This window comes from Urocitellus parryii, chromosome 10 (genome assembly GCF_045843805.1).
Source record: "Urocitellus parryii isolate mUroPar1 chromosome 10, mUroPar1.hap1, whole genome shotgun sequence".
Taxonomy (NCBI): domain Eukaryota; kingdom Metazoa; phylum Chordata; class Mammalia; order Rodentia; family Sciuridae; genus Urocitellus; species Urocitellus parryii.
This window is the reverse complement of record NC_135540.1, coordinates 49,167,046-49,455,403: the sequence shown is the minus strand read 5'-3', so window position 1 is coordinate 49,455,403 and position 288,358 is coordinate 49,167,046. Positions and strand designations below refer to the sequence as shown.

General features: G+C 38.0%; 2 protein-coding genes and 1 pseudogene across 3 annotated transcripts in view; 2 read left to right on the top strand and 1 right to left on the bottom strand.

Annotated features, from left to right (window-relative positions):
- Window positions 1-96,245, top strand: part of Manba (mannosidase beta) — a 97,682-nt gene extending 1,437 nt beyond the window's left edge. Inside the window, exons 2-17 of the mRNA XM_026398121.2 lie at window positions 14,013-14,107; window positions 15,438-15,543; window positions 16,341-16,511; window positions 27,499-27,622; window positions 32,949-33,124; window positions 34,203-34,313; window positions 55,212-55,363; window positions 57,221-57,338; window positions 59,071-59,157; window positions 63,522-63,689; window positions 69,382-69,600; window positions 72,630-72,794; window positions 87,354-87,498; window positions 91,100-91,242; window positions 92,079-92,336; window positions 94,909-96,245. Of these exons, the coding sequence (XP_026253906.2) occupies window positions 14,013-14,107; window positions 15,438-15,543; window positions 16,341-16,511; window positions 27,499-27,622; window positions 32,949-33,124; window positions 34,203-34,313; window positions 55,212-55,363; window positions 57,221-57,338; window positions 59,071-59,157; window positions 63,522-63,689; window positions 69,382-69,600; window positions 72,630-72,794; window positions 87,354-87,498; window positions 91,100-91,242; window positions 92,079-92,336; window positions 94,909-95,133 (2,463 nt within the window). The 3' untranslated portion in view covers window positions 95,134-96,245. The remainder of the gene's footprint in view (window positions 1-14,012; window positions 14,108-15,437; window positions 15,544-16,340; window positions 16,512-27,498; window positions 27,623-32,948; window positions 33,125-34,202; window positions 34,314-55,211; window positions 55,364-57,220; window positions 57,339-59,070; window positions 59,158-63,521; window positions 63,690-69,381; window positions 69,601-72,629; window positions 72,795-87,353; window positions 87,499-91,099; window positions 91,243-92,078; window positions 92,337-94,908) is intronic.
- LOC113189404 (small nucleolar RNA SNORA42/SNORA80 family) lies at window positions 27,049-27,189 on the top strand (annotated as a pseudogene).
- Window positions 96,246-114,845: 18,600 nt separating the features above from the next.
- Nfkb1 (nuclear factor kappa B subunit 1) lies at window positions 114,846-232,192 on the bottom strand. 2 transcript variants are annotated; one of them, XM_026398133.2, is made up of 24 exons: window positions 231,963-232,192; window positions 210,732-210,777; window positions 205,967-206,042; window positions 202,317-202,357; window positions 198,264-198,362; window positions 164,793-164,941; window positions 152,517-152,680; window positions 150,244-150,402; window positions 148,796-148,900; window positions 146,702-146,793; window positions 145,134-145,272; window positions 138,815-138,958; window positions 136,790-136,879; window positions 135,385-135,576; window positions 134,065-134,206; window positions 130,983-131,097; window positions 125,229-125,430; window positions 124,567-124,736; window positions 124,150-124,252; window positions 120,861-120,985; window positions 119,891-119,957; window positions 119,394-119,566; window positions 118,420-118,594; window positions 114,846-115,654 (listed from the first exon to the last, which is right to left on the bottom strand). In XM_026398133.2, the coding sequence occupies exons 2-24, from the start codon at window positions 210,768-210,770 to the stop codon at window positions 115,494-115,496; spliced, it is 2,922 nt and encodes a 973-aa protein (XP_026253918.1). In that variant the 5' UTR covers window positions 210,771-210,777; window positions 231,963-232,192; the 3' UTR covers window positions 114,846-115,493. The 2 variants fall into 2 exon arrangements, with proteins under 2 accessions (XP_026253918.1, XP_026253919.1); XM_026398134.2 differs by having other exon boundaries at window positions 202,317-202,354; window positions 231,963-232,191.
- Window positions 232,193-288,358: the final 56,166 nt, after the last annotated feature.

Below are 288,358 nucleotides of genomic sequence, written 5' to 3'. Positions count from 1 at the left end.
TTCAATGACAGGGTAAAATGTATGATCTGGTACTTGTTAGTACTCACCTGCTTCAGGTGTATTTCAGAAAAGAAGTGAATGTTGTAATAATGAGACTGTCCAGAATGTTCTTAGGGAAATCATTCTCCAGTGTAAGTACTTTATTTTTAGTTAATAAAGTACTGTGACATGGACCATAGCTGGCCTTGGTACCTATGGCTTAATTATACCTGCTTTGAGAATGCCTATGTTTGTCTGCAGGGTCTCTGTTTGCTTTGTTTTAGTAGTAGACTTAAACCAGTGGAAAATTAGAGAGCCTAACTTGACTGTAGAACAGACAGGAATTGCTCACTTGGGTTTGTTGATGGATTGGATGTAAGAAGAGAGAGAAAAGAGGAGTCAAGGAAAAGTTCAGGATTTTTTTTTTTTTAATCTAAGCTGCTGGCTAAATGAAATTTTCATTACTGAGAGGCATTGTGACCAACTTGGCCTGTTTCATAGGTGATTGTTTGGGTTTCCTGATAAAAGCTCAACCTTAGGTGTGGAGGTATAAAAGGAACTTTCTTTCCACTCCCTGGGGATTCAATAATTTGATTGTACAAAGTAGATTGACAATGGGCAGATTAATAGGAGAAAAGGCATATGAATTTGAAAATGCAAGAATAAAGGAACCATACAAAATAGGAAATTCAAAGGAGGGTCAGATGGTTGAAGCTTAAATACCCACTTCACAGGGGAGAGGGAAGTGAAGGATGTAAGGCCATTTTAAAGAAAGAGTAAATGATTTTAGGGAAGATGAATAGGCCCAAATAACAAACAGTAGTCCAGTGGGAAGTTTGCTTGGGCTTTGAATATGGTGTCAATTCTAGCCTTTTTTTCTTTCTTTTGGGGGATCCAGCTTTTAGGTAGATAGGGAAATGTAATGTTTACCACCAGCTAGGCAAGTGGGATAGAAGCCAAGAAACCAAGGAGGACACCTGGAGGTGGGATATGACATATAGTGTTTATTGAGAAATGTTTATAAGGGAAGTCCAGTGGTGACAGGCTGGACAGCCAGATGTTCACCAGTGGCAATAGGATAGACAGGTGTTTCACCAGGAATTCCAGTTGCAATGGGCTAGACAGGTATACCTCTGCTTCATGCAGTGCCTCCTATACCTCCCTAGAAAGCAGCATGCCTCTATACCTCAGGATGCTTCATCCAGGGCCAGCTTCCTGGACAAGCTCTTCCCTCTCCACAATGCTCTGATCTGTTCCATTATTGCAGGAAGAGAGTTTTATAGTTTAGGTTACAGAAGAAGCATCACCTTAGCTTGCTTTGTCCTATTGTATTAGCAACATCCCAAGGAACTTGGTGTGCCTTCAAGAAGGCAGCTCTCTACAGATAACATTAACTTTGTCCTAATTCCCATGAGAGTCAGTGTCCTTCAAGAAAATGTGTTATCTGGGGATGGGACTCAGTGGAAGAGGGCTTGCCTCACATGCACCAGGCCCTGGATTCAATCCCTAGCACTATAAAAAAAAATAGATAATATGTATCTGGACATTTCTTTCAGATTCTCTGTCTTAGTTTCCTTGACTTGGCTAGATATTTAGGAATAGAAAGGGCCAGTCAGTGACATGGTGTTTTACTATCCCCTGTTATTTAAGGATGGCACAGGGGAACTTTAGAAAAAGCCCCTTCCTGCACTTTGGGAGGCAAAGAGGAGGAGAGATGGGGGGAGAGTTGAGGTTTGAGGGGTGAGAGTAGGTGTTAAAGGTCAGATAGACCTTAGTTCTATTTTGGCGTATGGTTTTCTGAGCCCAACAGGTATCTTGGAGAGATTGCACTCCCTATTATTTATTTGGCCTATTATGTCATGCAATAATAGGCATTAGAAATAGCAAGGAAATGAATAAGACTCGAGTTTCTATTTTGTGAGAATTTAGTGAGGCAGAAACTTAAACAAATTGCTATATAATATGAGAAATGCATAGATAAGGGGACTCTTTTGTTAGGAATGTTCTCAGCTTTCCTGTGCAATTTCTCATTTGTATAAATTTTGAAAATATTCTTTTTTTAAAAGGTATTTTTAGGGTGCCCAAACTGGAAGATATAAATAATAATAAGAAAAGTTGTAAACCTGACTTCCAGAGATAACCACTATTAAAATTTAAAAAGATATTATGTCCAAGTTATTCAGTGTCAATTGGAGATAATAAATTCATAATCTGAATTAATAAATATTAGTGTTGGGCTGAGTTTGTGGCTCAGTGGTAGAGCACTTGCTTAGTATGTGTGAAGCACTGGGTTCGATTCTCAGCACTGCATATAAATAAAGGCATCAAAACAGAGAGAGAGAGAGAGAGAGAGAGAGAGAGAGAGAGAGAGAGAATTGCTTAAAAAAGATAATATATCTATTCAGAACTTTTCTATACCTACACATTTATAAATATTTAAACATATGGTTTAACAACTTTTTATATTTAGTATTTTGTGATACTCTTATATTTAGTAAGCATATTTTTACAAACCATGCTTAATGACTCTTTTCTTCCACTGTACACATTTACCTTCATCTGTAATCCATCACTTATTATTGGATGATTAGAGCTGACTCCATCTTTTTCTGTTTATAGGGAACTATCCTTTAAGCTACATTTTAGAGTATATCCTTATTTTCTTAGACAAATATTTAGAAAAAGAATAGCTAATTCAAAGAAAATGCAGTTTTAAAGTTTTTCTATGCAATTCTAAGTTGTTCATCATAAAACTATAGTAATTGTACACTCCCATAATCATTTTATCAGATTGCTTACTTTAGGAGCTAGCTTTGAATATTAGTTAAAAGAAACAGTAGCAACAAAACCCAGTTTACCTGTTTTCTCTGATGTGTGAATGCCAATTCACAATAAAGGGGTGGGGCTAGGGAAGAGGTACTTTGGATTAGGTACTTTGGTTTACGCCCAGGGGAGTGAAAGGAGGGGAGGGAGTATGGTTGGTAAGAATGATTGTAGAATGAATGGGACATTAACCTATGTGCATACATGATTACATGACCAGTGTAACTCCACATCATGTACAACCAGAAGAATGAGAAGTGATAACTCCGTTTATATATGGTGTGTCAAGATGCATTCTACTATCACGTGTAATTAATTAGAACAACAACAAAACCCAATTTACCTTTTAGTGAGGTTAAATACTTTTGATGTGTTTATTAACTATGTTTGCTAGTCATTTGGGGGTTATTCATATTCTTTATTTATCATCTTTTTAAATACAAACTTTAAGATCTTTTTACATGTTATGTATTTTCAAAGATTTCCCATTTATTAATGATATATTTTTCATGTAGCTGTTTTAAAGTTTTATATAGATATATTTTAAAAATTTTTTGTAGTTGTATATAATGCTTTTATTTTATTTGTTTATTTTATGCGGTGCTCTAAGGATTGAACCTAGTTCCTCACATGGGCTAGGCAAGCACTCTGCCACTGAACTACAGCCCCAGCCCTACAGAAATATTTTAAGTTTATTCTTTTTTGATTGTTACTTTGGTCAGTGTATTAGTCAATTTTCCATTATTATAATGAAGAACTGAGACTGGGCACTTAATACAGAAAAGATAGTGTTTATTTAGTTTTGGAGGCTGAAGTCCAAACAGCATTTGCTAGCTCTGTAGAAGTCCTGTTGGCTATGTTACATCACTGCAGATGGCATCACAGGGCAGCCTGTGTGAGGGGGGAGAGCATAAGTGCAGGGGCCAATAAGAACCTCCCACCAGGCCCCATCTCTTAAAGGACCCACCACCTCCCAACATCCAAACTTACACACAGGAACCTTTGGAAAACAAATCACATACAAACCATAAAAGATAGTATGCTTATTTGTATGGTTCCTCTTCTATATATAAAAATCTGATATATTGATTTTTAGATGGTTAATAAGTTGTTCATATCCCATGATTTGAACAATTTCTCTTTTATTCACTAAAGTGTTAATTTTATTATGTACCATATTCTCATACACTGATATAATTTTCTTATTCCTTCTCTTTTAATCTTTCAAAAAGAATTATAAATGTTTAATCTTTACTATGCAAAAAATTAATGTTGTTCCCAGTGGCTTGATTGGATGGTGCAGAAGGATCACATGTTCAAAGACAGCTTCAGCAACTTAGTAAGACCCTAGCAATTGAGACCCTGTCTCAAAATAAAAAGATAAAAAGAGCTGGGAATGTGCCTCAGTGATTAAGTGCCCCTGGATTTAATTCCCAGTACAAAAAAAAAAAAAAAGGAAAATATAAAGAAGAAAAAAAAAAAGAAAAGCACACTGTAAAACAAAAATAATTACTATAAAATGTTTACAGTTTATCTTTCTAGATATTCTGTAAGTATATACAATAATAGAAAAATGAAGCAATTGTCTTAGATGGTTTTGTAAGCTGTTTTTTTTCATTTAAAATATATGATGAATATCTTTCTGTGTCTGTGTTTATAAATATAAATCCAAAAGAGTTTTCAGTAACCACCTGGGCCCCATTATAAAGATGTACCTTCCTCAAAATATACATTTAAAAAAATACAAGAAAATATATCATAAATTTATAAGTATACACATGTTAAAAGGGGTGGGTACCAGATATTTTTTCTCTAAAGTTTACTATTACCATATATTATTCTCATGTAATTTGGTAAAATGACTAAAGAAGGACATTTTTAAACAGGCAAATATATAAAATATAAGCCATAATATCATATCATAGGAGCAACACATGTGATTAACATAGTTTTAATCATTCTGCTGAAAGGCCTTAATCTGCAGGTTATCATTCATAAATACATTCTAATAACATGTACATAAGAGTGGGATAATGTACATTTTTATATTTTTTTAAGTTGCAAAGAAGCAATTTCCATGTGAATATATATACGTATGCGCATATAGGTATATGTGCACATATATATGTTTAAATTAATTATATTAATTATATTTGAAGGAAGTGCAACAAATTACAAAGTGCACTTTTTTTTTTTTATACTGGGGATTGAACTCAGGGGCACTCAATCACTGAGCCACACCCCAGCCCTATTTTGTATTTTATTTATGGGCAGGAGCTCATTGAGTTGCCAAGCACCTTGCTATTGCTGAGGCTGGCTTTGAACTCACAATCCTCCTTGTCTCAGCTTCCCAAGCCATTAGGATTACAGGTGTGCATCACTGAACCTGGCATTCCATGTGAATATTTTTTAAACTTACAGTAAATTTCAAAGAGATACTAAAATAGAAATAGCAAAGTGAACTTCCCTTTATCTGTTACCTGGCTTCAACAATTATCAATTTATGGCTAATTTTGTTTCTTCCCCCACCCACTACACTACTACTTATTATTTTGAAGCACTTTCAGACATGTTATTCCATCCACAAATATTTTGGCTTGGCTTTTTAAAGGTAAGGACTTTCTTATTAAAAAACATAATTACAATACCATTTTCACCTACGGGATATTTTGATATGTTTCATAGTAGGAAGGCTCATAATTATGGTCCAAAATGACTAAACATAAATTCATTCTGAAAACAGAAGATACTTTCCTAGATATGAGACTAATCATCCACATAGGTCTTAGGCACTACAAATGGGATGTGTTTACTTGATCATTTTATGATGGGAAATGGTCTCAAAATTGTTTAGGAAAAGGACTCATTTAATGATCCATATGTTTTCTTCTAAAAGTTTGACTGCTTAAACATGTGTGACATTGTGGAGATAAATTAGCTAATGACTGCATGCAATATTATGCTAAATTTAGACAGAAATAGTTGTAAATTCATAATATCAGTTTCTGGGAAGACAGAATTATGAGGTCTCTAAGCCCTCATTTTTTATTTTAAAAATGTATTTTAAAAAAAAATCTGATTCTTAAACCTTGTCACATACTTCCACATTTGATGCCACACAGGGTATGTTTGGGCAACGGGAAGATTGACTTAATTTGACCCAACACTGAGAATCAAAGGACCATCTAAGGTAGAATTTTTAGGTGGGGTACTTGTTGGTCTTTATCATATGTAAGTGTATATAATCAACATAGGCTACAAAATTCATTTTCATATAATATTTATTTGATGTTTTACATGTTTGATACACTTTTCTGGGCTCTTTCAGTACAATTGTTCTTGTAATTTCCACAATAACCCTGTGGGAAGGATACACAAAGCCTCACAAGAGAAGTTATTGCCCAAGATCATCCATTTAATAAATGATGGAGCAGTGATTGAAACCCATATATCTTTTCACCTATCATGGTGCCTATTAGCAGAAAGAGTAAATAGCCACCCAGTAAGGCGGGGGGCCAAAGAAGAATAGAAGTTCAGTGGATTTGACAAAGGGGAATGAAGGAAAGGGAGGAGGGATGGGAATAGGAAAGACAATAGGATGAACTGGACATAATTTTCCTATGTTCATATATGAATACACCAACAATGAAACTCCACACGTACAATCACAAGAATGGGATCCTAGCTGGGCATGGTGGCACACACCTGTAATCCCAGTGACTCCGGAGGCTGAAGCAGGAGCATTGTGAGTTCAAAGCCAGCCTCAGCAAAAGTGAAGTGCTAAGCAACTTAGTGAGACCCTGTCTCTAAATAAAATGCAAAATAGGGCTAGGGATGTGGTTCAGTGGTTGAGTACCCCTGAGTTCAATCCCCAGTACCAAAAAACAACAAAACAAAAACAAAGAATGGGATCCTAATTAGAATAATTTAAATATACTCTACTGTCATGTATATCCAAAAAGATCAAATAAAAAATTAAATGCAAAAAAGTAAATAGTTAGCTATGAAAACAATTATTGTTTTAATTTTAAAATGCCCAAATGAAAATTGTGACAAAACACAATATACTATTGTTCAAAATTTGCCACCTAAAGCATCCCATTTGCTAAAATTTTTAAATGCAACTATTACCTAAGGATTAATCCACATATTGCTTCTGTCACTCTTCTCTCCTGGTTTCCAATGAGAAATTCTGCTCCATTTTCACCTGAATGTCTTCATGGTATATGAAACTCCATATATCTGAATCTCTTTGATCATTTTATGATGGGAAATGATCTCAAAATTGTTTAAGAAAAGGACTCATTTAATGATTCATATGTTTTCTTCTAAAAGTTTGACTGCTTAAACCATGTGTGACATTGTGGAGATAAATTAGCTAATGACTGCATGCAATATTATGCTAAATTTAAACAGAAATAGTTATAAATTCATAATATCAGTTTCTGGGAAGACAGAAGTGAAGTGAAGTGATCTCAATCTTAAATTTCTCTTACTGTACCTATCTCTAATAAAAGCATGAGTATTTTCTTAGTGAACTAGACCCAGAATCTTGGTGCCATTTATTTTTATTTTTATTTCTTCTCATATTATCAGGTACTAGATTTTGTGGTCCCACCTACATCACCTTACCACCTACAACATTTTATAACCATTTTATCCTAGTCATTTCTACTGCTATCACCTTAACATTGTTTTTTTCCAAAAAATAAGTCAGTTAATTTTAATGACTTTTTGAAATAAAAAGAGCATTTATAGAGCATATAAATGGTAAAAACTCTTAAAAGTAAGATATTTAATGAAAGCAAGACTTCTATCACTGCCTTCTAATTCATCAGTTCCTTCCAGAGAAATAATCAGTATCTTATGTATTCTTCTGGATAAACATATGACATATATCATCTGTAGACTCATCTGTTTCCCTCCACAAATGATGGCATTGCATATCTGTATTTTATACTGACTTTTGATTTGATAAATCTTAGAAATCATTTCAGATCAGTACATACAATAGAAACGACAGCTCTCATTATTGAGTGCTCACTAGGAGCCAAGAATGGTTCTAAGCACTTTTCAAAATTATCTCTTATCATATTTGTAGTGATCTGTGAGAAATGTAGGTACAGTTACTACTTCCATTCAGGATCTGAGAAAATGGAGGTACACAGGTGCTTTATGAGCTTCACAAGGTCCACAAGTACCAGGGTTGAGTTGGAGCACAAATGCATTAAAAAATGACCAACTCACTGCCTCTTCCACCCATCACCTCTTCATTTCAGAGGCAGCAGCCATCTCTGTGGAACTCTTCAACTGTCCAACTTACTCCCTGAGCAAGTATGGTCTCCTGTTCTTACCCTCCTATTGGTTAAGAATCCTTCCACCATCTTTCCCCTACCCCAACCCCTCCCCTTCCTTCCCTACCCTCTGCCCAATCCAGTTCCTCCATTCTTCCCTTTCCGCCCCACGCCCCTTTTACTTATCAGAGAAAACATTTGGCCTTTGGTTTTTGGGATTGGCTTACCTTACTTAGGATGATGTTCTTCAAGTCCATCCATTTACCTGTAAAATAAATAAAAAATTAATTAATTTTTAAAAAGTATATCAAATATCTAATAAAAATTCCCAATTTTAAAAAAAAGAATCCTTCCCGACATTTATTTCTAGACTTTGGTGAGTTCTAGCTTCTGGGAACTTGCTGTTAGCTGTAGTGAGGGGATCAAGTTACCTGTGTCTCTTTAAGGTCCCTTTCATGATGCTTGGCACTTAGCAGTGGACTTAGCAAATTGTCTTATTTTTCCTTGTTACATTGTAGTCTCTCTGGTCAGAAAAATAAGGAGCTCCCTTAAATTGCAATTACTTTGTACCCAGAGTGGTGTTAGATGGAAGCAGTATTTATGAAGATAAGGATTTTAGAAAAAGAATAATGTTCAGGCTGAACAAAATGTTTCGACTAATTGGTGGGCTGTACCTACGCACCTTTTGAAGTAAGAATCATAGTTGAAGATCGTATCTAACAATAACCAATATTTGGAGAGTTTATCTCCTCCTTCCTTTCTCTCTCTCTCTCTCTCCCTTTTTTTTTTTTTTTTTTTTTTTTTTTGTGATGCTGTGGAATGCACCTAGGGCTTCATGAATGCTAGGTAAGCACTCTACCATTGAGCTACAATTCCAACCCTAGCATTTTCTTTCTTTATTTTTTATTATAATAGTACTTAAGTAGTTCATGGAAATTTATAGCACACAGGTTTATCCTTTTTTCCTTTTTTTTTTTGTTGCAGTACTGGGGATTGAACAAGGGTCTTGCACATGTTAGACAAGCACTGTACTTCTGAATTATATCTCCAGCCATGAGTTTATGATATGAATAGTATGTACCTACTATCCAACTTACAAGCCTGCATATCACTGATACCATTGCAGTTATTTGCCTCTCCCCAGTCTCATTGCCTGCTCTCTCAAAGGTATCCACTGTGTTAGTCAGCTTTTCATCACTGTAAAAAATCCTGGGTTAATCAACTTATAAAGAAAAAAGGTTTGTTTGGGCTTTCAGTTTTGCAGACGTCAGTTCATGAACAATTGGTCCTGTTGTTTTGGGCCTGTGGTGCACATCATGGTGACAGTGCATGGTGACATGCACATCAACTCACCTCATGCCTGAGAAGCCAAAAAGAGGAAGGACAGAAGCAGCTGAGTGCCCTTCCATCTCCTTCAAGGGCACACCCACAATGACCAGAAGACTTCCCACTAGGCTCCCTCTTAAAGGGTCCACCACCTTCCAATAGTGCCATGCTGTGGACCAAGCTTTTATACCATATGGACATTTTGGGGGCTTTTAAGATCAAAGCTAAGCCAGACACAATAGTGCATGCCTGTATTCCCAGCAATTTGGGAGGCTGAGGCAGGAGGATCACAAATTCAAGGCTAGCCTGAGCAACTTAATGAGACCCTCAGCAACTTAGCAAAACCCTGTCTCAAAGTAAAAAAACAAACAAACAAAAAAACTTGGGGATGTAATATAGCTCAGTGGTAGAGCATTCAATCCCCAGTATAATGGGAGGGGGTTAAAAATATCCAAGCTATATATTACTATTCTGAATTATTATTTCCTTACTTTTTACAAATTAAGGTTTTACCAAATATCTGTGTATCTTAATCAATACATTGCTTAGTTTTGCTTGTTTTCTTAACATTTATTTGCTTATTATTTTTGTCAAATTATCCCAGAAGATGGAATGGTTATAAATTCTTTCTTTATTTGAGCTAGATATATGTGAATGTATGTCAGACTTTGGGAGAAAGCAGAATTTGAGAGGAATATCTATACCTGGTTAAGTAGTCTGTACATCTATAACCAGTCTATATATCTATAATAAATGGAGGCCAGAAGCTTACTGAGAAAATAAGACTAATGCTATCATTTAGTTGATCTGATGGTACCTGGTTTGTTGATATGTTGTAAGTTGGGTAAATATCAATTATAAATAACCAGCTCAGGCACACACATGCCATATTTATCTCATGGTTCGTGCTTTATAAATAGCATTGACATTGTAAGTACTGATGGTGTTTATGACACTAATGGCTCTACTAGGTAATGATTACGTGTGTGGACTCTGAGACAGATTTCTTAGGTCTGAGTCAGTGCTCCATAATTTAATTGCTGCTTGCCTTTGAGCCTTGAATTCTTTGTGAGTATATGGGAATGATAATTGTACCTACCTAGTAGGGTCACAGGCAATAACTTTTAGCTATGATTATGAATGTTGCAGATGTCATCTGACATAAGAGTGTAAATAAATGTGACATGAAGCATATAATCTAGTCCAAAGAAATGGTGTTAGACTAAGCTGGTTTCTTTTTGCTTGGTCACCGGACCTCAAGAAAGACACTTCAGCTTTTGGAGCTTTAGTTTCTTCCTCTGTAAAATGATATTTACCGTATGTGTTTATTATGAAGATAAGAATATATGAGTGTCTGTTTGGAGGGTGATATACAGTACATGGTCAGCAATAATACTGTTATTGATCTTAGGGTTCATGGGTTTGCTTAATAGCTCGGTGATATACCTGGGTCCTCAGTATTAAAAGTTAACACTGAGCTGCTGTTTGCTTTAAATAGGACTCAGAATTTTAATATGATTCTAGGGGGTTGGATCAATCTGGAACTAAATTAAGTTGGTTGATTAACATTTGGAGTAGTTATTATAAATGTAAGCCTCTGAAATTGTTTTATATGGTATTTTTGCTTAGTAAGAACAAAATTTGTAATAGGCTATCTTTTATAGAGCAGTTATAGATCATGAGCAAAATTGAATGGAAAGTACAGAGTGTTCCCTGTCCCACACCAGCACAGCTTCCCTCCTATGGACATTCCCCACCAGAATGATACAAAGTGGTGCATTTGTTACAGTCAATGCACCAACACTGAAATGTCATTATCACCCAAGGTCCACCCTTTGCATCTGGGCTCACTTTTGGTTGTACAGTCAGTGGATTAGGACAAATGTATAATGGCACATATACACCACTATAGAACGACACAGAATAGTTTCACTGCTTAAACATCCTCTGTGTTCCAACTATTCATCCCTCCTTCCCTTTCAACCCTTGGCAGCCACTGATCCTTTTACCGTCTCTTGTAGTTTTGCCTTTTCTGTGTTAAAAGACAAAATTATGACAACAAATTTAAAGGTTCAGTGAGCTTTTATTCACAATTTATGAACCAGAACCACCTCCATTCTCTAAAAAGGAATGAGACCTCCCACTCATTGGCGGAACAGTAGGAGGTTTTAAGATGGCAACAGGCAAACAGATAATAGAAAAAAAAACATGTTGGGTTCCTTTTCTTTTAAGAGTTAAAGCAGAGAGGACTTCTTTATTACGCTAAATTCCATGAACCGGAATACCCTGTTTTTAGAAAAACCTGGTCTGTTTGGGGATCTACCTGCTTCCTTAAAGTTTGTTTGATTATATGGCATTTCACATGAGTGATGCCATTTTGGTCTGGTCTGGTCTGGTCTGGTCTGTTGGGGCCTAGGGCAGGAGCTCAGTCCCAGACAGATTTTTGTTGAAAAAATGTCATGTATTTGCAATTATACAGTATGAAGATTTCTCAGATTGGGTTCTCTCAAGTCAGAGAAACATTTTAACCTGTAAATTCTGTTTGTATATGAAAAAATGTACCTAGAAAGATTGCCCTCTTGAACTGAACATGCAGCTTCCTCCGAGGACCTGGAAGACAGGATGGGAACTCGAGGTTTGCCAGCCAGATGGCCAGCCAGCCCTGGGCCTGTTGTGTTGAGGTGTTGTGGCAGAGTTGCTCTCACACTTTCCTTCTCATGATATTTTTAACTGTATTGGACTAAGTCCACAATGTAGAGTTATAAATAGGGGTCTGGTAGAGACACATGGCTAAGTTAACAATTAAGTGCCTCTTCAAACCTGTGTCCTTAAATATTTGTTCCATGTTTATTCATTGGAGAGGCTGTGTCCTGTGTGTGGGGTGAGAAGGAAAAGAGGCAAGTTAATTGGGCCTGACACACACCTTTTAACAGAATAAAACCTTACCATTGACCAGTACTTAAAAATCAGTTTGATAGCCAGGTGCGGTGGCAGAGGCCTGTAATCCCTGTGATTCGGGGGGCTGAGGCAGGAGGATCTCAAGTTCAAAGCCAGGCTCAGCAACTTAGTGAGGTCCTAAGCAACTTAGTGAGATCCTACCTCAAAAAAAAAAAAAAAAAAGATAAATAAATAAATAAATAAATAGGCTCAATGGTTGAGTGCCCCTGGATTTAATCCCTGCTACCAAAAAAAAAAAAAAAAAAAAAAAATTGGATAATTACCAGTTGTTATTGAATCTCATTATTTACTCTCTCTCCTGTAGGTTATGGAAACATTTCTTCCATTTAGGAGTAGTTTGTGGCCGACTGCTCCTATCTTGATCTTGATACATACACACTCAGTGATGCTCTAGTGCCTCTGACAGATTGGTGTCCAGGACAGCTGTCAGCTGGCCACTGCTACCCTAACCGGGTCATTTAGCTCTTACCTTTGTGGAACCTAGACAAAGTTGGTTTTTCCTCCATCTGGAGTTGTATTCCCTAAGTTAATAACCCCTGACCCTGTCCGTGATGACAGGGGGAGTCCCTCTGTGCCCACACAGCTTTCTTCTCTGCAGCCACAGTGATGTTCACAGACAAACTGAAAAGCTTCACTTACTACTGTCTGTTCTGCTGTCTGCCTGGGAGCCCTTTTATGAAAGGTCAAAGGTGGAAAATGGGTAGGGAAAGAATGATATGAAGATTATGAAAGGGAGGACTTGGGGCTAGATATTCAACTGAATCAAGATATATGAACACTTAGGAGGCTAGTCTTGGGCAAGGGATGGCCACTGTTTTCAGTAAAGTGCTAGATAATAAACATTTTTTTTTTACTTTGGAGGCCATATGGTCTCTGACACCTCTACTTGGCTCTGCCACTGCAGCATGAAGCAATCGTATATAATATGTAAAGGCATAGGCATGTCTGAGTGCCAATGAAACTTTCATTTGTGGACACATGTCCATTCTTAGCTTGCTGGCCACACAAAAACAGGCAGGGAGCTGCATTTGGCTGGTGGGTAGCTGTTTGCATATCTGATCAAGGATAATATAGGAAACCTTCTGTTTGTAAGTTTATCTATATGTGTGCTGTGTGTTCTCTATAGACATCATTTGTGTGCCACTTAGTAAAGTTAATGAAAAAATTAACTTTGGAAATAATAAAGGAATCCAAAGAATGGGTGTTTTACTGACTTTTGGGCAGTACAAGAGAAGTGTGCCCCCTGGAGGCCAGCTGAGGTAGTGGCAGCAACAAGCAAAGTGAGAACTAAAAGGCCTTGAGAGTGCTGGCTATTATCAAAATTGTCTTTCAGTCTCTACCAATACTTTAGAGGTTTTGTCAGATTTTAACAAGTGCTACCAATCTTAGTCTCCACACGTTCTTTGATAATTAAACCATATTATTTATATCTCATAACGTTTCCATTTTCAGGTGTTTTGTTGGAATTTTTTTCCTCCACATTTTTCATTGTTAATGATCTGACCTTTTTGTGCTCTTAGGCCAAGAGCTCATTAATTTTTAGTTGATCAATAACTGTTGTTAGAAATTTGTTTTATTGATTTATTTTTATATACTTAGCTGTCTACAATAATTTTTATCTTTTGTCAACAGGATCCTTACTATGGATTTAATGACCTTAACTACAGATGGATTTCCTTGGATAACTGGATTTATAGCAAGGAATTTAAAATTCCTTTTGATAGCAGGTACATACACAATAGTTATTTGTACATATACTATAGTTATTATTTGAGCTTTCTTTTTACCTTTGCTTAGGTTGCATATCAGAGAATTAAGTCAGATTAAAGCCTTTTACTATAATAAGAGTGAATGTGTGATTAATGTTTTGTGTTTGCCACTGATAATTAATCATGAAATCATGTTTTATGGAATCATTTGTCCAATGATTATAATGAAGTTACTTAGACCTCGTCAGTTCTCCTATGTAAATTTCCTCTTCTCCACCCTCCCCCCAGTAACCAATAAGTGTATGCATGCATTTTATAGCATTGTTAAATAGAATCAGAGATACTTGATTTGTTCTGTGTGGTGTTGACCAGCTACTGAGACTATGACCTTGGACTTATGCCATGTTATGAGGCCATGAAGAGAACTACAGTTACTATTTTCAGTAATGCTCTGTGTTATTATAAGCTTATATTTCTATATAAAGAAGAATGTAATTTAAGTATATACACCACCATTATTATTAAATTTTAAAAATTTTCTGTCCCCTTTACATGAAACTTTTTGGTAATTATTTTCTAGTCTCTTAAAAAACTAATTCAGAACTTAGTATCATGCTTAGTATCATGGAGTTAACTAGGCTCCAGGCTTTTATTTTCAAATGACTTATAACACTTCCCGAGCAGTCTTATTTCACTTTGAGCTCTACATATCCAAAATCCAACCAACTGATATTCCCTCTTAAAAAATTTTTTTATGTCCTAATGGCTTTGTCATTTCTCTTAATGAAGCACCGTTTTCCAGTCAGAGCCTAAGTTGTTTTTGGCTCTACTACATAGTAGGATAGATTGTTTCCTGTGTATTTGGCTTGAATACTAGCCAGCTTTCATACTCCTTAAGTTCAGAGAATGTTCCTGCTTAGCATAGTACTGGGCACATAGCATTCACTTAGAGATACAAGTTAGTAGCTAATACATTCTCTTAGATAGTGTCAGTGAATGTAATAGTTTGTGGAAATGTTTTGTGTCTATTATTTAACTTGATTCTCGTAAGAACTTTGTGAAGTAACTGAAAGAAAAAACGATGCAGTTGGAAATTATAAGTTGTGCTGGATTTTATGGTGATTGATAGATATATTATAGAGAATGATGAGCTGGATTACTCAAAAAATAGGAACAAATATTAAACAAAAAATAGCAATAAATATTAAATATTCCTGAAACTTCTCTTGAAAATTACTGTTTAAGAATGTACATTTTCTGTGAAATATTTCTTTAGTTCTTAATTACAAAAAGACTTTTGTAAGTTAATGTTTATGCATCTTGCTTTCAAAATGTTTTCTTTTCCTAGCAAATGGCAAATGATAAATTTGATATTTGAGGGAGTTGACACAGTTTCAGAAATCCTGTTGAATAATGTCACTATTGGGAAAACTGACAACATGTTCACCAAATACGTAAGTACATAATAATATCAAGTTAAAAAAAATTCATGTGTGTTTGTGTTGTTTTGTGGATAGAGAATGGCAAGTGCATAACTGGCCATGAGACAAATGTAAGCTTTTTGTAACAAGGAGTAAGTTACTGTGTTTCTCAGTTGCCCCATTTGTAGAGTCATGAAAACACTACAGATCATGGGGATTTAATAAGCAAATTATGAGATGGTTGGCAAGTTCTTGGTATCTAGGAAGTATGGGACAGTGCTATTCTCTTCTCCGTTGTCCGGTGAACCCAGAGTTGCACGGGAGAGGACAACTGACAAATTATTTTCAAAAGAAAATGTTTTCTTTCTGGAATAGAGTAAGAGATTGTATCCTGATCTCCTTTTCCTTTCAAGGGTAGGCATTTCAAATGTATATATAACTATGACTTAGAAATACATGCTATGCATTCCAGAGAGTTGGGTTGTCGTGATGTGTCTAGGAATCCTTGGCAGTTCAAGGCCACGTGTAAATAACTAGAGCAGACATTCCAGGGCTAAAGATACTTTCTGTTCTATTTCCCTGGATCATCATCTGTCAGTAAAAATAGAAGGAGAAACCTAGAAATCTGTGTTTGGGTGGGGGAATATGCTTAGTTGTAATTAAAAGTGGGTAACTAAGTTCTGCTATTTTGGAGAGCTGCTTTTCATCGGCAGGGTCACTCTAGATTTGAATATTTTATACATTTTTCATGTATTCTACCTTTATCTAAAATTTTACACACAAGAATTCTTGCACATCATGGGGTTGTCTGTTCTTCCCCTTTAATACAGATCTTTGATATTACCAATGTGATCAGAGACGTGAACTCCATTGAGCTGCGTTTCCAGTCAGCAGTGTTGTACGCCACAAAACAGAGCAAAGCTTACACCAGCCGTGAGGTGCCTCCCAACTGCCCTCCACGTGTGCAGAAGGGTGAATGCCATGTCAACTTCATTCGAAAGGTAATGATCTGTTCAAGGGTTAGGTTTTTAGCTTTGAGGGTGGGGTGTGCCCACTTATGAAATGCTGCTTGCTTGAAACTCCAGTGGCCTTTCAAAAGTTGAAAGTTTCTTTCCTGATCCCACTGTGGGTCTTGAAAATTTGAAATAAGAAAGAGTATCTGGATTTTCATGGGGAATCTTTATCTTCCCAGGTTTTCTTTCTGACCACATCAGAACTTAGGGAACACCAGATAAAGAAGAAAATGATGAGGCTGATAGTGTAACTTTAAAAATTATTTTTTAAAATTTGGATTTGTCAGACTTTTCACCAAATATGAAAATTTATTAGTGATTCTGGGGACTGGTAACCTTCAGCAAATATAGTATATATTTTAAAAATATATGTAGAATGTATGCTGACATGTTCTCATATTTTACTACTAGTTTCTCATAAAATCTAATAAAAAGATAACAAAAGCCACCAAAGTAATTATTTTTGTTTGAGTCTTCTTCCAGTTTAGAGGACTTGAATTTTGTTTATTTATTTTAAATTTTTTATTTGTTTTAATTAGTTATACATGACAGTAAAATGCATTTATACACTTTGATATATCATACATAGATGGGATGTGATTTCTCATTTTTTTGAGTGTAACATGTTGCAGAATCATATTGGTCATGCAATCATATATACACATACAATAATAATGTCTGTTTCATTCTACTGTCTTTCCTATCCCCACATCTGCTCCCCTTCCCTCCCATCACTTCCTTCTACCTAATCTAAGGTAAAGCTATTCTTCTCTAGTGCCCCCCCGTACCCCGCCGTCTTATTGTGAATTAGCATCTGCATATTAGAGAAATCATTCAGACTTTGGTTTTTGTGGGATTGGCGTATTTCGCTTAGCATAATATCTTCCAACTCCAGTAATTTACTGGCAAATAATTTTACTCTTATTTAAAGCTGATAATAGTTCATTGAGTATATATACCACATTTTCTTTATCCATTCATCTATTGAGGGACACCTAAATTGGTTCCACAGTCTAGCTATTGTAAATTGAGCTGCTATAAACATTGATGTGGCTGCATCACCATAGCATGCTGAGTTTAAGTCCTTTGGGTATAAACCAAGGAGTGGGGTACTGGATCAAATGGTGGTTCCATTCTCAGTTTTCTGAGGAATCTCCATACTGCTTTCCATAGTGGTTGTACCAATGTGCAGTCCCATCAGCAATGTATGAGTGTATATTTTCACCACATCCTCACCAATATTTATTGTTGTCTCTTGATGATTACCATTCTGACAGGAGTGAGATAAAATCTTAGATTAGTTTTGATTTGCATTTCTCTAATTGCTAGAGAAGTTGAACACTTCTTTATATATTTGTTGACCAATTGTACTTCTTCTTCTGTGGAGTGTCTTTTCAGTTCCTTAGCCCGTTTATTGATTGGGTTATTTGTTTTATTGGTGTTAAGTTTTTTTAGTTCTTTATATATCCTAGAGATTAATGCTTTATCAGAGATGCATGTGGTGAAGATTTTTTCCCAATCTATAGGCTCTCTTTTAACATTATTAATTGTTTCCTTTGCTGAGAAGAAGCTTTTAAATTTGAATCCATCCCATTTATTAATTCTTGATTTTATTTCTTGTGCTTTAGGAGTCTTGTTAAGGAAGTCAGATCCTAGGCTGACATAGTATAGATTTGGGCCTATTTTTTCTTCTATTAGGTGCAGGGTCTCCATTCTAGTGCCTGAGTCTTTGATCCACTTTGAGTTGATTTTTGTGCAGGGTGAGAGAGGTTTAATTTCGTTTTGCTACATATGGATTTTCAGTTTTGCCAGCCCTATTTGTTGAATAGGCTATCTTTTCTCCAGTAAATATTTTTGGCACCCTTGTCTAATATGAGATAACTGTATTTATGTGGGTTTGTTTCTGCATCCTCTATTCTGTACCATTGGTCTACAAGTCTATTTTGGTGCCAATACCATGCCATTTTTGTTATTATTGCTCTGTAGTATGTTTAAGGTCTGGTATAGTGATTCCACCTGCTTCACTCTTCTTGCTAAGGATTGCTTTAGCTATTCTAGGTTTCTTATTTTTCCAGATGAATTTCATGACTGCTTTTTTTATTTCTATGAGGAATGTCAATGGGACTTTGATTGGAATTGCATTAAATTTGTGTAGTGCTTTTGATTGTATGGTCATTTTAACAATATTAATTCTGCCTATCCAGGAACAAGGGAGATCTTTCCATCTTCTAAGGTCTTCTTTAATTTCTTTCTTTAGTATTCTGTAGTTTTTGTCATAGATGTCTTTCACCTCCTTCATTAAGTTGATTCCCAAGGTTTTTTTCTTTTCTTTTTTGTTTTTTTGAGGCTATTATAAATGGTGTAGTTTTTCTCATTTCCCTTTTAGAGGATTTGTCACTGATATACAGAAATGCCTTTGATTCATGGCTATTGATTTCATATCCTGCTACTTTGCTGAATTCATTTATTAGTTCTAGAAATTTTCTATAGAGTGTTTTGGGTCTTCTAGGGATAGAATCATATTGTCAGTAAATAGTGCTAATTTGAGTTCTTCTTTTCCTGTCCGTATCTCTTTAATTTCTTTCATCTCTCTAATTGCTCTGTCTAGAGTACTTATTCACTAGTACTTCTTAAATAGAAGTGGTGAATAAGTACTAGTCTTGTTCCCATTTTTAGAGGGAATGCTTTAAATTTTTCTCCATTTAGAATGATGTTGGCCTGGGGCTTAGCATAGATAGCTTTTACAATGTTGAGATATGTTCCTGCTATCCCTAGTTTTTCTAGTGTTTTGAACATGAAGGGATACTGTATTTTGTTGAATGCTTTTTCTTCATCTATTGAGATGATCATATGGTTCTTATCTTTAAGTCTATTGATGTGATTAATTACATTTATTGATTTCCATATATTGAACCAACCTTGCACCCCTGGGAGGGTGCGCTATCTTTTTGATATGTTTTTGTATTCAATCAGCCAGAATTTTATTGAGAATTTTTGCATCTATATTCATTAAAGATATTGGTCTGAGGTTTTCTTTCTTTGATATGTCTTTGCCTGGTTTTGGAATCAGGATGACATTGGCCTCATAGAGTGAGTTTGGAAGTGCCCCTTCTTTTTCTATTTCACGAAATAATTTGAAGAGTGTTGGTATTAGTTCTTCTTTAAAGGTCTTGTAGAACTCAGCTGTGTATTCATCTGGTCCTGGGCTTTTCTTGGTTGGTAGGCTTCTGATGGATGGTGTCTTCTATTTCATTGCTTCAAATTGATCTGTTTAAATCATGTATATCATTCTGATTCAGTTTGGGCACATCACATGCTTATAGAAATTTGTTGATGCCTTCGATATTTTCTATTTTATTGGAGTACAAATTTTCAAAATAATCTAATTATCTTCTGCATTTCTGTAGTGTCTGTTGTGATATTTCCATTTTCGTTACGTATTTAAGTAATTTGAGTTTTCTCTCTCCTTCTCTTTGTTGGCATGGCTAATAGTTTATCAATTTTATTTATGTTTTCGAAGAACCAACTTTTAGTTTTGTCAGTTTTTCCAATTGTTTCTTTTGTTTCAATTTCATTGATTTCAGCTCTGATATTAATTATTTCCTGTCTTCTGCTTTGGGAATTGATTTCTTCTTTTTTTCTAGGGCTTTAAGATATAGTGTTAGGTCATTTTTTTGGTTGACTTTTTATTCTTTTAATGAATGCACTCAATGCAATAAACTTTTCTCTTATTACTGCTTTCATAGTGTCACAGAGACTTTGATACATTGTATCAATGTTCTCATTTACCTCTAAGAATTTTTTTATTTCATCCTTGATTTCTTCTACTATCCATTCATCATTCAGTTGTGTATTATTTAGTCTCCATTTGTTACAGTATTTTCTATTTTTTATTTTGTCATTGATTTTTAATTTCATTCCATTTTGATCTGATAGAACACAAGGTATTATCTCTGTTTTTTTGTATTTACTAAGAATTGCTTTGTGGCATAAGAAATGGCCTATTTTAGAGAAGGAGTCCTGTGCTGCTGAGAAGAAAGTGTATTCACTCATTGATGGATGAAATATTCTATATATTTCTGTTAAATCTAAATTATTGATTGCATTATTTAGTTCTATAGTTTCCTTATTTAGTTTTTTCTTTTTTTAATTAATTTTTTATTTGTTTTAATTAGTTATACATGACAGGAGAATGCACTTATATACTTTGATATACATAGATGGAATACAATTTCTCATTTTTCTGAGTATACATATTGTAGAATCATATTGGTCATACAGTCAATATATACATAAAGAGGCATACAAGACCCTAAATGTAATAATAAATTATAAATAATAATAAAGTAATAATGTCTGTTTCATTCTATTATCTTTCTTATCCCCACATCCTCTGCCTTCCTATGCTTTTACTTCCCTCTACCTAATTTAAGGTAACACTATTCTTTTTTGTTTTGCATTACAATTCTTTTTTTAAAAAATTATTTTATTATTTTTTTAAATACACGACCACAGTGGAATGCATTAAATCCTTACTACACATATAGAGCACAATTTTTCGTATCTCTGTATATAAAGTATGTTCACGTCTACTTATGCCATTATACATATACTTTTTTTTTGCATTACAATTCTTAATACACATATATACCATATATATACCATAATTTTTGTTTTTGTTTGGAAGATCTGTCCAGTAGTCAGAGTGGTATGTTAAAGTCACCCAGTATTATTGTTCTATTTGACTCTTGAAATTGAGAAGGTTTTTTTTTATGTATATAGATGCTCCATTGTTTGGGGCATAAGTATTTATGATTGTTACATCCTGCTTATATATACTTCCCTTAAGAAGTATGAAATGTCTTTATCACTTCTGATTAACTTTGGTTAAAGTCTACTTTATCTGAAATGAGAATGGAAACCCCTTCTTGTTTACACAATCCATGTGAGTGATAAGTTTTTTCCCATCCTTTGATCTTCAGCCTGTGGATGTCTTTGCCCATGAGGTGAGTCTCTTGAATCAGCATATTGTTGGGTTTTGCTTTTTAATCCAATCTGCCAGTCTGTGTCTTTTGATTGATGATTTTAGGCCATTAACATTCAAGGTTATTATTGAGATATTATTTGAATTCTCTGTCATTTTGATTTATTTCTGGTTTTTGAGTTGTCTTAACTTCTCATTTGGTTGAATGTCCCTTTAGTGTCAATCCTCCCTTTGCTGGTTTTCACTTTTTTTTCACTTCATCCTCATAGAATATTTTTTTGAGAATGTTCTGTAATATAGACTTTCTAATTGTGAATTCTTTTAATTTTGTTTATCATGGAAGGTTTTAAATTCATCTTCAAATCTGAAACTTAATTTTGCTGGATATAGAATTCTTGGTTGGCATCCGTTTTCTTTCAGAGCTTGAAATATATTATTCCAGGTCTGGATTGAGAAATCAGTTATCTAAAATGGTTTCTTCCTATACATAATTTGATTTTTTTTTCTCTCACAGCCTTTAAGATTTTATCTTTATTCTCTGTTTTAGTCATTTTTATTATAATGTATCTTGGTGTGGGTCTGCTGTAATTTTGTACATTTGGGGTCTTGCATGCCTCTTGTATTTGATTTTCCATTCCATTCTTCAGGTTTGGGAAATTTCTGCTATTATATCATTGAAAAGACTGTACAGTTTATATCTCTGCTCCTTCTATTCTGATAACTCTTAAATTTGGTCTTTTCATGTTATCCCATAATTTTTGGACGTTATATTTATGGTTTCTTACCATCTTCTCTGTATGTTCAACTTTACTTTCAAGATTATATATTTTGTCTTCATTGTCTGAGGTTCTGTCTTTGAATTCATTCCTTATACTGTCCTTTTCTTCACATGTCAATTTAACTATGTACAATCTGAACTCCTTCTTGGACATTTCTTCTATTGTATTATCAGTGGCTTCTATTGTTAAGCATCTTGGTTTGTTCGGGGCATTTTGTTCCCTTGTTTTTTTCATTTTGTTAGTGTGTTTTCCCATCAGAAAGTGTGGATCTAAGGCAGGATAAATTCTACCCTGTAGACCTATAGTGTCTCTGAAGGTTTTCAGTGCTTCATCTTTACTGGTGAGACCAATATCAACAGCATCCAGCATGCACACTATATACCCTTAAACCTGATAGCTCCCACTAAGGCATCTACTGGTTTCTCAAATTAAACCAAAATGATGAGTTCAATAACTATCTATAGTACAAACAGAATATTTGTTAAAATGATTTACAGTTTCAAGTGGTAGATGAGAGAACAGAGGTAGTGTAGTATGCAATATTTGCAAGGGAGGAAGAGAGAATTTAGAAGTAAAAATTCATAGGAAGAGTGGAAGAGGAGCTAACAGAGATTGACTGCTGGTTGGAGAAAAGTTGAAAAGAAAATCCAAGAAAATAGACAAGAGAGAGGAAGAATGCAAACAAAGAGAAAAAAATCAAAGACATAAGAATATAACAAAAATACAAAACACCACTCATATATCATTGTCCTCCACACACTGATGCATAAAAAACATCCTGTTCCAAATATGGTAGAGAGATTCGTGAATCAAAAAATAAAATAAAATAAATCTTGCTGCAAAGTCAAACTGTCTCTGTCAGTATTCAGTAGTTTCTCTGCCCTCTCTCTCTCTGTCTCCTGGGATCACCAAACCCAGATCAGCCCTCACAATCCCAGTCACTATCCCACCAATCTGAACTTCAGATACCTCAGGCTCGGCGACGCTGTAGTCCCAAGATCTCAATGCTGTTCCTACTTGCAGAGAGACCACCAGGGATACATTCATGCAAAGGAGCAACCCTGAGATGTAGCAACAAGACAGGGCCACTCATCAGGAAGACCTCAGGCTCCTCCAAACCTGCGGGCACCCCCCATAGTGGACCTGCAGGTCCTAGCTGTAGTCCCCAGACAGAGGCTCTTGTGGTGGTAAACCTGCTGGCACCTGGGCCCCAGGTCCTAGCTGGTGTTCCAAAATGGGTGCAGCCATATGCAACCAAAGGAGGAGTGCTCTAGGCCACGGTAGCAGCAATAGTGGCAGTGGTTGTTGGCAGCAGGCAGCGGGTCAGCAGTAGCTGTGGCTGCAGAGGCTGTAGCAGTGGCTGCAGGGGCTGCAGTGGCAGCTGCAGTTGCAGCTGTAGGGGCAGCCTCACCAGGCGATCTCAAGGAGTTAGCAGCAGTGTCGGCTTCTGTTGCATCCAGGGCAATGGTCTCTTCTGTGGCAGCAGCACCCAGAAAGAAGACCTCCAGGCAACCTCAGGCTGTCAGGAGCAGATTCAGAGGCAGCAACAGTGGCAATAGTGGTACAAGCAGCCTATTTATTTTTTGGGAACTGGGGACTGAACTCAGGGGCACTCGACTACTGAGCCACATCCTCAGCCCTATTTTGTATTTTATGTAGAGACAGGGTCTCACTGAGTTGCTTAGCCCCTCACTTTTGCTGAGGCTGGCTTTGAACTCCCATCCTCCTGTCTCAGCCTCCTGAGCTGCTGGGATTATAGGCGTGTGCCACCACATTCGATGAGAACTTGAACTGATACTAGTGCATGATTGCATTAGGAGTCTAGGTGACACTGGGTTTTTAAGAGGAAAAGCTTAACTCTCCTTCACCCATTGTTGGACCACTCTCTCCATACCAACACAAATCCCCTCTCATCTTTGCTTTCCCCATTTGCCCAGTTTAGACGACGTCCTCCATCTTTCCCATCATTTAGACAGTGGAAAAGACAGAGATGTCAAACTCCTACTAGTGTTTGAGGCCATCCTCTTTGTAGCCCGCTTGCATCCTGGCTGTTTTTTCTATGTGTCTATTCACGTTCTGCTTCTCTTAAAAGTTATATTATTCAAATGTCTTTCTGTTATAGACACTTCTCTAATTTCATACCTTCTCTAGGCTACCTCATTTACTTTCATTTATTTAGTACCCAACTGACTTACAACATAAAAATTAAAACAACAACAACAACAACAACAACTAGCCAATGGACTTGGCAGTAACTCCCAACATTGTATCCTTGGCTCCATGTCACTTCAATTCCAGACCTTATACTCAAGTTCTGTTTATCACTATCATTTGCCTGATTCACCGGGACTTTAAAACTTAGTATGTTCAGCACAGCATTTGTGATCTAAATCCTTTTTCTTGTGTTTCCTGTTTTTACTGAATGGGATACTACCTGCAACAGTTGCTCAAGCCAGAAATTCAAGAGTTATTCTGGTACCTCCCTCTCTCTTTATTTCCTCTTCCAACCAACCCATGACTAAATCCTTTTGATGATGTGAATAGTACTTCTTCAATAGCTCTTCAATCTACACATGTTCCATTTCTTCTACTAGGTCTTGAATTCAGTTATTTCTTACATGAAATACTGCCCTGGTTGCCTAACTGATATCCCTGCATTCTCACTTGCCTTCTTCTGACTGGTTGTTCACAGAGTAGCTAGAATGGTCTTTTCAGACAAAACTGATCATGATACTCCTCTTCTTAAAACTTATTCCACAGATCTCATTGTCTTTAGGCTGAAGCCCATACTTAGCTCTGTGTGACCTGAGCCAACTTCTCTAGTTTTTTCCCCACCAATTCCCATTGTTGTCTTTTTGTTGAATGTTCAAGATCCTGGGTTCCATCCCCAGCACCACAAAGATAAATAAATAAATAATAAAAAAGATTATTTAAAAAAGTAGAAATTGGAAAAAAAATTCTTCTTGAAAAGGTTTTATTAAGAGAACCATTTTGTACTTTTGATTTGGAACCTTTATAATTTTGTACTATGGAAATTGAGTGTCATAGTGGGAGAGACAGATAGCCGGGCTGATAGGATTGAATGAGATGTTTGCCTTGGCCTCCTGTGTCAGTGTCTAAAATTTGAACTGATTGCTTTAGGGCTCTGTGTTCAGAAACAAAGACTTCTGAATTCACACTCAAGGAGATAGGGTTTGATGAGTCTCACTAGAGCTTCATTTAAACTGTTTATCATGTTTTTATCTTTTTTTAAAATTTGGTCCCTAGGATTGAACCCAGGGGCACTTAACCACTGAACCACATCCTCAGCCCTTTTTTGTATTTTATTTAGAGACAGGGTTTTGCCGAGTTGCTTAAGGCATCACTGAGTTGCTGAGCCTGGCTTTGGACTTGAGATTCTCCTGTCTCAAGCTGTGGGGATTACAGGCATGCAACACTGAGCCCAACCTTGTTTTTATCTTTCAATGTTGTTACTTATTCTTTATTGTTATCACACTTAATACAGTGGCTATGTTCAGAGATCTTTTGAAGGCATTTATAAAAGGTAACTATTGTGTTGCCTCAATGTAATAACCTTTGAAGAATAAACTCTTCATAGTTGGATTTTATGTTCTTAGAAACATTTCTGCTAAATAAATTTAGCAGTTAAAATTATGAGCGGAACACTGTGGCACACACCTGTAATCCCAATGACTCAGGAGGCTGAGGCAGGAGGACTGTGAGTTCAGAGCCAGCCTAAGCAACTTAACAAGGCACTTAACAACTCAACAAGACCCTGTCTCTAAATAAAGTATAAAAAAGGGCGGGGGGGGGGGCTATGGCTCAGTGGTTAAACACCATTGGGTTCAATCCCCTGCACCAAACAATAACAACAACAACAACAACAACAACAAAAACCCAAAACAAAAAATTATGTTGCATAGGTTGATATTTTGATTATTATAATAGTTACATATTCTGTCAGCAAATTACACCAAAATTTTTATTTTAAAACATTTGGTATCACAGTTTATGTCCACTAGGAACCTGACGCTGGGGTGGCTGTTTGCTTCTGGTTTAAAGTCTCTCCCAAGGTTGTAGTCAAGCTGCCACCCAGCTGGGCTGCAGGCGTCTCAAGCCTTGATGAGGGCTAGGCTCATCATGGTTATTGGTAGGCCTCCCAGCACTCACATGGGTCTCCCCACAGAGCTGTTTCTGGATGTGGCCGCTGGCTTTTTCCTTGGCCAAAAGAGCTAAGCAAGAGGCTCAGTTTTTTATAACCCAATTTTGAAAATAGTATCACCTCTGCTATATTCTTTTGGTTGGAATTGTTTTTTGAGATTCAACACATAGTCAAGAGAAGGGATTATACAAGTGTATAAACATCAGAAGAGGAAAATTGTGGGTTGCTGCAGAGAAACTTATGTGTCCACTTGCAAGCATGCACACACACACATTGTTGTGGACTGAATAGTGCCCCCAAATTTACATGTGGAATTCCTAACCCCCAGTACCTCAGAATATAATTGTATTTGGAGAGAAAAAAATTTTTTAAGTATATATATTTTATTTATTTATTTTTATGTGGTGCTGAGGATCAAACCAAGTGCCTCACAAATGCAAGGCAAGCACTCTACCCCTGAGCTATAACCCCAGCCCTGAAGATAAAATTTTTAAAGAGATGACTAAGTTAAAATGAAGTGGCTAGAGTGGGCCCTAATCTGACTAGTGTTGTGAGAAGAGGAAATTTGGACAACAGAGAGAGGTCACCAGGGATGCTTGAGCATAGATAAAGACAATGTGAGGATACATCAAGAAGGTGGTTATCGTCTCTCATAGTGTCCCATGCCAGAGCAAACGGTAGCCCTGAATCATTGCCTGGCCTCTGCCTTAGGCTGCTGACAATGAAGAGGGTTGCACAGTGTAGAAAAGAGGAGAAAAGAAGACAAAAAAAAAAAAAAAAAAGAAGAAGGTGGTTATCTGCGAGCCAAGAAGAGAGGCCTCATAAGAAACCAAATCTGACACCTTGATCTTGGGTTTTTGGCCTTCAGAACTGTGAGAAGATGAATTTCATTTGGTAAAACCTTATCTAGTCTATGGCATTTTGTTATGTCAACTTTAACAAATTGATATGCATGTATTTTTATAATATTTTAAAAGAAAACGTTTTTCATAATACTTAAATTTTACAGTAATATCAGAATGTATCTTCTTTTTCCCCTTTAAATCACAGGAACAGTGTTCCTTTAGTTGGGACTGGGGGCCTTCTTTTCCTACCCAAGGAATCTGGAAAGGTGTTAAAATTGAAGCCTATAATATTTGTCATCTGTATGACTTCACATTTGTCCCAATGTATGGTAAGTTAAGAACTGTAATTTCTTGTTTTTGTGTCTTCTCCTCTGTGTTATAAATATTGAGTTTGTAATTTGAATATATATTTTTCAGAGACTTAATTTTTAAAAACACGTTATGGCACTGCCAATTTATAAATGTAAGATGTAGATACAAACTGATTTGTCAGAAAAATTGACAATATAAAGCAGGTAGGTAGGTAGATACCTTTTAGCATATTTTGCAAAAAAAAAAGGAAGAAAAAAATGAAGAACATCTCTAATTCCTCCTGAGCTATGTCTTCTTTGTTGGAAGGATTGGGTGTGCTGGCTTGTACTCCTTTTTGCTGTCCCTGAGGTCACTTTCAGTGGTTTGCTGTAGTCACTAGACCAGTTTTTTGTCACCGTACTTTATCTCCATAACTCAGAGAGCACCTCTGAGGCCCCGACATGTAAGCCTTGTTAAAGAGTTGAAAATGAACTGGAAGGCAGAGAAGACACAAAGAACATTTTGCAAAGTGAAGAAACTTCTTTTAGTTGAAAGAACTATTCCCTATCAAGGAATATTGAAATAGAACCCAGAAATCTCACAGACGTCAGCGAATCAGTTAAAATTGGATCAAATATTTGTTGAGTTCTTTTCTGAACACTGTGTTTGTTTGGCAGAGAAAAGAAATCGAGTACAACCAGTCATTCCTCAGGGTGCTGCACACTGGTTGGGGGAGGAGGGGTGATATAAAAGATTACCAATCCATGGGCAGGGGTTGTGCTCAGTGGTAGAGCACTTGTAGCATGTGTGAGGCATGATGGGATTCAAGTCTCAGCACCACATATAAATAAATAAAAAAAATAAAGTTCCATAACAACTATATATATATATATATATATATATATATACACATATATATATGTCTATACACACACACACACACACACACACACACACACACACACACATATATATATAAAGAGGGATGTTTTACTTTTAAAACTTGACTTGAAATTTTTGTGAATTAATTTACTTTGTGTGTATAATGTGTATATGTGTATATATTTCTCTCTAATCTCAATCCTGATAATAACGGTTTCTAAACTTTCGTACTTTTCAATATCTTGTGACCATTTGTTTGATTTTTTTTCCCCTGACCTCAGCTTCCTAAATGATTTTTACAAAGTTCTTGTTTATTTTTTTGCTTTTTTGCCATGCTGGGTGGGAATTGAATACAGGGCCTTGCAAATGCTAGGTAAATGCTCTATCACTGACCCATACCTCCAAACCCAATGTTCACATATTCTTAATGTTCAAGATGCTAAACAATAAAACAATTATATTTGAAAATAATGCTGAGATCACAGTAAAGCAGGAGCCACTGATGTTTTTAGGGCTACTAAGATTTATCTGGGTTTTAAGATACCAGTGCACTGGTATAACTTTCTTCAAAACCCGATTAGCAGAGATTTATTTAAATGATTCATCCTTAGCCCTGAAATATTCTCATCAGGTTTTAAATAGCAGTAACTCTTGTAGGAAAAACCCTATTTTCGGTATTTTTAAAAGTGAAAGATTCACAGTGGTATTGAAAAGGGAGGCCCAGATGCTTTGACCAGGTGTGACTCAGCAAACCTCTATTGATCTTTTTCCATGGAGTTTGGGGTGGGTGTTTCGGGAAAACCTACTGCGTGTGCTGAGGGAGGGGAAGGAGAAGTCTGGGCTGGACTTGGGTTACTGAGGTTTGTGGGGAGGTAGGGGGGAATGTAACAGGGAAGGTGGATGCCTCAATTCTAAAGATTAGTACATTTATGAGAAAATGATCTGTGCCAAAATGTAGGCCTTTGGGTTTGATGGTGGTTTTTTTTGGTGTGTGTGTAAGAGAGACAGACAGATATTCGTTATCCTTGAGAGTTGTTCCAGTTGGGCCATACATTTATTAGGGAGTGATGATTGCCTAATTTTGTGACCTTTTCATACTGTCATATAGACATAAATTAAAATATATAATTTGTTTTGTTGAAATACTCTGTCATTTAATCTTTTGTTCAGTTAGGAAAGCATGGAGATGTTTTTTCAACCTGTGAATTCCCTTGCTTTTGTAGTTCTTTCTGAGGTTGGGGTGGCTGTGAATCTCTGACCCATACTTGGGACACTTTTACTTTGCCTGCCCTGTCCAAATGTACGGCTGCCTCAGGACTCCTTCATTGTGGATGACCTAGCCTTTGAATTGCAGGAGTGAACTCCAGCACTCAGCTGGACCTCGCCCTGCACAATAGAGGTCTAGTTCAAGGGCATTGCTACCTTTTGCTTATAGCTTAACACAGAAAATATAATATTAAAATATAGCAAAGATTTGTTGGTTTTGTTTAGTACCTTACTTGGTAAGCATTCATTCTTTTTTTTTTCATGCATTCCTTTTTTAAATTCATCTCTGAATTACTTTTTTCCTAAAATAACACTCTTCTCCTTTGAAATTGCTGTATGGGTAGTCAGGTTGCTTGAATAATCTTTCCTCTGATTTATTAGTTGCCTTCTTGCATAGGTACCTTTTCTTCCCTGGAACATACTCCTGTTCTATTCCTTGTTTTGAAGGGGATTTTGCTTTGGGTCTTTTTGCCTTGATTTCATTTTCAGGGATTTTGTCCTGCTGAGTAGGCAAGGAGATCTTGCTGTTTGGTGAAGGGAGAGAAAACAGCTGCTGTAGCTAACCATGAGCCTGCCTTTCGGCCAATTCAACTGATAACTCTTTAAAAAGCAGCTGCTTCTATCTGCCCTCTAATTCTAGCAGGAGTCCAGGAAAATAGCTTATGTTTGAATTTACACGTTCTGCAACTTGGCCAATTCAGTATGGTGTCATTACTATTTCTTTAAATGCACAGTACTACTTTTTCCCTGTAGCTTTTCGTTTCCTATGAAAGATGCAGAAAGAAGGAGCAGGCAAAGGGGGGGGGGAGCCGCAGGAGCCCAGCAGGGCGAAGCTAATCAAGGCAGCTGTCTTTGAATAGCTTTTTCCTCCAATGAGATGAAGCATCTTTTTCATCTTACATAAGCAGACGTTTGCAGATTTTTCCCATGCCGACCTGAACATTCCCTGCCTCTGAACTTCCATTTCCCTGCTAGTCCTTAACCCCCCAGATGCCATCTGGTGTTCTTAACTGTGACCTTTGGATGTATTTTGTTTCTCTAAGTACATTTTCAGATTTAGAGACAGCAGTTTTGCCTTTTTGGATTAGTTTGTAATATATAGTGTCTGTTAAGCTTTACAGATGTAACTATTCAAGAAATCTCTTTCACTGGTTTGATAGAAATGCTCACATAACTGTTTTTGTGCCCTGGTCAGTAGTTTAGGCTGCAAGGATGGTATTTTGAGGAGTGGAGGAGCTGAGGCACCACATAATTATACGTTCATTGGAGAGTCAGACACGTTCTGTGTTCCTAGACTCTAGTCTTCCTTACTTTTTTTTTACAAAGATGCTCATTAAGAAGGTAACGTTTTATTGTTTTAATCCCTCCAAATGCTTTGTTTCACTTGGAATGTATTTATTTGCTTTTTGGAGTTGGAGTCTGAAGGACTGATTCCCTTTGCTTTTATTCTTCCTTATCATTCATATACAAATTTCTGTCAGTGTGTACCTGCTAGCATCATCCTTTTCAGTAGGTGCTCTCATTAGGCAGCTGTGAGCACTGGAGTCAGGAAGCCTGGGGCCTTGTTCTCTCCTCGGCCTAGGAAACTTTGAGTTAGGACTGCACTTAGGGCTTCCACAACCTCATCTGCAAAGTGACTAGGACATCTCCAGGATTCTTTTATCTCTGCCTTTCCATGGATCTTTCTTTTCATTTAACTAGATGTACCAGTACAACTTACTGAGAGTTTAAATGTGGAAGATCCCAATTTTCCCTGAAATTAGATATCATACAGCTAGACGAAGACATTGAAACTTGAGGATTTATTAAAATCATTGAAGCAATGCTTAAGATGTAGTTTGAGGGGGCTGCCATTGTAGCTTAGTGGTAAAGGGCTTGCCAAGCATATTTGAGGCACTGGGTTTAATCCTTGGCACCACATAAAAATGAATAAATAAAATAAAGGCAACAAAAAAGTTGTATCTGTTTTAAAAATTATTAAAAATTATGTAGTTTGAAACCATGTCTTCCTGGTGCTTGTTTATATATTTGTATTAAGGTAACTCAACCATCTTCTTGTTTTTCTAATTTCTATGTTTCATATATAATTTTTTTCTTCTAGACAGCTGAATAAAGCAGTTCCCCACCCCCTGTTCTTTCCTTTTTCCCATCACATATTTACAAAGAAGACAGTATAATAACATTCTTTGAAGAATTTAAAAGTCTAATGTATTAGACACAAACTGGAGATGTCTTAATGATCTGTGAATGAACAGCACACATTATTCTGGGCTGTGAACCTGCCTAGCCTTTCTACAAATTCCCATCAGTCAGGAACATGGTGCCCTACCTTCCTCTATCCTTCTCTTCCTTACAAGAACCTCACTAAGTTGGCTCTTGGAAAAACTTAACATGAGTCAGTGGCCAGAACCACATTTCCTGCCATCCTCTGTGTTGACTTTCTGGTTGAAGTCACATGAACAAATTATAAACCATATCTATTCACGGGCCCAGGATATCAGTAAGGACATATCTGAGCCTTCAGGAGGACCTCAAGTTGTAGAGAGGGCAAGCCAGCCTTGCCTGTCCTCCTGTTTTGATAAGGAATTCCTGTCTCATTTGGGGCTCGGGTGTCAGGATGAGGAGAGGATACTATGCTTGGTGTAATTAGGAAGGATGAGCACGGTAGGGGACTCTGGATGATGTGACAGTCCTTCTTCCCTACCCCCAACCCCAGTACTACTTTGGAAATTATCTTGTACTGTCTCCTCTTGGTATTTTCTTGAATGCACTTCAGGAGAGCTGAGGATGAATGGTAGGTTTTCCTTAGAAAATGGACTCTAGGAGAGCTATGCTAGGAAGGTGTATTCTAGACATGGATCTTAATTTATAAGATTAAATAGAAATAAGATTATACATTTTTTAAGTTAGCAAGTAAAAAGAAGTGACCTAGTAATATTGAAAAATTAACACTGTGCTTTGTGAACCTAAATTGCTTAATTTTCCATGTGCTTCTGGAAGAGTGGAGGTCTATATAAAATACACAAAATTTTGGTTATTGTTCAGAATGAAGAATTAAGCTCTATAGATCAAAATAACATTTCTATAGATTTTTTTAAAATGATATTGTTGCAGACTACTTAAGCTGCTTTGGTCTTCAGTGAATCCTGAGGAGTGAAGAGATGATGCTTAGCATATTGTATACATTTAAAAAAAATTTTTCTCTTTATGCTTTAGACAACAAAGCCCAGATGTGGAAGCTTAATATACAGACATTTTTTGATGTCATCAGCCCAACCCCAGTTGGTGGTCAAATGATCATAGCCATCCCTGAATTAAAAATACAGAAGACAAACAACATTAAACTTCAACCTGGAAAAAGGACTGTTGAGCTGTCTGTGAAAATTAACAAGGTGAATGATGATGCTTCCTGCAAAGCCCTGGTTGAAAGTGAAAGCTGTTCAAAACAAATGGTTAGAAAGAAGGGTCCAAGTATGAAAAAAAATTCTATTTTCTTCTTTTGTTTTCTTTTTTCTTCCCATTTTATCCTCTATTTTAAAACCTTTTTATTACATTTTGTGAGAGTATGAACCAAGGAATATATATATATTTTTAAGATTAAGAAAGTGGAAAATATATGATGAATTTGGCAATCTTTCCTCTCAAATCAGTTACATTTGGATTTTTTTCTATAGTATTTGCAGTATCTTAAATACAAAATACTTTCTACATTTTTAAGTGCAGTGAGTATTTTTGTTACTTGTCAGTAATTTTGAATGCTGATGAGTATTCTGTATGTAGAATTCTAATTTAAACTCATGATCTTTCAAATTCTAAACTCATGATCTTTCATTGGCAGGAGTGGGATGGATTTTACCCCTCCCCCACTTTCTATTCCTCTGATTGATAAATATGAACTGGAAAAGATGGAGCAAAATCACATTCCGTAACTAGTCAGAACTCCACATAATTTCTAGTTCTTGTCTTGAAAGAACAGTTAACTTCAAAGTCCAAGTCTAAGTGTTACGAATGTAGGATAAGTGTCAGCTGGAGAGTTAGAGGTAGGAGGGGTTGTTTTTCTGAACATCCATGTTTTTCTGTTCTTTCCCTTCCCTTTTGGTGTGTTAATCTGTGCTAATCTTCTAGCACATTGATTTTTTTTAAAAAAATATTTTTTCAGTTATAGTTGGGCACAATACCTTTATTTTATTTGTTTATTTTTATGTGGTGCTGAGGATCGAACCCAGCACCTTGCACGTGCTAGGCGAGTGCTCTACCACTGAGCCACCATACCAGCCCTCACACTGATTTAAAAAATATTATCAGTAGGTTGGTATGATTTGGCATAATATAGATAGGGAGACGTGTATTGCATAGAACCTAGAGTTCCTGTACTTGACCATATGAGAAACTGACGTAATGCTCTTGGTCATGTTATTTTTCTGAAAATATGCCACATTTCTTAGAGTGACTTACTATATTTCTTAAAAGAATATTCCTGTGGAAACTTGGTGGCCTCATGGACATGGAAACCAGACTGGGTACAACATGACAATTCTTTTTAAACTGGATAAAGATTTAAATATTGAAAGATCAGCTAAGGTAAGTAAATATTTTAAAAATATTCTGTGAAAAAATGACATTTCTTATTGAAATAACAGTATAAATCTTTGAAGGTAAAGAAGAAACCAGCAAAACTTACAACTCTTCCAGAGTAGCAGCATTCCAAAGCTTCTGTGTATATGTATTTAAATTTATATTTTAAATGGATCAGACTTTACATATTATTTTGGCAATAAATAGTCTCCTTTGGTGCTTTATATATTTCTCTCTCCCCCCTCTCCCCCCTGGTGCTGAGGATTGAACTCAGATCTTCACATGTACTAGGCAAATGATTTACCACTGAGCTATACCCCAGTTCCTTTCCTGCTGTGCTTTTAAATTGTGCTTTTTATTCAAGTAATACATATGTATAATTTTAAAGCTCAAGTATTACTAGAGGATTCACATAAAATGGGATTCTTTGCCCAACTCTTCCTGTTCCTATTTCCTAATCCCTAGAGCCAAAATTTTTAATTTCTATTTATTTCTTTTGCCATTTCTTTTCATTTTCCCAAATAACATGTTTTAACTGGAGTTTTCTAATTTTTCAGTCTTGCCCAGTTCAGGATACAGTGCTAAGAATTGGAAAGAACTGCACTTTATTATTTTTTAGATCTTGGACACTTCAAGTGCCATTTCCTTATATGTAAAATATGCATGGTAATAATGGGGTAACTTGGATCTGGCTTATAACAGTCACAGTGTATAGCAAGTGGTAACAGTATTAATCCTGTTCATAGATTTCCTCTTTCCTGCAACATCAACCTTTGGTATTTACAGTTGGCAGTGGTTGCCCTCTGGTGTCACCTCTCACATTTGGTGTTACTTTTCCTGCCAGATACCATCCACAATTTGGAATATGTCCTTCAGGAGTTCATTTTCTATTTTTATTTTGTTAAGTCATACAGTAATCTTAACAGTATGAAGTGTGTGTTTTTGTGTGTGCATGCCTGCAGAAAATAACTGAGAAGAACGTACTTGACCATTAATTCTTACTCTCACCTTCTTGGCTGAGGACACATGTTCTCTCACACAATGATTAATTGTGTGTCATCTTCATGAAAATGTAAAAAACATTGAGTCATTCCAACTTGCTACAGAGAAAGAAGAGGGACTTCTGCCTTCTTGTATTTGTGGTAAACAATTCTATTTCATTCAGGCTAATAAAGTTGCATAGTTGTTCATTACATATGAAGATGTCAACCTTTGAATCACACAGAAGCAGGAGTGAAGAGGGTACGGTGCCACATACCCCGAATTCATCCATGTGTGTGCAATGTGCCTTTTTACTGTGGCTTCTGTAGAGTTCTTTATTTCTTAGGCTCATTCATTCAGTCAATACTTAGGGCACCTACTGTGTTTGGGCTACTATGCTAGGTATTGGTGATACAGCTGGGTATAAGACATTTCTCTTTGAGACTCTTATAAAGCTGGTTATAATAAAGGGGGATGAGCACTTTAGAGAACTAGAGTACTGTGGAAACACAGAGCAGGGCATTCTGGGAAGACCTGTGGAGGTGACAAAATCTCTGTCCTGAGGGATGAGTAGAATTTGCAATGTAGAAGAGAAGCAGAGAGACTTGAAGGGAGAGTGTGTGTTTGTAGTAGTGAAAGAAATTCCAGTGCTGCTTGTTTAAGCTTGAAGTTTATGGACAACAGATGATGTCATTAAGGCAGGCTAAGGCAAGACCATGCACAGCCTAGTTAGCTGTGTAATGGAATTGGTGCTTCCCCAGGGCAGCGGGGATTCTTGGAAGGGGTTGGGTAATGATCATACTTGTGTTTCACAAAGATTGTGTCACTTAGATTGGAAGAATAGCAAGAGCAGAGGTCAGTTAAATGACTATAGTGATAAATCAGGAACAAGGTTATAGTTTCTTGCTCTACAGAATTGATAAGGGAATAAAATTGGAAGAGAATTTCACAGATAACTTCATTAACTTTGATGATGTGGGTGAGAGAAAAGATGTTTAGAATGGCTGTTCAATTGAGTGTTTTGGACCTTTTATTGGATGAAAGATAATTATGTTCTTTAAGTTAAATTACTCAGAAAGAAAAGCAGTTTTGGGTGATGGGACAGGGTGGAGATCCCTAAGGAATAATATTTGATGGGTGTTTCATTATACAGGTCTGGAGTTTAAGAATTAGATCTGAATTAAGGATATAGAATATATGGACTTGCTTTAAAATTTTTTCCTTTGTCATTAGGGCCTAGGACAAGCTAGGCAAACACTCTACCACTGAGCTGCACTCCCACCACAGCAGAATAGAGATAATTGTACCCTTTTGAAAGGGATGAACTACCTAAGGGACTGTATAGAGAGGACAGAATCCCAGGGGATCATAATAAGTAAAGAAGGGAGGAGGCAAAAGCCTATAGTGGATTCTAAGAAGGAATGGTCAAAGAGGTCACTCATTTGAGTAGGAAGTTATAGGAGACAGAGGGAGAGAATATTTTAAGAGGCAGGACATATTAAAGAATGTCAGATGCTGTAAGAGAGTTCAAATTAGAAAAGATTGAGAAAGATCCTTTAGGTTTGGCAGCAAGGAGATCACTAGTTACCTTAACCAGAATGGAAATCAAAGAATGACTGAAGTGAGGACTATGGGGACAGTCATTACAGGCTACCGTTTTAAGAGGTATTACTGGGAATTGTAATGGTAGCCAGTTAGGGTTCCGGAGATTGGTTATATACCAGTGACTGAGCAATAAGGAAACTTATCGAAGTAACAGGATATGTTTTCACAGATGGAGAAAGGTGATGTACATATAGAATGCATTAGAATTGGAACTAATAGTGTGAATTCATGCCTTTCATGTGTGTGGAAAAAGAAATAAATGTAGATGTAAATGCATGTGTATGGATGGATGTCATTTCTGTTCTTTGAGTTAAATTCCTCAGAAAGACCAGGTTTGCTCTACACATACACATACATCCCAGCCCTTTCCCCGAGGTCCTGGGAATAGTGGCATTCTTTCTAGAAGCAAAGAGCAGAGCTTGTTCCCATATCTTGATTTCTGAATACCACTGTCTTCTAAAAGGAATCAGGGACCTTTGGAAGAAATGTTTGATTCTGGGGCTGGAGTCTGAAATCTTGTGCTGTGCCAGAAAGTAAGGAGATACTCAGGAAATGTGACACATCAAAAGGACATAGGACTGGTGAAATTGGGGTCTTACTGGCCAAATCTAGGAGAATTTGAGCATTAAAATAAATAATGATTGTAAAAGATTTTAACCCATTAATCATAATGAATATCCTTGAGTACGTACTTTTGTAAAGAAATAAGTGAGTCAAATGGGAGGGAAAGAAAGGAAAATCATTTCATAAGAGTGTCAATTAATAAATGCAGAAGGAATGGTAGAACTAGACATTTAACAACAATGTAGCATTAAGTACTTCATGCAAGAAATATAAACAGATGCCAAAATTTGAGTGTAAAAGTGGTATGAAATATGGTATATTGATGTAGACTCAAAGCATCACTCAATAAATTATAATGGAGAAAAAATACATAGAGTCACCTAATAGCTACTATCTGGATTAATTAAGATTATTTTCACCAATGAAACAAAGTGACATTGTGTCCACCAATAAACTACCACATGAAGGACATAGCATTACTTCTGCTTGTACCTCCAAAAGCAGACAGCCTGAATTTAGTTACAGGGAGACATCAAGACATTTCTATTTGCTAAAATTCTTAAATCTATTTCTCTTCAATTTATGGTAATATCAAGGAAAGACTGAGGACCATTTCATGTGGGAATGAACTATAGAGGCATAACTAGTAGTTGTGGTGTGTGATGTTTTTGTTATAATTTATGTTATTGGGACAACTGGTGAACTTGAATGGGATCTCCTGGTGAAGGGTATGCAGGAGTTCTTTGTACTATTGTTGCAACTTGTCTGAGTCTAAAGTTGTTATAACATTAAAAAGGGCACCATTAAAGGATGAAAAGCAACAAGTGTAAAATCCTGAAGGGAAGGGACCAGCCAAGAGGGAAAGACTGAAAATAGTTGAAGAATAGGGAGAAAATAGAGAGAGTCTTTGATCAGGCAAGAGGGGATGTCATCCACCCTACTCATGGATGGGTTCACTTTGGGATGACGGGCTCTGTGTTTTGGTTATAATAGGGGTTTAGGTAGAATAGCATATATAGAGGAAAGGATGCAACTTGAGGATGGAGGAAATTTTGAAGGTGTCTGGGAACACTCAAGTCTATTTCCTATGTGTGAGACTTGCAAACTGTTCTTTCTGCAGAGTTATAAGAGGAAAAAGTGAACATGAGAAAAAATGTTTAGGGAATTCTGGTCAAATAACTCTTTTTTTTTTTTTTTTCTTCTGGGAACTAGGTTGTAATGATATCTGCTGAGCTTAATTGGGGCAAGTTGGAAATTTGAGGAAAATAAAGGTTTAAGATGGCATTCTCGAAAAAGGTCAGAAATGCTGAGGCAACTTGGTAGCATTGTTAGGCAGCATTGAAGGCCCATTTGAGGTTGAAGACTGTGAATCTCTGAGAATCAGAATACCTTTACTCTGAAAGGTTATTGATTTCAGATTGCAACACTTTAGGCTGGCTGTTAAGTGGTGTTTTGCAAGGCATTTTAAGTATGTGGTCTGGTTTGAAAGTGTTTCCCTGGCCTTCTGCCCACCCTGCTTGTGCACTTGCTAGTTAAATCCCTCACATTTGAGCAGTTCTTTAAAGTTTGAGGTGAAGCTTGATTCAAAAAGTAAGACTATACAGTATGTTTCTACCTTATTTGCTTCTGGATTTGTGGGTATAGATGTTATGGTTTCTAAAATTACCTTCTTATTTCTAAAATGGAATGAAAGCAACAATTCTATATTGTGTAGGAGTCTTTTTTTTTTTGAAATTCATATAACCAAAGGTCACCTTGGGACCAGAAAAGTGGTTGTGTAGTTTATGTAATTTATGATTTAAATTGTTCACCTTTAGGCTTTTCAGATTTTTACAATACAGACTCATCAGGGGACATGAATAGGAGGAAACTTTAAAAGAGAATCCTGATCATTATACCCTGTATTTCTTTTGTAAGATTTCAAAAATCTAGCTCTAACAACCACATAGGAGTCTTAAGGTACATTTTGGTCTATAAAACCTTAACTAGGACATTTTAGTCAGTTTTGTATTTTGCTCTTACAAGTTTCAGAAGAGAGCAGTGCAGGTGTTAAAAGAAGAAAGGACGAAGGAGTAAGATAATTTAACTTGAAGAAGAGCTGAGGAAATGCTTGGAAGTTCTTTAGTTTGTTTTCTGATGACTTTTGTGTCTTTATACTTCGATAGTAGGATACAGTGGAAGAGGAAGTGACCTTAGAGGGGAGCATGTGAGATTGATGTAATCTATGGGAGAGATGCTCTGGTAGCCAAGGGTGTTGACACTAAAGTGGGTGACTGAGGAATAGTCCATATTCAGTTGCACTGGAAATTTTCAAATGGTATATCTGCCCATTTGTCCATTTGACTGTGATGGTGGAGGTTGGGTTAAATTATCTCTCATGGCTCCCTACAGCTAATTCCACGATTGCCCAATGAAGGAAACCAGGATGAGACAGGAGTTAAAGATCTTTGCAAGTTTTAGGATCAATGTGTGCTTTTGAAATTAAGATAAAGAGTACAGGTTAATGCCAGGTTTGGTAAAAGTGAGATGATATCTAGCTTACTTTTGTTCCTATTCAGGTAGGTTCTTTACGGGAATTCAACTTCTTACCAGTCTTCTCAGATGATTTCAGATTTGCCTGTGTTTCAGCAAGCCAGCATCTGCATCTTTGGCCTCAGTGTCTTATGTCCTGGCTAGAGTTTCTTAGTCTTATTTTTTCTAGCCTTTCTCTAATAGGTATATGCCAGACCAGAATTCCTTTTTGTGTTTTATTTATTGTAACATAGAACACATATACAGAAAAATACACAGAACATAGGTGACAAGTTTAATGTGTTATCAGAAAATAAACACGTAACCATCACTCCAATCAAGAAATAGAATAGCGTGAGCACTTCAGAAGTTCCCTTTTGTGAGCCTCCACAATCATTGCTGCCCCCCCTTCCCTGTGTCTCACTATCCTGACATCAAGCCCTGGCTTATTTTTGCTCATTTAAAAATTTTATATACACAGGACCATGAAATATGCATTGTGTTGTGTCTGGCTACATTGACTCATCAATATGTCTGTGATATTCAGATACTTTGTTGTGTGTAGCTGTAGTTTGTCTATTTACATTGCTATATAATATTCATAGTTATTACAATTCTGCTGTTGAAATTTGAATTGTTTCCAGTTTTGGATATTTGAAGTAATGCTGCTATGGACATCACTAATATAATACTTGGAGCACACACATATGCCCTCAACCCCATTTCTGCTGGTAGTAGGGAATTGCTGAATTATAGGGCTTGCACATGTCAGCTTTCATAGATAACACCAAACTATTTTTCCAAAGTAGCTGGATGAGAGTCACCTTTGCTCCACATGCTCACATGCTCACCAATAATTGATACTGTGTCAGATGGGACTTTAAACACTTCTTTCTTGTCACCAGCCCCTCCTTATCTTACCTATATTACCCTTATTTCCTGGCAGTTTTATTGGTACCCTAGGCTTGCTTTATGTAAAAATATTCCTATTTAAAAACTATCTCATTGAAATTTATCTTTCTTGCTTGCTTCTCTTCCACTGAGGTTAGATTCATGTGTTTTAATGTTTTGCTTACTAGGTCACAAGACAAGCAGCACATTTGAGTAAGACAAAAGGCCTTGGGGGAGTTACAAATTTTGGGTGCAGCCCGTGCATCATAAATGTTTAAGATCATAAAAGGAATGCAGGCCTTCAGAGAGGGGAAACTGCTGACTGCATTTCTTTGTAGACATGGTGGAAATATTTTGATGACTGAAAAAAAATTTTTTTTAATGCTGAAAGGAATGTGCTATAGTTTCCATGTTTGTCTTTAGAAATCACAGTATTGGAAACTTAATCCCCAAATTCATATGTTAATGCTACTTGGAGGTGGGAATCTTTGGGAGGTAAATAAGATTAGATGAGGTCATGAGGGTGGGGCTCCCACAGAGACATTAGTGGTTTTATAAGGAGAGAGCTGGGGGTGTAGCTCTGTGGTAGAATAATTGACTAACAAGCACAGGGCCCTGGGATTGGTCCCCAGCACTGAAAAAAAAAAAAAAAAGTAGCATTCTGTGATATCCTCCACCAAATGAAAAGGCTCCTCCAGCAGCCAACCAGATTCAAGTGCTATCTTAAACTTCCCAGCCTCTAGAATCATGAGTTTAATAAACCTCTCTTTTTTCAAAATTACCCAGTTTCAGGTATTTTGTTATAGCAACAGAAAAAGGGCTAAGACAAATGCTGGAGCAAATGGTTTAAGTATGAAAAAAGGTAATATGAGGAAAAAAATCAACCTGCACTTTAAAGATTAATAAACAAAAAAATAAAACATGAGTGTTGGGATATCATAAATTCTGCCAAACCCATAATTGTATGAGGGAACCTTAGAATGTGACTCTAGGAAAGTCAGCTTTATTAGTTTGGGAAGCCCAGTTGATTTTTTTTATATGTATATTTTTTAGTTGTAGATGAACATAATAACTTTATTTTATTTATTTTTAGAGCTGGACATAATACCTTTACTCTGTTTATTTTTTATGTGGTGCTGAGGACTGAACCCAGTGCCTCACATATGCTAGGCAAGTGCTCTACCGCCGAGCTACAACCCCAGCCCACCCCCAGTTGATTTTTTTAGCAAAAGAGAAAGCTTTGTGTGTTAGTGGGAATGGGAGATGGGGTAGATGGAATAAAAAGTGCCCATCATTGCCTGGTTTTGCCACTTCTGTCCAGATAAATTGTCTTATCCTACTCATGGATTGCACTGGATTGGCTAGGAAATGTGTGTTAGTAGCATAAATATTTTTGAATGACAATTATGGTTTGCCTTTCTGGAAAGATAGAGAATCCATTCATTGATATTTGTCTTTACCATAGCTTATTCCATAAGAGTCTTTCAAGTATTCCCTATATAATGTGATTAATTTGCTAAAAGCAACAGAGGGTAGTTGTGGTTTATATTTGCTGTTTTATAGTTGCTGTTTATATTCACTTCCTGGTATTAAGATTCTTCTATTAATTTATTGTAAGAAAGTAAATAATGTAATAATGTGTTTCTCAGTTCCCAAGCCAGAAGAAGTAAAATATTGCCAACTGGTATTATAATTACAAAAAAATCTGAGATTTATTCTTTTTTAAAAAAAGTTTTTTCACTTCATTTTTTATTTCTTAAATTCCCATTTAAAAATTTTTTTAAACTTATTTGTTCTAATCTGTTATACGTGACAACAGAATGCTCTTCCATTCATTGTACGCAAATAGAGCACAATTTTTTACTTCTCTGGTTGTACATGAAGTTGGGTCATACTATCCTTTGCAATCATACATGTACCTAGGGTAATAATGTCCATCTTATTCCTCTGTCTTTCCTATCCCCATATCCCCTCTCCTCCTTTCCCCTCCTTTGCCCAATCCAAAGTTCCTCCATTCTTCCCATGCTCCTCCCCACCCCCATTATGGATCAGCCCCCACTTATCAGAGAAAACATTCAGCCTTTGGTTTTTTGTATTGTCTTACTTTGCTTAGCATGATATTCTCTAGCTCCATCCATTTACCTGCAAATGCCATAATTTTATTCTCTTTTATTGCTGAGTAATATTCCATTGTGTATATATACCACAGTTTCTTTATTTATTCACCTATTGAAGGGTATCTAGGTTGGTTTCACAGTTTGGCTATAGTGAATTCTGCTGCTATAAACATTTATGTGGCTGCATCACTGTAGTATTCTATTTTTAAGTCCTTTGTTAAATTCCCATTTTTATCTTTGTACTTTACACAAAAAGAGAACATAACATTAGTGGAATTTTTCCTTTTTCTTTCCAAGTGCTACTCTGGGTTCTCTAAAGATCTTTAGGATGCATAAGCCAGATGATATGAAATTCATAATGATCAAGGTATGTTTCCATATTGAGAGTTTGCAGAGATTGTGAAGTATGTCCCCTTTCATGTTAGTTTCTTAGAATTGTCAGAAAAAATTATTACAAACAGGATAGCTTAAAACAACAAGAATGTGTTCTCTTGTGGTTCTGTAATGTTGGAAGTCCAAATCCAAAGTGTTGGCAGAGCTGGGGCTCTTCTAAAGACTCTAGGGAACACTCTCCTTGCCTCTTCCTGCTTCTTGTCATTGCCAGCAATCCTTGGCATTCCTTGGTTTGTAGAAACCTCACTCTAGTCTGTCTCTGTCATCATGAAGTTCTTCTCTTTTCTCATAAGGTCACCAGCCATTGGGTTAGAGTCTGGTATGACTTCCTTCTAACTAAACTAATTTTATCTGCAATGGTTCTGTTTCTAAATAAGGTCTCATTTTGAGTTTTGGGGTGGACATGATATTTGGAGCCAAGGTGTACAACACAGCACACCTTCCTTCATCCTCTCCTTGTCAACAGTTTGAAGATTTCCAAAATGGCTACAGGCAGTATATTCCCCAGGGTGGGCCACGAGAGCAGTTCACCCTAGATGTGGGCAGCAAGTGGGTGCATTTCACGTAAACTATAGTTTGATTTGGATTAGTATTATTATGTATCAGTAGTTCTAAACCATGCCAGTGATAGTCCCCCAAAATATTTTTTTAAATATTTTTTTAGTTGTAGGTGGACACAATACCTTTATTTTATTTATGTGGTGCTGAGAATGGAACCCCAGGGCCTCACACATGGGAGATGAGCACTCTACTGCTGAGCCACAGCCCCGGCACCCCCCAAATTCTTTTATTGGTCCAAGTTTTACATATGTGTAGTTACTCTTGAATTTTCATAATATAGACTTAGGCCTTGATTCAGCACATTTCTATTATTAATCATTTGATAAATGTTATATTCTACATGGAAGTTAATTTGGAGAACTCTTAAGTTATGCAGTTGTGCCCAGGTACATAAAGACTCCTTACATATAGTCATTTTTTAAAAAAAATTATATATATATATGTATATATTTAGTTGTTGAGGGACCTTAATCTTATTCATTTACTTATATGCAGTGCTGAGAATCGAACCCAGTGCCTCACACATGCTAGGTAACTGCTCTACCACTGAGCTGCAGCCCCAGCCCCTCAAATAGTCATTTTGAAAGCAAGTTTTATAAAAGTTTGAGTTTTCTTGGAACATAGTTCATGTCTCCAATCCTTGCCTTAATGTTAGTCAGATTTTTGTCATTGTGACAAAAATGCCTGCCAAGAAAAACTCAAAGGAGGAACAGTTTATTTGGGGTTCATGTTTTCAGAGGTTGAGTCTGTGGTCAGCTGACTCCATTTCTCTTGGTCTGAGACAAAGCTGAACATCATGGCTGAAGGATGTGTGGAAAGCTGTGCAGCTCATGGCAGCTGGGAAGCAGGGAATGAGCGAGCAGGTGAGGAGCCAGGGACAAAATAAAGCCCCAAAGGTATACCTCCAGTGACCTGCTTCCTTCAGCCACCTCCCACCTGCCTACAGTTACCACCCAATATTCCATTCAGATTATTAATTCATCAAGTGAATTAATCCACTGATGAGGTTCTAGCTCTTGCAATCTAATCATTTCACCTCTTAATGAACATCCCTGCATTGCCACATGAGCTTTTGGGGGACATCACTTATCCAAACTAAAACATTTTATTACTTGCATTTAAAAGAAGTTAGAAATAAGCAACAGTATCACAGTGATCATAAATAAGAACAAACTCAATGAGAATAACTTCAAACTCCTTTTTGGAGTCACTTTAATGTTAAAAAATTTTTAAAGGGAAAATGTGAACTGTGAGGATTAATATGTAATTTTTTATAATGTGTAACTTTTTTGTATATTTTAGTTCACACATGAAATAGTCTATTAGTTTTAATAGTATTTTTATAATTGAAATTTACTTTTTTATAGTTGTTAATTGATTTAAAATTAAGAAAGAATAAATGTAAAACATGCTGTTAGTGGATACTTTTGTTAGGACAAATAGTAAAAAAAAAACAGCATATCTTTGAATACTTTTTGACTACATTGTAGATGTTTTATATAGAGATTCAATCTACAAGTTGGTCAGATAGATCCTTATAGAAGACAGTCAAATTGAAACAAAGAAATGCTTGCATTTTTGGAAAGACTGCTGCTAAACTCACAGAGGGTGTCTTCAAATAACTTGATCATTGTTTCATAAACCTCTGCCACATTCCAAGATAAAAGATGCTGCACATATAGTCAACATTCTCAGTGAAGTTCTTAGAAATCAGGGAAATCAGTCTCTGCCTCCTGGAAATCATTCTCTAAACCTTGCAGAATTTGTTTGGAAATATTTCTTTATGTGTGACATTTTTAGAACTTTAGAAAATCGTTCTTTTTAATCTTACATCACAGATGTAAAAAACTTCAGGAAGTTTCAAAATCCCATCTTAGACAAGGAGGAATGTTCATTATGAAGTTGGGGCACAGATGAGACAAGTTTTTTTTAATTTTTTTTTTTTTAGTTGTTAATGGACTTTTATTTTCTTTCTTTATTTATATGTGGTGCTGAGAATTGAACCCAGTACCTCACACATGCTAGGCAAGTGTTCTACCACTGAGCCACGACCCCAGCCCAACCAGACAAATTTTGAAAAGTTAATCTCGACTTTGAAGTATAGGTACTGTGTCATCCTAAGAAGACATGGACATGTGAATTATCTCAGATTTTGCTCTCTGCTGTATGCAGTTATTCTCCTTGAAATTATCTCTTTTTTCCCTGGGTGTAGTTTTACAAGAGATTAATCAGATATAAACATGTTTGCAAATAGCCAGAATCTTTCTTGAACAATGTACAGTGAAATATAAAGCTTTCAATTCTTCTTTGATTTATTCTTTATAACAACACAATATAAGGGAATGGGGATTTACATAGAAAAAGGGGTTAAAATTTGTAGATGAATGCCAGAAGAAATAGCAGATGATGCTGGCTATCCATACCTAGAAAAATCCAAACAGGAATGTCCCAGACATTTTCACCAAGAACTGGACACTTGTTCTAAACCAGCGGATCAAATAATATCTGTCTTTGATACCATCCAGCCAGTTTTTCTGATTTTGCAGAAGAAAAATTGGAGAAGTGGAACTATTTTTTATTCTGGAGGCATTAGTTATAGTTTGAGTAGATCTCAAGGAAACCAAGGCATTATTTGAAATTTAATGTGAAGTGGAGTTTATGTGATTTTGTGTTGAATGCTTTTCCAAAATATTTGTGTATATTTGGTTTCACCTGAAAGAACATTTCTAAGTTAAAAAATAATGGTGTTGGGGCTGAGGCTGTAGCTCAGTGGCAGAGCGCTTGTCTAGCATGTTTGAGGCACTGGTTTGATCCTCAGCACCACATAAAAAATTAATTAATAAACAAAGACATTGTGTGTTCATCTACAACTTGTCAGCTATGACATGATAGATTGACAAATCTGGCCATAAATATATTAAAATTTTTTCCCATAACTGGGGATTGAACTCAGGGCCTTATGCATGCTAGGCAAATGGTCTACCACTTAGTCATGTCCCCAGGCTTTTTAAAATTTTTGTTTTGACCTTGAGACAGGCTCTTGGTAAGTCGCTAAGGCTGTCTTCCAACTTAATACCTTCTGCCTCAGCTTCCTAAGTAATTGGGATTATAGGTATGTACTACATGCCTGGCTTTGGCTATACTCTTTATTGAACATGAACATAAAAATCTAAAGAATATCAATTTTGAGAAACTTGTTGGCAGATTTTTAAAAGTTAAGACTCAAAATAGCAGATATTATTTTCATTACTACAAACCAATATGTAGGTAAATTATTTCTTCTTAAAAAATGTTAATAGAATAAAAATATGAAACTAAGACTTTTTCCTTTTTTGTACTTTAATCTTTATTTTACTTTATGTATTTATTTATTTTTGGTACTGGGGATTTAGCCCAGAGGCACTTTACCATTGAGTCACACCTCTAGTCCTTTTTTTTATCCTCATTCTTTTTTTAAATTGATTTTATTTTTTAAATACATAACAGCAGAATGCATTACAATTCTTATTACACATATACAGCACATTTTTTCATATATCTGTTTGTATATAAAGTATGTTCACACCAATTCATGTCTTCATACATGTACTTTGGATAATGAAGTACATCACATTTCACCATCATTGCTAACCCTCTGCCCCCTTACATCCCCTCCTACCCCTTTGCCCTATCTAGAGTTCGTCTATTCCTCCCATGCTCCCCCTCCCTACCCCACTATGAGTCAGTCACCTTGTATAAGAGAAAACATTTGGCATTTGTTTTTTTGGGATTGGCTAACTTCACTTAGTATTATCTTCTCCAGTGCCATCCATTTACCTGCAAATGCCATGATTTTATTCTCTTTTATTGCTGAATAATATTCCATTGTGTATATATGCCACATTTTTTTTTATCCATTCATCTACTTAAGGGCATCTAGGTTGGTTCCACACAGTTTGGCTATTGTGAATTGTGCTGCTATAAATATTGATGTAGCTGTATCCTTGCAGTATGTTGTTTTTAAGTCCTTTGGGTATAGACTGAGGAGTGGATAGCTGGGTCAAATGGTGATTGCATTCCCAGTTTTCCAAGGAATCTGTACTGCTTTCTATATAGGCTGCACCAATTTGCAGCCCCACCAGCAATGTGTGAGTGTACCTTTTTCCCCACATCCTCACCATCACTTACTGTTGTTTGTCTTCATAATAGCTGCTATTCTGACCCTCCAGTCCTGTTTTAATTTTTTATTTTGAGATAGGGTCTCACTAAGTTGCTTAGCCTCTGGCCCTACTGGGATTATAGGTGTGCACCACTGTGCCTGGCTCTATTTTACTATTTAAAAAGAAATTGGTGTCCTTATACAAAGTTCAATTAAAGAAAGTTTTTATTGTCTGTATTTCCCTTCTGGTCATTTTTATTATTCATTTCACTATTACTACTGAAAATAATTTTGCTGTATAGAAAAGGAGGATGTTAAAAAGTGATTCCATTTGGTGTCAGATACACATCTGGCTTCAAAGATATCCGATGACTGTGCTGCTGGGGTCGGTGCTCATCTGCTAACTTCTGGTTGTGCTCTTGGCAAGGGCACCACGAAGGAGCTTCTGCTCCCTTGCACAGGCCCATCTGACAAGTGCTGTTTTTGGAGACCCTGAGCTCCTTTTCTCATACTTCTGCATGACTGAGCATTTTCAGATCAAAGATAGAAACGTGGTGTTTGCTGTCTTTGCAAATGTTTGGTAGTAGGTGTGAAATGATTTTAGAAGGTGTAACATTTGCCAGTGTTAGGAAGAAGTGTTTTTTGTTGTTATGGAGAAAATTGTTCTTTTGAAAATCTAGTGATGCTAACAGGCTGATTACAAATAGCTGAGGTTTATGAATCGATGGTTCGTTACATCATCATCTGTGTGGTCTGCCAGAGAAGGACATTAGAGGAGTACAGCATCTACTTATGAGTCACACACCCCTGGAGACCCATGCTTAAGATATCCCCAACTGCATCTGAAAGAATGTGTTCAGTTTTTCTGCACTCTTAAAGTTAATCCTATTTAAAAGATGAGATCTTTATGAAGCTAATAATCATAATCATAATCACAATTATAAAGATCTGGGGAGCTAGGGAAACAAAATTTTTAGCACAGAAAAATTTGAGGGTTAAAAAATTTAAAGTCTAAACTGCTTGATTTATACATTTTTTTTTTTAGGATCTTAGATATTTATGCCTTTCCCACCTATTTTTATTTTTTATTTTTTTATTTTTATTTTTTTAATTTTTATTTTATTTTTATTTTTATTTTTTTATTGGTTGTTCAAAACCTTACAAAGCTCTTGACATATCATATTTCAAACATTAGTTTCAAGTGAGTTATGAACTCCCATTTTTACCCCAAATACAGATTGCAGAATCACATCGGTTACACATTCACCTTTTTACATAATGCCATACTAGTAATCCCACCTATTTTTAGACAGTAATTTGCTTTGTTGGATTGTTTAAAAATTTTTTTCATCTCATAGGAAGATGGTGTATTCACTGTGGGTCAAATGTGTGTTAGTCAGGGGTTTTTCAAAAAAGCCTGTTTTTACAGCCCATTGTTTTCTCTGAAGTAAAACCCTGTAGCAGAGGCGTTTATGTTACCTATGGAAACTGCCAGAGGACATGGTGAATACTGACATTTATTACAGGTGCACCAGCACTTCAAGTCAGGCCCAGGGGCAAGGTGGCTGGTAATCACTGCTTTACCTCTGAGGCCCAGGCAGGTGGTTCAGTGGTTACTTTGACCTGGAAAATTCAGGAGTTGGGGGATTGGGAACGATGTCTTTCTTTTCACAAGAGAATTTGCACAGAAAAGAAAAATGTTGAAAGGTGTGCTTTATAGTTAACACTACTTATAGCATTAATTAGTAAGAAATAAATGAGTTCTTTTTCCTACATTAATGATTTTCAGATTATTTTGGACTCAGAATCACTTTACACTCGCAAAAAAGTATTGAACAACTGGGCATGGTGGTGCACACCTGTATTCCCAGCAATTTGGGAGGCTGAGGCAGGAGGATCTCAAGTTCCAGTCCAACCTCTGCAACTTGTTTTAAAAATAAATAAGTAAATAAAATACAATTAGAAGTACTGGAGATGTGACTTGGTGGTAAATGGCCCTGGGTTCTCCCCATTACTCCTCCCGCCTCCACAAAAGGTATTGAGACCCTAATGTGCTGATGTTTCTTTGGGCTCTATGTATTGCTGTTTACCATAGTAAATATTTATACTTAGAATTAAATATTTACTTATTCATCTAAAATCACCACAATAAGTCATGACATGTGAGTTTATCTGACTTATTTTATGAAATGTAAATATATTTACAAAACCAAAAATTTGATGTGAATAATGAAGTTGTTTTATATATTTGCAAATGTCTTTAATATTTTAATAAAGGCAGCTAGATTCTTATCTGCACCTGCGTTCAATTTTCAATATGTTCTTCTGGTTGAAACATGAAGAGAATCTGACCTTACACAGACATGTAGTTGTAAAAAGGAAGAGTGCTTTAATAATCTTTTCAGATAATTGTGGATATTCTTTGGTACTATACTAGAACTTAATAAGTGGTAGTTTTTTGTGTGTGTGCTTGGTACTAGAAATTGAACCTCAGGCCTCAGGCTACTTATCACTGAGCCACATCCCCAGGCCTTTTTTTAAAATTTTCTTTTTTGAGACAGAGTCTTGCTAAGTTGCTTAGGGCCTTACTAAGTTGCTGAGACTGACTTTGAAACTATGATCCTCCTGCCTCTCAGTTTTCTGAGCCATTGAGATTACAGGCATGCACCACTGTGCCCGGCAACAGGTGATAGTTTCTTAAAGGTTGGTTGCAACTCTGAAGCCGTTTCAAAGAAATTTTCATTCTATTACATTAAAATCCATTGGTCTATCTTGCAGTTTTAATGGATTCCTTACTCATGTATGATACTGTAATATAATACATTGGTTATTTAAAAATTGTTGGTTTCCTGAGAAATTATAAATCTTCCAAATGTTGAAACAATTTCATTTTCCAGAATCACATTCATATTTGTTAATATCTCCACTGATGTCACCTGGAAAATCTTTAAGTATCAAATGCTCTCAAGCTCAGGGTAATGGATACAAGCTTTTCTAAATCCTGTTTTTTCACTTGAAAGTTTGAGTTTTATCATTGTCCACAAATATTGCCAGTTGTCCTCTTTGAAGTGACAGACTCACTCATTCCCTTTCAAGAAAATGCCTGCCAGGAATCCATGTCAGAACAGCCATAAGTCATCCGTTAGTCCTTTTTTTCTAGTAAAAATGGAGTTTTATAACGAGATGACTGACAGAGCTCACTACTCAAAAAATGGCCCAGATGTTTTTCCTCAAGATGTTTGTCCTGCATGGTATTTCTCTTTTCATCACATAGGATATTAAAATGATGTGTAATCAGCCTTGATATTTAATAAGATTGACAATTTTTGCTGCTTTATCTGAAGTGACACTGGCACTTTTTTTCTGCTAATGCTTGAAGGTGAAGGAAATAATGACAACTAACACAGTTTGGAGCTGCTGCTTTGATTTCTGCTAAGGGATCTGCAGTGTTACCCTCTGCATTTTAACGCCTGTGCAAATGCTAACACAGAAGTTGCACTATAACCTTGAGATTAAAAAAACAATATTCAGTACTCTGAGTATTTCAACACCTCTTGTACTTTGGTGTTAAAAATTCACATAAAATATCTTCTTTGATAATTTATTTGTCTGATAACAGACAAACACATGCAAAATAGCAAGTTAATCAATGCCAGGAAGTTCACCCTTTTGTAAAGCAAAAGTATGATTTTTCCAATATCAACTCAATCTTCATATTGCAGCTAGATCTTTTAATTGAACGTGTTACTGTGTCATTACAAAATGTTGATGCTGTGGTTTTTTTCATTGACTTTTCATCTTGGAGGCACTCAGAAACCGAACACGTGTACTTCTCCAGCCACTGCAGCACCAGGAACTCTATACAATAGAGACTATAGCCTTTTTCATCACTGATTTGAAAAGATGTAACAAATAGTATTTGGCTTATAAAAAGCTTATCATGTCTAAGTTTAAGGTATTTGATTTCTTTTTCTTTTTTAAAAAGGTGGTGCATTGCATAAGATACAATAAAGTAACTTGTTAAAAATCTCTAAAGATAATGAGATGAACATCATTATCCTAAGTACATATATGAAGACATGAATGGTGTGACTTTGTGTGCAACCAGAGACATGAAAAATTGTGTATTATATGTGTAATGAAAAAGTAATTCTTCACTAATAAATAAAATCAATGTGAGTGGAGCTGGGGTGGCCACTGAGCTAGCCGTGCAGATTCACCTTGCTTGACAATTAAATCTTGGTTTTCAGGTCCTAGCTAATGACATATTGATTTTACTTTTGCAGTATATAACTCAACAACAATAATTTACATCCTCCATTAGCGTTTATTTATGGTGATGAAATTCCATCTGCATTTTTGAGATCTGTGGAGTCTCCAAGGGTGGGCAGTCCATATGTGTGGCCCTTACAGCTTCTGCTATAAGTCATTTTCTTCAGGTTGTACAACATTTGTCTTATCCAATGCTTATTGTTCCTTTAAAAAAAAATCTCTAAGGATGAGGGAAAGATGACTATCATAATAATTTTCATTTGTTATTTATAATGTTACTCAGTTTCCTTGGAGTAGATTCTCCCCGCAACCCCACAAGTCAAAAGACTCTCTTATGTCAGTTTCATTTTTTTTCCCTGCACTTTTAGATGCAGACAGTACAGTTAGAGGTGGAGAATTTAAACCTTCTAATCTTATTTTAACAATTCATCCTTACATTAGGAAAATATACATTGTAATTCAATTTTCTCTTAGAATGAGATAAATATTATTAAACTCTAAAATGAGTTTTAATTTAAAAATTAATATTTGATTTAAAAACTTAAAAAAATATCACTGTGAATAAAACTAACAAAGAGGATCCAGTCTTATGTTTCTGTGAAGGTTGTGAGGGAAACTGTGGGATTCATAATAAAGATTTGTTGAACAGTTAGAGACATTTTACAGAGATTATAACAGAAATAATCAAAGAGAGCTAGAAAGAGCACAGTAAAAGTACTGAGAACAAACTGAGTAAATCTTTCAAAAAGCACTTCTTTAAACCCAAAACCTATGCTTTAGAAGGAGAGTCCACAGGGCTGAGAATGTAGCTTAGTGGTAGAGTGCTTACCTAACATGTGCAAGGCCCGGGGGTTCAGAACTCAGCACCACAAAAGAAACAAAGGAAAAACCAAAAAATAGGGCTGGGGATGTGGCTCAAGCGGTAGTGCGCTCGCCTGGCATGCGTGCGGCCCGGGTTCCATCCTCAGCACCACATACCAACAAAGATGTTGTGTCCACCGAGAACTAAAATATAAATATTAAAAATTCTCTCTCTCTCTCTCTCTCTCTCTCTCTCTCTCTAAAAAAAAATAGCATACAGAATATACAAAGTACATATATACATTAGCTGCCAGTGAGGATGTCATCTCACATCATTATTATGATTTAGATATGAGGTATACCCCAAAAGCTCTTGTGTGAGACAATGCAAGAAATTTAGAGGTGAAATGATTGGGTTATGAAAACCTTAACCTAATCAGTGCATTAATCCACTGATAGAGATTAACTAGGTGGTAACTATAGGCAGGTGGGTGGGGTGTAGCTGGAGGAGGTGGCTCACTGGGGCTGTGTGCCTTTGGCGTATATATTTGTTCCTGGAGAGATTGTTTGTCTATGGACTGAGATCTCTGAAACTGTGAGCCCCCAAAAAGGCTTTTACTCCTCTAAAATTGTTCTTGTCAGGTCTTTTGGTTACAGCAGTGAAAAAGTTGACTAAAACAATCATCCCTAGGAAATTCCACTCACACTCAGGAAAGAATACGAGAGAAAAAGGCAAATAGGGTTTTAACTTTTATTTTGCCAATAATTCAGAGCCTCAGGACCCCTGAAAGGTTCTAAGAGACCATTCTTAAAGAACTACTCTTCTAGAAAGTTGAGCTCACCATCAAAAAGTGGTCTCTAAAAACCATGGTGACTTCTTCACCACTCTAAAGCAGGTATGGCAATTCCATGTCAAGATTCTGCTGATCCAGGTCATGTTCTGTGTCTTCTCATGAAGTTAATTCTGATTTCTTTTGTCTTGTCTTCTAAATAAGGGCAAAGATAAGAAAGTAGAAGGATGAATGAATGTAGACACTGACACTACACGAAATACACTGATTTTTTTTTAATTTGAGAAGTGTATAATTTTTAAAAAAAATTAAAAAAATTAGTTGTTGATGTGCCTTTATTTTTTATTTATTTATATGTGGTGCTGAGGATTGAACCCAGTGCCTCACACATGCTAGGCAAGCACTCTGCCACTGAACCATAACCCCAGCCCTGAGAAGTGCCTAATTTTGATTCAAGGCTAGGCTTTATTGGTAAACAACAATGTCACTCATTCCTTGATCCAGTTTATGGATGGTAAAAATGAAGATTTTGATGAGAATAGCAGAGCTTTTCTAGGTCTTGTTGCCCATAACTAACTGGGAAAATCTGGCTAGACTGTTTGAGGAACACAGTCTCCTCCTCTCCTGTAGCAATGATAGCACTGAAGTGTGTGCTCCTGTAAGATCTTCTTCCAATGAATGTATCCCAGACAGCTCCAGTTGAGATTCCAGAGCTCTGTCAAACATTGAGTTTAATGTGATAATTAGGATGAAATTGCCCATTAAACAAAGTGATTTTTTATAGTAGTGTGCTATTAAGATTGGAAAGTTGTAAAATTATAAAGTGCATATGCTTTTTTCCCTTTGATTCCAAGATACACATTTTGGCACATTTTAATAACACTGAAATGAGAATGTGTTTTTCAGTTGAAGATGTGTTAGTTTGACTGAAGGTACTTTTTTCCTACTTTTGTGAAAAAGCATCAATTTTTGTTTTAATTATGAAATGCTATGTTCAAATTTGCTTTTGTTCTTACATAATCATAAAAGCCCATTCCATGAGGAAGACTCAATGTATTTTGCTCTTTGTTTCTGTATTTTTCTTTTTCAAGAGAAATAACAGACTAATATATTTACTGAAATTTATATTTTCACATTAATTGTTTTGTAGCAAATAGGAAAATTTACATTAAAAGCTGATTACATTAAAATCTGTTTAAGAAGCATGTTTATTTTTTTAAAAAAACAAATTTTGTGTATGTGTCTGATTCAATATGCAATATTGAATTGTTCATGACAGGTTTATTTTAGAACAGTAGAACTTATAGAAGAGCCCATAAAAGGATCTCGTGGTCTGAGTTTCTACTTTAAGATTAATGGACTTCCCATATTTCTGAAAGGCTCCAACTGGATTCCACCAGATTCTTTCCAGGATAGAGTAACTTCTGACTTGTGAGTATTGGCCTTCTTTTTTTGTTCCTTTTTTATTAACTGTCTCAAAAAGCTTAAGAGTGACTCACTTCCACTTTTTTTTGGTCTCAGGAAGAACTGAGAGGTAGTATAGAATTCCGGGATGACAGAAACTTTAGAATGGGCAGACTTTTAAATCAAATATTCCAATCTCCTGAGCTATAGATAGAGACTACTTTAGCCATCCAATTTTAGAAAACTATTATATATTTACCCCAGATAAACAAGAAAATGGCAGCTTCACATTTTGGATTGTGAGTCCCAGAAAAAAAATTATCATATTTGACTTTTTTTTTCAGTTATTCAAATAATAACCTTAAGTATTTTTAAGAATGGTTTTAACAGATAGCAATCCATACTTTTATTTTTGTGCTAAGATAATATTCTTTCACTTTTACCTTAATAAAAGAACTAAATCTTGGTTGGGGAGGAAATGGAGAGCTATGGGTCAGGGATTCATAGCAGGAGGTATGTGGGAGGAACAGGTCTGGAGATTTGTTGGACAACATGTGGACCATGGGAAATAGAATTGGACCATTTGTGGGCTCATGTTAAATGAGTATATTTTTGCTGCTCTTGCCACTAAAACAAGAAAAATGGGTGACTATGTGAAATGATGGCTATGTTAATTTGTTTTGCCATAGTAGCTTTTTTATTATCTGTACATATCCCATAACATCATATTGTATAACTTAAATATATAATACAACTTATTTAAAAGAAAAGAAAACAAACAAACAAACAAAAATCGTAAAAAATCTACATCTAGGAAAAAACCCGGAGTGTTTTTCTGAAGGGTTTGAGAATAGAACTTTAGAAGACAATAATATTTCCTAATTGGTTGTATAAACTATCTTTGCGATAGTGAAAATAAACTTTGTGAAGGGAAAATAAACACTTTTTTTTTGCCTTAAATTAAATAATAGCTCAGCATATTTACAAATGTATAAGTCTGCCTTGTAGTATGTTATTTGATGTTTAGAATGTAAATATCACTAGTAGCTAAATCCTCAGTTTTATAATACTTACTGTGATTTTCTTTTACTTTAAAATGTGTGTTTTATTTTAGATTTTATAAGACAATGAAATGCTCCTTCAGATGCAGCGTGGAATAATTTGCTGTATTTTTTCCTTTCTCCTCCTACTGATTTGCCCTTTCTGTTTAGCACAACTGGGCCAATTTTTGTCAGCCTGCAGGGGATGTTGAGAGCAAGTTTAAAGGGACCAGCCTGTTCTTTGGCTTTCCAATTCATTCCGGAGCAGTGTTCTGGGGCTGGAGGGAAGGGCCATGCTCTCCAACTGGCTGTAAATTTCTAGATTTTCCAGAGGGTAGAGTGAAAAAGAATTTGGATAAAGTAGAAAGGATATTTACTGCACAAAGGAGTATAAGGCTGAAAGAATTTTTAAAAAGATCAGGGTGAGTGAGGCAATAATATTCAAGCTTTGATTTTTGTTTTGCTGTTTGCAATGGCAATTGCAATATAATAAATTGTGTGCAATATAAAAATAAGTGAACTTTCTAAGTTTTACATTGCAATTTTTTCTGTAGGAATAAATACAAAACAAAAATTAGCTTTAAAAAATAGTGTAACATTACTGAATATTTAGAAAGGAAAGATGACCATATTTTTCAAAGTTTGTTTGTTTTATGTGGTTACATGTAAATTATATATTATCTAGAAGTAAATATTTACTTCACTTTCTTTATTTAGATTTATATCCAAATTATTGCAATTTTAAGGTGTGTTTTTCTGACAGAGATTTAAAAATATTTTTTAATTTTTTTCTTAATATTCCAAAGTATCTAAATTAAATTACATTCTACCATTTCTCCTCAAGGTTACGGCTCCTTTTGCAGTCTGTTGTGGATGCTAACATGAATGTTCTTCGGGTGTGGGGAGGAGGCGTTTATGAGCAGGATAAGTTCTATGAACTCTGTGATGAACTAGGGATAATGGTGAGTAGTTGATGGCATTTTTATATATTGATAGGTTACTCTGTCCTCAGTTTGTCTTCCAGTGTTCTGAGTGGATATTATTACTCCTTACCTCTTTTTTCAGAGCCTGGTATAATGTTCCATTTTTGGCCAAAGGAGTACATGACATCTTGTAAACCCAGAGCCATTGTTGATGGCAAATATAAAGATTACCTAATTATTTTAAAATAATAAGTATTATATATTTTGGTTATATCTATGTATGTATCTATGTATATTTTCTTTGTCATATGTAAGTATGCTTGATAAAATAAAATATTTAAATAATTTAACTTTAAGGAGCACTCACGAGTCCCAGAGAGAAGCAAAATAATAGGGCTGGGGTTGTGGCTCAGCCGTAGAGCACTTGCCTTGCACGTGCAAGACCCTGGGTTCAATCCTCAGCACCACATACAAAAATAAATAAGTGAAATAAAGGTATTGTATCCAACTACAACTAAAAAATAAAATATTTAAAAAAAAATAATAAAATTAATGTTGTTATGGAAGTACTGTCAGCAGGTCTTGCAATGGTGAGTGAAAGCAAAGGAAATGCAATCATCCCTTGGTGTCTGTGGGGTACTGATTCCAGAATCCTACGGATACTAAAATCCACAAATACTCCAGGTTCCGAATATATAAAGTAGTGGAGTATTTGCATATAACCTGTACACGTCCTCCTATATACTTTGACATGTCTCTGATCTTATAATACCAAATACAATGTGAGTGCTATATAAATAGTTGTCACACTAGATTGGTTAGGGAATAAAGACAAAAACAAAAAGTCTGTACATATTCAGTATAGATATGATTTTTTAAAAACATTTTTGGTTGGTAGTTGGCTGAATCCCTAGATATAGAATCCATAAATATGGAGGGCTAAGTGTATATAGTTTCAGTTCTAATATTACAGTTATCAGATATACAGAACTTCATAGAAGAGTAGGACATAATAATAATGATGATGATATTGATGACAATATTCTGTAATATGCACTGAGTGCCAGGCATTGGTCTAAGTGCTCTGCATGTATTATTTTATTCTATCTTCATACCCAACCAGTGAGGTATTTGCTATTATTCTCTACCCCCATTTACAGATAAGGAAACTGACACATGGAGAGGTTATACACCTTGATCAAATGCAATTGCCTGTGTATAGTAGAATCAAAGTTCTGAGTAAGGCAAATGGCTTGGGGATTGGGCTTTTAACCACTTCGTCATGCAGCCTTCATGGTTCCAATATTAAAGTGGGCATGTAGTAATCCTCTTGGCCATCAAACATTAATTCCTTTATAAGTAAAGTCTGGTTTTTAATCACAGAGTATCCCTCTTTTAACCATGGAGTATCTCAAATTTTTGATGAAAATGAAAAAGAGTTAGGAATTAGAAGAATTTTGGGAAAGCTTCATTTTGTTTTCCCCCAACGTGTATTATTTCCTCTTTTGTATTCTCTTTTTTTTTTTCCTACCTTCCTAACATTTTCTCTTTTAAGGTTTTTGACAACTTTTGTGGAGCTCTGAAAAGTCCTAGATGTGCCAGAGCCTCTCCTATGTGCTTTTAGGCACAGCAGGGCTCCAAGGGTCACATTCATCAGCCAACCTGATTTCTCATTTATATGAAGGATAACCCCCCAAGTTCAAACTGAAGACTTTTTTTTTTCCTGTGTGATCTAATTTACAGAAGTACTTTATTGCCTTTTATTTGCTAGGTATGGCAGGATTTTATGTTTGCCTGTGCCCTTTATCCAAATGAACAGAGCTTCATGTATTCAGTGGCAAAAGAAGTTGCTCACCAGGTATGTTATTACTACTGTTTTAGTTTTGCCTTTTGTAAATTTCTCTCCCCATTTCATTTTGTTGTTCCTTATTAAATCCTGTGAAAAATCAGTCAGATAATCGAGTCCCTGGGTGGACCACCCAGTCATGACTTTAACACTGCCTATTTGCTGACAACTCTCAGATTTATGCCCTGTGCTAAGTTTTTTTGCTGTCTACCTGTGCCTCTGATTGGAAGTTTTAGAGGCATCTCAAATGTAACATGTCCAGACCAAACTTATATCCTTTCCCCTAGTCTTGCTTCTGCAGTTTTTCCTACCTCAGCAAATGTTGTCATTTTTTGAATTGCTCCATTCAATTCCAAAAATTGAAAATAATTGACTCTGATTTCTTTTGTATTCCTCATATACACACTTACACTTATAGACACAGAAATGCAAGGAAGTGATAATATACTAGCTCTGTCCACTGAAAAGGCCTACGAACAGTAGCCAGCCTGGTAGCATCAAGAATCCTTGTATTGAAATAATCTTTTCTATAAAAGAGAAAGGTGGCTGCTGGCACAATGGTATGCTCCTATAGTTCTAGTTACTTGGGACGTTGAAACAGGAGGACTGCTTGAACCCAGGAATTCAAAGCCAGTTGCACAGCTACAGCACAGTGAGACCCTGTCTTAAAAGAAAAAAGAAAAAAAAAGGCAGAGGAGAAAGAGAAGAAAAAGATGAAAATGTCTTAATGTTGGACTGGGGTATAGCCCGGTGGTAGAGCACTTCCATACCAACCTAATATACTCAAGGTTCTGGGTTTAATCTCCAGTACTGTGAAAGATAGGGCAAAGCATCCTAGAGAAATGGCTGATTTGAGGTCTGGAGCAGAAATATCTAATTATCCTGGAATCGCTCTCTCTCTCTTTTTTAAAAGAATGCTGTCTATTATAATGTCATCAACCGATAATTTCCGCCACAGATTGGAGGTTGATCAGTCATATGCTGAATATACTTATTTTTTGCAGGAAGATCTGTTGAGGGGGTGATTATGCTTTGAAACACAGTTTACATTACTTTACCTATCTCCTAGATCGTAAGTTGCCATGTAAACTCAGTGTGGCATTCTTGGCAATATAAGAAAATTCTGAATCATAATGTACTCCCCTTTATCCAAATGAACAGAGCTTGAACTTGTACTCCCCACATAGCTAAGAACTAACTTGTGAATATATTTGGCTAACATATTATTATACATATAATACTACCAAATACTACTGAAACATTCGCTGGAGTGGTCCACTGGTATTCACAAAAGATGATCACTAGATCAGGAGATCACGTCTACTTTCTAGATTTTACAAGACTATACAGACATACTGAGTAGATTTTATCATGCTCTGTTTTCCTCAAAGGAGGAAACATATATATTTTTCAGTAACTTCAGGTAAAGATACTATGGGTTATTTCTGACTCTGTTTTCAGCTTCTCATGTCCAATTGTCTTCTAGATTTTCTTTTCTTTTGCAATGGTGATATACAAAGAATAAGTGTTTTGGTTTCTTCTTTAATAGTCAACCTGCCACTGTAGGGAGGTTGATTTACTGCTTGAGCCCCAATCTCGAAGTCTGTAAAGCAGGTATGATTTTATTGTTCTCATAAAGCCATTTTGAAGATTAAATGGCATAATATATGTAAATGTGTACAGTATTTATACTTCTCAGCTTTATACTTACTACACTAGTTCAAATCCTCATTTTTTCTCTTCTCTACAGTTGGCATTTGTTTTCTAGTTAGCCTCTTTAGCATGGATCTCTCCCAGTGTGAGTGAATTCTCAGCAGAAGTGCCAAGGTCATCCTTCTGACACGCATTGAGTGGTACCACACTCCTGCTCAGAATCTTGATCCTGGTCTATCTTGACATACAGATAACAAGGAAGTTATCAAAGTCAAAAGGACTTTGAAGAGACTCTAACTAATCAAAAGTAGGAAAATTTGAGATTCAAAAAGGATAAGAATGTCAATGGATTGAAATCCATTCAATATATTAAAAATCTGTTTATAAGATGATATCTGCAGATGTATTCGGTGGAAAACCATAAAGAAAGGCACGGAAATGACTACTGTAACACTCAAGATAGAGCTTACTTTGTCAGGAGGAAGGGTCTATGACTAGGAAGAGGTATATGGAGGGCTCTGGGGGAGAGTTTGCTGCTTAGTCTGGGCAATGGTTATAAGGGTAATAGCCTGATTCATTACATCAGGATTGTTTTCTGTGGCTGTTTCATTTTTAAATTAAAGGTTTAAAAAGTGCATGTTGCATCCTTTGCTTGCTAAGAGCCCTCCAGAGGCTTCCTGTTGCTCTCAGGGTAAAATTAAAGATCTTCAGCATGGGGGATTCTGTCCCTGCCCTGTCTCCAGCCTCTTCAAACACTATCTTCCTCTTCCTCTCTGTGTCTTACCACATCTCTCCTCCCCTTCCCGGTGGACCACCTCATTGGGCCCTTCTTACTTTGAGCATAACTTTCTCTGGGAAAAACCCTTCTAAATCCTTAAATCTAGATTAGGACACCCTCATTTGCCCTTGGTGATTCACACACACTTGTTCAGGGTTTTGTTGCCCCTGTAAGATTGTCACCTCCCTGAGGCCTGTGGCTGGTTTTCCTCTATATCCCTTCTCCCTGGCAGGATTATTCATTGAATGGATAGCTGGATGGATGCATGCATGCATGAATAACTTTTAAAATATTAATCATAGTTATACAAGCTATAACATCTATGTACCTTCAGTTCTTTTTGTTTTATTAAAGAAAGGAGAACCATTTTAGGTAAAGCTTGTTAAAATTTTAGGGGTAAGACTTACCATAAAAGTCAGTGGAAGGGTGTGTGTGACACTGAGTCATGGAAGCTTTTTGTCTCTTTGGGATTTTGTGTGTGTGTGTGTGTGTTTTCATCAGCATCGTAAATCTGCCTGTCACAGTTGATAGCAGCTCTCACTTTGCAACATGTACTGTTGCAAAAAGGGAAAATGCTGTACTGTTTACAGAGTTACTTTAGAAAACACAAAGCTTTTAATTTTTTCTTTAAATGAAGCACATCCCTTTGATATACACTATGCTGCTGTTACATTTATCTGAGTTTCACAGCTTCTTGTGGTAATGGTCCATCACAGTGAAAGAGAAGGTTTTATATCAATAAGGTAGTAGTGTCAAAACATATTTCTGAGGAATTTCTCTTGACCATCGACTCATTCTCATTTTCAAGGATATCAAAGTGCCTACCTATGCTGGGGCACATGGCCCAGTATTTCAGAAGACAGAGGCATGCTCATGTCTGTCCTTAGCATAACAGATCTGGATCCTTTTGCCTTTACTTAGGGCTGGCCCAGGTGGGCCCAGCTCCTACTGGCCCTATTGCTCCCAGCTGGCAGGATTTTCAGACAGACTCTCTGACGTCTTCTTTTGTACTTAGGTATATTCAGTAGCTTATTAAACCTTAGTTGATGTCGTAATACATGACATTGGGAGCTCTTTCAGGAGACATTCTCTAACCTGTTTTCCACCTGCATGTCTTTTACTTCCAGAATCCCTCTAGTACTCACTCTCTTTGTATCATCTTCTCTAGTTCTCCTTCTGGGTTTCTTAACTTAAAAAATTATTTTTTATTATACAAATTTATGGGGAACAATATGATAATTTGATGAACGTATGCAGCGTGTAATGATCAAATCAGGGTGGTTAGCATTTCCATTTCCTTAAACCTTTAAGAATATTTTTATTAACATAATAATTGTACATATTTATGGGGCACAGTGTGATATCTCAATCCAAGTGTACAATATATACTGATCAAATCAGGGTCATGAACATTTCTATCTCCTCAGCCTCACTTTGTGTTTGTAGCCTGAGTTCTCTCTTCTAGTTATTCTTAAGAGGCAGCAGGGGAACCTCTGTCCCTCTTGCAGTGATAGTGCTTGGTCTGCTTCATTTGTTTCTTCACACAAAACTTCAGCTTGCTCCTGAGAACTAACCCCTGTAATGTAATGTCTCTTGCCTTTTGTGATTCTTGGAACCTTTTCGTGGCAATTCAGATAATGATCAGGTCTATTTCTTTATCTGCTTTCGTTTTTTAAAAAAGGATTATATTTTCTTCAGGTTTTGTACGGCAGAGAGAAAAGATTACTACCTTATCAGTGCGTACTAAATCTAGACACAAAGAATCTCAGAGAATTCTTAAAATGTATTCCCTCAGCTAACATGACTGACAATTTTCTAATGAGTTCCCTGGCACAGAAGAATTTGTGTGCCAAAATGTAGTAGGTATAATTTTCTGAATAATTATAGCTCTGAGTCTTTTATGTTAAGTATTGGAAGATTGTTTTTAAGTTTTCTTACATTTCAGGTCAGGAGACTGAAGTCTCATCCCTCTATCATCGTATGGAGTGGCAATAATGAAAATGAAATAGCACTGATGATGAATTGGTATAATGTGAAAATAACTGATCTACCAGTCTACATACAAGACTATGTGGCACTCTATGTGTCAAACATCAGAAAGATTGTCTTGTCAGTAAGTAGTGGCTTATAATGCAAGAGAATTGAAGATTTTTTTAAATGAATGTTTGAATAATGGTACAATATATTTTATGCCCCCTTTTAGAGCAGTAGTATTTTAAAAAGTAGTATCACTTGAATACAGAATATTTCATTGTAATTCTGAAGCGTATGAAAACATTTGTGGATTGAATGTAGACTTATTTGAGGATAAACTTGTCCATGGAACCCTTTACATGTACCCTGTAGGGTGTTTGCAAGTTGCAGGTGCCTGAGGTTGGGGATATAGCTCAGTGGTAGAGTGTGCTTGCCTAGTGAGTGTGAGTCCCTGAGTTTCACACTGCCCTAAAACAAACAAACAAAACTATGACAAATTTCTGGTTGTCACTGACTCTTTGGAGTCTATCCATGGATCCCTATACATTTAGAATCTCTAGATTAGATGATTTATTGACATGCCCAGTCTAAAATTCTGTATTCACAATGTTAACACAGAATTTGGTATATATCGTATATGAATATGTTGGTATGTGATTTAAGGGTACAAGGAGAGGCAAGATCTTGTTCCCAGTCTCATCGTAGAGCCCTTCCTCTATAATGGTTCTATTTAGACCACTGTTTGTCCAATAGGCATATTATATAGGCATATGTTAATAGAAGTTGGCCTTTTTTGTGGGAGGAGGTGGCAGCATTCTTTCAAGAATGTTTTTAAGAGTTTTTTTTATTTTTTTAAACTTTAATGTTTAACATGTGACTCAATAACCTGGTTGCCTTTATAATTTTGTATCTATACTTATAATATGTCCTGAAGTAATCTGAAAAAGGATATATTTTTTAAATGGTATATCATATTAGCATTTTAATATGCCCAGTATCCCATTTATGATAAGAAACTTAAGTGAGCACTTATGAAAAACATAGGTTCAAATTTATGGTTTACTTGATATATTAAATATGTGTCATGAAGAACTTTTCTATTCTACAAAATGTGATGGTATAAGTTTTAATTGATATTTGTAGACCATTATTTTATAATCTTATTACTCACAGTAATTATGTTTATAAGAAGTGGATTTTTTTAAGATTTTTTTTTTAAGATGGACACAATATCTTTATTTATTTTTACGTGGTGCTGAGGAACCTAGTACCTCACATGTGCGAGGGAAGCACTCTACGGCTGAGCTATAACTCCAGCCCCAATAAATGGATCTTATAGTATAGTGGTTAAGCACTAATACTCAAAATTCTGTCTGGGTCACTTATTGTCTTGGGGAAATTGCTTAATCTTAGAAAAGTGAGCATCTGTGTATCTCTTCTTCACCTCTGAATTGGAAATATAATGCCTTTCCCACAAGGATTAACTTGTCCTAAAATGAGTTGTGAGTCATAATTGATATCTGAAAACTTCTTTGAAGATGGACAGAACTAAATGCTATATAGTAATTACTGTTTTATTTCTATCAAACATAAGATATGTAAGAACTGCTATAAATGACCCATTTACACTGTAATGATTAGTTTCCTTTGGACATCACACATTCTGTTCATGCCTTTTCTCTTTATCTTACGATGTCTGATGGTCTAAGTAAGCATTCAAGATCATGACCTAGAGGGAGATCATCTGTGAATTTGGAGGAAAAAAAAAAACACGCCTCAGTAATAACTGATTTGTAAGTGGGGGCAACTTATAATACATCATCAAAGCAGATATTTTTAGGCAGAAGCCCAGTAGTAATTTTACTCACTGGCTCTGTTTATCAAATTGTTCAAGAATCTGAGTGGCACATGCCTGTAATTCTAGCAACTCAGGAGGCTGAGGCAGAAGGATTGCAAGTTCAAGGCCGGTTTCAGCAAATTAGCAAGGCCTCAAGCAACCTAGTGAGACCCTCTCTCAAAATAAAAAATAAAAAGGTGGGAGGGGAAGTGATTCAGTGGTTAAGTGCCCCTGAGTTCAATTCCTGGTACAAAAAAAAAAAAAAAAAAAAAAGAGAGAGAGAGAGAGAGAAAGAAAGAAAAAAAATCAAGATTACTTGAATTATAATCTCACCATCCTTGTAATATTGTAAGTCAACAAATGAGTGCTGAATACCTATTACCAGGAGCAAAGCCTCATTCCCAATGCTGAGACGATACTCTTTTTTTTTTTTTAAATTTTATTTATTTTTTAAATTGTTGATGGACCTTTATTTTTTTTATTTATATGTGATGCTAAAGATCGAACCCAGTGCGTCACACATTCAAGGCAAGTACTCTACCACTGAGCCACAACCCCAGCCCTGAGGGGATACTCCTAATCTCATGAAGCTTGATTAATCAAGCTGTGTCAGTAGGAAACAGGAAAAAACAAAAACCAAACAAACAAACAAAAAAACCCACCAGTTTTGAAAGAAGTGCTATAAAAGAACGTAGTTCCAAAATGCTGAAAACTATTTGAAAGAGCCACTAATTTTAACTGGCAGAATCTGAGAAGGCTTTCAAGTAAAAGGTGAGATCCAAACTAAACCTTAAAGGTGGAGTAGAATTTTGAGGCCAAGGGCTGTCCAGTAGGTATTTTAGGCCATTAAAACAATATGAATAAAGACAAAAAGATGTGGAAGTGTGTGGTATGTACGTTTAGGAAACAGGAAGCAGTGTCTAGCACTAGAAAGATTCATGTGGATTTGTCCTGGATTTATGTGGGGGAGACAAAGATAGAAAAGACTGCCTGGAAGGAGGTCATAGAAGGACTTTGAGTCACTTTAAGATACTGGATGACTTTATTCCGTAGAAAACAGCAAGCTAGTGAACATCTGGGGAGAGAGGATGAACTTTATCTGACTCAGATTTTCCTAGAATATATCAGTTACAATAACTGAGAACTCCAAGTTACTGGGAATGTGTTATATGCCAGACATTAATACACTAATTATAATAATTATGTTAGCTGATGCTATCACATATTAATATGTTAATTATATAATCCTTCATGTAATTTATGTATTTAATTTTTAAAAGCACTGTAGAATGTAACTAATGTATTTATTTTAGAAATGATGACTGGGGGTGGAGTTAGAGAGATTCAATGCACAAGGTTAAAGAGGTCCTAGGAATGGAGTCTAGTGACAGGGAACTGGAAATTAGGTGATGGAAAATATTTTAATGTAGAGTTGGTGCTATTCAGAGTGACTGAATGTAGGAATTGAAAGAGAAAAGGAGAGAGTCCTACTTGGGTACCAGTAATCAAAGTAGGAAGCACAGTTGAATGTTTGGTTTAGTTAATAAGGGATTCTGCTTTGAAAGGGTGGATTTGAAATGTTGGCCAGACAAGGCAGGTGGAGATGGGGAGCTGGTTATTGGTAATGTAACCATGGAAGTGAATACAAGGTCATGTGTGGAGGTGAAGCTGGGAGTAATCAGAGCACTGATGAGAGGAGGTGCCTTGGGAGAGGGAGTAGAACAAGGAAAGGTTAAAAGGAGAGTGGTTTCCACCTGAGAATGGAGAGGTTAGCTTGAGAAGGAAGAATCAGAAGGTTGGAAGAAACTAGGATGTGAAAGAGGAGTGAACGAGCAGCCAGGGGTGGAGAGAGCTTCAGGAATAACAGGAGGTAGATAGGGTCATCTTTTCATACCAGAGAGGGGCTACTTAGGGATTGAAAGGAATGTTTTATTTGATGAGTAAGAGTTCGTGGGTAGTTTTTGAAAACAATTTCAGTGGAGTGGAATGATCAAGACTTGAATATCAGGGGTTGAAGAATAAGTGAGTTGTAGAAAAATCTGAGGGACTACAAGGGATGAAGGAAACTTTTTATTAGGACAAGAGGAGGCCTAAGGAAACTGAAGGAAAAAGGCAGTGAAGAGAGATTTATTTTTTTTAAAAAAAGAGTGGAAGCCAGGTATGGTGGCACAAACTTGTAATCCCAGTGGCTCAGGAGGCTGAGGCAGGAGGATCATGAGTTCAAAGCCAGCCTCAGCAATTTAGTGAGGCGTTAAGTAACTCAGTGAGACTCTGTCTCTAATAAAATACAAAATAGGGCTGGGGATGTGGCTCAGTGGTCAAGTGCCCTTGAGTTCAACTGCTGGTACCCACCCCCCCATCACCAAAAAAAAAAAAAAAAAAGAAAGAAAAAGAAAAAAAAAGAGTGGAGAATAATTTATTGGCTATAGAACCAAAGTGAAATTGAAAAATGATCAGAAGACAGGCTGGCAAAGAAAAGTAGTTAGATTTCTTTCTATGTCAGAAAACAAATAAGGAAAAACTATGAATGGATATACCAAAAAATGTGGCCTACCGGATAAAAATTGAGAAAACTATTTTCTGAATGTTGTTCAAGGAAGCCTTACTGACCTTCTACAATGTTTTAGATTTCCCAAGAGCCCTGAACCTTTCCTTCAAAATACTCATCACACTTATAATTAGTTACTTGTTTAGTTTCTAGTTTCACCTCTAGGTTGCAGACCATTATTCTAGGAGGCCAGTCACCATGTCTGTTCCTGCTGAACCTCCAAGACAAAGGACTATAGGCCTGGCACATAAAAAGAGCTCAAAAGAGCTTTGACGTATCAGTACTTGACAAAATGAATTCTCTTTCTGCAGAGCCAAGAAATGTCTCATACGCAATGAATACTTGACCAAATCGTGCTACGTGGATGAATCTTCTCAATGAAATAGAAAGTGAACTCATCCATTGAGATGATAGTAGCTACACATTTTGAGCTCTATCTGTGTGCTAGGTACCACATTAGGTACTCCCCTGGCAGCTACTGTAGCAAGTCAGCACAGTGTTTCAGTGGCTTACATGAGAAAACTTCATTTTTTACTCACAAGTGCTGTAAAAGGGCTATTCCCGATTGGCAGGCAGCTGTCTTCTAGAAGTCCAGGCTTCTTCCGTATTCCAGTCATACCACCTTCTAGGTCCTTGCCCAACAATGGTGGAAAAGGATGAAGATGAGGCACATGGCCTCATTCAGATATGGTGAGACTAGGAGACCACTTCCCAGTGGCAGCTCTATATTATGGAAATGAGAACATAATTTTTGGTAGACACTTGGTCATTTCATCCACATATAAATCATTTACTGTTTGTAGTATCTCTATGAAAAGGGTTTGTCATTATCCTCATTTTATAGGTAGGAGTACTGAGCATTAGACATGTCCCCACATACTAAGATCCTGGTTTGGGATTAAAATACAATTGCGTTTGACTCATCAGATTTTGTTCTTAACCTGAGGTGCTAGGTGCAGGTGATTCTGCCCCTAGGGAGCCTTTGGCAATGTCTGTAGACATTTTGGGGGGGGGGGGTGGGAATAGGAACTACTGGCCTCTAGTGGGTGGAGGCCAGAGATGCTGCTGTATCCTATAATGCATGAGACCTCCCCCACCTCCACATACATCTCCACAACATATCCAGTCCAAATGTCGATAGTGCCAAAGTTGATAAACTCTGTGCTCAACTATATGCTACCTGTGCTAAATAAGAGTAGAGGCGAAGTGTGATTGAAAAGATTAGGAAGAGCTGTTGTGAGGGATGAGGTTAAATGTAATTATAAAGGGATACAGAGGATTGGGAAAAGCAGAGTGGTACTGTAGGGGAAGGAGGTAAATCATCCTGTTAAATTTCTATCAGTTACTCTATATTTCTGGGTCTTGATAGTATTTTTAAAGAATAAATGATCTGTACTTTATCAAATGAAATTATTATCTTTAAAACCAATTTATCTCTGTACTCAGCGGGACAAGAGTCGTCCTTTTGTAACGTCTAGTCCTTCAAATGGAGCCAAATCCATTGCAGAAGGCTGGGTCTCTCATGACCCTAACAGCAAGAATTTTGGTGATGTCCATTTTTATGACTATCATAGTGATTGCTGGGATTGGAAAGTTTTCCCAAAAGCTAGATTCGTCTCTGAGTATGGATATCAGTCCTGGCCTTCCTTCAGTACATTACAGACGGTAAGCCATCATTTGTTTGATTTACGGTGATTCAGGAGAGTAGACTATGGGCAAATGTTGCTTTTGATCAGTGCTTCAGAGGGTCAAATCTACTTATTTAAATGAAAGTTTAGGAAGAAGATGGAAGAAAAATACTTTTTTCCTTCAACTTTTGGACAGCTAAATTCTTATAATCATCATTTTGGAGATTATAACTTTTCTGTATCTTAATTTTTGTGTATTTTTTGTTTAATTTTCACATATTCCTGCATTTTTAATTGGTGCATTATAATTATAAAAAATGGTGGGATTTGTTTTTACGTATCAGTTTTAGTTATGTTCTTTTAGGAGCATTTGAAAGTTAAATGAAAACTGGTGGTTGCTGAAGTCTGAATTCTTCTTGCACATGAAAGTATCTCTTACTTGTTCTTTCTCTAATCCTATAGCTATTTTATCATTTATAGAGATTCAGAACTAGATATTTCACTACAGTAAGAAAGGTGAGTGTGATAAATAAATCTTGGTCTAATGTTATTAAGTTTTAAGTTTTTTTCTCCTCCTTTCCCATTTCATTCTCCTCTTTTGTCATGCAAGTATATTTGATTTTCAGTATGGATTTCCATGCTCTCTGTTCCTAAAGATTCTGTTTCAGATTTGTATGCGTTCTTTTTTTAAAAAAATATTTTAAAAAATGAACTATTTTTTTAAAAGAACACATTTATCATTATATTGACAAAATATCTAATAAATGATTATAATGACAAATATCTGAATAAATGTGTACACCAACAGTAGTTAAGATTATTTCTATATTTAAGACAAGGGATAAGGCCACTAATAATCTGAATATACATGCAATAACACATATATTCAGTTTGCAGGAAAATATTTCACTCTTAAAAAAGATCTTTACTGAGATTTAATTCCTTGCTATACAATTTACATATTATGAATAGAAGAAAAGAATCATTTTTTCTTTAACCTTTATTTTAACTTAACCAGCTAAGTTCTTAAAATTATCATTTTGGAGATTAACTCCTATTACTTTTATGTGCACAATTAAGTGGTCTTCAATATGTTCAGAGTTCTGAAATCATTACCACAATCCAATTTTAGAACACTTTCATCATTTAAAAGCAACCCTGAATCCATTAACAGCCACTCTCCACTGTCTTGTCTCTCTCCTACCCCAGCCTTAGGCACCACCAATCTATTGTCTATGTCTATAGATTAATCTATTCTGCACAATTAATATAATTGGAGTTAAACAATATGTGGTCTTTTGAGACTGGCTTCTTTGACTTACCATAATGTTTTCAAGGTTCATCCGTATTGTATCATGTATTGGTATGTCATTACTCTTTTATTGCTGAATAGTATTCTGTTATATGGATTTTCCGTATTTGGCTTACCTGTTTCTCTGTTAGTGGACATTTGTATCATTTTCATCTTTTGGCTATTATGAATAATGCTGGCATGAATGGTTCTGCACATGTTTCTGTGTCAACCCATTTTTGATTGTACTGGGTATGTACCTATGAGTAGAATTGCTGAGTCATATGATAACTCAGTGTATAATATTCTGAGGAACTAACAAGTTATTTTCTGTGGTGACTGCTCCATTTTACATCCCTACCAACAATGTATGAGGGCTGCGATTTTTCTGCATCCTTGCCAATACCTGTTATTTTCCATTTTTTTTAACATTTCTTGGAAATATACATTTACAGAAAATTTGCATTTCTTTGATGTTGATTTTGTTGAGTTTCGTCTCTTTCTTTCTTTCTTTTTTTTTTTTTTTTTGTACCTGGGATTGAACCCAGGGGCACTCAACTGCTGAGCCACATCCCCAGCCCTATTTTGTATTTTATTTAAAGACAGGGTCTCACTGAGTAGCCCTTACTGAGGCTGGCTTTGAACTCATGATCCTCCTGTCTCAGCCTCCTGAGCGACTGGGATTACAGGCTTGTGCCACCGAGCCCAGAGAGCCTCTTTTCATTGTATATCTTCCTTTGAGAAATATACATTCACATTCTTTGTTCATTTTTAAATTGAGTTATTTGTCTTTCTTTTATTACATTATGAGATTTTATATTATGGGTTTTCTTTAAATCAGATATATGATTTGCAAATATTTTCTCCCAATGTGTGAGTTATCATTTTACTAACTTGATGGGAACACTTAAAGTACAAAAAAGCTTTTAGTTTTAATGAAGTTCTACTTACCAATCTCTTGAGGTTTTGGTGTTATAGCTAAGAAATCCAAATGACAAAGGTTTACACCTATATTATCATCTAGAAATGTTATAGCTTTAGCATTTAGGTCTATGACTTGTTGTGAGTGATTTTGTTCTGTGTGTATGAGGTAGGTGTTTAGATTTACTTTTTGCATGTGGGTAGCTAGTTGTTCCCACACTGTTTATGGAGAGGCCTTAACAAAATACTGATTTTTAGAGGAGAGGTGTGTCATTGTTTGGTTTGTGTCTTTATCAAGATTCAATACATGTTTACCAGTTTTGCTTTGCAATCACTGAGGAGTGAATAAGTAATGAGATCAAGCTCTAAAACATTTAAAACATCTACAATTGTAATAGTGGTATTACAATATTCCTCTTTAAGGACTGTGACAATTTCTGTTAAATCTGTTGATTATAGTTTATTATTCTGTTTTGATAAAATAATAACATAAAATGATGTTTACCTAAGTAGATGAAATAATATTCTAAAATATACATAATTAATGTTTTAAAAACCAGAAATATATTTTGATAAGGCAGTGTTTTGGGGGAGAGATACCAAGACATACTTTCTAGGTTAGAATAAGGGAGATTTTAAGTGTCAAATTCTAGTTTTATGATTCTACTTTGCACAAGGATAGTTTTTCCCAATAACAAGCATGATGACAAAAACATTTATGAAATTAAAGTCACAGAGCAAAGCCTAAGCACTTTCCCATAGTGTAGAGTGCTTTCCAGGTTTGTCAGGAGCTCACAGAGAAGCAGTTTTACCACTAACTTCTCAATCTGTAACTCTCCTTTTTTATTCAAAAGGTCTCATCTGAAAAGGACTGGTTTTACAAGAGCAATTTTTCCTTTCATCGACAACATCATCAACATGGCAACGATGAAATGCTGTATCAGGCTGGACTTCATTTCACACTGCCCCAAAGCTCAGACCCCTTACGTCAATTTAAAGACACCATCTACATTACACAGGTAGGTTTTTTTCATTGTGAAGCTGAACAGGTTTCTGTAGTTAATAAAGTGATCATGTAGATTTGGTAGGTTTGGTGTTGTGGAAAATATTCAGGTTTTTCACTCTAGCAATATTTTCTTCACAATACATATGATAACACAAAAGACTTGACATAGTTAATTTTGGTATTTGTTTCTCTTGGAAGAGTCTATATAAAGTTCTAAAACAAATTGTGTATAAAAATGCTCCCTAGCTCAAGATTACTATAAAGGTTCAATAACTAAGATGGTATCATTTCTGAAAGCTAAAACAACAGTGGAACACAAGAGGGTCCAGAGATAGACTCATACATAATATGGCTACCTGATTTATAGCCATGATACCATTGCAATTCAGTAGGAAAATAATTTGATCAATAAGCAGTGCTTTATCAAGTGGACATCTTCATGGGAAAATAAACAAACCTTGATTCCACATGTAAAAATGAGTTTGATTACTGATCAAGGATTCAATTATGGCAGCTGGAGTATAGCTCAGGGGTAGAAAAAATGCTTAGCATGCCCAAGGCCCTGGGTTTGATCTCAGCACCAAAAACAACATACAAATAAACAAACAACAAAAACAAAACTCCAAAGACTTAAATGTGAAAGGCACTGCAATAAATTTTCCAAAAGAAAACATAGGGGAATATCTTCATGACTTTGAGATAAGCAGAGTTCTTAGGACATCAAAGCACTAAATCTAAAAGAAAATACTGATACATTGTACTTCTTATGGGCCTCTGAATACAAAAAGTGTCACTTAGAGAAAATGCAGGTTATGATTGGGGACTGCAGGTTGTAATTCATATATCATTTTTTTCATTTGGCATGGCTGGGGATCCACCCTAGAGCCTTGTGCATGCTGGGTGAGTGCTTCACTGTTGAGCTATTCTCCTACCACAATTTATATATATGTCTAACAAAGATATCCATAGTGAAGAACTTATAGAAAGCAAGAAAGAGATGGAAAACATTTAAAACGAACAGAAATCTTGAACAGGCACTTCACCTAAAAAGATACCCAAATAGTCAATACATATATGAAGATGTGTTCAATCTCATCCTTGACCAAGCAAATGCAAATTCAGGCCATACCAGAATACCTCACCATAACCAACAGGATGGCTAAAAATTTTAAAAATTGACAGTACCAACTGTTGGTGAGGAAGTAAAATAGCTGAAAATTTTAGACATGGTTAGTGGGAGTGTAAATGTGTTTAACCACTTTGCCAAAATTTAAGGCAGTTTCTACTGAAGCTAAATATTTGCTTTCCTTTTGAATGAGCATTTCTGTTCCTAGCTTTGTACCTAAGAAAAACAAGTGCATATGTTCACCAACAGACATCTAAAAAAGATTTGTGCTGTGACAGTCTGCATCTTATTGGATATATTTTAAAATAGTTCAATAGCAGCATATTTGACATACCATAAAATTCTCTTGTTGTAAGTGTACAATTATGTGATTTTTTATATGTTTATGGAGTTTTGCAACCATCACCATGATCCAATTTCAGAATATTTGTTATCCTCAAAAGATCCCTCATGCCTGTGTATAATCACTCCTCTTTCTTGCCTCTGACCCAAAGAAAATATAAACCTGCTTTCTCTCTTTTTATATTTGACTTTTCTGGACATTTCAGACAAATGAAATCATACAATAGGTGGTCTTTTGTATCTGGCTTCTCTCACCAAGGAAAATGTTCTTGAAGCTTATGTGTGTTAGAATATGATATTGTGTTTCATTTCTTCTTCTTGTCAAATAGTATTCTTTTATATTGATATACATATTTTGTTTATTCATTAATCAGTTGACGGACATTTAGATTGTTTCCACTTTAAAAAAGAATTTTGTAGGGGCTGGGGATGTGGCTCAAGCGGTAGCGCGCTCGCCTGGCATGCGTGCGGCCCGGGTTCGATCCTCAGCACCACATACCAACAAAGATGTTGTGTCCGCCGAGAACTAAAAATAAATATTAAAAAATTCTCTCTCTCTCTCTCTCTCTCTCTCTCTCTCTCTCTCTCTCTCTCTCTCTCTCTCCCCCCTCTCTCACTCTCTCTTTAAAAAAAAAAAAAAGAATTTTGTAGTTGTACATGGACAGCATGCCTTTATTTTATTTATTTATTTTTATGTGGTACTAAGGATCAAACCCAGTGCCTCACATGTACTAGGCAAGTGCTTTGCCACTGAGCTACAGCCCCAGCCCTGTTTCCTCTTTTTGACTTTTATGTAATACTGCTATAAATATTCATATAAGAATCTTTGTATGGGCATATTTTTTCTTTCTTTGGGGGGTTAGGAAATGTATAAGTATAAGTGGAATTGTATAAATGTATAAGTGGAATTGCTGAATTATATGGCAAATTTATGTTTAAGTTTGAAAGTTAAATTGCCAAACTGAATATCGGATAGTATTTTCTTCTTAAATTTCCATATTACTTTTTTTTTTTGGTACTGGGGATTGAAATCAGGGGCACTCAACCATTGAGCCACATCCCCAGCCCCTATTTTGTATTTTATTTAGAGACAGGGTCTCACTGAGTTGCTTAGTGCCTCACCATTGCTGAGGCTGGCTTTGAACTTATGATCCTCCTGCCTTAGCTTCCCAAGCCACTGGGATTACAGGTTTGCCCCACCATGCCCAGCTCCATATTACTTTTTTTTATTGTTGTTGTTAAATATTTATTTTTTAGTTTTAGGTGGACACAATATCTTTATTTTACATTTATGTGGTGCTGAGGATCGAACCCAGTGCCTCATGCATGCTGGGCAAGCATACTACCACTGAGCCACAACCCCAGCCCCTCTATATTACTTTTTAAGTTTGAATATTTTGCATCATATACCTGTGACTTCACACACTTAAGATTATGTTAAAACTGTTACTTATTTACCTGTTTTTTCTTGTGTATATTTCAAGTTCCCAAAAAGAAGGTGAGACTCAATTCCAATCATATTGGTTGCTCTGAAGTAGATCAGAAGTTTTTGTTAAACATGATCGTATTTCAATCTTTTCTATTTTAGCGTCAAAAATTGTACCAATTTTTTGGTACTGGGGATTGAACCCAGATCGCTGAAACACTGAGCTACATCCCCAGCCTTGTTTGTTTTTTATTTTGAGACAAGGTCTTATTATGTCCTTAGGGCCTCACTAAATTGCAGAGGTTGGCCTCAAATTGCAATCTTCCTGCTTCAGCCTCCTAAATGCTTGGGATTAAAGGCATGTGTCACTGCGCTCTGCTAAATTGTGCCATTTTTTTATCCAAACTTAACCTTACCCTGTATGAAAACACAAATCCTTGGGTACGAACTGCAGTAGAAAATGGTGAGCCAGAGGATAATTATTTTTAGAAGGCAATGAAATGATGAAGAGAATTTCAATGTTTAATCCCTAATCTTAGGAAGTTTCACCAGTGTGATGTGTAACTAATGAACTTATCAGAACACAAGGTTAAAGTAATAGCTGTCCCTTGAAAGTGTTGCAGTTCATCTTTTAAGATTTTCATAGCCGACATTCTGTGAAAATATTTTGATTTATAAACTAGGTCATTCATATTTGTGTGTGTGAGAGAGAAAGGAGAGTTTACGGTTGTTTTGTTATCTTTCCTTCTTGTAGTTGTTCATTTTATTATTGTTACTTTATTTTCCCCCTTAAAACCACATTCAAAGACCTTATAGAAATAATCTTTTCTGAATTGATTAGCATTTAAGGTACAGAGTTAGGTGCTGGGTGTACAAGTGGAATTATCTGTAGCTGTTTTTTGTGACTGATGGGTTTTTTCTTAGATTTTAGTACTAGTTTCCTACTGAGCTTTGGTTCAGAATTGGACTTGACCTTTATGCAGTTTGTTACTTGCACCTTGGTGATTTCTATTTTGTGTTAGATGGGATCTGCAATGAAAGGAGAGTGATTTTTTTGTTTGTTTGTTTTTAGTTTTGGTATTTCTTGACCAAAATACAGACAAGAAATGTTAGGGCAGGACAAGGGCTGTGGCTCAGTGGTAAAGCGCTCATCTAGCATGTGTGAGGCACTGGGTTAGATTCTCAGCACTGCATGTAATTAAATAAAATAAAGGTCCATTGACAACTTAAAAAAAAAATTACACACACACACACACACACACACTCCTAAACTAACTTTTTTTTTTTTTTTTGTATTGGGGATTGAACCCAGGAGCACTCAATAACTGAGCTACATCCCCAGTGCTATTATTATTTTTCATTTTGATACAGAGTCTTGCTAAGTTGCTTAGGGTCTTGCTAAATTACTGAGGCTGACCTCAAACTTGCAATCCTCCTACCTCAGCCTCTCAAGGTGGTGGGATTACAGGTGTGCACTACCATGCCCAGCCTAAACTAACTTTTGAGTGATGACTGCACCAATCTGGCCTCTTACTCATTACCTGGACCGGAAGCTGGGCTAATGACAATCTTTACTGACCCCCTTAGCTTACTAAGCATCTTCTAGTGCTTTCATTTATTCTTTGCATATTTATTGATCATCTAATGATTACTTGGAGATATCCCTGAGAAACTCATATTCTTTTTTTAAATTATTGGTTCTAATTAGTTATACATGACAGTAGATGCATTTTGACACATCATACATAATGGAGTATAACTTCTCATTTGCCAGATTGTATATAATGCAGAGTTACACAAGTCGTGTAATCATATATGCATATAGGATAATAATATCTGATTCATTTCACTATCATTCCTACTCCCAAATCCCCTCCCCTCCCTTCGCTCCCCTTCCTCTAGTTCAAAATACCTCTATTTTTCCTGACCCTGCTTATTGTGAATTAGCATCTGCATATTAGAGAAAACATTTGTTCTTTGGTTCTTTGGGATTGGCTTATTTCCCTTAGCATAATATTCTCCAGTTCCATCCATTTATTGGCAAATCCCATAATTTCATTGTTTTTTAAGGCTGGAAACTCATATTGTTTAGGAGCCATTCTGTCTCCCTACACTCAAGTAACTTGTTCACTAGAACTCAGAACAAAGTCTGGTTGTGCTATTGGCCCAGGTGTCAATAAGCAGCCCTGAGACATGATGGAAAGGCCAGGTTACACTGAGCTTTTATGATGGGGCAAGTGGGAAAAGAGGAGGATGAAGGAGTGATTACTAACATTGTATGTTAGAATCCTTAATAGAAATCAGGTGATTGGATAGTCAAGAAATTGGCATTCTTGAATGTCCACCAAATGCCTTGCTGTGGGCCTTGAGGTGCTTTCTGTATTTTCTCATGTAATTCTAACAACATCTCCAGGCATCCATACTGCTATTTACATTTTATATATGAGGAAATAGAACCTCAGAAAGATTAATATTTTGTCAAGGACTCAGGGCAATGAATGGAGCAGGGTTTCTGCTTTTTAAACTATGTATAATATTCTACTATTTCACGGTTGAGATAAGGAAAGTTCTGTAACTTCTGAGATATTTGGTTGACCTATAGCATTAATTTTTCAGCAATTATGTAAATCAGATATTCAGCACATTGAACAAAATTGACCAGATGATAGTTATATTGTTTGCATGCACAATACATAACAACAATTTTCACTATTATGTATAGTTACAATGCACCAATAAAATTATATAAAAGAAATATAGTACATTAATTAAGAAATTTACCGGGGGCTGGGGATGTAGCTGAAGTGGTAGTGCGCTCGCCTGGCATGCATGCGGCCCAGGTTCGGTCCTCAGCACCACATACAAACAAAGATGTTGTGTCCGCCGAAAACTGAAAAATAAATATTAAAAAATTCCCCCCCCCTCTTTAAAAAAAAAAAAAGAAAGAAATTTACTGGAACACTAAAGTAAATCAATGAAGCCAAAAGTTAGGTCTTTGAAAAGATTAAAAAAAATTTTGACAAAATTTTCAGCTAGACTGGCCAAGAAAAAAATGAAGGAAGATTCAAATTACTAAATTAGGAATGAAAGAGGGAATGGTGCTACTCACCCTACAGAAGTAAGAAGAAAACACTATAAACAATGGAACATGGCAACAAATCAGATAACCTGGATAAAATGGCCAAGTTGCTAGAATTTTTTTTCCTATCTAGAATTTTTTTTTAAAAAAAGAAAAATAACAAATATTGGCACAGATGTGGAGAAATAAGAACCCTCATATATTGCTGATGGGAATGTAGAATGGGTTAGCTGCTGTGCAAAACAGTTTGTCAAATCTTCAAAATGTTTACATATCATTACAATATGACCCAATAATACTACTCTTAGTTATAGTTGAGAAAATTGAAAATTGAAATGTTCACACAAGAACGTGCATACAATTGTTTATAGCAGTATTTTTCATAATAGCCCAAAGGGGAAAAAACTCAAAATTAAACATTGATAAATGGTTAGAGAAAAGGTGGCATATCCATATGATGAAATATTCAAAAATAAAAAGGAATGAAGTGCACACACACACACACACACACACACACACATACGTACATATACTGCAACATGAACGAATCTTGAAAACACTAAGTAAAGGTAGGAAGTCACAAAAATGACATATTGAACCATTCCATTTATATGAAATGGGCAGGATAGGCAAATTCTTAGAGACAGGAAGTAGATTTATGGTTTCCAGAATCAGGAGACAGGGGAGAATGGAGAGTGGCTGCTAACTTGCATGTTGTTTCTTTTTGGTGTGATGAAAATATTTTGAAGTTAGATAATGGAAAGATTTTCACAATCTTATGACTATACTAAACTAAAACCCAATGAATGTAAAAGTGTGAATTGTATGTGCTTTGTGAATTATATTTTAGTTTTAAAATAGCTTTATTGGAAAATTCTCCTTATCAGCATAATTTAAGTAAATAAAATATCTAAAAATTGCCAAAACTTAATTACATGGCTACTTCTGTTTCCAAGTTTGGGAGTGGTGTTTCTAGAAAAGGTAGCCCAGCTACAATTACATCACTCTGGAAGAAGGGGATACGGGGTTAAGAAGACAACTAGCAATCTCATCACAGTGGAGACGCTGGAATTGGGACCTCTGTCTTGGTATCCTGGTCTTTTTACTGTACCATCTGTCTCTGTAAGGAGAATGATTTCATAAGTGTAATCAAGCAAGCTGCTGAAAGTAGGCATATTTTAAAAACTAAAATAAGATTTGTCTGCTGACAGTGGGACTGAGTAACCTAGGAAATGACTAAGCATTTGTCTTCTTATATGTAAAGATTGCCATCTTTAGGAAAGAATGCATGGGTATATAAATATAGGTACATTTTTTTTTTAAAGGGAAGGGGGCATTTCTGAGATTTTCCAGAGAACTCTGATTATATAACATTCCTTTAAGATGTACAGGGGAAATAGCCTCTGATTTTTTATGGAAAAAAAATGCACATATTAGTCAGCATTTTTTCACCATAACAATACCTGAAATAGCCAACTTATAAGAGGAAAAAGTGTATTTTAGTTTACAGTTTTAGCTTCAATCCATGAGGAGTTAGCCCCATTGCTTTGGGCCTGTGTCGGCACATCATGGCGGGAGTGCGCGGCAGAACACAACTACCCACCTCATGGCCCAGAAATGAAAGAGAGAAGAAGAGTCTGGTGTCCAAAATCCCCTTTGGAGGTAGACCCCTGCAGTGACCCAAAGACCTCTCAGTGGAAGTTTCCATCACCTCCCAATAGTGCCAAACTGGGACCAAGCCTTTAACACGGGGAGACACTGAACCCATAGCATTCTACCCCTAAGCCCCAAAGGTTCATGTCCCTTTCTCAATGCAAAATGCACCTCCAAGAGTCTTAAAGTCTTAACTATTCTAGCATTGCTCAAAAGTCTCAGTCCAAAAATCTCCTGAGAATCAAGACAAACTTAGCTGCAAACTCTTATTTAAAAAAAAAAAGTTATATACTTCCAAGGTACAGTGGCACAGAATAAACATTTGTATTCCCAAAGGGAGAAGCAGGAAAACAGCAAGGAGAGATCAGCAAAGCAAGACCCATATCCATAGGGTACTAAATCCTAAAGCTCCATGTCCAACATCTGGGGCACTCTATGGTGGGATGTGGACTCCTGAGGGCTTGGGCAGCTTTACCTTACAGCCTTGCTAGTGGCAGTCCACATGGGAAGGCTTTGCATACTTTCTGCAGCTTCTCTTTGTAGTGGTTCAATATTTCTGGCAACTCTGACTTTCTAGAGTTTTCATTGCAAGTTTGGCTTTACTCTCACAGCTCCATCATCCTGTTGGGGGCTGCATGCAGGGACTCTGACCGAGCAACACACTGCCTGGGCCTCCTGGGCTTTCCTATGAAGTCTCAGTGGAAGCCCCCATGACCTTCTGAGTGAGCATAACATGGAAAATCAGCATAGCATGGAAGATGCTAAGGCTTTCTGCTGACACAAGGCATACTTAGGTCTGCTTGCACCATGGCTGAGCAGTCTCTGAGTGCCTTGCCAGCCCAGGCAGACTTGTATGAGCAGGGCACCCTAGGATCCTCTTTTCAAAAGACTCACACTTGGAAAGCCTTTGAACTGGATTTCTCTTCTACATCTGTGAACTGGCGATGGGTGGGCCCTTGCCAATTCCTGAGATGCCCTTAAGGCATCTTTCCCCATGCAGAGAACTTGGCTTACTAGCTGTATTTTCCTTGGCTGAAACATTACATGTGCTTCTTTTCTGGCCAACCTTCAATTTTTTTTCAAAATTTTTCTCTTCTGTTACTTGTTTCTCTTTGTTTTTCAGTGGAAGTCTTGCCAGAAGCAGCCAGCAATACCCAGGCCACAGCCTGAGTGGTTTGCTGCTTTGAAATTTTCTCTGCCAGACACACAAGTCTGTTACCTACAAGATCAGCCTCCCACAAAGTTTCAGGCCATGGGCAAAATACATTGAATTTTTTTGCCCTGGTGTAACAAGTGTGGCCTTTAGTCCAATTCCCAATAGAATTCTTACTTTCCCCAGAAACATCATTAGTATAGTCTTTACTGTCCATATTCCTATCAGCATTCTGGGCTCCTGAACCCCTAAAAGAACACTGTTAAGTTTGCTTATAGCATTTTTCTTGCCTATTCCTCCAAAGTTTTCCAAATTCATCCTGCAAACCAATTCCAAAGGCCTTTCTACAACATCTCAGGTGTAGCAATGGCTGCCTCGCTTCTCAGTACCAATTTTCTGTTCAGTCAACTTTCCATCCCAATATTGAATAATCTGAGATAACCAGCTTTTTTTTTTAAAGAGAGAGTGAGAGAGGAGAGAGAGAGAGAGAGAGAGAGAGAGAGAGAATTTTTTTTTAATATTTATTTTTTAGTTCTTGGCGGACACAACATCTTTGTTGGTATGTGGTACTGAGGATCGAACCCGGGCCGCACGCATGCCAGGTGAGCGCGCTACCACTTGAGCCACATCCCCAGCCCAAGATAACCAGCTTTTAAAAGAAAAGCTTATTTTGGCTCATGGTTTCAGAGGTTTCAGTCCATGATTTTTGGCCTCGTTGTTTTGGGCAATACCTAAGAATAATCACCTTCAGAAGATAAAAGTTTATTTTGTCTCAAAGTTTTGGAGGTTTCAGTATATGATCATTTGGTCTTATTGCTTGGGACATGTTGCAGCACATCATGGCAGAAGCATATGGCAGAGCAAAACTACTTTATGTAAGCCAGGAAGTGAAGAAGAGAAAGAGGTTAGGGTTCCACAATCCCCTTTGCCAGGCCCTACACAGGCAATGAATGGCACCATCAAGACACCCCATTCTGAGTGCCTACCCACAATTCCTGAATAAGACCCCAAATCCTGGGTCATTCCTGCTAGATCAAAGAGGCCAGTGACCTCAAATTCTCCAATGAGGCCCCACCTCTCAAAGTTTCCGCCATTTCCCAATAGCGATAAGCTTGGGTTCAAACATTTAACACAGGGACCTTTACCCACACCATAGCAGCGTGTGCCATTCATTATCCCTCACTGTTACTAACTGGTTTGGATAGACTGAGATCCATGTTTTTGGCATGTTACCGTCTGTAAGAGAAGTGTGCCACACTATGCGAGAGCTTGAGGTCCTCAAGAGCCTTGGTTATCCTCCTTCGAGCTGGATTCAGGCATAATAGGCTATTAGGGGACACTAGCAGTGAAACTTCCCTTTCATTGCTAGCAAGGGTTAGGAGTCCTGCATGCACTTAAAATTTTTTTTAATTTGAAAATTCTAAGGGATTAATTATATTTACCGATGAAGCCAGGAAAGGTAAATTACAGTTGAGAAGATTAATGTTAGGATGGATGAACAGAAATAAATATTTGTAATTTGCAATTAGTTATGAAAATCAATATGACTCAAATGTTTCTAGTAGCTGGCAGATAATTTAAATGGATGAATATATGATTACTGAGGATTGTGGCAAAATGGGGTGCACTGGCCCTGATTTAAGACTATTAATAAACACCACCACCAACAACAAGAAACAAAACACACCATGTGGGCCAATTAATACCTGTTGAGAGCTAAGTTTAGCCTGGTCACTGCCAATCAATGGCAGCATCTTGTCTGAAATATAATATACAATATAGAACAAGAATGTTAGATTTTGCCTTATTATCATTCAAAGAGACAATACAAGAAGGGGAAAATTAATATGAACACTAAATGTTTTTAGCCCTTATATTTAAAGGAAAAAACAGGAAACTGGTTTTCCTAATTCCTAATATTGGAAGGATGATGGATCAGACTATGATATAACTACATAGCCATTCAAAACATAAAGTGCCAGAGCTTGGAAATGAACATGTGTCAAAATTAAGTGAGCAGTATAATTAAGTGTATGTGAACTATAATATATAACAAAGATTGGAAATGAATTTAGACCCAGATAAATAATTTGGTTCTTATCATATTTTTCCTGTCCAAAACAAAAAAAAAAACATTAAATTTACCACGAAGAAATAGAAAATATAAGCTACCATTACCAAGTCTATCAGGAAAATATCTCCTTGTCTTTTGGTTTAGGTCCAACTAAGCATGAGCTAGATTCCTGATAAGTTATCGCTTTGTCCTGGAAGTTTTGACTTTTGCCTGAACTGGATGGCTTAATGACTCACACCTGTGCACGTTGATATTTTATTGCCATATCAGAATTCTGCTTTTCTTTTCTCCTTTTCACTTTACTTTGTAAATCTGAATCTAAGGAAAGTAACTCCTGTCCCAACCTCCTTGAATGATCCCCCTCTTTGGTACTGTAACTTGTAAATCAAGGTTGAACCAAGTCCCTGAAGGGTATTATCCAAGCATTGCAGGTTCTCTTTCCTTTTTGGTACATCAGGAATGGTCCAGCCCTTGGGGACGCCTTGGGTCCTCACCGTTCTGGAATTGAGAGTGGGGTGTTATGATGGTACCATTCATTTTCTGTGTGAAGCCTCTAGGGCTTGGCCAGCAGCTTCTGCAGTGTGTGATGACCCAAATCCTTTTTCCCCTTTTGGTTACTCACCAGTATAATAAGGACTTCCGCTCCTCTTCTCTAATGATTCCTCCACACACGATCCATAAAGTAATGGCTGCTTTTTTCAGGAGCTTCGGGATAAGAAACAGACTGTGTCATTCAGGGGCTAGGGTGTGTGTGGTGCATTGGGCAGGGGTGCTGGCTGATTTTGTGCCTGTGGACTACCTTTATTTTGGTTGATGGTGACGTTATTTGGAGGCTCAGAGTGATTTAAATGAGTTCAGATTGTACTGAATCATGAAAACAAAAATAAACATTACTTCCCATGCTGATGTGGGGTAATGTCGCAGGTCAGCCATGGGGGTTGTGTGTGGGAGCTATGAGCATTTGAGTATGTGAGAGGACTGGCCTGGTTGCATGCTCTTTGGGCCATGTACACTTTCCTCTCACTCTGCCTGTCTTCTCACATAGCACCTGAGATGGGTCTGACTTGCCAAGGTATTAATCAATCTGCTGACTGCAAGACATCATGAAGCTAGACTCAACCCCCTGAAACCTGACCCTTTGCCTCATTTGGAAAGGACATTCCATCGAACCTCCCTTTGTGTGTCCCCCATTATATAAGAATAAAGAATTCAGTGGCTCTCTCTGTTTCCAACAAACCCCTAAGGTCAAGAGCCATCCTGGATTTCGAAAAGGTATTTCTGTGTCCTTGCGTCCTTTCTTCTTTTTTTTATGTTATTGATGTAGTCAGATTTTGTGAACCCAGCATAGGTCACCAGCTCAGTTAGTTAGTGATAGGGTAAAATATATGGTGGGAATGGACTGATGCTCAGTGCAGCATCCTGATTATATTTACTGACATTTCATTTTGAACCGCTTCATCTTCATTGAATTTTCTAGAAGTTGCTCTATAACACTGCTTTGGTACAGTAACTCAACAAACATGGATACTTGCTCAAGGGATTTGATTTCCCTGTGCCTAGCTAGCTAGGCTTTGAAGTAGATAAATTTCTCTCTCTCTCTCTCACTCTCTCTATCTTTTGCTTTAGTTCAGACAAGATTGGTATTTTTACAAGGAACTTAATGGCTAGAGATCCTGAGTGTAATTGTGGAGTAACTTGATTGGCAGAGAAAAATTCTTAGGCCTATTTTCTGTTTCATCCCCTCTGACTTATTTTTAGACTTGCATATTCAGACTATATCCTGTGGGCATTCTGAGGTGGCACCAGTGTTGCTTGCTTTGTGAGATTCTTATTTTCCTTACAGCATGCTTTGTAGCCATCAGTGCTGTGGTTCCAGTGTCTGGTCTCTCAATGAACAAGGGCATTTCCTTATCTGCTCATAGCTAACCTCATCCCTTTCCTGGAAGCCTGGAATAAATAGCTTTCTAAATGTTCTCCCTAAATCCACTCTAGCCCATTTACAGTCCTTTCTCCACTCAGTGGTGTGAGTCATCTTTTGGAAATGAAAATCAGTTAGATGACCTTTTAACCTAAAGGTTTTTAATGACATAGCATTGCTTTTAGGGTGTCCCAATACTTTTCTCCTGCTTTCCATGGCCTTCCACAATTCTCACCAGCCTCTTCCGTTTTCCCCTTAGTCCTCCTTCAGTTCTTGGCTGACAGCCTGTGCATTCTTATCTCCCACCATGCATTGCCTTCTCTGGCTGAAGGTTCTGTCCCTTTCCATTCTTTAAGGCTATTCCTCACCCCTCAATTAGGCCTTTTTTTTTTAACCCTACTGTGTGAGCACATAACACTATGCACCTCTCCTCCTCAGCACTCAGGACTGTTTAATGTTTAAGTTTTTTGTGTTATTCTTTGATTAAGGCCTGTCTTCTACACAGGCCAGTAAGTTCCATGAGGCTGGGCTATGGCCTTTTCTTTCTTTTCTTTTTTAGCTTGAAAAGGGCTTACCATTAGCAGCAATATAATACATATTGTAGGTACTTACTTTTAAACACTTATCAAGGGCTGGGGTTGTGGCTCAGTGGCAGAGTGCTTGCCTAGCACGTGTGAGGCACTGGGTTCGATTCTCAGCACTGCATATAAATAAATAAAATAAAGGTCCTATAAATAAATAAAATAAAGGTCCTTTGACAACTAAAAGATATTTTTTAAAAATCTACTTATCAAATAACCATGACTAAACTTCTTGCTTCAATCTTCTGGAGTTTTATGGCTCTGAATTATGTAAGTAAGTTACCTTATCCACAATTCCTTACTAGCTAGCTTACTTCTATCCAAAGGTTGTACCTTGATCTGAGTTTTTTTTTTTTTTTTTTTTTTTTTTTGGTGTTCTGTTGGAAGGCATCTGAGTTTAGTCTTCTGATGATTGTATATGCATCCTTTTTGTCATCCTGGGTACAAATCCAGGTCCTACAAGATCATCCTGTTCTCTGACTGAAAACTTCAAAGTTCTGACCATCTCTCCAAGTTCTCTCTGGTGACCCATTCATGAGTCTCAATCTTGAGTATAACTCCAAGCATGTGATATACAGTGTTAGTGATAGCAATAAAGGAGACTGGCATTTTTCAATTTGCAGTAAGTAAGGATCCTCCATGAAAGTCTTCAGTGCCTCTTAAACAAGAGCTAAGCCCACTTGTCTCATTGCTGAAATTTGCCATTTGCTCTGCTATCATGAAGCAACTGCATTTGTAAGAATCTTACATCATCAAAATCTTGATGTAAAAACAATTGTTTGAACTAGAAAAAGGGGTTAAAGTTTGGATAATATCCAACCCATAATTCATATGTTTTTTTCCAGTGAAAGTTTTTTTTAATAGCTAAGAATGTATGAATACCTGCTGTTTGACTACATATAGCATTTGCTGTGCAATAATGGTGTTTGATTTCTTCATTTCCTACACTGTCATTAGCCAAAGAGCTTCCCACCATTCTATTTCCTCTGTCATGCATTGTTATAATAAATCAAACACTAAGCCTCCCAGATAAACCCACTGTTATAGGACCAGTTTCTCTTGGGCTAAGAGACTAGTTCCAGGACCAGTATAATAACGGTATTCCTAATCCAATTTGTTTAAAAAGCAAAACATAATACCCCCAAACCTGTAATTTTCTCAGATCTAGATAGTCTATATCAAACAATAACACTTGTGTGACTCCTCTCCCCCTGAATCAGGTGATGCAGGCCCAGTGTGTCAAAACAGAAACTGAATTCTATCGCCGCAGTCGCAGTGAGATAGTAAATGGAGAAGGCCACACCATGGGGGCACTATATTGGCAGTTGAATGACATCTGGCAGGCTCCTTCCTGGTCTTCTCTAGGTAAGTGTTTCAGTGTTCTTTGTGGGTGAGAGCGAAAGCAATACCTGCGGGGAGAGGGAATTAGAAAGCTCAGAGCCTGAGGGATCAGATTAACCCAAGCAGAAGTGAGGCCAAGGGAGGCTGTTCTCCACCAGGCTGTGGACTACAGCCACCCCACTCATCTAATGATCTGTCTCTCCAAGAGCCCTAGAGGTAGTTCATGAGTTGTGTTTTGTGAAAAGTCACAATAGCAGGCTGGTAAGGGATGGGAAGTCACAATAGCAAGCTAATAAGGAATATGCAAAGACCTCAGTCCTGTGTCTTACAATTATATTGCATAGAATTTTGAGTTTATTTAAGAGGACATTCCAGGGCCAAAGAGGCATGAACTTAAGCATCCCTTCTGAATTTAAGTGTCCCTTGTGCTATGTGAGAGAATTCAACCACATGGAAAAATTGGCCTCCTTGAGCATTAATGTGCCCATTTCTCTGACTGTGCTTTAAATTCATAAAATCATCTTCATTTTACCTTGTTTATTTTTGGGGGGAGAAGGTAGTAAAATACTAGCTGAACCAGTTCAGTTAGTCAAAGGTGAGAAGACTGGCATGGAACGTGAAGTTTGGATGATCCCATCTATTTTGGTACATTAAAAAATTAAGGAGAAATAATATATCTTTGGCCTTTACTAGAGGTGATTTGAAGCAAAGTTTAGTTTGTAATATAAACAGTTGTTTGGGTCAAAATTGAGGCAAGGCCATAGAATAAAAAGGCCATTTGGCTGGGGGAGGGTCTTAAACTGGTTATGGATGCAAATCCAAAAGGGTTCATTCCAAATGCTTTTATTAGTGCCAAATGGATAACTCCTACAGGGAATTGGATTTTTGATCATGTTTCTGTGACTGAACTCTTTTTATCAGCCCTAACCACATAAAAGAGTATTGAGTATGAATTGCATAGACTGTGAGGGAATGGCTGAGATGCTAGAAAGGTGGACAAAAAGATATTGTTCCGAGACACTTGGATGCTGACCCTGCTTGCTATCTGTGGAAGGGGCTGTGAGCTTCTAAAGCTGAGTTGGTTCAAGAAACAGGAGAGTGCAGCCTTTGGAAATCTTGCTTTAAATGGCTGCATGTGGATTATTTGTATGAGTCTTCAGGAAGGGTAGGTAGCTCCAAGTACAAGGGCATAAGGGCAGAGTAAGAATTTGGCTGTTTTCTAAATTCCAGCAGGACCCTTCCCGCATGGAAGGGCTCCTTATACTTATTAGAGAAAACAAGTACAGTTTAAGTATCTGAAATGATTGGGACCAGAAGTATTTCTGATTTTGTGTGTATGTTTTGTTCGTTTGGAATTTTCCTCTTGTGGTGTCATGCTGGAGCTCAAAAAGTTTTAGGTTTTGGAAAATTTGGGAGTTTGAATTTTGAGTTTAGGGATGCTCCACCTGTACCAGAGAGAGGCTGTGACTGTGTTTGCTATATCTGCTCCTGCTCTGGGCAGTCTCTTGGCTTCTGTTTAATTCTATTGAATTGGCTCAATAAAGCCCCTGCTCATAGTGAGCGCAACTGGGGGTTTGGGGTCATCTCTTATTGCCTGAAATGGTGATACTCTAAAGGGCTCCATAGTGGCTTAGAATCTGTAGGTTTGAATATATTTATTTAAAAATTAGTCTAATTTAGAGTTACAATTTTGCAAATAAAAAAAATCCACATGGGCATTTTTGCTTCATTCATAAATTTGAAAAGTCATAGAGCTAATGGCAAAGCCAGATATCACATGACATATTTAGGCTGTTAGCCAAACTTTAATACTGATTAGTAACATGGAGTGTATATCAGTGAGACCTGTTGCTTGAATTCCTGTTCTCCTGAGTGTATTCTGTTTGTGGCCTTGACCTCTGGAACTACCCATTTACAGTCTTTCCCCTGCCATGGATATCACACATCAGAGTGTATAGTTACCTCAGGAGCCATCTTTTACAAAGGAGAGGACTTTTCAAATGTGAGTTCTTGTTCATTTTATTTTATTTATTTTTGGTACTAAGGATTGAACCCAGAGGTACTTAACCACTGAGCCACATCCCCAGCCCTTTTGTTTTTTTGAGACATGGTCTCTCTAGGTTGCTTAGGGCCTAGAGAGAGTATAGCTTTGAATTTGAGATCCTCCTGCCTCAGCTTCTTGAGCTGCTAGGATTACAGGCATGCACCACCACACCTGACTCTTGTTCATTTTGTAGATCTGATAGGAAAACTTCTCTACCTCGCATGTCTTCCCACCAGTTGTTGCTATGCGAAAGTACTAACATTCGGGGTTATAGAGAATGAAATTTTGCAAAACTCCAAAGAAACTGGTTCTGTTATTCTTCTACCTCAACAGTTTGCACTATGTATCCGGGTGTTTCTTCCCTGGTGATTGTGCTACGTTCCAGGCTGTGTTTTATGGTCTTTACTCTTACTTTAGCAGCAACCCTGAAGTGTTTTCATCTGTGTTTTAAAAGTGAGAAAATCAGTTTAAAGAGGTTAAGCAACCAGCTCAAGGCTCTGAGCTAGGGAGCATTGGATCCTGGTTGAAATATTCCAATTTTGATTTTTTAAGTATAGTCTATTAATCACTCTATTCCCTTTGATTTATTGCTTCAAAGCAGCTTAATCATGAAATCTCTTTATAATTGCCAAGAAAAAATAGGATGATTAGGATTTGTTCTTACAAAAATTGTGCAACTGGAAAATTTTTGGTACCTGTCTAGCTGATTAAAAAAACCTCCCCATTCTTTTCTCCCTACACATACTAACTGACGATATTTTTATAGAAAGTCTCATTCTCTGTTTTTAGCAAAATTTAAATTTGTTTTATATTTTTAGATCATTGAGAAAGACTCCTTCACCCTTCTTCTTCCTCTTTTTCTCCCTGTCTCTGAAATTTGGTAATGTAATGTTTTGTGGGGAAGGGTCTTCATTCTGAAATGTCAAATGTTGAGAAAGGAAGATGTTAAAAGCTTAGGTTTTGGGATTTAATATACAAGACCTGCCAAAGAGACAAAGAATTTTACAGATTCTAGACAGTTTCTGATTGCATTTGAGGAACTGCTATTAATTGCCATTGGTCTGGATGTTTTCATCCAGTCTGACCTTGACACCACATTCGCACAGTGCTTAGTTTGGTTTGCTCAGAGGTTTTTGTGCCTATGGAAAAAGGAGACTTTGAGTTCTAAGTAATTCTTATAAATGAATATTTGCAACAGGTGTTCACTGCCAAGGCGACCTTCTCCTTTATGTGTTTGTGATAAAAAGGAAAATTGAGCTCCTGAAGCAGAGTTACCTGTACATGTTGTCTAGGAACCAGGCCTGGCTCAAAACACCACCTCTAGCATGTTTGAGTTCACTCCCAAGCCTCTGTTTCCTCCTTCGGAAAGTGAGTTATTATTGCCTGCCTCACTCAGATGTTGTGAGGGTGGTATCCAAAATGCCTGATCAGAGACTTTAACAAACTGGGGTTCCCTCTGTGGTCAACTCCCTCACATGCTCATTCCAGAAAATCCTGATGAGCCACACACAACTGGACCATGTGCACAAGGACACTGAACGCTTGACCCTGCCTTCCCCTAACTCTCTTGATTATTTTCAGAGTATGGAGGAAAGTGGAAAATGCTGCATTACTTTGCTCGAAATTTCTTTGCTCCACTGTTGCCAATAGGCTTTGAGGATCAAGGTATATTTTATGTCTATGGTGTGTCGGACCTTCACTCAGACTCTAAAGTGCAGCTCACCGTAAGTCACTTGGATTTTTTTTTTTTTCTTCTCTAAGATAAAGGAGGACTTTCAGATGATTATTTCTTTAGTTGTTTGGTTATATTGCTGTTGGGACCAAAAAAAGAGAGAATTAATTGTATCAAAATATTCTTAGTGCCTGTAGCAGAAAATGGGTTGCACTTGGAATCAGAAATATAGTCTGTTATTCAGGCTAAACCTGCCATTTTTATTACATGACTTTGAGCAAAACCCTGAACATCTTGATGAGTCCTCTGTAAAATGATACCAGCCTACCTCTTTTAAGGATTTCCATGAACGGTGGATAAAGGAGATAGATGAAAGCAGGTTATGTAAGTGTCAAGTGCCACATAAATGTAAGATTATTTATAATTATGAGGAGCAGGAAGTAGTCCAGATTTTGCAAAAATAGTTTAAAATGGTATGTTAAAAATTGAAGTCAGTAAAACTATCCAGAATGAGTATGTAGGGGAAACAACAACAACCTTGTTTTTAAGACAGGGGTAGAAGCTCCATGTCTCTGGTGGCTACAGCTTGGAGGACACTGGAAGTAGGTCATATTCATAGAATCCTTGCAGTGTGCCAGGTAGTACCCTTTCAGGGATTATTTTTTAAATTCTCACACCAACCTGTGAAGTTAGAGCTGTTATTATTTCCATTTTATCTACTGGCAAGTTGAATGACATGGTCACATAACTTAATGCGTCTGCGATTGACATTCAGGTCTCATGGTGTCTCAACCAGTTCTGTTCTTCTGACTGTCAGCTATGAGTACCAGGATTATTCTTGAAAAACATAAAAACCAAGAATGTTTTTATTGTTTTATTTCTCCCCAGGTGAGAATCCATGCATGGAATTCCCTGACACCTTTGTACTTCACTGTGACTAAACCTTTTGTCCTCAAAGCCGGGCAGGCTGTGTCCATCTATGAGCAACCAGTGAATACATTGCTGAAGACATGTGGGAACTGTACCCGCCAAAACTGTGTGGTTTCCTTTTACCTTTCAACTGACCGTAAACGCGTTAGCCCCACCAACTATCACTTCCTGTCCTCTCTGAAGAATGCCCAGGGGCTCCTCAAGCCCCAGATCACAGTAAGCATGACGGCTTTGCGGAGCGCCCTGTTCTTGTGCCAGCACATTGCATCCTGCAACTTGCCAGTTTCCTTCTTGGTAGTGAGTTGACCTGAGGCCTGGGGAAGATGGACTCCTTCCCACCGGAAGCAAAGACCAAATGAGTTTCTTTATTTCTAATTCAGGATTTGTCAAGAGTTTTCAGTTTCTGTTGCTTGTGCTGGCTCCTCATCCTTCCCTAGTGAGGCTGGCACAGTGGTGGGAGAGGAGGCTTTGTCCATCCTCACTGATTAACTTTCACTAGGTTCCAGGCTCTGTTCTAGGTACTTTGTTGCATGATAAACCTCTTAACTTTCACAGCAACCCTGAGGTGTGATCTTTTGTGTTTTATGAGTAAGAAAACCTGTTTAGAGAACTTAGACAACAAGCTCAAGGTCCTAAGCCTACAAAAGCTTAGAGCCCAGTTGGCGCACTCCAAATTTTGACTTTTTAAGTACAATCTATTAATCACTCCTCTTTCTTTTGTTTATTGCTTCAAAGCAGTTTAATCACTAAATCACTTTGTAATTTCCAGGGGAAAAAAAAATAGAATGATTAGGTTGTGTTGTTACAAAATTTGTGCAGCTAGAGAATTTGGACTCTGTCTAATTGATTGAAAACCTTTCCATCTTTTCTTCCTACATATAGTAACAGACAGAATCTTTCTAGAAAGCTGATTCTTTATTTTTAACAACTTTTAAGTTTGTTTTATGCTTTTCATTTATTGAGAAAGATTTTTAAAATTGACTTTAGAAATAGTGATATAAAAACACCTAGTCCTATGTTTTATTGAAAGAGCCCTGACAATTGAAAACATAGGTTCTTTTTGGATTTATAGTGAAATTTTCCATAATGAAATCTAAGTTATCTGTAACAACTGAGATAGAATAGACAGACACGAAAGAAATGACATAGCCAGGCATGGTGGTACATGCCTGTAATCCCAAACAGTTGGGAGGCTGAGGCAGGAGGATTGAAAGGTGGAGGCCAGATTTAGCAATGTAGTGAAACCCTGTCTCAAAACAGTGGGAGAGTGAGGGATGGGGATGTAGCTCAATGGTAAAATATTCCTGGGTTCAATTCCCAGTACAAAAAGAAAAAAAGAAAAATAAGTGACATAGCTTACATATCATTTCATCTAGCAAAGAAAAAAAAATACTGAACAAATTTGTCGTTTCTAAACTTATGACTCCAAAAACAAAAACTTTTCTCTTTTAGCTAAGGCCTTTATTTCGTAGAATTCATTGATGGTACAAGAGAGATAGGGCTTCCTTATTTGTTTTTCCTGACTTGCATTTCAGTGAGACTTGTCCATCCTAAAGAGATAACAACAATAGTAATAATATTAGTTAACATTTATTCAGGCTTACTATAGGTCCTTGTTCTCCTGGTCTTTCTGAAGCCAGGGTACAAGCTTGAGCCTCTGGTTCTGCAGTCAGAGGCCCAGAGGTGAGATTTCCTATTAGAAGAAGTCAGCAAGAGTGAGCGAGGTGCTGTGTTGGGTCTGTTGTGACCTTGGCTTTGAGCAGCAGTAGCTAAGGCTTCCCTGGCCCCCTCTGAGTGAGTGTGTGGCTGCTTTAGGATCTTCACCAGGTACAACTTGGCATCTAACCTCCAGCCTGAGTCTCAGAGCCTCCTAGAGTTCCCTCATGCACTTTATTCAGGTCTTTTACTGCTTCTATCAATGTTGGTTTTCTTGTTTATAACTTGAACGATAATCATGCAAGTCCATGAAGCTGAACGATGTACAGTAAAAATTGTCTTTTGAAATTCTTTATGCCCCACACATATAATAAAGACTTTACAGTGTAGTGTGCATGCATGTTGAGGAGCCGTGTTCTGTGACAAATGCACAGCTTTAAAGACCAGGTCACATTTGATTCTTTGCTCTTCTGAGAAAGGCTCACAAGCCTGTGGCCTCTGGGGAGGGGCTCAACCTCTCTCTGGGGCTTATGCTCAGTCGGCTAATTAAATGGAATGGGTCTAGAGGATTCTCTCTCTCACTCTGTCTGCTGAAATTGTATAGAATTTGCACATGCTAATAATGTGACTTTACTAAAAAGACAGAGAATGGTAGACGTTTTGCAGTGGCTTGGCCGATTAGCTTCTAGAACGTGGGCCCTTTTCAGAAGGCTCTAATGTACACTCCATGGCCGCACTCTCTAGCTAGATCCCCATCTATTAAAATTACATGTGGTCATTAAAAATAGCCAACCCTATGCCAAAATGTTCCCTCCTTGATGCTCCTCTGAGAAAAATTATAAAATATATAAAACTTTGGGCCTATTTTGAAATAGTCTCCTTCACCAGAGGAGTCTGCCTGTTTCCTCGGTGTGAGATTACAACTTGGTAATGTTCCACAGACTTAAGTCATTTTCCAAGTGATGTTCAAGCATCTGAAGCCATGCATGGAATATATGACTTTAACAGTGGCAAAACGAAAGCACTGGCAACGTGCTCCCTACCAGGCCCTCGTTAAAGTCCTGGTAGACATTGCCATGGGCTATGTAGTTCTTCATTCAACCTTCACTTCATTTTTCTTTCTTTTTTCCAGGCCAGCATCTCTCAGCAAGATGACGTCTTTGTGTTTGCTCTGGAAACCTCAGCTATTGCTCCCTTTGTTTGGTTGGATGTAGGAAGCATCCCAGGGAGATTTAGTGACAATGGTTTCTTTATGACCAAAAAGACACGGACTGTATTATTTTACCCTTGGAAACCTACCACCAAGTATAAATTGGAGCAGTCTTTTCATGTGACCTCCCTGGCAGATATTTACTGAAGGAATCCGGCTGTATTTTCAGTGTACACTGGGAACAACGCCTTTCTTGAGCACCGGCTGGAGAGGAAGACAACCTGAGAGAAGCTGAGGAAACAAGAGGTGCATCTGCTCGTTCACATGCGTCTTGACACTCTCTCAATTGGTACAGTGCATACTGTCAGGGAAGGCTGTTCCTCCAGGGATGGTCTCAGACAAGGCTGTGCCTAGGTGTTCTTTTTTGCTGTTGTTGTTTTGCTGCTCTGTGGGTTGAACCCAGGGTGCCCTACCACTGAACTATAACCTCAGCCCTTTTTAGTTTTTCATACAAATAATAAATGTTCTTAATAAAAATTGAACTCACCATTTTCCTGCCTTAGCCTCAACGGGGATTATAGACAGGTGCCACTGCACCTGGTTTAGGTATTCTTGAATCTGTGCCAGAACTGTTTAGCCCTTCAACGTACAGCTTTAGTACTAAATGAACCAGTGTCAAGCAGATTACCTTTCAGGGAATCACAAGAACATGACCATGGTAATGTCTACTGAGCCAAGTGTGGGAGGTAATTGTAGGCCTTTCATAGGTAGCCTTGAGAAATACTGAATTATTAAGATGAAGTGTTTTGTTATTATTTCCAGAGGAAATGGAGGGTCAAATGTCACAATAGAGATTTCTTGGTGGCACCCATATTGATTATTGTTGCTGAACAGTTTAGAAGGTTGATTGTTGGCATTTGATTCCTATTCTGGGATAGGATTTTTTTTTTTCATTTTGGGATTTGTTATAAAACAGTTTTAATAACTTATTTTTTAAAAGAATCCTCCTTTGAAAAATAAGCTCACATTGACATGGACATCGCTATGTTCATGCTGGAAATTTTGAGATATTGTGACATGGGGCTTGTGTGTGGGCTTCAGGTTTGGCTAAATTCAGTGAGCTTTCCGATTCAACAATACTGAATATAGACTTTCTGGCTCTGACACCAAGTGGTATTCCCTTTAGCTTAAGTTTAAATCAGTTTATTTATATTGATTACTTATAAGTTGCTATAAAAGTACTTTATGCCACATTATCATATCAATATGAGTATGTTGATAATAAAAGTACTGGAGCAAAATGTTAATAAGTAACTAAATTGGGTATAGATGGGTATGTGAAATTGTTTTGGACTACTTTTACACTTTTGCTGTAAGTTTGAATGATAAAAATAAAAGTTAGATAAATTGCACTGACAATTTGATAGCTCATCTGTGGCCTATTTAATCATTCTAAAATATTCCATTGTGCCCATTATTGAGATGGACACTAATTTCTGCTTGATACATGGGAGAATTTGAAGAATCTAAAAACTAAGATGTTTGAGAGATTTCTCTATGGAAAGAATCATGTAATTGGTTATGGAATGGACCAATAGTGAAGGCTTAGATTTAAAATTGAAACTCAATATTTTTTTATTTTTAAATTTTGATTAATTTTATTTTTATTTTATTTATTTTTTTATACCAGGAATTGAACCCAGGGGCACTTACCCACCGAACCCTATCCTCTGTCCTTTTATTTAGAAACAGGCTCTTGCTGAGTTGCTTAGGACCTCCCTAAGTTACTGAGGCTGGCTTTGAACTTGTGATTCTCCTGCCTCAGCCTCCCAAGCCACTGGAATTACAGGTGTGCACCACCTCACCTGGCTGGTTTTGGTTTTAAAACAGAAGTATTAGCTTCAGTAACTTGAAAAAGAATATAAATACAGATATTCCAGTCCTGTCCTTCAGTATTTAAGAGTTTTCTCATCTCTGTGCTTACACACACACACACACACACACACACACACACACACACACAGGCTTATCAAGGGCTGGACCTGAGAATGGAAGACACTGTTCACTGTTCTTCATTAACCACGAAGATTCTATGACAGGGGCCCGGTGAAGTGGGCTTGGAAGTTGATGAACCAGAGTTTACATCGCAAATCTGCCCTTAATACTTCTTCAACCTTAAACAAATTACTTAACCTCTATGTTCAATTTTCTTGTCCTAAAATGGGAATATTAACACATATCTTGTAATTTCGTTTTAGAGAATAAATACAGTAACTTAGATGAAGGGCCTGGCCCCTGCAGGCCCTCAGTACGGTCCTACGCCTGGTGTCCTGGAGAGGGCAGAGTTTCCAGCCACATTTCTCTGGATTTAAATCCATGTTTTGAGACTTATTAGCTGTGTGATTTGGAGCAACAATTTGACCTTCTGGACTTTAGTTTCTTCCTCTCTAAAATGTAGATAATAATCCCTGACTGTCAAAGGTAGTACTGAGGACAAATAGGGTCTAGAACAAAATAAGTTGCACTTTTATTGTGATTGTACCTTTTGAAATAATCATTATAATCCAACTAGTGCATGAAGCAATGAAAATAAAGCAAATATAGATACATTCCTTCAGAAAAATATATCATAAAAGAATAATTTGTAAAAAGCAGAATAAATAGGCATAAACACATGCTGACAACTACTTATAAAAAGGAGAGAGGTGTGCCTACGGTATTTTTGAGAGAATAGTAATAGTCAAACTGTTCTTCCACAGTTCACATGTTACACGGTGGATAGTTACTGTTAGCATTTTAATAGATTTTTGTTGCCACATTTGCTGGAGTTGAATTTGATATGCTTACCCTCAGCCTTGGGTTTCTGAGAAATTTTTTGTTAGTAACTGTGTAAACAAGAAACGATAGACCAGGTTCAGGTCCTAGCTGTGTTCTTTCAAAGGACATTCCAGAGAGTGGAATAAAGAGAGGTCAGTTCACAGGATTATATCTTCCCATTCCAGGACAGGGAAAACAATAAAAATGGTAATTTCCTCATTCACATTCACTATAACTGTTATTCTCTCTTTATTTGACTTTTCACTGTGAGACATTTTCAAACCTTGGGAAGTCATTTGGAAAATACATGGAAATATTTTGTTCTCTATTGGAGTGAAGGTGAACTGGAGCGCAAGAGAAATAAAGATATGTTTCCCCGACTTTCCTCAAGTGACAAAGACCTGAAACAGAAAGAATATTCTCTTGGGCTGCCTCCAGCTCTCAGATATGAAACCTATTCCCCAGCTTGGTAAGATTTAGGGAAAAGAACAAGTAAGCATTGTTTCTGTGGGAAATTCAAAGCATTTGATAATATTCCAGAGTTCCCCTTGACTGAATGCAATCTTATCAATTCAATTAGCACAGGAAATTAAAAGGATTATGCCAAAAAGTCATTTAGTAATATTTCCAAGTGAATGGAAGAGTTCTTATTTTTCTCATTGATTTATCAGAGGTAGGAACCAGAAGATATACAAAATTCTAAAAGTCACAGACAAAACTGGTGTAAGATGCATTTATATTCAGACCCTAAAAACTGTTTACTTAAGATTTATTCATTCATTTTCAAGCATTTATTATGGATCACTGTTGACAAGCACTGTCCTTGTCACTAGGTGATGAGAGGAGAAGACAAGTCCCTGCTTTGGTAAACTATTCTTGTAGGGGAGACAGACAATAAGCCAGACAATGAATAAGGCAACTGCAGTTGGTGCCAAGTCCTATAAGGTTAAGATGATAGGGAGGGACAACCATGTTAGATAAGGCCATCTTGTTCAACACTTGAGGACAGCTGGGCACTGTAGCACATACTTGTAATTCTAGCGGCTCTGGAGGCTGTGACAGGAGGATTGCAAGATCAAGGCCAGCCTGCCTCAGTCTGGCTGGGCACAATTCAGAAGCCACTTGTCAAAAGAAACGAACTTTATTTTTAGAACACACACACCAAACCACACAGCTCTTCAGGAATTCCCTCAGAGCCCAACTGCCACCACCGGCTTCCCACAAGCCTCTCAGCCTCCCCCACTCCTCCTGCTCTTGAGGCTGATTGACTGGGTGGCGTGGACGGAGCCAAAAAAAGTCCCCCAATGAGCAGCTCCGTGGTCTGAAAGGGCAGGGAAACAGCCCAATGAGCATCACTGCAGAGGAGCCAATCAGTTGGCAGCTAGAAGTTTGCTGGCAGCTGGAAGTTTGCTGGGGCCCCTTCAGCTGTGGCTCTCAACACCAGCCTCAGAAACTTAGTGAGGCCCTAAGCAACTTATCAAGACCTTTTCTCAAAAAAATAAAAATAATAAAAAAGGGCTGGGAATGTGATTTGGTGGTAAAGCACATCTGGTTTCAATCTGTAGTAGCAATCAACAAAGCAAAAAGAAAAGGTGTTTTGGAAAGTTTATGATAAAAAAAAAAGTTTAATTGAGCAATGAGTCTTTAAAGACCTTCATTTTAATTAATGTATAAGACAGGAAAAGCGAAAGATCAGCTGCTCAGTGATGCAGGGCTCTGGGCTTGTGATGGACAAGCTGAGGGCAGACTAACTGCTCAAGACGTTGCTGAGCTCTTGAGTGAGGGCTAAACAGTAAATGGGCTTAGCAGAAATAAGGGCATTGCATCACAGTTTCAAGTTTTACAAATCTCTCTCATATCTGTAGATGAGTGTCACAGAACTGTTTCTTCGAAGAAAAGTTTGCAATGATAATATAGTTGAACTCCTTTGGTTGGTCTCAGTCTTTAAACGAGGTTTGTTGAGTTCCCCCTTGTGACATGTCATGCCATGCAGTGAGTAGTAAAAATGACTATGATGCCTAGAATTACCTAGAGCTCCCTGGAAATGGTACATTCCCAATCATGGACATTCCTATTACAGAGCTAGCTCGGATTCCTGCCTCATAATACATGTGGGCGCATCCTCTTCTTATTCTGTTATTGTTGTTCATTATGGATTTTATAAACTTCATTGGGTCCTGTCCCGTCTGGCAGGACACATCAACGTGGGCAGCGAACCTAGATGGGGAGGAATGAAGGGACAAGAGACACGAAAAGTGACAGCAAGACAGAGGTCTGATCAAGCTGCAAATTTTTATTGTTCACACAGGGGTATTTATATGCTGGGGATGAGGAAGCTCTCTAATCAGCAATTGCTGGATGTGGGTGGTAAAAGTGCCAGCTGCAAGATGTCTGATGATCCTGATAACCGCAGGATGTTCCAGGGAGATAGGTAGCTGCAGGATGCCTCTCAGGCAGGATGTCTCCCAGGGGGCTGTCAGGCTAATCTTTGAAGGAGAATTTCCTTCTAGTCCCTGACAGGGTCCTAGGGGACCATCCACACATTCCCAGTAGTTGGAGCAGCTTCTGCTGGCTGACCACCAGTCAGGTGCTTCTCTGCTCCAGCCTCAGGAATTGGATCATAATTTGTTCCACTTAATCCTATTCTTCTTTGCCCGGGATTGGTGTAGGATTAAGTATGTGACACAATTCTAGCAAATGAAACACCAGTTGATGTTCTGGGGGATGGTTTTCCTGCCTGATGAGAGACCTGAAGTGAAACCTGCTGTTGGGTGAAGTTGAGAAGCTACAGTTTGAGGACCTGATACTTGGAGCCTTGTTGTGACCTTGAACGTTATTGACACACAGGGATGGCAGAGATATTAAGCTGCTAAACCAACCCTGCAACCATCTTAATTTTGCTCTTATTTTTTGAACAATTTTTTTTATCGGCATGTGATAATTATACATAAAAGTGTCACTGTGACATATTTGTAATGCACATAATGTAATTTGGTCAATGTCATTCTCCAGTATTTCCCTTTTCTCTCATCTGCACCCCCCACCCCCGTCCTCTTTTTCTACTATTTTCATGAGATTTCCCCCTCGCTTTATTCCCCCTTTGCCCTCTCTAGCTTCCACATATGAGAGAAAACATACAACTCTTGACATTCTGAGTTTGGCTTATCACTTAACATAAAGCTCTCATGTTCCAATCCATTTTTTTTTTTTTTGCAAATAACATAATTTCATTCTTCATTGTGGCTGAGTTAAACTCCATTGTGTGTATTTACCATGTATTCTTTACCCATTCATTCATTGACCGGCATCTAGGCTAGTTCCATAACTTGGCTATTATGGATTGTGCTGCTATAAACATGGGTTGCATGTATCACTATAGTATAATGACTTCAATTCTTCAGGATAAAAATTAAGGGGTGGTATCACTAGGTCATATGGTGGTCCCATATCTAGTCTTGAGGAAACTTCATACTGATTTCCGTAGTGGTTGTTAACTTTGCTCTTCATATAATGCAATTTTTAAAATATGGCCTTACTTTTTAAATCCAGTTAGTAGCAGGTGATCTGATTTTACAACAAAGAGCATCATAATTGATAGAGCAGTTAAAGATTATGAGCTTTGAAATCAGTGTGTTTGAATCACATTAACTCTAGCAGGCTCTTTAACATTGGATACAAGTTCTGAGTCTTTCTGTGCCTTAGTTTTTTATATTTAACCATGGGGATCGTACCAATGCCCGCCTCATAGGTTGTAAGGACTGAATGAGATGATGCATAGATATTGATAGAGCACACAATAGCTGTGCAACAAATATGAACTCTTATAGTTATCATTTGCCCCTGTGGTGAGCCATCAAAGCAAGCCTAGGGAGGGGGACAGGTAGAAACCTGTGAAAGTATTGGATGGAGGGGAGAAAAGGAAGGTTAGGTCACATATAGGTCATATTTGACCAGCAGATGACAGCCAGACCATGGTTTTAAAAATTGAGTTATTTGCTAACATTTAAAGGGGGAAGATTTCATATATAACGTAGATCTTTCTATCTCTGACCTTGTAATGATATTTTTAAACAGCCCTTACTTTAAAAATTCACTGATAGCCAGGTGTTCTCATTTTCCAGTCCAGAGCATCCTCACAGATAAAGGTGAGGGCTTTGAGGTCCGATGTATAGCTGGGTCTTGGAGAGGGCAAGGTGGGGCCATTGGATTCCCCTCAGACAAGAGACACCTTGATCCCCTGCACCTGGATGTGGCAGTGGCTGTGATCTTTCTAGTGAGGAAGGCTCTTGGGGGCAGGGTTTTCCATGATGGGTGAGGGAAGGACCACTACTCTTTTGTAATGAGATGATCCCCAGCCCAAATTGGGTGGTTGTTATACTTTTCTAGCCACATTATTGGTATTTGAACTGAAAGATTTTATAACTAGTCAACTTACAAACACAACAACTGAGATTTCTTCTTGTAAAAGATCCATTTGTGTGTGTGTGCATTTGTGTGGGTGTGTGCGCGTGCACGTGCATGTGTACATGTGAAGAGTGTCTATAGTGCGCTGTGGCCATGGGCTCATGCTCTGATATTGAACCTGTTATTTTGGCTGAAATATGTACTGACTGACCTTGAACCAGTCACTTAACTTCTTTTTTTTAATATTTATTTTTTGATGTAGTTGGACACAATACCTTTATTTTATTTTATTTTTTATGTGGTGCTGAGGATTGAATCCAGGGTCTCGCACATGCTAGGTGAGCGCTCTACCGCTGAGCCCCAGTCACTTAATTTCTAAGCCTGAGTTTTCTTATCTTCAAGATGAGATTAATTCAATGACTATTTCATAGCATTTTTGTGAGGATTCAATAAGATAAAGTTTTCCCAGTCCCCAGGACAGTTTAAGCAGGTAGTAAATGCAGGCTTACAATCATTCCTCCAAGGATAAGTACCCTACCTACATCTGATCATTCCAGCCAGGGATCTCATATTCCCCTTGTCCACAGTGAGAATCATTTAAGGATTCTCTACCAAAGGTTTTGTGACCTGAGTTGAAGGAGAAAATTCAGGCAGAAAGAGGGTTCTAACTCCTCCTCCTCCTCCTCCTTTTTTTTTTTTTTTAATTTTAAGTCAGGCTATTTCCAATTTTATCAAAGGGAAAAAAAAAGTAAAAGAGATGTGACAGCTGTTGGGTGATTGTGCAAAGTTCTGCTTCTTCCAGCAGAGGCCTCTTGTGTATAGGAAATGAGGCTAGTGGTGGGTGGAGGGGCAGTGCCCTGGGATGGATGGGTGCTGGCTAGACTTCCCCAAGGACTGGGCTCTGCTGCCCTCAGGTGGGGAGGGGAGTGTAAGGGAGACCTCACGGGGCAGCAGGGACTTGGGGGGGGGGTTCCCCTACCACCTCCCAGGGTTCAAGGAGCGTGGGGGTCAGTGCTTGCCTTGGAATGCATGAATACAGAGGAGCTACTATAGTGAAGGAAAGAAAGAGAAAGAGAGGGAAGAAGGAAGAGATGAAAAAAAGAAGGGGGAGGGAGAGAGAGAGAAAGCTTGAGAGTGGGAGAAAGGACAAAGAGAAAGAGAAAGAGAAAGGGAGAAAGAAAAAATGATAGAGGAAAGGAAGAGAGAAAATGAGCGATAGAGAAAGGAAAGGGAGAAAGAGAAAGAGGAAAAGAGAGCGAGAGAGAGAGAGAGAGAGAGAGAGAGAGAGAGAGAGAGAGAGAGAGAAGGAGGGCAGGGAGGAAGGAGGAAGGGAAAGAAGGAACCCAGAGAGCAGCATGCTCACTGAGCTTCCCAGCTCTCCCTCTTCCTCTCTCTAAAGTTTAGTGATGCAGTGCTTTGTGGGGAAGGGTCTTCATTCTGAAATGAGATATGTTAGGAAAGAAGTGTTAAAAGATTAAATTTTGGGATTTAACATACTAGACCTGTCAACCAGACATAGAATTTTACTGATTCTTGACAACTTCTGATTGCATTTGAGGAATGGTTTATTAATTGCCTTTGGTCTGGATGTTTTCCTCCAGTGTGACCTTGACAGCCATATTTGCATAGTGTTTAGTTTGGTTTGCTCAGAGGGTTTTGTACCTATGGAAAAAGGAGACTTCTTCCCAGGCTCCAGAGCTAACACGCTGGGAGCCAGCAGGGCATGTTAGAAAGGTTCAGATGTACAGAGCAACTTTTGCTGCTCTCTGCCTCTTGGTTCATTTCATTTCTGTCATAACCACCTTAGCAAAAAGGTAGCATCTGAGTGATTTTTAATTTCAATTTAATTACTATGGATCTCTGAAAACTTGGCACAAAGCCTCCAGAATAGATGATTGATGGGGGGGTCAGGGGGAGTCAGATGAGCTGGAAAATGGCACAGTAACAAAGCTATGGGAACAGACTGCAACCAAGTATTGTGGCATGAGGTGAGGATCTTCTGCTGAGGAAGAAGCAGCGTGGAGGAGTCTTCTCTGGCCTGGCTTGGCCTCTTCTGTCTAAAGAAATGGGCTTGCGTCCTGTGGGTTACTTGCTTCCCACAGATTCCCTCCTTGTTGAAGCTTTAACCTAGAGTGACTTTGACTTTCATAACCCAAACTGTCCCTGGCCCACATGCTGTGTGCATATGCTGTTCATCATTCACGACATGCAGTTGGCTGGGGTGAGGAAGGATGGGCCAAATGGTAGCTTTGACCTTCCCAGGTCAATACTGGAATGGAGAAGAATGCAAAGGGCTGCTTTTGCATCCGGCTGAGTAGTTCCTTCTTCCATGAGCCTGTGAGTACTTCCTGAGCACCACCATGCCCACCTTTGGGGGGAAGCAAAGTGACGTGACACTTGCTTCCATGGTCCCAGGAGTGACGGGAGACACACAGGAGCTGTGGGGTCTCCCAGAAGAGCACAGGAGGGTTTCTTCTTGAAGGTTCTGCTTTGTGACAGGACTTGCCTATGGGGCTGTGGTGGGTCTTCACAGCAGTGTCATTTCTGGTGTCTTTGGCCACTTTGGTCAGGGTGTGCTTGTGCTGGGAAGCAGAATTCTATGTGAACATGGGTGGCCCATGGGTGGCTCTTTGTTGGAATAATGAGCTGGGCACAGGGAAACAGAACAAGGCAGGATATTGAGAAAAAAAGCTTTTGAAGGCCCCAAAACAAAAGAAACGGGGCTGCGAAGAGAATGGGTGGTAGAAGAAAGGCCATCATGGACTCTTGGGGACACTCTTGTGGCCTGAGGGTGCCTGCCCAGGGCTGTGAATGCTGGAGGTGTCTGTTTGGTGGACTGCCAGCTTCCTGCTGCTTGACCAACCAAGGGTAATGCCCTTCAGTGCCCCCAGCTGGTGAGCTTTCCTTTCCTCTCCCATGCACATCTCAATGACCCGTATGTACCTTCAGGGCTCCCTTGTGATTGGTTATAGAGTGAGGCTGAAGAGCACAGTGTGGGGGGTCAAGACTGAGTCCCGGTCTGGCCTCTGGACCACAGACCTCTGGACTTATCTGCATCTTGGTCCTTCTTTGGAAAATGGCCGGAAGCAAGACCCTTTCCTGTTTACCTCTTGTTAAAAGAGTAAATATTTGAAACGATTTTGTAAATGAAAGCATTCATATTTGTTTTAATCAGCTTTTTTGCTGCTGTGACTAAGAGACCCAACCAGAACGATTGTAGAGGAGGAAAAGTTTATTTGAGAGCTCATGGTTCAGAGGTGTTAGTCCATACAAGGCTGGCTCCATTCCTCTGGGCTCAAGGTAAGGTAGAACATCATGGAGGAAGAGTGTGGCAGAGGGAAGCAGCTCACATGCTGATCAGAAAGCAGAGAGAGACTCTAGTTGCTAAATATAAATATATACTCCAAAGCCACATCCCCAATTCCCACCTCCTCTAGCCACACCCTACCACTTCAGTTACCACTCAGTTAATTCTGTCAGGGGATCAATTCACTGATTGGGGTAAGACTCTTACAACCCAATCATTTCTCCTCTGAACCTTCGTATATTGTCTCACATGTGAGCTTTTGGGGGACACCTTACATCCAAACCATAACAACATTTAAAGTTTTTTTTTTTTTTTTGCAAGACAATTTTTCGAAATTATAGAAAAAAAGTTGTTTTCCAAGGACAAGAGAACATTTGATAAACATGTGTGCTGCAGAAGAAAAATAATCCACAGTGTGGAGTCTTTCATTCAAATTTTTTTCATTCAAATTTTTGAAGCAAAAAAATACCTTAAGTTGTGCACAATTGCCTTAGGAAAGGGAAGGGGAACTGCAAAACAGTTTTGAAATAAAGAAAGTATTTATCTCTTTTTGCCAGAGAAGAGACCTAATAATCTGGTTAGCTAGCTTCTGGCATCACCTCTGACCTCCCTTGATGTGGGTACTTCCATCATATTCTTCAAGCTTTTATCTCAGCACTCTGCTTCCTGGATCCAAGGAAGCAATCCTGGTGAAGGGAATTCTAGAATCCTGTTTTGTCTGCTGTGCTTCTGGCCTGAAGAACATATCATTTCTCTAAAATTTGGAGTCAAGGTCCTAGCAGTTCTCTGCAGACCCCAAGAAAGATGAACTTGCCCTTTCCTTTGGGTGGGATCCTGCGATTGTTGATATGGATGGTCAACTTGATTGAATTAGGAGACTTTTTGTGTGTGTGTTGATGAGGGTGTATTGACATGTGAGACAGAAAACTGAGAGGGTAGACCCATCCTAAATATGGGCAGTATTGCCGAATGGGCTGGGGCCAGGATGGAAGGAGGGTCAAGGGAGGAGGAAGCCAACATGGATGCAGGTGCCATTTTTCTCTCTCAGGTGGGTGTTTGGGTTGCTGCTATGACTCCAGGGAGTTCCCAAGCCTTCAGTCCCAGACTGGGGCTGCATCAGTGGTCCCTTTTCTTCTCAGGCTCTGGCTTTTTAGACTGAGAAGCTACTGGTTTCCCCAGCTCTTCAGTCTGCAAGTGGCCACTGTGGAACTATCTAGTTTTTGATTCTATAAGCCAATCTAATAAGTCCCCTTTTATAATTATAACTAAACTATATGTGTATGTATATATGTATGTATATGTAATATGTATATGTGTGTGTGTGTGTGTGTTTATCTCCTGTTGGTCCTGTTCCTTTAGAGATCCCTAATACAGATCCCAAAGGGCATGGTGTCTTAAAAACATCAATCTTGGCATATATGAGCCAAGACCTTTTGCACAGCATTGAAGGAACAATGGAACATGGAGATTGGAGAGAACTCTCCCTGCAAGGGCAGCAGGTTTTGCTGCTGTACCCTCGGCTCCCATCCTACCTTCCTTCATAGCCTTTGATTGTCTCTGAGGATTTCCTTCAGATCAACTGACTGTACTTAAAATGCATCTTCCATTCTGCAGGGGGCATTGTGCTGGGGATCCGACTCAGGGCCTTGTGCATGCTAGGCAAGCACTCTACCAGTGAGCCACATCTCCATCCCCACCTCCTTCATTCTCAATTTTGGGAAATGATTTTGCCTTTGATGATGTCTATTTACTTTGATGGTACTTTCAGAGTGAATATTTGCATGAGTAGGAATTAAAAACAGTCTGAGGTTTCAGGCTGTGATCTGCTCACCAAAATCAACAGTGTTTTTAATACTGGGGACAGAACATCACTCTCTGAGCCTTCCTGGTCTTAGTGTGGCCACGGGACTACAATTTTTCTCTAGCACAACATGAGAGGAAATGGAACATTCAATTCTGCAACACATACTCTAAGTTTGACTCCCCTTCCAGATGACAGGGACCATCAAGTCCTTGGGAGCCAAGTAGTGGAGGAAGAATGACCGTTACCCTATATTCTTTCATGGCTAAGTAGAAGAGACACATTCTACTCACTTCTTAGCCTGCTGCAAGAGTGGTTTATTAAACACTACTGGAGTCAGGAGATCCTGCAGGTAATGCATTAATCCATGCCTCAGTTTCCTCACTTGTAAAATGGACAAAATACCCTGAAGGATTCTTGAACAGGTAGAGTAATATGTGATGACCACCCATTATAGTGCCTGGCACACAACAGAGGCCTACAAAATCTTGATTAAATACATACCTTTGTTCTTCAAGGCTGTTGTAATATTTAAATGAAATAACCTTTTTTTTGTGAAGAGATGTTGACATGGAAGAGCGAGTTGACGGAAATCAGAAGATGCTTCTGTGGCCCCTTCTTCCATCTCATTCTAAGATGCTTGAATAGTCTGTGTAACTATTCACTTGTCTGGGGTAATGGAAGAAGGCTATTGTACACATAATGGAATCCATAATAATGTAATGACTTTTGTTTAATTTATAGCTCCTCCTCAGTGTCTCCCCAAACCCAAAGCCAAATGACATAGTCAAGTGAAACCAGTCGAAAAGAACTCAGCCTCCTGGATTGATATTTACCTGACACAGCTGGCCCCTGTGAGGACAATGGGAAGTAGCTGCTCTCACATTGCAGGGTGTCTTGAGGATTGAACCCAGGCTTGTGCATGCTAAGCATGAATCACTGAGCTACATCCTCAGCCCTGATATACATGATTGTTATGGTTTAGATATTAGGTGTCTCCTGAAAGCTCAAGTGTAAGACAATGCAAGATAATTCAGAGGAGAAATGATTGGGTTATGAGAGTCTTAACCCAATCAATGAATCAGTCCCCTGATGGGATTAACTGAGTGGTGACTGAAGGCTAGCAGGTAGTGGCTGGAGGAGATGGGTCCCTGGAGGTGTGGCTTTGGGATATATGTTTTGTATCTGGCAAGTGGAGTCTTTCTCTCTGATGTCTGATCACCATTTTAGCTGCTTTCCTCCACCACACCTTTCTACAAAGTTGTTCAGCCTCACCTTGAACCCAAAGGAATGGAGCCAGCTGCCTATGGACTGAGACCTCTGAAAACAGTGAACCCTCCCATTGAAAGGGTAAAGTTTCTAAGCTACAAAGCCTGAATTAAAATGTAAAAGACTGGGCATCCCAAAGTTCCTCTGCTACACCCAGAACCTGAAATTCCTGAGATAAGTTAAGACAACGCCCTACTGGCCATTTAGCCTAGGGCCCTGTGCAGTTTGTCACAGGGCCCGAACCAATCAGTTTGAATGTGTACCCCGCTTATGAGTGACCAATCACCCCCGCCCGACCTGTTCCCGCCAATGAATGTGCTAATCATGTCTCAGAGTTGTTGTTCAATTTTCCCGCGCCTCATGATGATTTGTTCTGATGTATGCAAAGCCCCCCCCCCCCGCCCTCCCCAAAAAGTGTACTTAAGCTCTGCTTGACCTCTGCTCGGGGCTCTGGGCTGCTCTCCCTTCCTGAGTGAGCCTTGGGCCCCAGCATGCTGGTTCAATAAACTCCCTCCTGCCAATTGCATGAAGCCAGTCTCTTGTGTGGTCTCTTTCTCCGATGCTTCGCCGGACCCTTACACAATAAACTTTTCCTTCTCTAAAATTGTTCTTGTCAGGTCTCTTTAGTCACAGCAGCTGAAAAGCTGACTTAGACAGTGATCTTTAAGATCTTATCCAACTGTAAATCCCATGATCTTTAAGAAAATGACTGGAATTTCAGTTTCACCCTTTTTGACTCCTTTGCCTTCCCAGGACTGTTACCTGAGGAATTGCACATCAGAAAGAAAATCCTCCCCTGCCTCCAAAGGCACAAAACAGGAGGAAGAAAGAGATGCAATAACCTCTAGTCCTTGAATAATTCATTCATAAGCAATTTAGCCTGTTAGTAGAGGGAAAATCAAGTCATTTTAACCAAACTATCTATCCTTTTCGTGGAGTTCTGAATTCATTTTGCATTTGGGTTGGGTACAGGATGACTCCATGAACAGGTCTCAGCATTTTTTTCTTTCCCTTTTAAATATGGCCCCATTTCTTGAAAGGCCTTCAGATATCATCAAAGAATAGTCTTTGGACTCAGATGGACCTGGATTTGAACCTGGGGTGAGTTACTTAAAACTTCAGGTCACCTGTCTTCTTACTATCAAGTGGGGTTTAAATAGGGATGTCTGGAGGATTTCGTTAGAAATAATTAATTCAAAGGGACTGGAAGGTACGGGTACCCAGCCCTCCCTGGCTCCTTCCATTCCCCTTTCTCCTGCTAAAACCATTCAAGGTCCAGGTTGTGGGGCTGCGTTCTGTGGCTGGTGACCGGGGATGCCCGTGCCACATAGAACCACCACAGGGGACCCTGGTTGGGTCAATGAGCAGCAGCAGGACCTCCTTTCTGCTGAAAAATTATGACCACTGATGCTGAAAGCAGCCTGGTTATGCCTGCAGAGTATAGAAACCTCAAAAGATGACCAAAGTTCTGCGGAAGCTATATTTAACCAGCCTCCTGCTGTTCAACAAGCTTTCTGGGCAGGTTTATTTCAGGCCCTTTGTAGCCTTCCCACTGACCTTCTGCATCCCTTTTGGCATTTATCTCCATCTGCTGGTACAGTGTGAAAGACACTCCTTCCACGGGGACTCAGGCAGCTATGGTAGCCTTCATGTTTCAGCCCGATGCATAGGTTAAGGCCTGAGCCAAGATCTTGGAGGAAGAAGAGTCAGTTTCTGGATGACAAGAGAAATAGGGCTTTTTATTCAGTAGGGAAGCATAAATTTTCTATCTCAGCATGAGTTGTTTCCTCCTTCTTCCTCTTCAAGTCAGTTTCTCTTTAAAGTGAACTTCTGGCTTGGGAACTGTGAAGTCAGAGCTCTGGAGAACAGTACCAATCCACTCCACACCTAGTCGTGAAACCTTCAGCATTATTTAATTGGCTCACAAATCTGCAATTCGGGCAGGGCTCAGTGACACTTATGGGCAGCACCACCTAAGGCAGCTTGAAGGCCACACAAGGACACCTGGTTGGGGACTGGGATTGCTAAAAGACTGGCTCCCTTGCCTATCCCACAAGGGCATGCGGCAGTGGCTGGGACCTCATTTAAGGCTGAGAACTGCACTTACCTTTTCTATGTGGCCACCTGGCTCCCTGGGAGCATTGTAACTGGGTTCCAAGAGGGAGAACCTGAGAGGGCTGAGCAGAAGTTATATGACATTTTATGACCTAACTCTGCAAGTCACTTAGCATCTCTTCTACCCTCACCACAGGCTGCCTAGATTCACAGGGAATGAGGGTAGGCTTGATCCCACAGTGGGAGAAGTCTCCTTGTAAAACTGAAAAACCAGCCTCTGCCTCAGAGAAAAGCCTGTCCAAGGAAGGGACATCACCTTTGGTCTTACACTCCTAGGCAGATTCCCACCCTGCTAAGTGGTTTATCTACAAATAACAGGAGAGATCTGCTGCGCCAGGTGTCCCTGACTCAGTCAGGCTAGGTGGAGACCCATAGTAACCTCCTAGAAGCCACCAATCAGCATGAGACAGGGAAATACCTGGGATGCCAGATGACCCTCCCAGTAGTTTATGGTGGTTGATAACATGTTGGGAAACCAAGTAGTTCAGCACGTACACCCCTCTTGGCTTAAACCAATCAGTTCAAATAAATCCCCCTCTTGTAGTAACCAATCATTCCTCCCCAACTTGTTCCCACCAGTGAATGTGCTAATCATGTTTTAGAGTTGTTATTTGATTTTCCCGCGGTGTGTGATGATTTGCTAAGAGACGCTATGATGTATGTGGGGGTCCCTGCCTTCTCCAAAGAATGTATAAAACTGCTGCAAACCCTGGGCTCAGGGCCTCTCAGCATCACCAGTTGCTGTGTGTGCACACGCGGAGGACCGAGGTAGCTCACAATAAACACCTCTTTGCTGTTTACATCGATCTTGGTCTCTGGTGGTCTTTTAGGGGTCCAGAATTCGAGCATAACAAAACAGGAGACTTTGCTGTGGCCAGCTGGACAATAGCTTCCTGCCACAGAGAGGAACTGGCAGAGGAATGGAGGCTTGGGCTGCTTGTGTGAAAATTAAGGGAAGACAGGATTGTTATTTTTTTCACTTTATATAGATAACAGTTCTCAAAGACTGGAAAAATATGGTGGGTAGGGGTAGACAACTGGCAATGTAATAGGAAACAGAATTTTCTTAGAAAACAAAGAAAAAGGAGATAATTTGGAACATGCTGTAAAATGAAAAACCCAAATTGTTTTCACACAAGAATTGTCTTATCTAGAAAAGCCTTCCTCACATCAAGATTATTCATCCAGAGTTGGGATATAGCTCAGTGGTAGAGAGAGCACGTGCCTAAAACACTCAGGGCCTTAGGTTCAATCCTCTGTGCCCCTCTCCACCCCAACACACACACAGCACCCACATGCACGCACTCACACAAAAATAAGATTTTTCATCCATATCTTAGTATTTTTATGGTTTAATTTTTGACACATGCAGAAGTTAATTTTTTTAAGAATTTTTTTTTTTTTTTTTAGTTGTAGATTTTATGTGGTGCTGAGGATCGAACCCAGTACCTGACACATGCTAGGTGAACGCTTTACCACTGAGCCACAACCCAAGCCCCTGGAAATTATTTTGATGAAAGGAGAGAGGTAGGTATTCAGATTAATTTTTTTAAGTGATTAACTAGTTGAAACATGTTTATTGAATAATCATCTTTATTTGAAATTTTACTTTAGCTGGGTGCAATGGTGCATACCTATAATTCCAGCAGCGCAGGAGGCTGAGGCAGGAGGATCCTGAGTTCAAAGCCAGCCTCAGCAACTTAGCTAGTCCCTAAGCAACTTAGCAGGACCCTGTCTCTAAATAAAGTACAAAAAAAGGACTGGGAATGTAGCTCAGTGGTTAAGTTCCCCTGGGTTCAATCCTTGGCACCAAAAATAAATAAAATTTACATTCTTATACTAAATTCCTGTATACTTTGGAGTCGACTTCTGTAATCAATTATCTATTTTCATCTACCTTATCCTAGTAAGATAACACCCCAATCCATTAGCCAGAGTTGGGTGTAAGCTTAGAAGCACCTTTACTCTGGCTACTTGTCCTCTTTAAGCCTCAAATTCTCTCCCTCTAAGTTTGGGTAAATATGCACACCTTATTGGGTTATTTTCAAAACTAGGTGACTTAACATATGCACAATTGGTCAGCATGGTCTCCAGCACTTCTGCAGGCTGGGTTCTCCAGGAAATTAACTCTCATATGCAGATTCATGTGCAGGATGTTTATTTGCAATGCTCTCAAGATCAACAGATGTAGACTGGCGGGGAAGGAAGCAGGACTGGGTGGAGGGAGATGAGAGTCATAGCCTCAGCTCACCTACCGGGTAAGTCTGAGCTCACAGCCCCGAAGCATTGCCTGGCGTTGAATAGACTTTTGTACACCCACACCAGTGAGTCCTTGCTTGGGAGCCACCATGGAAATGGAAGAGGTGGCTCTGTGTGGCTAAGGACATTCCCTGAGGAGCTGATAGCTAGTGGGCTTCCAGCATCTGGGAGACAAGTGCTTTGTTAAGAAGGGATCTTGGTTGTGCATCACAGTATCCAGTATCTTGTTCAAAAATGTTTTTGAGTTTTTCTCTTCCTTTTTCCCCAACTCTGAGTGAAGAGCCATTTGAGAAAGCTTTAGACCAAAGGGTTTCTTGTGCAAGGGTCTCTTGTATGTTGAAATTTCGTTATTGTCAGCATCATGGCGACAGAGAAAAGACATTAAAGATGTACAGTGTGTGTGAGATGCAGGAAGACGAACATGGCTGACAGAGAGGAGCTGGACCAGGATTTAGCAAACCTGAACTTTTCATCTTAGATTAAAACACTTTTCTTGTGATAATTTTTTGTTGTTGTTCTAGATCAGACAGTTGACTCTAAAGGGGGATGCTAATGTGATAACCAGAATATGGAATTGTTACCGCTGTTGACCGGTGACGAGTCCTTGCTTCCCCGATGTTGAAGAATAACACCAAAGAAGCATATGGAGGCAAGGTCAGAGTAGAAATTAGAAGTTTATTAAAGGACAGCAGAAAAGACTTCTCCCGGAGGAAGAAGGAGATTCAAGAGGTGGAATCCGTGGAAGTGCGGTTGTTTCCCCTTTTTACAGTTTTGGTGATGGAATGTAGGTTGGAAGGCCTGAGGGGTGGGACACAGGTGGGCCAAAGAAGTAATCTGGTCAGGAAGGGCTTCTGAGTCAGCACCTTCAAGTTTGCTGGGGGCTGTTCATTAACACTTCTTTGGGATGGGCTCTGGCCTTGGGCTTTTTCCTGGACTTCATTAACATTCCATGAGTTGTCCTGCGTTTCCTGGAATCATTCTCATCATGGCCTCCATTTTAGATTTCACTCGGTATTAGACCTGGTCATTCTGAAGCCAGATTTAAAGTTAGGTAGTCAGTGTACCTAACTACACTGACTACCTAACTTTAAATCTGGCTTCAGAATGACCCCCACCACCACCATGATTATCTGGAACGGGAGCCAGATTTAAAGATTGGTAGTTAGTGTAATTAGGTAAATCAGGTCTAATACTGAGTAAGATAAAGAAAATGGAGACCATAACAAGAATGGAGTCCAGGTGACCAGAACAACACCTGGGGAAATTGAAATGTTAATGTCCCCAAGGCCCTCCTAAAGAACTGTTAATGAAGTGGCTGCCAGCAGATTGCTCCTCCAGTCCACCTATCTCCCACCTTTCCGCCTTCCCACCTGCATTCTATCTCTGCAGGATAGAGGGAAACAAAGGACAGGAATGTGGGAGGACTAAAAGAAGACAGCAATCTGTATGCGAGGTAAAAATGGGAGTTCACAACCCACTTGAATCAAACTGTGAAATATGATGTATTAAGAACTATGTAATGTTTTGAACGACCAACAATAAAAAAAAAAAAAGGGAAGACCTCCCCCTTCCACAGATTCCGCCTTTCAGGTCCCCTTCTTCCTTCGGGAGGAAGTCTTTTCTTCTGTCCTTTTTTTTTTTTTTTTTTTTTTTTTACTTTTTTTTTAAATTGTTGGTCGTTCAAACATTACATAGTTCTTAATACATCATATTTCACAATTTGATTCAAGTGGGTTATGAACTTAATAAAGCCTTCCACTTTCCACTCTCCACTTGCCTCTGCGTCCTTCTCTGGTGTTATACTTCAGCACTGGGGAAGCAAGGACTTGTCACTGGTCAACGGTGGTAACAGAATCATCTTAGGAAAGTATTAGCATAGATCAAACAAAGTGAGGTCAACAATTTGCTTTTCCTTTTATTATAAAAGTAAAATAAAAAATAGCATTTATAAATCCAACATTTTTCCTTTAAAGTATTTGATCTAAAAAAAACATATTTACAATAGCAAAATGCAGAAAAAGGGGAAAATATCATTTTCGGCACTGATTATAACCATGTTTAAATATTGATAAGTTCTTTTTTCCAAATCACTGAGATAACCACCTTAGAAAAAGCAATGAGCCTTTTTTTTTTTTTTAATTGCACACTAAGTGACTCTGATTTTAAAACACCTCTTTTCTTAATCCTTAATCTGAATGCACAACTGTGCCCTGGACGGCTAGAAAGAACACCAGGTGGGGACACCCTTTAATGACAGTGGGAATGCAGCAGAGGGACAGCAGCAATGACAACAAAAAAAGCAACTGTAATCCAGCAGCAGCCAGTAAAGCTCAATAAACTACCTCATCCCCAGGTCACATCAGTTCAGTGCAGTGAGGGGATTGCTAGATACTTATCTGCAAGTGAATCAACTAAAACTCATTGAAAAACCAGGAAAGGAAGCCACGTTTAGAAGGCCTTGAATTAAATCCAGCATGATTCAGGCAGGCCGCTGTTCCTCTGAGCACCTCTGGATGCACTTTACCTTCCTTCTTTTGGACAATGCAGTGGAATTTTAGGACTTTGGTTTACACAGCATGGGAAACTGCCCGCAGGCTAAATTTTGCCTTCTATAGGTCCTTCCTGCCCATAATCGTGGGGCATTTTGTTGAGAGTTAGCAATGAGCTGCTGCTGGTCAGGGACTCTGTAAAGCTGAGTTTGCGGAAAGATGTCTCCACACCACTGTCACAGATGCTGTCATTGTCTCGAAGCTCATCTAAGGAGAGAAAGCATGAATTCATTGGGGGCACAGCTAGGACAAAGATAAAGCCTTTGTTCTCATACACCTTATGCTCCAGCTGGGCACCAAGTTTGCCTCTGAAAGGCTGTGGATGGACCTTGATGTACACAGCCTGCCCGCTGGTTCCACCAGCCACCACATACCCCTTCTGTGACTCCTGCTCATCAGGACTGTTCACAGTGATGTGAAGGGAGAGGGTATCAGTGACCTTAAACACTGTGGAGATGTCAGATCCGGCCAGTGTTTTCACATCTTTCTCTTGCAATCTAGCCTCTGTTTATCAGAATCTTTTCTGAATTCTCTTGACTCAAAATACACCTTTTTTTTTCTTCTTCTTAGAAATCAGGTATAATTTTCCAACCACTGCATTACCTATTTTATAGCTGGAGAAACTGCTGATCCTAGACAAAACTAATTGGTAATCGAAGTAGGAACTAAAAATGAGATCTCTCTCTGAGCCTCACATGTTATTTAACAGTGTACACTGCCTCAAAAACATTTCTGGTAGCATGAAAGGTGATTTTAATACAAATGCACCTAGACTGGAAAATTAATGTGAATTCTCTTTGTTAAAAAGTGACTTTAGGAATCTAATCAATGCAAATTATTTCCTATATTATGTAAACAGAGACGAGGCACAAGTCTAGAACACACTAAGCATAATGCTATCTTCTTATATAGATATGTGTTAGGATATTAAGACTTTAATGATAGTGCCATGCTATTGTCTTGGTACTGATTTACTCAATCAATCAATCAATCATTTTTGGTTATCTATTGAGTACTGGGAAACGTGGTATTTTTAAAATAACTACAAATTGAAGTCTTAATGTGTAAGTATTGACTTTTTTCTTTAAATATTTGTGTAGAAGGAATACCAGGTCATGATATGGAGATCTGGGGTGTTTTCCTGATGGACACATTATTCCTTTCAGCACTGTGCAAATCCTACCTGTCTTAGTACCCAAGGAGGCCCTGCTGTCAAGATGACATTGGAACTGAAAGTGAATGGCCAGAAGCCGCCTGGTTAGGGAGCTCTCCAGGGAAGGGGAAAAGAAGGTTCAAAAGCCCTTGGGCTGCATCAGACTTTTGAGATCCAGCCTTGTGAGCTGAGGACACACTTGGGAGAGTCAAAAAGCCGTCTTTGAAAGAGTGAAGGGGCAAAGCAGGGTCCTGGCCTGATCTCTAAAACCTGAACTAGTGCCAGGCTTACAGTATATGCCAGATAAGGATTTGCTGAGTGGATGAACTGGAGGGAGTGCAACTGGAGACCCATGATCCCAGTAACTGGTGGTCCAGAGATTGGGCCGAGGGAAGACACCAGGACACAAACACAGAGGAGGACGAGGAGCTACAGTAGGAAACCAGGCAAGAAATGAGGGTAGACTGGACTGGGGAGCTGATGGGTTGGATGTGGGGGCAGGAGGGCCATGAAGTACTCATGGGCAATTCTTAGACTTGGTCTTAACCCCCTGGAGGGGGCCAGTGCCTCTTACAGATGGAGCCAAATGGGGTGGTGTGGGTCTCGAGAGGGCTGCCCAGAAGAGGCAGGCAGGCCGCAGGACAGGCTCTGGAGGGCTATAACTTGAATAGGTGGGCACGGAGGAAGCTGCAAGGTGGACGAACTGTGGAAAGGCCAGGAGTGGAGGCTGGAGTGGGAGGGAGTGGCTGACAGTGACGCTGAGAAAATGGGAAGGGTGATGACCAGATCTGGCAACCGTGACAACAGCAGAGCTGGTGGGGGGCTGGGGACAGAACCCACTGGGGTTCAGGCAAAGGACTGAAGGTGAAGAGGAGGAAAGAAGAGCTTCAGAACATTCTTTTGAGAAGTGCTGCTGTGCAGAGGAACAGAGAACTGGGCTGCAGCTAAAGGGGATGTGGGATCAAGGGGGCCATTTTTTTTTCCTGTTTTGTTTTTAGAGATGAGGAAATTCTAGCCTGCTTGCTAGGTGATCCAGTAGGGTGGCGGGTTGAGGGGTGAGGAGGAACTGCTAATGCAGGCGAGAGAGGCAAGGATTAGGGAAGCCAGGGCCTGCAGGAGGCGGGAGGGGAGGGACCCTCAGCACTAAGCCCTTTTGGAAGGGGTCCGTGTGAGCATGGGGCATGGTCTGGAGGCTGCAGACTTGACGATGCCAAGATGAGACACTTCTTGTGGCTTTTCTATTCCCCATGGTGTGTGAGGCCAGAGTACAGGACGAGTAAGGAGAGCGGAGGGGTCCTGGGGGGCTTAGAGACAGAAAGCATGAAATGGTTGTCCAGAGTGGAAGAATAAAATGATCGAGAAATACAGGACGCGTGGGCTGTGTGGAGGGTCCACTCCCTACGGGTCCGTGCTTTCCAGTGGGATGACAGATGGCATGTCAACACTGGGAGAGGCAGTCAGTGCCACGAGTGAGCACGGGAGAGGGAGCCGAGGGCAGGGGACCACAAAGAGGAAGTACATGGAGAACTGTGGGGCGGGGGTGGGGGTAGACACCCATCTGTCGTCTGGGTTCCAGTCCTCATTCTACAAACCTTAGACTTTCCATTTTTCTCTCTCTGAATCTCCCTCTCTTTACACTTAAGAGAGCGAGAACAGGAACAGTACCCTCATGAAGAGTAGCGTCCAGAGGAGGACAGACCAGTCTTACCAGAGGATATATTCAGGAGATGATGGGGAGGGAGCTGGAATATGCCAAGAAGACACCAGCCTCGGGGAGCAGGGAGATGTCTCCACTGCTTTGTCTGTCTTTTATCTTTACCTATTTGCTGCCTTGTTGAGGAAGGCAAGAAAGGCAGTGAGTGGGCCTGAGAGGTGGTCTTCACGGGGCTGGAGGCTTCCGAGCTGCAGAAGGCCGCCTGGATCACTTCGATTGCTTCGGTGTAGCCCATCTGTCTCAGGGCCTCTACCAGCTCTTTGATGGTCCCCCCAGAGACCTGTGAGGAAAACCAAGAGCATGTTCTTTGGTGTTTGAGTTGCCATGCAGGCTGTAGACACAAACACCCATCCCTTGTCCTCCTCCAAGCCGTCTTGTCTGCTCAGAGAGCAATGTGGGACTGGAAAGGGCAGAGGGAAAAGTGACTGAGAAAACACTCTGTCTTTGAGTTAGGTTTCCTGTTTCTGCTCAAAGATCACTCAGGAAATCACAGAGAAGCAGTTTATCGTGAAAACATACCACACACACACACACACACACACACACACACAGAGCGTGTGTTGAGGCAATAAAACACTACCTAGAGTAAAGTACCCTTGTGTAAGCCAACACTGTAAAATACACAGAGAGACAATAGCTAACAATGCCACTTTCAAAAGAAAATAAATACATTCCATGTTCTTCTCCCTTTTATTTTTAGAAATGAAGCCACCACCTGGTAATGGCTCCACCAGGAATCACCCAGCACAACAACAATTCCGTGTCCTGACATGTGACCAGAGCATGCTCCTGGGGTCAGGAAGATGTGCGGTTTTGTGACAACCTCAACTCTCTAAGCAGCATTGCTGCAGGAAGTCTCCAGGTGTTTAAAAACAGGGAGCTTCTCAAAGCTTCTGAACACAGACTTCTCAGGAAAATGGGCTTCCATCCTGACCTGGGTGCCCACCTAAGCCCTTGGGACAGAACTGGTTTTCTTTGTCCAAGTTAAGGAGCAGGGAAGGGGCTTGTGTCTTGGCCAGGGATGGTGTAACAGGACAGAGTTAAATAAAAATGGTTAAATATATAAGGAGATGTGGTACCTCATAGTTGTCCATGAGAGTTTTGGAAGGAGCAGGACTCAGCCGGAAAGCATTATTAAGTATCCCCAGACCTAACTTCTGTGCCAGAGTAGCCCAGTTTTTGTCTGGATCAGGGATTTCTAGCAACTTGTAGAGCTGCAGTTTTGCATCTTCGGTCAGCTGTTTCATGTCTCCTGAAAGAAATGAAGAAACACCGTTGTCCTAACCTACAGAGACACTCTGGAGGGACAGATTCCTGCCACCTGGTTTGCCCTTACTCCTAGTGGAAGCAACCAAGCTACTCAACTTGAAGGCCCAGCTGAGCCAAAGCAGGATATATTTATAGTAGATTAAGTCCAGATAGTCCCCTTTTCAAAACTTTAGGGCCTTTTGATTCTAAAATGAAAACTGTGCCTTTCTCAGGACACCCTGGATAGTGCTGCGTCTCCCCCTCCCCCCTTTGAAAGGCAGTGTGGAGCCAGTACTGGTGAAGAGAAGCTGGTTCCACCACAACCTACCTTGTGCCAGCAAATCCTCAGATGTAAACTCTGGCTCATACGGCTTCCCATTTAAGATGTCAAATACCTGTTAGGAAAACACAAGAACATATTACACAGAAATGTCTTAAGTTAAAAAAAAAAAAATCCATAGCTATGCCAGTCTTTCCAGTGCTCTTTGTCACTGGTGAACCTGGTGAAGATGACCCAGGGTCACTGAAGGAGGTGAGCTTTCTGTGTTCTGGGGAAAAGCCTTCTGGAGCAGATGAGGTACCATCATGCAGGGGGCTGAGGGGATGGGACGACCGTGGAATCTCCAGGTCACTCAGCCCTACACGAACTGAACTGGGCCATCAGGAAGCATATAAGCATCTCTCTCTCCCTCTCTCTTTTTTTTAGATGTGGAGTGCTTGCCCCTAGAAAAGTCCCCTGTGGTGTCAGAAGTCTGTATGATGACAGCTCCTCCCTCTGGCTCTTTTCTCTGGGTCACAAAGACCTAGTATCTGCTCTTCCCCTTTAGATCTCAGTTCAGTGGCATTTTGAGAAAGCTCTGAATCTACTTATCTGTTCATATTTATGGAAATCCTCTGAAGAATTCCCCGTTTATTTTTATGTTCCAAAATCACTCACCTAAGTTCTAAGCAAAGGATAGTACTGATCCTGGCTTCAGAAATCCAGACGGTAATCATTCTGGCACGTGCTTGAAATGCAGAACTCTCATGTGAAGTTTGTGCTCCCTTGTTTCTAACCTGGCTCACATCTCGACTCTGATCTGATTAGACATACACTTTTACATTCTGAGCCCATCTGACCTAGATCTTTCATGGATAGGCTTTTCAAGATAAATATAAAGTTGGCTCTTGACAGGCAGACTTTCTTAACAATGAAAGCATGTTTCTGTAGGGAATAAAGCACCCGAAGGCCATCTGGTCTTACCTTCCTGAACCTCTGGCTTCCTCAGCAGCCATCAGATGGGCGGAGCAGCACTCACCTGCCAGTTGGCGGCCATGTCTAGGGGTGTGGTTCCAGGCACAACCCCTTCGTCCTCTCCTGCCTTTTCCCAAGAGTCATCCAGGTCATAAAGAGGCTCAAAGTTCTCCACCAGGGGATCTGCTCCTGTGAAGTTGGGTGGCACTGTGTTAGGTAAACCCAGATCTCAACCACCAACAGCCTACAGGGGTTGCATTTCAAAAGCAAAGCTGGAGGTAATTACCTGGATAATTTCTAAGGCATGAGACATGTGTCTACTGAAATATCCGAAGAACATCTTTTTAAATTCTAATTTACTTCGACTATAAAGGTGTCCTAGTACCCAAGGACATTATTGAAAACAAGACTCCAAATACTCTTTTACATTCAACTCTACAGGATATTTTTCAATTGAATGATGTATCTTAATCTGAGGACCAATGGACAGTTGTTAATAGAGATGAGGGTGCACTCTGAGGATCAGTGTCCTAAATGTTTAAAATTATGACTGCCCATGAGCATCTCTCACCTTCTTCTCTCCCTCACTCAAAAGAGCAAAGACGCTTGATGTCTAGTGACAGCCTGGTCAGTTTTATTCTTGGGTACAACACTGCCAGGGCCCTGATCCTTAAATAGAAAAACATCAAAAGAATCTTCTGCTAGGATGTATAGTTACTAAAAAATTTAGGGCCAATGAATCTTGGGAAATCTAGTCTATTCTTGTACTTCTAGCACAAAACACCGAAAGTAACTCAAAGATTAGGGTGAAATCACTTATCAAAGGTTTTGAGACTATTCCTATTAGAGAGTGATTAGCCTGATGTCTAATGAACTACTCAGCACACCCTTTTGGGACAAAGAACTTGTTTTTATTTTTCTGGCAGAACATTTGTTTTGGGCCAGCTTCAAAAATGGAGGACTGTTTAATGAAAGCCAAAGAAGGATTGCCGAACTATGTCTTGCTTTCACTCCACCAAGCCTGGCCTGAACATAGGAACGTGGAGAAACCAAGACCAACAATTTCCAGGACTAACAACTGGAGAGGTCGAGTTATGGCTGTTCTTCATTAAGTGCTCTTCTTCATGCCTCTGAGTTTGGAACTAGGCTTTTCATCTGAGAAACTGCTGTCTAGCCTGAAGGCATTTCTTCCATAAAACGGGTGACTTTCAAAACAATTTACCACCTCTGAGACCAGGGCCTCTCAGCAAAGAACACATTCAATTTAAAGGCTGCTGCGAATGTGGGGTATGAGTTTTACTTTGCAGAAAAATAAGGTGCCCTCAAAGAAAAGTTCTTATATCTTCAAAACAGCACCATAGCCTGCTCTGTTTTCTTGAGTTTCTGAAGCATTTGCCTTCTAAAAATTTTAAAATAACTTCTAAATTAAATCAGATATGTCAGGGCAAGCCTGAGATACCCGTTTCATTAAACATTTTTTAAGGTTCTAAATATGCAAGGTACTGGAAATTTGAAGATGAGTAGAAATAATTTTCTATACTTTGCAGGATTAGAGAATTAAATGGAATAACATCTGCAAACTCACAAGCTAGGAAGATGGGAAAAACATGGTGAGAGGATAAAGTCTGGAGTTTGGTCTGTGGAGGTGTGACACACGGGAATGGGGTCTAGTGGCCTCTCAAGTCTGATTCCTTGGTTCTAAGGTATTGAGTGAACAATGCTTATCTCAAAGGGTTATTGTGGATTTAGTGAGACTAATGAGACAGTGCATGTAAAATACCAGCACAGTGCCTGACACACAGTAAGGCCAATATGTGATAGCAGTATTCAATGTTTTATGTGTAACAATAGTCAATAGGTAGCCCATTGGCTTTTGACTATTCTTTCAACTTCTAAGAAACCTTTCTTGTAAAATGAAGTTTTTAAATTATTTCTTCCTTTCTTGTGAAGGAAGTCTTTAAATACTTTTCTTCTAGAGACTTCTGATGTAATCAGAGACTGACACAGCTCAGAATTCTCTAAGGAAGTACACTCTGCTTTAAGAAGATCCCTTGCTTTGGGAATCAACCTAAATAATCCGAATCCAATACATACAGATAAGTCAGAGAGTAAAAACTAACATGATGATGAGAGTAAAACCCTGATCTGGTCCAAATAGTGCCTCAATAATAGTTGAAAATGTGATTGGTCAATAAATGAGCCAAGGACTGAATAGACACTTCTCAGAAGAGAATATACAATCAATCAACAAATATATGAAAAAATGCTCATCATCTCTGGCAATCAGAGAAATGCAAATCAAAACTACTCTATCATCTCACTCCAGTCAGAATGGCAGCCATTATGAAGACAAACAACAATAAGTGTTGACGAGGATGTGGGGAAAAAGGTACACTCATACATTGCTGGTGGGACTGCAAATTGATGCAGCCAATTTGGAAAATAGTATGGAGATTCCTTGGAAATCTGGGAATGGAACCACCATTTGACCCAGCTATTCCTCTTCTCGGACTATACCCAAAGGACCTAAAAACAGCATACTACAGGGACACAGCCACATCAATGTTTATAGCAGCACAATTCACAATAGCTAAACTGTGGAACCAACCTAAATGACCTTCAGTGGATGAATGGATAAAAAAAATGTGGCATTTATACACAATGGAATATTACTCAGCACTTTAGAAAAGAACAAAATCATGGCATTTGCAGGTAAATGGATGGCGTTAGAGAAGATCATGCTAGTGAAGTCAGCCAATCCCCAAAAAACAAATGCCAAATGTTTTCTCTGATATAAGGGGGATGACTCAAAGTGGGGTAGGGAGGGAGAGTATAGGAAGAAGATTATTTCTAGATAGAGAAGAGGGGTGGGAGGGAAAGGGAAGGGGAAGGGGATTAGCAAGGATGGTGGAATGTGATGGTCATCATTATACAAAATACATGTATGAAGATTTGAATTTGGTGTCAACATACCTTATATACAAACAGAGATATGAAAAATTGGGGTTTATATGTAAATTAAGAACTATAATGCAAAAAAGAGTACATGTATAGTGGCATAATTTGGTGTGAACATACTTTAAATAGTTACAAAAAATTGTGCTGATTATGTGTAATAATGAGTGTAAAGCATTCCACTATTGTTGTGTATTTAAAAAATAAATAAATTAAAAAAATATCATCTCACTTTTTCACCCAGTTTAAAAAAAAACAAAGAAAATGTGATTGTTCATATAATATTTATACCCACACTTTCAGCAGCATGTCTGAGGCCACAAGGCAGCAACAGTGCTGCTCTGAAGTCAGGTTTGCATTTCAGATAACTGTCCATCAATGATGGCAGGGCCACCTACCTGCTGCTTTTAGAAGAGCTGCCAGCTTGGTGGACCCTCTCCCGGCTGCGATGTGTAGGGGTGTAGTTCCATCATAGGTGGTACTGTCTACGTGGGCATCTCCCTAAGGCCAAGCCCACACAGAGAAGAGTTAGTGAAAGGTGCTCTTGGCCTTTTGCCCCCACCTGCCCCTGTATATGACCCCTCAGGTCACATTACTAGCCCCGTTGCTACTTGGACTGGCTCTGCCATTGAAGAAATCCCTAATTAGAGATGAGGGGCAAAAGGTGGGGGGAATGCCTGAAGGTGCTACTCTGAAGTCTTGCAAAAATGTCAAATAAGTAGAGCTAGGTGTGAGGAGGAAGGCTGTTACTGACATCATTCTTTGAAAAGATTTCTCCCCTGGGAATTCAATGCAAAGACAAGTGTGTCTTTCACCTCCAGGAGCAGGCAGCCCGCCAAGGAGATGTTGTCATGCTCCACAGCCAGGTGCAGTGCTGTTCGCCCGGACTTCTGCTCCTGAGCATTGACGTCTGCTCCGGCGGCCACCAGCAGCAGCAGACACGGCAGGCTGTTGCTCATCACAGCTATGTGAATGGCATTCAGACCTAGGGCCCAAGCACAGGGACAGACACAGGGTGGGGATGCTGCTCACTAACAGCCCTCAGTGAAGCTGAAAGGATGGCAAAACTGGATCCCAGGGAGGGAAGCCGTCAGGTTTCAGCACTAACAGTGTTGAAAGAGTCTCAGCTCAGGGTTTTCTGTAAAGGCTCTGTAAGTCTATTGTTCTGTCTTAAAAACCCACAGTCTCCTATTATGCTCTCAAGAGACACTGAATAAATAAACATTCTCCAAATAAATGATGCTTTATGTACTTCAAGACGAATGTTTGCTCAAGCCTCTGCTTTTTCCTCCTACTGACTAACCATTCCAAATTGCCTTTAAAGGCATTAGTTACAGTGAGCCACAAAATTCCACCAAGATAGGACCAACTCCAGGTGACTAAGGAAAAGCCCTGTGAGTGAAACTCAAGTAACACACATGAGTGAGCATCTAGAAGGTGAACAGGAGAAGGTTGTACCAGCAATGGTGACTCTTACCTTCTCCGTTGGGATGGTCGATAAGTAGTGCTGCCTTTTTGTGCTTGAGTAAGACACTGAGAACTTTATCATGTCCTTCTTTGGCAGCTAGGTGCAAAACGGAGTTACCCAAGCGGTCCAGAAGGCTCAGGTCAGCCCCGGCACTCAGCAAGTCCTCTACCACATCTTCTTGCTTAGTGATCACTGCCAAGTGCAAGGGCGTCTAAGTAGAGAAAGGGAAGGAGATTCACTGTCAGTGGTGAGCATCTATAGCCCACTGGTTGGGAGCTGTCATAGCATAGTAGTACAGGACATCAGACTGCAGGGCCATTTCCCATTCCTAGATTATCTCCTGACCTTGGCAAAGGAGCTCCCTGTTCCATACCATCTTCTAAAAAAGCAAGTTTACTAAATAACATTTAATCATTCCATAATTGAGATTATTAGGATGATTTCACATTTATCACTTTCAACAGCTTTCTTGTTTCGTTTTTTTGCCATTATACGTGTACTTTGTTGTTTCTTTTTTTGCATTACAATTCTTTCTTTTTTAAAATATTTATTTTTTTTAGTTGTAGTTGGACACAATACTTCTATTTGTTTCCATGCGGTGCTGAGGATCGAACCCAGGGCCTCGCGCTTGCTAGGCAAGCGCGCTACCACTGAGCCACAATGCCAGCCCGAATTACAATTCTTAACACACATATATACCACAATATATACCACAGTTTTTCATATTTCTATGTTGACACTGAATTCAAGTCTTCATACATGTACTTTGTATAATGATGACCATCACAATCCACCATCCTTGCCAATCCCCCGAGTCTTCCCTTTCCCTCTATCCCTCTTCCCTATCTAGATTTCTTGTTTCTTTTTCTTTTAAAGAGAGAGAGAGAGAGAGAGAGAGAGAGAGAGAGAGAGAGAATATTTTTTAATATTTATTTTTCAGTTTTCAGTGGACACAACATCTTTATTTTATTCTATGTGGTGCTGAGGATTGAACCCAGCGCCCGCGCATGCCAGGCGAGTGCATTACCGCTTGAGCCACATCCCCAGCCCTAGATTTCTTGTTTCTTAACATGGCCTATTTGTCATTTCTTTAGCTCATATCATAGTAAATATGGTCCTTTTGAGTTTCTAGTAACAATCTAACTTCAGTTGATAATCCCATTTGTTAGCAAATCGAGACTATGATTTTACTGAAGGAATGTAAATAGACTTCTCAATAAAAAAAAAAATAGATTGGGGCTGGGGATGTGGCTCAAGCGGTAGCACGCTCGCCTGGCATGCGTGCGGCCCGGGTTCGATCCTCAGCACCACATACAAACAAAGATGTTGTGTCCACCGAGAACTAAAAAAAAATAAATATTAAAATTCTCTCTCTCTCCCTCTCTCTCTCTCACTCTCTCTTTTAAAAAAAAAAAGATTAACAAAGAGGCCATCATTATATACTGATACAGAAAATAAATGCATTAAGTTAAAAAATATTGTTGCATAGACTGGGTTCCTAAGACCAATCATTGTAACTCCCCTACTTCCAATTCACAGTTGGTGACGCAGGTTCCTAAGTGGCATAATGAGGACAATACAACTATGTCACTAAAAGGGTTCAGATGAACAGAAAAGCTGAGTTGCTGGAACCTAAGAGATAAAACAGTTCATTAGACTACCCTGCCCACGAAGTAGTGGGTGAATGCAAATGAGATGTTTCAAAAGCCGTGTTTTCAAAACACAGCAACGAACCCAACCTTGAAAGCATTAAAAAAAAAAAAAAAAAAAAAAAACCAAACTGAATCACTGACAGAGAAAAGGGTATATTTTTAAGAATAAAAATCAGTCTATTTCACAGGAGCCTAACTAGAAAAGCCAGCCTGCCTAGTGGCGAAACTCCCTTACAGCAGGCAGTTGCTGGCCATGGCCACAGTGGAAGGGGAGCCACCAACATCCTAGACAGTGTGGGCGGCCACGCCACAGGGAGCTGCCACATGAAGATGGCCAGGCTGTGTACATGGCAGTTACAGCAATTCTGGAACCCAGCAGAAATGAGACCGGAGTGTGTGTGTTGCTAACTTATCATTCTTGCTCGATTCTTTCACATACTAGAATTATAAATCCTGGCTTGAAATGGAATGATCTTCTCAAAACTTGTGGTGTTGTTACCAAGAGCCTTCCACTCAAAAATGAATCAGTCAACAAAGGCTGCGCTTACTAGACTGCCAAGGGAAGTGGGAAAAAGAAAAGAATGACATTGTAAAAAAGACCTCAAGTTGTAAGGGGTGTGTGTGTATGTGTGTGTGTGTATAATTACAGGTACTCATACATATAATTCAGAAATTGAGATTTATCCCTAGTTTTATTATAGTTTTTTATGCCATACAAATTTTCTTATCATGAAAAAAAGTTTTTTTAAAAAAAGTTTTTCCTTCAGTGCCACCAAATGTTTTCTGTTGACATTTTAGGTTTCTGGATCTTAAAACCCAGGGCTGTATCTTAAACAATTATAAGTGTGGGACTCTGGGACCACACATACCATGTCTTGTGGTACCATGTGTGTCTCCAGCAGATGTCACACGGAGGACCAAGTACATGCTCAAATGTCGCAGCAACCCACAAATCTACAAGAGGACGTGGGTGAAGAGGCACACTATGGGATTCTGTTCAGGAGCAATAACAATGAACCATATGCAGAACTTTATGGATAAATTCAATAAATAGCCAAGGTAGAAACAGTGACACAGAGTAAAATGTCACACATTTAAAAAAATGCATGTATGAATAACTATATGTATTTTACAAATAAAAGCTATATGTGTTATATATACACATATAATTATGTTTAATATATTATACAGTAGTGTGTATATTAACATTACACCCACAATTTTATTTATTTATTTTTTTTGAAGCCAGGATCTTGTGGTATTACCCAGGCTGCACTGAACTCTCGGGCTGAAGGGCTTCTCCTGCCTTAGTCTCCCAAATAGCTGGGACTACCTACATGTCACTACTCCTGGCAATACCATATGCACAAATAAGTGCATGTAAGACTGGAGAAATCTCATTAGGACCTGTGGATTATATCAACATTATTTGTTGGGTTTTATATTGTGCTATATTTATGCAGCACATAACCAGTGGAAGAAACTGGATGAGGGAATCTCCTATTAGCAGCCATTAAATACACTACCATCTCTCACTATGTTATAATTTCCTCTGAATCTATAATCATATCAAATTAAAAATTAAGAAAAAGGTTAATGCATGTGGCAGATGCATGTATAATATAATGTGGGTGGTTGTATGTGAGAGTACTACAGTATCTATGTATTTCAACTGCACGTACACATATAGCCAGCTCTTGGGAAAGTACTATACCTACAAACGCAACAGTTAGCTTTGGAAGTAGGGCTAGAGGACTTGTGCATTGCCATGGAGGGCAACTTGGACTTCCCAATGTTTATCCTTTTGCAGTATTTTAAAAAACAATAACTGTATGTTATATTTATTAAAATTAAAAACATAAAAGAAAAATACATGCATGGAAAACACTAATGTTTTATGGAACATACACAATAAAACAATTCATGTCAAATAATGGAGTGGTTGTTGTTGGGGAAGGTAAATATAATTTAAAGAGAATATTCTCAGAAAAATCCTAACTCCATGCTCTTGGTCTATTTTGAACTTCTCTCTATAGGATGGGTGGGAGAGGAATTTGATCATGACAGATGGTCACAGAAATGTACTTTCAAGATTAGTGAAAGGTATCTGGGGAAAATGTTTAAGATGAATACCAAATAATCCATATAACTTAGATAACTGTATATTTTTTTATCAAAAATAGTTATCAGAAAACTTGACAACAGATAAACGAGAGTTCACATCTTAGCATTTTCTTGTTCTCAAATTCAAGGTTGTCACCAAAAGGCATACCAAGAAATCCAGATTGTCTGCCCATTAACCAGAACAGTGGGGAGCTGGGGAAAATGGAGCTGTATTCTCTTGAGGGTTTCTGAATTAAAAGGGGCAGAAGTGTTCTTGGCCGTGTAATGAACTGAAGTCTCTAATGGATTGAAGAGTCTCAATATATGTAACCAAATGATACAGAAAGGAGTTTAGCACATAATAAATCTCAGCTACTAATCCTGTTGTGCTGTGTCCTTTGCAGATCCTATTTATAAACAGAAAAACAAGCAGCACTTCCTTGAATCTGACCTACAGACAGTGGAGGCAAGTAGTCTTTGAAAGGAGGACTGAGAAAGTACGCCATCCTGCTCTTGGTTTGATTCATTCACTTGTGATGTTTAAAGAAACAATCAAGACTCTGAGAGAATAAATCTTTGTGGGACAAAGGACTTTCCAAATACCAACAGCCCCCAAAATGATATGAAAGTCTAAAGAAGATATTCCTTTAAATATAAATTTAAAATCAGACTTCATCCTAGTTATTTTATACAGTGAGTTAGTGAAGAGTCCCTACTGTTATTTTCCTCTTGATACGAAGCACAACAGCTAGAGAACAAAACTAGTGTCCAATATTGAGTGAAATACCTACTTCCAGATAGAAATTTACTGAGAACTACAAATCAATATTTCAGTACGATTTTTTGTGGAGAGGTAACCGGATTGAATATAGGGGCACTCAACCACTGAGCCACATCCCCAGCCCAATTTTGTATTTTATTTAGAGACAGGGTCTCACTGAGTTGCTTGGTACCTCGCCATTGCTGAGGCTGGCTCTGAACTTACGATCCTCCTGCCTCAGTCCCAAGCTGCTGGGATTACAGGCATGTGCCACAGCACCTGGCTAATATTTTTGTACTTTTAAAGCACATTTTAAAATATGAAAATAAAAAGGAAATAAATTAACTTAAATGCTCTGCACTCAAAACAAATAAATCCCAGGGAACTGGAGCTCTTATTAGTAAATAATTATACACGATTGCTGGGCATATTTTGGAAAGACAGCTCTGTGGGAAAAGGGCCCAGGGGAGGGGAGAGGAAGAATCCCTCAATGGTGGAATGGCATCTTGGACTTGGACTCTGGGCTCCCAACACCCTGCACCCAGGCTTTGGATATGTCCAAGCACTTTCCACTGGCCATCCCTGCCTCACCCTGAAATCTGCATGTACCCATCAGGCTCTCACTGAGTCTCCAGTTACCCTCGTTTTCTAATGTAGAGCCTTGGGTAGCTTTGCAGGTAGGGCCCGACTAATTTCTGTTTAAAACTCACTAGGGCAAAGACTCTGGTGTACCCAATTTTTCCACTTTGATCTGTTTTTCAGTTTTTGAAAAACACCTTTTCTTCCTCACGTAACCCCTTCACCTCTCTGTGTTCAGATTTCGGTACTCTTGATTTGATATACATTTAATCTGGCTGTTGTCAAAGTGCATTTAGGTAGACCTGAGAATTAGATAGTATTGGCTTTTCAGAAAAACCCAATTTTTTTTTCAACTTTATTTTTCTTGACAGATGAGACATTTTTTACTCTAGGTTCTCTGTCTAAAATGTAACTCTGATTTTTAAAGTTTAAAGTGTGCCTTTCCCCAGCAGGATGCTGACTTTCAGTATAGGGTGATTGCTATCATCACCATAGATAAAAAGATTCTAATTCAAAAAATAACATTCCCAACTCACAGGCTTTTAGAATTACCAACAAAGTTTTGTTATGTTTTTGATGGAAACACTACCAAAATAATATATACACATACATAAAAAAACAAAACAAAACAGTTTTTCTTCAGTTTTCCTCCTTGAGATTTCTGCTTACCTGGTACAGATCATTTCTCATGTTGATAATGTCATCAGAAATCAAACCAGATGTAACTTCTAGCAGATCTCTCACAAGCTGAGCATGAAGGTGGATGATGGCTAAGTGTAAGACACTGGAATGGAAATACAGAATTAACTAAGGTGTTAATGAACAAAAAGAGTCTCAAGAAATGATTCGACTTGAAAATAGAACCTGACTCTCATACTTAGTTTTATTTGGTCCTAAAATGTTTTAAATTTATAAAATGTCTTGATTGGAGGTAGAATATTCTCTCCAGAGGATCTGCCCCTCCTAACCCCTCATCTAGGACTGCTATTGGTCTCTGCCTGGCCTCCGGAGTGTTTGTATATGACCCCTTGAAGTGCAGAGGCACCCCGGCTTCAAGGTGGAGGAATCTAAGCTCAAATCCTAGCTTTACGTCACCACAGCTTTGGGCTTCTTCTCTGCTACCTCTTCTCTGATGTTCTCAGACAAGGAAATTTTCAGAAAAATTTAGTTACTTAGCCCTTCCACCTGCTTCAAGGTATAGTGTTGTGCCTTTTTAAAGATCTTCCTATATCCCAAGAGAATGGAGGCAGACTTAACTACTGGGAGAAAAATCTGAATTCCCTGCTAGGTTAGGCAACTGCAGTTTTCTATATGCTACACTCCTTCTCTGGCTTGTGGTCTTTTTTTGAGGCAGGTTCAATGTCCAGTCAGCTAGAAGGCCCTCACACACACTTTAGGCAGGAACACAATAAAGGAATATTGGGGGCTGATGATAAAGAGTTTGAAAATACTGGTGGGTGTCAAGCATCATCCTGGGATAATTCTTTTAAGTTGTTAGAACACTAATTATTAAAATTAATTTGAAACAACTCATAATGACAAATGTGGCTTCTATTTGTTGAGAGATTCTGCTTACCAGACTATGATAAGCATTTGATGTACACTGTAATCACAGCAACAATTCAAGGTAATCTTATCTTTGTGTCTTGGATAAAATAGACTTAAAGGTGTACCATAACTCAGCCAAGGTCAACAGAGCCAGTAAGCTGCTGTGAAGCTCGCAATCAAGCCCAGGCCTGTCTTCAGCCATCCTACATAAGCGATAGATGTACCCTGCTCTACAGAGTTGGAGATGAACACCTAAGAGGACTACTCCATGCATGGACAGACTAAGATGCAGAGGACAGAGGCAGTACATCTGGGCTTGGAGAAGCAGGCTAGATTTTTTCCATTCAAAGATATAGGTGCCATTTTACCTAGGCCTCTCTGTCTTAGTAATAACATGTATAATTTATTTGGGATTAACTTTGGCACAGGAGGTCCAAAAACTCCTTAAACTGTGATTTTAGCACTTGACAGATATTTTTCAATGAATGTTTTCAGGGTTTCACTATTTCACGGGGTGCTGGAAGAAGACTTCCGAAAAGGATGCACAGTCTGATGTGGACCTGATGCACGTGTATCAAGAAAAAAAATTCCACTTCAAAAACTGCCTAAAAATTTCCATGTGCAGCTCAGCATTTCATAGCAGAAGTACGTTCCTCCTCCCCCTCAAATCCTCACGCCCTCATGGGAATTTCCCCAATACCAAGGGGCTTTATAATTTTTTCTTTATTTTAATTTCTATGATGACTAATGGCCCCAGGATTCAGATTGTTAGCCAAATAAGACAAACTCAATGAAAAGAAGGGGCTGAGCTGTGATGGCCCAAAGCTGCCCCTGTCTATGCTTCTAAGAGGACTCCTATTTGGTTTTGGTTCCACTTCTCTGGCCTCTCAGAGAGCCTGATTGTGTGAGTCAGTGGGTCCCAGATAAGTGTTAATTTCCTGCTTAGGCCAGGGAAGCCCACCTCCCCAGCCCCTTCAGGTACGTCCAGGGTCTTTATGTGTGCTTCCCCCAAAACACCCACTGGAATGATGTGCCCTGCAGACCTTCCATAGTCCTCCCTTCAAGTATCAGCATTCCCTTTCTAACTCGCCTGTGCTCATCTTCCTGACACTCATCAATTCAGCAGGTCCCCAAAATGTCACTTGAAACGCGGCTGTCCTGTCTTGGCTAACTGTTTTCTCTTGTGGTTATATGCCATTAGAATGCTAATTAGATTATTTAACCCTGAGAAAACATTCTACTGTTCACGTCCTCACACAAAGAGACTTGTACCAGTTCCTCTTGTACTGTATAACAAGGCCAGTGGTTATACCACATCCTTGGTTATGCTGCAAGGAATGAGAACAAAGGTCTCTGCTTGAAACCCTGAGGTTGGCACTTTCCTAAAGCATTTGGTTGAGTTTTTAAAACAGAGACTTAAAGCACGACACACAAGAGATCTTCCACAGAAAAGCATTTCTCAGTGTTGAAGCTATTTTTAGAAAGTTTTAGATAAAGCACTTGACTTGAATCTGAAGGCTGGTGTCTCTTGTTATTTCTGTAGGCTTTTGAGATCATTTTAGAAGTCTCAATGAAAGGACCAAGAGGACCTTTTTAGAAGGAAGCCAGGTGGCTTTGCAAATAGAATCTCAGTAATAGCAGGAATGGAAGGCATGGTGTTTGGAATGTCAGACTCCCACACAGCATGGGTTGGGAGCAGTCACAAGAGTCTGAACCACTCACATTACTGGTGACTACAAATAGAGGCAGAGAAGGACCAGTAACCGGCAAAGAATGACAACTGTCTCTGAATCACTTTACTGTTGCTGCTGTCTTTTATTGGGCTTTTCCTGAATACACTATTCTTTCAAATATACAGTTGGGATAAGAATGCTTCAGGGATTCGGAATCTAATGATTCTCCCAATATTATTTCAATAAATAAGACAAGGTTTTCAAAAAAGTGCCATCACCAACACAGATTAGTCCCAGGGCCCCACCCAGTGAAACCTACTCTTAGATGAGCCCTTCAGCGACTCCAGAGTCTAACAGGTGACTTCAGCAGAACAGGAAAGGAAAATCATGCTACTCAACCTCATGACACATTCTTTTTTTTGACAGGATGTTCCTGTTACAGGACCCAATAACTTTGAGCAAGTTTTTGTATCTCTAGCCTCTCTGCTCTAACCTAAAGCAACCCTTGTCCTATAGAAGCCCTGACTTACCTGTCCCCATTCTCATCCTGCACTGCAGTGAGGTGCCGCTGGACAGCCAGCAGCATCTTCACATCTCCCGTCACCGCGTAGTCGAAAAGGGCGTTGGCATGCCGCTTGGCAAGCTGCATAGCCTTCTCCAGAAAGAGGTTATCTGCAAGACAAGGACCACAGCACAGCTGAGTTTCCTACACTTGCTCCATGTGCAGGGCAGGCTCGAGGCCAGAACCATGAGCATTGGTGTTCTGACACCGACACACATTTTAATAAAAAATGCTCCTTTCAGCGCTTCTGGGTTGTGTTCCCTAGAGAAAGCACAATTAGATACTGACTCACTGAAAAATACAGAGATTGACCTAAAAAATCTGTCTATGGCTTGATAGGGGGAAGAATTTAGGAATGTCTGTTATTTTAAGGAGAAAAACCAATGTGCATTATTCTAAGGGCAACTGATCAATCCCCATTGTTGATTAGATTTGCCATGATTTTTCAATAATTAATTTCTTGGTAAAATGATCCTTCTCTGGAATCTTTAGCAACTACCTGTCTAGTTAATGTATTAAAAAACCCAGGCAGGTAACTTTCAATCAGCCATTGGTGTTTTTATGAGATTTGTTCCCTTGAAGTCAGGTGATGGCAAATTGTGATCTTTGGGCTCCAAACAGGACACATTAACCACTTTTTAAATGTCTCCCTGGCTAAACAGAGTTCATACATTTTTAAAGGGGTATTACAAATAAAGGAAGAAGAAAGAATATGCAATAGTGGCCACATGTGGCCGCCAAGCCCATATTTACTTTCTTTCCTTTTACAGAGGTCTTTTGAGTACTATAGGAGGTGACCTAGAGTCACAACATAGCAAACAAGGACTGTTTCAAAGGAAACACAGAAGTACTTTCCCTCCGAATCCTACCTTTCAAAGAGGGCAACAGGACAAAAAGAAAAGTTCCATTTTCAGGCAAAGTTCCATCTAGTATGACCACAAGCTAGACACTAGAGAGGGGTGACTAAAAGATGTGGAAACCATTCCCTATTATCTGTGCCAGAAGAGAAGCTGATGGTCTCTCCTGATCCCCCCCAACCGGCACAAGGACAATAGGAGGATGGACATGCTAATTTCTGTGCTTTAGGTTCACACAGACAAAATGGGAATTCCAGTGTGAATAAAATGACCGACATCTGCTTTTCAAAAGGTGAGCACACAAAACTGGAGGAGAACATAATAAGTACATTCAGGTTAACAGAAAAGAAACCTCCATTCTGAAGTCCGCTTGGTACCTAGACCCCTCCCTAGCCAGCACACACAGAGTGCTGCTCTGTGCACCCACCTACCCTGAAATGGAGCGCCCTCTTCCTTTACTCCCCCGGTGCACGTCAGCGTCACCCCCTCATTTCTGTCCATGGACATGTCCAGTTTATCTTGTTCTGTGGTTTTGATAATGTTCCCAGGGAGATTTACAATCTCTCTGCCACCACTCTTGCCACAATCTTCAGGATCCCTTTTAGATACATCATTCATGGTTCCTAAGAGAAATGCAAAACCATCAGCCATTTCTCAGTAAAATTTATTAATTAAGTTGTAATTCACTGTTTCAAAGTAGATCTGATAAAGGCAAGAAGCAAGTGAATTGCAAAAGGAAAATAAAAATCATAATTCGAGATCTTTTTAAAATTTTCATATCATAAATAATATTTTGTGGAGCTATTTTAAAAATAGCTTCTAAAAATATTTTTCAAGTATACTTCTAAAAACTTAGATCTCATTTTGTTTATCTGTAAATGAGAAAATTGAAATAAAGCTCTTCTGTGTATTGAAGTGAAATGGAAATTTTTAAAGTTCTTGAAAGGACAGCTCTTATTTTTTTTAAGGCAAGTTGCAAAGATGTGATCTTGATTCACATTCTTCAGTGTGGGAGGTCTCCCAGTGCGCTATTTCTAATCATGGTCTTTCTGGTACAAATTTGTTATCTTACAGGTTCTGTGAGAGCACCTGGAGTTTACGGGCAGACCAAGTTCAAATTCTGATTCTGCCACTAATAGCCATGTACTTTCAGCAAGTGAATGAACATTTCTGAGCCTCAGCACCTTTCGTGTACCGATGCTAATATTTTCCTTACAGAGTATAAAGATCAGAGTTAAGGGAAACACTTATTCTATTTTATGGAATTAAATGTTGCCTGATTCCTGAATACAAAATAAAGTCAATTAAAAGTTAAAAAAAAAATTAACAGTTAGGGCATATAAAAACACTTGGCACAAAACAGGCATTTAATAAGTGGGAAGATTTATAGAATTATTTCTTCAGTGCATACACTAGTATGTAATTTTAATGTAAGTTAGGAACACATAGTATAACAACTGCTACTTAGGGAAAACACTTGATTGGAAAAGACCAAGCCCATAAAACTCAAAACGATTTCAAAAGTGTATCACTTGAGGGAGAAAGACAACAGGTAAGTGTTGTGGATCTTTTTCTAATGTTTGAACAGTCAAGTCTCTGTCAACTTCTCTGTAATGTTCTTTTCTTCTGCCCCCATTTATGCTACTTAAAAAGTAAATACATAAACGAATATTAGAAACAGAATTTATACTCTCCAGAGGAAATAAGAAGGTTTTTGGAAAAATATTTTCTAAAATTTTTTAAAAGATGATTTTGTTATTGTGATAAGTAATGATGAAAAAAACATCCTTTTCAGCATTGACTTCTTCTCTTCCCCTGTTTTAAAGTACTACTTACCATGCTTCAGCCCAGCATTGGATTTAGTGGTTCCAGGGTGGAAGGTAATCCCACCGTATGTAGGAAATCCATAGTGCGGGAAGCCGTACCCTGGAATGGCAGGTAAAGCACATATAAAACTCAGTGTTGGTCCCTTAGTGGAACACAGATTTTGGTGTGGGAGGATAGTGTGGTGCCCACAAATGAAGCATCAGCTTAGAGTCCGTAAGACACACCGATGGGGCCACTGAATTCCACTTTGGCAGAGTTAAATTTTGGCAGCTCAGGCAGTGTTCAGATTGGCACATGGAGAAGTTAATGCTGAGAATGTGTCCCTCTCCCTTCTGAAGGAGAGAGGCTACTGAGGAAGGGTCACACCAGACTCAGACTGGTCTATAGAGAAGATGTTACGATAAACTCAGGAGGAAAAAAACAAACAAAACAGAGAAAACCTATTGACGCCTCAGAGGAGAATGGCCACCATTCTTGTGCGTTTTTGGGGAGAGAATAAACTGGAAAAATTCTATAGGGAAGCAGCTGGCATTAGATGTTATACCCTTTGACCTTGTACACTTACTTCAAAGAATCTAATTTAAAAACAATCTTGAATAAAAGGAAAACCATTTAGATAGCCGTTTGGTGCAGGATTTGATGTAGAATAGGAGAAACACTCAAGTAAGTTACACTATGGTTTGTTCACTTGATGAAATATTATGAGTCATTAATAATGATGCTTAACAAACTGTGCTTATGTGAAGTCTATATTACCACGAGGAAACATGCTTATGTTAGGTGAAAGCAGCACATGACTCTAGACACACAATCATGATATGATGATAATAAATAGCTGCTATAAATAAATAATAAAGTAATTAGCATGATGATCATAGCTGCACTTGGGAAAATTCATAAATATTTACCATAAGATATGGTAAATTAAAAATGTTTAAACTTCAATGGCAGGATTTTATGTTTTCAAATTTTTCTGTAACATAGTATATATAATCTACAATGTAGCCTATGTAGATATATAATATACATTGACAATCAAGTATGTATGATATGGAATCTTTCTTGCGGGGTGGGTAATAGGGATTGAACTCAGGGCCACTCAGCCACTGAACCACATCCCCAACCCTATTTTGTATTTTATTTAGAGACAGTGTCTGAGTTGCTTAGTGCCTTGCTTTTGCTAAGGCTGGCTTTGAACTCACGATCCTCCTGCCTCAGCCTCCCGAGCTGCTGGGATTACAGGTATGTGCCACCGCAACCAGCATAATATGGAATCTTTTAAATGTTTCCAAACAATACCAAGACAACTAGTACACTATAATATTTAGAGAGGTATCTTTCTGTAATTAGATGATTTTTTTAAAATTTAATTATTTGCTTTCTGACAGTACAAGGGCTTCAACTCAAGGCCTCACACAAGCTTGGCAAGCACGCTCCCACTGAGCTATATTCCAGCACTGGATGAATTTCTTTCTTCTTAAAGTTTTTGGAAGATACCACATATATATAGTAGTTTTCTCTTATTCACAAGGGATAGGTTCTGAGATCCCCAGGGGATATTTGAACCAGGGATAATACTGAATGCTACATATACCACATTTTTTCTAATACATACATACCTATGACAAAGGTATGCAATTTGTAAGTTATTTTTTAAATTAGGCACAGTAAAAGATCAACAACAATAGTAGCAAAATATAATGCTGAGAATGATATATTGTAATAAAAGTTATGTGAATGTGGTTTCTCTCTTGAAAGTCAAGATAACTATTAGTATTTTTAGACTGAAGTTGACCACAGGTAACTGAAACCATGAGAAGTGAAACTGTGGATAAAGGGAGTCTGCACTGTAAGACAAACATGTGTTTTCTGAAAAATAAATTTACAGTTGTAGGGAAATTTTCATTAATTGAAACTCATGTACTTGATAATGCCACTGCCACTCAACCCAGGGACCTGTTTAGAAACCCAGGGAAGGAAAACAGTACTCTCTCCAATTTGAGAAAGCTTTCAAAAGAACAGACTGTTTTGTACCTGGACCTGTACTTCCAGTGCTCCCTCCTCCACCGCCGCTACCGAACATGCCTCCACCTCCAGCCCCGGCACCACTGCCGCCGCCGAAACTATCCGAAAAATTGGGCATGAGCTTCTGCCGTTTCCTCTGCACTTCCTCTTTATCTGTATTTACAGGAAGAGAAACCAGAGGAGAAAAGATTGATTCGGTTCCACCACTAGCCACAGAAAGACTATTGATTCTCATGGTATTTTTAAACATCGTAAAGGGAAATAGAAAGCACTCAAGGAGGAAGAGATGCCAAATTTCAAGAAGCATTATATTTATTCCAATAGGTACGAAGAATGAGAACGGGCCTCGGAGAGACCACAGAGTAGTACACACCCAATTCCACTTTGCAAGCGACAGCTTCCTGAGTCCCCAGCATTGGTAAAATTGTGAGAGATTAGATTGCCCATCAAAGATTGAGATATCAAAGATACAGAATACAAAAACATTACTGTACACATTTGGTCACACAAAATTATTACCCTATCCAGCTAACACTCATTGTGCACTTAGGGTGACCTAAATGCTGGGGATAAGGAGAGGCACAACAGGTCTTTGGTGTCAAGAACCCTCCTCCCCAACATTAGTTTTGAGGTAGCTGGGGAGAGATTTAGCAAGACAGCACTCTAGTGGTTACATGGTAGATTCATGGTGCAGATTCATAGGACATCGACTAGGAGGAAGAAGATGAGGAGGATGTTCTGGGAAGGGAATACGAAGGGAACAGGGTAATGAAGGGAAGACGTGCCTGGGGTGCTTAGAGAACAAGACGTTTGGGGCTTAACTGAAAGGTTAGTATGAGGAATTCTTGAGAGGTGGGACCACGCTGAGATGTATCTGGCGTATGAACCTAAAGTTCTTAATTCACAGGTGGAAAGGCTATTGAATGTTTTTGAGTGGGGGAATGATGTGTTTGGGCTTGTAGTTTTAGGAGATTCATCTGTCACTTGTGGACAGGGTTAGGAAAGACTCAACCGAGGCAGGACAGTGCAGAGACAAGGTGGTGGAGACGTGTTCCTTAACGGTCACCATGATAACAGAAATGGGGAGGATCCCAGAAACACACTGAGAGAGGCATCTGCAGGCGCTGGTGACTGATGGTACAGGGGTCCAGGTCCGGCTGCCATTTGGAACTCTTTCCCCCATTGCTTCCCACCAGCTCCAATGCCCCTTCTGAGTTCTGTCTCTGCCTTTGATGTCCACCTTTGTGTTCTTATTGTTTCTGTTTCTCTTTCTCTTCTGTAATTTTCCTACCTATACTTTGTTTTTCTCCCTTCTGTCTTTTGGGCTGAAGCAGTGAAGGAGGTTTTCCTTAGTTTACATTAAAAAACAAAAAACAAAACAACAACAACAACCAAAAAAAAACAGTCAATGTGTTTTAGTCAGCTTTTTTCAGTCAGCTTCCCAATACTTAAAAACTGTCCTATTTCTGATGCTTCGGTGTCAGTTTTTTTTCGCTCATTTCTAATTCTGTGGTTGTTCCAATCATCTCAAGGCTGGATGGAGGCTGCTGTTTACTGATTATCTCGTGATCATCTCACTGCAGTTGAAAGACAGAGCAGAGGAAAGTAGGGTACAAAGTGCACTGAATAGTTTAAAAACTGAGTATGCCCCTACTTATCAGGAAGAGAAAGGCCAAGGTGGGTGAATTTTTAGAAAAATAAGCTTCCACTAGAAGGGAATAAAATTTAACAACTTCCTTATCAAAGAATTATGGACAGATTTGTAAAATTTCCCCATCTGTTATACCATAACTAATTAATAACTGTACTTATTTATCTTATCATATAAACTATTGATCTCACATAGAAAATTACTCCACTGTATAAGTATGAAATACAAGAGGAGAGCAGGCAACTTATGCATCTTTGGGAATAACTGTTATTTATTGACATGATTTCCAGCAAAGACATTGGTCAGTATTTTCTATGAACTCTTTTTGCCTTTTAAAGTAGATATGCTCACTGCTTATATTTCACTGTACAATGGGAATTTTTAAAAAGATTTTTAAATTTGTTCTTTTTAGACACACATGACAGTAGAGTATATTTTGACATATTATACATACACGGAATGTAACTTATTCTAGTTAGGATCCCATTCTTGTGGTTGCACATGATGTGGAGTTTCACTGGTTATGTATTCCTATGTAAACATGGGAAAGTGATGTCTGATTCTACAATGGGAAGTTTTAAGAAACAATTCTAAAAATATCAGCTATACTACAGCCAGTATGATTCCAATGACAAGAAACCAATTCAGAAAATCCTGTGAGACACTCTTTAAAAAAGAACCTAAAGATCAGAATCTCCACAGAATGGAGCGTGGAAATGATGTTCACACTTGGTGAAAGTATGACAGCACCCTTGCGGACTGCCTTTGACAGTGGCACCAGGGAATGAAAGAGCGACCTACTCCAGAAGGGACCCAAGTGGCTACCACCACAGATCCTCCTTTCACAGAAGAGAAAACTGAAGCCGCAGGGGTTAAGTGATTTATCTGAAGTCAGGGCAGAGTGAAGATCAGATCTGAAGTCTAGTGATCTTTTATTATATTTGACTGCCATCCTCTGGGAAACACTCCAAAATAGCTTTGTGGTAATAACTGATTAATAATCAATGATTTTAGATAGTGGTTCATGATTTTAGATCATAGTTTAATTATACAGATAAAATTTTAGCCTCTACCTCCTTTTCCTGTTTATGTGCTCTAAGAGTAGCTCATCCTCACTTTTTGGGTTCTAGTTTACCGGTTGAGATGCCTGCATTTACTCTGACCAGACCTTTCCTAACTTAAAGTCGATGATTCTTTTTCTTCCTAATCTCCATCTTTTTAGACTGACAGGTCACTGTGGTCTTTCTCTGCCTTCAATAGCAGTTCCTCAACTATGTTCTTCCCTTGCCAATCATCCTCCTTTCGATTACTGTAACTGTGTCTCCTGAACCCAACCTTCTCCATGAAGTTTTTGTAAGGTGCAAAGCCAATGACCACAGAGGACACAGAGTTCAGGATTGGATGATTCTATATAGTGAGAGGACAATGTTTTATGATCTAGCATCTTACTTGATGGCACCCAACATATTGCTGGCCCTTTGCATCAGATGGCAACTTGCCTGGCCAATCAAGAAGTCAGCCCACAGACAGTTAATGTGCATCTAGCATATGTGACAAATGCTTTGTTGGATGTTAGAGACACAAACACCAAGTCTGTACTGAAGAAGATTCTTCCCACTAGGAATGGGAAGAAGACAAGAGACAAGTAGATAAGACAAGTTTACATACTGATAGAAATAATTAGGAATACATCATTAGACAATGAGATAGGGAGTGACTACAGGGACTGGGGTAATGACAGGTGTGTTTAGTGACTTCTGGGAATTGTAAATAATGACTCTGTTGGTTGTACAGTTTGGATGCATGCAACCTGGCAAGGTTATTTCTCCTTTGGCCTACTCTCTTGGGTTTCTATTATAACTCTGAAGATTTTATAAAATAAGATTGCTAGACTTAATAAGACAGTTTTTCTTTCTTTCTTTCTTTCTTTTTTTTTTTTTTTTGGTACCAGGGATTGAACGCAGGGGCACTAAACCCCTTTTTATATTGTATTTAGAAACAGGGTCTTGCCGAGTTGCTTAGGGCTTCACTATCACTAATTTGCTGAGGCTGGCTTTGAACTTGCAATCCTCCTACCTCAGCCTCCCGAGCCACTGGGATTACAGGCATGTGCCACTGTGCCCGGCCAAGGCAGTTCTAATAATTACTCAATTACATACATGTTGGCCATTTCTTCCTTTGGAGCTCAATGGCTAATTCTCCCTTTTCTAGATGGTTCTTACAATGGTTGTACTGTATGGAGTTTGAATCACTGTTAGCCTCTAAGGTGAGCGCCTGAAACACAGATACAATTTTGAACTTTCAAGAGACAACTCTCTAAATCTACTATGAACAGTCTGAACATGCCCTTGCGACAGCACACTTTCTTGATGTACAAACACCACTGGAAAAGGTAGACAGGTAGTCTAGAAACTAAGTTCGGCTTTGACTATTTCTAGGCTCCTATTTCTTTTCTTGTGTCTACTTTAGAAGAAGGGTGTTTCAACCACAATGGCGATTTCCACAGTTCTTGCGTAGATGGAAGCATTCAGAAGGCTTTAGGCAGTGCCTGAAGGTGGGGAAGAGACAAGAGGCAGGAGAACCTCCAGGAGAGGCCAAGAGGTAGCCTCCTGCCCTATTCTCTGGTGCCCATCTGGCCTGGACACTAGGATTCCCCACGATATCTCATGTGAAGTTAAAGGAGGCTCTTGTGCTGGCCATGCTTGCTGACCCCCTGCCCCAAGTGCACTGCCAGTCTGACCAAGCAGCGGTGAGGTCACAGCCTCAGAAAGAAACATGAACTCAGAGTAGAATTTTAAAAATGCTTTGCTTCAGCCTGAGTTCTAGGAAAGGAAAGCCCTCTTCATAGATCACCCTCATGATCTGCTATCACAGGATCCAACATCGTGTGGCTTGCTGCTGCTGCTGCACCTTTGTGGTTTCCAACCTCAGCCGGGACCTGGGTGCTGTCTACCTGACCTCCCTCTCCAGTCTCACTCGCATCTAATCCAGAGGTTGCTAACTTTATTGTACCCCAGACCCTTATGCAGCCTGGCAGAGTGTAGGAACATCTCAGAATCATGGTTTTCAATATGTAATATACAAAATAAGGGGAAAATAACACTTTAATATAGTTAGTTTCTCCACAGGGGTCAGTGCAATTGGATGAAGAAATGCCTCTAAATAACTCTCCAGTTTGGTACTGGTCCTATCTCATCTCAAGATGCTTCTGAATGCTGAACCTCCCATGCTTCCCTTTCTTGAATTCCATTCCTGCCCTGAGCAGCCTATGAGGATTCTGCAGTTGAACTTCCACAGAAACCTAATGGTACATGTTTTAAGCTGAACTCCTCTTTTCCACCCAAACCTACTTTTTCTCCCTTGTTCCTTTCATCTAGTCAACCATGATATAAGCTTCCCAGTCTGGAAATCCTAGAATCATCTATGACTCCTGAATCTTCCCTCTCTTCCCAGCTCACCGAACATCCAGGTCCTCTTGATGCCATTGCCACATTGTCGACTGGATCCACCTCTCCTTTTACACCTGAACACAGACACCTTTGCTAACCTCACCGTTGCTCACTTGGATTCTTGCATTACTCTTCTGACTCACTGTCTGACTCCCAGACAGTGCCCTCAGTGTTGGCTCAGACAAGTCAGGGCCATCATTCCAACACAGGTGGGCCTGCCCATCCCTCTGCAGAATCAAGGCAAAATTCTTCAGCTGCCACTCACAGCACCCTCCGGCCCAGCCCTGCCCTCCTGCACTTGCCTTGGCCTTCAGCGGTCCACCTCAGCACTGTAATGGCCACTTCTCTCTGAACAGATACAAACTGTCACACCATTGCACTTGAGTACCTCCAGCGTCCTAAATCTAGAAAAGTTCTGAGTTCTGTTTATCTTGAACTATATTTCAAATTCTATTCCGAATGCTACCTCCTGAAAGAGGCCTTCTCTTTGGAGGCTTCTTCAGAGTGAAGGTATCAAGGGCTGTCTCCTCCCCACTCTTCTCTGCTTCTGGAGATGCTTCACTTTGGGTACTTACTAAAATCATACTTTGCAAAATAAATTTAATTAAGACTATTCTGTCCCTTTCTTGAAGTTTTTTTTTTCTCTCTGTGTGTGTGTGTGTGTGTGTGTAAAAGAAAGGTGCATTATTCATTTTATAGTCCTGCGTGCACAGTGGCTGAGTTTTCTGCTCCATGACCTGAGGCTGGTTGTCTCAGCGGCTGATTCTCTCCAACAGCAAGACTTATTTTCTCATCTCAACTGTCTGAAACCTGAGTTACTCAATAAATAGTGGATTCCCAAATTCAAAGACCAACTCTCAAGTGCCAGTATTTCATATAAGTTTTTTAAAAATATTTTCTTTTAGTTGTTGATAGACCTTTAGTTTTTATTTATTTATATGCGGTGCTGAGAATTGAACTCAGTGCCTCACACATGCTAGGCAAGTGCGCTAGCACTGAGCCCCAGCCCCAGCCCTAATGCAAGTTTGATGGAGAAAACATTATTTTTAAGTTGGACTAATTCCATGACCTGAAAAATAGTACATTACCTACCTGTCTCTTCTCTAAAAGATAAGTGCCACAGATGCAGGGACTGCTTCTAGGAAGCTGGTCAAAGGAGGCGACCAGCCAATTTTTTCTAATTAGCTTGTCCTCTAATCAAGCAAGGGAGTCTGAACACCTTAGTTACCTTTGATTTCAGGGTAGTAGAGAAAAGGTTTTGGTTCACTAGTTTCCAAATCAGATTTTCTCCGAAGCTGGACGAAGACAGAGGCTGGCTTTGTAATGTTGACATCTTTATACTTTGGGGTTTTGAAGACGATGGCGAACTACAGGATACAAAGATCCAAATGTTGGTTTGGAAGTACATTTTTTTCTTAGAAACCCTGTACATTAAACACATTCCTTATGCTTTTATTTATACCCAGCGCTTAAACAAAGTATGCTAAGAAACACAGCACCCTGGAGAAAAAGTTCAAAACTCAGTGTTCAATACACACACATTTTTATTACACTGTCACTGTGAAATTGAAGTAAAACACTGTGACAACAGATTGCAAATCTCTATTATTTCAATTTATTCATATTTCAAATGTCTTCTAGTCATAAATGTCATACATACAAAATTCACTGCATCACTTCTTTATTCTCTTTCAAATCAGCCTCAAAAGATTCCAAAACCATTTAAAAGCAATGTCAGAAAAGTTGGGTGTAGAAAAAGTTGAAGCAAAGGGTCTTACTAATCAGCCTGCAGTGTGGCTGGTGAGAGGGAGTAAACCAACCCTATTCAGGAGACACCATAGAACATTAATTCCTCTGGTGGTGTTGGAATAGTTATGCATTTTAACATTTTTTTAGTTTGATTTTTTTTTTACAATGTAAAATATTCATAGGAATCAAGACTACAAAATATAAAAGGCATACACAATGGTATACATTGATAATCTTCCTTGCTATCCCTGTTCCTCTTCCACACAATTCCTAAGACTGCCAGCCCCCAGAGACATGCACACTTGTTAGTTTCTTACATCCCCATCCAGAGTTTGTGCATATCCATATATGAGCACAGAACCACTTTTACATACACTTTGTTCTACACCTGTCCTTTAAGAGATTTTACATTTGTATCTTTGGGATCTTTCTAACTTAATACACAGGGTTCTCATTTCCTGTAATGGCTACATAATATTTCACCACATGGATGCCCCATAATTTATTTAACTAGCCACTTCCTGATTAACATTAGGACTGTTCCCAACTTTTAACGAAGACAGTATTTCTCAATCGCTCATAAGAAGGAGTATAATCCTGAGGATGGGGACTCAGAATATTTATCCTCTGGTTATATAACCAGTTGTCCCTGGGAAATCTTCATTATCAGGGTAACATCAGCCTTTACTAGAAGATCACTCCTGTCCATACTCAGCACAGTACCTTCTTAACAGGTCTCACCCTAACCACTTCAATAGAATACCTAAACATTTCCACTGAAGGACTGAGAGCCACTGCCTTATGGGACAGAGGCTCAGACACCAAATGAAATGCCTTGCCTGTATCTCAGAACCAAAGTTCTATGAGAAACTTTCCCATAATTCTATGATAGGTTAGTTTTCTGCATAACCCACAAGAGTCTTAAAAATAGTCCTGTTTCACAGATGTAAACACTTGCGTTTTTCCATTTTCATATATGGAAATGAAATACTGAAAGTCCACAAGGCAGAAAATGTAGAACGATAACAACAGTAATAATCTACTTACTTGTCTATGAACATCTGTGGGGGAAAAATCTCCAAATCCTTCCCAAACTCCACCATTTTCCTCCTCTTCATAAAACCGAATCTGGATATCATCTGTAAATAGTCACATCCAGGTGTAATTGCAAATAATGTAATAATATTTTAAAGCATGCTGAAAAATAAAGCTGATTTAACCTACTGTATACTTAAAAAGTAATTAATATAAATAGGTTTTGACTCATTTAAAATTTTCTCAAGTTGCTGACTTTTTATTCAATGGTAGAATTAGATTAGATTTACCTAATCAATCTGAGTGTTCTCTTAATCAGTGTTTGACCTTCCCACTTTTTCGTCTTTAAACCAAATCATTCCTTGAGAAACATGGAGAATGAGAGTAGAAGAACATCAGAATCTCTAAATGTGGTTCAACTCAATATATAGATGCACATAATAATAATTAACTTGTATGTTTTACTATATGGCAGATGCTGTTCTAGGAATTTTACACATAAATATTATTCACTTAATCTTCCCCAAACCCTGTGATGTACGTGTCCTGTTATTATTCTCATTTTGCAGAAAAGAAAAGGGTCCAGAGAGTTTTTCAAGTAACGTACCCAAGGTTGAACAGAAAATGGACGAAGAAGCCAGGATCTTAAACACTACTGTGCTGCCTCCCTATAATACTTTATCAGTCCATATTGAGTAACTGGTCAAAGTACTGTGATGGTCAGGTCCTTTGTGATTAAATCAGACTAAATTTCATACTCTAGGCATAAGCTCCACTTCAGCAATAACAGGATAATCCATACAGGTTGGCATCTCCCTAGCTTCAGTTCCCATTTTGTAGGAAGGACCACACTATGGACTAATGAAACGAAGTTTCTATTTCTATTTTAATACAATTTTAGAAATAGTAGAGTTGGATAAAACATCTCATGGGCTCCTGGTTCAGTCCTAGGCTATCCTGGGCCCAGTTATTCAGCTCCTCTATGCCAAGTATAGGACTTCTCTTACGAAGATGTCCCAATGCAAGGACCAGGATTAAGAAATACAGTGGCAAATAAAGGTACTAGAATTGCATTTACTCATGTGCACACACTCAGGAATCTGGAAAGGAGTATTACTTTACTCATTAGAGTGGTTGGAAGAAGGCACTGTAAGCAGAGAAAGTGCAAACATTTTTTTTATATCTTTATTTTTATTTGTTTATTTTTACGTGGTGCTGGGGACTGAACCCGGGGCCTCACACATGCGAGGCAAGCACTCTACCACTGTGCTACAACACCAGCCCATTGTGCAAACATTTTTTAAAAATAAAGAATATATATATTTACTTTACAATCTGATCCCATTTCTTCTGGCATTTAATCTCAAATGTGATTTTTTTTGAAAAGCTATAATTCCTTTATTTAAGGACCATTTCCTGTTATATATCTGCTTACTTTGAAAATGTCTACTTTGTATAAGTGGGGTTTTCTTGTTTTTGTTTTAATAACGTTAGGGATCAAACCCAGGTCTTCATGCATCATAGTTAAGTGCTCTACCTAGCCTAAGAGGTATGTTCATAGCCCTTTGTACTTTGAGACAGGTCTTTTTATGTTGCTGAGGCTGGCCTTGAACTTGTGATCTTTCTTCCTTAGACCCCTAAGTAGCTGGGATTAAGGAGTGAGCCACTGTTCCTGGCTTCCATTTACCATTTTATTTTTAAAAGTGAGTGAATTTTGAGCAAATAACATGGACTCAACAATTTTACATCACGTAAAACTTAACATTTATTCTCTGCACGTGTCTGTACATGGGCTATTATTCATTTATTTGAGTCTAACCAAGTACAGATAGCAAAGCTTAGAGCATAAAATTATGGAGAGTCACTAGTTACAATCATCATTATTTTAAAAATTTCTCTTTATTTCTTTGGGAAATTTTAAAATGAATTATTTGGTTTGGTTTTAAAATCTAACACAGACAATTTACACCTGGGAAATATGGAATGTGCACAAGTTTTTAAGAGTTCTATGGAAAAGAGGGGATATTTCTATTCTGTTGCTGAAAAGTGACTGATACACACTGAGAAAATTATATTCCACATCTTGAAATCGGAGTGTATGCTTACCTTTCTGAACTTTGTCACAGAGAAGATAAATTTCTTCCCCTCCAGTTACACATCCAGCTGTCCTGTCCATTCTTACAATTTTCAAATTGGATGCATTGGGGGCTTCTGTTCAAAGTGGGAAAAATAATAGACTTCAAAATGTATTCTCAGCTTCACAGGCTAATCCCCTCTGAGGGATGCTGCGCTGACCACACATTACCTGAGCCAAGTTCACATAGATGCTTCACTCCTATCACTTTAACAAAGGTACAAATAAAACAAGAATGGCTTCCAAGGTCCTCAGAGCCCCTCTGGGGCATGGGCCATTCATTATCACTAAAACAGGTGAGGTAGAAAGGAAGAGATGAGGTGGATTAGATGATGGTACCTGTTCTCCTTCTAGCACAGAGATCGATACAGAAAGAGAAAGAGCTTTTATAGTGTTTCAGGAAGTACCAAGCCAACAGATGGCTGAAATTTCAATCAGGGGAAGATTACAACCCCAAACTTGTTTCCATACTAACGTTATCCCATTTATTAAAGTCCAAAAATTCTTAGGAAAAATACAGTTTTTTTTTTTCTTGAACTACTGATTAATTTTTATTCTACAAAAGGAAAAAAAAAAAAAAAAAGGAGATGTTGTATTTCCTTTCCCCAAACTAAATTAGAATTTCTGTGTGGTTAGGGGGCAAAAAGTTTCATGTGGTAATACTGTAAAGCTTCCTTTTTTTTCCTTTTTTTTTTTTACTTCAACAGCTGCATTTTAAGGTGATCTGTGATATATATGTCTGTATCATTTTGTAAACCTTTCACTTCCCTTCAGTCTTGTTTAAGTTAGAGAAATCAGTTAGCTGTTGTACTTGAGCATGGAGTTTTCTACCAATATTAAGAAGCCCAAGTACTGCATTTGCAGGTTCTCTAGAAATATCTGTTTAATAAATCCCATGCATACCAAATAATAAAGTTGCATGGTGAATGCTAAAGACCACCGTGAAACTTTTTAAAATTGAAGGCACATACTATCTACACTATTCATTCTATTAATTTGAAGTTCCTATCTTGGTAATGTTTAGTAACCATGTGGGAATGAAGATGGACAAGAATAATAATTGTCTTCTCTTAACGTCTTTTCAGAACCTCCAAGAAAACATATCAAGATACTTTTTCCCTTCTAAGAGCACAAACAGTCTATCCTTGAGTAATGCGTTCATAGATGAGAGACTTGTAAGAGTCTATCATGCACATCTGAGGAAAGATAACTACATTTATTGAGCATTTCTTAAAAATACTGAATGGAGACATAAGCTAGACCGCAGTGTTCACATTTGGTAGATGTTAAAACTCAAGGGTCAAAGTGATTAAGTTACTTTCCATACAGCTCAGAGCTGGCTACTAAGTGGTAGGGCAGGGCTGGAAGCCTGTTTTGACACTGTTATCGAGCTGCGTCCTGTTAGAAGCCAACTACTCACTGCTGTCATAGATGGCGTCTGACACCACGGGTTCCAGGCGCCTGGTGAAGCTGCCCGTGCTGTCGGGAAGAAAAGCTGTAAACATGAGCCGCACCACGCTGAGGTCCATCTCCTTAGTCTGCTGAAGAGCCGCCTGGCGGATGAGCTCCTTTTCCCGATCTAGAATCATACAACATAGTCGTTCATGCCGAAGGACGGCGGACAGTGTGGGCTTTCACAACAGCTTTTATAAAGCCCAAAGAATGGGGCCTTAAAAACCTATTTTTCCCCCTCTCTTGAAATTCTTTATATTATTAGTAAACATTTTTAAGTAGTCTCAGTTATGTCATCTAAATTAAAGTTATCAAAATAAGATCTGAATTTTTTTCTGGATTTTGGTAAAAATTGTCTTCCATGTATCAGACTGCCTCTCTTCTCCTGTCCTCCCTCATTATGCTGCCTTCCTTCAACAAGAGTCAAAGGCACAAAGATTGTGATAAAGTGGGATGGAATAATTCTATTATGCACCAGCTATACAGAGAAATGTGAAAAACAACTGTTCCAAAAGTTCGTTAAGCACAGGACCTGTGCTCCTTTCATAGAGGATAGCACAGGGCCTGGCACATAGGTGCTCAAGAAATACTTGGGAAGAAACCAAATGACTTGATCACATTTGCTCTTTTCCTCCTAATGACGCTTACACCCTGATGGATAAAGTCACATTTAATTTATAGTATCCTAAAAGGGAATAGTTCAAGTGATAAGTACTACCAGCGAGCTACAGAGGAGTGACGTGGGATTTTGAGGGAGGAGAGTTCAGAGGCTTTGAAGCAGAAAGAAGAGACATTTGCTCTAAATCTTGAAGGGATGAAAGAATTTGAACATGTGCAGACTGTGGATAAGGGCATTTCGGGAAGAAAGGAGAGCAAGAATAGAAAAAATGTGCCAACTCTGGGAAGTGAGAAACCTTGGTTCTTCTATGGAGCGGTTCTGTTTGACAGCAAAGGGTGGAGTGGGGAACAAGAGTCAGAAATGCAGATGGGGGGGCAGCATTTGGGAGGCCTAAGATGGCAGCTTGCAGAATTTAGATTTTGTAGGCAATGGGGAGATGCCAAGTAATGGTGAGTTGCAGGGTTTAGTGAGATTTATCCCGCCACAGGGTGTAAACTGGACCAGAAGTGGAGGGACAGAGACCAGGGAGAAGATTCTCACTGAAGCCATGAAAATGGGGTATGGAGTGGAATGCCAGGGAGCACAGCGAGGAGCTGGAGCAGGGACTGAAGAGGCAGCAGAAGTGAGAAGGAGACCAGGATGAGGTGCAAGCTCAGAGGCTGGGTAGCAGAAGACAGAAATGCTTAGTAGAGAAATGACCTTCAGTTCTATGATTACATGAGCGTGAGATGATGACAGGAGGGCCAAACTAAAGGACAAAATGGGCCAGGTGTGGTGGCACACACCTGTAATCCCAGCAGCCTGGGAGGCTGAGGCAGGAGGATTGCAAGTTCAAAGCCAACCTCAGCAACTTAGCAAGGCCCTGAGCAACTCAGCAAGACCCAGTCTCTAAATAAAATACAAAATGTGCTGGGGATGTGGCTCAGTGGTTAAGTGCCCCCGAGTTCAATCCCTAGTACAAAAAAAAAAAAAAAAAGACTCCCCCCAATACAAACAAACAAACAAACAACAACAAGCCAAACCAAGTAGAAAAATCCCAACGATCCCTGAAGGACAAAATGTAAAATAGAAATGGGTCATTTGATGGGACAGGGAATAAAGTTCAAAGACACATTCTGACTATAGGCAGAAAAATAGAAAATCATTTCATTATGATGATAAAAATAATACTTGGATGTTTTCCTTACAATAAAGCAAGTTGGGGGTGGGTATAACAGGAGGCGTTCTTTGGACCAATCATGCTTTGGTTTTGACTGGCTGAAAGGAAAGGATGGGTGCTGCCGGCAGAGAAGACATGTAGGTAGGTATGAATATGCATCAGGTGTTCCAAGAGCAGTGAGAGCAAGAGGTGAGAGCAGGGTGGGGCTGGAGATGAGCCTGGGAGGATGGCAGGCGACAGAATGGGAGGGCTTTGGACGCCAGGCCATGGAGGTGTCCATTTTATTCTAGAGGCTGCAGAATGCCATCAAAGGTTCTGAGCAGGGAAATGGCGGGAGCTGTGTGGGGTACAGACTGGGAAAAGGAAAAGCCTAAAACAAATAGATGAACGTAGAGTTCCATGCCTGAGAAAACAAAAGCCTGAGCTCCTCAGAGGAGCAAGGCTGGGACAAAGTGATGCTCACCTGTGAGCTGCCGGTCGCCTCCACCTTCTGCTTGCAAATAGGCAAGGTCAGGATGCACTAGAAGTCCCGGATTGTAGCCCCTTACACACGCATCTGTCATCCGTGCTTCCAGTGTTTCAAATACTTTTTTCTTTGTCACATGAAGTATACCCAGGTTTGCAAAGCTGGAGGGACAATAGTGACAGCAACAGCAAAAACAGTACAAGGTTACTTAATAAACGGAGTGTCTGGCTTCACTTTTGTAAGGTAGATTAAAGAAATACACAATGTTTTATCCAAATCTCTTGAGCTAGATACTTTAAAAAAATATTAGAAGGGCACTATACGGAATATACTGCATATGACATAATGCTCTCCTCAGGTCTAAGGGGCACAGTGTCATCAAACATGCTAACGTCTGCAGAGAAATCCATAACTAGACGCACCAAATGGAAAAATCTTTATTATAAATAGCTACATGTCAGGTCAGAGTAGATTTTGCTACCAAATGAGTCTGCAGTAAACTTAAATGAATTCCAAACTGTGATTAAGGGAGTGGGTTGTATTTTCATATAGATCTCAATAAGGAAGCTGTACCTGGATTCCTTTTAGGGCATTTTCTATGGGATCATATGAAATAACATTTAAATTCCAAATATATACTAATATCTCCAACACATTTTTATATTTTATTTAGAGAGAGGGTCTCGCTGAGTTGCTCAGTTCCTTGCTAAGTTGCTGAGGTTGGCTTTGAACATGCAATCCTCCTGATCAGCCTCCCAAATTGCTGGGATTACACCACACCTGGCCCATTTTGTCCTTTAGTTTAGTCCTCCTGTCATCATCTCATCTTAAAGAACAAGAAAATTGTTACATTTGGAAGAAATCTCTTTTTCTTTTGGATCATCTTTTTTCTTATGGATCATGCTGGGTGGGATTTAAAGTCTACTTGGAATCCCATTTCCTCCCTGGTGATCTATAAGGTTGGAATTACTTATCACCACCAGAATGTCATCTAATTCCAAAGCACTCATGTACTAAAAGTGCCCACATAATCAGGGACGGAGAAGCTTTATCTCACGAAGGCTACATATTTATAGAACAAAATATGTTCACAAGCTAAATAAAGTAATTGAAAGGATTTAAAAAAATAAAATGCTCCACCCATCAAATTTTTAAAGTGCATGAAACAAAGAAGTCTATTTAATAAATGTAATATGACACCCTAATAAATGACAAAAAAGCACTTTATCAAGGAGACTCATTTGTTCAACAATATTTAAGAAAAATAAGATAGGAATGAGGAATAGAAGAAACAGTAGGAAAAGGCATGACACTTTAAAATAAGGAGAGATCAGGAAGAACTCAGCAAAAGGGTGAAAACTGAGCAAAATCTGAGGGAGTGAAGGAAGATGTGGATACCGGGATGCAGAGTACCAGAATGCAGGAGGAACAGCAAGTGCACACATCCTGGGACGGGACCAGACTGGTGTTTTCAAAACACAAGCGTCCAGAGGTCAACGTGGCCAGAACAAAATGAACAAGGGGTTCCCCATAGGAAAGAGTTCAAAGAGGTAAATGGGGCCCAGACCTCCTAAACACTTGTGAGCTTTTGTAAGGACTTTTTTTTCTCTCTCTCAGAAACAAAATATGTACGTATCCACAGAAACTTATGTAATATAGTATAATATAATATAAATTAGTAGAGGAAAGAATGAGATGTTATGACAACTGGACTGAATGAAAGAACAAACTGAAGTGGGAAGGTCATATAAATGAGGGAAAAGAAAGAGAAGAGGTGAAGACAGAATGAAATGAGCTTTCACATGGAAGCCCAGGCATGGGATGTATTATGTGTCTAGACAGAGGAGATAAGGTGGACAGCAGAGACACATGCAGAGAATAAAATATACCAGTAAAAGTTATGCTCCTTGAGGGTAGAGATCTCTAATGGCTGGGACGCTGCCTGACACGTGGGACTTTAGTACATGTCTATTGAATGCACGAATGCTGCACAGAAAACTATGCGCTATGAAGACCAATATGCACAGAGGCATCAACCCTCAGCAGCACCTGTATTACTCGTCCCTTTAAATCCTATTCCTATATAGAATATCCATAATGATTGGAAAGCAAATATTTAAGAAAAACAAATATTTAAGAAAATGGTGATCTCCTAGGAGTATCCATCTTCTAGGAATAGAATGTCAGACACCTATGCAGCACTTTACACTGCATCATCTATAAAATACTTTTTGATGTTTATTTTGATGTATATTTAATTTACCTTCTATGAGAAAGACATCATTCTTGTTTATTAGGTGAATCACGAATGGTTTAATCTGGTTATAGAACAATGTGAAAGTCAGTCTTCCGCTTTAGGTTAACGATGGAGTAACAGATTGAATGGAAACTCACATGTGAAAAAAATGGTTGTCAGAAAACAGGCAGCACAGAACAGCCATACTTCAGAAAAGAAAATAAGTAATGTGAGTCTTACAATTCTCTAGCTTAAGACTTGGAAAGAGTCCCAGGCTATGGCATAGGAATGGGGAACCTAATCCTAGCCTCCAATACACTGGATTTGAGGAGGCACAGTTAGACATCTGAGGAGGCCAAGGAAGTTGGGATTCCCAGGCAGAGCAGCAGAGAGAGAGGGCATGCAGTGAGACTCAGAGATCCACTGACATCTTCAGCTGAGTCCTAATCATAGCATGTATGGGGGGAAACTACTCAAGGCTGGGAAAGAAGCCACCATAAAAGAGCAGGTGCAACAATTCTTATAGCATAAGGAGAGCTATAAGCATTCAAGAAATCTCATAATGCATGGAGCATCAGATTGAATATTCAGAAGGTAGGGCCAGAGTGATGGTGTTAACCTAGACTAATGGCTTCTCTGGTCTCCCTAATAAAGCTTAAAAGTAAGTCTAGAAAGAGTCACAAGTTTCCCAAATTCAACTTCATTCTAATTCTCAAAATTATTTAAAGACATATCCACACACACATACACACACACACACACACACACAAATCCAGCATCCAACAATGCAAAATTCAAACTGTAAGGCACCTAATAAAATATTACAAGGCACAGAAAGAAGTAGAAAGATATAATTCATAACGAGGATAAAAATCAACAAATAGAAACAGATCCAGAAATGTTTCAGATGACAAAATTTGTAGACAAGTACATTGAAATAGCTATTATAGATAGATTCCACATGGTCAAAAAGAAAGCAAGCACTGATGTGTCAAAGGAGAAACACTGGAGATACCAAAAAGAGCTCATACAAACCCACAGATGGAAACTAGAATTTCTAAGGAAAAAAGTACATTGGATGGGATTAATAACCTACTAGACACTGTAGAAAAAAAGATTAGTGAACTTGAAAACATACGAATAAAACTATTCAAATGAAACATAGAGAAAAAGAATTTAAAATAAGAAGAAGGGGTGGAACTTAGTAGTAGAGCACAAACATGCTCAGGATGAGGCCCTAGGTTCTTTACCTGTTGAAGGAAAAAAAGAAAGGAAAGAAAAGGGAAGGGAAGGAAATGAGTCATTAGTGAGCTCTGGGACAATTTCAAATGGCTAAATATGTGTACTCAAGGCTACAGAATTAGAGAAAAAGAGGAGTAGGGAGAAATAAAATCTTTGAAAAAACAATGGCTGAAAAGTTCAAAATTTAATAAAAATATAAGCCCCAGATCCAAGAATCCCAATGAACCTCAAGGACTACAAACGACAATAACAACAACAACAAAAAAAAAAAAAACAACAAAAAACTACACTAAAGTCCATCATAATCAAATTGCTTAAAACTAATGATGAAAAAAAATCTAAAAAATGGCTGAAGAAAAAAATTACACACTATGTTCACAGAAACAACAATATAAGACTGACAGGAGACTACTTGTCGGAGACAGGCAAGCCACAAGACAGTGAGGCAACAAATGTTAAGTACATAAAAGAATAACACTGTTAGCCTGAAATTCTCCATTGTTCACAAATCTCTCTGAATAACAAAGCTGAAGTAAAGACATGTTAGATATATGACAACTGGAAGAATTCATCAACACCAGATCAGCAGTACAAGAAAAGCTAAAGGAAGCGCTTTAGGCAGAAGAAAATGATACCAGATTGAAATCTTGACTTATAAAACAAATGATGAGTGAGGCAAATGGTAAATATGTGTGTAAATATAATTTTTTCCCTAATTAAATTTTTTTCTTTCAAAGATAACTAAGGCAAAAAAAAAGTGTAAGATCTATGGCACATGTATGACACAATAGCATGAAATGTGGAGAAGGGAAATGAAAGTACACTGTTGTAAGGTTCACACATTATACAGAACAGGAAATAATGTTACTTAAAGTTAGACTCTGATAAGTACAAGATGTGTAGTATGAACCCCCAAATAATTGCTAAAAATACAAAGATGTATAAACAAAACAAACAAAAAAAGATAAAATGAAATCATGACAAATAATCCATTACTTCAAAAGAAGGAAAGTAGAAACAATAAACAGATGTGACAGAAGAAAAAAATCAAGATAGTGGACTTAAGCACAGCTTTATCAATAATCACATTAACTATAAGTGGCTTAAACAATCTTATTAAAAGTCACTGTCTGAATAAAAAGCAAGACTGAACTATACATAGTATATATTTATTTTGAGTATAAATACTTAAATGGGTTATAACTAAGAGGATGGGAAGAAAATGTTCCATGCTAACATTAACAAAAGAAAGCTGAAGTAACTTAGTATTGTAGATTTTTAAGCAAAAAAACTTTTTCTTAAGCAAAAAACTTTATCAAGGATAAAAGAGGACCACTTCATAATGAAAAAGGGATCGATCATTAAGAGGACATAAGAATCCTAAATGTTTATGCACCTAATAAAAGAGCTTCACATTACCAGAAGCAAAATTTTATAGAACTGAAAGGAAGAGTAGATATATCTATAAATATAGTGAGAATTTTAAAAAAATATTTTTTTAGTTGGACATGATACCTTTATTTATTTATTTATTTATTTTTTTATGTGGTGCTGAGGATGGAACTCAGCGCCTCGCACATGCTAGGCGAGCGCTCTACCTCTGAGTCCCAGCCCCAGCTCCTATAGTGAGGGATCTTAACACCTCTGTCTCAATAATTGATAGAACCAGTTGACAGAAAACCAGTAACAACATAAAGATTCGAACAATACTATCAAACAACTTGACCTAATTGACATTTATAGAATATCTACTCAGCAAGACAAAGATATACATTATTTTTAAGTACACATGGAAAAAAATCTTAAAAGACCATATTCTGAGCCATAAAACAAGTCTTTATAAATTTATAAGAATACAAATTATACCTATTATATACTATATATATTATATAGTATATAATTTGTATATTATGTAAATAATATATATTATGTTGTGTATAAAATATACAAATTATATACTATTTTTTACCATAATGGAATTGAACCAGATATCAATTGCCAAAAGACATTCAGGTGGGAGTATATTTAAATCAAGACTGGCCATGTAATAATTGTTGACTCCGGTGATGGGTTCAAAGTGTAGGCTTATTGCACCATTCTTTCCTCTTTTATATATATTTGAAAGTTTCATAATAAAATGTAAAAGAAAACAAGAGCAGACTGTTAATACTAATAGGATAAAGAAAAAATAGGATTACACATATGAATGCATAGAAATACAAAATGGTACAATCGCTTTGGAAAGCAATTAGGTAGTTCTTAACAAGATATACAAACACTTAGCATATGTCCCAGCTATTCCACTTCTCCATATCGACCCAAGAGAAATGAAAACTATGTTTACATAAAAAGCGCTTATCATCAAAAACTGGAAAGAAACCAAATATCCCTCAATAGGTGAATGGATAAATGCAATGCACGGATATCATGAAATACTACTACTTAATATCTAAAGCATATCAACCACTCATGCACAGAACAGCATGGAGTAATCTTACTGCATGACACTAAGTGAAAGGAGCCACACTCAAAAAAAAAAAAAAAAAAAAAGCCACAAATGCTGTGGTTCCATTTACATGTCATTCTGGAAATGGCAAAACTATAGGGTTAGAAAACACACCAGAAGTTGTCAGGGTGAGTTGGGAAAAATAATTGAATAAAAGAGAGTATACAGGGGACTTGGGGGGTTATGGAACTATTCTGTATTTTGATTGTGGTGGTTATATGAATATTTGTCAAAATTCATAGAAATTGATATTTTAAAGGGAGACTACTATAATATTTAGATTATGCTTCAAAATACTTGACAACATTTTAAAAGAAAGGTTATCACTGCTAATAATGAGACTGAGACTACAACCCTGTTTCTTACTCAAAATGACATATTTTTGGCACAGTGGTTTTCAACACGTAGTTTCTAGACCACCAGCAGCAGCAGCATTAACTTAGACTTACTATGATACAAATTTTAGGTCCTACTGCAAACCTACTGAATCAGAAACTCTGGGGTTGAGTCTTATCCACCTGTGTTTTACCAAACCCTCTAGTTGCTTCAGATGTACCCTGAGGTGTAAGCGCCTGGCTCAACAGTACTCTTTCCAAGGAGATTAGGGTCTCTGGGAAGGGGCCTGGCATCAGAGTGACCCAGGGTGTCTTTAACTAGTAGCCAAGTTCCAACTTGCTGCAGTCTGCCAGATGCTTCCATCATGTAATCATCTGGGACCGTTGCTGCCCTCCAGCTATATTTGAATCCCTGTCATTGGGCTGGAATTCAAAAGGGGCCCCTTTCTGTGGCCTTTCTTTTTCTCAGGACTCTGCCACTGACTTCATAGAATTTAAAAGTAGCCTCTGGGGGCTGGGGATATGGCTCAAGCGGTAGGGCGCTAGCCTGGCAGGCGTGCGGCCCGGGTTCGATCCTCAGCACCACATACAAACAAAGATGTTGTGTCCACCGATAACTAAAAAATAAAATATTAAAAATTCTCTCTCTCTCTCCTTCTCACTCTCTCTTTAAAAAATAAAAATAAAAGTAGCCTCTGACTCAAAATACACAGTCTAACATGGAAGTTTGATACTTCCCACCTTTGGTCCATACTTAGTCAATTTTCTTCAGTCATCTCCTTTAATGCATGTTAAGGTTCAATCCAATAAATTATCAATCATCAATTGATTTTGGATCTATAAAACAGTGATTTAACATGGTTTACATTAGCTCAGTAGCAGGCCTAATGTTTCTCCTTTGCATTTTTATATTTATTTTTCCACTTCTAGGGCTTACCTGTTGCTATATACTGTATGTGTTAATTGTGAAAGAAAAAAGTATTCCATATCTCTCTAAACCCAGACTACCAGGAAGCAAACAATGTGTGGTGATTATTGCTGGGGAAAGCCACCTACAGCAAAGATAAGTAATTACAGATATTTTCCATTGAATGAAAATTTCAAGGAACTAAAATGTTGAAGAAATTGTTGATATTCAATAAACAGGACCATATCAAACTAAAAAGCTTTTTCACAGCAAAGGAAACAATCAAGAATTTGAAGAGAGAACCTATAGAATGAAAGAAAATCTTTGCCATCTGCACTTCAGATAGAGCATTAATCTCCAGAATATATAAAGAACTCATAAAACTTAACACAATAAATATATAAATAAATAAATAAATAATTAACCCAATCAATAAATCAGGAACTGAACAGGCAATTCACAGAAGAAATACAAATAATATGGAATCTGTTGTCTGTGTGTGAAAGAATGTTTACAACAGCATTATGTGCAAATGGGAAACAATTCAAATATGTATCAATAATTAAAGAATGAATAAAAAGGCTCTATTATTTAAAAATAAAACTATGATTAATTATTAGATATTTGTTTTTCAGTGATGAAATATTTGAATGGAAAACACAGCCCCAAATTGTGGGCTCAGTTTAAATAGTGCCAAGAATAGAAATGTTTCACCAATTCCAAATATTTATTTGATATATTTACTTTTCTTTAGATGATTGGTATTAATGACATTAACAGCTGGACTTTCTTCTATTGAAATGTCTTATATTAGTTTGATCTTGTTTTGTAAAATTTACAGTTTGTTGAATAAGAATAGAATATGACCATTTGTTTTTAATAAACTTTGAAAAATAAAAAAACCTAAATACATGAAAAAATGTTCGACATCTCTGGCAATTATAGAAATGCAAATTAAAATTTCCTCAGATTCTATCTCATTCCAGTCAGGATGGCAATTATCAAGAGTAGAAGTAACAATAAATGTGGGGGAAAGGTACATTCATATATTGCTGGTGGAACTGCACACTGTTGAGATCACTCTGGAAAGCAGTATGGAGATTATTTAGAAAACTTGGAATAGAACCATTTGATGCATTATTCCACTTGGTCTATACCCAGAGGACTTCAAATCAGCAAACTAGAGTAACATGGCCACCTCAATGTTTAAAACAGCTCAATTCACAACAGCTAAGCTATGAAACCAACCTAGTGCCCTTCAACAGAAGAATTGATAAAGAAAATATAATATACACACACAATAGAATATTACTCAGCCTTAAAGAATAATAAAATTATGCCATTTGCAGGTAAATGGACAGAGCTAGAGAATATCATGCTAAGCAAACAGAGCCAATCACCCCCCTCCCCAAACCCCAGAGGTTGAATGTTCTATTTGATATGCAGATGCTAACATACAACAAGGTGGGGAGGAGGGGAAGAAGAGAAGTTCATTGGATTAGACAAAGGGGAATAAAGAGAAGGGAGGGGGAACAGGAATAGGAAAGAATAATGAATCTGACATAACTTTCCTATGTTCATTCATGAATACATCACTGTCTGTATGCAGTGAAACTGCATATCATATACGCACACAAGAACGGGATCCTTATTAGAATAAGTTATACTCCAGGTATGGGTAATATGTCAAAATACACTCTACTGTCATTATATTGAAAAAGAACAAATTTTTTAAAATGGGAAAAATTGTTGATATTCCAGGTCAAAATAAAATACCAAACTAAGGCTCTTTTTTTCAAGAAAGATAGTAAAAGCTAACTAAAAAAATGAATAAGAAAAAAAATGAAAAATAACTAAAAAAAGAATTAAAAAAGCAAAAACACAAATCTTTCACAGTAAAGCAAAAAAAACCTATAGTTAAGACTTCAAGTGCTGGGGAGTGATACTGGCCAAATTAGATTGTTACATTATGTATTGTACAAATATATAACAATAAATCCCATCAGTATGTACAACTAAAATGCACCAGTAAAAAAAATGTGGGAAAAAATAAGGAACATTTTAAAAGAAAAAAAAGTTATTTAAAACAAATAATTTAATAAAGATAAAATAGTTTTGAAAGCCACAGAAACCAAGATTATTGAAAATTTATGCTGAGAGAAAGGTGAAGATAAACACTCCAGAGAAAGGTAATTCATTTGATTTTAGGAATTTCTAAGGCTATTTCTTTTAAATGTAATTTATTATGTATCTTTTAAAAAAATTTGTTTTAGATGTAGATGGGCACAATACCTTTATTTTATTTTTTTAAATGTGGGGCCAGGAATTGAATCCAGTGCCTCTTGCATGCTAGGCAAGCACTCTACCACTGAGCCACAACCCAGCCCTATGTATCTTTATTTGATGTGTTAGCTCAGTGTTCTGCTTGTGAACCCATACTCTTAGTCTAATCTGTACTATTGAAAACAGATTATCTTGATTCTATTTCTAGTATTGACAAGTCTAAGGAATAACTCTGGCTATCTTCCTGATTTTTCCATTTGATATTCTGGCCTGCAAGTCAGAACGTTATAATAATAATCAATGTCATGCCACAAAAACATATGTGGGCAAGTTTGCTCATGTTATTTCATAATATTAGCTAGTGTTAGCTCAGTCTAGAAGTTTGGAGATATAAAGAGCCTGGAGATAGATTCTGTAATACAAACTCATTTTATAAGGGAAGGGATTAAGGTCTCCAAAAATGTCACTCAACTTGCCCCTCATCTTACTTGTTTAGAGTAATAGAACTGAAAATAGAATTCTGGTTTTCAGAATGCTTGCATGATTTTCTTTCTACAAAAGAGCAATCAGTTCTGATATTGAAAACTAAAAACGAGAGACAGAGAGTGACAGAGAGAAAGACAAATGAATTATAAAGGAAACAGTGTGCTTTGACAAAAATCTCTCCGCTAACCAATCAAGTGAGAAAGGAGTACCAATCTTCCACTGGCTATCGAACAAGAAAGGCTGCTGGGTCTATGTAGCACTCGGGGGCCTCTCCTTGATTAAATTCCTCAATGAAATTGTCTAGGGTGAGAAAATCTCACAGAGCTACCACCAAATCAACATCAGGGAGTTCAAACTCGGGAGTTTAACATGTTCAAAATGTTTGATGAATGAATAAATGAGTCAATGAACGATGAATGCTTCCAACTTCTAAGCCCTATTTATCCCTTTCCCTCCACACTTTGAAGGAATAAAGGTACTAAATTTTCACCTTACTTGGAGATAGATAGGGGATTTACTTGTACTATTATATGCCCATTAGTTCCTTCTAAAATCATCAAAGATTGCTAAACAAAGCTCCAGAAACACTAGACAATGTACTGGAAGTTTACGTTAACAGATATTATTAGTAGGGAGCTTTAACTATAATTTCCTCCAAGAGAAAGATAAGCACACAGATTAAACAAGACCAAAGAGAATCAACACTTCAAACTAACAGGAACCCATTGGAGTAAATCTGTAGAAACATTAAGTGATGAATGAGTTTAAAGTGATAACAATTACCCTTCATTTCAAAGCTCTCCTAGGCCAGTCAGAAACTGGAGGGGGTATTCCAGAACAGACCTCCAACCCAAGGTGACATTCGGCAGGAAACAGGCCAGTCTTTCAAGAGGATATTGAAACAAGTTCATATGAAACATACTTGAATTTTTCAAATCAACTTAAGCTTCTTCCTTCAATCTAGAGTCTTTTTTTTTTTTTCTAACATCAAAAGAATCAGGTTTTAGTAACTTAAAAGAAAGCTCTCTCTCTAGGTTTTTCACACTTGAATATTTTCACAGTCAAACAAAGAAATACCTGGGAACATAACAACTCAACCTCCCTGGTAACAACCAACCTGAAACTTGACCAGAATTTAAAACCTGAAATGCTATCATCAGCTTAATGATAGATGAGTTAAACAATTCCTTCCTTTTGAGTGAATAGCCCACATTATCTAGAATTTTAGCATAAACTATTTAAACCAGGATTAGAAAATGGTGAAAGATATTTTTAAAAATTAAATAAGATTAATTTAAAATTTCTTATCTCTGTTTTTTTGACGAATCCAAAAGTAGAACTTAAAATAACCATTCTAGGGGGGCGGCTGGAGTTGTGGCTCAGTGGTACAGCACTTGCCTAGCATGCACAAGGCACTGGGTTCGATCCTCAGCACCACGTTAATATAAAATAAAGATATTGTGTCCACCTAAAACTTAAAAATAAATATTAAAAAAAAACATTTTTAAGATTATTGACTGTAGATATCAGTTTATGTCATGTGTTAAATTACCATGTCGTGTGCTATTTTAGTGTGCTATTTTAGGAAAACGAGAAAAAATTTATTCTTTAGCATAATGTTTTATTAAAAATTTTCTTGATTCTTTTGGATTTACATTATTTCTATAAAACTTCATCCATTAAAAATTGTTTATTTGGCCAATCCTTAAATGAACCTGTCCCTTTCTATTTACATTTCAAGTCTATGAATGACCAAACAAATTTGCATTCCTTGGCTTCTTATCTGTGCACACTTTTTAAGCAGCACAGAGTTGGAACCATATTTATCTACTTCATACCCCAAAGGTTCACACTAGAAATTTATTAAAAGGAATCATCAAGAACAATGCAAAAACTATCTCTAAAGTGTTGCTTTCTGCTACTGTTAGGGTTCTTCAAATTTGTCCTTATCTTTTTTTTAGAAGGAAAATATTGTTGAAAGTGACACAAATGCCTTCGAGTCGAGTGACCATGTAATTTATCATCCAAACTGGGCCACCTTGGAGAGTAGAAGAGGGTGCTACAAATAATTAGTCTAGGATCACAGATCCAAGGGTTGTCTCAGGTAAGTCCGCTATGTGGCCACCCTCCTCCTTAGAGTCCAACTGAGAGCAAATGCCCCCCTTCCCTTTTAAGGCCTGCCGAGGGTCTTAGAAAGGTGCCTAGTGAGAAAGGCTTGTTATTCCTCATCTCTGCACCTGGCGTCTATCTGCTCCCACCTTCCGATGCCCTCACTTACCCGACCACCATGTCCTTGGGTCCGGCATTCACAGTGCAGATTCCATCCTCACAGTGTTTTCCCACCAGGCTGTGGGCATGCAGGTGGATATTTTTCCCATTTGTGACCAACTGAACAATCACTTTTGCAGGTCCCACATAGTTGCAAATCTATATAAGAAAGACATTTAATAAGTTAGCATATCTGACTGCAAGATCACATGAAAAAATGTATGATAAACTGGTTAAGTAGAAGAAGTAAAATACAAAATCATGCATATCCATACATATGCCTGCAGTTCTGTTTTTAAATGTGATGAATAAATGAAAGGATGGAAATAAACTGAAACGTTCATGGAAGCTGTCTTATGTGCTGAGAAGAACACACTCCAGAAGCAGGCCATGGAGAAGACAGGATGCATTGCTCAGGCTGGATCCGCACATCCTGGAGGATGCCGTGTGGTCATGAAGCATCCCTTTACCACTCACCGAGAATGTGTTTTTTCTCTGAACCCTCATCACAATTTCTGGTTACAAAATCTGGGTAAATGATCAATGAGAAAGGAACGGGTGATGGATGGAAACCAGGAGAATAAGGGAGGTAAACAGAATAGTGCATTGTACGCCTCTGCGGTGTGATTAGGCAGGAGCTGGCCAAGGACCTGGCTCTGAAAGTTGGCTCTGAACACTCAAGCCGACTGAGCTGGCTGACAGTCATCTGTTAGAACACCTGAGCATTCAGAAGTCCTCACTGCCATGAGTTCTGACAATGAATTAACACACACTACACACACACACACACACACACACACACACTCAGGTCACTGTTAAGTTTCCTTAGTTAAAAAAAAAAAAAAATGCACTCCCTAACTGCAAATTCTTAGATTTCACACCTGTTTAGTTGTTTAGTACTTAGTTTATAAAATCAGATTTTTTTCCATTTAAGGTCATTTATCTTTTTTATTTGTGTATCCTTAAAATGAGGACAGCAAAAAGGGAAAAGCGAAAGATCTTGGACACCCTTTCTCCTCCAGTTGTTTATCCAGCCCATCAGTAGACCACAGCCTCCTTCCTTGAGAAAGTCCCAACACTGAAATCAGACCAACAGAAAAGACCCGTGGCCTCATTTTTACTCTACTGAATCCTATTAAGTTAGAACCCAATCATAAATTCAGGCAAATTCTTGGAAACGCACTATGTCTCTGGAACTCCTTCTGATATACACTTAAAGTGGAACCTACACTTGCCAATGACACTCCCTGGAAGGAGAGAGAGTCCTTTATAACCAGCCTGCTTCTATTAGAAACGCTGTCAACTGGATTCATACTCTACGGAGGCAGGATTTTTGTAGGATGTTCCCAGTATGGATTTTTTTCCTAGTCCAGTCTCTGATTGCCAGAGTTGATCATTGCTGGGATTATTCCCCTGATGCCTAGGGAGTGATAGTGTCCCCTGAGCAAAGGGCAGACTCCCCTCCTGTAACTGTGTGGCTCTGCTAGCTGCTTTGGGCCTCTCTACCCAAGCTCTAGTGCTGAGCTGTGGCAGAGATGAGTTTTGAACCCTCTTTTAACACCTACCAATGGTTGGGATACGCACGCCAACACTCATGGAGAAATCTCACCCCCGCTGTGAGTATTAAGAAGGTAGAAATTTAATCCAACTACAGACTGGAGGTGGGGCCTTTGGGAGGTGAGTAAAGTCAAATGAGCCACAAGATGATGGCCCTGATCCAACGGGGCTGGGACTTTCTAAGAAGAGGAGGAGATGCTTGAGTTAGGACATTCTGTCTCCCCATGTGATGCCCTGTGTTATCTTGGGACTCTGAAGAGAGTCCCTCCAGAAAGAAGGATGTGGCTGCCCAGTCCTGAACTTCCCAGCCTTGAGAAGTATGAGTCAGATGAACCTTGACTTTATATGAATGACCTAGTCGATAGCATTCAGTTACAGTAACAGAAAACAGACTAAGACATCCCCACTCCCAGGGACCAAGGCTACCTGCGGGGGATGGGCTTCCAGTCCTTGCAGAGACTAATCACAAAGGGGGTTTCAGATTAAATTTGATTTTGACCACCTCAAAGCACAGATCAATGTCTTAGGCCTAGTGTTTAAAAACCCTTCTGCGCACAAAGCTCATTATGAATTGAGCCTGTTTCTCTGTTTTATAACAGGCAGGAAGCCTTTGCTTCTGAGTGCAGGACAGGGAATACGGAGTGCCCCATCTGCTCCAGGCTAACTGTACTCCCTGGATTACTGTAGTTCTGGGCCTTGGAATGACATCTGAAATCAGTCTTCGTTAATGAACAATAAAAGAGCACTAAATAAACCAAGTAACTTCACTTCTAAGGTGACAGTGAGCACAAGAACAGGAGAGTGAGGTGTGATAAAAAAACTTCACTTGCATAAAAAGATAAAGGACCTTAAATGGGTGAAACCACCTGAGAAGTCCGGGATTAACCCGATCGCCCTGGACACTTGGACCCTTCCATGTTACTGCTATGACAGAGTTACTCACTAGCACTGATGGAAAGTGGTGGGAGGTGTGTTCACAAAGCACTCACATCTTCTTCTTATGATGATTTCATGCCAGGAGGGTGGCAAGAATGAGGAACTGGGTAGTCTCTGAGGTAAAGGATCTGAAAGATTTGCCAGTGACTAATGTGCTGTTTGATCCATTTGAAAGAGTCCAACTCAGCAGAGCAATGTTTGGTTTTTACATAGACCACAGGGCAACAACAGGGAGGCCTCTGGGCTTTGTGGACTTTCCAAAATACCAACTGAAAGAAGAAAGCTGAAGTGTGAGGACAGATAAAAATGATACCGTTTGCAGGTTATATGGTACATGAAGACCTTAGCAAACTCACTCCAAGGAGACCATCCTTCATAAAATGCCATGACTGATGCTCACCATCGCTAGCAGTCAGAGAAATGCAAATCAAAACCACCCTAAGATACCATCTCACTCCAGTAAGATTGGCAGCCATTCTGAAGTCAAACAACAACAAGTGCTGGCGAGGATGTGGGGAAAAGGGTACTCTTGTACATTGCTGGTGGGACTGCAAATTGGTGCGGCCAATTTGGAAAGCAGTATGGAGATTCCTGGGAAAGCTGGGAATGGAACCACCATTTGACCCAGCTATTGCCCTTCTTGGACTATTCCCTGAAGACCTTAAAAGAGCGTACTACAGGGATACTGCCACATCGATGTTCATAGCAGCACAATTCACAATAGCTAGACTGTGGAACCAACCCAGATGCCCTTCAATAGATGAATGGATAAAAAAAATGTGGCATTTATACACAATGGGGTATTACTCGCAGCACTAAAAAATGACAAAATCATAGAATTTGCAGGGAAATGGATGGCACTAGAGCAGATTATGCAAAGTGAAGCTAGCCAATCCCTAAAAAACAAATGCCAAATGTCTTCTTTGATATAATGAGAGCAACTAAGAACAGAGCAGGGAGGAAGAGCAGGAGGAAAAGATTAACATTAAACAGAGACATGAGGTGGGAGGGAAAGGGAGAGAAAAGGGAAATTGCATGGAAATGGAAGGAGACCCTCATTGTTATACAAAAGTACATATAAGAGGTTGTGAGGGGAATGGGAAAAAAAAAACAAGGAGAGAAATGAATTACAGTAGATGGGGTAGAGAGAGAAGATGGGAGGGGAGGGGAGGGGGGGGATAGTAGAGGATAGGAAAGGTAGCAGAATACAACAGTTATTAATATGCATTATGTAAAAATGTGGATGTGTAACCGATGTGATTCTGCAATCTGTATTTGGGGTAAAAATGGGAGTTCATAACCCACTTGAATCTAATGTATGAAATATGATATATCCAGAGCTTTGTAATGTTTTGAACAACCAATAAAAAAAAATAAAAAATAAATTTAAAAAGTGCCATGACTGAGAGCTATTTGCAATTGATTGAGAAATTCATTTGATCTATGGAAAATTTGTTTTCATGTTTTCCCTTTCACTTCATGGAACAGTGACTTCTTTGAAAATTAAGTTGATAGAGAGCAACTGTATCTGTTGGAAAGGTTTTCCTGAAAGAGTCTGTACAAGACAGACTTTTGATCAGTACTGGCTTAAACATAAATTAAACTTCCCAATACAGCCAAGGAGATAAAGGTGAAATTACTGAGCAGTCAGGTATGAAGGGACACTGTAAGAACATGGACACCAGGCCAGGCAAGCCGCATGACCTTGCTCAGTTTCCTCATCCATAAACTGGGATCATAGCACCTTAACGGGTTGTGGTGAGAACTGCCCATGTTAATCACTCAAAGTTTTTAAAAGAGTGCTCAGCAAATAATAGCAGTATACAGTGTTAACTGATAGCTTGTTTATGACTGTCATGTGCTCTTCCCCCTACAGATCGTTTGATAACAAAATCGCCCTGAGACGACTTTTTTAAAACATCCTGTTTAAAAGTGGGTGGCAGGAATGAACGACCAGTTCATGCCCCTTCTATTCCTAGGGTAAGTCTTTTATAATCCTGAGTTACCAGGCTTTGTTAATTTTCTAATAATCACAATGTCTTTATACTAGCAGCTGTCATTGCTGGGAGCTTTCTTGGCTTCCTTGATGACATTTGAGACTTTCTTCCAGAAACTTTGGGACTCGCAGATTACATCTGCTTTTCAAATAAGAAGTAGAAACTCAGGAGGCTGAAGTAAGATAAAGTTGAAGGTCCTGTCTCAAAATAAAATATGAAATTAAAAAAAGGGCTGGGGATGTGGCTCAAGGTAGAGTAACCCTGGATTCAATCCCCAGTAAATCTCCCCCACCTCTCCCCCCAAAGAACTAGAAACCAAGGGTCTTGGTACTGATCGTAGTCAAATCAACCACTTTCATTTAAAATAATCCTGACATACTGTGGAGAAGCACTTGCAGGTTGGTTCTTCAAAGTTGGCTTAAAGAAGTTGTCTAGAATGAATTGGAAATTATTACTCTAGGTGCATATGATTACACAATCGGTGTGATTCTACACCATGTACAACCAGAAGAATGAGAAGTTGTACTCCAGGTCTGTATGATGGGTCAGATTGCATTCTACTGTCATGTATAACTAATTAGAACAACGACACCATTCTAGTCTAGAATTTTTTGGGAATCAGAATTTGAAATACCCAATTTCCTCTCTGGGTCAATTTGGCCAAATCACACTGGCAGAAAGCTCAGGCAGCATGAATGTAGGATGTGACACATGAAATTGCTCTTCTCTGCTTAGATTTTCCTGTGAAGTAATAATGGTGATGATGACAGTGAAGAAGGAAAAGATGGCTAACATCTCTGGGTTTCAGTTTTTCCATCTTGAAAAGCATGAATATGCTTTGCTGTTTTAGGGTTGTTAATACAGTGCTTGGCACTTAATGGGATCAGCAATCCCAACTATAGATCCTCTCTCCCAACAGGGCTATGACTTCACTGATAACCAAAACTCATCTGTCTATTCAGTGAGCATATATTAAGCCCCTTCTAAATGTTCCTCCCACAGTCGTGCATCAGGGAAAGAAGGGACACGCCGTGAGTGCAGAACAGGTCTGAACCCTGTTCTTACAGGAAGTAGAGAGTGGGAGTGATACCAATCAAATAATCTCACACACAAAAACACATAAAGGCATAAATGTGAAGAGCTTATCAAAGAAAGATATGTAATAGGGTTTTGACCTGGTCAGGAAGTTCAGAGCTTTCTGACAGAGTAAATCAGGGCTGAGATCTAAAAGAAGAGTAGGAGTCTAACAAGAAGAGGGGTGGAAGGGGCCCAGGGGCTTGAGAGAGTATTCCTGGCAGGGAGAAGAGTGTGTGCAAGAGCTCAAAGATGAGTGCCCCCACCCCACCACCGTGACTCCTCTGACTTTCTCGCTGCCACTGTATGGTGCTCCTTCAAGTGGTTCTACCACCCAGGGGTCCTTTCTCTTTCCAGCCAAGAACCATCCACTCCTCCAAGGGAAGAGCTAAATCTGAATCTTTCAGTGACACTGTCCTCACTACTTTAGCCCACTAAGGCCCTGCTACTGTCCCTGTTTCAGGAATGTGATCAGAGGGGACAGGACAGGAAAATCACATGCCATCAGCTACAAAAGAGTCATTATCTTACTTGTGAGTTAATTTTCAGGCCATCTACATCTATAGTGGCTAACTTGCTGTGTTTTTGAAAGGGGAAGGAAGATGTCAACTCAGTCAATCCCCACAACAGCCCAGGGTTGGGATGGGGTCAGCAGAGATACCCCATTCCACAGCTGAAGGAAAGGAGACCCAGTAAAATGAAGTAAACTGCCATGGTTCCTATTCATGTGGGGACTGGGCAACTTCTTGAGCTTGGGTCTGTCCACCTCCAAAATTCACATTTTCCATTACTCTGTGCTACCATTGGACTCCATCACTTTGGTATATGTGCAAACTCTTCAGGGTTTTATAGCTTTACTTTACCTACCACAGTGTTGGTACATGACAGTTATTCCTGAAAAACCTGTTTGTTTGGTATTGTTGGTGTGTGCTGTGAGAAAGTCCTCGCAGACAGTTGTGAAAGGTGGGAAAAGTTCTCTTGTCCCCTTGCATGTCTTCTTCATTTAAAAAAATCATGTGGGGCTGGGATTGTGGCTCAGCGGTAGCGGTAGAGCGCTCACCTAGCACGGGAGGGACCTGGGTCCAATCCTCAGCACCACATAAAAATAAAGGCATTGTGTTGTGTCCATCTACACCTAAAAAAATAAATATTTAAAAAAAATCATGTGACAGACATGAAACCACACATTTATTCTTTTCTGTCAGGTTGCAAGTCAGGTTATAAGGAAAAAAGAGAGGAAGAAGAAAAAGGAAAGAAAGAAAATTATTTTGCTTTTTCTCTCAAGGATGAAAAGTATCCAGTTCTTACTATTCCTTGTTATTTATTATTTGAACAACCAGAAAGTACAGATTAATTTCACTAAATGACAGCATGCAAAGCTGTGTCTCACGTAGTTACTGGCATAGGAAGATGCTCAGTAAAGTTAGTCTCTTCCTTCTCTCTAAAGCAGGGGATATCAAGTTCTGAGATCAATTCCTAGCTTTCCCCCCTCCCAACTCTGTGGCCCTACACAAGTTAGATAACTTCCCTGAGCCACAAGCTCCATGTCTACAGAATGGGCCAATAACGTGACATCAGAGGGCTGCCGTGAGAACTACACCGTGACCAGCATGTGGTAGGTGCCATGGAAGTATAGGTTTTTTTCCATTCTCTCTTTTTGCAAAGGCCTCCTAAGCTTCCTGACAAAATTGTGAGGTAGGCATGGTTGGCACTCTTACCCCCATTTTTGCAGATAAGAAAACAAGTTTAGACAGATTGAGTAGCAAGAGATATCACCCTAAGTTAGACAGCCAAGACACAGAGGACCCTGGAAATCCTTCTGGAAGTCTTGTGAATGTCAGTGAGGTGTTCTCAGTAAGGGATGGGATGAAATGAAAACATCCTCTTTGATCCATTTACTGTTTTCCAGTGGTGCCCAGGGATTTGCAGTAATTTATTGATGTTCTTTTATCTTGCTTAGTGCCCTACTTGATTGAACCAATGGCACATATGGTTCAAGATGTTAGGCTGGGTGGAAAATAGCAAACCACCATATCTCAACATCACAGGCCGAGAGGGACTCATCCATGACACAGAAAAGATGAATAAAATCTCTATCTACATATAACTCTGCTCTGAAAGTTTAATTTTTTTGTGTGTGCCTCATGCTAACCTAGGGTTTCCTTTTTTAGGTTTTATCTTAATTTTCAGTTTTATGACATCAGATACACTTGTTTATAAATCATGCTTCTTTAAGAAAATCAAGTACAAGAAGTATACTATTGTTAACAGAACTGCTGGGGGTCTTGCACCTCAAAAAGTGTCAATACAGCATTAACAAATTATAAATAAATCCTCACCTTTGTCCAGTCAATTAACCATGATTGCAAAAGGATATGGAAAAAGTAGAGTTGGTGATTTGGGGATGAATTGTGTTAGAAATGTTCCTACATAAACCAATTTTTGCCAGTTGGGTGCATTCTTGAGCAGATAAAAAAGTTCAACATAGTGGAATTCTGGTACCGTTTCTTTCTCTAATTAATGGATTCTCAAATTCTTTTTTAGAATCAGATATAATATCTACAATATCAAGTCAGGTCCTCAAAAGATACCCCAAGTCTGACCACTTCCCACATAACACTGCCACTTAGTTTCAAGCCAGTGTCCTCTGTCTCCTAGGGTTTTGCTCTTAACAAGTCTCCTGAGCCTGTTCTGCCTCCCCACGACTGATCCGCATGAGCAACCCTGTCCAAGTCAGGTCATGCCAAGGCTTGTTATTCCTCTGCTCAAAACTCTCCAAAAATGAAAGTTGTTGAAGCTGAGTGATTGGTACAAGGGAGTCATTCTACTCTTCTATGTATACATGATTAAAAATCTCCATGTAAAAAAGCAAAACAAAATGAAACAAACCCTCCAATGCCTCTCCATTCTAAGAGCCAGAGTCTTTGTAACAGCCAATGAGGCCTGAGGCCATCTGACCCCTCATTTCCTCTCTGATTTGGTTTCTCACACACTTCCCTGTGGTCACATCAGACTCATGCTGTTCTTGAACTAGCAGGTGAGCTCCCACCTGAAAGCTGTTGCTCGTGATGTGTCCTCTGCCGAGGATGCTCTATCTAGGACATCTGTGCATCCCTTACCTACCTTCAGGCTTTGCGTAACTGCCAATTCTTAGGGGGCTTTGTTGGATATCGTACCCCTACCAACGCTCACCAATCCCATCCCCACATTCCTATTCCTCTCCCTATTTTATTTTTCTCTGGACATTATTGCCATTTAATATACTACACATTTCATGTGTTTTAATTTTGCCTCTCTTCTCCACCAGATTGCAGGCTCTATCAAGAAAAAAGAAAACACTGATCTCTCTCCTCTTATTCCCCAGTTCCTGGAGTAATGTTTGTTATATTGTGGACATTCAATAATTAATTCTTCAATGAGCACATAATCACATAATTAAGGCATAATTAAAAAGTTATTTAGGGGCTGGGTTCGTAGCTCAGTGGTAGAGTGCTCACCTAGCACATGTGAGGCACTGGGTTCCATCCTCAGCACCACATAACAATAAACAAATAAAATAAAGTCATGTGTCCACCTAGAACTAAAAAAAAATATTTTAAAAAAGTTATTTAGTGAAGGCAGTTTACTGAAACATAGAGTTGTGTTAGGAAAAAATTAAGGAGACTTAAATTAAGACTTCTTTCTTTTATTATTTTGTCTTTAAAAAGAAGGCTAGACCCAAAGTAGCCTCTCAAAAGGTGATTTAAAATACACTGTGACCACCCTGCACCAGAGCAGAACACTGGCCTATGCTGGTGGAAGGATGTCTAGCCAGGGACTCTGGTAGCTGCCATGACCTATGGGTAAGAGGAATCTAACCTTGAAGAGACAGGAGTTCCAGCATCTGTGGGGCAGTGAAGGGAAGGTGACTTTTACCTCATCACCCTTGGAATATCAAGGGAGCAGCTCTCCTCTTAGATCTCAGACACCCCTCGTACATCCCTCTTGCCACCCTGACTGCTGTTGCCCATGCGGTATTCTCCCTTGTAGCAGTGAGGCTCAGCACTACCCTCACACATTTCCTCTATGCCTTAGTTCCCTCAGGTATCCAAGATTCACAATTCTGGTCCATCCCAATTTCACATCCCTCACTCTTCAAAGGAGAGTGTCCCTCCCCTACGTTGGCTGACAGGAATCTCACCATAGATCTTATCAAAAGATCCTACCATGATGTGGTACAGGGCTACACTTCCAAGATCTCAAACCAATGGACCCTCTTTCAATAAAGAGCACAGGCTTTGGAATCAGATGGACCTGGCTCTAAATCCTGGCTCTTCCATTACCAGCTTGGTGGCCCTGAGCAAGTTACTTGACCTTTTCTACCTGTTTTTTTCATCTGTTGAAATGTGAACACAAATGCATAATTTCTGAATTTTGATGAGGATTAAGGAGACCAAGTGTTTAGTACAGTTCTTTATAAAAAGCAGGCATGAAATAAATGACAGCAATTTTTACTTTTCTCTTCCTGCCTTAACAGACATCTACAGTGGAGATATCCTCTGATTTTAATGAGAAGGTAGAACCCACAATGCATGAGTTCCTTTAACCTCCCTTCTCCTTACTGTTACTGAGGCTCAAAACACCCTGCTATTTCATATATCCCTCCTAATTCAGAGAAACATAAGTCTGTTCTCTTTTCCAGGAATAAGTACTCCACTGCTCATTCCAGACTTTGAATCACCAGCTCCCTCCTTCCTCTCTGAGGGGTCCATTCTTTACCTCAATTTCCAGACAAGCACGCTCCCCTTTCTAAAAACAACCCTTTCTTGATAAGGAGGATGACTTTCAAGCTTAGCATTTATTGAAACCTATGGAGCTAGCCACTAACCAAGAAATGAAGACCTGTTCTTTCATTTGATGTTTCCCAGATCCAATGAGAGATCCAATGAGAAATGAGAAAAGATTCTGCTCATATCTGCTGGAACAGCAATCTCTCTCTCCCTCCCAAGAATGCAAGAAAGTTTCTAATTACCAAAGTGGAACCATCTACTTCATCTGCAGCCTTTTGTAAATTAACTAATTCCCCTATTCTTAAAAAAAAAAGTACTTAAAGGTCATGACTGACTTCAAGTTTCCAAACCTACTAGTCACTTCTTATATTTTCACCCTACTTGGCGTCTCTGAAGCATGGGATGTGTTACCATTCCCTCTCAGACCCCCCCTCACATTACTGACTGCTTTGACTAAGGCACTCTTCTCCTTCCCAAGGCAAAGTCTCTCCAGAGATTGCTCAGTGGTCCATTTCTAATATTTACCATGACACCTTTGACACTTACCCACTCTGGACTTAACTGTCTACTCCATGTAGATGACAACTAAATTTAAGTCTCATGTTCTCACTATTCTTTTAATCATATTTGACATTTCATCGGCTCTCAGGACATCTTATTATCTATACCACTTTTACAACTCTGTGCCCAAGGCTGGACTAAGCATCTTCCTTCTCAAACCCATTCCACCTCTGTTAAATAGCACTACCATCTTCTAAGCAACTGCATGGAAACCCTTCTATCATCTTGAATTGCTCTGCTTCTTAGCTTCTGTAATCAATGGCTACATTTTAACCAAGTGGTACCTCCCAAATCTCTGCATTTGTCTCTTTATTCTCATTGCCATAGGTTATACATTTTAGCTTGAACTTTAAGTTTAACTTATGCTGAATCACTGCAATTCTTCTAACTGGTGTCCCTGGGCCTTTCCCTTCTCAAACTATGAGATTTATATTCCTGAAGCACACTACTGATTATGATATATATTAAAACTTCTATTGCCCCATTTTCACAAAAAGGTTAGTCTATATTCTTGCATGATCTGTCCTGTTGTATCTTTCTGGCCTTATTACCACCTGTCCTCTCACGTATTCTTCATTTCAACAGAGTCTCTCACTATTCCCTATTTGAGCTCAGAGATTTCTATTTTTGAGGCTTTGTTACTGATTTTTCTACTTGTGCGATTTTCTCTAGATAGATCTTTGCTTTCAAACATCTACTTTTCTCTTCAAGATCCAGCACATGTGCTTGATTCCCTCAAATCTTCTATAATCAGCTAGCTAAGTCTCAGAAATTTATCTTTGCTTGAAGCTATTAGATCATTTATTCTTTCACTCAAAAAATATTTTACTCATCAGGTCCTATGCAGAAACTACTGGTTATACAAGGTTGAGTACAACAAACAAGATATCACTGTATTTCAGCTATTTAAGGGCCTATCTTAGCGCTTCAGTTCAACTGATTGATCACTGAGGACAGAGACATTAATTGTATTTCCCCAATCCTCTGCACAGAACTAGAAGCTGCTGAATCAATATCTGTGTATACAACTAATCACTGGCTCCAGGTTACACTGAAGAAGGAGGGAGCCAAAACATGGTCAACTGCCCCGAGCAGCATTAGGAAAGGATGCCAATAGCAGGGCCACCAAGCCATTTTCCTTTAAGGACTGTTGAAGCATTCCTATCCTGAGGGGGTTCATCTCAATCATCTGACTCTAGGAATCCCTAAGGACTTTCTGAAAAGTCCCAGCAAAGGTGAGTAAATGAAGCCAATTAACTTGTGAAGTTTTACTGACTCACTGGCTTGATATCCAAGTTGGGAACACCTAACCTTGGCACAGCCATTTCCAAGAGGATTATTTTTTGAAGCCCTTGTACTCTCTTAGCCTTTTCCACTTAGAAAAACAACTTTCATTTCCAGAGAGGCTGGCAGCAGGAATGCTAAAACATCTTTAATTTTCCTAAGTTTAACTCTCAGGTAGAATTCAACCCTGAAGCACAATTTCCTAACTGTGTTGGGGCTTGGCCAAGGTGGCAGGATGGGTGGAAAATGATCATAAAGAGTCAGAGTCGGAGCTAGATGAAGCAGAATTGAGACGGGGGTGGGAGGAGAAGCCCAGCCTGGGCTGCAGGCCCCGTGTCCCTGTCATCTGGACATGCACCTCACATGTCACTGCCAGCAAACGGTGCCAGGACAGCCACAGGCAGGCTTCCCATCAGCGTCCCCAAGACACGCTGTCACTCTCCCACTGGCAAAGAGTCCCAGCCTACAGCGTCAGTTTATGCTTCTGAGTCATTTGAAAATATCTAGAAGTGAAAAATCAGGAAACTTTTCACTACCTCAAGTTGTACTTTTTTTCAAGTCTGATTCCAGGTTTGGAGAAAGCATTTTGGATGTCGATGAAGAGTCTGAATAAGTTGGGTTTAATCCATCTGCCTCAAAATTCTCAAATTTGAGAATGTCCAAAATTTCCATATGGTATAATGGGAGAATGTTCCCCTTTATACTAAATACATTAGAGTTAGCAAATCATTTCCTGAAGATGGCATGCCATGCTTAACTTTGTCAAAAATATTCTAACTTCTTGTTCACTGAGAGGCCTGGCTGAATCTGCAGATTTTTTTTAGGTAAGAATACTTGGGTTAATTTTCAGTGCTGTAGTAGGAGGCCAGGGTCCTAGTCACCAGTTATTACTATGATTTTGCGTAAGTCACCTTGCCACTTTGGGCATTGTGTGTGTGTGTGTGTGTGTGTGTGTGTTGCTGTGGATTAAAGTCAGGATCATGCACGTGCTAGGCAAGCACTCTACCACTAAACATATCCAAAGCTCTATTTTACTATAATTAATTAATTAATTAATTTTGCAGTACTGGGAATTGAACCCATGGGTACTCTACAACTGAGCTACATCCTTAACCCTTTGAAAAAATTTGTATTGAGGCAGGGTTTTTGAAGGGGACCTCAAACTTGCAATCCTCCTCCCTCAGCCTCAAGAGCAGCAGGGATTACAGGCATGTGCCACCATACAAAGCCATCTGGACCTCTTAATTTTTTTTTTTTTAGAATGACATATTTTCCAGCTCTAAAATTCTATGATTCCTAGTCATATATATAAGACACACAAAAGACAATACCCAAAGATCACAATTTCAAACTGCAGAAAAAGAAAGAGGAAGGAGGGAAGAAGGAAGGAAGGAGGAAGGAAGGAAAGAGTTTAACACCATAGAATTTCAGAGATGGAAAAACCTTATAGATCAACTTAATTGAAAAATTGAGAACATTTTAAATACATTTTACCACAATTACAAACTGAGAAAACATACAGTCAACACTCAAATTACCTGTTGTAATGGGGCCTCTGGTAGCATGGAAAATCAAAATTTAGAGACAAAGAAAAACCTTTATGTTAGGCAAAGATTTCAACTTTTGTCATTAAAGCTGAAACTGAGTACCCAAAGTGTTTATTTTCAACAAATCCAAAGAGTGCCCTGCCCTGGGTCATTAAATGCTGATAATAAAGAACTGTCTGTTCTGGAAATATGTCAGAAATGCTTCAGTTATACAAGTTGGCAGGGAGGCGGGGGTCAGACAAGCCAACAAAATAACAAATTTTAATCAAAAAAGTTTTAAAAATTCCTTTTGAATAACTTAAAAATAATTAGAGGGACTGAAACACATGTTAGGTGTGATTGAAATAACTCCAAAATAAATATTTTAGGACTCTGACATTTGTTTTTTGAAAACAGAAATTGCTAATATAAATATATATATCTCTACCATTCTTTTAAACTGTTTTTTAAGTCTCTTAATACTTTGTATGTGGTGGTGGTGGTGGGATGCTGGGGATGAAACCGAGGGCCTCCTGTGTACTAGGCAAGCTACAACCACTGGGCTAAATCCCTGACCCTCAACACAGTACTTTTCTTTTCCTTTCTTTCTTCTGTTTTCCATTCTTTCTTTTTTTTTGGGTACTGGGGATTGACCCAGGATGCTTTACCACTTGGCCACACCCCCTGCCCTTTTTACTTATTTTATTTATTTCTGAAACAGGGTTTCACCACCCTCCTGCCTCAGCTCCCAGAGTTGCTAAAATTACGTATAGGCCTTCGCCATGATGCCTGGCTACCACAATGTTTTTCAACCAAATCTAATTTGAGATAATGAGGGATTTCTCTGACTCTGAAAACTCATTTGGAATTAAATATGAAACTCATTTGGAATTAAACATGACTGATTTCTTTCTTGGTGGAGGCATATAGTCACCTCATACTCTTCTTGCTTGTTAAACCTACTCTATCTCCTTCGCAGAAGCCTCTGGTGAGAGGAGCAGTGAGGCTTTCCGTGATTGACAGTACTTAGAGACCTCCTTCTGTCTGGAATTTAATTTGTACTGGGGTAAATACAGCTGCCTTGTATAAGAATTTGGGCTACTCTGGGAAGAAGACAATGAGCTGCTCTTTCCTTTAGAAGGAAAGTACATAAGATAAAGAGCACTTGAGCTATTCTCCTGTGATTTCCTCTGGAAACCCCCTACTAAATTAGGAGAATTACAAGTGAGTAGAACTGGGAAATTTTCTTTGTCTGATTTCTTAGTGTCACTTTAATTGTCATTTCACACCCCCAGACACTAGTACGGCAAAAAAGAAATCATCCTCTAAGTGTCAGACTGAGGTTAACCAAAATATTGTACCATCTGCATACTATGATGTAAACAAAAGTAGGAAGGGGGAAACACCAAAATTTCTACCAACTTCTAGGACAACATCAGCCAGTAACTTAAAGTATGACAGTACTTTAAACCAGGAAAAAAAAAAAAAAAACACTCCTTTCGGGTGGTAAGTAATTTAATGTTTAGCTTATATAAATAGATTAAGACACAAGTATATGAAATAAGTCACACATTTTGAGCCTTGGATAAAATGGTTTGCAAGCTACTGGTTTCCATTATTTTGGGGATTTTTCAGAGAATCTAAACTGCCCTATAACCACATCTTGTTTAGCTGTTATTATAAAGTTATGGCTTATTTAATTCTTTCTAAAGACAAAGTGGGTGGAAGGGAAGAGAGAGGATGGACGGAGGCAGGCAGGCTGAATTGACTGGCTAGTTGTAAGTCTGTGCGGAGAGTCTTAGCCCAGGTGGCTCCCTGCCCTGTAGTCCTCCAGTTAATTTTTGAACCGTTGCAGTGGCAATGAACTCACTCATCCTGATGCTCTGCATTCCACCCGCAGGCAGCTCTGACTCCCCAACATCTGAATCCTTGCTCTCCCAGGGCTCCTGCTCATGGCTCCCTATTCAGTCCTCCGATGACAGGGCACATTTCACCCTTCTTTTCATGACAGCCATTCAACTAGTTGAAGACAACCAGACAACCCTCCAGGCTGTGAATATTCTTGGGCACAATAACCACTCCCCATTTCAGCAAAGTTTGAGTCCTGTCACTAAGCTGTTCTGAACAGACTCATGTGGGTTTCTATCTCTGCCAGCGTGGGGCCCAGCAGTGGACACGTATTCCTGGAGTGATCTTTCAAAAGAGTGAGAGACTACCACCTCCGTGGGCTTACATACTATACTTTTATTAATGCAGCCTAAATTCCTTGTTTGGCAGTCACATGGTCTTCTTGGCTCACGATGAGTCTATCATTAACTCCTAGATCTTTTTGCATGCACTCCTGCTAAATCATCACTCCCACCCTGTACTTGTGGTAATTTGTTTTCTGGATGCACGTACGTATCTCTTTTTAAACGTCATTACCTAAGAATTTGGCACTTTGTCCCAGCTTTTTAAGATTAATTTAAATTTAAATTTAAATTATTTGCTATCTATCACTTTATGTCACTTGAAAATTTGGTAAGAACCTTAAAAGGGCTCAAGATTGAGGAAGTAAATTAAAATAGTGGGGTAAATAGATCCCTAGGGTTCATCACTGGGAATGTCCCTCAGGTTGTATGTCACCAGCATGGGACATACAGCTAATCTCTGAAGTTGCAAAACAGCGATCTCCAGCATCTTGCCATCTCACTATTTTAGAAAGCCTGTCCCAGAAGACAGTGTGATAGGTGATGTGATCTATCACCTCACATTGATGGATAACTTAACTGAGAACAGTTTTTCTTTCTAGATTGAATCTATGGGTACTTAACCTCTGAGCCACATCCCCAGCCTTTTTTTTTTTTTTTTTTTTTTTAATTGAGACAGGGTCTCGCTAAGTTTCTTAGGGCCTCACTAAGTTGTGGTACACCCCCATGGCCAACAGGGGGAAGGACCACCTAGTTGGGGAGTGATCTTAGGAAGATCACTCATTTCTCCCAGCCCTCCCCAACACACACACACACACACACACACACACTCTCTCTCTCTCTCTCTCTCTCTCTCTCTCTCTCTCTCTCTCTCTCTCTCCCAGCAATTCCCTGAGGCAGAGAGCTGATCACATTCAAGTGTGTGACCACAGAGGACAGCACTGCGTCTGGCAGGTGGTGTGCACTGGATAACTACATGCTACACAAAGGCGAGGCAGAAAGGCCAACCAAGGAGGCTCTGAAACTACAAGGGAACATTCTGGGTGTGGATGAGTTCACGTTCCTGAAATAACCATTCAGGATGCACTTTAAATCAAGGCTCTGCCTGCTGGGTTTTATTTTCCTATTTTTAAAAGTAATAAAACAACTTGACTTTATAATAATTTAGAAAGGGTCTAGTGAAACTCACATAAATGAGAAATTATGTGAGACTAATTAATGCTATATTCAAAAATAAAATTAAATCAATAGGAATGAGAAAATTTGTAAAACTTGACACAAAGATCTGTCTTAACTCTGTAACTTAATGAAAATCTAATTACCTAGGAGGAAAAAAAAATAATACAAAAGAACATTACTCTGAATATCCTGAATATATTTGGCCAAAAGAACTGCAAAGAAATTTCGAATTGTATTTAGTAAATTTGTAGCTAGAATTGGTACTGGCACAGTAATTCTAAAACTATAAAACCTTTCTTTTTTTATTATTATTATCTTATTTTTTGCATTATAATTCTTAATACACCTTTATACCACGATTTATCATATCTCTGATTGTATATAAGGTAATAATATTTATTTTTTATTTGCCATTGGACACAATGCTTTTTTTTATTCATATATTTTTATGTGGTGCTGAGGATCGAACCCAGGGTCTCGCACATGAGGCGAGTGCTCTACCGCTGAGCCACAAGCCCAGCCCACAATGTTTCTATTAATGTTTTTGTTTGTGTATATTACAGGACTCAGCAAATGAGTGAGTACACTGCCATCACTGGCAATAGGGTTTTTCACTGTATAAGAAAGATGCAAATATGGGATGGGGAACAGGCAGGAAGAAGCCTGTGGTGTTGGGATGGAATTAGTGATGTGGATTAGAGTATGAGTCTAAGACTCTTAAAAAAAATCAACTTCCTAGTCAGGGGTGGTGGCACACACCTGAAATCTCAGTGGCCCAGGAGGTTGAGATAGGAGGATCCTGAGTTCAAAGCCAGCCTCAGCAGAAGCGAGTCACTAAGCAACTCTGTAAGACCCTGTCTGTAAATAAAATACAAAATAGGGCTGGGATGTTAAAAAAAAAAAAAAAATCAGTTTTCTCGTTCTAATGAAAGAGTCTAGAAGAAATTTTTCTGCCAAAAGGAATGAGGGCTTCTTGGAGACATGCATGATATTCTGGGACTGGGCAGGGAAAATAGAGGATGAACACAGAACAGCTCATGGTTTCAGAAATAAGAAAGCATTAAAAAATGGGTGGGACACGTCAAAAAGGCAACATGTCAACTGGGTGGGTTTACAGGGAGAACTACTGTGGAGGTAAGAAGTACTTGGCCCTCTGTATCTAAGCTGCTGGCTCCTGTGAGATGGAAGGCTCCCATTGGCCAAGATGAGGACGATTTAGGAATTGTAATAAATATGACAAATGGCATACAGTATCTTGAGTAACAAGAGAATCCATGATCGCATTTATCTGAAATGCCTGGGAGTAGAAATGGTTCAGATTTTGAAGTATTTTGGATTTGGGAATATCTGCATAGATTTTATCAGTTTTCCATCCTAATTTAAAAATCTGAAATTGGAAATGCTCCCAAATATGAAACTTATGATATACACACACACACACACACACACACACACACATACATATATATGGAATATTTTATACATTTATAAAATTTAGGTACATATACATATGCTTACTGTTTATGTTTGGTATATATAGATAGATAGATAACATAAAACCATGAGAGGAAGGAAATGAAGAAAGAAAAACTGCTTTTAGTTAAGTTACCCATCAAGCTTGTTTCTTAAACTAAAAATTGAGATAGTAAGATTTCCCTTGCAGAGTTGTATGAGAATTATGCAACACCTGGTACACAGTAAGAGTTCAATAAATGACAAGGGGAAACAGCATAACATGTTTCATGTGATTTCTATTACTCATTGAGGCAATAATTGAGTGCCCAAAGAATGAGAAGGACTTCAATTTAATTCAGCAAATATTTATTGTACATCTACCAGCTGGAGATGATATAATGAAGCATAAGACATGGTTCCTGCCCTCAAGAAATACAATCTAGAGATGAGGAGACAGGAGTGTAAGTAACTGAGCCAACAGGAGGCTCACAGCATTGAGACATGCAAGGGTATCGTGGCCCATTATAGAGGGATACTGAAAGGTCACCTGTAAAACAGCTGATCAAATGAGGGCAAATCAGGGCAGACCTTCTGAAGAAGTAGTTGCGCTGAAAAAGACATCATGAAAATACACAAGAAGTAAATGAAATGACAAAGGGCTGAAAATAAAGGCAGGGGGAAAAAACTGGAATTTGTGGGTGTAGTGGTGCATGTCTGGAATCCCAGTGGCTTGGAAGGCTGAGGCAGGAGCATTGCAAGTTCCAAGCCAGCCTCAGCAACTTCGTGAGGCCCTAAGAAACTTAGCAAGACCCTGTCTCGATAAATAAATAAATAAAAAGGCTGGGGATATGGCTCAGTGGTTAAGTACCCATAGATTCAATCCTTAGTAACCAAAACAAACAAAAAATAAATAAAAAATTAAAAACCCAACAAACAAAAAAAAATTCATAAGAAATAAGGAACATTTATAAAAGGAAAGTTTGATGGATAGTAAAAGGCAACTAAATGACAAAATGTATTCAAAAGTCATAAAGACGGGGTTCAAGCGGGATTATCATGACATGCCTTTGGAGCATGTCCGTGATAAAGAGAGAAGAGGAGATGGATTCAGAGGCTGGCAAAGATGTTGTGCACAAAAGCAGCAATGAGAAGCTGTATATGATCAATGAAATGACACACAGTCATTATGAAGAATAAGATAGATATTCAAACCTGGCAGAGAACTTACCATGGGACAGGCACTGCTCTTTACAATACTATTCATTTCATCTTCCCAACTATACTGTGAGGTAGATGCTGTTTTTTTTTTTTTTTTTTTTTTTTTTTTACAGAGGCACAGAGAAGTTAACCAACTTTCCCAAGATTACATAGCTAATAAGAGGGCAGAGCTGGATCTGATCCCAGGGTAGCCTGCCTTTTGAGGTTTCTATTAATCACTTTGCAATCTCACTTCCTAGATGTCTATGAGATTCTAAAGAATGTTTAAAATCCATTAAGTGAAAGAATCAAGGGATGGAATATTTTATACGTTTATAACATTTAGGTACACATACATATGCTTACTGTTTATGTTTGGTATGCATTTGGACATATAATACACCTGTGCTTACAAGAATACACGTATACATGCAAGCTTGTAAATGCATGGAGTATTTTTGGAAGCCTACTCAAGAGATTTGTAATGGTGCTTCTCTCCAAGGAAGACAGGGATTTTGGATAAAAGGGAAAGTTGCTTTTCACTATTCTTTGTAATTACTTGAATTTTTGTTAAATGCAGGTGATACTTGTAAATAAATTAAAAACTAGTTCTTACTTAAAAAAACAAAAAAGAAAAAAGAAAGAAGTCATGCATTGGGGATAGCACCAAGAAGATGTTTTCCAGAGAGGAAGAACAGAATCACACAACCAGTAATGAAAAAGGTTTGGAAGTCTTAGGAGACTGTGGGAGAGAGAAATTATTTGATGTTACTTCTGAATTTTACCAGTACACGGATCTCTTGCTTGGAACACACAACCCAATTCAGCCCACATGTGTGTGGTGCAGCTAAGCCCACTTACAGAATCAGGGGTAAAGCCTAGGAATGTCTGTTAAGGAAGTCACTTGGCCCCACGTTCCCTATCTCTAGTGTTACTTTGAGAGGTGGGTCGCCAAACAACTCAGACCAACCAGAACCTAGACACACCAGTCTCAGATCTCTCAAACCTCTCTTTCAGCTTCCAGGAAAGGAGACTCTTTGCTGCATTTGGACATATAATACAGGTGCCCTCCAGGTGAGCCTAGAGCTGCCACAAGGGCCACCTTCCCAGCTGCAGGTGAAGCCCACACCATGGAAGCCACACCGTATCATTTCATCCCTGAATTTAGTGGAGTTAGAAGCCACTTAGTTCTTCCCCAGGAATTCTCACTTTTTAAAACAACTATGTCTCCTTGTTGGTTTTTATCTCAGCTTATCATTTTTCCAATGGATTGAAAAATGGAGGCAGAAAAGGCTATTTCAACCCAGAAAAGGTTTGGTGATATGTCTAAGACCTGAGTTGGGACTAAGACATGGCCGTCCTCACTACAAGTCAAGTAAGGTTGGAGAGGAACAGGAAAAGAAGGCTGGGGAGATGGGAGCACATGGAGCACACCTGGAGGGAGCCTGGGGGCCTGGCTGAAGACTCGTGCTGCTGCCAGTTACAACCTGGTATTATCACATCATGCTATCTGTTTCTTCCTTAGTCACATCATGGCAGAAGCAGTGCTGCTTATAGGAAGAGGATTCTCACCGCTTTCTGCCCACTGAGCATTTATTCAATATGCAAACAGCCACTGGCCACCTTGTATACACTAGTCATCATTCCAGGTGCTGGAGATTAAACAGGCGAAATTCCTTGCTCTTATGGAACTAACAATCACATTTCAGGCATTCTTCGTGATTTTTAAAAATTAAAAATATGAATATGTCCTGAATGAACATCTAATGCTATATGCATGCCACGAACTATGCTAGTTGATTGCATGTAAATTACTCATTTATTCCTAGACTCTTCCTGCAAGGTAGATATTTTTATTTTCCACTTATACATGAGGAAAATAAAGTTTGAAGAGACTAAGCAAGTGGTTGAAGATCACACAGTCTGCAAGTGGCACAATCTGGAGTAAGATCTAGCTTTTGCTTTCAAGTATGGTGTTTTTCCCACTAAACCACAGCTCTTTTTAACTACTCTACAACAGATGTCTCCACTTCAGCAACTTAATGGGTTTACTCAGATCCTACAAAGTCCTTGGTAATTACATTATGTAACACATCAGAACAGAACCCTATAGGAAGCAATTTATTATCTTCTCTTGATTTGACTACTGATCATTGGGTTAATATCTAGGATGTAATCTCCTATCTGTTTTCTTTATGAGATCTTGCAGTGGTATGTTGGAAATAGCTTGACCAGCTCCAAAGGGTCAAAGGTTACATTTTCAGAAATTTTGCAAGCCACTTAAATTCACACTAATATCTTAAAAATTAAATATTCAAGAAAATTGACAGATGTTATAAATCAGGTTGTGTATATGTGTAAGGGTGTGTACGTGTGTAGGGCTCCTACCTGAGCTAGTTGTCAGACATTTACTAGCACCCATCATTGACTCAATGAGGAAATATCGTTGGGATTTCTTTTTCTTGAATAGAATAAAACACTGGTAAAACTGGCAAACTCCTGTAACTTAAAAAGATTTTCTACTACTTTCTAAATAAATAAAAATGACATACAAGGGAACACCACATGGATACATGTAAATTTCTTGCTGAGTACATCATGGGGCGGAAATAAGCATTATCCATACCTCAGGACTAATGGTTTATCAGCTCAATACCAGTATACACTTGTAATGGGTTGAATAGTGTCCCCCTAAATTCATGTCCACTTGGGACTCTAGAATGTGACCTTACTTGGATATGGATTCTTTGCAGATGCAATTATTTAAGGTGAGGTCTTACTGAATTATGGTGCCCCCATCCCCCAAACATGGGTTGGTGTCTTCGTAAGAGAAAGAAGGAGATTTGAACAGACACACAGAGAGAAAACAACCACATGAAAATAGAGGCAGAAATTGGAGTGATACAGACAAAGAATGCCAAGGACTGGAACTGGAAACAGGCAAGGAAGTCAGTTTCCCTAGGGTCCACAGAAGGAACATGGCCCTGTTGACGTGAGGGTGGACCTAGAGCCTCCAGAACTGTGAAAGAATGAATTTCTGTTGCTTTAAAGGGGCCAACACTCCATCATGTAGGTACAGGCAATGACTTGCTCAATACAACCCATAAAGTTTAGGAAATAAAACCAGGAATCAATAAGCGGGATGCCATCAAACGAAAAAGCTCTGTACATCAAAGGAACGACTAAGCAAGTGAAGAGAGAGAGCCTACAGAGTGGGAGAAAATCTTTGCCAGCTTTCTTCGTACAGGTGATTAATATCCATAATATATAAAGAACTCAAAAATCTTAATGCCAAACAAATCAAATAACCCAATTAATAAATGAGCCAAAGAACTAAACAGAAACTTCTCAAAAGAGGAAATACAATGGCCAGAAAATATATGAAAAAATGTTCAACATCTCTAGTCATCCGGAAAATGCAAATCAAAACTCCACTAAGATTTCATCTAATTCCAATCAGAATGACCAGTATGAAGAACATAAACAATAATAAATGCTGAAGAAGATGTGGGGGAAAAGTACACTTACACACTGCTGGTGGGACGATAAATTAATATAAGCACTATGGAAAGCAGTGTGGAGAGTCTTCAAAAAACTAGCAATGGAACCACCACTCAGTTATCCTACTCCGTAGTACTTATCCAAAAGAACTAAAATCAGCATACTACAGTGATACAGCCACCTCAGTGTTTATAGCAGCACAATTCACAATAGCCAAATTATAGAATCAACCCAGATGACCACTGACAGATAAATGGATCAAGAAATTGTATATATACACAATGGAGTTTTACTCAGCCACAAATAATGAAATAATAGCAATTTCTGGGAAATGGAAATGGAGAAAATCATGTTAAGTGAAATAAGCCAGATTCAGAAAATCAAGATCTGAATGTTTTCTCTCATATGAAAGAAGCTACAGCAAAATAAGGGAAAGAAGATAGTGGGGGAGGGGACTGGATATCATGAAGACATAGGACAGATCAGTGGAGAAGAGGAAGGAAAACAAGGAGGGAGGAAGGAAGGGAAGGGGGTAGAAAATGGAATGAAATAAACAGTAGCTTGTTTTATATATATATATATATATATATAAAAGAATTTCACACACACATATATATATATATATGTATATAATACCAATATACCATATTATATATATATGTGTGTGTGTGTGTGTAGAAAACACCAATCAAATATAAATAGATAAAGGAGTGAAAGGAAGATCAACAGAACAGAATAGAGGGAATAGGACGGGGAGGAGGGATGGAAAAGCGGGGGATGAGGATGGAAATCAAATTTCTTGCACCTATTGTTTCGTCAAAATGAATACAAATTCTATATATAATTATGATGCTCTAGTAAAAAAAAAAAAAAGGACCCAGGTTGTGTAATTTGTTATGGCAGCCCTACGACAATAATATAATACTTGTTGAAATTAGCATATGTATAGTACGTAAGAGAACACAGTTGAAGAATATAATAAGAATTTATAAATTCCTTTCTAGCCTCCTGCTACCTGTGAGATTTTCCTAAGACATCATGTGCTACTTCTGAAAGTAAGAAATTAGTGATGTGATAAAACTTTCAGATAGTTCCATAAATCCATAAATCAATCAATAAAGCTGTCTTTCAATATTCACATTAGTGTATTTGGGCACATAAAAACAGAAACAGCCATTATTTTTAAGTGCTTACTATATACCATGCACTGACTATTCAATTTACACATATATCCCATGAAAGAGGTATCGTTTTTGTCAATTTTGCAGATAAGGAAGCTAAGATTTAGCCAATTTTAGTAACACTGCTAATCAAATGGCAAAACCAAGAATCAATAGTATGCCTGGCCCTCAAATAACTGATGTCAAAGCCAATGCTTTAACCCTAAAAGTGCTGTCCACAGACCAGACTGCACCTTCTCCTGTGGATCTTGTGATGAAATCAGTATATATAGCTTCTCATCTCCATCATCTCTCACCTTCAACTGAAACAGCTGGTAAGCATAGCTATTGAGTGTGCTTCACATTTTTCTCCCTTCAGTATAAGGTCCTGACACTCAAGGCAGAGTCCCATGTCACTCAACTAGTTTAATTCATGGGTAAATCAGCTAAAGGTGCACCCATGTAATTTTTTTTTAAAGGAAAAAAGCTCTTTAAAAAAAAAGCTCTTTTTTAAAAAAAATACTAATATAACTAATTTGGAATCCTGCTTTTTCCCTTAGTGTTAGATTATAAGCAGTTTTCAATGTCATATTTGGAGTGTTTATAATTACTGTTTTTAAAAAATACCATTCTATTTCATGGTTATGTTATGATTAGTCTCTTTAGTCATCTGTGGTTCTATGTCATCATTATATAATAATCCTAGTCCTTAGAAGTTATCACAGAATTATAGGACTCTAGTGTGGTTCAGCACATGTAGAGTATGTCCTAGGTATCTCTGTAAAAATATTTTTGGATGATTCTGATACACACCATGATTAAGAACCACAAATTTAAAGGACACCCTGCAAGAGACAAATCCTTAATATTATGATAATTAATAGTGTTCTATGGTATGTAAGAGTGTGGGTGGGCTCTTATCTCATACTGCCTGAATGAAAACCTCAGGTTGCATCCCCAAAGGCTGGAGACTGGGGGTTGAGGTGGGGGGGGGGGCTTCCTCATTTGCTCCAGACTTCCATTTTCTCATTGATAAAAGGAGGATCACAGAAGCTCTCTCAGTGAATTGCCCTTGAGTTTAAATGGGATGTTGTAAACAATTATTCTGTTGGGTGGATGGGGACCTAAAGGTGAAAGGCACTATGTGTGCAAGTCTGCATGCATCTTCCAGCTCACCTCCAGGAGACTTCAAGGAAGTGAAGGTGGGCTGAAGGACTCTGCTCTGGAATCCACCAGGGGAGGATTCTACCAGGGTGGGAGAAAGGATGGAGACCACAGGAAAGCTTCAGCATCACCTCTAGATCCGCAGATGGGTTGAAAACCAAGTTGTCTGTGGGGGACGCAGCAGCAGACATTTGAGGACCTTAGTGCTTCTGGGTAGCCACCTTACCTTATTGAAAAGAACTACCTGTATGCAATTTAATGAAAACAGGATTGCTGAATAGAATAGCGAGACACTATGTAATCTTCAAATGAAGACCACTGGGTTTAGTAGAAGCCATTCAAAAGTTGCTTCAGATTAAACAATAATCCCAGGAACGATCATATTCAGGGAAACATAGAGGCAAGAAAAATGCAAACAGCCAACAGAAGGTCACCAAGCCAGTACTAAAAAATCACATATTTAAAATTCAGACAATTCACAAATTCAAGAAGTCTGTGGATCTCTAATAATTTATGAGGGTTAATTTTCATAGTTATGATCTGTATTAAAAGTTTCTCTTAATGAGCAGCTTTCTCCAGTTTATAAGGGTGATTTTGATTTAGAGGGTTATGTTCAAAAACATTTGACAAGGTAATATTTTGTTCTAGGAGCCAAATGCAAAACTCCTGAACTAGTTAAAAGAAATATTATGTAGAAGTCTAGGATGTGGTTATACATGGGAGGTTCTGTCTGCTTGCCTGATACACAGTGTTCAATGAATATCTGTGAAATAACTGTCTTCTCTCTTTTGGCTTTAACCCCTAATCATAGTTAACTTCACGCTTAGTCAGTATGTGTTGGGGGAGGGTAGTAAAGCCTATTCACCATTTCCACCTATTGACACTGGTCTTACTTCTTTTTTATCAATATCTTTTTTATCAACTGGCACACTGAAGGGAAACTTTATTGACTTTTGTGTTGAGCAACCTAAAGTATTTTAACTCACTTAAAATGGACAGAAAATGCAAACATGCAGATATTAAAAATTTAAAAGAAAAAAGAAAAAAAAGTAAGAAACATTATAGAGATCATTTTTTTTTAAATTTGCTGCTATCAAAAAGTCAAAGTGACATGTACCCTATGGCATTAATTCTTTTTTTTTTTTTTTTAAAGAGAGAGTGAGAGAGGAGAGAGAGAGAGAGAATTTTTTTAATATTTATTTTTAGTTCTCGGCGGACACAACATCTTTGTTGGTATGTGGTGCTGAGGATCGAACCTGGGCCGCACGCATGCCAGACGAGCGCGCTACCGCCTGAGCCACATTCCCAGCCCCATGGCATTAATTCTTAACCATGTTTGTCTTTGAAAATCCGATTTTAAAAAGTTACATGCATTTCCCCCAGAAAAAAAAAAATGCATTCACATAGACATAAAACTCTGCATATAAATTTAGGAGTCCAAAGGCCCTCAGAAACCACTAAAAGGGTCTGTGGACTTCAAGTTACAAAGCCCTTCTCTTCATTAGGCATCTATTTTCTGTGTGAGTTACAGAGTACATGTTATATATAATGTACATAAGGGGTTGGATTGTTTTCTCTTATTAACATATGCACACAATGAACAACTTAAGGGTCTCAATGGAAATTCTAACAAATGTATGATCTATGTTTCTTATGAATGCCCAATTGATTATTGGTGATCTTCTCTCCTGGTGTTTTAAGTAAATGAGTCAGACTGAATTATTCAAAATTAGTTTTTCAACCAGATCCTCAGAATGGAAAACTTCTTGAATCAGACAAGTCTATACAAAGGAAAGGGAGGTTATGCAAAGATATGTGATATCCTTAAATGCCAAAGCAGATCAGTCAGTCTTCATTTGACCTTGACAGAAACTTGACATTTAGGATTTTTAAGTAAGAGGTACTGAGAATAGATATTCTTTTTAATCGGGGGGATATGGAGGTGGGGTGGGGAGTGGAAGGGGCATAAAAAAGCTGCTGTTGAACTAAACATTCAACACATGTCTTTTGCTCAATATAAAACACTCAGGAAAAGAAGCATATGTAAGAAGCAGCTTTCAGAAAATATTTGATAAAATAAGTACACTAGTATCAGTTGTTTCAAGTCCCTTGTTACTTGGTATTTATAACAAAAGAGAAAATAAGAATTCCAAGTGTTAGCTATTTGCATCTTGGAAACAAAATCACTGCTGTTGATGTGTGTTTTGCACAGTGAGGCATACAGGAGGATATCACAGAGGCGGAGAATGGGAGTGAGATTAGTTTCTGATGCCCCAAGGGGCTACTCTACTTGGCCTCATTCCACCTCTGTAAAAAGGAAGGCAGTTTGATTTAAAATTTTTTATGCACAACTTTCGGGAAATAGAGGGCGATGAGCCTCCCCTGGCACTCCTTGCTGAGTCAAAGACAGGCAGGGACAAGCTTGGCCTAGAGGAGGTTCTCCTGCTCTTCTGCCAGCCTCCCCCATTAGGAGTTCCATGATGAAATAAGACCTGAGTAAACATTAAAGCGAAGCTTTATAGGACAGTATAATAGAATATTACATGTTTAACAACAGGAAAACCTCTTAAAATAGGGCAAGATATAAGAGTTAGTCTGCATAGTTTCTTTCTCTAGAATTTTTTTCTCGTTATTATTTTTTGCTTTAAGAGTTAGCATAAACTCCACACAGTGAAGGAAACTGTTTTTAAACCAGATAATAAAGAGGAATCAGCAGGAGCAAAGCAAGCATTGTTTAATCTTCAGTGGGATCCAGTTTTAATACTCATTTGGCCCGAAAAGAAGCCATCATATATAATCAAAATTTTGAGATGATGCTAGCAAAAACTAATTTTCTTCAAAATGCCAATATTTATCAATGTATGCTTAGGTAGTAAAAATATTTAAAAAAAACTCAGAAGTTCATAGCAGTAGTTAACCTATGGAAAAGGAAGAAGGACAAGTAATAGATGGGTGGGGCCTTAAATGCAATTATGTTTTGTTAGAGAAACAATAAATACAGGTAAATGTTCATATCTATTAAGTCTACAAGGTGGCATAAGGTATCTGTTATTAGTTTTTAAATTTCCTTTCTGCTTGAAATATTTTTAATATTTATTTTTTTTAGTTGTAGTTGGACACAATACCTTTATTTTATCTATTTATTTATTATGTGGTGCTGAGGATTGAACCTAGAGCCTCACACGTGCTAGGTGAGCACTCTACCACTGATCCACAACCCCAGCCCTTGCTTGAAATATTTTATAATTTAAAGTATTTTGTAAAAAGAATATGAAATACTTGCATGCAACATTAGAAAGCTAAATGGGATTCTTTCTCTCAGCTATGTGAAAGAAACATACATACCACCACATAGTACAGTAGCCCAAGTTCTAGAAACAATATTAACATGGCAAGAGGGTGTCTAAGCCTAGCTTGCACCCCGCTTATCTGCAACAGAGTTTTATGAATGGGGCACAATTCCAGTAGAAAATGAAGGACCCGGGTAAGGCCCTAGAGTTGGTTCTAAAATGGTTTAACTTGAGGCATCAAATCTAGACATCAGTGAGTCACCCACATGGGTTATATATTTACATGTTCTATAAAGAGCAGTTTAGTTTGCACAGCTCCCAAGCCAGTCAGTTCCAGAACTTTCATGTTGGCCCCTGACCCTTGCTGAAGCCTCCACAGGATTGAACACACAAGAACCACCAGCCTTCCTGGGCACCTCTCCAAGGAAGGTGGTGGTGCTTCACAGAGGCAGGGAGTGAGGCTGGAGGGGGAGAGAGACTTCAGGTGAGGGAAAGGCAGGGCCCATGACATTTTTACCTTCAAACCTGAACAAGTGCACTTACTAAATATGGCTCCCCAATTTCTCTTCAATAAATGTAAATGCCTTCCTTCTGAGGCTCCTGCAGGAATGGTTTCTGGGGGTGTGCATGTGGCACTCTCATAAGACCTCCCCTGACCTGAAAGCACCATCCGTAGATGTTCCTGTTGTTAATGCAGGTGGATGGAACCCCTGCCTCCACTTCCCCTTTCTCCTCTATAAGTTTATAACAGATAGCCAACAGAACTTTTATATTAACGTTTAGGTATACAGTCACCATAGGATACAGAACATTTAAGATTTATGTATTTCTTCCTTATTCAGACATCATGATGATCACCTTGAAAATAAATGTCTGCTAATAATTGGGAAGAGAGCATGTGTCTGTAAAATAACATGTATATGGACAATATTCTATGTGACACAGCTTCTGAGTAAAAAGGTACACAAAGGAGTATGGTTAAGACTAATTTGACATTGCATCTAGACCAGTGGTTCTCAAACAGGGCTGATTTTGCACTACATGGGACGTTTGCAAATGTCTGCAGACATCTCTGGTTGTCACAACTGTTGAGATGCTAGTGGGTAGAAACAGCGATGATGCTTATATTCTGTAAGGCACTTTACAGCAAAGAATTTCTGGCCCAAAATGTCAATAGTGCAGAATTTGAGAAACTCTGATCTAGGTGAACCTGTCACTACTTGCCTTGCAGCCTCACACAGAGCAGATGCTTAGTAAAGTACTGCAGAAAAGAAACACACAACTGAGAAGGCACTCCTGATAAAGAAAGACTGAGAGCAGATTTTTGAATGCCTACATTTTGTAGGAAAATGGGATTTACAATCTCTTTGTAAACTGAAAGTTCACCCACTCTTTTTTAAATATTTATTTGTTAGTTGTAGTTAGTTGGACACAATACCTTTACTTATTTATTTTTATGTGGTGTTGGGGATCGGACCCAGGGCCTCGCCGGTGCTAGGTGAGAGCTCTACCACTGAGCCACAACCCCAGCCCGACCCATAGCTATTCTTTACAAGGAAAACTATTAGAAGGGACACTGCAAGAAAACCTCTGGGAAAAAAAAAAAAAGACCTCACAATTATCTCTCTTTCCCTCTTTCCCATCCTTCTAATGAAGAGATTCTAAAATAAATAGGTAAATAAATTTAATTGAAAAAGCCCTTTAAACTCTCACAGAACAACGAGAGGCCTAAGGACAACTTGTAATGGCCAGGTTCTGTGAGCTCTAAGTTCCTCCTTTTCTTTCAACTTCATTAAGTGCTTAATAAATATGGGTGGAATTAATGAATAAAAATAAATGGCTGGGTGAAATAATGTACTCTGGCTAAAGAGATAATGACCAACCTTCCACATTTATACTTGACTTGCTTTATTATTAGTTGCTCACTTATCTACACTTTTCACCAAGTATTCAACTCCTTGATGCAGATGTGGTTCAAAATAAAGTCTAATGCCCATAAAGTTGTTTCAGTTCTGAACTATTTTGTGACTGGGAGGCAGGAAAGTTTCTGAGTGGGTGGAAGCACCACATGAGAGGAGGCATGAAGACTGGGCATAAATGGAGATATAAACTTTTTTATTAGTCAATAAACTTACAACAAAGTTAATGCCATGGATTTGTTAGTATCAAGAATGTTACTTAGCCACAAAATACTGGAGCCAGAGAAGTAAAAAGCTCATAAAACTGTACGGGACTGTATAGCTTTTCTTATAACATTAATTCTTAAGTAGTTATCATCAGTATCAGGGCTGACTTCAATTACCCTTCAGCTGAACATACAAATAAACACACACACGTGTGACATACGGGACAGACACGTGTGTTAAAGAGTGATGGATCTGACTTTCTGGTACTGAGCATACTTCCCCTTCCCTGGCCTCTCTCTCCTGCGTTTTCTCCGATTCCCATTCTCCATGCCTTATTCCATCACTGTCCTCCCATGTCCCGGCCCCTTGTCTTCCTGTCTCCACCACCTCAAGTGTGCACATCCTAAATAAGAGGCTCAGTGCGAAACAGTCCTCTGTAGGGTGAAGAACCTCTGGTCCTGTGAGAAAAGCCAGTTACTTCCTCTCTTTGAGCTTCAGTTTGCTCACAGGCATCACACCTTTTTATCCACTAGGGTTGTTATGAATATTCAAAGTGATATTGGGTGTCACACACCTGGCAAATTGTTGGTGCTGAATAGATTCTAATTCCTTTCTTTATTGGTGCTCCTCATTTTTTTAAAAAAAATTTATTTATTTTTGTGTGGTGCTGCGGATGGAACCCAGTGCCCAACACATGCTAGGCAAGTGTTCTACCACTGAGCTCCAGCTCCAGCCCCCTGTGCTCCTGATTTTTCACCCAGGTGTTAACTTGAATGGACTAAGAGATGCCTAGAGAGCTAGGACAGAATTATTTCTGGGTGTATCTGTCAGGGTGTTTCCAGAAGAGCTTGCCATGTGAATCATTGAACTGAGGGGAAGATCTGCCCTTAATGTTGGCAGGCACCAAGAAGAAAAAGGCAGAGAGAAAATTCTCTACCCACCCCTCAGAAGGTAGGATACTCCTATTCTGCTCTTGGACATCAGAACTCCAGGATCCTCAGCCTTTGGACTCCAGGACTTATACCAACAACCTCCCCCCTACCCCTTGTTTCTCAAGCCTACCATCTTGGACTGTTACATCACCATCTTCTCTGGTTCTGAGGCTTCTGGACTTAGAATGAGCCATGCCGCCAGCACCTCTGAGTCTATATTTTGCCACGGGGGACTATACCTTCCTCCCTCCCTCCCTTCCTATCTATCCATCCATCCATTGATCTATTTTCGCCTGTTGGTCCTGTCTCTCTGGAGAATCTGGAGTAATGCAACCGCAGTCTCCTCCTATGGACTCAAGACATTGCATTTCCCTGTCTAATTACCTTTAACAGGGAAAGCACCTTTCATTCCATAACTAGAGCTAAAAGTCTCAAAATGAAGACATGACTATGGGTGAGTTTCACTTGAAAGATAAAGAGTAGCATCACATTGCTTTTCTTTTGTTATAGAACAATGATAAGAAATTAGAAAGGCCTGGGCCTAGAAGTGAGATAGATATAAGAAAAGGAAAAAAAAAAAAAAAAAAACAGAATCCAAGACTGGTAAAACCAAAGATAAATTCCCTGACATTGCAATTTTGCTGAGGGACAGCTCTGTTGAACATCTACTAACAAAAACATACCAACAAAAAATTGAAAGGATGCACACTCCTAGTGGGGAGAGTGTTGGTAACTTTTTGTCTAGGTTTTGAATTACTGAATATATAAAAACTTTTATAAATGACTGAACTCCAATTGTTGACTGACAAAACTATCCTCAGTCAATTTATGAAACATGGCACCATATTATGAAAATCAAACTCAACCTCACTTAGAGAAGACATTCTCCATTAATTCACCTAACAACAGAAGAGCATGAAGATGGCAAAGGAGCGCCCAAGCACCCCACCAACATATCACGAAGCCAAGCACTTCAAGAAGGGCCAACACATATGACTGTACTGCACAGATAGGGTGTGGGGGACTTTCAAGTTTTCAATAGAGGACTTACATATAATTTCTCATTCAATCCCTAGAAGACCTTATGAATATTTCTGTATTTTTACACATTAGGATAATGAGGTTTAGAAGGGTTGAATAAACCTATTCAAATCCTACATAGCTTGTCACACTGTCTGGATCTGAACTCGTGATCTTAAATGACATCCTATACAATCCATATACTCATTACCTGTTTATTTCCTGTAAATCTGTACAGAGCCCAAATCAAGCATTTGTTTCAAAATCTTATTAAGGTTTCAGAGAGTAAACAATATAGAAACCTTTTAAGATGGTCAAGCATTAATAAAAATTTCTTAGCTGAGGCTAAAAAGATTTTGTTATTTAATGGAAATGTTGGCAAAGTTTGAAAACCTGTCACTTTTATTGCTATGAGACAAATTGCTCTTTAAAAATTATAATACTCATGTGAACACATCTGCTTAGGGGCAAAGGCAAATTGTACTCATTTAAAGCGATTCTTTGGTTTTGCTCCTAGAAAATTGAATCTTTGAGAATCCACATAGTAGGATACTATAAACTTACTTTAACCTGAGGGTAGGACTTCTTGTTCTTCTCACTAGATGCACCAGGAAGTCCGCCATGGGATGGGCCTTCACAAACATAACGGAAACGAAATCCTCTCTGCAAAGGTGAATACACAGCCAATAAGTTTTGAGAAATACTTACTAAAAATGAGAGAAACAAAGTTACTCACAAATTTCTAATGTTCATGTGTCCCAGATTTAAAAAATATGAAACAATGAGAACATGGGGAATGAAAATTACTTTCCCCAAATTATCATGACTACCCTATTAACTGGTACCTGTGCACTGAGCTGTGGCACCTGGGTTCTCCTCCCCTGCGGCACAGATGTGGACAGTGAACGACTGGAGTTCAAGCTTTTGGATGTGATGTGCTATGGCTTGTCTGAATTAGACATTCAATTTCAAATTGCTGCTGCCAAGCTCTGAACTTTGCCATATTTAGTAAGTTATGTTTCTTTGATTGTTACTTAAAGGAATTCCTTTATCTGCTCTGACTACATTTTGTTTGGAGTGAGGGATGACACAAATATTGATTGCATCAGAATTGTAGAACACACTTTATGCTACACTCTGCATCTGGTAGGCTTCTCTCTCCCATTCAGAAGATCATATCTTTGATTTTATGATTATTCATGTAATTGAGCTCCAGCTTGAATACTAACTGACTTGAATGAATCCAAAACCAGATAGTTCCTTATACTATCTGATCAAGAAATTTTACAGATGTGGTTAATCAATAAAGTGTTAGCTGAAGCCTTTTCTATGTGAATTATTGGGGACTGATAAATACCTAAGTGCCATGTTTTTCCATCTGTACATATGAGAAGACTGTGCTAGACCATCTTTAAGGTCTCCAGTTCTAACAGTTTGTAATTTATAAAAAAGTAACTTAACTATATTTACACATGTTCATATACAGAGAAAAAGAAAAGTAGGCAAATATTAAGGAATATTTCATTGTATTTTCTGAAACACTCAGCTTTAAAATGAATAATTCAATTGATGGTAGTGTTAGTTGTTTATGACTATATAATAACTCAACTGTATGGGTTTTTCTTTTTCAATTTCACCTTTCAATGCCATAATTTAAGAAACATCTTCATCTTTCATTTACTTTTATTATGGGGCAGGTGCCTCATACTCAGTGTTGATCGTTAGTCATCAGGAACTCCCATGCTCACTATTTGCTGGTGAGGGTTTCTGCCTTATGTACTCACACATTACAGATCTGCAGCCAACATGAAGTTTTTAATGACTTTGAGCTCATGGACCAAAGTAAAATCTTTGTCTCTGTAGACTGTACTACAGTTCATTATGCCTACTAGGGTCTTACAATCTTTAAGTGGTCCAGGTGCCTTGCACTTACTTAAATCTCTGCAATTGCATCTGTAACTGTCTCTAAATTCTCTGAGGACTTCCTGATTTCCAAAGAAAATTGGTCCTCTAGATGAGAAAGGCCCCAAATAAATTCCCTTGTCTGGGAAAGTCCTCAAGGCCTACATGGGATACTCAACTCATCAAAGTAAGAACTAAAGCAACTCCTGCATATGACTCCATAGGAGACCCCAAACTTGAATACTGGTAGAGCCTTCAAAGAGAGTTTTTAGGGGCAATTCATCTGTTTCACTTCTCACAAAATTCAAATTTAAAAATGAACTACAAATTCAGCTCTACATCTTTTGGAAGCAATAGTAATAAGATTTCTAAGAGCATGAGAAAATAAGAGCATGTACTACAGTTAGTCTCCAGAACTGGCTAACCATGAAGATAGACATTTACTTGGCTGCTAATCAATTCAAACACAACTTCACTTTTAAAACTGTATTAGATAATTAACACCAAATAAAAGCACAACAGAACTGGGTATTCTGAAGATTAGTAGTCTATGCTATGACTCATCACCATCAGAGCAGGGGAAAACCTGTACCACAAAGGCCCCAAAGAAAAAGAACATTTTCTAACTTTAAAAAATAATAATAATAAAATAATTTATTAACTTTAATAGTAAAGTTCCCTTGGGGCAGTTGAAAAAATATATACATATACATTTTTTTCTTATTGACAGAGGTATCAAATTGACTATAAGTAAATAGTCAAGGCTTTATAATTTTAAAGACACTTAAAAGATATTATTCTTAGTTGCAAAAGAGCATCGAAAGATCAATGAAAAGCAATTTGTAACTTGAGGATGGAAATTCGTAATTTTTATTTCAGGAAGATAGATGTTTTCAAATGTATTGTCTAGATATATTTCTGATTCTAAATTTCTGAGATTAAAGATTTGCCAATCCACAGCCATTCATCTCAGTAACTCCATTTGCTCAAAATGAGTCACCGACCTCAAAGGCAGGGCTACATTCATCCAGTCAGAAAGCCTGACTTAAACACGACCTGCTTACTTTCACTGTAGTCAGATATCAAAACATACCACTTTGATAAACAAACACATTGCTTTACTCACATGAGTTTTTATATAGTCACACATAATGAATTGTTTTGAATTCTGGAATGACATTAACTCTTCAAACAAATCATAAATGTCAAATTTTTCTTTGTGATCATTGCGCCCCAAGAAGAATTATATGTTAAAAATTTATTATAGTGCTATCCTTATAAAAATAGGTATTTAAAAAATACTTTGGTGTGCAGAAAAAATTTTAGTTGGCTTAACAGTTTCATGGATTACTAAATTTTACAAACAGAATTTTTTGGGATGCTGGATTCCTGTGTAAAATTTCAGGGAATAAAATTCCTCTGAATGGTTGTTTAAGAAACAGGTGAATTCATGCGAGAAATCACTGGTACAAGAATTGGACATGGAGGTAAAGCAAAAGAAAATGCTTTTGGTAAACTGTGGAGTCAGGATGTGCCACTTGTAAACAACTAGAACAATGCCCCAAAGTTTCTCATGGAATTCCTGTCCCCACAACAAAACCTTTCATCTAATTTCAACCTTGTAAGGATAGTCTGGTTTTCATTCAGATATTCATGTTCTTTAAATTCTGACCAAATCTATTACATATATAATGCCATGATTCTGGAAACCACAAATGTAGTGGTTGCTTTATATAGCTCTTGACATTTAAGTTCTTATATTTATTAAATGTTACTCAATATAAAAGTGCTACACTCATTCACCTGGGTTACCTCAAAGAATACTTAGGAAAGATATTGGGTAATATAACTGCAGGAGGACAGGTATATGTATGCTTAGTTTCACACAGATATGATAAGCACATCCGTTCAGAGATTTAGTGATTGTCATTCTGTGGGAGGCTATACTGTTACTTTTATCCCCTAATAATTGAAATGTCCTATGGGTAAATATAAAAGATTCTCTTTCCTCCTATTTCACAGCACTGGAGCCATGCAGTTTCCAATAAATATTCATGCACACAGCTGAGACATGGTTTTGAGGCCATTTCCATTTTCAAGCTATCCTCTATAAAATCTAATGTTCAGAGGAAGAGCCCAATAAGATAAAATGTTCCTCTCTTTGCTGCAAAGAGACTGAGTCTAAAGCTAACACCAGAAGGAAAGGAATTCAACAATCCATTCTAATACTTTACCTCTGCCTGATACTTTAAGGCCTTAAGTTACATGTTCCACAGATAAGAGAAAAAGTCGAAACTATGAAAGCACGGAGGAAGGTTAAGAAATACTCTTCACGAGTGGACATGATTGATAAATTTAACTCAAAGGCTGTGTACTGCATGTATTTCTTTATCAGTGAAAACGATTGGAAATAACCTATGCCTTTCCTAGGAGCGCTGATAAACTAAGCTGCCAGAGATAGCAGACTACATAAGGATCTATAATTAACTGGAGTTCCACAGAACTATGCACAGAGGTTCAAGACCGTTTAAAGAATGACTAAGAGCAATGTAAAGTGGATGAACAAAGTGTTACATAATTTGGCAGCTTTGATCTTCCAGATAAGCTACTTCCTTCATAAAATTTATTTACCATTGTTTACTATTATGTAATGCTTAATATTAGATGTAGGGCTCTAACATTTCAGAAAAAGTCCCATCCCTTTCATCTTCTTACCTGTTTAGGTTGCTCTAATATTTGAAGGTATGGGCCATCTGCTAAAAACAAAAACAACAAACAGAAACCAAAAGAAACTGTGAGGCTTCTCAAATGTGGTATAAAATGTAAAGCAAGTCAAAAACTGAAATTATGTTTGTAAATTGAGGTTTCAAATCATTTTTGTACTTAACATTCCACAAGGACATAATTTCTCTTCCTCGTTTGAACTATTAAATTTCCAATATTACCCTTATTTTAATAGTAGTTTTACAGTTCTACAGAGCCACAATAAGTGAATGTATGCTGACTGGCAATGGCACACTGCCCAACTCAACTAAGGGTGCCCAGATGGGCAGGCATGGGAAGTCAATAAACTCCGCCATCTTGTCTCCCAGCACAGCATTTTCCAAAAAACACGAACATCAATTACATGCAGCAATCGCTTTCTGGGTGTTATGACATGTTATTTTTCCTTCACATCACTGGACTTTTAGTCCTTATGGGCTCAATGTGAAATTAAGGATGGAGCTAGCCATCTACACGTGTGAAAGACGCAAAAGATGATCCCAGGCCAGCTGTTTCTCCTTACGCTACGTTTCTGTTCTTTTCCCTTACCTGAATCTGGCCTTCATTATCTGACTAATTTGTTCTTCCTTTCCCCCTAATAATTTAATTTTGTCTATAAGACATTGTGAATTTTTCTTATTAATCTGTAGCTCTGGACGTTTATATGGAATTTCTTAATATTGTGCTATCATATGAACTCTTTCTAAATAAACACCCAAGCATTTAGAAAACACTGAAAATAATTTCATTGAAGTAAGGTGCATACCAATTAATAACTATAAAAGCACAACAAAAGCTACAGGCTTAATCCATAGCCCAACTATCTGACCTGAAAATTCCTGAAATTCAGATGATAATCAGGACCTCTGAGAGCATAAATATGAATTTGCTCAAAGTGAGAAAGTCACTAAGCACCATAACTGGTTTTTATGTCAAAAGTACCATAACCCATACCATTGGAATAAATTATGATGTATGGAATTTCATATTTGTTTGAATATAAATAAAGATGTTTGGTATTAAAAACATTCTAGAAGAATACTTCTGGGTCCATTTGAATCTTCACTGTTTCTACTGCTAGAAGCTTAAAGACTTATTTTGGATAAATCAATTTGCAAAAAAGAGATAAATCTGGTTGAAATTTAAAATAAAATAAAAATTAACATAATTTTTTGTCTTTTCAGCATTTTGTTGAATCAGGTTAAAACTAAAGAACTGTAGAGAAAAGGATATAATTATTTTGTTAGTGTTCAAGAAATTTATAAGTCAGCTGAAAAATGACTGAATTTGAAGTGAAATATAGATAAGAAAGGAAAAATTGGGTGTCACTGGCCAATATGGTATGTATCAGATTACTTTCTTTTTGTTTGTATGAAATTCATCCCTTAACATTTTAAAGTACTTTTAGAAAATAATCTTAAAATTTAAAAAAAATGGCATGAATTTAATTTTTGCTAAGGAAATAACACTGATTAGAAATAAAAATATTTTCACACCACTAATATACAGCCTGTAGGACAATGTAACAGATATGGAAATATTTCCTGTAAAATGTTAAAAGAACACCTTAAGAAGAAAGCTCTCTAAGAAAGTAATATTTGGATAAGATGCCATGGGAAATATATAGAGCTGGAAGCACATTTACATTAAACTTCAAGTCTCTCCCTTCTTGTTAACTCTCCTAAAAATACTTTCAGTTTTGGTGTTAGTTTTTCTAAAGGACTTAATCTTCTTTAAATATGTGAAATTCCATGTGAAATGGCTCCATTTTTCTCTTTCAGAGAACACATTTAAAGTTAAATCAACTAGAAAATTAGATTCGATATGCACATATTTGTTTTAAGGCCAACTTTCTTTTGGACATGTTTCTGTGCCATGAAAGCGGCATCCCACTGTGCATAGAAATTTAAGTTATCATAGAGTGTTACAAAACTAACAGTTGTCCCATATCCCATAGTTTTCAACAAGGAGCAGATTTACCAATGGTTTTAGATTTCTAGAAATCCAGAAGACTGAAAAAAAAATCCGTATTAAAATTCAAGTTAATATTAGTTTAGAGAGCCTCCCTAACTCCTTTAAAATTTGAACGAAACATCTCATGTATCTTGGACTATAAAAACAGAACTATGTGACTGGAATAAAGAGGAGGAAACATCCAGAAAAGATGATGGTAATACCAATCAGAAAATAAGATTTCAGAGATAATTTTGAGAGATTTTCCAATATTTACAGCAAAGTAATTTCTACAACATGAAGCTCTGACACAGAATATTCACTGAGATGGTATTTTGATAATCTTACTTCTATGTCTATAAACCTAAAGAAAAAAAAAACACTTAAAAAAGAAAGATCTTCCTCAACATAGCTCTTTGGTGTTTACAAGGTATTAAATAGAAATGTGTATACTTCCTGAGGGAAGAATCAAGTTCTTACATTTTCAATAAAACATTAATACTAAGAAAAATACTTTGAACCCCAGAATAAAAAAGTTGACAGGAAACACAGATGCTACTAAGCCATTTATTTGTTCACAGGAAGCTGACCTAGAACTCAAATTGGACAGCACTTCACAAGACCACAGATATTGTAGCCTGAAAAGTATGTTGTGGGGTAAAGACAGAAGGGCCTCTACCAATATAACTTCTGCTAGTGAAGGGCAAGTGTGGCAGATTGACTGTTCCCTCCCATAAACTCCAGAAATATTAAAGATACAAATGCAGAGAAGCATTCTGATCTAAAGCATTAATGGCGAGTACCAGAGTCACCACAGTAATTTTAAGTGACAATGATAAAAACAGGGTCATGTCTCCCCATGAGACAAGCAAATCCACAGTAAACAAAACACTTGCTGTCCACGCCAGTGATTACCAAACTTTCTGGTACACAATCTCTGTAATTCACCCACACTGATTCCGAACATCTGTTCAGTCCCACAGATGTGAGGGGTGAAACAAAATAGAGCCCTCAAACCATGCTTATGCACAAATCAGTAAAAAAGAGGCCAGATGAGGTTGAATGTTTTATTACATATGAGATTAAACAATTTGTCAATTCAGATAACAAACATAGTCATGTTCTGAGAGAAGATTATTATTGTAAATTTTGTCCAATTGGCCAGAATGCAAAGCTAAAAAAGATTTTTTTAAATATGTTTTTTTTTTTTTTTTTTTTTTACTGAGTTGATCTTTATGATGTTTCCTTTGGCTGGCAGGAATACAACAGACTGTCATATATATATGTTTTTAGAACAGAGCTGAGGAGTAGAGACCACTTTGCATGAGTGTGGGACAAAACACAGGAATTAAAAAAGAACTGAGATAGTAAAATTGGGAGAAAAAGGAAATCCTTATATTGAGAAAAGAAAATCCTCTGAATTGTCCTAGCAGACAGAGCAACTGTGGTTGCTAACATAATAGATAAGTGAGGTGAAACAATTTTGTGCAATTACATGTTGAGAAAAATGTATTGAAAGATGGGTTTTTAAAACATAAATCACTATTTCCTTTCTATTCATATCCCGAATTTCTAAGACTATTAGCAAAGCTTGATTTTTTTTTTTAAGTGAAAGTAAAACAATAAGGCAAAGGTGATAGCTTTCTTACCTGTAGGCAGTGGCATCTCCGGGGGAAATAATTCTGGATTAAATATAGTATGAGGCAAAGGATTCAAATGAAATATCTGTAAAGAAAAAATTACAAATTATGTAATCATTACTTTTCCAACATTATATTAAGAAAGTAATGTTGATATACCTAAAAATTATAAAAATGAAAACTCAAGGAAAAACCCAAAGCCTGAAAATATTTAAAATCAAGATTTAAAAGAAAACCTTATAAGACTAATTAAACTCTCATGTGTGTGGAATTTGCAAAATGAAGAGAATGAGAAGGATAAGCTAGCTAGAAATCCCTAAGGCAAGGCTCTGGCTTGCTTACTAGTACATCTTCAGAGTCAAGTATATGCTCATCACAGAGTGGGTGCTTAATAAATATTTCAATCCAGCGACATTTAACTAGTGAGCCACATCCTCAGACCATGTTTTGAGACAGGGTCTTGCTAAGATGCTCAGAGGCTCACTAAGTTGATGAAGTTGGCCTTGGACTTGCAATTTTCATGCCTCAGCCTTCCAAGCAGCTTTGACTTTAGAATTCTGACCTCTAGACTATAAAAGATAAATGTGTGTTTGTTCTAAGCCACAAGTGGGTGGTCAGTACTTATAGCAGCAACACAAAATTAAAACAGTAGGCACACAGTATATTTAGAGGAAATTAAATTCTACCTTGATAAGTTACTACTTATTTGGATGATTTGGAGCTAGTACTTTCTTAGAAATACAAGAATATAATCCTGGGTTGGGGCTGTGGCTCAGTGGCAGAGCACTTGCTTAGCATGTGTGAGGCACTGGATTCGATTCTCAGCACCACATTAAAAAAATAAACAGATAAAGGCATTCTGTCCATTTACAACTACAAAAAAAATTTTTTAAAAAGAATATAATCCTAAAATAAATATTTCTTTTATGATGGCAAATATATCTCTAATCTAGCCACTCAATTTCAAGGCCTGAAAGAATTATTGACAGCAGCTCTGGAACAATATCAGATAACTAAAAAAGAGAATTTTTCAGTCCAAGAAGCAGATAATTTTCTAAGGTAATAATTATTATTCCAGCCTGGCACAGTGGGTCATGTTTGTAATACCTATAATCCCAATAGCTCATGAAGCTGAGGCAGGAGGACATGAGTTCAAAGCCGGCCTCAGCAACTTAGAGGGGTTCTAAGTAACTTAGTGAGTCCCTGTTTTGTTTTGTTTTTTTTTTTTAATTTATTTATTTTTTAATATTTATTTTTTAGTTTTCGGCGGGCACAACATCTTTTTTGTATGTGGTGCTGAGGATCGAACCCGGGCCGCATGCATGCCAGGCGAGCACACTACCGCTTGAGCCACATCCCCAGCCCATGAGTCCCTGTTTCAAAATAAAATATAAGGTACGAGGTATGAAGCTCACAGTGGTTAAGTGTCCCTGGGTTTAATCCCTGGTACCAAAAACAAAACAAAACAAAGAAATTTATTTTCCATTTAGTTCACATCTGTTTGAAGTGTTTGTGGATAACATCGGAACCAACTGTACTTCAGTTTTTATGATAGGTACTCTCTTTAATAGAGAGTACCCTCTTCTTATTAGTAAATTACTGAAGGCTCTTGGGTACTTAAGAACCTAGTCAAATCAAGAGTAAGAGAAGCAGTATTTAAATAAATAACACTTTAGTTGTTAGAGTTGCAAATTTTCAATTGAGGAACAAAAAGTGTGCTCTACTTCAATGCTTCAGAGTAAATCTCATTGATGCTATTTACTGTTTGCTGAAAAGGAAATACAGGAATAAGAAAACACATTCTACAAAAAGGGGCCCCACCTTACCAGTATCAGAGCAGAAAGGCTGACCTAGAAGAAAAAATTTCCTTTCCTATGGGCCTGGAGGTGGCTAAAATGGCTAAACTGATAGCAAAAGCACGAAAAGATAACACTGTGTTGTGCTGCAGCTTCTAGTATCAGATTGGGGTGGAGAGCAATCTGCAGCACCCACAAAAGAAACACAGAGGATATCTCATCAAGGACATGTAAACCTTAGGAAATACAGGCCGTGAAGCTCAAGACAAGAAAACAACAACAGCGAACAGAAACAAAACAAAACAAAAATGCCAACAAAAAAATCTTCAAGGTCCTCTCCCCTCAAAAATGGAACTACAAGAATATGCTCCACCCTTGTTGCTAACGAGCACAAAATTGCCTACATAAGAAACTTTCAAAATGAATGTTTTCAGCAGGTTTTACTCTTGTGTGGCATAAAGGACCATCTCTGATTGATAAGATTTCCTGTGTATAGAGACAGGAAAGCCTGGTTTAAAAACCAAGCAGAAACAACCCTCATGCTGGTTAGAGTTTGCCTTTAATTGTTAGAAATCACGTATTAAAAGTGAAAGGTAAAACAAAGGGTTTTGATAATATGAGTAGCCAAATGTCTTTCATTCTGCAATCAAAGAAAATGTTCCTAGATTTACCTGATATTGCCATTTTTGCAACAAAATTGGAAAAGAGCATCCTAATGTGGAAAGCTACTCATTCTTCCTAAATCAATCAGAATATTACATCAAGATTAATGACTGCGGGGGTGGGGGGGTTGGGGGGTGATGGAGGTGTGGCTCAGCGGTAGAGCACTCGCCTAGCATGTATAAGGCCTTGGGTTTGGTCCATAAATAATATAAAGGTATTGTGTCCAACGACAATTAAAAAATAAACATTTTTTTTTAAAAAGATTAATGACTGCTCTAAGTCTACTTTAAGGGAGCAACACCAGATTCCTTAAAACTTCTCACTTTTGGTTCCGTTTTCTGGCTAATTCTGTGCATGAGTAATTTTGGGAAATCCATTGTTTTAGATGATTGCCATTACAATTTAAATGAGAAATGATAATGAATATTGGACCAGCATGTCCTGGTACCTTCGGTTCTCTCTCCTGGTCTATCCTAGAAAATTACATCCTTTAAATCTCAGCTTTTATAGACCTCTTTGGAAAGTCCTCCCTAAATGTTCATCCCCCAAGTGGCACCCAGTAATCCCTCTCAACACTTCAGTCCAGCTCTGTGCAGATCACTACTACTATAGCATTTATTACCCTAGGGAAACAATGTCTCCATCCCTCTTATTAGAATGGCAGCTTTCTGAGACTAGACTCTATGTACCACTTATTTGGTTTTCTGTTTGTTTTGGTATTGGCCATTTTCACCCAGAGGTGCTTATTACTGAGCTGCATCCCAGACCTTTTTATTTTATTTTGAGACAGGGTCTGGCTAAGTTGCTGGACTGGCCACAAACTTGTGATACTCCTGCCTCAGCTTCCTGAGTCACTGGGACTACAGGCATGTACCACCATGCCCAGATATTTTACTTATTTTTGTATCTCTACTACATCAAAGTTCTGGTACATAAAAATGCTTCAGGAGCATAATAAATAGAAGAGAGAGAAAGAAGCAAAGTGTTAGTAACCAGCAAAGATTTGTTGGAATCTTTCAAAGTAAAAAAGTTAGGGAAAACCAAAAAAGAACTCTAGTATTCCTTCATGCTGCTAATTTAAAAGAAAGAACAGTTTTGTGCTCCCAAAACATGTTATTTAAACATGTAATATTTAAAACCACAGTGAATGTGGAGCTTTCTATTTTTCAAATGAAAAGTGAGGATGGGGATGCTTCATAAGTGATTTTTCACTTAGAAGAGCTGATTAGTAGCAGTCAACACTTACATAATGATCTTCAAATTTTAAGTCCAAAAGGTTCTTTTCAACTACACAACTCTGGCTCCTCAGTAGAAGAGTTTTACTACATATATATAATATATATATATATAGATATATTAAATATATATTTTAATGGGCTATAATGTTAAATTAAATGTAAAAATGTTTAATTTCTATTTGCTATATATATAATATATATATTAAATATATATTTTAATGGGCTATAATGAACTGAACTATGTTAAATTAAATGTAAAAATATTTAATTTCTATTTGCTGGAACTTATGGATGTGCCTTTATTTGGAAATAACATTTTTTCAGATAAACAAGATAAGATGAAGTCAGATTAGATAAGGGTGGGCTCTAAATCTAATGTCTGATACCTTTTAAAGAAAAGAGAATCATTGTTACTGCTTAATTTCTACTAACATTTGTTTAAGATGGGAGTTCAGAATAGATACTATTTTGATTCGAATTTCAACTGTCTTTGCACTAAATAAAATTCATCATATTCTTTAAGAAAAAAAGAGAGAGAGAGATTCGGATGCAGACACACAGTAGGGGAAGGGGCATGTGACAATAGAGGCAGAGATTGCTGGAATGCATCCGGGAGCCAAGGAATGCCATGGAGTGAGAGCATCAGAGAGGCCACCTCAGAGTCACAGAACCAGTCCCCTCAGAGTATCCAGAAGGAACCAACCCTGCCAACACCTCGATTTCAACCTCTAGCCTCACAAACTGTGAGACTCTTTTCTGTTGTTTCAAGTTGCAGATTTGTGATCATTAGTTCCGGTAGCCCTAGGAAACTAAGGGCTATTGTTTTAACTACAACATCAACAATATTTATACAATAAGACTTCGTAGCTTAAGTGACTCATTTTGTACGACATGTCTTCTCTAACCTTACCTGGAAGGACAGGGAAACTGAAGAAAAAATTTAAAAGAAATATTTACTAATTTTAGAGTTGTATTGATATTGAATTACTATGTTTGCCTGTATCCATTTTGAAAAGTGAATCCATTTAAATGAAATTAAAAAATAAATAAAATTAACAGTAAGATGGTAACACTTACTTGTTCAGGCATTCCCCCGTATGGATTGTTTCCTGCCATTCTGGAGCTGTATAATAAAAACAAAACAAAACTGTAACATTGGGGTGAACCTTAAAAATTCCATCAACATGGAATGCATGATATGGTAAACTGTAAATTCTATGAAGATTAAATACAATCCTTTTAAAGACCTTTAGAAGGAGGACATGATATAGTTCCCCTTTGATATCTAAATCTAACAGCAGGGAGATTGCATAATTAAGGAATTGCCACTTACTATGACACAGAACCTCTTGCTGAGCTCACACAGTGTCCTGAGTTTGGTACAAGGGGTCTACATCCTCTCTATAAAAACTATGCATACTTGAGGCCATTTCTTTGTGTCACCCTCTAAACTTCAAGAATTTACAGTTTGGGCTTTTAGGTATATTATTTTTCGGCCCTCATGAACTCTGTGATGTTCTAAAACTGTCTCCAAATTTTCTGCAAGTCACTCCAGTTGAGAAGTTCAAAGGGCCTGATCAGAGTTTTGCATAGCACCGGGGAGGACGGCTACAGTCTGCCAGGCTCTGTCTTCTATTGCATTCCATTGAAGCCATTTTCCTGCCACTGTCAAAGTGGAATAGAAACTCTGTAATATCAAAAGTATATTTAATACACAAAAATAAGAGCCCTTCTTATCAAGGCTATGGATCTCAACTTACTTAACTCCAGCCAGGTATTATTAATACACTGCAGGCCCTAGCAATCTTGTTTGACGCTGCGAGTCCCGATAACATGAAAATGATCGCATAAAGATAGTACCTAAAATCACGTATCATTAGGGATTCACTTCATTCAGAGATATCCTTTCGTTATTTTAAATATAGGTTATTTAGTTGAAATCTACTTAGATCAAGTTTAAGCTACGTGACATGGAAAAAGTGTCTTCAAAAGCAAATATTAATTTCTGAGACAAATTTATCAATTTTTTCCACAAAGCCTATAAATCATGAAAGGACACCTGGGATTGCAGCTGAGAATGTTGTCTACCCACAAGTGCTCTCTCCTATTCCACAGCAGAAGGGGTGGAGGAAGGGACTGTGACAGTTCAGCTAGAATTGCCACATACTTCCCGGGTTAGAGATGGCCATTTGACAAAATGCTCACCGATGGAAAGTCATAACTACTGCGGGTTTAAGGTCCTTGAGAAACTCCCTCCACGTTTTCCTTCTCTTTCCTAATGGATAAAACCCAGATGAGGCTTCTACCATGCAGGTAACGATGAACAGCCCAGCAGATGGCTGATAAGTAGGAGGTACCAAATCTGGGTCCCTGAACGACACTGAATGACTGATGGAGAGAGACAGCTTCCTGAGAATTCTCAGGGATGCAAGGCAGAGTCCAACTCTAACAAAAGGGAAAAGAACAGCTCCCAGTCTATAGAACAGGAAGTCCAGGCAGATTGGCAGGGAAATATTTGCTTCCTACAAGAAATAGTGAGTGCAGATATTCCAACAGGTGCAATTAAATACATATCTATTAAGGTAAACAGTTTAAAAGAGAAAATTGACTTGATATAGTAAAGAGAAATTAAGTAATTCAAAATTCAAGAGTTCTTTCATGCCTGGGTGGGTGACCTTGATTAGCTAACTCACTGTGGCCTGTTATCTCATTTGTAAAAATGAGAGATTTGGATGGAATGGAATTTTGAAAAGGGTAGAATTTTGTTGAGCTTGGAATATGTGCTAGCTAATAAATGGCTATCCAAAGAATACATGCTCTAAGTCATTCTTTGGTAAACTTGAATTTTTGTATGCATTTTTAAGTGGATATCTACATTAAAACTCTGTATACATATTTTTGATAATCATATTTCTATATTAAAGAATCATAAATTTCAGTTACATGGGGAATACCAGTAAAAAATGTCATATTGAAATTGCACGTTAATATCAGTTACAACAATCTTTTTGAAAACCCTTAAACTTAGACCACCCAGGGGGTCAAACTTTCACAAAAATTTTAAAAATATTCTTTTCATTTTAGACTTTCCATTAATCTGGGGTGGTGTCCTGATTCTTTCCAAATAATCTTGACCCAGAGTCTTCCAAAGTATAGGTGAGATGGTTGACGTACTGAACCAACAGAACCCATTCAGTTACCTATATGGCACTGATTTATGTATATACTAAAACTGTTGATGATTTCATATAACTTTAAGTGTGGATTTAACATAAAGTAGCCTTCACTGTAACTTTAAAAAGTCAACTCAACTTCCTTTAGCAGAACTGACACAGATTAAGTATCGTGATCACATTGTAGAGAAAGCCTTAATGAAGAGCTCCAAATTATAGGTATGTGGACAAACCACCAAATTAAATAGTCTTCCCTCCAATAACATCCCACTACAAGATTTATGCACTAGTGCATACCTATAAAAAATAGTTTTAAAAACCCTACAGCAACTTGAGAGACACCTGGGTGAATGTTAAAAACTGAACTTGTACCACCTTCAAAGATAGCTGAATTCACTGAGAAGAACTGAGAGGTAAGAGCTACTCCTAGGGTGATGTCAATGCTAATTCAAATTTTAAAATAAAATGTCAAAAGAAACCAAGAATCATTTGGAAAGAATGAATCATAAAGTAATATTTGCATTAATTGTAAAAGCAGGCTTTACTTCTAAAATGTTGAAATACCAACTAAGCTTTTAGAACTGAAGGATTTGAAAAAACCAGGGAAAGCCCCTTCAGTCCCCCTGGTCCCCAGACCTTCCCCTCGCTTTCCTTTTGCTCAGTTCTGTGCTTTTGAGGAAGGACCCTGAAACAAAAAAGCAGATACTGAGTCGTCTGGGGAGAAGATGGGTCTAATCTCTGCATCTCTCCTCCCAACAACAGTGAGGTTTTTTAGGAAGATTTTCATACATGAAAAGAGAAACAGAAAATGTAACTAGCTAGCAATAAAGAAAATATCCAGTGAACTGTTATTTTTCTATAGGAAAAGCAAAAGGTTACAACTAGCCTAGTTCTGAATATGTGATGAGTTCAATGAAATGCCCAGTGGGTTACTTTCTACGCCCACCCCAACACCTCAGGGGCTTCTCTCTGAAGAAAACTAGACTGAGTGCATTAACTTCAATTTTTTCAAACTCATTAAAATGATTTCATGACTCACTATGGCTCACAATTTTCAGTTTGAAAAACAGAATTTTAGGTGCCATCCAGAAGATACAGTGGGAATTAGATGAAGTATCTCTGTATTCAAGAGTATATTCAGCCTCAACACACACCATTTATGTGCAATTTTAGTATGTCATCTTGCATAGCAATAAGGATGAAACTCATAAGAAATAAAGCTGATTTTTTCACCATTTCTGTAAGGTAATAAATATATAAAGAAAAAGAAATCTGCTGAAGCCTCTTTTTTACATAGGAATTTGTTAGAAAAAGCATGATATAAGATAATGCACATGCGCACTGCATATAATGTAAAACATTCAAGTAACTGTAACTTTTCTTTCTGTAATTTCAATTTCAGGAATTATCTGAGCAAGTACGCAAAAAAAAAAAAAAGTAAGTATAAGGATAGTCACTGCAGCAAATAAACTAAAACAATCTAAATTTCCTTTGGTAACAAATTGTTTAACAGTTGCCTAACTGTTAATGAATAAGTTAAATATTATGCAACTGTTAAAAACAATAATTCAGATATATAAAATGACACGAAAACACTCATTTAATTATATATTGCTATATATTGCTATATTTTAATTTTCTAACTCAATTATATAATTGGAAATATATCCTTAACAGGAAAAAGAAAACAATAAAATTAATAAACCTGTCCTGAATTTAAAGTTTAACTTTGACATCTTTTTTTTCAAATTTAAAGAATTCAGTTTATCAGTTTAACTTTGACATCTTAATGATGACATATAGTGAATAAAACATGAAGTATGAATGAGCCCAAAATTTCTAAGTACTCCTGGAATTCTTTCATAAGAAATACAATAGAAAAAAAATTTAACTTTAAAATGTCTGTTCATTTACATCTTGCTGATACTATATGGTGCTAGAAATGATGAAAGATAAGATAAATGATGAAAGATAAGAAAGACAGTAGACTTGTTTTTTTCAGAAGAGATGATTTCCAAAAATTTTTTAAAAGACTAATTATTTGTATGCTACCATACTGAGATATGTATAGACACAGTTTTCATTTTGTTCTACTCCTCTCTGCATTTTTATACTGGTATTGTTTCATTTGGGTATAATGTGACCAACTAAAATGTGGAATATCTACCTAGTGACTACGAATACATCATGCTCAGCGCTGGTAAAGATAAGGTCCCTGCTGAGGATGGAATGTCAACCTACCAGGGATGGCAGACACACAGAAAATATTCAGCTGGTTAATTCATGCATAGCCTATTAGCACAGTGAATGATTTCCTAGCAAATGTTAGCCATTTTAGTAGAAGAGCATACTAATCTGTTCATAAATTATTAAAAGAGCAATACAGACAGCAAAAGTTTTTAAGTATTCTGAGAAGAATCAAGTATTTTATTTCTTTTCCATCTACATTTACAGGTACACGGCCATATTATTTCTCTGAAGTGATTATGTGTCACTGCTGAATAAAATGTTTGCATTTTGTCCCCAGGGGACATCTGGCAACCAGGAGTCATTTTGTGCTGTTGTGGGCGGTCCTAGTGGATTTTAGTGTAGAGAGGCTAGAGACACCACTAAACCTATACTGCACAGGACAGCCTCTCACATTAAACGATTTCCCAGCTCCAACTGTTAATAATGCTGAGAAGAAACCCTGATGAATGCTATGGCACCAGGACAGTACTTCTGTTCACACAGAGTAAGAACTAAACTTTACTGACTACCTCCCATGAGAAAGGAACTGTAGACAGTGCTTCACATGTTTCACTTAATTCTCACATTAATCCTAAGGAATACTGATTGCCCCGGCTGAGAAACTGAAAATTAGAGAGACTAAATCATTTGCTCAGGTCGACAGAGTAATGCTGGCTAATCTGTCTACTACCACGTTTACTGGAGGTAGATGTGATTTTCTTCTTGACTTCATTATTTTAATACAGACCTTTGCTCCGGGTCTCCCAAGTGTTCTACTTGGAGCTGGTCTACTTGCAATGGTAGCTGCTATAGCTGGAAACTTACAAATAGAAACTCACAGGACCAGTCACTTGTGCTTGTGGAGAAGTGGCTGCTGTCTCCCATGATAATAGCCAACATTCAAGTTGTTTTTCCAGGGAAAGCTCTCCAGAGAAGAATGTAAGGAACTGGTTTAAACCAGCCCCCAAACAATCAACCCCTCTTCTAGATGTCCTGGAATGAACTTGCTCTTTACAATCTCACTATAATGCTATATTTGCTCCAGAAACTCCCAATGCACCATTTTTGAACATATGAAGAAGATGATCTCAAAATGCACCTTCATAGAAATGTGTGCTCTTTGACATACAGACAAGTCTCCCCAATTAGATTCCCTTGCCTCCTTTTTGGAGGAGATACCACTTTGGGAGTCACCCCATGCTCTCCTTATTTGCTGCCAACCTTCTTTCACTCTCTGATTTCCTGGTTGTGCTCATTGGCTCTGCACCCACAAAACAGCAAAGCCTTAGTCAACACATTATTTGGTTCAAGTAGCATAGCCTGAAAAGCCGAATAAGACTCTGACAATGTATGAAATTCAAATGAGTTATTTACAAGAAATCAATTGTGAAAATAAAAACACCAAATAATATCAGTTCAAGTGATATTTTAAACCTATATGCACATATGAAAATATATACATATATATAGAGAGAGAGGAGAGAAATAGAGAGAGATATGTAAGGGGGGATGATATCTATATATCTCCATTCATTGGTAAATTTCAAAGGAGAATAAAGATATTCTCTCTGAAACATGTCTGTAGGAAAAACATACTCACTGACCATATTACAAAAATATATACAAATTTAAAGCTAAATTTGAGCTGTGCCAGTATTGGCAGCCAAGAGGGGAAAACCAGTGGTTGTTGTGGCACATGCTGTGCACTGTGTGACAGGTTTATTTGAAATGTTACCTGGATGTTTTCCTTCCTTCATTAGTTTACTCATTCATTAAAAAACAGTTATGCCTACTGTGTCCGCTTCCAAAGACATGATGCTACACAATAAGAAAAACACAGTTCCTGTACTCACAGAACTTATAGTTGTGGTAGAATGAAATAATGGTCACATTTTTTTTTTTTTTTTTTTACACTCACCCAACAGAAGGAAAAATATCTATGTCTCCATGCTTTGAATCTTGGCAGTCCTGTAACTAGCTCTGACCAAGAGAATGAAGGAAAAGTGTGGGTACTGCACACTGGTTTCAAAAAGCCTTGCAGTGATCACATTCTTTCTCTCTTGGAACACTGCTGCTGTGTGAACCAGCCTGGGCTAGCCCACTGGAGGATGAGAGACCATATGGAGCAGAAAGGGGCAAGGCTGGCTGAGGCTCCCCTGGACTAAGCAGCACAGGCTGAGCAGGCGAAAACTTCAGAGATCAGCCAGGCAAGTCCAGACAGATGATTATACAGCCCACAGACTTGGAAGAAATAATGAATGCTGGTGTTTCAATTTGCTTTGTGGCGATTTCTTATGCAGCAGAAGTTAACTAATGTAACACTTTAGCAAGTAGGAAGATGAACAGGTTAAAAAAAAAAAAAGTGCAACCTAGTAAGTGTTAAGGGAAACGGAGAGTATGTGGGGCATGAGTTAGCTATCTTGGTAATACAATTCAGTAATTACACTCCTGCACTGACTGGCTTTTATTCTTATTGTCTTATTCAATTCCCAACTGAACAGAAGAAACAAGTACAGTTCGTCAAAAATACTTTGCTGTGAGAACAAAATTAGAACTGTTAAAATTTTCAAAGTGCAAATATTATTCAGTCACTTTTAACATTAAGTAATGATGACATTATAAAATAAGTGATGATGTTTTAAATTTCCTCCGCTTTCTAATCTCTAAAACCAATTTATCATTTCTTTTTTCTTAATATATTAATTTTTTAGTTGTAGATGGGCACAATACCTTTATTTATTTATTTTTATGTGGTGCTGAGGATCAAACCCAGGGCCTCGCACATGCTAGGCAAGCACTCTTCCACTGAGCCACAATGCCAGCCCCCAATTTATCATTTCTGATGCAGTAAACCCTATTCTTGACTCCCCAATTTCTGCCAATATGTCATTCTCAAGCATCCAGTCAATAACCAATTTCTTCAAGTTGTGTCTTGACCTTTCTTTCCTGTGCATTTCCACTGGCACACCCTAGGTAAGACCTTTATTGCCTCACCCTGAATCACAATAACAGCTTCCCTACTGTTCTTCCTCACCATAGTCTTTCTTATAAATCTTTCATATTTTTGCTATATTACTTAAAAGATTAAGTCCAAGGACCACAACCCCTCATATCACACAATCATCATATTATGTTAAATGATATTATAGTATAAGCATATTATAGCATCACTTATTACCGTATTCCAACCAAAACTATTACTTCAGGCAGACTGGTTATTCAAAAACGTCTTGCTCATTTCCATCTCTTGTGTTTGTTTAGTGTGCCCTACATCCTGAAATGCCATCTTTCCTATCTAAGTATTACCCACTCTTCAAGGCTCTACTTAAATCCAACCTTAACCATAAAACCTTGTACTTTTCCTTATAATTTATAGCCCTGTAATCCACATTAGGTCTAGAATACTTACAGTCGTGGTGATTCTACACTTTACAGCACGTGTTCTACTGCAACTTAATTTTTCCTATATATTTAAAATCTTCTTAAGGGAGTATAAGTGCCTAATATAAATGGGAGTTTTGCTCTTCTGTACTTCCCAACCAGTAGACATAAGTATTTTTGATTAATATAGTATTGACTGTAAGAAGCATTGAAATATCAAATTTGTGAAAATATTGACTCCTGGTTTTGATCCTGACAGATTAACAGTTATCTGAACTTGTTCCTTTACCATGTTCAACTGCAAAACTACACAAAATACTTAATGCAATAGGTTAAGACACTGAACAACAGATATCATAGTGCTATATATCACAGGCTATCAGCTCCAAGTCCATCCTTACTTTTTGAACCATGGTCACTTTCTACATGGAGTAGAGCCCAAACAGAGAGCAGCAATGTCACAGAAAAGGTTTACAACAGGAATAAGAGCCTCAGAAATCTGCATAGAGGTCACCTCTAGTCGTTAGCCAAATATTAAGCCATGCTAGTGCAAGACAAGACCCTGAAAAGCCAACTAAAAAGCAAATATTCAGGATATAAGAGTTGAATTCAAGAGGTTACATGGTGCTGAGAGACAATGAAATTGCCACATCCCAGGGTGGAGAGACAATGCTGAACATTCTAAGCATTCAGTTGTGACAGCTCAAAAACCATGCAATGAGAGTTAGGAACACACCCTAAAATTACAGCTATTCTAAATCCATCTTATAAAACCAGTTGATTAACCAGTAAACTTATTGCCTATTACTACAAATTCAACACTGCATAATGGAAGACAAAAACACAAGCTTTCCACAGTGTAATATGTAAAGGCACAATTAAAAATTATAAAGCCTGCAAAGAAACAGAAACATATGACCCAGAAGAAAAATACAAAACAAATAGTGAGATTAGCAATGAATGATTTCAAAATAGTTAACAACAATATATTCAACAAGTGTAAAGGCAAAGATGGATATAATGAATGAACAGATACAGAATCTTAGCAGTAATAAGCAAACTTTTTTTAAAAAGAACTAAATGGAAATTCTAGAACTGAAATGAAATTTCAGCAAATGGATTTTTCAAGAACTTTGATAACATAGAAGAAAGAATTAATAAACTACATCAATAAAAACTCTCCAACTTGAAACATGGAGAGCACGCAGAAAGAAATGAAGACTTGCTTGAGTGGTCTAGGGCAAAATATCAAGTAGTTTACATATTTGTAATTTAGAATCCCAGGAGCGGGGGGGGGAAAAAGATAGGGCAAATATTTGTACAAATAATGACTGAGAATTTTCCAAAGCTGATTTTTTTTTAAATTGGCCTATTATCTAAGAATCTCAAAGATTCTCATGTTGGAGAAAGATAAATAAAACCATGCTTAAGCATATTATAGCCAAACTGTTGAAAACTAATGCTAAAGAAAAAAAAAATCTCCAAAGTGTCAAGAGACAAGAAAGGGCAGCCTAGGACCAGGCACAGTGACATATGACTGTGATTCCAGCTACATGGGAACACAGGACCAGCATTAGGTGTCTGCTGAGAGATGCATCCTCCAAAGGGAAGAACACTGTGCTTCACATAATGGAGAGTGGAGGAGCTAGAGGGAATGCACTCCCTCCTCATGAGGAACCCTCATGATTTCAATACCCCTTAAAGGCTCTACCTCTCAATACTATCACATTGGTCATTAAGTTTCAACATGTGAATTTGGAAGGGGATACATTTTTAAACCATATTAGTAAGAACACTGTAAGATTTAGGAACAACACCATGAATCAAATGAACCTAAGTGCATGTACAGAACACCACAACCTTTGCAGAATACACACACTCTTTGAGAGCACATGGAACATTCCCAAAGACAGACCACACACTGGGCTATAAAACAAGTCTCCATAAATTTCAGGTAAAGCATACAGAGTATGGACTATGGTTTGGCTAAGGGCCTTCCAAAGGTTCAAATGTTAAAGGCTTTGTCCCCAAGGGTGGCAGCATTGGGAGGTGGTGAAACTTTTGGGAGGTAGGACCTATTGGAAAGTCCTTAATGCACTTTAAGGAGATTGTGAGACCCTGGCCCATTCTTTCTTCCCTTTTGCTGCTTGGTTGATGGGTAAGTGGTTTTCACAGCCACATGCTCCTACCCTGAGTACTGCCTCGTTAGAGGCCCCAAATAACAGGCTCACCTGATTGGGAATTGGAGCATCCAAAATCATGAATTAAAATAAACCTTTGCTTCTTATGAGTAATTTACCTCAAGTATTTCACTACACTGACAGCTGACTAATACAGTATATTACCTAAACATAATGAAATCAAATCAGAAACTAATAATAGTAAGATACCAATAAAATCCTCAAATATATATGTAATGAAGTCAAAGGGGAAAATGTGCCCCTTAGAATCAATTAAACATAATAAATATAACCTCATTTGCCCTGTCTGGAAAAAAAAATTTAAATTCTTGCCCTATCATGTTCACTATAACCAAGGGGGACAGGGATTTTCTGAGTGAAGTGATTAGAATGCATTCCAAGTGTTCCATAAGAAACAAATCTTTGCCTATGGTTGTGTTCTTAATCACAGCTAACATTCATAGGATCAAAAAGATGTTTTGGACACATTTTAATTACTGTGTCATTTATATCAAATGGCAGATTCCATTCTAAGTGAAATTCATTTTTATAAATGTTATAGTAGGACAACCTGCTGAGAATAAATTGTACAGCTATAGAAGCTCTATGGATTATAATAAATTGGGTAAAAACCTGTGTTATCACTTAAGTAACTCTTGATACAATCCTGCTTTCCATTTCCTCTAAAAAACCAATTCAATGCATCTACTTATGATTTGAAGCCTTTCATTCAGGTGTCACTAAAAAAAGGTTTGATATACTGGACTTTGTTCTGACCTTTTGCTTCTGCATTTCTAATGTTACAGGTTTTCTCCTTCCCTAAAAAAAACAGTACAGCAATTTAATTTTGATATCTGGCCTTTGCATGGAGTACCATTTTTAAGTATTTACATTATCAGATTAAGGTAGAAGCAGACTTCATGGATTATGAGTTAAGAGACTAGTATTCTTTTGTTCAACTATAAAGAAACAAATCCTGTTCTCTTGACTCTGAACATGATTTATTTTGGATTTTCATCTTATTAACCCTCAAAAACCTACAAAAATATATCCTTTGTGTTTTAGTAGTGCTAGAGATGGAACCCAGAGCCTTACACAAGCTAGACCATGCTCTGCCACAGAGCCATATTCCCCAACCCCTTGTCCTTTGTTTTAAAAGAAAATGATTCATCATGTGAACCAGCAATGTTTGGTTCTATGTCTATGGCTACCATGGGCCTGGAGGGAGAAAAGGCTCCCTTGAGGGAACAATCACAGCCCGTGCTCCTATTCTGAATACTGAGTACAGCAAAGACCTTCCAGTTACACATATAAAAATGTAATGATTTGCATGCATCAAAATCAGGCCTTATGCAGGGAGCTCTCAGTCCTTAGATCCAGTTATGAGGTCCTTTCCACACCCACCACGGACTGATATAAATAAACCCTTTAGGAAGAGATGAACTACACTGTCTTATATCTGAGAGTCAGATGTGCATCCTTATTTCTTCCAAGTCTCTTTGTCAGTGACCCTGAAAACTTAGCAATGAAGATAATTTTAGTCTTAAATCCATAAATGATAAATTAATGTGAAATGTGATTTGTTCTATATACATTTTTTTTTTAACTAATGTCTTAGGCAAAAAACAAAAACAGAAACAAAAAAACAACATTCTGTTTGATGAGGAATATCTGAACTGACCGTAGGGTCTTTATCCATAGCAGAATTCTTATTTGTGTGAAGCTCATTATTGGCAGTTCAGAGTTATTAATTCACTCAGTGAACTCTTGATAGTCTTATGAGTCATGGAAGTAATGTACACGTAATCCAAGAGTCATTCATGGAACCTTTCAGATGAGCGGAGGGTGCGGTCCTGACTAAGAAGGGGCAGTAGGGGGCTTTTGAGGCGTGGCCATGTTCTACTTCTTGACCACCACCTAGGTTAAGCGTCTCAGAGTGAGACAAACCATTAAAGGTGCACCATTGCGATCTGTGCACTTTTCAGTTAGGCGATTCCTCAACTTCAAAAAAGGACTACTACAAAAGAAAAATTTAAAAACAAGAAGCATTACATGACCTAAGCTCCCTGATGGTCTAAATTTCTGTCCTGCTAAACACTGTGTTCCCTGTACTCAGAACTGTGCCTGGCACATAAAAATACCTTGACATACACTCAAATGAATTACTGCTGAAAAACTAAAATCCTACTTATGTTAATTTCTTGATTTAATCATTTTATACACACACACACAGATGCATAAAACATCCTCTTGTACAATAAATATATGTAATTTTTATTTTTCAACTGTACTGTGATAAAGCTGGAGAAAATAGTAAAAAAAATTTCTACTACATAAGGATGGGAACACATAAATAATCAAAGGTTCCCTTACTCTACACCTCTTCATACTGCCAATCTTGCTTTTCAGAGATACTAGCTTTTTAACACTCATAATTTTCTGTGTTTGGTTTATCTGATGGATCTATTCACATATCCAATAATTTTATATCTTTTCTCTTGACTTATCAATTGTAGACATTCCTTCTATGACAGATGAGGAGTCAGCTCAGACTACTATCACTTTCCCTTTTTCCTCCTCCAAATAAAGTTATAATTAATGAGACCTAGCATTGATCCGGAGTTTAATATTTAATTTTATATTCAATTTCAGTCTTAAGTTTGCCATGACTTTCTTTAGAGAAATATAAATAAGAGAATAGTTAATAATAAAATATCTGGATGTCGGGAAAAAACTAGATTGGGACCAAAGATTATAATTATTATCCACAAAATAGACCATTGATCATATCTTTATATTGATAATGAAGAATGGACTTTGCAACTACTCATGAATTTTTCTTAAGTCAATCTATCTCAATTACAGCAAGAAAATTTGAAGTCTTCCAACTAATGCAATTACATCAAAGAAACAAATTATTTTAAAGGTAGATGCCCATTTAATCTATCCCTCTCATTTTTTTTTTCACAGAGAAGTTAACCACTTGCCCAGAGCCACAGAGCTTAATTAGTGGCATCGTTTCCCAATATTTTATTCAGTTACTGAATAAGTAAATAAGATAAACCCTGCCCTGAAGATGTTTCGTTTTTTGGAACAAATAACAGACTGGGACAGTGCAATTCCTGATGCGGAGGTCAGGGAGAGTGAAGAAGGATGGCAGAGGTGGTGATGCTTGACCAGATCTGAAGGTTGCGGTCAGCAGGAGGGCTGGGGAGAGAAGTTCTCATTCGGGGCGGGCGTAAGCAAAAGCATCCAAAGTGAACAAACAGAAGGAGGATAAGGACATGACAGCTGTTAGAGAGGACTTGGGGATAGGTGAGGAGTAGGGGTGGGAGGTGAGGTATGCAGGAATCCACTTGTAAGGACAACTGAGATGCACTTCAGAAATTAAAGACAATGACCTGGTCAGATTTATACGTTAGAAAGCTCACCCTTACACAGGAAAGAAAGATGCACCAGGAAGCAGGAGATGATGCATCAGAGGACATGGCAGAAATAGGAAGAGAGGGATGCTGGAGTTGAGAAGGCTGACTTGATAGAACTTGACAGACTGAAGGAGTGTATAAAGAAGGGCTCTGAGACTGCTAGCTTGGGAAACCCACTGCAGGGCCCACAGTGGGCTACCAACTGCATTCTCTAATGTGCTGGGGGTAACAATGCTGGCGATAAATTTAACATTGCATGTTGATGAGGACATCCTCATGAACATACCTAAGTGCCTTACCATCAGATCCTTTTCTAGACTTGCCTGGAATGGCTGGACTTCTCCAGTTTAACAGATATTTAGTAAATACAGAACAATCACCTAAAAAAAACCTCACCTCTCTGTCTCAACAAGGGATTAGACTACCTCTCCAAACAACTTGGACTAACTACTCCTATTTAGTTATTACAGTAGACTTTCTAAAAGAAACAGAATACTTTCCCCACCCATCGTAAAAAAGAACCATAATTGCAGGGTAAATGACTGATAATGTAATGTTCTAAAATAATCAGGAAATATTTAAAAGGTTCTGTGTGCTTGTTAAATTTAGTTAAATGTCTTAAATGGGAAATTGGGTAAACTCATGGAGAGAAACCATAAAGACATGTCAAATGAATGCTATAATATGGCACGAGAGCAAGGAAATACATTTAACTGAGGCCAGATACCATGTTTTTGAAATTAATTTCCCAGGTGAACTGATGTTTACTCAATCATAAGAGACTTCTAACATGCTCTTGGAGTACAGGGAGAGTGTCCATGGTTTTCAATTTATCTAAAATAGGATATTATGCCATGGAATGCCTGCAAAATGGTAATATTGATGGGCAACCTCTCTGTTCTTTTCACTCTAACCTCCTCCTTTAACCATGCAATATGTAAATGATCCTTTTCTCCGGAATTCTGATTTATTTATTTATTTATTTATTTTGGTGCCGGAGTTTGAGCCTAAGGCCTCTTTAACATCAAGCCACATCCTGACCCTTCTTATTTTTTGAGAAAGGGTCTCCAGAAATTGCTTAGGGCCTTGCTAAACTGCTGAAGCTGGTTTTGAATCTGCAATTCTCCTGCCTCAGCTTCTCAAATCACTGGGATTACAGGTGTGCACCACCACACCCGCCTTCTGATTCATTTTCTAGATTATTTTCTCTTCACATTCAAGACTTAATTTTGTATATGCTCTCCTCTTAATCCTTTATCTATTCTTTTATTATCCTTTGTTTTGACCAAATCCATCAAGTCTCTTGGTTTAATAACACACACACACACCTAAGCAGACATATTATTATATATCTTAATGTGTATTCGCAGCCTAAGAAATGCATGAATTAAATGAATAGGGTACAAAACTGCTATATTTTTGTTTCATTTTAATCTGTCTCCTCCCAGGCTTTCTGGTTGGTTTGAAATTAGCAATTTGTGCGCAGTTAAAAAAAAATATTTTCCAATTCCTAGATTTTAATTCAGTTTTCAGTTTTGACTTTATGTAAATCGACGGTTTTATATAATCCCTTAAAGTATCTTCCTGAATATCTAATAAAGCAAAATTAAATTTGAGTTACTTTTATTCTTAACCTTCTTCATGTTTCTTCCTTTCTACTTCAAATTTCTTCCAATTCTTCCAACCTTATACATCATCTTGATTTTAATTTTCTAAGCCATAAAAGTGCTTGTCTTGCATTACACTACAACTGTAAATTGTAAAGGATTCTTCTCCTTTACCCTCAATACCATGCAAGGGATTAGACTACCTCTCCAAACAACTTGGACTAACTACCCCTATTTAGTTATTATAGTAGACTTTCTAAAAGAAAAAGACAATGGATCTTATAAATCAAGTCTTAATGGCCAAACACCAATTTTGTAGGATTAACCCTACAAAATAAACCTATCCCTAAGAATTAGTAGACAAAGAAGTTCTTCAAATAGCTATAAAACGTGTTAGGAATTTATGTTAAGACATCCAAAATTAGTCATTTTTTTCATTCTTAAAATTCTCATCTTGGAGGGCATGTTTTCTAAGATAATTAAGTAATTTATTTTCACTATTTAAATTATTTGCAGGCTTGGGAAGAGAACCAGAAAATATATAGACTGATTAGGGAGTCTGCCATCACTTTAATTTTTCTTCTTTGCATGCTTGATATATGTTAGAATCAATATTTGGGGAAAATGAGGGATGAGTACGCTCTGACATTGAAATACGGTTTGTCTAGTTCAAACCACATGACACATAATAAAAATAATACTTTTTGAAATGGCTGCTATTTTAACAAATAAAATGCATCAAAACAATAAAAACTTATTTTTAATGTTCCAATATTTTCTCTAGAAATGTACTTAATTTATGCAGGTCTTGTTCTTTCTTTAGTTCAAGTTAGCAAAAAGTAAATCTATCCTAGAAACTTCAGTGAGCCTCATTTATCAAAATATTCCCATCAAAAAAAAGTTCAATGGCTTTATTAAGTCTACCATGAAATGTATGAATTGTCCATACACTTTTGAATAGCACTGTAAAGATTATGACAGAGTTATAGATTTGTTTGCTTTGTTTATGCCCAGAAGCTGAATTGATCATGTAATGGAACATAGAAAAATTTATCATTCTCTGATAGCCATCCCATGGGGAAGTAAAAGCAAGTGCTTGGATTATTTTATTACTCTAAGTAACAAACAATGCAGCTATTCAAGTTCAGAGTACTTTTCAGTAATGACAGGTTAACAATGTACTGGTTATATATGTAGACATTTAATTTGTTTGTTGGCAACAAAAAAGATTTAATATACACATATGTATACACTGATTTTTATAACTGATTTTAAAAACTTGAATGTGTTTGTGAGAGATGCAAAGAGAGGTCAGGGTCAGAACAAGAATTAGGTGGGCAGGAAAGCTCAGTGAGCAGTGTTCAATGGCTCTGTCTTCCTCAAAGATTGTCTTAGGGCTCTCCCAGAGCACAACACAAGGATGGGAGTGTTGTCATTTTGTTCTTTTTTCGTCTGAATGGTATATTTCGTTTATAAATTGTGTCCACAAAGAATAAATGGTCAGATACAGGGTTTCAAGCTCAATTTTTTGAAAAAATTTCAACTGAGAAATAATGTACAAACCTCACCATGAAGAGGCCTGGATTTTATAGTGTTGCAAAACCATTAAGCTATGAAAGTGGAAAGTACTGTAAACCCTGCTAACTGCCCATTTGTTTCTAAGGTTTCCCATCTAGAAATTCTAAAAGTCGCAGATTTATGGGTGGCAAATATTTAATTCTGGAGGTCATAACACATTTTGTTTGTATTTTTTGGTCAATGAATTTACCTAAGTATTAATAATCCTTAGATTAGAAAGCAGTATTTACAGTATTGTTTCCTTTTTTGGAGATGCTCATATTGAAACTGCATTTTCAATGGAGTTTAGAGAAATTCTAACTTTGCCAAAAAGTAACATTTTTTTCTCTTGTACATGCACCATTTATCATTTCAATTACTTTACTGCCTTGCTTGACAAGTGCCTCTAAAACTTTGAAACTACAAAACCCTTTCCAGTTCATAAACTTCTATTTAAAAATGAAATGCTTCCTTTTGGGAAGACACTGGGTACTTTTAAATAATTTACTTGTCTTACTAATCTTCAAGTACACTTTAGATAATATAATATCTAGGAGGCAATAACTATGTTTTGGCTTCTTTCTTACCAGAAGGCAAGAAAACTGTAATTTTTTTTCCATACGCAAAAGGATGCCCATTTTAAAAAGTGAAATAAAAATAACTTAAATGCATTAATTCATTCAACAATTATTGCTCACTATGCGCCAATAAGCACAATGCTAAGTATTTCTTTTCAATCTAAATTAGATATTGCTTCTTTTTAGCTAGAACTATAGAATTTGATTTTTCAAATAGCTCTTTGTTTTTCTTTTTAAAATAATTTAGGTTCTTCAAACGAATAAGTCATCCAGAATATTTACATTCTTCTTTAAAGTTTAATACTTTTTCACAGTTTCAAGAAATAGCATCTACAGATAGTTTAAAACTGCTGATATGTGTTGACAGCATGGATCAGAATAAGACCCTAGTGATAAGGTTTTTGGTCTAAAGGTGAAAGAGAAATGAAAAATAATAAGCCAATTTATAATGGATAATTAAAACACAAATATCACTATTTCAATTTCAAAAACAGGCAATGAATTAAGGCAGATGAGACTTGTATTACTGATAAATCTGCACTTGTTACTATATAAGACATAAGGACTAAAAAATAATGGATTTCTTTTTAAAATTTAAAATACAATACAACAGTTATGATTAATTCTCTAACTTAAACTAGTATTTTCATCCATATTCTCTACTCTGATGGTTTCTACAATCTTTAACAAATTACATCTTATATTCTTTTTGCATAAAACTATTAGGCTTTAAATTCTTTGTGGTAAAACAATACAAATTTGTTTCACAATTTATTTTCTAAGCAATTGGTTGATCTTCAAGGCCAGGTCTACCTAAAATATAGTTTATTAATTCGCACCAGGGACACCCTCTAAAACAGCAGAGACCAAAGATATGAAGCAATTTCATCCTTATGAACATATTACTAATTTCTCCTTTTTCTCTCTTTATTTAAAAGGCATTGTACACTCATTTAAGAAACAGTACAAAGACAAAAGACATGTTTATGTTGCCTTAACTATTAAGTCTGTGAAAATATCACTCTTATACACACACACCCAAACATACACACATACACACGCATATTCAAGGACCAAACTCACTTGCAGGACTGTGCCACAACATCCAAACATTCCTGAAGCTGAATAAGTGCCTCCAGTTGTTTAAAACCTCAAATCTCCTAATATAAATGCTCCTAATGATTTACCTGCTTACCTCTATAGAAACGCCACAATTAGGCTGAGCACTTACAAGAGATGCACAGCACAAATCATAATTAATTCCCAGAAAACAGGATAAATTGTTCCAAGTGGTTTACTGGTTACCAAAAGACATTTGTCAATTAACCCTGATCAGAAATAAATGTAAATGCAGAAGCAGACATCTACCTTGAAGTGTACTGAAATTCTATTCTTTTTTTTTCCTCCTGCTTCTTCTAACATGACCTTATGTAATTCATAGTATAAACAGAAAATCAATAAGCCAACCAAACAACACAATCTTCCCACTAAAAATACAACAACTTAGTGAGACATTTTGCATAGCCATGGATTCATATACATCCATTCCTGCTCCAGGCACTCCTGTATTGTCTGTAAACTAGAAGCGTATAATGTGAGTATTTACTCTATTTGTGACCTATCTGCATTCCAGGTATACTTCCTATTGCAGGCATCTCTAGGCTCAGAATAAAAGATCTACTAATAAATTCTGAAGACAAAAAATATAATATTTTGAATACTTTATAAAAAATGCAAATGGCAGAGCTGCAGTACATAGCTCCAAACACTGCAAAGCAATAACAACCATAACAAAAAAATTCTCATAGCAACTCAATATAATTATTTTAACATAGTGTTTAAAAATGTTAACTACTTTTCTTACTTTGCCTGAGTTCAAATTAATTGAAGTTTATGAAGTAACCACTTCCCCTAGAAGCCAGAACTTTCACCTCTGCTGAACAGGGGAATACCTCTCTCATAAATTAGGTAAAAGTATGGGCTTGCTGATTGAATGGTAGCCCAAGATCCATGCTGCTGCCAATTCATTATCTAGACCTCCTACCTACCACAATAAGCAATCCCTGAAAGTCAAGGTAGTAACTTACTTAATTAGTTTTTTGGAACTCTAAAAGGGTAATAAAAACAGCCTGCACAAACTTTGGTTTCTCAAACTGTTCAATGTGTTTCAAGAAACAATGACAAGAAAAATGTAAAGAATATGATTACTAAATCTAAAATTCTGCCTAGTTCAGACAAATTGAGCTTTAACCAAATGCAACTCAGTCATCAAAGATGATCTTGTTTAAGAGGTACAAGTAAAAAAGGAAGTGCAAAGATCAAAGCAGTATTTACAAAGGAGAATGACTACCTCTGTACGTATACTCCAGTATTTACTAAGTTTGAAAAACAGGGGCATTTATTCAGCTCAAATGATTGCCAACTGCAGAACATAAGATAAAACTGAAAATTCAAATTAAGGATAACAGGTTGTCAAATTGCCACCAACCTTCAATAGGAAGACACTATTTTGCTTAAAAAGTCTTTCAAACAGTTTAGAAGTGGTTTGCCTCTCCCAGCAAATAGTATTTTAGTTCCAGCATTAAATCTCTATATGAGTCCTCCTTCATGTTCAGGTTTGTTTAGTAGTCTGCAACCTAGGAAAACATTTTATCTAAACAAGTGAGGGAGAACATTTAGGAATTTGGGGTATATGAATATGGATGAACAGTTTCAACAGATTTCATGTTTCCATTCATTATATATGTTCTTTTTATTTTAGCACTTCAAAATTAAATGATAAATGTAAAATGCTATAGGAAACAAAGCTCTGTATTTCCTGTCTTTCCAAGTTTATAAGCTCAAAAAAGTACTTTAAGTTTACATAAGTTTTTAAGGCATCAAACATTAAAATAATTCATCTCTAGAAAGCACAAATTTAAAATCAGAAAAACAACTTACTTACATTAAAGGCGTTATTTTAATCAAGTTTCCCCTATAAAGTTTCAATAAATATGATTACACAAGAATATTCAGTTGAGGAATTCTGTTAGAAAACTAATTGAGCATCTTGATCCCAAGTTTTAGTATTTACTAAAGAACATCAGTTAGTACAAGAGTCTGTTGATAACACAGCTTTTAAATGTTTTAGTAATATCACAGCCATTACTCAGTTATGAGCTTTATAACAAAAATCTAAGAGATAAATATGGTTATTTCATAAGGAGCAAAGTTAAGCTCTACTTAACAAAGTCCATAAAAATGTCTTAAATCTTGATGACTGAATCCTGTGTCATTAAGTCCCATTTAAGGTACAGAATAGACCAATAAACCAGGGCCAACATCTCCATCGGTGTCTATTTTAAAATACCACTAGAAAACCTGTTTAGGATAGGCTTTGTTTATATCATTATTTTTCAGAGGTCATGCACAATGTAGGGTGCCACTGTCCAAGGGTTTTACATAATCAAGTATCTAAACAGTGCTTTAAGGAGGTAATTTCTTTTCTTTCTCAAATGCCAGACTTTGAAGGGTAAGTATCAAGTCCTTATTTTTTGAAAATCATCATGCAGGTCCTCTAGCAGGTGAATACTTTATGCCGCATGTTTGCGTGTGTGCGTGTGTGTAAGAGGGAGAGAGAAGTAGGGGGGCTTCTTTTAGAAGTAGGAAAGGAAGGAATAGGATCTCCTGTTCAATTTTGGGGAGCTGGGAAGGGCTTTCCTAGCCAAGAGGACTGACAAGCACTTCTGCTTTCATTTCATGGAACGCCCTTAGGTGAAATCTGGCTCTGCACTGCACCAACCACCTTCCCCTCTCTCCTCCGCACCGCAGCGCACCTCAGCCTTCTCGCCACCCCGCAGCAAGAGCTGGAGGTGGGGATTTAAAAAAAAAAAAAAGTTTGCAAGAGGTGCCCTCCGGCTCTTGTTCCCGCCGGTGGAGACCTAAACAGAAATGCCGGCCCGCGAGGCCGCGGCCCTTCGGCCGACCAACCCCTACAAAGTCCGGATGTGCCTTTTCCCCCTTGTCGCCAAACCCATGTGTCTCTGAACTACTGTCAACCTTGTCCCACGGTCTAGCCCAGAGGTTAGCGCTGGAATGAGGAAGTCCAAGTGCTGCTGGAGGGGGCGCGGGGAGGGTGGGCAGCGGGACTCGGGCCACACGTCCCCAGAGTTGCCCCCACTTGCCCGAGTTTGGCTTACCCTGGTGGCGGGTCCGCGCTCGGCCTCCCTGCGCCTGTGGACTCCCCTTCCGCGGCGGCGCGGGCCAGCGGGTTGGGGAAGGAAGAGCGGCGGCCAGCCGGAGCCTGAAGAGGCCCGGTGCGGGTCGGGTCCGGTGGGGTCGGGTCTGGAGAACGCGCGCGCGATCTCGCCGGGCCGGGTCGGGCCGGGCCACTCAGCGCCGCGCCATGTCCGCGGCGCGGGCGGAGGGAAGCGCAGGGTGCGCGGTGGCCGGGCGGCGGCGGTGCCGCCTTCCTGGCCGCGGGGTCTCCGGCCTGGGCTGCGCGGGGCTCTCGGAGCCCGGCCGGCGGCGGCGTACAGGCCGAGGGCGGCGGCGGCGGGAGGCCGGACCGACGGGAAGGGCAGGGGAAGCTGTCAGCGCGTCGCCGGGCCGCTCCGGTGGCGAAACCTCCTCTTCCTGCCCCGGCTCGCGGGTGTACTTCTCTCTCTTTCTCTCTCGCTCACTCTCTCACTTCCTGGCTGGAAATTCCCACTGACGTCGAGATAGAAGACAGACAGACGGACACACGCGCGCACGCAGCGGGGGCGGGAGGTGGGGTCGCCGCCGGGGGTGGGGGAAGCCCGCACTTGTGGGGGCGCCTATCGCCCCCTGCCCGGCCTGGTAGCCCAGCTCGCTCCCGCCGCCCGGCCGCTTCGGGGCTGGGCGAGGGCGCGTGCCAGGCGGCCCAGGATGCTGGGGTCCCCCTCCCGCGGCTCCGGCTTCCCGGCCTGGCGCTCCCGAAACTCTTAGGGCTGCAGCGGGTGAAGACGCCCCCAGGAAGCGCCTGCGGGGCCGGATTGTGTAGGGAAGCGGGCGCTGCGGAGGCGGTGGTTGTTGGGCTTCTAGGGTTGGGCCGCCCGGAGCCCCTAAGGGCAGGCCCCGGCAGCTGGAGGGGAAGAGGGTTCGGCAGGGATCCAAGCATGCCAGCATAGAAAAATAAGTCTCCTGTGTATATTCCATTTAACTGTGTCTCAGTTATACTCAGATCTCTTTACAGATTAAGCCGGAATTTCGATATCATAACTGACTTCTGCCCAGTGAAGTATGCACATCTGCTGGGACTTGGGTGATATCTTGGTTATAGGTCAGTTGTTCAGAACTTTCATTTGCAGAGCACTTTCAGGCCATTACAGTTGCTTGGAGAGAATTATAGCTAAGGGAGCGACTGATCTAGATTTACAACTCAGAAAGAAAGAAATCTTCATCTGGTGGAGGTGAGTTTTCATTTATTTCTGGAGAATCTGCTACTAGTACTCCCAGGGATGACCATTCATTGGCATTTGAACTTCTTTATTCCACGGACACTGTGACAGGCAGGCACAGTCTGGGGATACCACGGGGGTGGGTTAGCTCCCCAAATAAGTTTTGAGCCAAAGTAGATATTTTAGAGCGTAATGAGGTCAAATGTCAATTTAATCTGAAAACATCAGGAATAGGTAGTAACTAGGCGGTGTTGCTATGATACCCAGATCGCCCATAGCATGGTTGCTCTCCTCCTTTCAGATCTACTTCCTATTTCCCCTTCCTTATGAGGTTATAAGAACCTTCTTGGCGGAGGTTTGGCAGAGAGAGAGAGAGAGAGAGAGAGAGAGAGAGAGAGATCTCCATTTTACTGGTATTGAGTGAGCCTCTGTGGTGAACTTGGGGCTGCCTAACAATATGCGTTCAAGCTATTTAGCTCCTGAGGCTGTTCAAACACCTAGAATTCAGAGGGTTCATACACATAAAAGGCAATCGCTTTTGGAAAGTCTGTATTATTTTTAGAAAGTCTGTGTTACTATGGGACATTATTAGAAATTGTGCCACTATTATATTGTAGTAGATGGATGTATAATCTATATAAAATGATTTTTGCTCCTGACATGAATCTTCTCCTCTTTGTGGACTAGTTGTGAGCATTCTACAAGGGCCCTTCATTCTAAGAGGGCTGTGTTGCCAAAAGATGTAGAGGTAGGATTGTACAAGATAGAATCCTCACATATTTGGGGAACAAAAATTGAAGGGGATTAAATTTCAAACTCAAAATGTTCTCTGACTTGAAATTGAGGCTGGAGTGTTAAGCAGGTATATTAGTTTCCTACAGCTGCGGTTAACAATTACTACAAACTGGATGGTGTAAAACAGCAAGAATTTATTCTGTCACAATTCTTGAGGCTATACGCCTGAAATCAAGGTGTTCTCAAGGCCATTCTCTCTCCAAAGGCTAGGAAAAAATCCTTTGCCTCTTTCTAACTCCTGTTGGCTGGCAATCCTTGACATTCCTTGGCTCAGCTGTATCATTCCAATCTGTGCCTCCATTGCCATGTGACCATCTTCCTCATGTCTCCTTTCTCTTATTTAGAAACTACTGGTGAGATTTAGAGTTCATGCTAATCCATTATGATCACCTTTTAACTTGATTTCATCTATGAAGATCTTATTTTCAAATAAGATCATGTTCATAGATACCTGGGGTTAGGACATGAACATATATTTGGGGGGAGATGCTACTTATTGCAGTACAGCATCCAAAACTAAAAAAGCTCCCCATTTGCTCTTTTGGACTCCCTATTAAAACCTTCCCATTTTCCTGTTTTGTTGCCCATTTTCTGTATGCTCTCTATAAACCTGCTTTCAGGAAAGCTTCTGAAAAATTCATCCACTCTATAATGTCAGAAGGTATTTGCTATTTTCAGGCTACAAAGAAAAAAGAAGCCTAAATGCAGGATTTGGGGCACCAATACTATAGAAAAGGTAGGTTGTGTTTGTCATTAGATCTCTGAAATCACATGAATTTCTCATGAATCCGAGAGGTGGAAATGGTGTACAGAGAGTTCTGAGATTAAGATCTGTTATAGTATACTCATTGACAGTGAGAAATTGTACAATGTATGAAGGTGATTCCGACATACACCTGAGTCTTGCAAACTCTTAAAAACCATGCTGATGGGGCTGGGGATGTGGCTCAAGCGGTAGTGCGATCGCCTGGCATGCATGCGGCCCGGGTTCAATCCTCAGCACCACATACAAAGAAAGATGTTGTGTCCGCCGAGAACTAAAAAGAAATAAATATTAAAAATTCTTTCTCTCTCTATCCCTCTATCTCTCTCACTCTCCAAAACAAAACAAAACAAAAAAAAAACCATGCTGATAACGGGAGTGAATTGTATTTCTATAAAGGATACAACTTGCTACAGGTTATGAAGACAACCTCAACATGCTTAGGAATACACAGGTCTCAGGTCTTAGCTATAAGGAGTCAGGATGAATGGGAAGACTCACCAGACTTAAAATCAGACCTAAGTGGAATCCTAATTTTGTCTTGAATTATCTGTGTAACTTTTGTGGAGTAATAGCTTGTTTAAGCCTCAGTTTCTTCATTTGTTTATTAAGCCTATATCATTATGGCTTATAAGCTATATGACCACTATATATAACACTTTCCATTATGGATGTTTTAAATATATGTTTAACATGTATGTTTCCTTATGCAAATATATAATAACAACATATGTTACATTGTAATAATCCTAAGTCACAGGAGAAAAAGAATGAGAAGGTCTATATAAATGTAAACAATTAGTATAAGAACTTATAAAGTAAAACAAATTGAAATTAATTTCCTCATAGTCCTAAGAGATAAATGCTTGCACTGTTGACCACTAGAACATATGTGCATCATGTTACATCTCTTCCTATTCATAGTGGAGTATTTCATGAAACCTCCATTAAAATGACCACCATATTCTGTCTTGTGCTTGCATAACGGCATGTCTTATTGAAAGAGTACTCCATTAGCCTCTATAAGTGTTTCAAAAGAAAAAGAAGATATGATCTCTACTTCTAACATAAAGCTTGGAAGAATGACTACTTGTATAATAGCCAGGACAAAAGGGATTTGTACAATAGATTTTATCACTGAGAGTGAACCCAACAAAGAAGTGCAAGAATGCTTCTTCCTCATCCAGAGAGTCCAGAATTGTATTCCCTTAATGATGAAAACATACTGAAATGGAAACATCAATAAACTGGAAAGGAGAATGTCACTAGTTTTACAGATACTACATCTCTGTCAGTTCTGAAAAAAAAAATTTGTAGTTGTAGATAGACAGGTTGCCTTTATTTTATTTGTTTATTTTTATGTGGTGCTAAGGATCGAACCCAGTGCCTCACACATGCTAGGAAAGCACCCTACCACTGATCCCCATCACCAGCCCCTCTCTGTCAGTTTAAATGAATATTTATACACTGTCGTTGCTGTCTTCAAAGGATTCACAAAGCACAAAGGAGTGCATGTAATTGTACAGTAAATGCTTTCATGGAGGTATACTCAAATACATAGGGAGAGAGATTACAGTGCTAAGAGCATGGTCTGGTAGTTAAGATCTCAGGCTGTGAAATCCAGTGCTCCCTTCAAACTTGAAGCCAGAACCTGAGTGGCACCTTCACAGAAAATAATTCATTCCTGTTCTGCCCTGTGTAGCTGTGTGACCCTGAACAAGTATGATCATTCCTCTTTTTACTCACTTTGTAAAATGGGATGACGATAATGCCCAGCTCATAGTGGTAGCATAAGGGTCAAATGACATCATGTAAATGAAGCACTTACTGAGATGCAAGATTCTCAGGAAACCTCATTTATTTTGGTTCTTAATAATACTGTTGTTTCTCAAAAGAAGTTTTTTGATGAAAAGGTTAGTATTTAGTGGATGTTGGAAATGGTGGATAAAATATATCAAAATGAACAGGAGAAAGAAAACAGATGGATGAGTGGGAGTGAGACTTACAGACATGAAGTCAGGGTTTAAAACACAGCTTATAGCACAGTTTTATAGTGCCTAAAATATATTCCATAAATAATGTAGACATGTTCAGAAAGACCCTCTTCTTTCTAGTCCAGTGAAGAAGCACATAGCTGGCATACAAGGAAGCCCAGAGTTAAATCCTCAGCAACAACACACACACACACACACACACACACACACACACACACACTTAGGGCCTGATGAAAACAAAGAAAATACACATTGTTTTACCAAAGATTTGACTATAAAAGCATACTCTATTCATGGAGAGACTCAGGAAGATGAAGACAGTGTGAGAGAGCCAGGATTTGAACCTAAGTCAACTCAACATCTAAATTCAGGGATCCTAGATGCATGTGGTAGTGGGAGAAAAGTTGCAGTGTGTAGGAGAAGACCTGGTGTCATTTATCCTGCTTATTTCAAGAAGTGAAGAAGAAAAGGAAATAACTAATGTTTTTCTTTGCATTGAAGACACAAAATAATATTCTTTTTCTGCCATTTCACAATTACCCTGGAATTCACCAATGACATAATGGAGCAGAGCAAAAACTTGTATAGAAAAATATATCCTAAGTAAATTAACTTCCCAGGCAATAGCTGATGTTTTATGTGGTCCTTATATTCTAAGTGAAAGGTGATTTGGACTCGGTGTAATATACTAGCAGTAGAAAGAGTGATCTCTGTCATTTATTGGGTATTTACTATTTGGGATACTGTTTCCATTGTATTTACATGATGTTTGGGGTAAATAATACTAGCACCTATTATAAATGTTTTTAAAAACAAAAAGTGAGTATCTGTAATTTAACACAATAAAAGTATATTTCTCTCACATCTAATACCCACTGCACAAGCTCCTGACTGCATGGCTCACCTGGCAACTTGCCTCAGTGTCATGAGCCAGTGACTCAGATTCCCTCCACCAGCTGACAATCATCAAGTGTTTCTTCCACAGGTGCCTCAGAAAGGGAAGAGAACGCATAGGGAAAGTATGTCTTCTAACTTCATCGGAGTAAAGGTGACACCATATTTGCCCTATTGGTAGAGTTAATAGGACATGTTTTCAGATTATGTATGTCATTTCATTGAGAGGAAGATTTGTCTCTGTGTTTCTAATCTTGTTGATTACAATGGTAACACTAACTGAGAAAGGATTTTCTCAGTTTTGATGTGTTCCGTTTCAATATATGAAACATGATAGGCTCACTGAGATATCCATGTGGGAAAAACTGATGTTCATTTGGAAATTAGAGTCTGATGCTCAGAGATATATAGGGTTAGAAATCTAAATCAAGAGATTATTATAAAGATGTGGTTGTTGTCCTAAGCATGTTTCTAAAAGGGCCACAGAGAGTTAGGAAAGAAGACCAAGACCAGAAATTTGATAAATGACTTTATTTCTGGGGCTGATTTGAGTAGGGAGAGGGAAACTTGTCCTTGAAGACTCCCCAAATGGCTGGGCACAGTGGTACACACCTGCCACAGTCTGGCTGGGCACAAATCACGAGCCACTGAAGCAGGAACAAACTTTATTTCTGAACTCTACCAGCAGACTCCACACACGCTCCCTGGAAACTCTCCCCAACGCCACGCGGCTCCTCCAGGAACCACCAACCGGAAATCCCTCCTCCGGCCCTTCCCCAACCAATGGGAACTCTCCGGGGAATCCCTGGAGAACTCCAAAGTAGCAGGCCCAGGCAGACAGCAGGGGTCTAATATACACAGCTTAACATAACCATTATCATTTCAATGGCTTGCTGGCGTCACCTCTCAACCACTCAGTTCTGGCAAAAATGCCATGCGTCATTCAGACTCGGCAATGGCTCTCAGCACACACCTGTAATCCACACTACTCAGGAGGCTGAGGCAGGAGGATCACAGGGTTGAAACCAGAGTGGAAAACTTAGGATGACCCTGTCTTTACATCTAAACCTTATGTGCTTTAAATCCATGAACACAAATATGAATTTTAAAGGGTATTTCGACTTCAATTTTTAATGTTAAATTTGGATACATACCACAATATATCTTATATAGGATTCATCCTTGCATCCCCATATTTTCAATATATATTTATAGGATTCATATTTTAATCTTCCCTGTTTCCGATCTTGTATATTTATATGTTTCCACCCATATTTTCACAAGTACTTCCTGATGAATATTCATATTTCCCCATATTAATGTGAATTATCTAACCTAACCCTAGCTCACTACAAAATTTGATATTACCCTTTCCGCACCTTTACAGCCAAACGTAATGTGACTTAAATAAATGTAGATGAATATGAATTTTAAATGGTAAAAAAAAAAATTAAAAGGGCTGGGGATGTAGCTCTGTAGTAGAGTGTTGCTGTGTTCAATCCCCAGTAAGGCAAACAACAACAGCTCCTGAGGTGCTATCCAATGCAGGAAGAAGGCTTGGAAAACCAGAGAAGAGTTTCCAGGGTGAGAGAGTGCTCAACACTGTCAGATACTGCAGCCAGTTCCTAAGAGAAGTTTAAGATGAGAATGGCAGTTGAATTTGGGAACTACAAAATCCTGAACTTGGCCTCAGGACATGGCTGGTGAAGCTTAATGCAGAAACAAGGTTCTTGCTCTGCTCATTCCTGCTCACTCTGCTTGGAAGTCAAGGGGACTATATTAATTCTCAACACTACTAGCAGTGACTGTGATCTTACTTCTAAGAGGAAGATTCAGCTCTGTGTTTCTAATCTTGTGGATTACAGTGGTAACACCGTAACTGAGAAAGGATCTGCAGTTTTGATGTGTTCTGCTTAGATATATGCAACGTGATAGGCTCAGTGAGATGTCCATGTGGGAATAACTAATGTTCATTTGGAAATTAAAGTCTGACGCTCAGAGATACACAGGGTTAGAAATCTAAATCAAGAGATTATTATAAAATTGTGGTAGTTGTTTCCACATAAAGAAGAGAGCCAAGAACCAGACTTGTAGGGAATGGGAAAAGAGGGTGGTGAGTGTTAAAGAAGGTCATCAAAAGTTTGGAGTGAGAAGAAAGGAGGCAGAAGTTAGTGTCATCCTTCATTAACTTGAGAACCTCTTATGGAGTGCTGTGGCTAAAGGAAGTTTGGAAAAGAGGAAGATAGTTTAATGAATTAGTAGATTTAATAAGATAAATACTATTGAAGGAACAAGGTATCAGAAGAAAGGAGAAGTGGAATGTGTGGAGGTCATGATCGAGGTGGAGTGGAAGGGAGGTCTTCCTTGGTGAGGAATGAGAAGAGGAGGAGGTAAAGCTTAGACCCTAATCACTGGCTGAAATGCACCACACAAAATCTTATAGGAATAACTCTAAGAGAGTTGTGTCAGTTGGTGAGGGTTGCCCTAACAGAATTCCACAGACCAGATGGGCTTAACTGCTAAAATTTTATTTTCTGGAAGTCAGAAGTCCGAGAACAAGGTGTCAGAAGAGCTGGATTATTCAGAGGCCTCTCTTCCTGGCTTGCAAATAGCCACCTTCTCCCTATATCCATGTTCTAGTCCCTTATTAGAAGGACACAAGTCATAGTAGATGAAGATCCATCCCACTGACCTCATTTTAACTCCTCTTTCAAGACCCTAAGTTCAAAGCAGTTACATTGTGAGATTCTAGGGGTTAGGACTTCAACCTATGAAGTCCGGTGATACAAAATTGAGAAAATAACAGAAATATATTTTATCAATTTGCACAAAAATACAAAAACTAGAGAACCAATTCATTCCAGTTGCCTGGGATTGTCTTGGTTTTAGCACATAGGGTCCCGCATCCAAGAGCCCTTCAGTTCCCCAGTAAACCATAGTGATTGGTCATGCTATATGAAGCCAGTAAAATTGTTTCAAGTGAAATCAGCATAGCTAGTGGGCATCCCATTGAGACAATTGCCAGTTAATGTGTTTTTTTGGAGGGGTCTTCTGAGAGGTTTTATATCTGGCTATCAAGTCTATTTTAAAGTCATGTTCTGATGCTTATACATAGCCTTTTAAAAAATTGTTAGTTGTTGATAAACCTTTATTTTATTAATTTCTATGAGGTGCTGATAATCGAACCCAGTGCCTCACACATGTCAGGCAAGTGCACTACCCCTGAGCTGCAGCCCCAGTGCCTACATATCTTTTTAAATAGGATAAAATTACCTTTCCATGCATATATCTCCTGACCAGACTTTATAGAAATCTGAAACAACCCATTGTAATAATATCAGTTATTATATAGATCTCTATTGTTATAATGGCTGCAATACTTTTAAGGAGAACATTGTCAGGGCTTGTTAAAGTAAAAATTCATGCAGTGCTGCTTTTCTGTTCATTATTTTGCAGTTTCAACTATTTTTAAAAACTTCTGATCCCAGTGTGTTTTAAAAGTACACTCATTGCTTGTAAAGGAATTAACACAGTCTTCAGAGCTAACTCTGTGTGTGCAAATAAGTGTATGTATACACACATGTGCATGTGTGCTTGGGAAAACATTTCTTTTAAAAACATTTTTTTTGTTCTAATTAGTTATATATGACAGTAGAATGCATTTTGGCACATCATACATAAATGGAGTATAACTTCTCATTGGTCTGGTTGTACATGATGTAGAGTTACACAGGTTATATAACCATACATACACATAGGGTAGTAATGTCCAATTCATTCTACTATTATTCCTACCCCCATTCCTCCTCCCCTCCCTTCACTCTCCTCTGTCTAGTTCAAAATACCTGTATCCCCCTGCCATTGTGAATTAGCATCTGCATATTAAAACATTCAGCCTTTGGGTCTTTGGGATTAGCTTATTTCACTTAGCACAATATCCTCTAGTTCCACCCATTTATCGGCAAATTCCATAATTTCATTCTTCTTTAAGGATGAGTAATATTCCATTGTGTATATATACCACAGTTTCTTTATCCATTTATCTGTTGAAGGGCACCTAGGTTGGTTTCATAGCTCAGCTGTTGTGAATTGAGCTGCTGTAAGTATTGATGTGGCTGTGTCACTGTAGTATGCTGTTTTTAAGTTCTTTGAGTATAAACCTAGGAGTGGAATGACTGGTGGTTCCATTCCAAGTTTCCTTAGGTATCTTCATACTTCTTTCCAGAGTGGTTGTACCAATTTGCAGTCCCATGAATAATGTATGAGTGTACCTTTTCCCCACATCCTCGCCAACCTTTATTGTTGTTTGTTTTCTTGGTGATTGCCATTCTGACTGGAGTGAGATGGAATCTCAGTGTAGTTTTGATTTGCATTTGAGAAAGCGTTTCTATCCTAATGATTCATCTTATTTAGGAAGCAGACGGAAATATTTGAGAAATGTTTAATTTCTCAGAATAGAGAATAGTGTTTCCTATAGCAAATTATGTAAGTATTTCTTTTCAAAACTATGTTTTAATAAAACCAGTATTTTTTTGAAATGAGATGTTTTAGCTATAAGTCATTCATTTGTCTGCTGAAAACCAGAAAATTCTTTAGAATTATAGAAAACTTAACAGAGGTAGAAGGAAATTTAAAGACCTTGAAATCCAACATGAAACCCAAAGCCTGTGAATAATTCCAGTGAGTAGCTTGAGGGTTTACCATTTTATAAGATGCCCTTTCCATGCCTGAAGAGGTCACTGTGAAAGGTTATTCTCATGTTGAGGACAAATCTGTTTTTTTGTAATTTGTACTTTATTCCCCATTTCTGTCCTGTAGACCAACAAGAAAACTTTATTCCCTTATTCATGAAACAGTACTTCAAGAGAGTTAAAGATCCATATTAGTACCTCTCTGGACTTCTGGTACTTACTGTCACCTGCTGAAAAGACATTTAAAGATATATATTAGTACCTCTTTAGATTTTTGGTACTTTGTCACCCCCTAAATGCTGGGAGTTTTATCTACACATGGCTTTCAATCGTCCCAACAATCTAATTACTTATTCTATTTCCCAGATGAGGAAACTGAAGTGAGAAAAGTTTAGTAATTTGTCCGAGGTCCCAAGTGACAGAGTAGAAGTAAGAACTCAGGTTTTCTGATTACATTAGGAGTATAATTTGGAGGTGAGGGGTAATGGGAAGAGTTGAGGTAGCTCTTGCCTCTCGTGATCCCTGCAGAGCCCTGGCAGTCTCAGCCTTTCACTACCCGCAATAGAAACATAATTCAAGAGGAATCCTAGGCTTAGTGTGTGCTGGAGGATGTCGTTAGGGGCCCAAATAAACCCCAAACACAGAGAAATTATTGATCATCTGCATTTAGGCCATAAATCAACAGGAGTCAGAGAGAGGCCTGGTGGTTAAGCCTTGGCCTCTAGAAGCGGGCTGCAGGAGTGTGGGTCCTGCTCCCTGAGGCTCAGTCTTGGATAACAGATTTACCTCTTCCCTGGGGAATGAAGTGAGTATTAAGAACTATTGGGGAGTTTGATGGTTTCAGGTGAATGTCCTCACAGCTACAGAGCTTAGGTACTCTGACGGAAGCCTGGAGCCTGTAGGAACCACTCACTGTGTGGTTCTGTAGCTGTGGCATAGTGAGACCCACAGTTCCAGAGTAGAAAGGGGATGCCCCAGATTGAGATACAGCTGAGCTCTGCTTACTGGTTGGGATTCAGCTCAAATGGCACCTTCTTAAGGGAATCTTTACTGAACCCCAAAGTTGCCTCAGGACCCCCCTATTTGCTTCTCTAGTACCTGGGGGCATTGCATTTAGCTCATTGCTTTGAGTTGTACTGTATTGAATAAATGTTCTGAATATAAAGATAGGTGCAAATCCCAAAATATAATTTCATAAGATAAATACAAAAGTAAAACATTTAAAAAAGCAAAACTGATAAATATAGCTAATATTTGCTCCGTGTATGAGAGTGTGAGAAGACAAATGGCACTCTCCAGAGAGTAATTAAGGAGCTCTTAATGAACGATTATTTATAGGGTTGTGGGCAGAGTTCAGGGAATCCTGTAAGGAATGCCAGAGCAGCCTAGGGCTCACAAGCCTTAACCACCCCTATGTGTGGAAGGGCAAGGGGACAGAACGTTGCTGGAACCAAGAAGTGGTGCAGCTGTGGAGTTTCTGAAAGGAGCTGGGCACTTCACTGGAGAAACCAGCCCCTGACAACTTCCTGCATGGTGGGCAGGGGGCCAGAGGAGGTATTGTGCAAACTTTCTTCCCACCATTCACATCTTCAGTGTTTCCCAAAATATGGGACCCAGATGGAAGCCAGAGGCACAAAGCAGAATGAAGTATGGTGAAAAGAAGATCTGGAGGACAAATGCAGGGCTTCCAGAACAGAATGCCAACCCCTAAATAACCACTGAATTACAGTAAAACAAGCATTCAGGCAGGCATCGTGTCACGGTCTATTTGGGCTCATGCTGTAGCTAATGCGTCCTGACAGGGACAGGAGGCTGTGAGACGCAGAATGGAATAATGCCTGGAAACTTCATCATATGATCAAAGTGTCAAGAGCATAAAGTAGGCCTCACCACAGAATAAACCCTTAAACACTTAGTGACCAGTTCCTGTCAAAAACCCTGTTAGTTGAAAATGATCAACAACGAAAAAAAGACATACTGTCTGCTTTCTCTTTCTATCCTTGTATCAAATTCTGTATCCACAGAAGTTTTTAAAAGACCAGATTATTTTAGTTCATAGAACAACAACAAAAAATTTTTCTGGAGGGGAGTTCTGGGCATTAAACCCAGAAGTGCTCTATCACTGAGCTATACTATTATTATTATTATTAGTTTATTTATTTGAGACAGAGTCTTGCTATGTTGCTGAGGTTGGCCTCAAATTTATAATCCTCCTGCCTCAGGGTCCCTAGCAACTGGGCTTGCAGGCATGCACCACCACACCTGGCCTATGAAAGAATAATTTCTGTTGACTCAAGTAGGGGTTATTTCTGAAGCATCTCATCCACTTGATCAGATCAAATCCCTTCTCAGATCAAAGTCCTCCAATGGCTTCCTTTATCACTCAGTAAATATACCAAAGTCAACCCTATAAAAAGTCTCTTCATGATCCGAGTGTTACCTTGCAAATCTTCTAGCATTGTGTTGCTCCAGAAAGGGTCTTCTTGATGCCCCGAACATTCCCCCCCAACCCCTGGAGCTTACACAAAAGCTGTTTTCTATGGTTGGCCTGAATGTACATATTGCTCACTCCCTCACTTCCTTCTAGTGTCTGCTCAAAATCACAGTATAAAATAGCAACAGGCCTTCAACCTCTAGAATAGAAGTACAATTTTATCTAACTTACGGTGTAAATTTCTTTAAAAAAAATAGAACAATATGGCCAGATTCGTGTATAAAAACCTTATACTTTAGAATTTCTTTAGTATCATTTGGTTGTAAGTATATTTTGTCATTGTTCCTAAGAGATTATTTTACTGATGTGCAAATTTATAGGAATTACTTTCTTTTAAAAATTTAAAGATTTCATTCAATTCTCTAGTTTTCATTGTTTCTATTAAAAGGTCAGTCTGGGGGCTGTGGATGCAGCTGAGTGGTAGAGCACATGCTTAGAATATACAAGACCCTGGGTTCAATTTGCCCACACAAAGGAGGAAGAGAAGAAGAAATAAATCCAAACTATCATACTTTTGTATGCACTATTTGAATTTCATTGGGTTTTATATGACTTCTTGGATCTCAAGATTGGCTATCTTTCCAAAAGTCTGAAAATTTGCCAGATGTGGTGGTGCATGCCTATAATCCCAGCAGCTTGGGAGGCTGAGGCAGGAGGGTCACAAGTTCAAAGCCAGCTTCAGCAACTTTGAGGCTACTAAGCAACTCAGTGAGATACTGTCTCTAAATAAAATATGAAATAGGGCTGGGGATGTGCCCCTAAGTTCAAGTCCTGGTACCTTCTCCGCTAAAAAGTTCTGAAAAATTGCTAGTCCATTATCTTTTGAAGTTATTCTCTTTCTTTTTATGTTCTTTAGTCTCTTCTCCTGGAATTTAAATTAGGTATATGATAGACCTTCTCACTCTTAATATTATTATATCATTACCTCTTTATATTGCATTCTCAATAATTTCTTTGGATTTATCTTCTAGTTCACTAATTCACTTTTCAACCATATCTCATAAGTTGCTTAATGCAACAACTAAGTTTTCAATGATAATTTGCTTGTATTTCTTAAAATGTTATCTTGTGAAATTCTTTGAAGGTTAGGTTGAAACTGAGTCCTCTATAGAATTTCTGGGTTTCTTGTTGCCTCTACTCTGGGTACACTATACAAATTAAATTCTTTGTTTGAATGCTTTTGATCACCACATACAGTGTGAGTGGTTATGAAGTCACAGGTGAGAACTTCTCTTCCTACCCAGTAGCAAGGGCTAGACAGAAAATTTCTCAGCTATTCCTTATAGTTTTCACTTTGGGAAATAGATGAATTATTAACACTCATGCCAGCTAAAGAATGAATTCATTTTTAAAAAATATGTTAGGCAGTATTTCAGTTATTTCCATCAGTTAGTTCATTTTAGTTATTTAATTAGGAGGACCACACTGTCAGAAACACAGAGTTATTAAATACTTTAAAAATGATTTTAAAGTATCCATCATATATTTAACGGTTTACCTTCAAATCTTTAATTATATCTTCTTGAGGGTATTTATTGCTTTTGAAAAACTCCTTATCTGACTCTTCTAACAGTTCTATTTCAAGTGAAACACCTGTCTGAAGTGTTTGTTTATCTTGGTTTTCCTCTCTGGCTTGCTGGTACTACAAGGGCAAGTTGTTATTTTCCACTTCCTGCTCTGTATACACTGACCTATAATTACAGACCAAGTAGTTAGGGTCTTTCATGCAGTGGCAAACCTACCAGGGGAAAGTTTCTGCTCTTGTGGGCTGGCAGTGAACCAGCTGGCAACCTGTCAACACCCAGTTATTGGAAGGAAGCCTCTCTTCTCCCAACTCTCTTTGGGTGCAGGTGGGGACTCCTGCCTAGCCTCAGGGGCTGGGAGTAATGCATTTCATGGGCACAGCTCCCCTTGATGTTACCTGTCCTCAGCCAGACTAGACCATCCTTCATAAGAATCCACATCAGCAAGCATGTGTAGCTCTTTCCTAGAGGGACTGACAGACTCCCTAAGCTTTCACTGGGAATCATGAAATTCAGATCTTTGTGGTTGGCCTATCTGTTGTAGGACTTTCCATCTATCCCAAAGAGAGAAGGGCTTTCTTCAGAGATCCTGGAGCCTCTGACTTCAGATGCATCCTTCTTGAGCCCCTGCTTACTTACTCCAGTTTTTTTTTTCTTGTTAGGAGAAGTAGCTGAGAGGGTGTCAGGAGGGAAGTTTGGTGGGCCTGGGCTCATTTTCCCACGTTCTTATAGCACTCTTTGAATCGTACAAGGAACCTAAAAGTCATGAATTAAGAGTGTTAGATCAATCATTCGTTAAGGGAAAACTGTTACCAAAAGGAGGAACAAGGGATGAGGAAAGACTCTAAACAGCTCATATCCCTGATAAAGTAGCACTGATTCCTGTTATCTATTGTAGATATATTAAAATTGATATACATAGATCTATAAAACTAACATACATACCAATTTTACTGATAACCGTTTCAATAGATACATACCCATTTTTTTTACTACATCAAGTAAGTAATTTCATTAAATACCAGAGTTCCATTCTGATGGTATATTATAATTGTTAAAGTGGTTTGCACATGAGAATATGCTGATTTGGTTAGGATGCTTACTCTAGAAGCCATAGAATCCTGACTCAAAATGACTTAAACATTATAGAATATTATTAGATCAAGTATTTAACAGTTCTTAGATAAAGAGAACTTCATATTCTGTTCAATCAGGACTTTGGCTCTGTTCCTCTCAGAGGAATTTGTTTCTGCTTTTTTGTATCTGTGTTAACAATTTACTCATGCTGGATTTTCTACTGGCCAAAAGATGGCTTCCAGCTGTAATAAGGACAAAATACTTCTTCACACTGAGACATCCAGAGAAAGGGAGAGAGAGATAGAGACAAAGAGGCAGACAGAGAGAGAGGTAGAGAGACAGTTCTTAGGCCTCTCTCTTCAGATCAGAGAAGAACTTTTCCAGAAGTTTTCAATGTTTTCTTTGGCCTGAATTGGGTCATGTGCTCATTCTTTTTAGAAAATGCTTTTAGTGAGTTATAACTGACGCACAATGAATTTAACACATTTAGAGTACACAAGTCCATGTATGCATAACCCTATGAATCATTACCACAATACAGGTAGTGACCATACAGTTCACTTGAAAAGTCTTCTCATGGCTTTCTGGAGTTCTTCATTCCCACTTCCCGATCTGCTTTCTGTCACTTTAGATTACACAGCATTTTCTAAAGTTTTGTATGAATGGAACATATACTGCCCATATACAACACGCATGTTTTTTAAATCTGGCTTCTTTTATTCAGCATGATTATCCAAAGATTCATTCACAATGTTGTATCAATATCAGTCCTCTTTAAAACTGAGTATGATTCTGTTGATGGATACTTGGGTGGTGACCAGTTTGGGGCTATACAAATAGAGCTATTAAAACATTTGTATGTAACTGTTTATAGAGACATGTACTTTCTATTCTCATGGGAAATACCAAGGAGTGAAATGACTGGAGCATATGGTGAGCATATGTTGCAAACTGTTCTCCTAAAGAGATTTTATTATTTTATATTCCCTCCAGGAGCTCCACCATATACTTTTAAAACTTGATATGGCCAGTCTTTTTAATTATAATCATTCTAATTGGTGTGTGTATTGGTATCTCACTGACTTTGACGTTTTATCCTACTGTTTAATGGTGATGAGCATCGTTTCATATGTTTATTTGCCATTCAGTGAAATCCATGTTCAAATTTTCCCCCCATTTTTAGTAGTTTGTTTTCTTCTCGATGAGTTTAGAGGGTTCATTTTATGTTCTGGATAAATCTTTTATCAGATTATGATTTGCAAATATTTTCCTTTGGTCTGTGGCTTGTCTTTCATCTTTTGAAGACAATATTATCATTTTGATGAAGTGTAATTTATTATATTTTTACAATATTGTGGTTTCAGTGTTTGTTGTATCCAAGAAATCTTTGCTTACCTCAGACTTGCAAAATCTTTCTCCTGTGTTTTCTTCTAAATTCTTATAGTTTGAGGACTTAAATTCAGATTTATGGTAGAGTGTAGAGTAAGTATTGCATATAGTAAAAGTATGGATTGATGTTCTTTCCCTTTTTCTTCTGTCCCATGAACAAGGAAGAACAAGGAATGTCTTCATTTATTAGGCATTGTTTAATTTCTCCTAGCATTGTTTTTTTTTTTGTTTGTTTGTTTTTTTTTTTTTTTTTTTTTTTTTTTTTTTTTTTTTTTTTAGTTTTCAGTGTTTAGGTCTTTCACATCTTTTGTCATCTCTATCCCTAAGTGCTGGGCATAATGGTGCATGTCTTCACACTGTTAATCAGAAGGCTGAGGATCACAAGTTTGAGGCTAGCCTGAGCAACTTAGCAAGACTCTGTCTCAAAATAAGATAAAAAGGGCTAGGGAGGTAGTTCATGGCAAAGTGCCTCTGGGTTCAATCCCTAGTACTTAAATTTTCCCCCCCTAAGTGTTTATGTTTTGATATACTTTAAATGGCATTTTAAATTTTAACGTTTAATTTTACTTTTTTATTATTAATACCTATGCTCCTTGACTATCGATGTAGTTTCATCCCAATAAACCCGTCATAAGTTGAAATGATCATAAGTAAAAATTGTGTCTACTTCACCTACGCTGCCAGCCATTGAAGCTGAGCAACAGAGTGCACTGTGGAGCACATCCTCATCAGCATTTAGTGTTGTCACTTTTTTTTTTTTTAATTTTAGCCATTCTTCTAAGTGTACAGTAATATTTCATTGTGCTTTGGCTTGTACATCTTTAAGGGCTGATGAAGTTGCACATACTTTCATGTGTTTGCTTTCCATCTGATTATCCTCTTCAGTAAGTTTCATTTATGACTTTTGTTCATTTTCTAATTAGATTATTTGTTTGTTTACACAGAATTTTGTGAGTTCTTTCTTTGCATAAATTTTGATGAAACCCAATATATCATTGTTTCATCTTTTCACAAATTGTTGTAAAGACTAAGTACTCTTTGCCTAGCCCTAGAACACTAAGATTTTCTTTTCTTTTCTTTTTTTTAGCGATACATTATAATGGTGAGATTCATTGTTACATATTTGTACATGCACACAAAATAACAATGTGACTAATACCATTTCCCAGAATTTCCCCTGATTTTATGTATCATTTTTTAAAGTTTTATAGTTTACATTTTATATTTATGTTCATGATCCATTTTGAGTTAATGTTTTTATTAGGTCTATAGATATATAGTTGTTTCAGCACTGGTTTTTGTAAAGGCAGTCATTCCTCTATTGAAATCCTTTTGCACTTCTGTCAAAAATCAGCTGGGGCTATTCTTGTGAGTTTATTTTTGGATTTTCTATTTTTTTTCCACAGATCTATGTGTATCCCACTTCCAATAACTTACTAACTTGATTACCAAAACTCTACATGGTCTTGAATTGGGTAGACTTTTTCTTCTCTCTTCCTCTTTCTACACCTACCCCTCTCTTCCTCCTCCTCCTCCTCCTTCTTTTTAAAAATATTTTTAGTTGAAGATGGACACAATACCTTTATTTATTTATTTATTTATTTATTTTTATGTGGTGCTGAGGATCAAACTTAGTGTCTCATATGTTTGAGGCAAGTGCTCTACCACTGAGCCATAAGCCCAGGCCCATCGCTTTGAGGAGAATTGACATATTTATTATATTAAACCTTCCAATTCATGAGTACAGCATTTCTTTATTTGTTTGGATCTTCTATTTCTTTCATCAGCATTTTGTAGGTTTTTTTTAGCATTTAAATTCTGTACATATATTTTGTTAGATTTACACCTGTTTTTTTTCCATCTTTTTTGAGTGATCATAAATGGTATTGCATTTTAAAATTTTGTGCTCTGGCCAGACGTGGTGGTGCATGCCTGTAATCCCACTGGCTCTGGAGGCTGAGGCTGGAGGATCGTGAGTTCAAAGCCAGCCTGAGCAACACAGCGATGCCCTAAGCAGTTCAGCGGGAACTTGTCTTTAAATAAAATATACATATTATTTATATATATATAAATATATTTTTATATGAAATAAAAGGGCTAGGGATGTGGCTCAATGCTAAAGCACCCCTGAGTTCAATCCCTGGTACAAAAAAATTATGTTTAGATGTTCTTTGCTAATATTATAGAAATACAACTTTAAAAAGACTTTATTATTATTATTTTTTTAGAGAAGACTCAGTCTTACAACTAAACCAGGAGAAAAGTATAGAAAATTTTCATATTTCCCCCTGACCCTACATATACATAGTCTCCCCCAGTATCAACAGGCCTCACCGGACTGTTACACTTGTAGTATTGATAAACCTACATTGACACCTCATTGGCACACCAAGTCCAGAGTTTACTTCAGGGTTCACTCTTGGTTTTATACATTCTATGATTTTGGACAATATGTAATGGTATGTGTCCAGTGTTATAGTATCATACAGAGTATTTTCACTGCCTCTCAAATCCTCTGTGCTCCACAATTGATTTTTGATTATATATCATATACCCTGTGACATTGCTGAACTCATTTATTAGTTGTAGGAATTCTTCTTGTAGATTCCTTGGAATTTTCTACATAAACAATCATGTCACCTGTAGATAGAAACAGTTTTATTTTTCCTTCTTGGTCTGTATGCCCTTTCCCCCTTTTTTAGCCTTATTGCACTGACTACAACTTATAGTACTATGTTAAATAAGAGTAGGGACAGTGGGGTCTTTACCCTGCTTCCAGTCTTAGGGGGAAAAGCTCATCTTTCACCATTAGTATAATGTTAATGGCAAGGTCTTCCTTCCTTTTTTCTTTTTTTCTAGTAGATACTCTTTATCAAGTTGAAAAAGTTCTTCTCTATTCCTATTTTTCTGAGAGTTTTTCTTTTTAAATCATGAATGGGTGTTAAATTTTGCCAAATGCTTTTGCTCCATTAATTAATATGATCATGTGATTTTTTTTTAAGATTTCATATGGTGGATTATATTAACTGGTTTTTAAAACTTTGATGCAGTCTAGCATCTCAGGAATAATCCCACTTTGTATAATTATTTTTAAATGTTTCTGAATCTATCTGAAAATCTTCTTGTCTATATTCAGGAAAGATATTGGTCTATAGTGTTTCTTCTCTCTCTCCCCAGACCCTCTTATTTTTCTTACCATCTTTTTGCTGGTTTTGGCATCGGGATAATACTAGCTTTATAAAATGAATTAAGAAGAATTCATTCTTTTTTGTTTTCTGGATGAAATTGCACAGAATTAGTAATGGGTCCTTCTTATAATATTTGATAAAATTTAGGCTGAGGATGTAGTTTAGCGGTAGAGTGTTTGCCTAGCATATGTGAGGCTCTGAGCTCAATCCTCAGTTCTGGGTTGGGGTGGGAGTCGGGAAGGTATAATGGGGGAGAGAAATGAGTGGAAGTTGGTATTCTCTATTCTTGGAGGTGTCGCTTATGGAAGTTCCAAAATTACAAATTCAATTTTGTTTATAGTTACAATGCTATTGCATCCCTAATCTGAAAATCTGTAATCCCAAATCCAAAATTTATTGAATATCAATATAAAGTTCCAAGTAGAAAATTCCACATATGACCCCATGTGATGGGTCACATGTAATAAAGCATTATATAATAAAATATTTTATAAAATATCATAAAAGCAAAATTTTATATAATATTTTCTTTGGGTTGAGTTGTGGTAATTTATATTTTATAGAAGTTGATCCCATTCCATCTAAGCTACCAATTGTTGTATGTGGAGTTACTGGTAGTATTCCCTTACTGCCTTCTGATTCTGCAGGGTTTGTAGTAATATGTCCTGTCTTATTCTGGATATTTCTCTTTGACCCATTTAGATTATAGTTGGTCATGGGTAGAAGGAGAGTTTTAATCCATTAAGATCATTTTTTATCCTAAAAACCTACCACTCTGTAAACAACTGTGATTCAACACAACTTGTGCTTATACTTAAGTGGAATATTTATTTCCAGTCTTCCTTTTGTAAAGTAACTTAATGACAAATTTGAGGTTGAAATTCCAATTCTTACAACAATACTTTAGGTATTGTTTAGAGTTTGGAAATTTTTAAAAACTAGTAACATACATGGTGAAGAGTTAAAGAGCTGGTCTTTTAAAATAAATTCCTTTACAGAAAAATCTAATTTATAGTTTCATAGACAAAGCTAAATCACTTGTTCTTAATAATTCTGAATCTGATCTTTAACTGAAAGGTCATGGAATAGGAAACTTTACTCCCTCACAAATTTAGCATCTTCTTATCAGCAAGCTTAAATCCTGCTGAAGGAAGGAAGTTGAATGCAGGAAATAACTCATTTAATGACGTGATGCATTGAAAAAATACTATCTCTTTACCATCAGAACCAGCATCACAGATCAAGCATATCTTTGTGCAGCCATTAACACTGGGCCAAATGTTGATTTGACTTACCTGAATTAGTTCTGCTATCAGTTGTATCTCCTCTTCTTCCATCTGTGTTCCCAGTGAAATTTGTTGGCGATTTGTGCTAGTTATTCTAAAAATCACATTGAGTAAAAAGTTCAATTGTAGTAATGGCAGTTATATTCAAATACCTGTAGGATGCTTTTAGATAAGCAAAGGACGAAGAAAGGAGCTTGGAGAAATCCGAAGTATATTAATTTGAAAGAATTACCATGTTACAAGCAAAATTAGTACAGAGAGAACCTTATCTTGCTAAATTAAAATAATCTTTTTGAACTAAAACATGTTAATTATGAAACAAAAGCCAGAAAGACTTGAGAATTCTCTTTTACAGTAATAAATGCCAATTTATAATGGAATCTTTTCTGTAAAATTTTAAAGGGATAAAATTCTAAACCAGTAATTCTGTATTTACTTAATTTTTGTTTATCTGTAAAGGCAGCATAAAGATACTTTAAGAATATAAAATGGCTCAGAAAACATTATCCTGTTGCTTTGTGTTAAAAAAAATATGTACTTGACTACATCTTTCAGCTTACTGTGAAAATCAAAATTTTAAAATAGGGGAGTTATACTATGAAAGTTCTTAAATAATCATTGAAATAGTTCAAGTATAAAACTAGATGTATAGTGAAGTTTTTTTAAAATAACAAAAACAATTGTGTGTGTGTGTATCACATACCCATATGTTTTATATATGTGCATGTTTATTTCAAAAAGCTTGCTTTAAAATTATTCTTTATCCTTAAAATTGAAGAAATTTTCCAAGATATGGCTTACTATGCCCTAATTTTGTTTGTAACAAGATAGTTATGTTAAAGTAATACACTTAAGGGATTCTTATTTTCTGCTCAGCAAAGCATTTGCTTGTTTTTTTTTTTTTAAATATTTTTTTTTAGTTGTAATTGGACACAATGCCTTTATTTTATTTATTTATTTGTATGATGTGGTGCTAAGGATTGAACCCAGTGCCTCACATGTGCTAGGCGAGTGCTCTACCACTGAGCCCCAGGCCTAGCCCTTGCTTATTTGTTTTATCTTTGACTTTTGCTTTTGATTTCCACCCCGAACACCTTTAATTCTTAACATGGATTGTCATTCTCTACCTACCATCTTTTCTACCATATATATTTCTTTATTCTGCCATTACATTTTGCAAAGCCTCTTCAATTAAGGCTGCCATGTCATCGGTTACATTATTGTAAGGAATTGGCTTATATGACTATGAAAGCTGAGGTGTCGCAAGGTGGAAAGCGGGAGACTCAGGACCCCTGAAAGGTTCCAGTCTGTGTCTGAATCTAAGACAGGAGATCAGCTCTAAGAGAGTTAGGCAGAAAGAGCAAATTCTTTCTTCCTTTCTTACTTTTAGCTTTATTTAGGCCTTCAGTGAAGCCCATCTACCCTGGGCAATCTGCTTTCCTCAGTCTATCCATTCAAATGTAAATTTCATCCAGGAGCATTTTCATAGATACTTGGAGAATAATCTTTAACCACACATTGGGTACCCGATGACTCAGTCAAGTTGGTACCAAAAATTAACAAGCATGCTAGGCTTAAAAAACTGTTGAAAAATTCACTATAAAAATGAATGCCGATATTATAAATTGTTCTTAGAAGAGAAAAACATAAAAGTTACAAATAAAAACCAAATTACAATATTGTGTGTCTAAATGTCTAGATAACATGAATAAAGACCATGAATCCATAAGAAGTATGTGAACAGGGAGAAAGTAAAAAACATAACTAGTTTTTAAAATCTTATGTGAAAGTTAGTCAAGAATGAAAAAGAATGATTTTTAAATACTTAGTTTCAGTAGAACTTAAAACAGGGTTGTTATCTTCCAAATCAACAAAAGATAAAATCAAAGAGCAAATGACAGAAAAGAGGGAGGAAGCAGCACAAAACTCTGAAAAGAAACAAAGAGTAGCATAATAAGACAGCATAGTAAAACCAAATATGTCAGTTCTGATAAAAATTTTAAATGGTTTATGTGCCCCAATTAAAACAAAGTCTGTCCAAATAGGGCTATAAAACAGAATCAATATGCTGCTTTCAAGGAGCACCTCTAAAACAAAACACAATTTTAAAAATAAGAGGATAGAAAAAGGTTTATAAGGCAAATTTTAAAAGTGATGGAATTAATGATATCAGACAGCATAGGTACCAATGGTCAGAACATTAATGGTTAGAAGAAGGGTGGTTCTTATCATTCATACCGTATACATGATCAAGTTATTACAATCACATACCTTTATGCATTGACTAGCAGTAACACTATCGTCAAAAAATATTAGGAAAAAAAGGAGAATTTACGGAAATACTTTAGTTGCAGGAAAATTGAAGAGTGTTATCTCAATCTTCAAAGATAGTGTGGTGGTCACTATTTTTTTTTTTTTTTTAGCTCCTCATTCTTTCCACCAACCCTTGAGAATGTGTTGGTTTTGGTGAAGAGGCTTCATCCTCCCCACCACAGGACTGGGCCGATTCATTGGACACTGGATGACCCACTCAGAATCCTTGGGATTCTTTTTTTATCAGTCCTGTGTGCCTATTCCCAGCTCTTGTGTGCTTTACTGAAAAGGCTTTGGACTTGAGTCCCTTCAGAGGCCAGACCTTGGGCACTGGATCTGCCTTGTCCAAATGCTGAGCTGAAAATGACTGGAAGTTTATGGCCCTCCAATCCCTCCAAACCTTGGGCCCCTTTGCCAGAGGACTCACAAGATTTGAGGTATCACGTATGCCCCAGATTTCCTATATAATGCTTTGGAAATGCTTTACTAGCTTTCTCCATTACTGTTACAACTTCTGCATGGAAATATGCCCTTAATAAATAACCTTCAGTCATTTCTAAGATTTGAATCTGTGAAACTTGATCAGAGATAGTACATCACTTGAGCCAATGGATTCTGATGCCTTATCTTTCTGACCCAAGGATTGGCCAGAGGTGGGTAAACTATTAAAACTAGACCAGAGTCCTCATTGTCTTGATCCGAGTGCTAGGGAGTGTCTTTCTATTCCTATGAATAGGTGCATGGAACATAAGCCTGGGTTAACCAGGAGCTACCTTGTTACACATAAAACCTTTCCAAGAAAACAGAGGCAAGCAAAACTCAGAGAAAGAAACACAACAACAGTGGCATCATTTGCATCTCTGGATCAAGCCTTTGCTGAAGTTTATATTTTGGTAATACCAGTTATATTAGCTAGTTCTAATTAACTAGTTCTTTTAACAAATTATACTGCTTTGATTTGGGTTTATGTTATTTGCAAGAAAAAGATTTCTAACAGTAGAGCATATGAAGCAGGAAGAGAATAAATAAGGTTTCAGAGAATTTTCATAATATACTATCAGCCTGCTGAATACACAGTTTCCACATCTATGGATTCAATCAACTGAAGGTTAAAAAACATTTTTTTTAAAAAAAAAAACTGTATCTGTGCTGACTTTTTTCTATTGGTCTATTTCTCTAAACAATATAATATAACAACTATTTATATGGCATTTACATTGTATCAGGTATTATAAGTATCAGGTATTATAAGTATTATTTAAAGTATATTGGAAGATGTGCATAGATTTTATGCAAATATTATTCATTTTGTATAAGGGACTTAAGTATCTGGGGATTTGGATATCCATAGGATTCTGGAACCAATCCCCTAAGGATACCAAGGGGCAACTGTAATTAATAATGTGTTAATAGCACAAAATCTTTGGAAATAATATGGATTGTATTTCTTTTGAAAATAATATGTTAGCTACAAAACCAGCTCACTCTATTCTCCAAATATATCTTTAAAAAACTTTTTTATTTTTAGTTGTAGATGGACACAGAACCTTTATTTTATTTCTCTATTTTTATATAGTGCTGAGGATTGAACCCAGTGCCTCACCCATGCTAGGTAAGCCCTCTACCACTCAGCCACAAACCCAGCCCTCCAAACATAACTTTTAAGAAACACGTTCTCTAAGATGTAGCAAATCTAGCAATAACATCCAAGGTTAAAGAAATACAAAGACCTATGTGGAATTTAGAAGTTGTTCCGTAATTATGATAGGGTAAAAAGAAAGTCTGAAGTTAGCAAAAAATGAAAATGCTGTCATTAAGGGGGTACTGAGGATATGTTTCTCTGTGTAACCTGGTATTCCTTTCATTCTCTTCAGTTACTTCAACATTCAAATATTTAGGCCCATTTGCACTTATTGACTTTGGAAAGGGGTGTGAGATGGAAATCATTTATTTTGTATACTTTTTATTTTTAAACAATTATGTAATTTGTCTTTGAAAAGCTTAATCTTTTAGGGAAAAACTGAGGTATAGAGAAAACATTTGGCTATTGGTGGTTTTAGAATAATATTTTTATGTTTCTTTATTGATTTTTTAAAAAACTAAATGACAACAGAATGCATTACAATTCATATTACACACATGTAGTACAATTTTTCATATCTCTGTATATAAAGTATGTTGACACCAATTCATGTCTTCATACATGTACTTTTGATAATGATGTCTATCACATTCCACCATCCTTGCTCACCCCCTGCATCCTCCCTTTCCCTCCTACCCTTCTTCCCTATCTAGAGTTCATCTATTCCTCCCAGGATCCCTCTCCCTACCTCACTCACTATGAATCAGTCTCCTTATATCAGAGAAAACATTCATCATTTGTTTTTTTGGGGATTGGCTAACTTCACTTAGCATTATCTTCTCCAACGCCATCCATTTACCTGCAAATGCCATGATTTTATTCCTTTTATTGCTGAGTAAAACTCCATTGTGTATATATGCCACATTTTTTATCCATTCATCTACTGAAGGGCATCTAGGTTGGCTTCACAATTTAGCTATTGTGAATTGTGCTGCTATAAACATTGATGTGGTTGTGTTCCTGTAATATGCTGATTTTAAGTCCTTTGGGTATAGACCGAGGAGAGGGATAACTAGATCAAATGGTGGTTCCATTCCCAGATTTCCAAGGAATCTCCATACTGCTTTCCATATTGGCTGCACCAATTTGCAGTCCCCCCAGCAATGTATGAGTGTGCCTTTTCCCCCACATTCTTGCCAACACTTATTGTTGTTTTCATAATAGCTACCATTCTGACTGGAGTGAGGTGAAATCTTAGAGTAGTTTTGACTTGCATTTCTTCTAATTGCTGGAGATGATGAACATCTTTTTATATATTTGTCAAATGATTAAATATCCTCTTCTGAGAAGTGTCTCTTCAGGTCCTTGGCCCATTTATTGATACTTTCTCCATCTCACCCAGAATAGAAAGAGATTGGATTGGAAACAGAGTGGGGATGAATTCCCAGGTGGTGGTGGTAGTGGTGGGGGCAGGCATCATCCCTGGAGCTCTGTGTAGAGCTGCCAGTGCTGCCTCATGAGCAGAGCTCTGGAAAAGGGCATCTGCCAAGGAGGGCAGGGTGGGGTGGGGGAACTGAGTAATGAGTCTAGGCTGAGGAGGATCACAGAAAGTGCCCCAGAGTGTCCGTGAGTGTCGTGACATCTCAGTCCCAGTTTGTTTGGACTGATGATGTTTAAGCCCCGAAGATGATGGAAGTGGCTGACTGAAGTCTCAGCAGGTGCCAGTGTGGATGGCCCCTATGAAGAAGAGATATCCTGATTCTCACCCCAGAGCAACATGAGTGACTTTATTTACAGGAGAGAAGGAGCCAGGCAGGGTGGCATACTCTTATAATCCCAGTGATTTGGAAAGCAGAGGCCAACCTGAACAATTTAGCAAGACCCTGATGCCTCAAAATAAAAAATAAAAAGGTCTGGGGATGTATCTCAGTGTAAAGTACCCTTGGGTACAGTACCCCTTGATACAAAACAACAACAACAACTAACCCCTCGAAACCACAACAACGAAAAGATCAAAACCAAAAAAACCAAAACAAAACAACACAAAAAGCAAAGAGAAGAAAGACCCAAATTGAATGACCCCTGGTGGAAGGAGTACTTGAAGCAGATATTAAATTGATTTGTAGAAAAAATAAATGTGACTGTATTTCTGCTACATTTGAGTTTGTAACAAATTCAAGTTCATCCGACATCCTATTAACAGTCATGGCATGTGGTCAAAGGAGTGTCAGAAAGTAGAACTTTAATTTTTAAGCTTTAATCCCTCAACTCAAAATTCAGTCTTTCTTCATGTAATCAAAGCTAAGAGAGTGATTTGGATATTTATATATATATTTTTTATTTTTAGAAACATATCAAGTTCAACTTTTAAGGTAATAGGCTTTTGCATTCAGTTTACTAGCCATATTACAACAATATTTGTAATATATTTGCCTTTCTCCTTCTTCGTCCCAGGGCCTTCCTTGAACTGATATAAAACTCTGTGGTCTAAACTGACTTACATGGTTGCTTGCTGACTTGTTACAAAATATTATTTTTAGACGAAATGGTCAAAAGTATTCTATTTTTTATTTTTTAATTTCTTTTGTAACCCAGGCAAGTAGTTATTTAGGGAAGACTAGATGAAAGAGAAAATAGTAAAATGCATTGATAATTTAAAAATGCTCATTGCCCTTTTACAGAAATTATACATTAGAACATTTTGTCTTAAATGTATGTATTTTTATATCCAACTTTTGAGGCTGCTCTCACATTTGTGGTCTGGATTGCAGTAGATGAATCTGAAGAATGTTCAGGTATTCTGTTCCTACATTTTGAAGACCAATGAAGTTAGTTGATATTAACTAAAGGTTTTTCTTCAGTGCAGTTGTGTGGCTGTGGTTCAGAGGCTGGAAGAAACTGGTATCACAGTCTCCATCCATCTCCCTTGGTACCATCTTTAGTGAAAATTTCACCCTAAATTTGTAATAAAGCCTTTTGAGTTTACTGAACTAATTTCATTTTAAGAAACATCTATATGTATAGATAGTTTAATGGAAAGCTGAGGGAGAAGCACACTGGGAAAATCAAACCTGCTTCACAAAATCCCTGAAAAAAAAAAAAAAAAACCACTGTAGTTTCCATATTGTTACTCACAAACATAAAGGCACTCTTCTTTTTTGTGTGCCAATACATTTTATTGCCATAAAAAAACTTATCAACACATTTTGTCTCTTTTCCTCTTGCTTGCCCAAATATTTTTTCTACCTTAAGCATTTTCTCCTCCTTTCAAACTACATAGGTACCTAAATGTTGGTTCATTTCTACTTAAATTTGCTCTGGTAGTGTGCCAACCTGAGTCAGTTAGACCTCATGAAACAGCCGTATCAAGGAACGGAACACATGTACTCTATATTCTTTCTATTTTAATTTTTGCAACAACACACACATCCTCTTTTTCTTAAAAAGAGGTAATATATCAAAACCAGATATTTAAATATTCTCATATATAAGACATACAGGAATGATACTAGTAACAGGGTATAGCTGTGAATATTTCAAAATAACAGTCTTAAAATTGAAAAACAATCTGGTTGAATTCTTAAAAATTTATCATCTGTGATGTAAAAATGCAAGATTATATTATTTCTATGTACCCCCTCTAGCTCTAAATTTCCGTTTTGAAACCTTAGTATAAGTAAAATTTGGGGAATTATTTTTGAAAGCAGTTTGGGTCACAAACATGCATATTATTTTTCTGGGAAATAATATATAACAATTAGCACATCTGTTCTTTAGAATTTTGAGTCATTCTGAACCATGAGTGATTCACTGTTTGTTCATTTTTAGTTCGTGTTAGATGAAGATTCACAAGGTGCAAAAAAGGAGACATTACCCCAGAACAAATTTTAGTTTCTAAAGTTTGAATGAATGTTTCTAATAATAAAAATATTACTCACTGATGCTGAGGTGAAATTTTATAGGAAAACAAGAGTAGCAGGACATTTAAGGTATATATTCATGAGTCTTAAGAATGGATCTCAACAGGATACATTCAGGTTACTCTTTTTTAAAACTTAAAACTTAAGAATGGGTATTTTTTTTTCCCTAAGATATTCTGACAACTAGGACAATTATATTTGTTGTGATTATTCTGCGGACTGACTATGGTCTAAAGTTTTGCTCAGAGAGAACCACTCATCCTAATTATTTGCCTGCCAAGGTTATCTGTTATATTTTTAATGATTCATATTTTAAATGATTTTCCTATGAGAAGCAAAAATAGTACTCTTAGGAGTTGATGAAGTAGCAGTTGCCCTGGGACAAATCTCCTTAAGCAGTAGGACTGGTTAAGAAAAGGAAATAAATATTTACTGAACTTTCCTACTCTGTTCTTGGCACTGTGCAAAACCTTTGGCAAATATGTGTGAAGCAAATTGTTCATGGACACTGTTCTGCATCTACACTGAAGTCATTTATATCTCAATTAAAATGTATGCTCCCTTTGTGCTCCTTTCCCCCTTTTTGAAAGTGACAATAACTTATGTATACTCCCATTAGCCAAAATTTTAAGATGGGAAAGAACACCAGTGATAATGGATTCCTTTTGCTTCAAGTACAAAATTATCAATAGTATTGTTTCCAATGCATTTTCAGTCCAAATCGCTTCCTACCTCCTTATCCTTGTTGCCACTCCCATTCCCAGGTCTGATATGCCAGACCTTTCTCTCCAGAGCCTGTGCTTTGAGTCATACAGTCATGCAAGCTGCAACATATGCTGCCACCTCCTGGCACTTTTTGAAGAGGTGGAATCTGCTAGGAAAAGACTTCCACTTGGTTCATAAGCTATTTGCTAATATAAGGGCTCTTCATGTATTTATTCTCCCTTCTTGCTTAGACTCATCCAATTTGGGGGGAACAAATGAAAAATGCTTGGATAGGTCATCGGTTCTCCTAGTTTGTCCAACCTAATGGAATCTGAAACTTAACTGGTGATTCTGTTTTGCCGTTTCATATGCAGCAGGGCAGTACTTGGTGGTTATGAAAAAACAGGTGAATTCTTTGATGAGTGCAAACTTCTTGCTGTTTATTCTATTCATACAAGTTTGAGTCAGAAACAGTGACATTCATCTGGAGCACTTAATCATACCACATCAAAACTAGGTGAAACATTTTTTGCCTCGTTGCTAGACATTCTTGCTTTAATTTTAATTGAAATGATCCAATTGAAATTGAATGTAATTGCCAATAAATGATATCATGTATATGAAAACCTTTAAGATTTTATTACTATTTCATATAAAATTGAGCAATATTAGTTTATTGGATTAAATTGCTGATTATTTCAACATGTAAGGAATCTGAACTTTACATATACAAAAATAGCTGGCCAAGAAAAATTTAACAGAAGGAACATGATTGATTCATTTTGAATTATGAGGAAAAGTCTTAATCCACATGCCTATTGCTTTCTTGGGAGAACAGTCAAAAAGAGAATTATCAAGGGTACTTTTTGCTTTGGTTATTGTTCAGTGGTTAGTACCTGCTATGAGGCCTCACATATTGTAAGCTCAGAAATGTCGACTGTATGAATGATTACTTTCTAGCTTTATTATGTGTAAAATGTCTGGTTCTTCAGATGAATTTATGAAATCATGTTTTAAACTTAACAGTGGATTGGCTATCACAATAAGCAAATGTGTTCTCTTTGCTGGATAAAGTGCGGTTCAGAGGTCAGCATGGTTGGCATCATCAAGGAACTTATGAGAAATACTGAATTTCAGGTGTTAACCAAGACCCACTAAATCAGAATCTGCCTTTTTAACCACATTCCCAGGTGGTTCATATGCACAGTAGAGTCTGAGAGATGCCTAAGCCACCATCATTATTTTTAGCTAGCTATAAAATCCATTGCCTCAGAGATTGCTGTTTTCCTAAATAAAATTATTCTGTGACCAGACTTTCCTATTTTCTGATTGAGTGTACACAAATACGTTTTTCACAGCTTTGTTTCCTTTTTTCAATTCTAGGGTTGCTCAAGCTTAGAAAGTGCGTGAATTCCTACTCCCATACTGTGAATCAGGGGGCTTTTTATAAGGGAAACTCCCTTGTAGGGCCATCTGATTAAAACAATTTAAAAAACAATTGAACCAATGTTGGCTATTAAAACATTGGTATTTAGGTAGTTTTCTTCTTTAAAAGAATGCTTGTGAGGGTGCACAATCAGCACTACCCTGAAGAAAGATTTCCTGCCACAAAATGTTTAGAATGGCTCCTGAAAGAGAAAGTAATTATTTAACATCAGTTAGGTCTTTTTAAAAAAAACAACTTTTTCTGAGATGATGTAAATTTATGGAGGGGGTTGGATCACTTGCTTGCTAATTTTTATTTGCTTTTCAACTAATTGTGATTAACTCACATGCCTACTTTTTAATAGAAAGAACATTTTTCTGTTTTAACTTGCCTAAAGTTAGGAAAGTACTTACAGTGGTTGTTAATAATGTACTCTTCAATGGAGTCAAATGATCTAAACTAGGTATCTTCCAAGTCAGCTCCTGTATACAAAGCCTCCTGTGCCTTGCATCTTCCGAGGGAAGGCAGGCTCAAGTTATGCCTGAGACTGGGCCGACTTCTGTCTGAGGACAGACCCTTGGGATGGTCATGGAGCTGGTGGCAAGAGAAAGAAAATGCACTGGGAAGAATGGCACTGCCCACGGGTGTGCATTGCCCACATGGCTTATCTTGAAGGTGTGCATCTGACTGGCCTAGAAAGGGGCCAGCACATAGGAGGGGTGCAAAAAATGCTTGTAATTATGTTGTGGTGCATTTATGTACTGGTTTATAGTTTCTTTTTTTTTTTTTCCATGAGAATGTGATTAGTGAGTGGGACTTGATATTTTCACTCGCAATGTCCCTGTGCCTAGCATATGACCTTGCAGGTAGCAATTGCTCAGTGTTGGTGAATGTCTAGGTGCTTGGTAATAGCTCAGGCACTGAATATTCTGGTTTTCTCACTTAATTCTCACAGTGCCCTTATAATGTAACAGTAACTAATATTTACTCTGCCAGTGTCCTATGTTCTAAGTGCTTTTCGTTTATTCACTCACCTGATGTTTTCCACAACCATTTGATATTTAAAAATAGGAATTACTGTTATAATTTTCCTTTGCAGATGGCGAAATTGAGGCATAAAAGAGTAATGTTGCTTAAGGTCACACCCATAGAGAATCAAGGTAGGCTTGAAACTCAGTGGTTTGCCTCCAATATCCATGCTCTTCACCACTCTAATAGAGTTGCTCATTGGTTTTCCCATTTTGTGGGTGAGGAACTTCAGTTTTCAATAGATTTCCCATAATTGTACTTTTGTGGCAAACTGGACCTGAGATACCCATCTATATACTAAGGCTCTTCTCACTACACCACAGTTCTAGACATTTCATTATGACCCCAGAGATAGAAATTTCCAAGAAGAGTGTGTCTCCAATGCCAAAAAGGTCAAGGAGATTCATCATCATAGTAAAAACTAAAACTCCCTGAAACTTCAACAAAGCCTTTTTAGGTATAATCCTGTAATATTCTTTGTGGCTCTGGTCAACACATTTTAAGAAAATTGTTGGGGAAAGCCCAACAATTACAAGGAAAAGGGATGTCAGGACAGTTGTCTGTCTACTGGCATGGTAGCAAATGAGTGTGCTTCAGTCCAGGAAGACAAGAGCTGGTGGTGAATGTGTTTTTACTTCACATCCAAGCATTACAAAGTATAGAATTGAGTTCTAAAACAACCCCAAAGTATCACTGACGCTTGATCAGTTTGTTTCCAGAATTTATTGTAAATAAAGTTTTAGACATTGGGTTGTAAGCTAAAAGACTTACTAGACCAATAGGGATGAATCTATGAATTCGTCTTTAATGAATATGGATACATATCCCTAATGCGTCACTAGGGAAAGATTGGCTTTGTTACTCATTTTTGTCTTTGAGATAGATATGGAAGAACTTGGTATCTAGAATCAGATGGACCTGAGTTTAAGTCTTACCTCTGTCCTTGTTATGTGACCTTGGGCAAAATTCTTAATTTCTTACTTCCTCAACTTCTTTCTTTTTTAAATTTATTTTATTTTTTTAGGTGTAGATGGACACAACACAATGCCTTTATTTTTATGTGGTGCTGAGGATTGAACCCGGGTCCCGCCCGTGCAAGGCGAGCGCTCCACCGCTGAGCCACAATCCCAGCCCCCTCAATTTCTTGATTTGTGCAATGGGATCCTCAAATCACAGGTGTAGAGAGAATTGATCAGATTACTTTTGAATGAAATTAAATTATTGCATACAAGCACATGAAAAGTGCTTGGTCCAAGGCAGGAGTTTTCTATTTTAGGAAGATAATGCAGATATATTTGAGTGGAAGAACAGGGATAACTTTTTCTCCTGTGTTACAGGAACTTCACTGTGGAATGCTCTAGTGATGTGCTAGCTTTGTCTGTGTGGTATAAACTGCATCATCATAACTGTTCCCAATGGTTAGCAAGAAGAAAATGGGAAAATGTTGCATCTAATAGAGACCAAGAGCTCTCTTATTAAGCCTGCATTCTCTGTGCTGTTTCAATGTGATGGTATCTGTGGCATTGGGAAGGAAGCTGTATGAAGAAAATGGGCAAATACCTACTGAATGGTTCAGTAACTGGCAGAAAACCCCCATGAACAATGGGCTGTGGCTGAGAAGTTGCCTTGCTCTGAACTGAGTCAGAAAGAAAAGTCATGCAGAATATTAATACCAGAAGGCTAATTCTCCTGTGTGGAACAGTGGTCTAGATTTGAATGGATCATGTGGTTGGAAAGTAGAAACCATTTCATCTGAAATAAATTCTAGTGTGTACTTCAGAATGCCTGACTTCTGTTACAGAAATGCTGGCCATAACTCCAAAATGCTTCAGAAGCACCTAAGTTTAATGAGGAAAGCATTCAAATGTGTTGATTCATTGCAAAATTAGAATATTGGGCTTATTTTTTTCTTCAGAATGAAGAACTTTAGACTTGATGTATATTAATAATTGGTCAAAATAAAACTCTTAAAAATTGGAGAAACTTATATTGTCATATATTTCTTTATAAATCCACTTCTTTCAGAAAGCCATTGAAAACGTGCAACAAGAACCATAAACAAATTTATGCATTTTGACTCAATTCTATTTCTGAGAATTTGTTTAAGTCAAATAATTTTTCTTTTTGTCTTTTGACAAAGACTCCCTCCTTGACCAAACCTTAGGCAAGTTTTTCTGAGTCTTCCACTGGGCTTCAACCTTGGCCTTCTTTGTCTGTCCTGCCCTTTCATAACCCAGTTTAGCAAGAACCCCATTCCCCATTGGGGTCACCCTTGATGTCTGGTCAAGTTCCTCATCCCCTCACCTTTGATGCATAGGCCCTTGGCTCATTTTTAGTAAGGATCCTCTTAGGTCAGTTTAGTAAGAATCCCCCCACTGTTGAGGTCTCCTCTTAGTAATTTTCTATCTACTGACCCCTCACCCTGTTCCTTGGAGATAAATCCTTACCTGTACTTGCTGTATACAGAGTTAAACCTGATCTCCTTCCCCTATAGCATATCTGTTTTGCAATAATCTTGAATAAATATTTTAAAAATAAGTAACAGAATATTTTTTCATATATATATATATATATATATATATATATATATATATATATATATGAGAGACAGAGAGAGAGAGACAGAGAGAGAGAGGAGAAAAAGAAAAAAGAACTGGAAGCATTCTGAATATTTAGTACTGGGGGATTGACTAAATGAATTTAAAAACATAACTTTCCAATAGCAGTTTGGCATTCATAGACAAATAGAGGTCAGTGCTAATATAGTACCATGTTCACACTGCTCTAAGTGCCTCACAAGCCAGTCATCAGAAAGGAGCTAAAAGCTGCCATATTCCAAGGCAGCAGCATCCTACCTCACCTCATCCCTGTCTTTCTTCTCAGCAGCAGAGGCTGCCTGTGCTCCTCAGGCCTGGTGCCAGGTAACATGGCTTCTGTATAGCTGCTTGAGTTTCTGTTGAGATGTGACCTCTGTTACAGTAATGCTGTCCACAACTCCAAAATGCTTCAGAAGCACCTTCTCCATTTCTCCCCACAAAGGGGCAACATTGAGGAAATGATTCTTTCTTTCTTTCTTTCTTTCTTTCTTTCTTTCTTTCTTTCTTTCTTTCTTTCTTTCTTTCTTTCTTTCTTTCTTTCTTTCTTTCTTTCTTTCTTTCTTTCTTTCTTTCTTTCTTTCTTTCTTTCTTTCTTTCTTTCTTTCTTTCTTTCTTTCTTTCTTTCTTTCTTTCTTTCTTTCTTTCTTTCTTTCTTTCTTTCTTTCTTTCTTTCTTTCTTTCTTTCTTTCTTTCTTTCTTTCTTTCTTTCTTTCTTTCTTTCTTTCTTTCTTTCTTTCTTTCTTTCTTTCTTTCTTTCTTTCTTTCTTTCTTTCTTTCTTTCTTTCTTTCTTTCTTTCTTTCTTTCTTTCTTTCTTTCTTTCTTTCTTTCTTTCTTTCTTTCTTTCTTTCTTTCTTTCTTTCTTTCTTTCTTTCTTTCTTTCTTTCTTTCTTTCTTTCTTTCTTTCTTTCTTTCTTTCTTTCTTTCTTTCTTTCTTTCTTTCTTTCTTTCTTTCTTTCTTTCTTTCTTTCTTTCTTTCTTTCTTTCTTTCTTTCTTTCTTTCTTTCTTTCTTTCTTTCTTTCTTTCTTTCTTTCTTTCTTTCTTTCTTTCTTTCTTTCTTTCTTTCCCTCATAGGCGGGAGACTACTTCATCTTTCAGGTGCCATGGAGCAATAAGCGGCACATGCTGAGCTTCGTCACTCTTGTCTCCTGCTAACTGTGTTGCCGTCGGTCCTTTGTCTCCTGGCAGTAACTAGACTAGATACAGGATAGCCTTTGGCAGGCCTAGTTTAATTTCTAAGCCTGATAATGGGTTAGTAAATCAAATGGTGCCTGCTCTGTGGCCCAGGGGACTTCATTTCAGAAGAGGTTTGCATTCCAGGTGAGGTGTCAGTTCACAGTTGTGCTGCCTACCACAAGTTCCTAAGGCCATTTGTTTTGGAACTATTTGATTTTGCCTGACCTGTAATGCTTGTTTCCCACTTTGCTCTGTAACTGGATTATTATGAATATTTGTCGGGTTTTAGAAGACAGAGGAAGGGAAGTGGTGGTGTGTTAATAAACTGTTCCTCTGGGGGGACAGGGCTGGATTTGTAACAGCTGCTGATTTTGGTAAATACTCTCACTGTGGTTTGTTTCCAGCTCCCAGTGGTTTAACAACAGCTTGTGGACAAAATTCCTGAGTGCTTAACCCCTAGCTCCAGTACGCCATGGAAAGGAGGGCGCCATTAAGCTTCAGCAGATATGAGCCACCACAGTGAAGGAACGGCTTTCTCTGGATCAATTTCCAACATCCTGGGGAAAATCCTGGGTTGCCCAGCTTGTCTGTCAGGTTTCTGTTCCCTGAATTGTTGTCAACTGTGACCAGGGGACCAGGACTGCATGGTAGAAGTTGTTGGAAGTGTGTTTTAATAAACCACAGGAGGCGAATTTGGGGAATTATAATACCCCAGTCTTGGTCTCTTCAAAGCAGAGCTTGATGTAAAGACTTATGTGTAACAAATTTCTCAGAAATAAAATCCTTGGAAAGCAGAAGTACAGAACCACTGGGAAAGGAGGGAAAGGCAAAAGAAGGAGGCTTTCTGAAGTTCTACAAATCAGTTACTCTTCTGTCACTCTTGGATAATAAAAGGGTAACCTCAAATAATACCTGGTCAGGAGTGAGCTGCGTGCTGCAAGGGGACTTTACTGGAGCCTGAGAACAAATCCAAATGCTGATGGAGGTGGAGGGAAGAGAGGAGCACACCCTTCTCCAGGACCCCACTGGAATTCCTGGATTGAGATGTACTATCTGCACCATTTCCCCTGCTCTGGAGGCATTTTGGTTGTGAGAACCAAATTTCCTTTATCATTTAAGTCAGTATGAATCATGGCATTTGCAACCAAAGTCTTCTAAGTGCTACATGACCTTAATCACAAGGATTACACGGTATTCTGGTGGTTGGAGTGTTTTCTAGAAGGATGCTACCTCTTAGGGTAAGGGCTCACACATCTTATTTAACTTGTATCCACAATCCCTAACAGAGCTCTTGGCATGTAATAGGAGCTTAATACATAATGGATTGAAGGAATGCAACTATAATATTTATTTTTTCCCAGTAATATTGATCTTTTCTGGTCTCGTGAATGCTTTTTTAAAGAATATAAGTGGGGTGGGGGGGCTTGGGATGTAGGTCAGTAGAGGACTTGCCTAGTGTGTGCAAAGCCCTGGATTTGATCCCCAGCACCACAACTAACTAAATAACTGAATTTTTGAAAGTGGGTTAAAAAATTTTTTTTCATGCAGAGAAAAAAGCAGACCAAAAATTTCAAAGAATTTAATTTAATATATGTTCTCAGGAAACAATAAAAATGGGTGGTTACCTAAGAAAGTTATGTTATTTAAAGCTGTCCTGTCAAAAGTATATCTTAGCAGTGCACAGAGGTGCACACCTGTAATCCCAGCTATTGGGGAGACTGAGGCAGGAGGATTGCAAGTTGGAGGACAGCAACTTAGAATTTGTTTCAAAGGTGCTGGGGATGTGGCTCAAGCGGTAGCGCGCTCACCTGCCATGCGTGCGGCCCGGGTTCGATCCTCAGCACCACATACCAACAAAGATGTTGTGTCCGCCGAGAACTAAAAAAAAAAAAAAAAAAAAAAAAAAAAAAGAATTTGTTTCAAAATAAAATAAAAAGGGCTGGGGATATAGCTCACGGGTAGAGGCTTGGGCTTTGATCCCTGATCCCTGGGGCCACACACACACAAAAAGTAATATATATCCTTAGACAATAATAGAGCTGAAAGTTTAATAAAGGCATAGTTACATTATAGAACTTTTTTCTTTCTTTTTTTTATTATTGGTTGTTCAAAACATTACAAAGCTCTTGACATATCATATTTCATACATTTGATTCAAGTGGGTTATGAACTCCAATTTTTACCCCGTATACAGATTGCAGAATCACATTGGTTACACATCCATGTTTTTACATATTGCCATACTAGTGACTGTTGTATTCTGCTACCTTTCCTATCCTCTACTATCCCCCCTCCCCTCATTATAGACACTTAAACTCTACCATATTATAATATAATGAGAAATTTTTTATTTCTAAAAAATAGAATCTCTATAAAATGAAAACATGGCAAAGAGAAAATGTAATTGTGTTGATAATATTTTATCTTGATTAAACTTAAAAGAATCACCATGGACAATTTTGATCCTATTGATTAAAAACTAGCAAAAGAAATGTTTATTCAATGATCTACTTCATCCGCTAATATCAACACTGTGCTACTTCTTCCACATTAAACTTTCTGAAGGAGAATCTACAGTGTGGGAGAGTCAGCAAGTCCACAATTTAATCCAACTCTTCACCAAATTCACTATATTTCCAGAGAACAGCTTGTTGAATGAGGATTTAAGGAAAACTTCATGAGAAATCTTAAAACTATATATAATCTTCCAAATTATCTGGGACCACTTTACTATTGGCAATAAACTCAGGGGAGTTTTAAGTTCTACTTAAATATCTCTCTGTAGAACCAAGCACTTAGAAAAAGAGGATGCAGATGAACAAAAGAACAAGTTTAAAAAAATATTTATTCTTAAGTTTTAGGTGGACACAATATCTTTATTTTACATTTATGTGGTGCTGAGAATCAAACCCAGTGCCTTGTGCATGCTAGGCGAGCACTATACTACTGAGCCATGACCCCAGCCTCCCAAAAGACAATTTTAAATAACAAATTTTAAAATCTTAATAATATTTTGGGGGCCACAGCAAATTTGAGGCAAAGTACAAACTCTTATTTCTTCTTCAGAACTCAAAAATCTCATTCTTACAATCATTTATGTTAGTTAAGAAAATCATTAAAATCAAAATGAAACAAAACCTAATGCTTCCACTTTTCAATGTGAATTTGAGGTTAGAATTTTTTAAGTTCATGAATTTCTGGTAAAAATATTTTGCCTCCTCTGAAATTATCAAAATTTTATTACAGGATGATGCAGGTATCTGGTCAGAATGAGAAAAGGCAACTTTAAAATCTTCTTTTGATTTATTAAGAATCCTCCTTTCTTCTCTTCTCTCCTTTCTTCCTGCCCTGCTTGTCTCCCTTTCTGTCCTCAGCTCCTCTGTTAGTCTTTCTTTCTTTTCCTTTCTTGTCTTTTTAAAAAGATGATCTCAGTCTGGAATAAACATTCTTGCGAAATTGGCCAGGAATTTTGCCAAGTGTAGTGTGTACACGTCAGCTGTTTTCTGGAAAATAATTACACCATGTGACAATGTCTATTATTTTAATTAGTACTGAGGCGTGCCTCAAAGATGTTTCATCAGGTCAGGATTTCTTATACTGGCAATGGCTTGTTATTTCCCGATGTGCTGATTAAGCAGGTAGGTGACACTTGGCATTTTATATAGGTGTGTAAAATAATTGTTATAATTATTAAGCCAGAACTCACAGAAGTAATAAACATTCTCCATGTTACAAAAGACTTTAGGATCTGCAGTCCAGGGGTCTTGAGATGTTCAAATTACCCAAAGGAAACATTAACCTAATTCTAAGTGTGGAAAGGCCACTCTGTGAAGGCCTGGCACATCTGTGGATCTCAAAATGCTTTCTCATAAAGTTTCTAAAATTTAGTCTGTCATCTGAGGCCTGTTGCATTTCCATGATACTTGGACACACCTGCGTGTTGAATTCAAGAAGTACTACTTCCAGGGACTGCAAAAAAAAAAAAAAAAAAAAAGGCACTTTGTCAAATTGTATTGAGAACACATGTCAGAAATTCTCCAACCTGAAAACAAAATGTTTTTAATAGTAGTACAGTGGAAAACAGAAGCTTTATTTCCTCTTTCCACAAATGTTTCCCAATATCAATGTAGGGTGAACTAAAGATTGAAACAAGAAGTGTTTCTCTGAAATAAGACTATTTAATAATCATTACATGGGATTTGGAACTACAACAGAACACATATTTGTACAGAGGTTTTTTGTTTTTTTTTTTTGCATGTCTACTGTGTGAATAAATGTGGTTAGTTTTATTGCAAGGCTTTGTGGAGGCTGGAAGGTCACAGATTCTGTGTGTGGATCTTCTCTCAAGGAATTGGTACCCCTGAGACTGAAAGGGTAAAGTTTCTAAGCTGGAAAGCTTGAATATAAAAGATTAGGTATTAAGTTCCTAATTATTAAGTTCCTCTGTTACACCCAGATTCCTGAGATAGTTAAAACAACGCCCTACTGGCCGTTTAACCTAGGGCCCTGTGCAGTTCGTCACAGGGCCCGAACCAATCAGTTTGAATGTGTAACCCGCTTATGAATGACCAATCACCGCCGCCCGGCCGGTTCCCGCCAATGAATGTGCCAATCAGGTCTCAGAGTTGTTGTTCAATTTCCCCGCGCCTCATGATGATTTGTTCTGATGTATGCAAAGACTCCCGCCCTCCCCAAAAAGTGTACTTAAGCTCTGCTTGACCTTTGCTCTGGGCTCTGAGCTGTGCTCCCTTCTTGAGTGGGCACAGAGTCCCAGCGCGCTGGAATGGATCCCCAATAAATCCCCTTTTGCCAATTGCATGGAGTAAGTCTCTTGTGTATGGTCTCTCCCTCCGACGCTCCCCCGGACCCCTCTTACAAGACCAGTCATTCTGGGAAGAGGAGTTTCACAGCCCTGAGCTGGAATGACACTGGTTGGAGGAATGGAGTTCCTTCCTCTTTTGGATCTTACTTTCTTAGTCTCAGTCAATTTGTAGACACTGGCCATTGCTGTTTGAGGTGGGTTCCAAGATAGTGTCTGTCACTTGAATTCGAGAACCTCAATTCAGTTGGAATTCAAGGAGTGCACACCATCGTTTGTAATCTCTATTGTCTATATAAAAAAGCATCACTCTTGCCGGGTGTGGTGGCGCATGCCTGTAATACCAGAGACCTGGGAGGTTGAAGCAGGAGGATCACAAGTTCAAAGCCAGTCTCAGCAACTCAGTGAGACCCTGTCTCTAAATAAAATACAAAAAGGGCCACAGATGTGGCTCAGTGGTTCAGTGCCCCTGAGTTCAATCCCTGGTACAAAAAGTGTGAACAACAATTTTAGTGTTCATACCTGGAAAGGATACCTTCTCTGCTTTGCATTGCATGAGGAACCTGGTCCTTACTCATTTGGGAAGATAAGGTAAGCTTTCAGTTTTCAGTCTGTATTGTTATTGCTATCACTTTCCTTTGGACGACACTGTAGTCAACTCAAGGTCAAGGCTTGGTCTGTGATTTCTTCTTTTGTGCTATACTCAGCAATAGGAACTTCTGCTCAGTCTCCCAGACCCGACACAGGGTCTCAGGCTCCCATAGTGTATTCTGTATATGATGCTTTGCCACATCTGGGAGGCTGCATTTGGGCAAGTTTTATTGTGGTACAACTGACAAATAAAAATTGTACAGATTTAGGGCATACAATGTGGTATTCTTATACATTGTGTAAAGGTTACCACAATCAAGCTAATTAACATGTTCATCAACTCACATAGTTATTTTGTATGTGTGTGCTGAGAACACTTAAGATCTATTCTCTTAGATGATTCAAGTATATAATACATTTCCATTAAGTACAGTTCCCATATTATACATTAAATATCCAGAACTTATTCCCCCTGCATAGCTGAAACTTTGTATCCTCTGGCCAATATCTTCCTACCCACCCCCATTTCCCCTGTTGATCACTATTATACTCTCTGCTTCTATGATTTCAATATGTTTTAGATTACATAGAGTGAAATCATGCAGTATTTGTCTTTCTGTATCTGTTATTTCACTTAATATAGTGATCTCCAGGCTCATCCATGTTTTCACAGTGGTGGGATTTCTTTCAATTTCAAAGCTGAAGGGCCACACCTGTAATCCCAGTGACAACAGAGGCTGAGGCAGGAGGACTGCAAGTTTGAGACCAGTCTCAGGAACTTAGCAAGGCCCTAAGCAACTTAGTGAGACTCTGTATCTAAATAAATAAATAAGCAAACAAACAAATAAATAAAATGGCTGGGTATGTGGCTCAGTGGTTAAGCACCCCTGGGTTGTTTGATCACTGGTATCAAAACAAACGACAAAAAAAAGCTCCAAGGCTATTTGATTGGGTCCATATTTTCTTTATCCATTCATCTGGTTAGCATACACTTAGGCTGCTCACATATCTTGGCTATTGTGAATGTTATGCTCGAATTCGGGACCCCCAAAAGACCACCAGAGTCCAAGATAGATGTAAACAGCAAAGAGGTGTTTATTGCGAGCTAGCTCGGTCCTCCGCACGCACACAGCAACTGGTGATGCTGAGAGGCCCCGAGCCCAGGGTTTGCAGCAGTTTTGTACATTCTTTGGAGAAGGCAGGGACCCTCACATACATCATAGCGTCTCTTAGCAAATCATCACACACCAAGGGAAAAATCAAATAACAACTCTAAAACATGATTAGCACATTCATTGGCAGGAACAAGTTGGGTAGGGGTGATTGGTCAGTACAAAAGGGGTATTCATTTGAACTGATTGGTTTAGGCCACGAGGGGTGTACGTGCTGAACTACATGGTTTCCCAACACGTTATCAACCACCATAAACTACTGGGAGGGTCATCTGACATCCCAGGTATTTCCCTGTCTCATGCTGATTGGTGGCTGCTAGGGGGTTGCTATGTATCCCCACCTAGCCTGACTGAGTCAGGGACACCTGGCACAGCAGATCTCTCCTGTTATTTGTAGATAAACAACTTAGCAGGGTGGGAATGTGCCTAGGAGTGCTCTGTGGGTCTTTCCAAGGACAAAGGTCATGTCCCTTCCTTGGACAGGCTTTGCTCTGAGGTAAAGGCTGGCTTTTCAAATAGTGCTGCAATGAACACACAGGTAGACATATCTATGAGATACTGATTTCATTTTCTTTGGATGTACACCCAGCAGTGGGATTGCTGAATCTTATAGTAGTTCCACTTCAATGTTGTTTGAGGAACTTCAATACTGTTTTTCATACTGGCTGCAATAATTTACATTTCTACAAAAAGTGTACAAGGGTTTCATTTTTTCTGCATCCTTATTAACATTTGTAATCTTTAGACTTTTTGATAATAGCCATTCTAGTGGGTGTGAAGTGTCAACTCATGGTTTTGGTTTGTATTTCTCTGATAATTAGTGATGCTGAGCATTTTTCTATATGTGTCTTGACTATTCCTATGTCCTCTTTTGAGAAATGTCTGTTCAGCTTATTTGGCCACCTTTATTTATTTATTAAAATATTTATTTTTTAGTTGTAGTTGTACACAATACCTTTATTTTATTTATTTTTGTGTAGTGCTGAGGATAGAACCCAGGGCCTTGCACATGCTAGGTGAATGCTCTACTGCTGAGCCACAACCCCAGCCCCTCCTTTGCCCATTTTTAAATCAGTGTTTTGTTAGTTTTTGCTCTTTAGTTGTTTGTGTTCCTTATATATTTTGGATATTAACCCTTTATCAGATAGATGATTCATGGATAGTTTTTTTTCCCATTCTTCAGTCTGTCTCTTCACTCTAATGATTTACTTCCTCTGCTGTGTAGAAGTTTTTTTATTTGATAATATCCCATTTGTCTATTTTTATTTTTGTGTCTGTATTTTGGGATCTTATGTAGCAAAATAGGTGCCTATATCTAGTCTTTGTTTTTATTTACTTATTTTTTTGGTACTGAAAATTAGGGGTGCCTTACTACTAAGTGACATTCCAAGTCTTTTTTTTTTTTTTTTTTTTTGGTACTGGGGATTGAACTCAAGAGCACTGGACCACTGAGCAACATCCCCAGCCCTATTTTGTATTTTATTTAGAGACAGGGTCTCACTGAGTTGCTTAGCATCTTGCCATTGCTGAGGCTGACTTTTAACTCACAATCCTCCTGTCTCAGCCTACTGAGCTGCTGGGATTACAGGCATGCATCACCATGCCTGGCCCAAGTCATTTTTATTTTTTATTTTGAGACAGGAATGGTTAAGTTGTTGAGGGTCTCACTAAATTGCTGAATCTGGCCTTGAACTTGTGATCCTCTTGCTTCAACCTCCTGTATTGTTAGGATAACACATTGAAAGGGTAAAGTTTCTAAGCTACAAAGCCTGAATTAAAATGTAAAAGACAGGGCATTGCAAAGTACCTCTGCTACACCCAGAACCTGAAATTCCTGAGATAGTTAAGACAATGCCCTACTGGCCATTTAGCCTAGGGCCCTGTGCAGTTTGTCACAGGGCCCAAATCAATCAGTTTGAATGTGTACCCCGGTTAGGAGTGACCAATCACCCCCGCCCGACCTGTTCCCGCCAATGAATGTGCTAATCATGTCTCAGAGTTGTTGTTCAATTTTCCCGCGTCTCATGATGATGATTTGTTCTGATGTATGCAAAGCCCCCCCCTCCCCAAAAAGTGTACTTAAGCTCTGCTTGACCTCTGCTCTGGGCTCTGGGCCGCTCTCCCTTCCTGAGTGAGCCTTGGGCCTCAGCGCGCTGAATTAGGATTCTCTTCAATAAACTCCCTCCTGCTCATTGCATGAAGCTGGTCTCTTGTGGTCTCTTCCTCCAACTTTTCGCCAGACCCTTACAACATGTACTTGGCTCTATTTCAATATCTTGAAATGTTTTCCTTTTTATTGATGAATTATAATTATATATAATAGGGGCATATGTTGTTACATATTAATAAATTTACACAATATAAAAGTATAATTTGGAAAATTTTACTCCCCAGTACTTCCCTTTCCCCTCCTATCTTATGTCCTTTTTGTCCCCCTCCTCTACTCTACTGGTTTCCCCAATGGAGCTAATATAATTTTTTTTCTGTCAAGCTTTTTATAGTTATTTTTTTTATTTAGTCAAGTCTTATTTAATTGTGCTAGCCCTGTTGTATCTTTCCTTGTTGGCATAAAAGGAAGGGTCTGTGTCTAAAAATAGGATGTTAAGGGTAGTGGGCACACCCTTACTCTTCTCTCAACCCACACTTAGTAGTGTGTCCAAGGTGCAATCCCTAGGAGAAATTAATCTATCAACTAAAGATGAGTCTTCATGTCCTTGATACCTTTTTATTCTTACCATCCCCTTGACAATTTTGGAAGATCTAAATTTGATTTCTATTAAAGAAGAAACAAATTTTTATTTAAAAAAAAAGCCATGATTTGGATTCCCATGCTCTATTTGGTACTGTTTGCAACTAGGGAAATTTCCTAAAGTATGCATCTTGTATTTGTGTTTCCAGGGAGAATAGAGTGTTTCTCTCTGATTAGCAGGATAAATTAGAAATTCTTAGCCTAGAAGCAGGAATAAAGGAAACAGAATGATACCCACCTTATATTTAATTTTAAGTCACTGAAAACAGTACATGAATGAACCTAAGCTAACTAGTTGCATAAATTTCTCTTTGGCTTCTTAGTACAGTTTTATTAATTAGTAACTATTGACATTGAGTCAATACAGCTGGATTTTATTCTCGTCACAGGACTTTCATAGAAGTAGAGAAAATTGGTGAGATCTGTTTCTTAGACTTGGCATGCTAATAAAAGAAATGAGTAGTTGTTTTCATATTTGGCTTCTATTCAAGAACTAAGGATGATTACAAGTAGGAGAAATGGGTCATTTTTTTTTTTAAAACAGGATCAACCTATGTTATAAAAAAGAAAGGTAACACATTTTCTCTCCCTTCAGACAAGGTTACTGCTAGTCCAGTTTTTTTTTTTTTTCCCTTCTTTCTGGATAAACGGCCTTGAATATGAGCAAATGGTTTCCAACGCTTATCAAGTTTCTTTAAAAGGAGATCTATTGCCACCTAGTGTCTAACTCCCAGAATAACTGAATTACTGTGTTCTGAAATACTTGTAAAACTGGTACAACCGCTTGGTGGCACTATGGACATATACATTAAAGGCACAATTCCACATTTATGCTACTGGTTTTATCTTGGTTCCTGGGAGTTTGTTAAATGTGGCATTATACATTGTTTTCCTTTTCAAGTTAACATATTTTCTAAGAAAATATGACATTTTCTAAGAAACCTGCCATATTTTTCTTTTTAAACTCTTGTAGGTCATGAGACATTTAAACACCTTCAGATTCAATTACTGATTTTGAAAATGTAAGGCTTTAAATAGTTAATAAGATTCATGTGTTCTCTTGTCCCTTTATTTCCCTTATCCATATAGTTGTAAACGAAGCCCATCTCAAATCTAAGGAAAAGGTCTTACACATTTGCACAAATACTGAGTGCAAATATTCAACACGTTTCCTAGATAATCCAAAAGAAGAAAGAGAAGCAACTCAGATGAAGCTATTTTATAACAGGAATCATTGTATTTAGAAAGTGTAGTGGTAGTAGGAATAATTTCCATTTTATGCACAAACCTAGCGGGAGAGAAATTTATCTTCTCACCACAAAAATGATATATTTTTTAATATCATTTTTAAGATCATGACTCATGATGAAAGGACACAAAGCTTGGATCCAAAAAAAAAAAAAAAAAAAAAAAAAGGAAATGCCTATGCTTACGCAACAATTTAAAAAAAATTAAAAAAGGAATGCGAGTTAAGGAAATTTTAGCAATTTATTATATGAACAGGCTTTGGGTTACATTTTGCTTTCGATACCAACAAATTTGGTACTAGTAACAATGGAAATGGAATTTATTACATTTACTCCAATAAGCAGATTCTGGAAGAAGCTGCTCAAATCAATTAACTTTCCTTCTATTTTGGAAGAAAGAAAAGGATACAACAAACCAATATTTGAATGTTTGAATATACAACAGTTGGTTTAAAATTTGTACACTAAGTACATCAAAATATCAAATGAAATTTTGGTACTTTGTACCACATAATAGATATTATCTGTGTATCTATCCGTCCTGTAGTTGTAACATATCCATCCATGATGCCTACTATGATTTTTGAAGTTTTGTAGGTTGAATATATTGTTGGTGAAGATGTAATGACAGTGATTCCATTTAAAATCATTCATAGCAAAACAGGAAGACTAATTGCCAAAATATTTCCTGGATCTGTTCTGGCTTTAGTGGTTCTCTGGATTTTGGAGGCTTATGAGGAGTGAATTCTCATAGCTTATCACAGGGTACTAGAATTTTCTGTGTTATGATTATTACTATTTTTTTTTTAAATATCATCCTCTTTGGCTTCTATTCCAGATCTTCATCAGTCTTCTCAATGTTCAACTCCCCATGTTCTCGGTAGGGTATCTAGTGTCTTACTTCACTGGGAAATCTGTAGTTATCTGTCAATTGTCAGCCCTACCCCGCATGTACTGATATACAGGTACTCCCGACCCACTTTCCTCATGCTTACAGGATGATGTATTCCTCTTCTTGCTCAAAAATAAAACACTTTCCTGAAGCCTTTGGTTTTGTTCCTTCCCTCCCCATCTCCATTGCCAGAAGGCTGCTTCATCAGTCATTCCCACTCTGTGTCTTCCACCTTGATCTTTCTATTGGCTCTAATCCTAAGAATATAAACCCCAAACTCTCCCATCCTTAAAAACCTAACAAACCAACAAAAAGATAACTCTTGTGGCAAAACAAAACAAAACAAAACAAACCTCAACAACAAAAAGCAAACCAAAAACTCCCCCCAAAACCAGACACAGCAAACAAACAAACAAAAAAAATCACTTTTCTGACCCCAAGTTCTCCTTCCTCTTTGATTCTACCTCTGTCCTTCCTTTTTTTGGTCCATGAGTTACTCTGCTTTTCCACCTCGAATGACTAAAATCTAGTTTCCTACCCCACCCTTTACTGATGCAATTTGTGAAAGTTGCTGATGACCATTTTAACTCTCTCATGTTGAACCTATTTGACAAATTTGAGAGAACTGGTTACAATCTCATCCTTGTTCTCTTTGTAGCTTTTTGAAAGCCTCTTCTGGGTCTTTTCATAAGCTGCTCATTCCTTAAATGTCTTTTTTTCCCATTTGATTTCTAGATTTTCCTTCTTAGCACTGTACATCAAAAATTTTCAAATATCTCGAGAGGCTGAGGCAGGAGGATCATGAGTTCAAAGCCAGCCTCAGCAATTTAGTGAGGCCCTAAGCAACTCAGTGAGACCCTGTATCTAAATAAAACACTAAAAAGGGCTGGGGATGTGGCTCAGTGATTAATCGCTCCTGGGTTAAATCACTGGTACTCCACCTCCCCCCCAAAAAAGAATTTTCAAATACAGATTTTTTTCTTTTAAGGTATCCACAAACCTCTGAAATTATATGCAGAATTTTGGGTGTTTGGTGATGTCTAATTTTCAAATAAAAAAGTTATTATCTTACAACTATTCTCAAAATCATTTATTTCTATCGAAAAGATTAATAATCTATATTCTAAATGATCTTCCAAGGTGATCTTAGCAATAATTTAGTTATTCAAACAAGTGTTTACTAAGTGAAATTATAATAATTTTCTCAAGTAAAGCTCAGTAAGTATGATGCTCTTCACACATTAGGAAATCAAAGTGTAGAGGGGTTAAGTGACTTGGCTAGCAGCCATAGTTAGTACATGGGTGGTTGTTACAGTTTTTTTTTTTTAAATATGTAGTTGTCAATGGATATTTGTTTTATTTATTTGTATGTGGTGCTGACAGTTGAACCCAGTGCCTCACACATGCTAAGCAAGTGCTCTACCACTAAGCTACAACCCTAACCCTGGTTGTTGACAGTTTTAATTCTCATTTATTTGCTGATTTTTCTTCAGGCTGTATCTCCAGCATATATTTCTTTAGTTTTAGACTCTTGGATAAGTCAATAACTCATTTCTGTGCATTATCCATGGGCTATTGAGCTCACCATTTCTATCACTGAGCTCAACAACTTCTTTCCCCAAAATGATTCTCCTTTGTTTTCCATTCAGGGACCATACCACGGAAGCCATCTTGATTGTTCCATTTTCTCTTTTATATTCAGTTGATTTTCAATACGATTGGATTTAAATCCATATAATTACTGTTTCACTCGGGTATTAATCACCTTTTACCTGATTTTATGTGACAGTGCCCTGCCTCCTTTGATGACAAAAGCATTTTATGGTGATAAATGGGCTAGAAGGGCTCCATGATCCCTACCCTATCTACCTCTCTGCAACCAACCCAGCCTCTCCCTTTCCATAAGGGAAACGTGTCCCTTAAGCCACACTGCATGCCTGGATTGATCCAGGGATCAAAATCTAAGCTAATTATAGGGTTGGGTAGATGATATGTCCTTTATTGAGTCCTCCACTTACATCATTTCTTTTATATCGACTTTTGATAAAAGTTGGGCACTGACTGTTAGATATTATCTTCCAGATGTCTTAGAGCAATTATTTATGTTATGATTTAAATACATGTGTTTTTTAAAACTCATATACTTCAAAAAGTATATATTCAGAAAATTAGATGAACAAAGAGAAAAAAGTTGGTGTCCCCCTTGTAAAAATGAAGGTGCTTAACCTAGACATTGGCCTACTGTGCATGGAGGATTGGAGAGTACTATAGACAGTTTATAGATTTTTCTCAGAAAACAATTCTGAGTGTGCTCCAGGATAAGGGCAAATCAATCATCACGGTTCCAAAGTTCTACACTGTAGGCCATGGTTTTGACAATTTAAGTCTGGAAAATTTTTAAAGCAGATTCATCTATAGAAAAATCTCAAAAATCCATTTGTGAAATATCTAAGTTTGAGAGCTTCTTAGTGAACCCTCTGGGGAAGACTGCTTGTGAAACATACCCTTTACTAATAAAAGTGATTGACGTTTAGAGTTATAAACCAGTTAAACCATGGGAGGCTATCTTTCAAAAATGTGAATTTGTGTTTGGAAAGAGTTGGCCTTAAGCAAATTCTTTCTGATTGGATACCTGGTAGCAAAATTGTGTATTGAATCCAGTACTGTCATAGAATATTTCTTTTTAGTTTTTGGCAAGAAGAGTGATAATTGAGTTACACAATTAAGACTGGGTTCTTTTAGTTTCTGATAATCGCAATGAGATTGCTAATTATGTATTTGTTTATAAATTTTCGCACATATAAGTGTTAGAATTTTCTACACAACTATCCAAGAAGGAAGGGGCTAGGGTTGTGGCTCAGCAGTAGGGCGCTCGCCTAACACATGAGAGATGCTGGGTTCCATCTTCAGCACCACATAAAAAATAAATAAATAAAATAAAGGTATTGTGTCTAACTACAACTAAAAAAAAAAAAAAATTAAAAAAAATAAGTACACAGTAGCCTTCTAAGTTTCTACTTACTAATTACGGACCAGAAAGTAGCTCTCAGTGACTGGACCTACATATGTAAGCCCTGCCTCAGTCACTCACGGGATGGCTGCTCTCCCTTGCCAGTGACCTCACACCTTTGTTAAAATACTGAATTCTCCCCCAGGTGCTGTAGCAAGTGGAATTCAAGGGCTAGATCAATAGACATCAACATGTCTACCTTCATGGGAAGGTGGAAGGGAGGGGGAAGAAAAAAGAAGGCATGTGTGTTCTAAAGTCATTTAGAACATAATTATTAAGACAAAATGAGCCCCACTATTATGTATGTATAACAAAAATGAATAAAAATGTAAAAAATAATAAAGACTATGACTATTTCCGGTCTCTTTGAAAATTTCAAAAATAATGTCAACTGTGTATGACAAGTGAAATAATATTAAGAGAAATAAAGAAAAAAATGAGCTATTCGTCATTTTTTAAATCTCCATTTCCTCATTTATCACTCATCTCCTGGGTCCCCATAAATGGCAAATATTAACAATAAGGTGAGGGTCCTTTCACATATTTCTACATGCTTATGTGCATATGCATGTGTTTTGTTGTCACTATTTTTATAAAGATAGGTGTCTCACTACATGCACTAGGCTATCATTTATTTTTTTCTATTCCCCACACCTCCATAACATCCCTTTAGGATAGCTCCATATTTTCTCTTAAGTTGCTTAATATTTCATGCTGTGAATGTATCAGTGACTTTGAAAAATTCCTACCACTTCCAGGTTGTTTTCACCAATCTGAAAAACCAAAGTTGATGTGATTTCACTTACTCTTACGTCTTAGACTGTTTAGGCTGCTAGCAGAAACGATTATAGAAAGAAAGGGTGGCTTATGAATAACAAAAAAATTATTTTTCACCATTTTGGAAACTAGAATTCCAAGTTCAAGGCTCTTCCTACTCCATGGATGGCCATCTTTTCACTGTGTTCTCACATGGTGGAAGGAGTAAGGAAACTCTCTGGGGTTCCCTTTACAAGGGTACGGATACCATTATACATTTACAAATTGTCAAGTGAATAAAGTGGCAGAGCCTTCATGAACTAATCACCTACTAAAGGCCCCTATTAGGTGCTCCTAATACTGTCACATTGAGTGGTTAGGATTTCAACATATGAATCTATCAGGGAGCAAATATTCAGTCCATAGTATTTTGGCAGTAAAAAAGATAGGGCCTGAACAGAGGGAAAGGTAGGGCTTTATCATTGCTTCTAGCTTAGTTAATTAATTAAAAATTGATTGAACTACTCATGTTTTATTCAACCTATTTTTAACATAAAATTGTATATTTATACCTTGCTTTGATTCCCCCAGAATATTTGAAATGACTTGGAAAAGTTCCTCTATGTAACAATGAAGAATGTAGGAGAAAGGGAGGAGAAAAACTGAGAAAATGGTGAAGCTGGAAATAATATCTGGGTTCAGGAATGCCCAGAGAGAGAGACTCCAGAGGCACACCTAGTGACAGGTTTGTCTACCTTCATGTCCCTGTGACCCAGGAAGTTCGGGTCAAATCCCACAGGTCTTGAATTCACTCCTCCACTCTTTCAGTGGACCTGGTCTTGGACTCTCTTTTTCTCCTATAGATACCAAGTGCTTGCAATACCCAGTCAGAACCACAAGATAAGGTATAGTGAACAACTTGGAAAGAGTAGAGTAGAGAAAGATCTGGAAACTCAGCTGGGATCACCCAAATGGTGGGGGTTGGAGTTTAACTCCCAGGACAGCTTGGTCACTGCCTTGTTCTGCCAGGGCTGAGATGACTGAACAGCCTGTCCATGGAGGGCCTCCTCTGGGCCCCTCCAACACAGTGGTCTCAGGGTAGTCACAGCTCTTCTGTGCTGACTCAGGTGTTCCCAGTGGTGAGCCAGACAGAAGCTGCCATGGAGTTTTAATGACCTCACCTTAGAAATCACATGGTATTTCCTCATTTGTGCCATTTTGGTCAGAGGTGTCATGAGCCCACCCAGATTCAAGGGATGGGCACATGGGCTTCACCTATTTTTTTTCCCTTCATTTTTTTATTTGTTCTTTTTAGATGTACGCAACAGTAGAGTCTATTTTGACATATTATACACACACAGTATAACTTATTCTAATTAGGATCCCATTCTTGCGGTTGTACGTGATGTGGAGTTATGTTGGTCGCGTATTCATTTATGAGCATAGGAAAGTTATGTCAGATTCATTCCACTGTCTTTCCTATCCCCATCCCTCCTTCCTTCTCTTCATTCCGCTTTGTCTAATCCAGTGAACTTTTTTCTTCCCGCCACCCTTATTGTGGGTCAGTATCTGCATATTAGAGGAAGAAGAATACAGAAGTTAAAATCCTCACCTAAGAACCCTCATGTGAAATACATTATCTGAAAAGCATATGTTGTATTTTATCAAATACATGTACTTCACATTGACTAACTAGGCTAATAGTTTTGTGTAAAAACTGGTCTTAAGGGTTTTCAATACAGGAAGGTGTTTACAGTAACACATTGGTACAGTGGCCATGCTAATAGGTTTCAGGAAATAAAGATGAAGCAGGTAAAGTGACTTCCTTACAAAGAACTTATGATGTGAGGAGTGTTGGAGACAAGTGAACAGATCAACTGCAACACAAGCTGTTAATTGCAAGAGACCCATGTGATCTCAGAGGGAGATCTACCTGCCTGGGGTTCACCCTGAATTATCATCTTTAACCACTTCCTCTGTCCACACGTGAGCCTTTGAACCTTATCTTCTATCTGGCCTTCTTGTATGTCTCTTTGGTAGATTTCAAACTCAATTTATTATTTTTTTTAAATTTAATGACTGGTATATTTTCTTCTTTCCCTAACATTCTCCCTCCCACCAGTATCCTGTCTTAATCTTGTTTCTTTTCTCTGTCCTGAAAAGTCTGAGAGCAAGAGATTCATCCATTTAAGATATAAAATGAATAGGAATTACATACTGTGCAAAATGTTAGATGCTGAGGATCCAGTAGGGAGCCAGGAGATTTCTGTGGCAAGCAGCTTACTTTCCAGAAGGATGCTCCAAAGCTCTTAAAATTATGTGCTTGGCCTAGTCCAATGTGGGTAGTTTAAATCAGGGAAGTTTTCTTAATGAGTGACATTTGATCTATTTTTTTTTAAAGAAAAAAATACAAGTTTTACCAGTTGGGGTGGAGATGAAGTAGGGAAGATCAGGTATTTTATACAGAAAATGTATATTCAGGGTGAACCCTCAGGCAGGTAGATCTCCCTCTGAGATCATCCGGATCTCTTGCAAGTAACACATGCAAAAAAAAAAAAAAAAAAAACAACAACAAAACAAAAAAAAAAAAAACAAAGGCATTTGGGGACACAAAGAGAAATCCACTGAGGAGTGTGGTGGGGTGTAGCTGAGCGTGCAACTGTGAGTAGATTTGAGGCATATTGGGAAGGGCCTTGGCTAGCCCTTCTGATTAAGTTTGGATTTAATCCTGGAGGCCAGGGAAAGTCAGCAGACGTGTACAAGGAAGACTGCAACAAAAATAGATTTGTTGAGCAGTTCTGAGAAAACCCAGGAGGATAATTGAGGGAGTGGGGAAGAGACAAAAAGGGGAGGTCAGTTAGGACACTCACATTAGCTGAGATGAGAACTAAACCTGAAGAGTCTGAATGAAGAGTTTGGAAGAGGGAGCAGGGAGTAGAAATTAATTCTGAGAGGTACTTTTAAGGTGTCATCTAGAACACTGTGACTGGGTATGATAAGGCAGTGAGTCTGAGATGGGAGATGAGGGAAGAGGAACAATTTTGTGAAAATAAGATGATACTGAATTTTGTTTTAAAGATTTGGATATCCAAGTGAAGATCAATAGGAGGTAGTTGGAGACTTTTGATTTTACCTAAAATGGAAGCGAAGATGGGCTGGAGTCCCATTTTTATATATATTATTTGTGAACGGACCTTTATTTTATTTTATTTCTATGCACTGCTTAGATTGGAACCCAGTGCCTCACATGCTAGGCAAGTGATCTGCCACTGCACCATGAACCTTTGGAGTCCCAGTTTTTTGAGGCCATCAATGCGACAAATGGACAGAATATTAAACAAATACTTGAAAAATAAGAGGAAAAAGGTCAACATAAAATGAGGAAACAGTAAACCATGAGGAAAATCAGCAAAGATTTGCCTCCTGGAAGAGAGGAAAGGTCAAATACCTGAGTATTACTCTGTGGTTGACTAAAGTTCTATGCGAGGACAGAGAGATAATAAGGATCACTTGTCAGACCTGTGGCTTAGGAAGTTATCACTGGGCTGCACCCAGGGTGATGTTTTATTTGTCTCCTTATCAGTGAGGAATTGGAATGTAGTTAGGACATCCTTAGCTTGGTCTCACGCCTGAAAATGGGAATTAGAAATTAAAAAACATGTGAGACATAATCTTTGCATCTTGGGAGGGATAATAACATGTTAGCTTTAACTTAAACCAGTTTTTCAATTTCCATGCCTGAATTTCATTTGTCCAATGGGTTTGTTAGTTGGGCATCACTTTTGGTTTCTGACAAAAAGCTCCATTATGGCGAGGCCAGATGGTGCACGCCTGTAATCTCAGCAGATCAGGAGTCTGAGGCAGGAGAATCTGAGTTCAAAGCCAGACTCAGCAAAAATGAGATGCTAAGCAATTCAGTGAGACCCTGTGGAGTTAGGTATGAATGGTGCTGGCTTGGAAGGATTACTATCCAAATTCTAGATTATCCCGCTGGATGAAAGAACTGATTGTAAATTAGTGGACAGGTGGTCTGGAAATAATGACAAGAGGGGAGGAAAGTCACTATAAAACCCAACTCAACCCAATCCATAGCTGACAAGGTAATAGTGGAAAAGGGCTTAAAGTCATCTGAAATTCACTTTCCAGATTTAGTCTTTGCATTCCCTCATTGTTAATAGCATTTTAATTTTTATTTCTTCTAAGTGATAAGATCTGTGTGATGGCTCCTTTCTTCTCTTTTAAAATTAAGTGCTAATCAGCAATGTAATTGAAACCTTTCCTGTTTGGCTTAAAATGAAAGTACTCCATTATATGCATTTAACTAGTGTTTCTTTCAGATCATAATCTCCGTTGTGAAATACAGTGGTAATCATGCAGTATCTACTGACTCATATATCTGTATGTAAGTTATATTTTTCTCAATTGGCAGTAAGTACTGTGAGGGCTAACTTTTCCTCTGTCCTTCTGTCTATCCTTCCATCCATCCATCCATGCATGCATACATCTATCCATCCATCCATTCATCTGTCCATTCAATTATTGAACATGTGACTATCTATATATACCATACACTGTGATGGCCTTAGGGGTGAATGAACCAATCTCTTCTCTCAAGGAGCTCATATTCCAGTAAGGGCAGCAGTTCCCAACCATGGCTGCATATAAAAATCCCTTGGAATTCTGTTTCATTCTGTTAGAGTCTGACCTGGGCATTGATACGTGTTTTTCAGAGTGTTCAAGTTTATTCTAGTGAAAACAGATTGAGAGCCACGGAATTAGGTTAGTATGCCTGTATTATTACATTGTCTTATAATAATAAAAAAAGAAGAAAATGCAGTCATATACCTTCCCCCCCCTTTTACTCCTTATATCATCTATCTCAGAACACAGGGTTTTGAATACACTGAATTAAACATTTCTTCAATTAGTAAATTTGTTATTATTAGGCTAAGTTGCCTCCTCAGTATCATTAGATGGTATTCAAAAGAAATAATTCTTTTTGACTATTAATTAACTTTTTAATCCCAACTAACAGAGAGTTTTGAGGCCTATTTTATAAAAAGAAATAATAAAATTAGTTGTTTTCATATTGAGTTTT

Coding starts and splice junctions, on each gene's coding strand:
- Nfkb1 (XM_026398133.2), bottom strand. CDS start 210,770: ATGGCAGGAAACAATCCATACGGGGGAATGCCTGAACAA. Junction 124,737..125,228: donor CGACCATCCCAACGGAGAAG/GTAAGAGTCACC, acceptor CTTGGGCCCTAG/GTCTGAATGCCATTCACATA. Junction 118,595..119,393: donor CTCTCATGGACAACTATGAG/GTACCACATCTC, acceptor TTTTCCTCACAG/GTCTCTGGGGGGACCATCAA.